Consider the following 243,793-nt stretch of genomic DNA (forward strand, 5'->3'; position numbering starts at 1 on the left):
GATCTGCCTTGTGTTCTTTGACCTTCTCTTCTTTTTTTCATATGCCTTGTAGGGGTATGGAATCCCACAACATCTTCTCCAGGTGAGCACAGCACTTTATTTGCTGTTTTTGTAGATAGTTTAGGGATGGTTCTGTGCCCATTCTTTCTCTTATGGTCTCATGTCTGATTTTATCTCTTCTGATCACTCCAGAACTTTTTTTGCAAACATCTCATTTTCATGGTGACTAACTTTCATTTATGTTTTATTGTAAGTGTCCATGCCCACTCTGTTCTATTTCAGTTTTAAAACTTGGTTTAGTCGTTTTATTCTTTGGATGTTTACTTTTTTTTAATTGGATTTCAGCAGTTAACTTACAAAACCTCATGGCATCCCTTTTATGCCTCTAAAAACCCAGTGGAGAAGAAAATCCCTAGATCCTGAAGTTGAAACTCAAGTACTTTGGCCATCTAATGAGAAGGAAGGACTCACAGGAGAAGAGCCTAATGCTGGGAAAGATTGAGGGCAATAGAAGAACGGGACGACAGAGAATGCAGTGGCTGGATGGAGTCACTGAAGCAGTAGGCATGAGCTTAAATGTACTCCAGAAGATGGTAGAGGACAGGAAGACCTGGAGGAACATTGTCCAGGGGGTCACGATGGGTTGGATACAACTTCGCAACTAACAACAACAACCTGGACATGCTTGTTTTAGAAGGTTGCAGTGGACACTTTCAATATCTGCAAAGATTTCCCCCTTTTTTCTTTAGCATTTAGAGGACAACATTTATCTGGTGTCTTTTCCATTTGGTCAAAAACCTGCAGCCAATGATAAACTGCAAATATGAGCACACATCACCGTGGTAGCCAATTTTTTTTTCCTTTTCTCTTCCTGCTTTCTCGAATTCGTAATAAAAGAGAGCATATTTCTCGACTATCTGGTGCAGCTGGTAATAAAAATTAACTGCCAGGTTTCTGCTTGAGATTTACTGGATTAGCAGAAAATTTCTCCCTCTCTCGTTGCACCGTGTCCCTTTTCTGCAATAATAATAATCTCATTAGGATGGGCTACAGGCTTTCTTGAGTTTATTCATCTGCAATCTCCCACCTTCCTTTGCGCTGATCTCTCTCCACCCAAATTGCTGGATTTTAAAGGACCCTTTGATGGTGAACCTATTCTCCCTGCCAGCCTCCATTGAAAGGAGAAGAAGCCTGTGTCTTTTTTGCAGTTACCAATGCGCCAATTCACCCTAATGTTCTGGTAGGACATTTTCAAACCTAAATACCCCCTCCCCCTCCAATGGAAGCTTGTTAAAGACACGACAAGTAGTCCTCAACTTACAACAGTTTGTTCAGTAACCATTGGATGTTATTTATGACAGTTGCAGTGTCCCTGGGGATCATGTGATCATTCTTTATGAACTTCTGACAAGCAAAGTCAATGGAGAAGCCAGATTAACTTAATCGTGTTATCAACAACTGCAGTGGTTCAATTAACAACTGTGGCAAAAAATAGCAAGAGTATTGCTCTTGCTATTTCTTGCCACAGTTGTTAAGTGAATTGCCCCAGTTGGTGCCAACCTAGCAGTTCGAAAGCATGCAAATGCAAATGCTGGATCCATAGCTGGCTGACCGGCTGTACTCAGCATGTGGTCCTCAATGGAATCGCATCTACATGGAGGGAAGTGTGTAGTGGGGTGCCCCAGGGCTCTGTTCTGGGCCCAGTGCTCTTCAACATCTTCATCAACGATTTGGAGGAAGGGATAGATGGGGAACTCATCCAATTTGCAGACCCAGCTGGCAGGAATAGCCAACACTCCAGAAGACAGGCTTAAGATACAGAAGGATCTGGACAGACTTGAACACTGAGCGCTATCTAACAAAATGAAATTCAATGGTGAAAAAAGTAAAGTTCTACATTTTGGCAAGAAAAACCAAATGCACAGGTATAGTATAGGGGTACCTTGTTCAATAGTAGTAACTGTGAGAGGGACCTCGGAGTCCTAGTGGACAATCATCTAAATAGGAGCCAGCAGTGTGCTGCAGCTGAGAAAAAAGCCAACACAGTGCTAGGCTGCATTAACAGAGGGATAGAATCAAGATCACATGAAGTGTTAATACCATTTTACAATGCCTTGGTAAGGCCACACTTGGAATACTCCATCCAGTTTTGGTCACCATGATGTAAAAAAGATGTTAAGACTCTAGAAAGAGTACAGAGAAGAGCAACAAAGATGATTAGGGGACTGGAGGCTAAAACATGTGAAGAACAGTTGTTGGAATTGGGTATGTATAATTTAACAAAGAGAAGGATGAGGAGGGACAGGATAACAGTGTTCCAATATCTCAGGGGCTGCCACAAAGAAGAGGGAGTCAAGCTATTCTCCAATGCGCCTGAAGGCAGGAGAAGAAGCAATGGGTGGAAACTAATCAAGGAGAGAAGCAAACTAGAACTAAGGAGAAACTTCCTGACAGAACAATTAACCAGTGGAACAACCTGCCTCCAGAAGTGGTGAATGCTCCAACACTGAAAGTTTTTAAAAAGAGGCTGGACAGCCATTTGTCGAAAATGGTATAAGGTTTCCTGCCTAAGCAGGGGGTTGGACTAGACAACCTCCAAGGTCCCTTCCAACTTTATTATTATTATTATTATTATTATTATTATTATTTAGATAAATAGGTACCACTTGGGTGGGAAAAAGTTATTGTGTTCCATATTTTCATGCTGGTCACATGAGAATGAAAGTGTGTCTCAGGCTCCCTTGGCTGCACATTGGAAATGAGGGCTGGCCCCTTGAGTCGGTCATGACTGGACAGGGCAAGCCTTTACATTTTTTTTAATATATATATACAATAATATGTATGCCAGATATGGGCAGGTGGCATGAAAGAATGGATCATCAGCACCTGTTGATCCAATAAATTTAGTCATTGTCTCTCCACTGAAGGATGAAGGCCTCTTCCGCATGTTTCCAACCTATACGGTCCCGAGTTTTCTTTGGCCAACCGGCCAAGCAATACTTGCTGATGTCATTGATCCATCTTGTTTGAGGTCTCTTTCATGAACTCCTTTTTAACAAGTGGGATCCATTCTATGACTGCCTTGGTCCACCTGCCATCAGTTCTTCTGGCTATGTCACCAGCCCGTTTCTATTTCAATTCTTTTACTCTCCTGATCCAATAAATAAATAAGAAGAGATTGGACAACAATTTGTCTAAAATGGTATAAGGTTTCCTGACTAAGCAGAGAGTTGGAGTAGAAGACCTCCAAGGTCCCTTCCAACTCTGTTATTCTATTCTAAATATAAGATTCATTCATTCATTCATTCATGTATTTATTTATTTATTCTTTATTTTTTATGATTCTTTCTTTTCAGACCTGAAATAGCAATAGCACGCAGACTTACATACCCCTTCATAGTACTTTACAGCCCTCTCTAAGCAGTTTATAGAATCAGCATATTGGCCCCCAACAAACTAAGTCCTCATTTTACTGACCTCGGAAGGATGGAAGGCTGAGTCAACTTTGAGCCATTCAGGATCGAACTGCTGGCATGTGGCAGAATTAGCCCGCAATGCTGCATTCTAAGCACTGCACCACCACGGCTCTTAAGAAAGGTCACAAAATAGGGTAAAACTGACTTGAAAACTGTCTTGCTTGGCAACAGAAATTTTGGGTTCAATTGTGGTTGTAAGTCGAGGACTACCTGGAGTGGGTTTCCTTCTGCAGTTGATTGGCCACTGAGAGAACCGGATGCTGGACTAGACGACCCAAGGTTCTGATTCATCAGAGCACTGCTTATATTGTTATGACTTAAACCAATCTTCTTCCCAGGCTGGGGACGTGACGGAAGCACCATCAATGGAACAAGGCTGAAAGAAAAATGTTGCCAGGACATGTCTGTATGATGACCACATCCTGGAGATACTAGAAAGCTGCAAAAACAATGCAGGTAGTCCTCAACCTATGATCACAACTGAGAGCCAAATTTCTGTTCCTAAGCGAGACAATGGTTAAGCAAATTGTTTTGCCCCATTTTACCACCTTTCTTGCCACCGTTGTTAAATGAATCCCTGCAGCTGGTAAGCTAGTAACATGGTTGTTAAGTGAATCTGGCTTCCCCATAGACTTGGCTTGCTGGAAAGTTGCAAAAGGGAGTCACATGACCCCGGGACACTGCAAGTATCATAAATTTGAGTCAGTTGCCAAGCATCTGGATTTTGATCATGTGACTACGGGGATGCTGCAAAGGTCATAAGTGTGAAAAAATGGTTGTTAGTCACCATTTTGTAGTCACTTTTTAGTAACTTCAAAAAGTCACTAAACTAATGGTTGTACGTTGTAAGTCAAGGACTATATGCCAGGGAAAAAACATTTGATTTTGCAGAGATAACCAATGTGCTTCTCGCTTCCACAAGATCCCGAACCAGTGGGCAGCGGTTTGGATCTGAAGAGAGAGATCTGATTTGGTGGAGATGGGGAAAGGGACTTGGCACCTGTTAGAAACCACAAAAGAACCGCATCTTTTTTCCCCCTGGACTTGTGCAGTTCTGAAAACAATAAGATTTGGTCTGTTTTCTAACAGGTGGAGGTGCACACCCACACACCTACTATGAATCACATTTTCCCCTTCAAAACATGGCCCTAAAATTTAGACCTGAAATTAGGGAAAGAACATTATAATGAAAAAGGAAGAAATAGAAGGAACGGTGTGAGGAAGGAGGGAGAGAGAGGGGGGGAGGCAGTCAAAATGCGAAACTGTCAGATGTTTTTTGTACTGAATGTTGCTGAGTTTTATCAGCAGAGTAACCGTACAGCTGAGCTGATGCATTTTCCAGTTATTATCACACACAGCAAATTCATGGTAAAATGGTACAGTGTCCCTTTTGAACACGTTTCCCATTTGGCGTAGGTTGCGTAATGGCATTATTTAAATTGAATAATTTGGTACAACAAGAGACCATGATTAATGACCCAAATTGAAATGGAGAGGAAATTGTGTACAGTGAAAAACTGATTATAGTTCCCAAAGCCACCTTGTCTTTTAAAAATAAGGTTATTGGAAGAACAAAATATTCTCATATCAGGTTTTTAAAAATATACATATACAGTATACACATAAGACTCTGGGTGTTTACGGGACTTTCATAATCTCTCTTTATCTCTATCTCTCTCTTCTTTCTTTCTTTCTCTCTCTCTCGCTCTCTCTTCTTTGTCTGTCTGTCTGTCTGTCTGTCTCTCTTCTTTCTCTCTCTGTGAGAGACAGAGAGAGAGAAAGAAAAAGAAGAGGATGAGACAGAGAAAGAATGAAAAAGAGAAAGGGAGGGAGGGATTATTTCAGATTATCATGAATGATAACATAATACCATTCTTCTCTGAGGTGAATTAGCTTGCACACATGTAGTTCTATCTTCAAATCTAATGATGGAACAGCCTGATTGAAAGATTTGTTTCTCACTCAAGGGAAGCCATTTTATCTGACCTTGGAAATACCTTAATGCAGGGGTGTCAAACTCAATTTCACTGAGGGCCGCATCAGCACTGCAGTTGCCCTTGGGGGGCTGGGTGGGTGTGGCCAGAGTGGGTGCAGCCCACTGGGTGGGCGTGGATGGAGTGGGTGCGGCCTACTGGATGAGTGTGGCCAGTTTTACATCATTTGCGTCAAGGGTGCCTATGGGGGGCCTGGGCAGGAGTGGGACAGATCTGAGGGTCTCTGGGAAAAGGGGGTGGGACCGGGGCAGGTGCCAAGGCATGGTCCATTGGGACAAGTGCCAAGATGGCCACCACAAAATTGTACATTGGCTCCCAGCTGGTCTGGGCCAGGGCCAAGGCAGCGGGGACCGTTCCCTCACTGTTTCCAGGATGGCTTCGTGGGCCACATGAAACCACTTTGCGGGCTACATCTGGCCCCCGGGCCTTGTGTTTGATATGTCTGCCTTAATGTGTGCTCACAAACTAAGATTTGTGACCTGGTGATGTTCCACTTAAAGAAAGGCTTCCATAGACCCACTGAAGCTTTCGTTCTTCACCATCATGTCCACCAGTACTTCTCAGTTGTTTGGAGGGTGAGGGCTGATTGACAGATCAAAAGGCTCTGTTCGTGGGTCACTCAAGCCTTGGTAACCTCCTAAATGAACTACTGTAATGTGCTCTACATGGGGCTATCTTGAAGAATATCCAGAAGTTTCAGCTGGTGGTGAATGCAGTTGCCCAGGCAGTTACGTATGCCCTTGGAGACACTGACAATTCTTATTTAAATCATTTAAATTGATAGCCCGGTCAATGGCTGTATGTAGGCATACACAACATATGAACTTACAGTACTGATATATATAGAATAGTAGAGTTGGAAGGGACCTCGGAGGTCTTCTAGTCCAACCCCTGCTCAAGCAGGAGACCTATACCATTCCAGACAAATGATTGTTCAGTCTCTTTTTGAAAGCCTCTAGTGATGGAGCACCCACAGCTTCTGAAGGCAAGCTGTTCCATTGGTTGATTGCTCTCACCATTAGGAAATTTCTCCTTAGTTCTAGATTGCTTCTTTCCTTGGTTAGTTTCCATCTACCTGCCTATCTTAGATCCTTGGGAAGGATCTGATAGGCAGACAAAAATGCCAAATCCAGTCTGAACATCTGACCGACTGTACAACAAACCATGATAATCTATCCATCTCTGCAAGATTCGTCAATCTCACCAACCACAGTGGGTCCTAACTTAGAATAGAATAGAACTGGAAGGGACCTTGGAGGTCTTCTAGTCCAGCCCCCTGCTCAAGCAGGAGAACCTATACCATCTCAGACAAGTGACTGTCTAGTCTCTTCTTTAAAATCTCCAGTGATGGAGTGCCCATGATTTCTGGAGGCAAGCTGTCCCATTGGTTAATTGTCCTCACTGTCAGGAAGAATTTCTCCTTAATTCCAGGTTGCTTCTCTCTTTGATCAGTTTCCAACCAGTTTCTTGTCCTTCCCTCTGGTGATTTGGTGAATAAACTGACCCCCTCTTCTTTGTGGCAGCCCCTCAAATACTGCTATCATGTCTCCCCTAGTTCTTCTTTTCTTTAGACTAGCCAAACCCAAGTCCCACAGCCGTTCTTCATATGTTTTAGTCTCCTGGCCTTTGATCATTTTAGTTGCTCTTCTCTGAACTTTTTCCAAACTCTCAACATCTTTTTGTGATATGGTGACCAAAATTGGTTGCAGTATTCCAGGTGTGGTCTTACTAGGGCTTTATAAAATGGTATTAGTACTTCACGTGATCTTGATTCTACGCCTCTGTTTATACAACCCAGGATTTTAATAGCTTTTTGGGTTGCTGCTGCACACTGCTGGCTCATAGTCAAGCAATTGTCCACTAGGATTCCAAGGTAATGTCAAACCTTCCCATTAGGAGGTTTTTGAATCCAACTCCAGCCCAAGACAGGAACGTCTAAACTAACCCAGATAAATGAAATAATGGAGCAGGCTGTTGCACTGCTTATTAGCCTTCATGGTAAGGAAATTCTTCACTTTGGTTCTCTTTCTTTAAAGGCTCATCCCGGTGGTTTTCATCCCATCCCCAGACACTGGGAAGAATAAATCCACACCCTCTTCCCTATGACAGTCCTTCAAACATTGGGAGCTGCCAGCCTGTCACTCATTAGTCTTCTCTTCTTTAGACTAAACATACCCAGTCATTTCAGATACTCTTTATTTCAAACATTCTTGAATCGCTAAGCCACTTACCATCTTTGATGCTCCTTTTAAGTGATAAAAGTGAAAAGAAACAAAAGAGAAAACTCTGGATCTTCCAATAAAAATGAATTTGTATTATACTGGTCCCTTGAGGTCAACAGCCACACTTCCATAAACAGTTGAATTATAAGACCTCCAAGGTCCCTTCCAACTCTGTTATTCTGTTGTGTGGACCATTCTTTTTCACGTTCATCTAAACCAGTGGTTCTCAACCTTTTTAATGCTGCGACCCCCCAACCGGTCATAAGTCGAGGACTACTCAACCGGTCGTAAGTCAAGGACTACTCAACTGGTGCAGCACCGTTTGCAGAATGGGACTTTTGGCGGGCTCAGCAGGGCAGAGACAGCCTGGACAATTCCTATTGGCTTTTGAAAGCCAATAGAATTAGACTGTATTCAAGAGAATCTATTCTATTGGCTTTCAAAAGCCAATAGAATAAAAGGGAGTAGCACAGCTAAGGAAAAGGGGGAAAAAATGGCGGACTGCGTTGTTTGGCGACCCCCGTGAAATGGTCATTCGACCCCAAATGGGATCCCGACCCACAGGTTGAGAACCACTGATCTAAACCTAATTAGAATGATAAATACGAATACTGTATTGCAATGTGATGTTTATTACAGCCAACTCATAATAGTATGATGTCTTTCCAGCAAGATAGATCTAGCTATGTCTAGCCCACGGGTAGGCAACCTTGGCTCTTTTATGACTTGTGGACTTCAACTTCCAGAATTCCTGAGCCAGCATGGCTCAGCTTGGAAACCTCTCCCTTTCCCCTCAGCATGGCTGGCTCATATAACCTGGGGTGAGTTTGCCTTTTCCTTAGTCAGGAGTAGGCAACCTTGGCTCTTTTATGACTCATGGACTTCAGTAATTCTGGGAGTTGAAGTCCACAAGTCATAAAAGAGCCAAGGTTGCCTACCCCTGGGCTAGCCTATCAAAGAAGGATTGGGGGACATGATAACGCTCTTCCCGTACTTGAGGAGATTAGCTTGTTCTCCAAAATGCCAAAGGGCAGGACAAAAAAATAAAGAGTTGAAGCTTGTCAAAGAGAGATATAACCTAGAAGTAAAGTGAAATTTTCTGACAGTGAGAACAATTAATCAATGAAACAGTTAGGCTTGTGGGTGCTTCATCACCGAAGGTTTTCAAAAATAGAGTAGACAACCATTTAACTGGGATGGTATACGATAGCCTGCCTTGAGCAGAGGGTTGGGCTAGAAGACCTCTGAGATCCAGCCCTATGATTCAATGTTTTAAATCACTAGTCAGGAACTTACTTTGAATGTGTCAAATAATAATTGACAAGTCAGGAATTATACCGTGTGTAAAATATCTATGTGTATGTAGCAATAGCACTTAGACTTATATACCGCTTCACAGTGCTTTCCAGCCCTCTCTAAGCGGTTTTCAGAGTCAGCATATTTGCCCTCAACAATCTGGGTCTTCATTTTACCGACCTCGGAAGGATGGAAGGCTGAGTCAGCCTTGAGCCCTGTCAGAATCGAACTGCCAAACTGCAGGCAGCTGGCAGTCAGCAGAAGTAGCCTGCAATACTGCATTCTACCACTGAGCCACCACAGCTCATATCTATATCTATATCTATATCTATATCTATATCTATATCTAGATATATAGAGATAGAGATAGAGATAGAGAAAGATAGTGAGATATAGATATAGATGTTTTCTGAGGTTTTCACGGGTGTTTGTATGTAGGTCTTTGGTTATTCGGGTTTTCTCCCGCGTCAAATTGGAAGTGTCTTGGCGACGTTTTGATGAAGCACGAAGCCGAAAACACCAGCCTGAAGATGACGAATGGGACTTCGTCGAAACGTCGCCAAGACACTTCCAATTTGATGCGGGAGAAAACCCGAGTAACCAAAAACCTACACAGATATAGATATAAATATAAATATCTACCTGGCACATGCATATTGTTTGGTATAATCTGAATGCATGTTCTGCAGAATTTAGAGGTACTGATTTTATTTTTAGAAACTGCATGCCATATGAAGCAATTATTTAGTTAGAATTTTGGCAGACTAATTTTCATCCCCACCCCCTCACCCCCCAAAAATGAGATAATCTTTGTACCAAAAAAGCAGATTGCTTATTGTCAAATTGTTAAGAGCTGAAACAGCTCCAGTGCCATTAATTGCTGGGCATATATGTATTTTTTTTTACCATGAAGTGCTAGGAAAACATCCATTACCCGCTTTTAAAGTGGACTAATTATCTTCTTTGTTCTCGCCAGTTTTTCTTAATAAACAATAAAAATAGACAATTATTATTCTAATACGAAACAAGCCCATGCATTTTCATCCACTTTTTTTATTTGTAAACTATTTCAATAAATTAAATAAAACACCATTTTTAGTCAATGTTTCAGAGTGATGGAGTGACTAACTAGGTCTCATCAAGTTGGTGTCAACTATAATAGTGGCCAAAATTGTGGAAATTTTTTGGGAAAAGTGTACAGTAGAAATACTCATTTCAAAGTTACATTCAAGTTCCTTCCAAACTTCAGATCCTTGAAAATTTGTCTCTTTTCAAAGCATGCAGATTAAGGCAATACTTGAGTCCAGGCTGTGGTGTAAAATATTTTACGAAGCCAGTTTATGGCATGATTGGCTGGGAAATATATATTTATATAGTGTATTTACTATACAGTATATTTAATTTTTTTGAAAAATCCTTGTCATCTGCCCGGACTCCAATTTGTGAGATAGGTGGCGATATACCCTGATATAAACACAGTAAGTAAATAAACATCTGCAGCATCAAAAAGAAAACAATTATTTGTCTGTATTTTTTAGGAACATTTTACTTATTTATTTAATTTATTTAGTAAACAAATTTATATAGCTGTCCCATTCACACATACGTCCCTCGGGTAGCTTACAAATTTTTAAAAAATTTAAAAATCCATCAAACCCTAAAATCATTAAATCATTATTGGTTTTTATCCCCACTGCTTGGACTCAATCCAGCATTTATTTGCATTAGGAATTGCAGGAACCCTAGAGGCAAATTATAAAGATATTTCTCTCCTCCTCCTGTAGGCTCCAGGAACTGATTAGAAAAAGATATTTTAGAGGATTGACTTGGAAGGAAGGAAGGAAGGAAGGAAGGAAGGAAGGAAGGAAGGAAGGAAGGAAGGAAGGAGAGCCAGTTTGCTCTAGTGATTAAGCCACCAGGCTAGAAAGTAAGAGATGTGAGTTCAAGTCCTGCCTTAGCCATGAAAGCCAGTTGGGTGACCTTGAGGCAGTCATTCTCTCTCAGCCCAATTCACCTCACAGGTGAGGAGAAAGAAAGAAAGAAAGAAAGAAAGAAAGAAAGAAAGAAAGAAAGAAAGAAAGAAAGAAAGAAAGAAAGAAAGAAAGAAAGAAAGAGGGAGGGAGAAAGAGAGAGAGAGAGAGAGAGAGAGAGAGAGATTCAAACTTTGAATTAGCTTTAAAAATGGCTTCCTAACCCTATTATACATTACCATGGAGATGTGGTAGTTGACAATGATGAAAGTTAGCCCAGAGAAGAAATATTAAAAAGGGCAGAAAAATATATTTTTCCTCAAAAGGACTTTTTAAAACCAAACCTGGCCCCAAATCTATCTCTCTGCCCCAAGCAAGACTTTAGCCCTATACAAATGCAGATGTAAAACCATCAGAAACTTGGAGCCAGAGCAATCAAGAAGACAAAAGAGAAGATCTGCATGCCCCATCCAAACTCTAGGAGTCATTAGCCCCATCACCTGGGAAGCAGGATATGATAATAGAATTAAACCACAGATTTCAAGGCCTAGACAAACACTCAGAAACAGCCTCAAGGTTCATGCCACAGGAACAGGAAACTTCCAAACAAAAGGCTAGGGGGGTATAAAACCTACTGCCCATGTGCTCAATCTCTGCTTCTCCTTCTCTCTCCTTCTCTCTCCTGCCCTCTTCTCTCTGCACTTTCCTGAAGAACCATCTTTCTGCAATAAACTGTAACCTTCTTCCCAAAGCAGTCGCCATGTTTGCTTATTTATTCCCGGCTTGGATGAACCAGGATGAAGACCTTACTTCTAACAACAATGATCAGTTTTCTTACTGGTCTTGCATGGTAACCTTAGCTGTATCTAGAAGACGCTTGGATCTCATGAGATTATGTTTGACCTAGATCTGATCTTGCCATTATTTCAGAGAATCCTTCAGACCTTTCTAAACATTTTTGATGAAAGTAATTTGCAAGAAGTAGTTAGATTAGAATACCAACTTCTGCAGTTTGCCAATTTGACAGGACCCAGCGACAATCTTGGCCCAACAATTCTGCAAGCCAGAGAAAACACTGCTTAACCTCTCTCTCTCTGTCTCCCTTCCTAGAAGCTAATATTATTAAATTCAGAGGTGATTTACACCACATTTAGCCAGACTATCCCTTAAATTATGGGGGAAATATCAAGCAGGCTAGAAGACAAGAAGCATTATTAGGTCATATTTCAAATACAAGTGAAGCTAAAGGCAGAAGCAGTAATATGTTAAAAAATAAAAATTCAAGTCACTGGGCACCCCACATTGGTAAACAAATACCCAAAGAGAAAGATCTACATTTGAAACAGGACTCAGGTGTTTCCGGCACATTCTAATATTAAAAGGGGGAAAAAAAGTTCTGTCATGTTTTCAAGAGGTAATTATTTGCTAAAACAGCAATAGGTTTCACAGTACAGCACGAGCTCCGTTTGCCTTTGGGAAAGTGAACTGTTTGTATCGTTTGCACAAATCTTGGTCATATCATGGGTTGAGGGCCTTGAGACTCAAAAGCCAGAGAACAACCGTAGCACCATGATTACATCATGGCTGAGACGGGGTTTAGCATACAGGTGGTTCTCAACTCACAACCACCACTGAATCCAAAATTCCCATTACTAAGCAAGGTGGTTGTTAAATGGGTTTTGCCCCAATTTCCTTGCCACCGTTGTTAAGTGAATCACTGCAATTGTGAACTGAATCATGTGGTTAACTACACGATAGAAACTAATCAAGGAAAGAAGCAACCTAGAACTAAGGAGAAACTTCCTGACAGTGAGAACAATTAACCAGTGGAACAACCTGCCTCCAGAAGCGGTGAATGCTCCAACACTGGAAGTTTTTAAGAAGAGACTGGACAACCATTTGTCCAAAATGGTAGCGGGTTTCCTGCCTGAGCAGGGGATTGGACTAGGTGACCTCCAAGATCCCTTCCAACTTTACTATTATTATTATTAAGTAAATTTGGCTTCCCTCGTTGACTTTAATTGTCAGAAACTTCCTGGGAGGGTTACAGTTGGTGATCACGTGACCCCAGGACAGTGCAACCGGCAGAAATACATGCCAGTTGTCAAGTGCCTCCATTTTGATCACATGACAGGAGAATGCTCCCTTAGATTACATAATCTAAGGGGCTGCCTCCCAGAAGAGGGAGATCAGCCTATTCTCCAAAGCACCAGAAGGCAGGACAAGAAGCAACAGATGGAAACTAATCAAGGAGAGAAGCAACCTAGAACTGAGGAGAAATGTCCTAACTGTTGGAACAATCAATCTGTGGAACGACTTGCCTCCAGAAGCTGTGGGTGCTCCATCACTGGAGGTTTTTTAAGAAGAGATTGGACAGCCATTTATCCAGAGTGGCATAAGATCTCCTGCTTGAGTGGGGGGGTTGGACTAGAAGACCTCCAAAGTCATTTCTAACTCCGTCACATTCTGTAACTGTGGAGTCCTTGGTGCTGCGATGTGAGTCATCAGTGGTCATCAGATCATGCGCATCAAATGATGTTACCAAGTTGGGCAATGAAACATCTGGAGGCAAAACAATCCAGTTCACCAAGCACCAATGATTCCATGTTTTGCATGGTTTTTGCAAGTAACTTTTTTTTAAAACAAAGCCTTTAATCTGGAGACCATTTTACAGTTCTGATCCAATATGCTCTGCTGTACCATCGTTAAGCCCTTCCGTTCAGATGGTCTCCAGATGGTTTCCAATGTATCTAGTATTCCCAGCTCCAATTGGCTGAAATGCTTGGCGTGTTCTCTCCCCTCCAACATAAGGTTCTCAGTCCTGTCCAACCATTCATCCAGGGTTGCCAAGCTCCTAGTTCTCTGCATGGTTTAATCGTTGATCTAATTATGGCTGGTTATATCAATGAAGTGTCTTCACCTCTAGAAGGTCATGGCCCATTCAATTCTTCTATCTCCCACTGGGCTAGCTTTGGATTGCTGCTCAACCTGGATGAAGCAGGCATTCCTTTCCCCAACTGCTGTCCACATTATTGAAAAACTCTCTTCCCTTCCCCCCACTTTTTTTTAAAAAAAAAATCTTTAATTTGCAACCAAAGAACATTGCTGCTTTGTTTTTATGAAGCTCAACCATCCGTTCTTCCTCCTTCAAGATTTTCCTGGACAAGGTAGGAATTAACAACCAGCTTGATCTTTGTTGCTTTGATTATTTGGGCATCAGAGCAAAGATGCTTCAATTGGGGGCGGGGGGCGGGAGAGAGACGGAGAAAAGGAAGGGTCTGCTTTAGAGTCAAAGGAGATAATGTAGGAGAAGGGGAGTTGGAAGCATCTATGTCAGTGGTTCTCAACCTTTTTAATGCCGCGACCCCCAACCGGTCATAAGTCGAGGACTACTCAACCAGTTGTAAGTCGAGGACTACTCAACGGGTGCAGCACCCTTTGCAGAATGGGACTTTTGGCGGGCTCAGCAGGGCAGAGACAGCCTGGACAATTCCTATTGGCTTTTGAAAGCCCACAGAATTAGACTCTATTCAAGAGAGTCTATTCTATGGGCTTTCAAAAGCCAATAGAATAAAAGGGAGTAGCACAGCTAAGGAAAAGGGGAAAAAAATGGCAGACTGTGTTGTTTGGCGACCCCCGTGAAATGGTCATTCGACCCCAAATGGGGTTCCGACCCACAGGTTGAGAACCACTGATCTATGTGGAACTACCTGGAAAGCAAAGGAAAAAGACAGGACCTAAAGGGAAAATGAGGACACTGTTGAATAGCCAGTGCAGGAGCTAGGCAACCATGCTTGCGTGGAAAGGATAAGACATAGGAGAAGGATCCCATGTCTGTCTGTCTGTCTGTCTGTCTGTCTGTCTGTCTGTCTATCATGTCTGTCTAATCTTCTATCATTTATTCCTATGTATCTACCATCTAACACAGGGGTCCCCAACCCCCAGGCTATGGACTGATACCGGGCTGCAACATGCCAGCCACTGGGCCACACAAACAAGCAAAACTCCATGCAACACACAAAACCACGCCCCCCTCCCCGGTCCGCAGAAACAATTCTGTCCATGTAACCGGTCCCTGGTGCCCAAAAAGTTGGGGACCTCTGATCTAACATCTCTCTCTCTGTCTCTCTCTTCTATCATATCTATATATCTGTCTGTCTGTCTGTCGGTCTGTCTATCTTCATCATCATCTTTCCATCTATTTATTGGATTTTTATCCCACCTTTATTACTTTTATGTTGTTGTTGTTGTTGTTAGTTGCGAAGTCGTGTCCGACCCATCGCGACCCCATGGATGACGTTCCTCCAGGCCTTCCTGTCCTCTACCATCTTCTGGAGCCCTTTAAGCTCACACCTGCTGCTTCAGTGACTCCATCCAGCCACCGCATTCTCTGTCGTCCCCTTCTTCTATTGCCCTCAATCTTTCCCAGCATTAGGCTCTTCTCCAGTGAGTCCTTCCTTCTCATTAGGTGGCCAAAGTACTTGAGTTTCAACTTCAGGATCTGGCCTTCTAAAGAGCAGTCAGGGTTGATCTCCTCTAGGACTGACTAATTTGATCGCCTTGCAGTCCAGGGGACTCGCAGGAGTGTTCTCCAGCACCATAGTTCAAAGGCCTCCATTCTTTGGTGCTCAGCCTTTTTTATGGTCCAGCTTATGGTCCAGCTTTAGTTTTATAGGTAACTCAAAGTAGTGAACATATGTAATATTTCCTTCTCCTACTATTTTCCCTACAACAACAACAACCCTATGAGGTGGGCTGGGCTGAGAGAGAGTAAAAGATCCAAAATCATCTAACTGGCTTTCATGCCTAAGGTGGGATTAGAACTTACCATCTCCTGGTCAGCACCTTAACCAGTACCCCAAAGTGGCATCACCAAAAGTAATGGATGTGAGGGAAGAATGCAGAGAAAGAAATATTTGGGGAAATATTAAAAAGGCAAAATATTATATTTCCCCAAAGGATTTTAAAGGCAGAAACCCCCTCAAGTCTCTCTGCCCCAAACAGAAACCAGGTCTGCAGAAATGCAGATGTGATAATCTTGTCAGAAAGATTGGAGCCAGGAAGCTGGGATTAGAAAGACAAAAATCCCTAGAATAAACAATCCCTCACACCCAAAAAATCCAATACAGGACATAACCATCAGCCACAGCCCCAGGGAAGCAGGATATGATCTTTGGGACATAATAGGATTAACCCACCACCATCAGAATTCCAGAAAGACACATTCAGACTCAGGTCAAAGTTCATGACACAGGAACAACTCCAAACAAAAGCCCAAGAAGATATAAAAACCCACTCCCGACTACATGTGTTCTTTTTTTCCCCAGGGCCACATTTCTGTCTGGCTCTCCGCTTCAATAAACTGCAACCTTCTTTCTAAAGCAGTCGCCATGTTGTTTATTCCTGGCTTGGACTGGATCCTGATGAAGATTTTTCTTTCAACAGATGTAATCTGGACTGAACACCCCCCCCCCCAAATCAATTGCTAACCCTATCTGGACCAGAATTTCGGAAGATGGATTAAGAAACAGATGAGAGCAGTGCAGGAGCCGCAGTGCAGAATTGCCTTTTATGTCTAATACTAACTTACTTTATTTATTTCTTAAACCTTTGTATTTATCTTTGCATGCCTCCCGGAGCCATTGAGAGTAAGTTGGATAGACATATACATTTTCTTAAATAAAAATATGTTTATACCCACCCATTTCACCAAAGTGATTCTGGACAGTTTACAACATCATCATCATAACACCATATAAATATATTAACTGAAAGCAGAGATTAAACAGAGAATTAAAAAACAGGTTAAAACTTAGGAGTAAAAATAAGAAAGAAGTTAAAAATTCAAAAGGCTAGAAGGGTAACAAGTTAACGTTAGCCAGTAGCTTTGTCATTTTGAGCTTGCACAGAATCAAATGAAGTTGCTTTAGGTAACTGGATTCTAGCTATTGTGATATAACACAGGCTTTTTATCCTCTATAGAATATCTTTAGCCTATTTTCTTTCAGTGAATTTACACTTACTTCTTTGCTGCTACTGTATATTCTGTTATAGCTAGCCAGAAGAATTGGCATCAAAAGGAAAAACAACAAAAGAACCTAAGTGCGCAGGCTAGGATGGTGCATATCTCTTGGCATGGATAAAAAGAAACAAGCTAAAGGTGATATCTTTTATGATTGTTTGCCAATTCCAAAGAACACATACTGTATTTTTTTCTAGAAAGAAATTGACACACCAAAACAAGAAAAAAAGGGACACAGCAGTGTCTGTGGGGATGTCTGCAAGAAGTCAAGGTGGTGTTTATGTTGTAATTGAAGCCCACTTCTGTTATATATCTACTGCAAGGGTAGACAAGGCTCTTTTATGACTCCTGTCCTGGGTGCACATCAAGTCTACAGCAGGTGTCTACAGCAAAGTTCTTCACTGGGTGAAAAAAGAAATGCACAGTTTTGTAGGTAATAAGAACGCTACAATTGGCCTTACGCTCTCTCGTGTATCTACCTCAATCTCGTTGGTTAAGTGGGAGTGAAGAGATTAAGAGATACGGGGAGGCTAATGCTCCATCCTTTGGCAATCTTGTTCTTTCTTTGGGAAATGTCAGGAAAGGTTAATCAAACATTTTGTTTTTACAATCATTTTCTAGCCCACACAGCAACTAGCAAGAGATGTCTCTTCTCTGTCTATGCATCCAATCCCCTTTTTTGAAAAGCACCTCTCAGCCTTTGAAAAAAGAAACAAGAGGCACACAGGAAAAGGGTGATGGCTACACTTGACTGGCCTTGTGTGGGCTCAGAAGCTAAGTGGGGTCGGTTCTAGTTAGTACTTGATAGAGACCTCCAAAAATCCTAGGATGGAAGGTTTGAGTTGGAAGTTGAAAACCATCAATGAAGAAAGTAATGGAAAAGAAAGACCTGTCAATTCACTTGACAGTCGTGTTATTTAATTAACAAATGCAGTGATTCACTTAACAACTGTGGCAATAAAGGCTGTAAAAGGGGGCAAAACTCCCTTCTTCTTCTTCTTTTTGTGCCATATCTGTTATCGGATGTTGGCGATCATGTTGGCGATCCTGTTTTTATCAGCAGCAGCACGAAAAAGTGCTGCTGAGTTTTGTCCAAACCAGTCCCTTAGATTTTGAAGCCATGATGTTCTTCTTCTGCCTGGACCTCGTTTGCCTTCAATCTTTCCCTGGAGGATTAAATGGAGTATGCCGTATTTTTCCAGGTGTCGCATCACATGTCCGAAATATTCTGTTTTTTGTTTTTTAATTGTTTTGATGATTTCCCTTGGCTTTCCCAGGCGGCTTATCACCTCCTCATTTCTGATCTTGTCAACTCAGCTTATATGTAACAGCCGCCTGTGAGTGGCAGCTGGCTCCCCAGTATTAACTGAAGGCGGAGACCATATTGGTTGGAATGGATTCAGAAGAGCAGCACACGGTGTGGTGGCACTCACTTGAACAGCATGTGCACAGCGGTGTAGAAAGCAAAGGGAAGACTACTACACTATATATTTCCCAGGAAAATTATGTTAATGGCGGCAAAACTCACTTAGCAACATAAATTGTGGGCTCAATTGTGGTCATAAGTCAAGGACTACCTGTACTGTAGAACATGTTGATATAGCATTGAGTTTTCCTATGCAGATTTCTCCCAACTCCCAACTTGCAGGGAACACAGAAAGGCACCCTGATTTTTTTTTCTGTATTTTCTATATTTTCTTAGTCTTGTTTTTTGATATATTGTCTGCAAGTGAAATGATTCGCAGGGCATGTTCTCACGCGGTCTTCAAAACATGATTGAACATGCTCTCAGCTTGTTTGATGGAAATGACCGTGTCCGTATTATCAAATTCCCAAGCTTTCTAAGAAATTCTAAAGGCTTCTTTAGGAAGCTTTTTGCACTTGACCTGTGAATCAAAGCTGCCAGCTCCTGTGGTTTTTTGGGGGGTTGGCTGGGCAAGGAATCAACTCATGCTCAGAAGGAAACTGTCAACAGCATTTACTGTAAATATTCAGCAAGAAGGAAAGCAGTCACACTGGATTCCTTTCGGCTAGAATAGAACAGAACAGAACAGAACAGAATAGAGCTGGAGGGGACCTTGGAGGTCTTCTAGTCCAGCCCCTGCTCAAGCAGGAGAACTTATACCATCTCAGACAAGTGACTGTCTAGTCTCTTCTTTAAAATCTCCAGTGATGGAGTGCCCATGATTTCTGAAGGCAAGCTGTTCCACTGATTGATTGTCCTCACTGTCAGGTAGTGGTACAACTGGCCTTCAGAAATCGTGGGTGCTCCATCACTGGAGATTTTTAAGAAGAGACTGGACAATCACCTGTGTGAGATGGTATAGGTTCTCCTGCTTGAGCAGGGGGCTGGACTGGAAGACCTCCAAGATCCCTTCTATCCTATCCTATCCTATCCTATCCTATCCTATTCCCTGTTCTATCCTATTCCTATTCCTATCCTATCCTATCCTACCCTACTCTACCCTACCCTACCCTACCCTACCCTACCCTACTCTAATTCTATTCTATTCTATTCTATTCTATTCTATTCTATTCTATTCTATTCTATTCTATTCTATTCCCTTTTGCAACCTTCTGACAAACAAAGTCAATGGGCAAGCCAGATCCCCTTAACGACCATGTTATTAAGTTAACTGCTGCAGGGATTCCCTTAACAAATGTGGCAAGAAAAGTCATAAAATGGGGCAAAACTCACCTAACAAATGTGTCACTTAGTAGCAGAAAGTTTGGGTTCAATTGTGGTCGTAAGTCGAGGACCACCTGTATTTTAACATGGAGTTGAATTCAGCTTGCTCCTATCTGCAGAAGGCCAGTTTCTCTGATATGCCCAGGACTGCTTAAAAATGGCATCCGACGGGATATTCCTGGCAGAACTAACTGACCATTGGCTATCTTTCTGACTCTCTGTTTCCAAGCATCCACAAAGACATTCAGTGCATTTTATACAAACAGAGACACATCTGCCAGGTCGGTAATAAAGGCTGAGAACCTTTTACTGTCTATCAACGTGCATAGTTTCAAAATGACATTTGCAAGGTCAATGAAATAGTAAATATTTTTTTATAATGGATGGAAAAAAACATTTTTTCCTTGCTCAGTCAGGTTGACTAACTTGACGGCACAGCTTCTAAATACCTGATTGCCAGATGTTTGTGCTGAGCTCAATCATTTGCCCAATTGTGCTTGAACACCAAATATTTTCTTCCCCTTTCTGTCATTAGGCAGACTGAAGAAGGAAATCTAAAACATCAGAAGAAAATCAGAAGAGTGAGAAGTCCAAAGAATGGTTATATTATAATGTTAGAAACATTGTAAGTTTATTAAAACCATTTTGATATCATAATTAAAATCTCTCCTTTTTTTAAAAAAAAAAATCACCCCATGGTACCCAAATACCATATTCCGCTTGCTTTCATATCCTCTGGAATTTCACAGATAAGCCAGAAATTATTCTATGTGAGCACCTGCTGTAATGTTTACACATAAGCGATCAAATTTTATAGTCTTGCACAATGTGCTCTCGCTCTTACAATTTAGTTCCGGCATAACACACACACACACCTTTTACTTTCTTTCTTCCTTTTTTCTCTTCCTTCCTTCTAAACTCTGGCACAACTCATTTAACAACTGCCTTGCTTAGCAAAGGAAATTCTGGTCCCAATTGTGGTTCTAAGATGAGGATCAGGCAATCCTCAACTTACAACAGTTCATTTAGCGACCGTTTGAAGTTACAGCAGCCCTGAAAAAAGTGACTTGTCTGTGAAGCTTATAAAGACTTTATCATCAACAACAACAACAACATAAACATCATCATCACCAATAAATATCAGACTGGGTATTTAATGAATTCAGTTAATTAAAGTGGGTGGTCTGTAAAGACTTGATTATTATTGTCTATGCATCCAATAAATATCAGATTGTGTATTTAATGAATTTAAGTAATGGATTGGATTGGATTGGATTGGACTGGATCGGATTGGATCAGATTTGTACAGCTGCCCATCTCAGTACAAGTGACTATGGTTGGTGAACAACCATAAAACAAATGACCATCATATAGCAATAATTAAAATACACATAGCAGCTAAATGCTTGGTAGTTAGAATCACAGAAAGTTAGGGCTGGAAGGGACCTTGGAGGTCTTCTAGTCGAACCCTCTAGTCCAAGGCAGGAATCTTTATACCAGTGATGGCGAACCTTTTAGAAACCGAGTGCCCAAACTGCAAACCAAAACCTACTTACGTATCATTGGGTGCCAGGTGGGTGTGGCCCATTGGGTGGGCGTGGCTGCGGTGGTAATGGCAGACTGGGTGGGACTAAAAAGGTCAACCAATCAATTCCAACTTTGCGAGATCTTTTTTTTTCTCGTGAGAAGTTGAAATTGATTGATTGATTGATTGAACTTTTTTTTTTTGCACATGGCGGTGGAGGCCTAAAGTGAAAAGGTTTTATGAAACCCAGCTGAAGGCTTAGGACAGGGGTGATGGCACATGTGCCCACAGAGAGGGTTCTACGTGCCACTTGTGGCACGCGTGCCATAGGTTCGCCACCACGGCTTTATACCATTAACACTGGGTTAAAATGTGCAGTCTATAAAGACTTGATTATGTCATCATCTGCTCATCCAATAAATATCAAACTGGGTACTTAATTAATTTAAAAATTAATTAACATATATAAAAGGCACTGCAGTGGCTCCGTGGTTAAGATGCTGGAAAGCTGGAAAGCTGGCAGTCTGGTTTTAGACCCAAGCATCGCTTGATGGGATGAGCTGCCATTCTTGCCCAACCTAGCAGTTTGAAAGCATGCAAATGCAAGTAGATAAATAGGTACCACTTGGGTGGGAAAAAGTTATTGTGTTCCGTATTTTCATGCTGGCCACATGAGAATGGGAGCGTGTCTCAGGCTCCCTTGGCTGCACATTGGAAATGAGGGCTGGCCCCTTGAGTCGGTCACAATTGGACAGGGAAAGCCTTTACATCTTTTTTAATATATATATATATATACAATAATATGTATGCCAGAGATGGGCAGGTGGCATGAAAGAACGGATCATCAGCATCTGTTGATCCAATAAATTTAGTCGTTGTCTCTCCACTGAAGGATGAAGGCCTCTTCCGCATGTTTCCAACCTATACGGTCCCGAGTTTTCTTTGGCCAACTGGGCAAGAAATACTTGCTGATATCATTGATCCATCTTGTTTTAGGTCTCTTTCATGGACTCCTTTTTATCAAGTGGGATCCATTCTATGACTGCCTTGGTCCACCTGCCATCAGTTCTTCTGGCTATGTCACCAGCCCGTTTCCATTTCAATTCTTTTACTCTCTTGATCCAATAAATATAAGACTTCTTTCTTTCTTTCTTTCTTTCTTTCTTTCTTTCTTTCTTTCTTTCTTTCTTTCTTTCTTTCTTTCTTTCTTTCTTTCCTTTCTTTCTCTCTCTCTCTCTCTCTCTCTCTCTCTTTCTTTCTTTCCTTCTGATTCTTTCTTTTCAGACCTGAAATAGCAATAGTACGTAGACTTATATACCACTTCGTAGTACTTTACAGCCCTCTCTAAGCAGTTTACAGAATCAGTACATTGGCCCCCAACAAACTAAGTCTTCATTTTACTGACCTCGGAAGGATGGAAGGCTGAGTCAACTTTGAGCCATTCAGGATCGAACTGCTGGCATGTGGCAGAATTAGCCCGCAATACTGCATTCTAAACACTGCACCACCACGGCTCTTAAGAAAGGTCATAAAATGGAGTAAAACTGACTTGAAAACTGTCTTGCATGGCAACAGAAATTTTGGGTTCAATTGTGGTTGTAAGTTGAGGACCACCTGGAGTGGGTTTCCTTCTGCAGTTGATATAGCAATTGCACTTAGACTTTTATACCACTTCATAATGCACTACAGGCCTCTCTAAGTGGTTTATGGAGTCAGCACATTGCCCCCTAAAATCTGGGTCCTTATTTTCCTGACCTTGGAAGGATGGAAGCAAGAAAGAAATGTAATCCCTCCATCAACTGCCTTTTAAATAAAAAGCAAAGAAACAGAAAGGGATGGATTGACCTGCAAATATGTAACATACGGTTGAGCTATCAACAATACAAATAATTTTGTGTAATATATTATCTGAAACATGCCTCATTTACAAAAATCTGGGTCTTCCTTGTTTGATTTAATACTTATTTCATACCTTTTCTCTTTTTTATTTTTCTCTGCTTAATATTTTATCTTTCCTGTTCATAACACCACAAAAATCAATGATTTTAGGACATAGTCTTTGTATCCTAACAAGTCTTTGTATTTTTACTAGAACATCTGTACTTCAAAAAAAAACAAAACCTTAAAAGATCGGTATGGAATGGATTGCTTTTGAAAACTAATTTGTTATTTTCTTGTGCCGATATATTTAAACAGTTCTAGAGAGAGACAATTACCATGTACTGGAAAATTATCCCTGTCTTTCACTGTTCTAAAGTTTGGCTGAATTATGGTCATTTTGCTGAGATTATTTTATTCCTATTGAGTGCGGAAGAAATTCCATCTGTCAGCATTTCACGATTCTCTGAAATACATTTTAATTCTACTGGCTTTTGGTTTCAGTGCACCCATTTCTAACTTCACCCACTTTGGGCATGCATATTCTGGCTGAGGGAGGAAATATTATTCCCCAAATAGAGGTGTTGCTGGAGGAATCCCTAAAAATCAAGATGGTAGGTGTGACTACATAATCAAACACTAGTGTTGAAAGGAAAGTCTTCATCGTGGTTCAGTCCAAGCTGGGAATAAACATGGTGACTGATTTAGAAAGAAGGTTGCAGTTTATTGAAGAGGAGAGCCAGGCAGAAAGATGGCTCTGGCAGGAAAGAGGGGAAAAAAGGGATGAGCACATGTAGGGAGTGGGTTTTTATACCTTCTGGAGCCTTTTGTTTGGAGCTGTTTCCTGTTCCTATTTGTATTTCCTGTGTCATGTATTTTGACCTGTGTCCCTTTGGCATCTGTGAGTTAATCCTATTATGTCCTGTCTTAGACTTTGGGTGAGGTATGTAGATTTTAGGTGTCTTTGTCTTCCTAAACTTCTAGCTTCAACTTTCCTGAATGGTCTGCATTTCTATAGAGCTGGTTTCTGCTTGGGGAAGGGAGACCTGGGGCTATCAAGAAAAACTGGGCATGCCTTTCTGCCTCTTTAAGATCCTTTGAGGAAATATATTTTCCTGCCCTTCTAATATTTCCTTCTCTGAGGGGCTGACTTTCCACACTAGTGTGTGTTTTTTAACCTATATGCATATGCATGATATAACCATGCCTTGAAGAAACAAGGAGATCCTTAGCTTTGGCTTAAGCTCACCAATCAACCTCATTTCTAAATTATATCTCAGATGTGAAGAGAAAAAAAGCCTTCAAGACCAAGAAAATATTTCAATAATGCATCTTTTAGTGATTTTCAAGAAGGGGAAAGTAAGATTGCAGCCGAAACTCTTAAAATCTTCAGTCTAGTACAGTGGTTCTCAACCTTTTTAATGCCGCGACCCCCAACCGGTCGTATGTTGAGGACTACCCAATCGGTCGTAAGTCAAGGACTACCCAACCAGTCATAAGTCGAGGACTTTCCCTGCCCAGGAGTGCCGCACATGCGTGGTGCCGCCCCTGCGCTGGCCGAGGCAAAGCTGGTAAGCAGCAGAGGAGCAGACTGACCACCGGCTGGGCCACCAGCTGGCCCAGCCCAAGGGAGGTAAGGCACTTGCCAGGCCCCACGTGCGCCAGCAACCCTCCCTGCACCCGCCGGCCTCCCACCTCCCACCCCTGGCCCTCTTTTACTTACATTTTTAGTAGTTGCTCAGCAGGGAGGGGTGGAAGCTTCCAGACAGCTCGCCTTCGCTGCAGACAACGTGCAGCACCGTTTGCAGAATGGGACTTTTGGCGGGCTCAGCAGGGCAGAGACAGCCTGGACAATTCGTATTGGCTTTTGAAAGCCAATAGAATTAGACTCTATTCAAGAGAGTCTATTCTATTGGCTTTCAAAAGCCAATAGAATAAAAGGGAGGAGCACAGCTAAGGAAAAGGGGGAAAAAATGGCGGACTGTGTTGTTTGGCGACCCCCGTGAAATGGTCGTTTGACCCCAAATGGGGTCATGACCCACAGGTTGAGAACCGCTGGTCTAGTGAACTTGTAGGTTGCAGCCCATCCATAACACAGCCTGCCTGCCTGTCTTTGAGGGGTGTGTGGGATTTTTTTTTTTTTGGCATGTAGACACAGAGAGACAGCCACAGCCCCTCTCTCAGCTAAAGACAGAAATGTTGCCTTTTTAAAACAAAAGGAAAAATCAGGAAGCAAGGAGGGAGGAGAAGATGTGCATTTTCTCCATCCTTTGATTGAAGTAGACTTTCAAGCAAAGAAGAATTTCCAGGTAAAATAAAATAGAAGTAATGACTGTTTTATGTGTTCAGCATGTTGTAGGAAGCCCTTCCCCCCAAAATTAAAATATTCTTTATTTTTAATATTAAAAAGAGGCAGGATAGAATATTTTCCCCAAAGGAGAAATGGAGAAAAAAATCTTAACAAAGGCAGAAAGCAGCCCCAGTCTTTCTTAATAGCCTCAAGCAGAAGACTTAAGTCTTTAGAGATGGATATTTTGTACCTGTTAAGAAAGAGTGGGCCAATCTATTCATAAACAAAACATCTTCGGCCCCCATATCTGATGGGATTAAGAATTTCCATTCCCCCACTCAAATTCTACGAACAGGACATGACATTTAGGACATAATAGGATTAACCTACCACCATTAGAATAACAAGAGACACAAGGCACACCACATTGCACAACCTCCTGGAGCATCTCAATCAGTACCCTATAAAGATCCATCCACTCACCCAGCCATTTTGTAAGCTGTCCCAGAACTGCATGCTATTGTTGGTTCTGCGCATCAATAAACAGAAACCTTCTTTCGAAAGCAGCCTCCATTTTATTTCTGGCTAGGAACGGGACCTGATTTTTCGTTCAACAATGTCTAGCTAGAAACTGAACTCATATTTTTCCTCTATGTGGTTACTGAATTTTATGTACAACTATATCTGGATGCTTAATGCCAGCTTTTATTCCTCCATATTCCAGAGTGGGTTTATAATATTAATTTATTTTGTTAGTGTTATGCAATTAAAGCATTAATTGATCTAATTAACTAGCACTAACTTGGTTTAGTGGTTAAGGCTTTAGGCTAGTACTAGGAGACTGGGAGTTCTAGTCCCATTTTAGGCATGAAAAACAGCTGGGTGACTTTGGGCCAACTACCAGGAGATTGTGAGTTCTAGTCCAGCCTTAGGCATGAAAGCTGGCTGGGCTGAAAGCCAACTGGGTGACTTTGGACCAGTCGCTGTCTCATAGGATTGTTGTTGCAGGGAAAACAGGAGGAGAAAGAATTATTACCTATGTTTGCTGCCTTGAATTATTTAGACTAAAACCAGGAGATTGTGAGTTCTAGTTCTGCCTTAGGCATGAGGCCATTGGGTGACCTGGGCCAAATCATTTTCTTTGAATCCTAGGAAGGAGGCAAGAGCAAACTACTTTTGAAAATTTTGTCAAGAAAATTGCAGGAATTTGTCCAGGCAGTTGCCAAAAATTAACACCTACTCAAAGGGACAATAAAAATAGTTTAAGAACCACAGTATTTATAAGTGAAGACCCCAAACTTCCTTAGGGCTTAAGGCAACATATGAACCAGCTGTTTGCTTTGAAGCTGCATTTGGCTTGGCATCTGCTGGGGAACAGGGGGAAAGAACAATTTAAGACTTTTCAATCAAACGTCCATCTGTTTTTTACAGATAGCCTCATCTTTAATCCTACCCCTTTCCCAGCCCTGAGTGAAACAGCATTTTTCCAAGATGCTCTTGAACGTAGAAGAACACTGGGCTGGGAAGAAAGAATCATAGAGAATCATAAAATTATAGGGCTGGAAGGGACATCAGAGTCTCCTCCTCCTCCTCCTCCTCCTCCTCCTCCTCCTCCTCCTCCCCTCCTCCTCCCAATAACAATATCATAATCAGAAGTGTCCACGGGGTGTCAAAATCTGCATGATGGTAAGCACATTGTTAGAAAGTAAGTCCTATTCTTTGTACCGGGCAGGGCTTTTATCCCAACCCCATGCCTGTCACCTTGCAGACTTTGTCATCCACAAACCCTCCCCAATAGATAATAATGATAATGATAATAATAATAACAATAATAACAAATTCGCCATTAGTCAATTGCAAAAGGCGGCCTTACTAGGAACTGTTTCCATCCTGCGACAATATCTATAATACCATCAAACATCCACATCTGCCTATCCCAGGTCCTGGGTAAGGACTCGACAGGTAGACAAAAATGCCAAATCCAGTCTGAACATCTGGCTGACTGTGTGATGATCAACAATAATAATAACAACAACAACAACAACAGCAACAACAATAATAATGATGTTGATACTGTTTTTACCATTTGACATATTTGTTTATTTTGATGATTATTGTATTATTGTGTATATGTTGCTGTTTGGGAGCCAGCTGGAGTCCAGATAATCGGAATGGCAAAAAAGCCAACAACATCTTTTCATAATATCCTCCTCCTCCTGCTCCTCCTCCTTCTTTCTATGATCTTTGTTGCTAATGGCTTAGGGCAATGTGTAAACTCAGCAAATGCTGGGAAAATCTAGTTTAGGGCTTAGTATCTTATGTGAGACCAACCAAATATTGTTTAGTCTATACATTATGATTAAGCAACCTTTGGTACAGTGAGATAGCTGAGCCAATTGACCATTTCCTGCAAATATGCCGGTATTCATATTTTAATTGACTAAAAAATGTTTTCTTTTCTCCTAGCCCTTCTTTCTTTCTGATAGTGTGTCCATTGGAATGCAATTCATTATTTTAAATACATTGGCAGGAAATGGTGTAATTAAATAATCAAATAAAACAGCATACAAAAAGTATTGTTAAGCTTGATTTTCTGCCCAAATTACAGTATTCATCCAATTTATCCCTGCTTTAAAATACCAGGTCATGCATTACATTCACCTAATGCAGTTCAACTGGGGAGGACAGCAAATCCTTCAACGACCACATAAATTTGCATCAATTGTGTTATGATCTCAAGATGTCAGTGATATACAATAGATACCTCATGTCATTTGTTAGTGACATCATGCCATGTGTAAATATCACTACCTCTTTTTCATCTCCTGGGATCTGCTCAGTAGCAGCCTGTTGAAAGAAAAATCTTCATCAGGGTCCAGTCTAAGCCGGGAATAAACAAAATGAAGACTACTTTAAAAAGAAGGTTGGAGTTTATTTTTTTTAATTAAAAAGTTTTACAAAAATTACAAGATATACCCCCAAAACCACCCACCCTACTGCCCCTCCCCTCCCCCTCCCCCACTTCCCAGAGCTGAATACAGGTAACAAATATAATAATCATAATCTAACTAACATTAACCAACTATATAGATAAACAAATATAATGCGCTTTAATTCCCCTTTAACACAGAGTAAACAATTTGCAAATAAACTTAATCATATAAAGAAGGTTGGAATTTATTGAAGAGCAGAGCCAGACAGAAATGTGGCTCAGGGAAAGCTGACCACATATTGCTGGGAGTTATGGGTTTTTATACCTCCTTGGGCTTTTATGTTTGGAGTTGTTCTTGTGGCATAGACTTTGACCTGAGGTTCAGTGTGCCTTTTTAGTATTCTGATGGTGGTGGGTTAATCGTATTATGTCCTAAAGGTCATGTCCAGCTTCCCTGTGGCTGTGGCTGATTGCTATGTCCTGTGTTGGATGGGTGAAGGGTTGTTGGTTCTAGGGATCTTTGTCTTTCTAATCTCATCAGCTCCAAGCTTCCTGGCTCCAGTCTTCCTGAATAAATCACCAAATCTGCATTTCTACAGAGCTGGTCTCTGCATGGGCCTATTAAGAAAACTGGGCGTGCTTTTCTGCTTTTAAGATCCTTTGGGGAAATATAATATTCTGCCTTTTAATATTCCCAAAATATTTCTTTCAGTTGGGGGGGGTGCTGTCCTCCCACAAGCCTATATTAAAACAAACTATATATAAAACATCCTATTTTGAAACGACCACTTCACATACACATGGCACAACATAGGAGAACAAACCTACCGGGACAGCCTGTACACTTTCTCTTTGGCATGGATTTTAGCAGGTATACTTGTAAGAAGAAGGAAGGAAGGAAGGAAGGAAGGGAGGGAGGGAGGGAGGGAGGGAGGGAGGGAGGGAGGGAGGAAGGCAGGCTTCTTTTTAGAAGATAAAGGGAGATATCTGGGAAAACAGAATTAAGTGCCATGATAAAAAGAAAACTGAACATACTCTAAGTCTTGGGTTGGGAACCTACAGAAAAATTGTTCCAGTAAATTGGATAAGAAGGAAAATCTCATTCAAATGCCTCTTACTTGGAACAGCTATAGATAAAACGTCAAGTTATAAACTGCTAAATTTAATCCTTGTTTTCTCTGTATTGGAATCTTTTAAATTGCTCTATATAGTTTAAGGATTTTTTTTTTTTTTTTTTTTTTGCTATTGATTTGAACCAAACCTACAGAGACTATGTGCTATTTATCTCTTTAAGGCAATTTTTCTCTTATTGGCAGCCCATTAAAGCCATCTTGAGGTCTCTCGTCATTCTTCTATTTACTTTTATATTTTGCTGGATCCTTTTCTCATTCCAATCATTTGCTAAAATGGCTTTGTAATGGCCAGGTTGATGGCTTGTCTTTTAATATTTCAATCTAAAAGTTTCAAAAATAATTTTACTTTAAAGTTCGATTTTCTTTATTTCTTGTGAGACTCATTTATCTTTCCAGGGGAAAGAACTGATGCTTCTCATTAGCCATCTTGCTGCTAAATGGGCAGGAGACCGTGTTGTTGATATTATCTCATTATTTCATGTTTTCCTCTTTTTATCTGTTAGAAAGGGAAGTTGTGATGTGTCTCTCGTGTACACTGGGATTAGAAGCAATGCTGGCTGGGGAATTCTGGGAGTTGAAGTCCACGGGTCTTAAAGTTGCCAAGATTGGGAACCTCTGATCTTATGGACACAATCAAGCTGCTACAGCTTATAGAGCTTACAGAGCAATTTCGATGAACAGGTAGTTCTCAATTTACAGCAGTTCATTTAGTGACTGTTCAAAGTTACAACGGCACTGAAAAAAGTGGTTTATGACCGTTTTTCACACTTGTGATCATTACAGCATCCCCGTGGTTATGTGATGCTTCTGGAGACGAGTCATCCCATTGATTAATTGTTCTAATTGTCAGGAAGTTTCTCCTTACTTCTAAGTTGCTTCTCTCCTTGGTTAGTTTCCATCCGTTGCTTCTTGTTCTGCTTTCAGGTGCTTTGAAGAATAGGTTGTTGTTGTTGATGATGATGATATAATAATAATAATAATAACAACAACAACGTTGGAAGGTACCTTGGAGGTCATCTAGTCCAACCCCCTGCTCAGGCAAGAAACCCTATACCATTTCAGACAAATGGCTGTCCAGTCTCTTCTTAAAAACTTCCAGTGTTGGAGCATTCACAGCTTCTGGAGGCAGGTTGTTCCACTGATTAATTGTTCTAACTGTCAGGAAGTTTCTCCTTAGTTCTGGGTTGCTTCTGTCCTTGATTAGTTTCCATCCGTTGCTTCTTGTCCTGCCTTCAGGTGCTTTGGAGAATAATTTGACTCCCTCTTCTTTGTGGCAACCCCTTGGATATTGGAACACTGCTATCATGTCACCCCTAGTCCTTCTCTTCATTAAACTAGACATGTCCAATTCCTGCAACCATTCTTCATATACTTTATCCTCCAGTCCCCTAATGATCTTTGTTGCTCTTTTATGCACGCTTTCTAGAGTCTCAATATCTTTTTTGTGTCATGGCGACCAAAACTGGATGCAATACTCCAGGTGTAGCCTTATACTCTTATAGATTCTCTAGATAAGGGGTCCCCAACCCCTGAGCCCCAGCCCATTACTGGACGCTGGCCTGTTCGAAACTGGGTTGAAGGAAAGATGGGCAAGCGTGCGCAGCTCCACTCATGTGAATGGAGGCCACTTGCCCTCACACGTGAAGTTCCATTCGTGTCACTGGAGGGCGCCCGCACGCGTAGCTCACACAAATGGAGCTGTGTGAGTGCACTTACATGCCAACCCCCCTCCCCATATCAAGCTGCCAAGCTGGAAAGATTGGGGACTACTGCTCTAGATAAGATAAATACTCTATCTTATAAATACTCTGTGAGACAAGCTGGCTTCTGGCTGATTTCTAGTTGAATTAAACCAATGATTTGAAATGGTTTATAGTCTCCTGCTTGAATAGGGGGTAGGACAAGTGTAGAACACATCCAAGATCCCTTCCAATTCTATTATTTTCTGTATCTCTGGCCTCTATTGACGATAAGATGTAAAGAATAGATCACATTCCAAACACAATCTCATTTTCAGATAGATCTTCAGCACTCTTATAGGGATTGATGATATAACAGTTGTTGTTGTTAATTGCGAAGTCGTGTCCGACCCATTGCGACCCCATGGACAAGGTGGAAGCTTACCGCAAGGAGGTTGAGGGGTTGGTGAACTGGTGTAAGGAAAACAGCCTAGTTTTAAATACTGGAAAAACCAAAGAGATCATTGTTGATTTCAGAAAAGGCAGGCACAGCCACACTTCTCTGGGCATTAATGATTCACTTGTGGAGATGGTTACCACCATCAAATTCTTGGGTGTGCAGCTAACGAGTAGCGGACTTGGTCACTCCTCAGTGAGAAACTGGTGAAGCGGGCACAGCAGCGCCTGCATTTTCTGCGTCACATGAGAAAAGCACATCTTCCTTCCCCTGTCCTGACCACTTTCTACAGGGGGACAATCGAGAGCATCCTGTCATACAGCATCACAGTCTGGTTTGGAGGCATCACTGCTTCAGAAAGGAAAGCGGTGCAGAGAGTGGTGAGAATGGCTGAAAACATCATTGGCAGTTCCCTCCCTCCCATCCAGGACATAGCACAGAAGCGTTGCTTGAGCAGGGTCCGTAAGATTATCTGGGACACTACACATCCTCTTCACGACCTGTTTTCCTTGTTACCTTCTGGGAGGAGGTTTCGTGATATCCGAAGCAGAACATCCAGATTCAGCCAGAGTTTCATTCCATACAGCATTAACCTTGTGAACTCTCAAGCTTCCTCCTTCCGTTATGTATTCAAGATGGACAGTATTTAATATTTATTTGCTATGTATATGTAGGGATGTGGGTCTATACATATGTTGTTCATAGTATGTTTAGGTGTGTGTCAGGTATGTGTTTCACTTTGAGAGCAGGCAACTAAATTTCATTTTTGATGTGTGCCGTTGTGCCCACAGTAAAAAAAATGACAATAAAGGTTATCTTATCTATCTTAACAACTTTCTTCAACAAGCATCTCTGGATTTGCCTACATTCACCATGCACATATATACACACACACACACAGGGTAAGAGTGTGGTCAGACTCAGCCTGACATCTAATTTTACATCTCTGAGATAGTAGTTCTGAATTTCACTGGTATGGCTAGTATTTATTACTATAAATAATTATAGAAAGTCGTTTATCATAACTGATTAAGTCTTTTGCTGAAATATTCGAAGAAAAAAAGAATCAACTGTTGTTCATAGAATTTATCATCAAAATGTGGGTCCAACTCTATATTCATTCTATCTGAGGCAGAAGTCTAAAATAAATGAGTTCCCCCCCCCCGTTATTTCCAAAGCCTTCCTAAACCAACAAAGTCTGGTAAATTATAGAAAGCTCAAATAAGATACATTCCTTGCAGCAGAGTTCTTGCAAAGAAACCCTCAGTCAGTTGTACATATATTTCTATTCTATGAAAACCCTTTTAATTGAATGTATGACCTTCCTCCTGATCCTCAAATGACAATTCATCAGTTTGTTTTTTAAGTAAGAATGTAAATATGGCCTACAGACACTTCAGCCCTTCAAAGCAAAGCTCATTAAATGCAAATTGTGTTTGATTTTCTCCTTATCTTGTTATGTGAAACATGTGGGCACATTTCAAACTTCAAAAATATGCTGAGGCCATGGTCAGTTTCAGTAGCCCTTATCTTTCTGGATTTCCTTAGTTCTAGGTTTCTTCTCTCCTTGCTTAGTTTCCATCTGCTGCTTCTTGTCCTGCCTTCAGGTGCCTTGGAGAGTAGTTTGACTCCCCCTTCTTTGTGGCAACCCCTGAGATATTGGAAGACTCCTATCATGTCCCCCCCCCCTTGTCCTTCTCTTCATTAAACTAGACATTCCCAATTCCAGCAACCATTCCTTATATGTTTTAGCCTCCAGTTCCCTGAACATCTTTGTTGCTCTTCTCTGTACTCTTTCTAGAGTCTCAACGTCTTTTTTACATCGTGACCAAAACTGGATGCAGTATTCCAAGGGTGGCCTTACCAAGGCATTGTAAAGTGGTATTAATACTTCACGTGATCTTGATTCTATCCCTCTGTTAATGCAGCCTAGCACTGTGTTGGCTTTTTTTGGCAGCTGCAGCACACTGCTGGCTCATATTTAAGTGATTGTCAACTAAGACTCCGAGATCCCTCTCTATTTAATAATAATAATAATGATAAAGTTGGAAGGGACCTTGGAGGTCATCTAGTCCAACCCCCTGCTCAGGCAGGAAACCCTATACCATTTCGGCTGTCCTGTCTCTTCTTAAAAACTTCCAGTATTGGAGCATTCACTGCTTCTGGAGGCAGGTTGTTCCACTGGTTAATTGTTCTAACTGTCAGGAAATTTCTCCTTAGTTCTGGGTTGCTTCTGTCCTTGATCAGTTTCCATCCGTTTCTTCTTGTCCTGCCTTCAGGCGCTTTGGAAAATAGCTTAATTCCCTCTTCTTTATGGCAGCCCGAGATATTGGAACACTGCTGTCATGTCCCCCCTCGTCCTTCTCTTCGTTAAACTAGACATACTCAATTCCAGCAACCATTCCTTATATGTTTTAGCCTCCAGTCCCCTAATCATCTTTGTTACTCTTCTCTGTACTCTTTCTAGAGTCTCAATATCTTTTTTACATCGTGGTGACCAAAACTGGATGCAGTATTCCAAGTGTAGCCTTACCAAGGCATTGTAAAGTGGTATTAACACTTCACGTGATCTTGATTCTATCCCTCTGTTAATGCAGCCTAGCACTGTGCTGGCTTTTTTTGGCAGCTGCAGCACACTGCTGGCTCATATTTAGGTGATTGTCCACTAGGACTCCGAGGTCCCTCTCACAGTTACTACTATTGAGCAAGGTACCCCTATACTATACCTGTACATTTGGTTTTTCTTGCCTAAATGTACAACCTTATTTTTTTTGAATTTGATTTTGTTAATATAGCGCCCAGTGTTCAAGTCAAATCTTTATCAAAATCCTAGACCAGTATGAGCGTTTCTCAAAGATGGTGGCTTAAGAAAAGTTTACTCCAAGATTCCCTTGGTTCTAAATGATACACTCTGAGGATCTTGTCTAACTTCAGGTCTGTAGACTTAAAAGCTCTTGAATGAAAGATTCAACAGTATTATCTAAGGACATTCCTAGATATCATTTCTACTGATATTTTACACTCCTGCCTGTATTGCTTGGCAAATAATAGCTCTGCTTATGGTGTTAAACCCCCTCCCCCCCAATTAACAAAGCTCAGAGGACTGTTCTGAGAAGTGGTGGGAAAAAAAACCTTGAGAATAAAACCTTAAATGCCTCAGACTCCTGGGAAATCATCAAGCAGATAATACTAAAGTTTTCTACGGGGACAAAAATCAAGATAATAATGATAACAGTTAAAAATGAATATAAAAGAGAAGGACACCATATCTTCTTTTGTTATTTAAGAAAAGTAATGCCGGCAAAAGAGAGTCACCTACCTTATTGTGCTAGCTCTCATTCAAACTGATGAAGGAGCATTTGCTTTCAAGCTTCTTTCAAAAAAAGGAGCATGACTTCAGTGACCTTCCTAAGGGGGTCAAGTGTAATTATTTAATTCAAGGAAGACCCATATATTGTCTGTCACAGCATAATCGCTCTCCAGTAGCTGACTGCTTTCTATCAAAAGTCGAGGGAAGACATTGGCAAGACATTGTAATCAGCTGGGAAACAGGAGGGAGGACTACAGCCAGGGCAATGGGTAGAGAAGAGGTGTCTCAGCCCACAGAAGAAATAAGGGTGGAGGAAGCATCGCAAAAGCATCGCAGTTCTTTGGAAAGTAAAGGCAAGGGAGGGGAGACCTGCTCTCCAATTTGCAAGAGGTTGGAAACCGCTGGAAGCCGCAAATTGTTGATGATTGTCAGATGCAAGTAACTAGGAACAGGAGTTTAGTTCAAAGCACTTCAAGTTTATTACATTCTACCTCCTCTTACCGCCTATATATAGAAAATTCTGATCTACTAATGGTCAAGGCAAATTGGCACTAGAAGAGGAAGAAGAGGAGGAAGAAGATGACGAAGAAGAGGCAAGGGAAGAGAGAGTGGGAAGAGGAGGAGGAGGAAGAAGGGAGAGGAGCAATTCTCATATCCTATGTTCTACCAAGGATCGATATGTCTATCAGTCAATCATCCAGTTAATAAACAAGGACAGCAGAAGCTTAGCTGAGACGGGCTAAGCAAAAATGGAGAGCCTGTGATGATCTCTCTGAACAAATCATGCAGATACAACCTCATTTTGTTCTCATCTTTGAGCAGCCCAAGAATGTAAGCTTGTTTGAATAAGGAGGATTTGGAGAGAATAGAACGTACTTATGAGGAATGTGATGGGCAGTTTTTCTAGCATTATCTAAAGCCATTCCTAAATTATTGTTTTTGCAACTGCCTTTGATGATTAGCGTCCTTGAAAAAATTGGAAACCCCAAAGCATCCTAAACCCAAAAGAAAAGATTTGTGATTCTAGACAATTTGGCCTGCGAAGAAACAAAACCTTCATCACTTTTTTTTTTTTACCCACTTCTGCACCTCAAACTCTGCAAGTTCGTATTTGGAGTGCATTTTGGTTTAGAGATTGAGACTAACCATACGAACGCATTACAAAACTTTACTGGTGTTTGATGTTTCATAAGACATTCCATGCGAACATTTCTTGCGGTCTCTATAATTTTATAAAACTGTATTAGACATTTTTTGCTGCTCACTACATGGTTGGCTCATAGAAAGGACAGAGGCCTATAGATAATGCTGCCTTTGCAATGATCTGCTTCTTCTTTTTTTTTTTAGCAAATATAAATAATGAGTTAGTCACAGGGGTAGGCAACCTTGGCTCTTTTATGACGCGTGGACTTCAACTCCCAGAATTCACCAGGCAGGGATGCTGGCTGGGGAATTCTGGGAGTTGAAGTCCAAAAATCTTAAAGTTGAAAAGATTGGACATCCGGGTCTACACCAGGGCTTTTCAACCTTTTCACCCATTGTACCACTTTTAGGATATGGCAACATCCGAGTACCACCTGTCGCCTAGCAAGGTGTCAAAAACTTGATGACCAAAAAAAAAAAAAAAAGGAAAAAAGTGATAAAGTACAGGTAGTCCTCGACTTACAACAGTTCGCTTAGTGATTGTTCAAAGTTACAATGGCACTGAAAACACTTCCCCCCAAGCCACAGCCGAACAAGACACCTGCCTGCCCACCCGGTGGCGCTCTTCCTCCTGTCTGAGGTTTTCATTGTTGTGAGCATTTCTTTTGAGGATTGGCAGCAGGGGTGGGGTGGGGGGTGTTTGGTTTTTATTCCCCCCGTCTGTTGGTTGGCTGCAGCAGGTTTTGGTCACTTCACATGACCCTGGGACACTGTGACTGTCATAAATATGAATCAGTTGCCAAGCTTCTGAATGTAAATCACAAGACCCTGGAGATGCTGCAACATTCCAGCTGATCGGTGCTTCTTCTGGGCTCAGCAGAAGCACCAGGATCAGTGCTGCTTTCCAGCTGATTGGCGTTTCTTCTGGGCTCAGCAGAAGCGCCAGGATCAGCACCGAGCTCCAGATGGAGCCTGGCGCTGATCCTGGCGCTTCCACTGAGCCCTGGCAGCCCCGAAGAAGCGCTGATCCTGGCGCTTCCGCTGAGCCCTCACAGCCCTGCAGCTCCAGCCATCTCTCGCTCAGGCTTGTGCGGTGCTGCCACCGGTTCAGCTCATTCCCCTCCCCCGCTACCACTTTTCTAGGATTGTCACGTACCACCTGCCAGGTGCCAATGGACCACAGGTGGTACCCGTACCACTGATTGAAAAGCCCTGGTCTAAACCATGCACTTTATCCAATTCAAGGTGCTACAAAATTGGTGCAGAAAATTGAGATGTTCAACACTCCAGAAGAAAGCAGACTGACTTAATTTGTCTGGATGCTTCATTCAAGCAGAAAGGGGCCTCTATCAAATCCCAAAGCCCCTTCAAAGATCTGCGCAACCCCTCAAATTTTCACCTTTCCTCCTCCCTTCCCCCCAAGCTGCCTCTCCTATCAATTCCTGCAGGATCATCAAACATGTTGCCGCCCAGAAATATTTCACAAAGCTGTGTGGGACCATCTTTACAGAATAACAGAGTTAAAAGAGACCTTGGAGATCCTCTAGTCCAACCCCATCTCAGGCAGGAAACCTTATACCATTTCAGATAAATGGCTGTTCAATTTCTTCTTTAAAACTTTCAGTGTTGGCACACCCACAATTTCTGGAGACACATTCCACTGGTAAATTGTTTAACTGTCAGGAAATTTCTCCTTAGTTCTAGGTTGGTTCTGCCTTTGATTGGTTTCCATTTATTACTTCTTCTCCTGGTTTCAGCTTTGGAGAACAGGTTGAGCCCCTCTTCTTTGTGGCAGCCCCTTAGATATTGGAAGACAGCTATCATCTCACCCCGAGTCCTTCTTTTCATTAAACTGTATATATCCAATTCATGCAACTGTTCTTCATATGTTTTAGCATTCCAGCCCCTTAATCATCTTTGTTGCTCTTCTCTGCACTCTTTTTTTAAAACAAGTCTCAACAAAATCTTCTGGATTATTACCAGAAGCTTTCAGTGGCAGACTTGAGCCAAAAAAACCCCCAACACAACAAACCCAGACATCTGCAAAGAACGGTTTACAAGTTCCTGCTTTTTAAATTATTCTCCTTTCATTGTACACAGTGACCTCATTCCAAGTCAAGAAGAATTTCTGTCTTAGTCATCAGATAGCCGGACAACTGATTTCCTTTCAATTGTTCCTTACAGCTTGGTGTGTGTGTGTGTGTGTGTGTGTGTGTGTGTGTGTGTGTGTGTTTATACTTGAGTACTAATCACCCACGCACCCACAAACACACGTTCCACATCTTTGTGTTTGCAGTTCCATCTCTGTGCTGTGCCTGGTTGCTCCTGGCTCACTCAACTCCAATTTAAAGGAGGAATGTGTGGGAGAGATTATATGGGGACGTGATTTGGGGAAAGGGGACATACTCTGAATGGAGTTTATAGGAAGGAAATGGGGTTGCATGCTTCAGAGAAGAAGGGCTATTAACAGGATAGAGATGAACTCCCAAGATACAGATTCTGGGGGCTGCATTTAAATCTGTTCCTGTTACTGAATTTAGAACTAAGGAAATTGGCATGAATTGTTTTGCAACACCAGAATGTGGGAAGTCAGCTCCTCCTCGAAAAAGAAATATTTTTGGGAATATTAAAAGGCAGAATATTATATTTCCCAAAGGATCTTAAAGGCAGAACTCCCCTCCCAAGTCTCTCTGCCCCAGACAGAAACCAGGTCTGCAGAAATGCAGATGTGATAATCTTGTCAGAAAGATTGGAGTCAGGAAGCTGGGATTAGAAAGACAAGATCCCTAGAATCAACAATCCCCCCCACCAAAAAATCCAACAACCATCAGCCCCAGCCCCAACCCCAGGGAAGCAGGATATGACCTTTGGGACAAAATAGGATTAATCCACCACCAGCAGAATACCAGAAGGCACACTCAGTCTCAGGTCAAAGTTCATGCTACAGGAACAACTCCAAACAAAAGCCCAAGAAGGTATAAAAACCCACTCCCTACTACATGTGGTCAGTTTTTTTTCCAGAGCCATCTTTCTGTCTGGCTCTCCTCTTCAATAAACTACAACCTTCTTTCTAAACAGTGTCCATCTTTGTTTATTCCCAGCTAGAGGGTTACCTTTACATGTTGGTTGCACCCAAATTTTGATCATGTGACCACAGGGACACTGTCTTACATCAGTTTACTTATTTAGCATATCATACATGGACTAGCAATATACATTAACATTTCACCTAGATTAAGAAAACACAATAAAATATAAATGTTAAAAAGATCTGTGTTCAAATACCAATGTCTAGGGCCATTTAACCACTGAAGTGCAGCATTATTTATATTAAAAAACCCAGATATTAGGCCAGTATATGCCCTCAGTTTACAGCCAATCATGATGTGATCCACAGTTTGACGTGGGATCCCACAGTCACACTGAAGGGAGAATACCGTGCTCCATTTATACAGAGAGTTCCAGCAGACACCGTGTGAGATGCAAATCCTATTCAGGGTTGTCCATTGCTGAGGTGGTCGTTCAAAGCAAGACACCTTTTTTTGTGCAGTCATTTATATGTCTTCCTACGACTGGGCATCCAGCGACCCATTACCTGAGTAATTAAGATTAAATATTTGTGGGATAAACACATTTCCTCATTCAACCAAAGTTAAAACATTAAAATAATAATTAAAACATAATAAATACATATTTAAAAAACAAAAACAAAAATCCCTGAAGGTCACACTCGACGGACCACAAGGTCTTTGCCCTCAGTTTTGTATGTTTCTAAGTGTGAGGACTGAATGTAAGTCGTTTTTTTTCAGTGTTCTCATAAATTTTCCACCCCCTTCCAGCACTGATGATGTTACCTAATTAGATAGTGAAATGTCTGAAAGAAAACAACCAAGCTCAGAGAGCACCATGGAACCCACAATCTACAATAGCAAGCCTCTGAGCCCATAGGATGAAAGATAGTAGATTTCTAAAAACCTTTTCTTTGGTCTATATCAGGGCTAGGCAACCTTGGCTCTTTTATGACTCGTGGACTTCAACTCCCAGAATTCCTGAGCCAACATGGCTCAGCTTGGAAACCTCTCCCTTTCTCCTCAGCATGGCTGGCTCAAGAATTCTGGAGTTGAAGTCCACGAGTCATAAAAGAGCCAAGGTTGCCTACCCCTGGTCTATATTTTCAAACTCCATTGTGCCCTGGGGTATTATTTATTTATTATTAAGAGTTTTGTTCCCTCTTTATTACTTTATAGGTAATAATAAATAAGTAATTCAAGGCAGCGAAATACATAATTCTACAGTCCTGTGAGATGGGTTGGGCTGAGAGAGAAGGACTGGCCAGACTCACCCAGCTGGCTTTCATGTCTAAGGCAGGATTAGAACTCGGAGTCTCCTGGTTTCTAGGCCAGCACCTTAACCATCACACCAAACTGGCTATGGCACAGCACAATTTGTATGCAAATCATTTAATCAAGCTGTCTGTTTCAGTAAATCTTTCAGAGAACAGAAGCTAACATAATCTCCACATGGTACAAACCTAAGCATTTTTCTGAAAATTGATACATGCTAATTATGCGCAATTGTTTACTGAATCACAATAAGACATCAGGGCCAGTGGAAGGGGGTGAAGAAGTCTAAAAACATTTTCAAGCATTTCTTTATAACACCCTCTTTGGTAAATGTCTATGGAGATTCTCAGTCACCCAGGTCATGGTTGTCCCGAAAGTGCTTTTTCAAGAGGCAACTAGACACGTGCAGATCTGTACATTGTGTACATTGGGGAAACAAAACAACTGCAAACGCATGGCACAACATAGGAGAACAAACCCATCAGGACAAGTTTCAGCAGTCCATCTGCATTTAAAAGACAAAGTCCGCTCTTTGGAAGGCAGAGAGAACCACTGGTTTGAAAGAGGGGTCAAAGAGGACATCTAGGTCAAAATTGAACAGTGTTCTCTCAAGGAGGGATACAATATCTATCTCCAGTCTACAACAGAAGCCTTTCAGCAGTTCCAAGAAGGCTCCATGTCCATTTGCACCACTTAGGTCACCTTGAGGACACAGACAAACCTCCAAGTGGCCTCAATGACTCTCTAAAACAGTGGTTCTCAACCTGTGGGTCGGGACCCCATTTGGGGTCGAATGACCATTTCACGGGGGTCGCCGAACAACGCAGTCCACCATTTTTTCCCCCTTTTCCTTAGCTGTGCTACTCCCTTTTATTCTATTGGCTTTTGAAAGCCAATAGAATAGACTCTCTTGAATAGAGTCTAATTCTATTGGCTTTCAAAAGCCAATAGGAATTGTCCAGGCTGCCTCTGCCCTGCTGAGCCCTCCAAAAGTCCCATTCTGCAAACGGTGCTCCACCAGCTGAGTAGTCCTCGACTTACGACCGGTTGAGTAGTCCTCGACTTATGACCGGTTGGGGGTCGCGGCATTAAAAAGGTTGAGAACCACTGCTCTAAAAGAATGTAAATGACTAGTTCTCTTCAAGGAATATAAATCCTTCCATTCCCCACCATCCAGTCAGAGCTGAAGAAGCTTCTTGGATAAGAAGGAGAATGTCTTCAAAGAGGAAAAAGAAAGTCCAATTGTCTCTTGGAAAAGGGTCTTTAGGACCCTCTTTGGTAGAAGTAAAGTAACTCTGACATTAACGTACATAACATAAAGTAATAGAGATTAAGAATGTTTCTTTTGTGGTGTCAGAAGTAAGTCTTCATCCTGGTTCATCCAAGCCGAGGATAAATAAGCAACATGGTGACTGCTTTGGGAAGAAGGTTACAGTTTATTGAAGAAGCAGAAAGATGGTCCTTGCAAGAAAGAGGAGCGGAAAGAGGAGCTGAGCACATGAGCAGTAGGTTTTTATATGCCCTCTAGCCTTGTTTGGAATAGTTTCCTGTTCCTATGGCATGAACCTTGAGGCTATTTCTGAGTGTTTGTCTAGGCCTTGATATCTGTGGTTTAATCCTATTATCACATCCTGCTTCCCAGGTGATGGGGCTAATGACTCCTAGAGTTTGGGTGGGGTATGCAGATTTTTCCTTTGTCTTCTTGATTGCTCTGGCTTCAATTCTCTGATGGTTTTACATCTGCATTCGTATGGGGCTAGCTCTTGCTTGGGGCAGAGAGATAGATTTGGGGCCAGGTTTAGTTTTAAAAAAGTCCTTTTGAGGAAAAATATATTTTTCTGCCTTTTTAATATTTCCTTCTCTGGGCTAACTTCCCTCACCACTGTCCTGCTTAGCACTGGAAATTATTAGCTCAGTTCTAGTCCAACCCGTTGCTCAAGCAGATTGTATACCATTCCAGACAAATGGCTGTCCAGTCTTCTTGAAAACCTGCAGTGATGCAGCACCCACAAATTCTGGCAGCTTTTCCACTGACTAATTGTTCTCACCCACAGGAAGTTTCTCATATGTTTTAAGTTGAATCTCTCCTTGATAAGTTTCCATCCATTACTTTTTGTCCTGCCCTCAGGTGCTTTGGAGAATAGGTTGACCCCCCCCTTTTTCTCCGTGACAGCCCCTCAAAGATTGGAAGACTAGATCAACAGTGAGATACGGTTACCTGGTTTGATCTTTGATGCCCCGGGGAGCAGCTCTTAAAATATTTTGGTGATGATGTAATCTAAGGTAATGCAAGTAGTAATTCGAGACAGTAAGTCAATGGGCGATGTGAATGATGTTAAGTTCGCTCTTACACGCGCATCCACCCCCCACCTCAATGGACATATTTGTGCATAACGCGCGTGGGAGATAAATTCGCACCCAACCCAGGCTCAGCCCACACGAACTTAACTCAATTCGGACAAAGAGGCTCCGGACTGACCCCCGGATTCGCCAGGAATACGCGGGTGTGCAAGAAACAAAAGACGCACGTCCAAGGGGGATTCGTCTCCAAAGCTCCTAGGTTGGGGATCCCCTTCCCGCCCGTGGTTGGAGACCCCCACGGCCGGCCCGCGTGGGGAACTAAGAGAAGGGGGGGAAGTGCAAAAAGGCAGGCAGGCAGGCGCCCCTCTGCACGGCCCGAGCGAGCCGCCTCTCCCCGCCGGCCCCAGACAAAGGAGGCCGTCGGCGCCACCCTGCAAGTTGTCTGCAAGGCGCAGGGAAGGTGGTTGTGGGGGGGGGGGGGGCTGGCCAGATCTCCCTCCCCACCTACCCGCGGGGCAGGGGAAGGAGGGGGGCGAAGGAAGAGGCGAGAGAGGGGGAGGCCGGAAGGAGGGGAGAGAAGGGGGGGAGGTTTGGTCACCGGGGGCTGAAAAAGGGAAGAGCCGGTCTGGGGCTGCCCCTTAAACGCGAAGCGGAGCCGGTGCGGGCAACCATGGCTCCGTCCTGTAAGAGCTGGCTTGCCAATGAAGGAAGCAAGCACCTCCTCGTGGTAAGAGCCAGCGTTTCCCACGTGGCTTAAACAAGGGGTGGAGGTGGGGGTTGTGTGTGTGTGTGTGTGTGTGTGTGTGTGTGTGTGTGTGTGTGTGTGTGTGTGTGTGTGTGTGTGTGTGTGTGTGTGTGTGTGTGTGTGTGTGTGTGTGTGTGTGTGTGTGTGTGTGTGTGTGTGTGTGTGTGTGTGTGTGTTCGTGTGGAAGCCTTGGGACGGGGACGACCCGGGCGCGCAAGGACTGAAAACCTGGCAAGATTATAGCGCTTTAGCTGCTCCTCTTCGTCTACGCGCGCGCGTTCGCGCGGAGTCTGGATTCGGAAGCGCGTTCTCCGGAGCAGGTTGATGGGGGGGGGGGGGGAAAGACGGGTTCCTGTGCGTGTGCAGGACGCTGGCTTGGTCTCCCGGCCGCGCGTGGGAATTGGATTCGATTTCCAAAGGGTGTTCTAGAATCGTGGAAGGGGGAGTGGACTTTCCAAGAAAATTACCGTAATTCGACTCAGTGTCTGTGGAGATTCTCCATCATCCAGATTATAGTTGTCCCAGCCCCTGACAGACAGACAGACAGACAGACAGACAGACAGACACACACACACACACACACACACACACACACACACACACACACAACCAACATTCTCAACCAGATCATTCATAAGACAAGATTTCTCTTGAAACCCACCTGAGCTAAAGACAAAATGAAACTGATCAGTTTCTATCCCTTATTTCTTGTCTGGCTTTCAGCTGTTTTGGAAAATAGGTTGATCCCTTTCTCTCTTGTGACAGCCTTCAGACATGCTATCATGAAGTGATGGGATTCAAATATGCGAACAACCGGTTCTCTGTGTGGATGCCGCTTCTGGAAGTCTATTCTGGGCCTGGGCAACGAAAAATTAGCTACTGGTTCTGCCGAAGTGGTGTGAACTGGCTGAATCCCACCACTGTTGTCATGTCTCCTTTGGTCCTTCTCTTCTCTAGACTAGCCATACCCAGTTCTTGCAACCATTCTTCATATGTTTTAGCTTCCAGTCCCCTGATCAACTTTGTTGCTCTTCTCTGCACTTTTTCTAGAGTCTCAACATCTTTTTTATAGTGTGGCGAAGGCTTTATACCATAGTAGTATTAGTACCTCACGTGATCTTGATTGAATCCCTCTGTTAATGCAACTTAAGGTTGCATTGGCTTTTTTGGCTGCCACCGCACACTGCTGGCTCATATTTAATTGATTGTCCACTAAGACTCCAAGATGCCTCTCACAGTTACTGCTATTAAGCCTGGTTTCACCCAATCTATGTGTGTCCTTTTGGTTTTTCCTGCCTAAGTATAAGACTTTACCTTTCTCTACATTGAATTTCATTTTATTAGATAGGGCCCAGTGTTCAAGTCTGTCAAGATCCATCTGGATCTTGAGCCTATCAAATTTTAGGGTGTTGGCTATTCCTGCCAGCTTAGTATCATCTGCACATTTGATAAGTTCCCCTTCTATTCCCTCATCTAAGTCATTTATGAAGATATTAAAGAGTACTGGGCCTAAGACGGAACCTTGTGGTACCCCACTGCTTACTTCCTTCCGTTAAGGACTACTCGTTGAGTACAATTTGTCAGCCAGTAACAAATCCATCAGATGGCGATGCCCTTTATCCCACTTTTTTCTAGCATTCCAAGAAGTAGGTTGTGGTCTACTTTGTCGAATGCCTTGCTGAAGTATACTATGTCCACATCATTTCGTTGGTCTACTAATTTAGTCAATGTCAAAGAATGAAATAAGATTGGTTTGGCATGATCTGCTGACTTTTAGTTATTACTTTACTCGTTTCTAGATGTTTGCAGATCTTTGGCAGTTTCTTCCAATAACCATGTGGGTGATTGTCCACTCCACTAATTTTGGGCAAGAAGGGCTTGTCTTTGCCGTTTTATTGGCAAGATTTTTCAGAAGGATTGCCTCTTTCCTAGGGCTAAGAGAGAGTGACTGGCCCAAGGTCCCCCAGCTGACTTTCGGCTTAAGGCTGGAGTAGAACTTATAGTTTCAGTGACAATTGACTCTGGGTAGCAGAGAAGAATAAGTGAAAGCCTCATCCTTTATTTGCTACATTTATATTCTTTTACTCCCAAGAGCCCAGGGCAACTTACAAGAGTACTCCCTTGTACACCCACAAAAACTCTATGTAGTAAGCTAATTTGTCAGTCAGCTGTACTATGTGTGCTTAGCCAAAAAAGAAAAGAGAAAAGAAAAGGACCCCCCCGTCCCCCCCCTATTCTGGTAAATCAGATGACCTGATTTACAGATGTATTAAGCTAACAGCTGGTCTTCCCAATGTTCCAAGTCACAGGCTACACACTCCATTCTAGTTTAGTTTAGCAAGGTGTGAGAATTGATTCAAAGACTACAGTAGAAAAGAGATGGAAAGTTTTGACATTAATCACTGTGGAAGAACGGTGGGTGAAGTTGACAGATTTTGCAAAAGCAGATAATTGTCTTCTTTTACCGGAAAAAAGACATCCACATTTATGGGTGACTGGAAGCATCTTAGGAACTTTATATATATATATATATATATATATATATATATATATATATATATATATATATAACCGGAACTTTGATTTATGGCTTTGATGAGTAGATAGGGTAGGATAAAGAAGAGAAATATGATGCAACTTTAAAGAGAGGTTAAAATCTGTTTGTATTTCTAACTGCTGTGAAGAATATCAGAAGCCATTTCTTCATATCTTTTTTCTTTCTATTTTTCTTCATCTTTTTTGGCATTTTTTTCTTTTTCTTTTTCTCTTTTATATTAGTTTGTATTAAACTAATGTTTGCAGTAAACATTTTTTGTTTGGATGGTTTAATTGGATTATTGGAATATATATTATGTATCATATTATAACACGTAATTATAAAATTATGAAAAAATAATTAATTTTTAAAAATTCATTCAGTCTCTATATGGATACATATATTCTACATATTGCATATGTATGTATATACATGTATACTGTATATATTTCTACTGTATCTATCTAGCAATCTATTATCTATCTAGCAACCTTATCTATCTAATCTATCTATCTTGCTATCTAGCAATCTATTATCTATCTAGCTATTATATAACTATTATCCATCTATGTATCATCTCTATCATCTATCTATCTATCTATCTATCTATCTATCTGTCTGTCTGTCTCTTTATCTATCATCTGTCTATCTCTCTATCTAGCCATCTATTATCTATCTAGCTATTATCTATCTATTATCCATCTATGTATCATCTCTATCTATCTATCTCTTATCATCTATCTATCTATCTATCTATCTATCTATCTATCTATCTATCTACTGTAGAACATGAGAGATTTGAATTCAGTACAGTACTACTGCTAAGTATATACAGATCATTTAAAAATTGCCAAGTAAGTAAGCAGCAGCAGGACTTATTAAAAATTATTTTTAAAAATATCATATCTATCTTGAATGAAGAGTATGGACTTAGACCTTGTCTATCAATACTAATAGACATTCTTTTATATTTGACATAAAATAGTAGGTTTATTAAGAAATACAGAAAATAAGGAAGCCTCATTTCTATTGAAACTACATCCTGATGATAAAAAAAGAGACAGGAAAATCTCCTCTTGAAGCAGAGACTCATTTCATTAGCAATAGGCTTTTGAAAACTACAGCAGACACAAAGAGAAGATGTGGAGAAACTTCCCCTCATCTTTTCATTTTTCTGCCGGTCAAGGAGGAGAGGCTGGTTCAGGAATTCTGGGAGTTGAAGTCCACCAGTCATAAAAGAGCCAAGGTTGCCTACCCCTGCCCTGACAAATGGCTGTCCAGTCTCTCCTTAAAAGCCTCCAGTGATAAAGCACCCACAACTTCTAGAGCAGTGGTTCTCAACCTGTGGGTCGGGACCCCATTTGGGGTCGAACAACCATTTCACGGGGGTCACCAAACAACGCAGTCCGCCATTTTTTTCCCCTTTTCCTTAGCTGTGCTACTCCCTTTTATTCTATTGGCTTTTGAAAGCCAATAGAATAGACTCTCTTGAATAGAGTCTAATTCTATGGGCTTTCAAAAGCCAATAGGAATTGTCCAGGCTGTCTCTGCCCTGCTGAGCCCGCCAAAAGTCCCATTCTGTAAACGGTGTTGCACCAGTTGAGTAGTCCTCGACTTACAACCGGTTGAGTAGTCCTCGACTTATGACCGGTTGGGGGTCACGGCATTAAAAAGGTTGAGAACCACTGTTCTAGAGGCAGGCTGTTCCACTGATTAATTAAGAGAAAGGGGAATCCACTTTTAAAAGTAGATTTTTTTCTTGTGGAAAGGGTTTATTAGCTTCAGGGAACGGGAGAGCATAATTTGTTGGCAAAGCACATTCTTTGTCTCCTGCCTGAGCCGAGGTCCTTTTCAGCTCTGTTGTTCTATTGTTCTGTTTGTATGATGTTAGCAACTCCAATCCTTTCCCTAAAATTTTGGAAAATGATGTCATCAGCCCAGGATAAAGGCTGTAGATCAGACATGACTAACTTGGAATTCCCCCCAGATGTTTTGGGTGTGTGAAGTGGACTCTTTTTTTGGGGGGGGGAATATTGGGGTAGATGCAATCCTAAACTTGATGCCTACCTCATCCTAAAGTCATCTGGTGGTTTAATGTGGTTTGGGTTTTCACCCCAAGCCAAGCAATATGCTTTGTAAACTCTGACTTATGATCTAGCATTTTGGGAATCCAACCGATTGTAATGTACTAAAAAAAGCCAAGGCAGTCATGATTTACCCTACAATATAGGCAGTTTATTTACAAAATTCCCCAAATTTCCATTGTTTCATTTGAACAATCCCAGAGCATGGATACAATCCAGTTAAGATTACGAATGCCTGAATGTTTTAATGTTTCAAATTAAAACCATTTAGTGCAGAAATGGTTACCAAAGATGTCAAATTGAACAAAACATCTGAAAACATTCTTAAATAACATGCATGTGGATGAATTGAGAACTCATCAGTTAGAGATGGAACTTAATACGGCTATATGCCAACTGCTATAAAGTCAGAAGGGTGGATGGATAAACAGTCTCTCTCGGAATTTCACAATATGGGATAAGGATGTTTAATCTTTTTTCCTCCTGTTCTCATGGTGTAAATTGGGAGGCCTAGCAGAAAGTTTAGAAAGTCATGGGGGTGTTTATTTGTGTACGACACCTACTGGAGGGCACATAGTCAATATGGATGCTCATTAATGACAATTACAAGATGCCGATGGAAGCATGCACATCTGGGGGAACAGGTTTCAAATGAGTAAATATTCATTATGATATCATGATGCCAGTTCTGCTCCCTGAGCTTGGTTGTTTTCTTGCAGATGTTTTATTAACCAAACTAGGTAACATCATCAGTGCTAGCAAACTCAGAGAACATAAAGGACCCTTCAGAATAACAGAATAACAAATTGGAAAGGACCTTGGAGGTCATCTAGTCCAACCCCCTGCTCAGGCAGGAAACCCTATACCATTTCAGACAAATGGTTGTCCAGTATCTTCTTAAAAACGTCCAGTGTTGGAGTATTCACAACTTCTGGAGGCAGGTTGTTCCACTGATTATTGTTCTCACTCTCAGAAAAATTCTCCTTAGTTAGATTGCTTCTCTCTCATTAGTTTCCATCCATTGCTTCTTGTCCTGCCTTCAGGTGCTTTGGAGAATAGTTTGACTCCCTCTTCTTTATGGAAACCCCTTAGATATTGGAACACTGCTATCATGTCATCCTTAGTCCATCTTTTTATTAAACTAGGCAGGTGCAATTCCTGCAACTATTCTTCATATGTTTTAACCTCCAGTCCTGTAATCCTCTTTGTTGCTCTTCTCTGCACTCTTTCTAGAGTTTCAACATCTTTTGTGTATCATGGCAACCAAAACTGGATGCAGTATTCCAAGTGTGGTCTTACCAAGGCATTATAGAGTGGTATTAACACTTCAGTTTTGATCATGTGGATGTTGCAATGGTCATAAGTGTGAAAAACAGTCATAAGTCATTTTGTAACTTTGAACGGTCACTTAATGAACTGTTGTAAGTTGAGGACTCTCTGTCCTATAAAGGGAAGAGAGTCTTCTTCAAAGGTCTTAAAGTTTTCTATTTTTCTAATGCTGTTCCAAGATGGACTTCCATAATAATTCTTCATGAAGTATCTACTTAGATACCTAGATTCTTGATAAAGTTGCAGATTCTTTAACAAACAGTGGCTTATGGGTTACAGGACTACCTAACTAAAGATGAGAATTAGAACTTGGAGAAGAAAATATCTCCTACCTCAAATCACACTAATCAGGCTTAAAAATTGAGATTGGTCATGGTGATGAGCAAGATAGGAAGGAGAAGCACCCTTCTTTTATTGACCAAAGCCAACGCCTGGGAATCTACAAGAAGTTTAATTAGATCAGTGGGGGAATTAGTGTGTTGTGTGAATGCTCAGAGTGTCATTTGTCCCAGTCAATCCAAGGGAAATATATTTAATGCAAAGCAGATCTGACCATGCACAGCCAACTGTGGTTTATCTGATAGACCATGCATAAACAAAGCATAAGTTAAGTTAATGGATGTGTTGTGAGAACTTTCAAAAGGATCAGCTGTATTCATTTAACCAGAGTGGTTAGGGGTCTTAACAGATCCATTATGCATAAGGTTAACTTAAGTTCACTCAATTAACCTGGCAGTGGAGGAGGGGCTTCTGTATCCTTCTGGAGCAAGAGGACATGAGATAGTGGGCGTTTCCCGGGAGTTCTGTACTGTATTCCTGAAATAGTACTTTTCACCTATTTCATATGATGGGATGGAAATCATCACAGACCAAGTGTTGTTTGTCAGAAGAAGCAATTACCAAGTTTCTAAGGCCATAATCACTGTCTTCAAACTGAGCCTGGACAAATGATTCTCATAGATGTTTTAAGTGTGAGTTCCTGAGCATAGCTGGGGGGGGGACAGACTTGATGACCTCAGTGAGCCTTTCCAGTACCACGATTCCAAGGGTTAATCATTGCCATGTTCTATGGCAGCGATTTATGCCAATCCATCCATCCCAACTGAACCCTTTGTACAAATGGGAACTTTTTGTGAGTTCCAATTTAAGCACCCTGGGGGGTGCCAGATCCAAGAAGGATGCCTGGAGCGAATTGTGTTGTGTGAAGAAGCAATTGTTGTTGTGTTTTTTTCCATCCTGAATCAACCATATTATAATTTACATTAAGAGCTCCCAAGTTAGTTTTCCAAAAGAAAAAAAAGCAATACAAGTAGTCCTCGATTTAGGATTACAGTTGAGACCAAAATTTATGTTGCTAAGGGAGAAATGTGTTAAATAGGTTTTGCTCCATTTTACGACCTTGTCACATTTGTTGAGTGAATCACTGCAGTTGTTAAATTGGCTTTCCTTGTCAGAAAGTCACAAAAGGGGATCATCACATGACCCCGGGATAGTGCGACCGTCATAAATATGAACTAGTTGTCAAGCATCCGAGCATAAATCACATGACCATGGGAATGATGCAATGGTCATAAGTGTGAAAAATGGTCATAAGTCACCTTTTTTCAGTGCCGCTGTAACTTTGAACGGTCACTAAATGAACTGTTGTAAGTCGAGGATTGCCTACAGCCTTTTCTTTCACACTTATCCCAGTTTCTTCAGGCTAGACTCCTGTCTCTTAATTTCTAACATGACTGAGCTAAATTGAAGACAAACCTGAGGATGCCTAACACATTTTCACTCGAACCCATCTAATAAGACAATCAGATAATACATCAGGGGTCTTCAAACTTGGCAGCTTTAAGACTTGTGGACTTCAACTCCCAGAATTCCTCAGCCAGCTGGGGAATTCTGGGAGATTGGTCGGGCTGAGAAAAAGGGACTGGCCGAAAGCCACTCAGACAGCTTTCATGCCTAAGGAGGCACTAGAACTCAAGTCTCCTGGTGATTGGGCCAAAATCACCCATCAACTTTCATGCCTGAGGCGGGACTAGAACTCACAGTCTCCTGGTGATTGGCCCAAAGTCACCCACCGCTTTCATACCTAAGGCGGGACTAGAATTCACAGTCTCCTGGCGATTGGCCCAAGTCACCCACCGGCTTTCATACTTACTGTGGGACTAGAACTCAGAGTTTCAAGTTTTTATCCAGGTGCGTTTAAGGCAGGAGTAGAATGCGTGCTCTCCCACTTCTAGCCTGATGCTTTTACCACTACACCGACCAGCCTCTCCTACTTTTTCTGCCTATTTAACTTATCCATAAATGTATGGAGATTCTCAGTCCTTCAGGTCTTTGGGCCAATCACCAGGAGACCATGAGTTCTAGTCCCGCCTTAGGCATGAAAGTCGATGGGTGACTTGGGCCAATCACCAGGAGACTTGAGTTCTAGTGCCGCCTTAGGCATGAAAGCTGTCTGAGTGGCTTTGGACCAGTCCCAACCCACCTCACAGGGTTGATGTTGTGGAGAAAATGGGAGGAATATTGTGTGTGTTCATCACCTTGAGTTATTTATAAAAATAATAAAGGTGGGATTTAATAATAATAATAATAATAATAATAATAGTTGGAAGGGATCTTGGAGGTCATCTAGTCCAACCCCCTGCTCAGGCAGGAAACCCTATATACCTTTTGATTTATACATCAATCCTTCATAAACCCTTTATGTATTTAGGGCAACATCAGTAATGCATCAAAAACAACTGGTTGAGACTGTGTACATTCCCTTCCTCTCTCTCTTATTTTTTTTTTAGAAAAAAACTTTTTATAAACCTTTCATTTTTCTCTTCTTCCCAGTTCCCAAGTCTCTGATCATTTGTTCCCTGCGTATGGTCCATGACGGGGAAAGTTTCTGCTTTTGAACATGTGGTTTCTAATTACTCTGGGTTTTCCCTCCCTCCTTTTTTCCTCCTTCAGCTGCTCTGGCTGTGTCTCAACGTGGGATTGTTTTGGAAAACTTTCCGACTCTATTATTGCGAACCGCAGTATTACTATTTGCATCAGATGCTGGGGGTAAGTGGTGCAGGAGAAATTCTCCCTTTTTCTTGAAACTCAACGGGAACCGGGCTAATAAGGGTGATATGAGATTTCTGGGGAAACTCAAGGAAGGAGATGAGGACGGACGTTTGGTTCAAGGTGGGGAAAGGCTTTGAGTTGAGAAAAAGACTTTGTCAAGGGCCTGGGAAAGCTGACTCTCCCCTTCTGTTCCCAGCTGCAAACTGACATTCTGGCATCGGCCACATGAACTCAGTTCAACAGTTAGTCTCAGATCTCTTCTGTTAGTCATGATTACACTAACCAGCCTTGTGGGCTTGTCCGGGTGAGCGCTTCCATGCCAGCTCTTCCTAGTGTGGATATCTCAAGGGACAAGTTATGATTCTTTTTTTTTTGTTAAAGTGCATGTTTGCATCTCTTCCATTTTGTTCTCCTGAGTCTCTTGTGCAAAGTCATTTGAAAATTAAAATAAAATAAAAATAAAGACACCAACTGAGGGGGAAAAACAAATTCTTTCCAAAGGCTGCTTTCTCTTTTCTCTCAGTGGGAAGGAAGTAACAGATACTTTTCAAGCAGGATCGTAGATCAGCCTATGGCAGCGTTATAGGTAATCCTCGACTTAATGCTGGCAACTGGGAGAAGAATTTTTGTTGGTAAGCATGTCAGCTGTTCAATGAGCCACGCCTGATTGTATGACCTTCCCCCCCCCCAGGCTGTTAAGCAAATCACTGCAGTTATTAAGTGAATCACGCAGTTGTTACGCAACTCTGGCATCCCCCTCCATTGGCTTTGCTTGTCAGAAACTGCCCTGGGAATGTTGCAAAATGACAGTCACACGACCCCAGTAGGCAGCAAACATGGGAAACTCATGTTGGTTGCCAAACACTTGAGTTTTGATCAAGTCACTCTTGGGATGCTGCTATGGACGTAAGTGTGAGGACCATTTATGTGTCACGTTTTAAAGTGCTGTTATAGCTTTGTATGGTCACTAAACGAATGGCTGTAAGTTGAGGACTGCTTGTATTCTACAGCTAAATAGATGAAACTGATTCTGCACCCAATGCGATAGCCCCAGATCAGAAAGACTCTTGTTAGCGCTTTTCCAGACTAGAAAATTTGGACTAAATTTGATCAGTGAGCTATGCCTGATGAAAATTCATGTCTTACCCTGAAAAGGTACTACCAGCCTCTTTTGATTTTTTGTACTTCGAAGTAATGGTATAGGGTTTCCTGCCTGAGCAGGGGGTTGGACAAGAAGGGTCCCCAGGCCGTGGATCAGGCTGGCTAGGGCATGCACATGTGTATACGCGCTCACCCCCACTTGCACTAGCGTCACTTCCGCAGCGAAAACAGGATGCCACGTGGTGAAAATGGGGCAGTGTGAGTGTCACACAGGTGCTAGCATTTGTGTCACGCATGCTCGTGGCCCCGTTTGTGTGTGCGTGCATGCGCGTGCATAAAGTGCTTCCCCCTCCCTTTCCTCCAGTCTGCAACCGAGAAAAATTAGAGGCATCTGGACTAGAAGACCTCCAAGGTCTGTTCTGTTTTGTTCTGTTCCTTTCCGTTCCGTTCTGTTCCATTCTCTATTTGCTATTCTATTCTGTTCTGTTCTGCTCCATTCCATATTCTATTCTATTCTATTCTATTCTATTCTATTCTATTCTATTCTATTCTATTCTATTCTATTCCATTCCCTATTCCATTCCCTGTTCTATTCTATTCTATTCCCTATTCCATTCCCTATTCTATTCTATTCTATTCTATTCTATTCTATTCTATTCTATTCCATTCCATTCCATTCCATTCCATTCTATTCTTTTCTATTCTATTCTATTCCATTCCATTCCGTTCCGTTCCGTTCCGTTCCGTTCCATTCCATTCCATTCCATTCCATTCTATTCTATTCTATTCTATTCTATTCTATTCTATTCTATTCTATTCTATTCTATTCATCTTCTCTCTTTTTCTATTCTATTCTATTCTATTCTATTCTATTCTATTCTATTCTATTCTATTCTATTCTATTCTATTCTATTCTATTCTATTCTATTCTATTCCACTCCACTCCACTCCACTCTGTCTTTCTATCTATATAAACTTTGGAATAAGTCGTACAGAGCTCAGTGGCTGGATTCACATATTGTACTAAGTTACAGTTTCTTTAAAATATGGTTGGTTGTTTTGGGAACAATTCGCTGGAATCACATAGTGAGCTAACCCCCTGGATTATAAAGCACAAAAAAGATTAAGTTGATATGATTTATTAAACTGAAGCCAAACAAATTACAGTGCGCCTTAGGGTAGTGTGTAAATTCAGCCAGTGTGTGTCTGAACAAATGCTGCTGGGATCAGATTGCAAAAATTCCCTCCTGTGTGAGGCACGTGTCCAAGAATGAGTTCCCCACTATTTTGATCTCAAATATTTCAGAGATTCGTGATGTTCAAAAAAAATAATAATTCCTCATATTTTACAGCGATAGTGAGATAAAATGTCTTTTTTTTAAAGATACATGCTAGGATTAATAAGTGCAATCTAAACTGCAGTATCTGGAAATTTATGTTCATAAAAAGAGGATAATTATGTTTTATCTAGTATTGTGCTGCTTGCTCTCCAGGTTTTCAGCACTTCCTGGTCCATTTTTTAAACACTGTACTGTATATATGATCATTGAAGAGAAATCCATATGCAGTTATTTATAACGGGTCACCAATCTGTGGGCCACGGCCCACTGATGGGCCATGACCTCCTGGCCATTGGGCCGTGGGATAGGCTGGCCATTGCGTACATATGTGTGCACTCACTCACGCCCACTCACGCTAGCACTGCCACTGTGGTGAAAATGGGGTGGTATGCGGTGAAAATAGGGCTGCGTGCAGCAAAAACCGTGACAAAAATGGGGCAGTGCTAGTGATGTCACAGCGCTAACACCACCTTGTTTGCGTCGTGCGTGCTCTTGGCCCTGTTTGTGTGTGTGCACACTCATGTGCATAAAATGCTTCCCCCTCCCTTTCCCTGCGGTCCGCCAGCTGAGAAAGCTTGGAGACCTCTGATTTATAAGATACAGGTAGTCCTTGATTTGTAACCCTTCATTTAGTGATGGTTCAGAGTTACAACAACACTGAAAAAAATGATTTACGACGATTTTGCACCTTACAACCATTGCAGCCTCCCCATGATCACATGATCAAAATATGGATGGTTGGCAACTGGTTTATATTTATGTCCGTTGCGGTGTTTCTGGGGTCATGTGATCCCTTTTTGCGACCTTTGGGCAAGTAAAGTCCATGGGGAAGCCAGATTCACTTAATAATCATGTTACTAATTTAACAATTCCAGGAATTCTCTTAACTGTGACAATAAAGGCTGTAAAATGGGGCAAAACTCACTTTACAGCTGTCTCGCTTAGCGATAGAAATGTTGGGCTCAGTTGTGGCCATAAGCCAAGGACTAACTGTACTTCCTAGTCCTTTTTTTTTTCTAACAGTTGTAACGTATATATGACTATTGAAGACAATCCCCTACGGCAGTGGTGGCGAACCTATGGCACGGGTGCCAGAGGCAGCACTCAGAGCCCTCTCTGTGGGCACGCACGCCGTCGCCCCAGTCCTAGGCCTTCAGCTGGGTTTTATAAAACCTTTTTGCTTTAGGCCTCTGCCGCCGTGTGCAAAAAACAAAAGGTTCCATCAATCAGTCAATTTCAACTTCTCACGGGGAAAAAAAAATCTTGCAAAGTTGGAATTGATTGATTGAACTTTTTAGTCCCACCCAGTCTGCTGTTACCACTGCAGCCAGGCCCACCCAATGGGCCACACCCACCCAATGGGCCATACCCACCCGGCACCCGACGATGCATAAGTGGGTTTTGTGTTGCAGTTTGGGCACTCGGTCTCTAAAAGGTTCACCATCACTGCCCTAGGGAGTTATTTAGAAAATATATTGATAGAGATCTTCAAACGTTCAGTTGTAAGTGCTAGGAAATCAAGAGCAAGGCTCATGTTATTAGTGAGTAGTAACAAAACTCCGCCTTCAGATATTTGATTTCATTAAACACAAGGGTGGAGGCAATGATGGCAACCTGCCAATTAACACTACTTTTTTCTCCTTTTCTTTTGCAAACATACTTACCATAAAAAAAAAAAAATCCCTTCCACCTAAGAGATTCTAGCTACACAAGGGTTAGGAAGTCTATGGAGATTCTCAGTCATCCAGGTCATAGTTATCCCAAAGATGCTTTTACATCCCAAAGATGCTTTTACAGGAGGCAACTGGACTTTCTTGTTTTTCCTTTCAAGACGTTTCGCTTCTCATCCAAGAAGCTTCTTCAGCTCTGACCAGATGGTGGAGAATGGAAGGATTTATACTCCTTGCAGACAGCTGGTCATTTGCATTCTTTCAGAGTCTTGTTGAGGCCTTTTAGAGGACTTAGAGAAGGCTCCACACCCATTTGCCTTACTTGGGCGACCCTGATGACACAGATAAATCTCCAGGAGGCATCAACAACTCTCTAAAACAGTGGTTCTCAACCTGTGGGTCGGGACCCCATTTGGGGTCGAACGACCATTTCACGGGGGTCGCCAAACAACGCAGTCTGCCATTTTTCCTGCCATTTTTTCCCCCTTTTCCTTAGCTGTGCTACTTCCTTTTATTCTATTGGCTTTTGAAAGCCAATAGAATAGACTCTCTTGAGTAGAGTCCAATTCTATTGGCTTTCAAAAGCCAATAGGAATTGTCCAGGCTGTCTCTGTCCTGCTGAGCCTGCCAAAAGTCCCATTCTGCAAACGGTGCTGCACCAGTTGAGTAGTCCTCGACTTACGACCGGTTGAGTATCCTCGACTTAGGACCGGTTGGGGGTCGCGGCATTAAAAAGGTTGAGAACCACTGCTCTAAAAGAATGCAAATGACCAGCTGCCTGCAACTAGTTGAGCTGCGTGTGCATGCGTGTGCACACCGGCTTGCCACTCGCATGAGTAAAGTTGCATGCATGTATAGGCACTCCTCTCACATGGTTCGGTTCCCCTCCCCCCCCCAGCCAGACTGCCAAGCTGCAAAGGTTGGGGACCACTGCTCTATGAAAATAAAGTACCATTTCTGGGATCCTTGTGGTGCCTGATTTATCTCTTAAAAACTGACATTAGGAGATTAAATTTATCCACCAAAACATGCAGTCATTAATTGGATGAAACTAATTTATGCATTTGTTTGTATCCCACCTTTATTATTTTCACAAATAGTTCAAGGTAGTGAACATGCCAAACGCGCTTTCCTCTTCCTATTTTCCCCATTACAGCAGCCCAGTGAGTTCGTTTGGTCTGACAGAGAAGGATTGGATGTTTTTCCCCCCAAATAAGCAGCATTGAGATGAGGGGGGATTGAATTAGCTTAACTTTAAATTAATTAAAAGTAAATGCACTTAACGAACTACACTTGGTTAAATGCAGTGAATATTAAACCAAAGAGAGCTTATTAAAATTGCAATTCCCCTTGTGCTTTTCTTCACATTCCTTTTTCCTCACAATGAAAACTGAGCCGAGGTGGCGCAGCAGTTAGGGTGCAGTACTGCAGGCCACTTTAGCTGACTGTGTTCAGCAGGTCAGCGGTTCAAATCTCACCAGCTCAAGGTTGACTCAGCCTTCCATCCTTCCGGGGTAGGTAAAATGAAGACCCAGATTGTTGGGGGCAATGTGTATATATATATATATGTAGGTCTTTGGTTGTTCGGGTTTTCTCCCACGTAAAATTGGAAGTGTCTTGGCGACGTTTCGACGAAGTCCCATTCGTCATCTTCAGGCTGGTGCTTTCAGCTTCGTGCCTCAGGCACGAAGCTGAAAGCACCAGCCTGAAGATGACGAATGGGACTTCGTCGAAACGTCGCCAAGACACTTCCAATTTTACGTGGGAGAAAACCCGAACACCAAAGACCTACATACAAATACCCGCGAAAACCTCAGAAAACATATATATAATATATATAATATATATATATATATATATATATATATACACATACACACACACACACACACACACACACACACACACACACACACACATTGCTTACTGGTGTACACCGCTTAGAGAGTGCTTGCACTTAAAGCAGTATATAAGTCTCATAAATAAATAAATAAATGTGGTAGCAAATTTTGAAAGGACTTGGGACACCAGACACAGATTTGTGTATCCTGATAGATTTTTTTTAAAAAAGTAAATTTAATCCCATCCCTGAGAAAAATCAAGAACATGGAGTTAGATTTTCTTTTTGTCTCTAGCCCATAATTCTGTCTATCTGTCTTCCTGCCTACCTCTCTGTTGTATTTATTATTTCTCTCTCTCTGTCCCTCCCTCCTTCCTTCCCTCCCTCTCTTTCTCTCTCTCCATCATCATCCATCATCTATCTGTCTACCTATCTATTATCATCTGTCTGTCTGTCTGTCTCTCTATCTTTTTATCTATCTATCTATCTATCTATCTATCTATCTATCTATCTATCTATCTATCTATCTATCATCTATCATTTGCCTGATTTTTATTCCACTTTTATTACTTTTTAAGTATCATGAGGCAGTGAACATACCTAATACTCCTTTCTCCTTCGATTTTCCTCACAACAACAGCCCTGTGGGGTGAGTTCAGCTGACAGAAAAAGGACTGGATTTCCTTTTCCTGGACTAGAACTCACAGTCTCCTGGTTTCTAGACAGATGCCTTAACCCCTAGTCCAGGGGTAGGCAACCTTGGCTCTTTTATGACTTATGGACTTCAACTCCCAGAATTCCTGAGCCACCATGGCTCAGCTTGGAAATCTCTCCCTTTCCCCTCAGCATGGCTGGCTCAGGAATTCTGGGAGTTGAAGTCCACGAGTCATAAAAGAGCCGAGGTTGCCTACCCCTGCCCTAGACCAAACTGGCTCACTGTTTGTCTCTCTCTGTCGGACAGATATACACAACACTTCCTTCTTGGGGAATCCCTGGTGATATGACATTCCCACAATACCTTTACTAACATGTGAAAACATCCATAGTTAAGAAAAATCCAATAAAAAAAATAATTACAATGACATAAAGTGAACCCATTAGCAGCCAGTACCATCCCAAAGCATGTTTGTTTTAGGTCAGAATATTTTGGAGGTTGGGATCCTAACCCCTTTTCATTTCTGTTCAGCTAGGGTTGTGCCTCAGCCGAGCCTCAGCTGCTGTTCTTAATCTCAACTGCAGCCTGGTCCTGCTGCCCGTCTGTCGGGTTCTCCTGGCGCTGCTTCGCGGCTCCCAGAAGGTAAGAGAAGTCTTCGGTAAGAGCATAAGGCAGGGGTCTTCAAACTTGGCCCTTTTATGATTTGTGGACTTCAACTCCCAGAATTCCTCAGCCAGCATGGTGGAACTATGGCCCTTCATGACTTGTGGACTTCAACTCCCAGAATTCCTCAGCCAGCGTGCTCAGCTGAGGAATTCTGTGAGTTGAAGTCCACAAGTCATAAAATGGCCAAGTTTGAAGACCCCTGGCATAAGGGGTATAGGTAGTCCTTCGCTTATGACTGCTCACTTAGCAACCATTCTGAGTTAGGACAGACCCTCCCAAATTACTTACAATCCAGTTCTGACATTCTGATGGCTGCCCTCCCCCCACTGCCACAAAAAGATCGTAAAATTGAATAAGTCTCATGATGGGCCGCTTTATGACTGATGTAATGGCAAGCTCCATTACCGTTATAAGTCAAGGACTACCTGTGTTAGTCTATAATAGAGCGGTGTGGCTGTGACTGACAGTTTGTAATGCGTTTTAGGTGGCAATGGCTTCACTGTTTTAGGATTATGGTGGTATACAGATATAATAAGTAGGTTTTATTGTATTTTTCCTTCCTGGTTGGTCTCAGCTCCAAGGAGGTGACACGAGGCTGGCTCCAGGTATTGATCAACGCTTCGTTGAGGGAGGGGTCTTTTCTGCAATCCTTGAAGGAGGCGGTTGTGAGGCCCCTTCTCAAGAAGCCTACCCTGGACCTGGCTGACTTAAATAACTTCCGTCCAGTCTCTAATCTCCCCTTTTTGGGGAAGGTTGTAGAGAGAGTGGTGGTGCTCCAGCTCCGATGGTCTGTGGATGAAGCAGATTATCTAGACCCTTTTCAATCTGGCTTCAGGCCCGGCTTCAGCACAGAAACCGCTTTGGTCGCGCTGATGGATGATCTCTGGCGGGCCCGAGACAGGGGTTATTCCTCTGTCTTGGTGCTACTTGACCTCTCAGCGGCTTTTGATACCATCGATCATGGTATCCTTTTGTGACGACTTGAAGGGGTGGGAGTGGGAGGCACCGTTTTACAGTAGTTCTCCTCCTACCTCTCTGGCTGGTCGCAATCGGTATTGGTGGGAGGGCAGAACCCCGAGGCCCCTTGAATGCGGTGTGCCACAGGGGTCGGTCCTCTCCCCCCTATTTAACATTTATATGAAGCCGCTGGGTGAGACCATCAGACAGCACGGGGTGAGGTTTCATCAGTATGCTGATGATACCCAGTTATATATCTCCTCCCCAAGCTCTCTCTCAGTGAAGTGGCCAATGTGATGGGCCGTTGCCTCGAAGCCGTGAGGGTCTGGATGGGGGTTAACAGACTCAGGCTCAATCCTGACAAGACCGAGTGGCTTTGGATGTTGCCTCCCAAGGATCATGCCGACTGTCTAGTGTTGACTCTTGCGGGGGAATATATACCCCCTTCGGAGCGGGTTCGCAACTTGGGTGTCCTCCTTGATCCACAGCTGAAATTGGAACATCAATTGACGGCTGTGGCTGGGAGGACTTTTGCACAAGTTCGCCTGTTGCACCAGTTGCGACCCTACCTGGACCGGGAGGCTCTCCTTACAGTCACTCATGCCCTTGTCACCTCACGTCTGGACTACTGCAACACGCTCTACATGGGGCTACCCTTGAAAAGTATTCGGAGACTACAGTTGGTCCAGAATGCAGCCGCGCGAGTGATAGTGGGTGCTCCTCGATACACCCTTGTTACACCTATCCTCCGTGAGCTACACTGGTTGCCTATTGGTCTCCGGGTCCAATTCAAGGTGTTGGTTATTACCTTTAAAGCCCTATATGGCTCAGGGCCAGGCTATTTGCGAGACCGCCTACTACCTCATAGTTCCATACGTCCAGTTAGATCCCACAGGCTGGGCCTCCTTCAGGTCCCGTCGGCCAAGCAGTGCCATTTGGCGGGGCCGCAGAGGAAGGCCTTCTCTGTGATGGCGCTCACGTCTTGGAACCAGCTCCCCCCGGAGATTAGGACCGCTCCCACCCTATTGGTTTTCCGTAAGCTGCTTAAGACCTGGCTTTTCCGGCAGGCCTGGGGTTTATAAAATCTGACCCCTGGATGAATGTTCTTGTACTGTTTGTTTTGTTATGTTTAATGATGTTTTTATTGTTAGCTGCCCAGAGTCCTCCGGGGCTTATAAATTTTAAAAATAAATAAATAAAATAAATTTGGATTTTGCTGGCTTTTAATTGATGTGATCGGTCTGTTGCTTAAAATGGGGCGATCCCTAGAACTTTGTGCTGTGTTTTATTTACATATCTCAGTGTTTATTGTTACCTCAAATGAAATCATTTGGGGAAAAACTGTTAAGAGGTGGCTTTGCATTCTTTCTTTCTTTTTTTTTTGCAGTTGCCCAGCCGAAAAGCTAGGAGGCTGTTAGATAAGAGCAAGGCTTTCCATGTGACCTGTGGACTGACTGTATGCATCTTTTCAGGTCTGTTCCTCCAGCATCAAAGAACTTAGAGCAGTGGTTCTCAACCTTTTTAATGCCGCGACCCCCAACCGGTCGTAAGTGGAGGACTGCTCAACCGGTCGTAAGTTGAGGACTACTCAGCTGGTGCAGCACAGTTGGTAGAACGGGACTTTTGGCGGGCTCAGCAGGGCAGAGACAGCCTGGACAATTCCTATTGGCTTTTGAAAGCCAATAGAATTAGACTCTATTCAAGAGAGTCTATTCTATTGGCTTTCAAAAGCCAATAGAATAAAAGGGAGTAGCACAGCTAAGGAAAAGGGGAAAAAAATGGCAGACTGCGTTGTTTGGCGACCCCTGTGAAATGGTCGTTCGACCCTAAATGGGGTCCCGACCCACAGGTTGAGAACCACTGACTTAGAGAGTGCTGTAAAGCACTGTGAAGCCGTATATAAGTCTAAGTGCTAAGTGCTGTTCTAGATTTCTTGGTTTTAAATCTTTAAAGCAAATCAGTAGATATAAAGAGAGAAAGAGGATGATGGATATCAAGGTAGATAAGATTCAATTGCAATAGCAATGGTTGCCCCTATGGAAGATTGAAGGGCCAGGTTAAGGTAGATAATTGTGGAATAGGTCTATATATGTCAGGGGTCTTCAAACTTTTATGACTTGTGGACTTCAACTCCCAGAATATTCCTCACCCAGGCATGCTGGCTGAGGTATTCTGGGAGTTGAAATCCACAAGTCATAAAAGGGCCAAGTTTGAAGAAGATCCCTGAACTATGTGGTTGCTAAGAGCTGACCCTGACTTGATGGCAGAAAACAAAATATAGAATAAAGAGTTGGAAGGGACCTTGGAGGTCTTCTAGTCCAATCCTTTGGCCAAGCAGGGGACTCTATACTATTCTGGACAAATGACTGTCCAACCTCTTCTTAAAAAAATCCAGTGTTGGAGCATCCACAACTTCTGGAAGCAAGCCGTTCCACTGATCAATTGTTCTCATTGTCAGGAAGTTTCTCCTTAGTTCAAGATTGGATTGTTCTTTGACAAGTTTCAATCTGTTACTTCTTGTCTTGCTGTCGGTGCTTTGGAAAATAGGTTGCCCCCCCCCCCCCGTACTTTGTGGCAGCCTCTCAAATATTGGAATATCATGTTACCCCTAGTCCTTCTCTTTGTTAGACTAGACATACCCAATTCCTGCACTGTTCATCATACGTTTTAGCCTGCAGACCCGTAATCATCTTTGTTGTTCTTCTCTGCATTCTTTCCTATAGTCTCAACGTCTTTTTTGGCACATCATCCATCCATCCTTTCAAAAAGATTAAGTAATCATTACTGAAGTCTTCTTTTTGCTATCAAACCTCATTCACATGAACATTGAAATGTCCATCCATTGCAGTGGTTCCCAACCTTTTCTATACTCCGCACCCCTGTAACGCTTCTGATATATTCTTGCACACCCTTACAAAAGTTCAAAACGAATTATGCATATACACGATAATTTTGAAACTTCTAAATCCAGGTTTTTCCACCCCTTGGGATTTTATTTATTTATTTTATTTATTTATTAAGATTTATAGACCGCCCCACTCCCGCAGGACTCTGGGCAGCTAACAATAAAAACACAATATAACTTAAAAGACAAACAATACAGTAACATTCATCCAGGGGTCAGATTTTATAAACCCCAGGCTCGTACCCCCAGGGGGTGCTTGTACCCCCCCGGTTGGGAACCCCTGATCTGTTGGAACACATCAAGGAAAGAATATTTTCCTGAAATTCAGCAGGGACTATTCTAGGCTATTCATTGTGCTTTGAAAAAGGGGAAATCCATCTGAACAATAGCTGTTCAGAATATTACAAAATGCATATTACCCAAATGTTGTAAGCTTGATATTAAAAGAGAGATGAAAATGGAAGAATTAATAGTTACTTTAAAGGTAGGAACCATAGAAATAGCTAGCAGATGTTTGTAATTTGCTTTTTGGAGAGTTTTAGATGCACAAAAATATAGTGTGTCATTTTAGATAAGAAGAGGTGAATTTAGATGATTACAACGAAAAGAAACATTTATACAATAATCCCAGTTTCTGACTAATAGGGACCCCAAAGACCTTACTTGAAAACTCAGTACACACAGGTTGTCCCCTGTTCTCTAGCTTTCCAGTTTTAACTGAACAGGGATATTCAGTTAAAATACCCTTGAGTACCAGGCCACCTAGAAACAGGCAAAGAGAAAGATATCCAGAATTAATTGGGCCCTCGGTACATTTCACACAAAACTGTGTGAAGACCCTTTGAAAGGTCAAGGCAAATGCTTGCAAAAATAGGATTTCAAATGGAGTCCTGAAAATCAACTGGATTACTCCAAAGGGTAAAAGAGAGAGAGAGAGAGAGAGAGAGAGAGAGAGAGAGGGATAGAGAGAGAGGGGGGGGCAAGGAATGTGACTAAAAATAACAGAAAAACAGAGTTGGGAGGGACCTTGGAGGTCTTCTAGTCCAACCCCCTGCTCAAGCAGGAAACCCTATACCATTTCAGACAAATGGTTGTCTAATCTCTTCTTAAAAATCTCCAGTGATGGGGCACCCACAACTCATTCTACTCATTAATTGTTCTCACTGTCAGGAAATTTTTCCTTAGTTCTAGGTTGGGTCTTTCCTTGATTAATTTCCATCCATTGCTTAACAACAGCAACAACAACATCAAAATAATAATGTTGGAAGGGGCCTTGGAGGTCATCTGGTCCAACCCCCTGCTCAGGCAGGAGACAATATACCATTTCAAGCAAATGGCTATCCAGTCTCTTCTTAAAAACGTCCAGTGTTGGAGCATTCACCATTTCTGGAGGCAGGTTGTTCCACTGGTTAATTGTTCCAAAAGTCAGGAAGTTTCTCCTTACTTCCAGGTTGCTTCTCTCCTTCGTTAGTTTCCATCTGTTGCTTCTTGCCATGCCTTCAAGTGCTTTGGAGAATAGCTTGACTCCCTCTTCTTTGTGGCAGCCCCTGAGATATTGGACCACTGCTATCATGTCCCCCCTCATCCTTCTCTTCATTAAACTAGACATACCCAATTCTGGCAACCGTTCCTTATATGTTTTAGCCTCCAGTCCCCTGATCATCTTTGTTGCTCTTCTCTGTACTCTTTCTAGAGTCTCAGCATCTTTTTTACATTGTGGTGACCAAAACTGGATGCAGTATTCCAAGTGTGGCCTTACCAAGGATTCTTGTCCTGCAAGTATCAGTCCAGTTCAAACCTTGGTTTGAAACACAATAGCAACTTTCACAAAACAGCACCGTATTAATGCACTGAAGAGGGAATGGGGACTGCTTACAGGCTCTGGGATTCAGTAAGAGTTTCATTCAGTACAGAATGAAACTGTAGTGATGCTTTTTGGAAAAGCAATACTATAAAGTGGCTTACGTTGAAGAAAGAATAACATGGCTATCTGGGAATCCATGCTTGGACAAATCAGGACCTTCTTTGAAAAGGCTGCTTTTTCTACTTCAGTAGTCCTTGACTTACGACCGCAATGGTCTGGCAATTTCCATCGTTAAGTCATAATGATTATAATTCAAGGCATCTATGTGACCAGATCTGATTTTACTACCTCTTTTTGTCAAGTGAGTGCAATGCAATAAGCAAACTCTGCAGTCATTAAGGGAATCCCATTTGTTCCTAGGGGCAGGGTTTTTTTTGCTAGAAAAGATCTTCACTTTGTATTTTGGTGAAATGAGCTTTTTGTTCTGTTTTAGTGATCCATGTTGCCGCCCACTTGGTGAACGCTTTGAACTTCTCTATGAATTACAGCGAAGAGTTCCTCGCACTCAATGCAGCCAGCTACCGTGGTGAAGTGAGAAGGCCAATATTTGATTTCTTCCTTAAAAATTGTTGTTTCTTGGCTGACCTTTGGCAGCCAGGCAGTGAGAGGCCTGTAGTAAGCTTCTACTATCCAGATAACTTGGAGCTAAACTGCCAGGATTCTCAACAAATACCATATTTATTAGACATTGAGGAGCTCTAGTATCCATTCTTCTGGGGGACACTGACTTGGAGAAGACTTCCAGGAAGGTCAGGGAGAAAGATGAGGTGTTCACTTCTAATAGCGGGTTGCCCAGTTGTGAGTCTTATTCTCAGGATAAACATTATTCTCAGTATTGCCTTTTTTTTAGAGGGCACTTTCAGATAACAAGGCTTCTCATCGGCAAATCCTTACAATACCAGTTTAAAGACTAGACCAGGGGTGTCAAACTCAATTTCATTGAGGGCCGGGTGGGTGTGGCCAGGGTGGGTGCGGCCTACTCGGTGGGCATGGAGGGAGTGGATGTGGCCTGCTGGGTGGCATGGCCAGCTCTACATCTTCGCATCAAGGATGCCTCGGGGCCTAGACAGGAGTGGGACAGATGTGAGGGTCTCTGGCAGAAAGGGGTGGGACCAGGGCAAGTGCCAAAGCATGGTCCACTGGAGGAGCCTCACTGTTCCTCTCAGGCCATGTGGGGGGGGGGCTGGATGGTGGTGCGGGCTGCCTGGAGCCCTGGGCAGCAGAGGTCAAATGCTCAGCTTGGCCCTTGAGCACCCATAGCACTAAGCCCAGCCCCACTTCCCCAAAGGGGTGCCCAGCTGCACTTACCTCCTCCTCAAGGCTGCTTCTGCTGTGCTTGCTCTCCTTAGCCAGGTTGTTCATGATGGGTACCAGGGCAAAGTCAGAGGGAGACTGAATGCGTTTCAGTATAGATGGCCACCACAAAATTGTACATTGGCTCCCGGCCGTCCGGCCTGGGCCAGGACCAAGACAGTGGGGGCCGCTCCCTCATTGCTTCCAGGATGGCTTCGCGGGCCACATGAAACCACTTCGTGGGCCGCATCCGGCCCCCAGGCCTTGTGTTTGACATGTCTGGCCTAGGCAATGTTCCCTAAATGTACATATCATGGGTGCACACCTTGACTTTAAATTACATTTTTTAATATTTTTGCTTATGTGGAGAACCTCGTCGTCATTCCAAAACAAAACAAAACATGCACAAATGTATTCTAGTTTGGATACATATTTAGGGGATCCAAATTTTCTTTTTAGAGTTCCTCTTCCATTTTCACTTAATTGCCTAGGACACAGGTCGGCAACCTGCGGCTCCGGAGCCGCATGCGGCTCTTTGAGCCTTCCCCTGCGGCTCCCAGCCTCCTCTGCCTTTGCAGAGAGAGACAGAGACAGAGAGAGGCAATTGCACTTCCCTGCTTCTCTCTCTCTCTCTCTCTCTCTGTGTGTGTGTGTGTGTGTGTCTGGGGGTGTGTGTGTGTGTTTTTTTTTTGTGTGTGTGTGTGTGTGTGCGTGCGCGCGCGCGCGCGCGTGTGTGTGTGTGTATGTGTAAAAGAGAGTGCACTCACAGTGTTCTCCGAGGAGCTGAAAAGTTTTCTGGGCGGAGCTCCTCCCTTTGCTGCGTCTCTGAAGGAAGCAGGAAGCAGGAAGGGCAGGAGAGAGCTAGCTAGCCCAGCTAGGCTGACTCAGGAATTCTGGGAGTTGAAGTCCATGAGTCATAAAAGAGACGAGGTTGCCTCCCCGGAGGTTGTTGGACAACAGCTTGAAGCTTGCCAGGTGAGCAGCAGATAGGAGGGGGGGGAGAAAGAGAGAGAGAGAAAGAGAGAGAGAGGGAGAGAGAGTGAGTGGGGGAAGAGGAGTGGCAGACCAAGGGCAGATAGAGAGGGAGGGAGAGAGAGACCCTTTTGACATCTAAAATGAAGATAACACTGCATATATCCTTTTTTTACCTGTGTGTGTATGTAATTTTATTCTCTTAAAGCATTCTCTTGGTGATCATTGTTTTAATAGTATGGATATTCCCAAGAGTCATATTTTTACTTTTATTTTTAATGTGCATATATGTGTGTGTGTGTCTGTGTGTGTGTTTGTGTGTGTGTGTATATATATATATACACATATACACATATACACACATACACATACACATACACACACCTATAATAAAGGTAAAAAAGGATATATGCAGTGTTATCTTCATTTTAGATATCAAAAGGGTTTTGCGGCTCCCAGTGTTTTGTTTTTGGTGGGAAACGGGTCCAAGTGGCTCTTTGAGTGTTTTGGGTTGCCTACCCCTGGCCTAGGATATGTCTACTCTGTCCCCTGCAATTTTGGGGCAACGTTTGAAAAAGGTTCAGATAAGAGATATTGTATGATTTAGACAGCTTGTTTAAATGCTCAACATTTCATCTCCAGAAACATGCCTCTGGATCAGAATGCTGATGGACTTATTCCTGCTTTGCTAAATCATTCATACTGTTTGTGTCTGTCTCTGTTTTCTAGGATCCCAGGAAATTCCTTTTTGCAACAGGTAACTCAGAAGAAGCTTTGTTGAATTATGCAATAAAATCTCTGGACAGTGCTTTGAAAAACAGAAACAAAATTGGGCTCTTAATACCAGCACTGTCATTCATCCTCAGGGCCGTCTGGCTGTGTCTTTGTGTGTGCGTTTGTGTGTGAGATGCATGCAATAATTTGTGCATTTCAAAAAAAAAAATGTCCCGAGACAAGAGATTCAAATATTTTTAAATGAAAATAAACTAAGAAAATTCTAGCTTTCCTAAAACCTAGCCAACACTGTCCCCTTCTTGGACTCCCTGATTCCATATGTAATGCATTTTGAATTTGTTCCACTGCTTTGAAGCTAAATAAATATGCCCAGAGCTGCAATCATTGATTAATAGAATTAAACTAAAAAAATTACCATCAGGAAACATATTGAAAAAATGGGTGGGTTGTACCAATCTGCCCAGAGGCTAACACTCCCCCCTCACTTTTAAAGATTATTTTAATACAGAAATAAATAAAGGGAGAACTAGAATGCTACAAAACAAAGCATTGCTTTGGCTGTTTTGGATGGACCATACAGCTAGTCCTTGACTTATAACCATTTGTTTAGTGACTGTTCAAATTTACAACAACCCTGAAAAAAGTGACTTATGATAGATTTTCCCACTTATGACCATTGCAACCTCCCCCTGGTCACATGATCAAAATTTGGACGCTTGGCAACTGACTCATAGTTATGAAGGTTGCAGTGTCCCAGGGTCAAGTGACCCCCTTTTGTGACCTTCTGACAAGCAAAGCCAATGGGGGAAGCCAGATCCACTTAACAACCAGAATGTTGCAATGCTTTGCAGCCTGTTGCAGCATCCCAAGTCACATGATTACCATCCAGATGCTCCACTATCGGCTTCCTACAGAGTTAACAGAAAATGTGGAAATAAAATGGCAAGACATAATCGCATCTCATTTATTGACCAAAGAGGAAGTGGTTTCATAAGCCTATTGGGGGTCATGTGATCTTCTGCTTAGTTGACTGAAACATTTATTGATGGAGCTGCCAGTCTCGATTGTGGTTGCTAAATGATTACTTGTATTCCAAAAGACTCTGGGATTCAAAAGAACCTGAGATGGAAATGGTTACATCCCATTGATGTCAGGGTCATTGATTCACCCCAAACAGCCGAAATCTCTTTGAAATCAATGGAACCAGTTAGCTGCAAGAAATCTCCAAGTCCTGTTACGGTTAGTGGGATGTACAAGTTGTCCTCAATTTATAACCATTCGTTTAGTGACTGTTCGAAGTTATGACGGCACTGAAAAAAGTGACTTATGACCTTTTTTCCCCACATTTGCAGCTGTTGAAGCATTCCTGGGGTCACGTGATCAAAATTTGGGATGCTTGGCAACTGGCATGTATTTATGACAGTTGCAGAGTCCCGGGATCATGTCATCATCTTTTATGACCTTCTGACTAGCGAAGTCCATGGGAAAACCAGGTTCGCTTAACAACCGTCTTACTAACTTAACAACTGCAGAGATTCACTTAACAACGGTGGCAAGAAAGGTTGTAAAATGGGACAAAACTCAATTCACTGTCTCGCTTAGCTACAGAATGTTTGGGCTCAAATGTCGTAAATCAAGGACTACCTGTAATTAATTTTCCTTTCATCAATCTAGCATTCATCCCCTTTTCTCTCCTGCTCAGATGGACGGGATGTTTAAAAGTGTACCCAGAAGTAGTAATATTTCAAATAAATCCATTAAAATCAAAGAGGGCTAACTGTTCCTGGTCTAAAACATCTGGTTATAACCACTGTAATTTTTTATAGTAGTGCCAAAGGAAATGCCCATTTTTTAAAATACAATTTATAATTATTGTGTGTGCTTTTCTTTTAGTTCCTGGATTAACCGGTGTCCTTATGGTGCTGGTCTTGTTCCTAATGTCTACTGCATCCACTTATGCCATTAGGTGAGATTCCATCTGACCACAATATCAAGCCTTGGTTTAACTCTTCATGGGTTTGGTTCAAACATGGGGAAAAAAAAAACAGCGTTTCCCTTTCTTGGCCACTTGAACATGTGTGGACTTCAACTCCCAGAATGCTTAGCCAGCACTGCTGGCTAGGGAATTCTGGGAGTTGAAGTACACACATCTTCCAATAGCCAAGGATGGTAAACACTGAGGTAAAATATTGCCTATGCAAATATTGCCTGACAAGGATGAGGAAAAAAGATGTGAAAAGCAGCAAACAAAAGGAAAACGATACAACAGTGGACTGACTGAGGTGGCAGCTGTGTGCGGCGGGGGGAGGGTATGTGTGGAGAAGATGGTTTCACATGTATTTGTACACTGCTTTCACACAATGCAGGGTGCACACACCACTTCTGCAGCTCATTTCTGAACAGACTGAATCCTGGCACTGGATTTCGGACCGGGAGTTGGGGACCCCTGCAATTCAATACAGACATTACAATAACAGATTGTTAACAGAGTGCCTTGAACTTCAGCTTTGCTGTTGTTTAACCTGTTGACTATTTTTTATTTCTTTTTTAAAAAAAAGTTTATTGATTTTCTAGTTTTACATTTAAATATTTAAAAAGCAACGTGGCGGCTGAGTTAATCGATAATTCAATAACTTACAAATATCTTTAGTACAAGTTTCAAACTATTACATTAAATATTTCCTCTCTTTTCCCCTTAGTGTTTACTGTCTCATGTTTAAACTAATACAATTCTTATTATATCAATTAAATAAAAATAAATTTCTTACATTTATCAATAATTTTTAGTTTATACACATCCTAGTTATTTTAACATTCAATCTTTATAGACTATCAATGTCCTGATTGGTTTTTCCCAATTTTTAATTTCCCATTAATATTTAAATTTAACATTTAATGTTTATATTTTCCAAGTTTTAAATAACTACAGTTCCCTTTATCCGAATTCATCACAAAATCTAATGTTCAGGATACACATCTTATCTATTTGAATATATTCTATTTCTCATCATCTTACATCAACTAATTAATTAACCTGCTGACTATTTTTTATTTCATATATGCAATATATTACAGGTCAGTTGGGTTGGAAATAGATGCAGAAGCTTACAAATTTTGGACCTGCTTCGCAAGGAGGAAAGCTGTTATTGTTGCAATAGTGTGTGTTTTTGTCTTTTGTTGTTTTTAACACACATTTTTAATGTTTTGGTTTTTTTTTTAGTTTTGTTTGAGAGCAATCAACCAATGGAACAACTTGCTTTCAGAAGTTCATCACTGGAGGCTTTCAAAAAGAGACTGGACAATAATTTGTCTGAAATGGTATAGGGTCTGGATTGGACTAGAAGACCTCCAAGGTCCCTTCCAATTCTATTCTATGTTCTAAGCATGAGTACAAATATTGGTCATAATGTTGGATCCGGTCCTTGAAATGATCAAGTCCAACCACTTGCTTAGTACAGGAATCCAAAATTAAACCGTTCCCGAAATATAACTTTCCACATTGTAATTGAAAGAGAACTTCACCATTTCTCAAGATAATTGATTGCCTTGTCAAATGGCTCTTACTGTTAAGAAATGTCTTCTAAGTTTCATTCGGTGTCTTCCTTCCTGTAACTGAAATCCATTATTCTTATATCCATTATTCCTTATCCTGCACTCTAAAATGATGGAGGACAGACCTTGACATGTTTCTGTGTTAACATCCAATTAAGTGTTTGAAAAAGCGCTGTCATTTCTCTCTCGTTTTTTCTCTTTGCCTTACCCTTTATTTATTTTTTTAAGAAAATCTTCTCTTTTTCACAAAATACTCTGGGGGTAAAAAATTGTGTATTTTCTTTAAAACACCCTTTTTAGAAGGAAAAAAAAAACCTTCTCTGGAATAAGTCCAGGTTTGAGTAATTAAGTTTCGGCCTACTCGGCACTAAGCACATAACAATGGAAAACTCTTTGACTGCCCGGTAATTTATCTATTCTTTTGGTCTTTGCAGGGTTTCAGATTATGACATATTTTGGTATACCCACAACCTCTTTTTTGTCTTCTACTTGTTGCTGATACTGCACGTTTCTAGGTAAGTGTTTACTTCTTTTGAAGGAACATGGTCGTAACAACTCTGCCATATTAAGATCTTGTGTTGTCAGTGCAGGTTTGGTCAAACTACAGTTCAAAAAAAGGACCATTCTATTGCAATTATCTAGAATTGGGATGACAATTATCATACTGTTGTTTCTTCTCCATTTTTAAATGCTGGGAGTTTATATTGTTGACTTATTTTTAAGGGGGCATTTAGGACATACAAGCATGCAGGTGGTAGTCGTCAACTTACAATAGTTCACTCAGTGACTATTCGAAGTTACAACAGCACTGGAAAAAGTGACTTATGACCGTTTTTCACACTTACAAGTGTTACAGCACCCCCATGGTCATGATAAAATTCAGATGCTTGGGACTTCCGGTTTTGCGCAGTAGTGGCCGGTTGCGGGCTTGAGAATTGTCTGCACCCCCATGGCTAATTTCGCCCTGCCAGGGGACCCTAAATGGGTCTAAGTCACCCCGGAGAGGCGACAAAGAAACCGTTCCGTTCAAGCCGCCGTTCCGTTCAACTTGGGAAAAGCCTTCTAACCCGACAGGAGAAAGACTGGCCATATTGCATCAACCAGCCCAAGCTATAGCAACCGAAGTCCAAAAGCACTAACCAACACAACTGTGAACAGTGTGCTTGAAACTGGGCGAGGAATTTGATCTTCTCTTTTCTATTTTACATTTAATTTCCTGGAAAAGATCCCCAAGAAACAAAATACCTCCGAAAGGCAGGGAGGGGGATTTCCGCCCCACCCTTATACTAACAGAAGCGGTGAATTAATCTTATGAAGATCAAAATATATGGAAGTGAAATAAATATAAAAACTGAAACTTAAAACTTAAATCTGGATAAATCTAAAATTGTTTGAATGGTTAAGACTCTCATTTTAAAGATAATTGTTCATTTTAAAAATTGAAAAACAATTAGTTGCTGATACCTAGTAGTGGACGAAGACTATGACAGCTAAGACTTTAATATAAGACCCGGCAAAACCAGGGAAAAGTTAATCTGTGTCTGTGACCTTCAAAGCTTTAACAACAAAGAACAGCTGTGACAAAAAAAGACAATAATCTGGGCTGTAAACAAAGAGAATTATAAATTTTAGAAAAAAATATTTTTTGAACTATTTGGATTACAAACATCTATCTAATTGGGACTCTAAAGCTATTTGCAGAGAAAAGAAAGGAAGAGGAAAACTCAAATTCTTGGCTATCATGGATCAGAGACATGTAGAAAGAACATATCAAGAAAACATAAATACTTCACAGGAGGAGATGTATAGTATACTGCAATTAATTCAAAGAACAATGACTTTAAACCACAAAGAAACACAAAACAACTTTGAAAATATAAATCAATCTATTTTCAAGTTAACTCTACAACAAAAAAATTCCCAGAAAACAACAACAGAGAAGGAGCAGATAAAACAGATAAATGGATATAGAATTGAGAATAGACTTAAAGATGGAACTTAACAAAACAGGGAAACATGATTTAATCCTAGTGGAAAAAAATTTACAAGAATTGGAAAAAACAACTTATCCCTTAAGACTGCAAAATAAATTTGAGGGCAAGAAAACAAATTGGATTAAATGGACTGTAGAGATGTCAGAAACATCGGAGAGAAAAGAAATGATAAGAGAAGCGGAGAGAAACAAAACAATTTTCAATAAACACGGAAAGGCAGAAGTCCTGTGCAAAGAGACTTCTCCTGATTTACTTTTTATATCTACAGCAACATTTACGAACATACGGAAAAACTTTTTGATTCAGCAAAATACATTGATTAAGAAAGACATTGGGCAAAAGACTAAAGTGGAAACTAAGAAAATAGATGATGGGACTTACCAGAGAGAATACTTAAAAAAGAAACAAGGTTAAAGAAATAGAAAAGTTTTGGAATATATATGTCACTCTAAGAGGGATGAATTCTCTAAATACAATATAGTATGTTTTTCCCCCTTTTTTGTTTTCTTTCTTGATATGAGTAATATAAAAAAGTTGAAATGACTTAGATAAAGGAAAGGTTTTAAATATTTAAAAGTGATTGAATTTAAGAAAATTATAATGGATAAAAAATGTTTTGAATAAGAGTTAAAGGACTAGATGACTAGATGTATTAAATGGAATGTTTAAAGATTAAACATATTTTTAATTATGGTTAAAAAGAATAAGAAATTTAGAAATAAATACATATTAGCTTAGGAGGGATATATATTTTAAGTAGTATGTTATTTTTATGCTTTTTTACTCTTGCTTTTCTTTCTTTTTTTCTGCTGTTTTATCTATTCCTTAAGCAATGTACGTGTGAGGTGGTTCATATGGAAAAATAGAGTTAAATTCTTAAATGTAATTAATTTTTGAGAAAATCTTAACCAGTAAGAATATCTAGAATTTGGTGGGAGAAACAAATTAAAATAAGGACTGTAACAGGATCTATGATAAGGCAACCAGAATGATTGGATAGAAAAGAAATATTATTTTGATGTGATTATTATTTTTACGACTATTGGGAAAAATACATATTTAATTGTTATCTATCAAAATAATAAGAATTGTATTAACTCAATGTTTGCAAAAGAGGATATTTGGGGAAAAGACGAAATCAACTAAAACTATTATGTGGATTATGGATTATAGAAATCAATTTTTAATGATTGTTTTACAAATGTAAGCCAGACAACACACTGTTCACCAATTATTAAATGATTTATGTTTTTTTAAAAAAATCAATAAATTATATGATTAAAAAAAATTCAGACGCTGGGCAACTGAATCATATTTATGGGGATTGCAGTGTCCCCCGGGATCATGTGATCCCCTTTTGTGACCTTCTGACAAGCAAAGTCAATGGGGAAGCCAGATTCACTTAATAACTGTGTTACTAACTTAACAGCTTAAGTGATTCGCTTAACATCTGATGCAAGAAAACTCATAAAATGGGGCAAAACTCGTTTAACAACTGTCTCACTTAGCAACTGAAACATTAGGCTCTATTATGGTTATAAGTTAGGGACTACCTATACTTATCCATCTGGTAGGAAGACAAAACTTTGATCAAATGAATCTAAAGATTGATCAAATTGGGGAAGGGTCTTTGATAAGACAAGAATAAGCATCAAAGAAATTATTAGATGCTAAGGAATAAACAGATGCCCGTTGATATCTGGCTACAAAGTGTGGACATCTTTGAAGACCAGCTCCAATTTTGGAAGAGGCTGTTTGGAAATTTAACCCTTTGTAACCTATGAATACGGGTTTTCTTGCTTCCTTTCTCTTTTCTCTCCTGAAAAATGATTCTCTCCTTCACTTTATAATAACAATAAAGTTGGAGGAGACCTTGGAGGTCATCTAGTCCAACCCCCTGCTCAGGCAGGAAACCCTATACCATTTCAGACAAATGGCTGTCCAGTCTCTTCTTAAAAACTTCCAGTGTTGGAGCATTCACCGCTTCTGGAGGCAGGTTGTTCCACTGGTTAATTGTTCTAACTGTCAGGAAGTTTCTCCTTAGTTCTAGGTTGCTTCTCTCCTTGATTAATTTCCACCCGTTGCTTCTTATCCTGCCTTCAGGTGCTTTGGAGAATAGCTTCTCTCCCTCTTCATTGTGGCAGCCCCTGAGATATTGGAAGACTGCTATCATGTCCCCCCTCGTTCTTCTCTTCGTTAAACTAGACATACCCAATTCTAGCAACCGTTCCTTATATGTTTTAGCCTCCAGTCCCCTAATCATCTTTGTTGCTCTTCTCTGTACTCTTTCTAGAGTCTCAGCATCTTTTTTACATCGTGGTGACCAAAACTGGATGCAGTATTCCAAGTTTTGTTCCTCCCGCCTCTTTCTCCTTCCATCCCTCTTTCCAGTCTCATTCAGTCTCCAGCCTTTTTCTGGCTCACTATTTTCGTACTTGCTGCTGAAAGGTGGAATATTTGTGTGTTTCTCAGATGGGAGAAATTAATTTGTGTGTGTATAAGAGAGGGAGAACAATATGTGCAAACAGGGAAACAACTGTTTTTCAAAATGGGACACAGGCAATTAATTTTAATTGCCACTTATTAAATCCATTATTATTTTTTTTCTAGCCTTGCTCTTTTTTTTGTAGTGTGACTTTAGGAAAGTCTATGCACATACATTCTGGCAAGCCCTTATTATTTGCAATCTCATTATCTGCAGTTGCAAATAACCATAGTCTGGAAATAGTCTGGAAATAGGTCTGGAAAGACTTACACGTTCACTCCTCTTGAGTCCATTTTGCTATGTGTTATGCATGCTGAAAATTTTGGACAGTTTTTTTTATACATGGGTAAAGTGTGTTTGTTCATGCCCAATTATTGGCGGACTTATTAGACTCCAGTGTTGTCTGAAAGAGAATTCCTGTGAATATCAAGGGCCACATCTACATCACTATTGGGACCAGCATTTTCATTGCTAAGCAAGTAAGTCACACCTAATTTTATGGCTTTTTGTCATGGTTCCGACAGATGAAACTCTTCAAAAGAACTTTGAGGCTTTGTTTACCTTAAACTTTAAGGATCTTTTATTTGAGTAGCATAACATCAGCACTGCATATTCGAAGCCAAAAACTGAATTCCCTTCCCCTGGACACATAGTATCAAAGCATGATTCCCTCCTCCAGTTAACAATCATAAATCACATTCCCCAATTAGCTTGAAGCACAGGCTTCCTCTCCAGCTCTTCAGCCCACAAATTCTTTATCAGTTCTGGGCTCAATAACCTTGATTCTCACACTAAGTTTAGTGTTGTTATGTCTAGTTGGACTCTCACCTCTCTACCTCCCAGCATTAAAAGCAAAAGGAAAAAGATGGCTACATTTCCATCTATTGTCAATGCAAAAACATCATTGTTGTTAAGTGAATCACTTAACCATCCTGAGCCCAAGGGAGGGGCCAAATGCATCAACAGTCTCGAATCCCTTTTGAGTTCACAAGAGATCTACATCCAGCTCATTGTGAATTCTGTTGACTTATCTACCACTAATTTGCTTTGACTGTTAGTAGTTCAGATTCCTATAGCGACTATTAGCCTGTAATAAACCTGTATTCATTTGAACCGCCTTGACTCCTGATTTTTTTCCCGCCTGACATCACTGCAGTGGCTAAGTAAATCATGTGGTCATTAAGTGAATCTGGCTTCCCCATTGACTTTGCTTGTTGGAAGCTGACTGAGAAGATCGCAAATGATGAATGCATGACCCAGGATGCTGCAGTTGTCATATATGAATGCTAATGGCTAAGTGCTTGAATTTTGACCATGTGACTCTGGGGGATGCTGGGGACATTTTTTTAAGTGAAAGGATGAGTCGTAAGTCCCTTTTTTTGCACTTCCATTGTAACTTCAAATATTCTCTAGGTCAGGGGTAGGCAATCTTGGCTTTTTTATGACGTGGACTTCAATTCCCAGAATTCCTGAGCCAGCATGGCTTACTTGGAAACTCTCCCTTTCCCCTCAGCATGGCTGGCTCAGGGATTCTGGGAGTTGAAGTCCACGAGTCATAAAAGAGCCAAGGTTGCCTACGCCTGCTCTAGGTAAATGATTTTAAAATGAGGATCACCTGTCTAAACACGTACACACTTATGGTGGGAGGGGAAAAATTCTCCAGAAATAATTTCAGGTGAAATTGGTAACCATAGGTTGACAAAAAGGGAAAATGTATTGTGCATGACTTTTGTCTGAGAGTTTTTTCCTTGCTTATTTTGCTTTTCTGAGTGGGGAATCATCTTTCCTATAAAGAAGCGGGTAAGACTGGGGAAAAAAACTATAGATAAATAGATAAGTGGGAAGATTCAATAGGAGATGTGCTAAGGAACATAAAGAAGTCACTTCAATGTACAGTGGAGCAGTTCTTAAGCCTTTGACTTGTTTTCCGTATAAATGTAATAACAAAAAATTTATATGCCGCCCTGAGTCCTTTGGGATTGGGTGGCATATAAATATTTGAAAATAAATAAATAAATAGATGCTGAGACTCTAGAAAGAATGTAGAGAAGAGTAACAAAGATGATAAGAGCTCTGGAGGCTAAAATGATGATGAACGATCGAAGGAACTAGATATGTCTAAGTATAACAAAGAGAAGGACTAGGGGTGATATGATAGCAGTCTTCCAATTTATTTTATTTATTTATTAAATTCATATGCTGCTCATCTCGCTATCGAGAGCAACTCTGGAAGGCTTACAGCCTTACTTGTAGGGCTGAATGTCTACGGCAGTGGTTCTCAACCTGTGGGTCAGGACCCCATTTGGGGTCGAACGACCATTTCACAGTGGTCGCCAAACAACACAGTCCGCCATTTTTTTCCCCTTTTCCTTAGCTGTGCTACTCCATTTTATTCTATTGGCTTTTGAAAGCAATAGAATAGACTCTCTTGAATAGAGTCTAATTCTATTGGCTTTCAAAAGCCAATAGGAATTGTCCAGGCTGTCTCTGCCCTGCTGAGCCTGCCAAAAGTCCCATTCTGCAAAGGGTGCTGCACCAGTTGAATAGTCCTCGACTTACGACCGGTTGAGTAGTCCTCGACTTACGACCGGTTGGGGGTCGCGGCATTAAAAAGGTTGAAAACCACTGGTCTACGGAGATTTTCAGTCATTCCGGTCATGGTTGTCCCAAAGGTGCTTTTCCAAAAGGCAATTGGACTTTCTTGGGGAGGGGGGTGTTCCTTGAAAACGTTTTGCTTCTCATCCAAGAAGTTTCTTCAGTTCAAGCTTCAGAACTGAAGAAGCTTCTTGGATGAGAAAGGAAAAAAAAAGAAGGTCCAGTTGCCTTTTGGGAAAGCAACTTTGGGACACTTGAAGGGTTGCCTCATGGAGGAGGATCTTGGTTTACTCTCCATAGCATTGTGGGTAGGACAAGAATCAATGAAAGCCAGCAGAGGGAGGTCTAAATTGGAAATAAAGAGCAATTTCCTGACTTTAAGCAATGGAACAGCTTGCCTCCTGGAGTTGTGGGTGCTCTGTTGCTAGAGGCTTCCAAGAAAAGATTGGACAACCTTTTGTCTGAGATGGTATAAATTTTCCTGCTTTGGACTGGAAGATCTCCAAGGTTCCTTCCAACCCTATGATTCCATGAATACGAGTCTAGTAGCTGAATGATCCATGCAGGTCTTGCTTTTCCATTACTTTCTTCATTGATGGTTTTCAACTTCCGACTCAAACCTTCCATCCTAGGATTTTTGGAGGTCTCTATCAAGTACTAACTAGAACCGACCCCACTTAGCTTCTGAGCCCACACAAGGCCAGTCAGGTGTAGCCATCACCCTTTTCCTGTGTGCCTCTTATTTCTTTTTTCAAAGGCTGAGAGGTGCTTTTCAAAAAGGGGGATTGGATGCATAGACCGAGAAGAGACATCTCTTGCTAGTTGCTGTGTGGGCTAGAAAATGATTGTAAAAACAAAATGTTTGATTAACCTTTCTTGACATTTCCCAAAGAAAGAACAAGATTGCCAAAGGATGGAGCATTAGCCTCCCCGTATCTCTTAATCTCTTCACTCCCACTTAACCAACGAGATTGAGGTAGATACATGAGAGAACGTAAGGTCAATTGTAGCGTTCTTGTTACCTACAAAATGTTGTGCATTTGGCTTTCTTTTTCCACCCAGTGAAGAACTTTGCTGTAGACACCTGCTGTAGACTTGATGTGCACCCAGGACAGGCAGTGCTCAACCTCCTAGCACAATTGAGCTGGTATGTTGTTAAGTGAGAAATGTGTTAAGTGACTTTTGCTCCATTCTATGACTTTTATTGCCACGTTTGCTAAGGGAATCACTGCAGTTGTTAAATTAGTAACAGGGTTGTTAAGTGAGTTTGGCTTCCCCATTGACTTTGCTTGTCAGAAGGTTGCAAAATATGATCGTATGACCCTGGGACAATGCAACTGTCATAGATAAAAGCCAGTTGTCAAGCATCTGAATGTAAGTCACATGACCATAGGGATGCTGTAATGGTCATAAGTGTGAAAAATGGTCCTAAGTCACTTTTTTCAGTACCGTTGTAACTTCGAACGGTTACTAAACAACTGTTGTAAGTTGACGACTACATGTATTCTCCTTCTGGAGAAAAATCCTTTGGCTAACCCAGGGGTAGGCAACCTTGACTTTTTTATGACTCGTGGACTTCAACTCCCAGAATTCCTGAGCCAGCCATGCTGAGGGGAAAGGGAGAGGTTTCCAAGCTGAGCCATGCTGGCTCAGGAATTCTGGGAGTTGAAGTCCACGAGTCAGAAAGGGGCCTAGGCCTAGGCCAGAGTGAGGCAACCTTGGCTCTTTTATGACTTGTGGACTTCAACTCCCAGAATTCCTGAGCCAGCCATGCTGAGGGGAAAGGGAGAGGTTTCCAAGCTGAGCCATGCTGGCTCAGGAATTCTGGGAGTTGAAGTCCGTGAGTCAGAAAGGGGCCTAGGCCAGGGGTAGGCAACCTTGGCTCTTTTATGACTCGTGAACTTCAACTCCCAGAATTCCTGAGCCAGCCATGCTGAGGGGAAAGAGAGAGGTTTCCAAGCTGAGCCATACACCTGGGCTAGCTTATATGTTCTACCTTTTTTCAACATTATTCTCCATCATCCTCTGATTTTCGAAAGATGGAATGTATGCCCCAGATATGTCACACTGTCTCACCTTTTGCATTGGATGGTTTCAAGTTTAAAAAATGAAAGACTGCAACGGTTCCCAAATGAATAATTTGGTACTGCTTCCTTTTCCCAGCTCAGCCAATCACAGGTAGTCCTCAACTTGCAACCATTCATTTAGGGACCATTCAAAGTTACAACGGCACTGAGAAAAGTGACTGCATTGATTCATTTAACAACTGTGACAAGACAGGTGGTAAAATGGGGCAAAACTCACTTTTCTACTGTCTTGCTTAACAATAGAAATGTTGAGCTCAATTGTGATCATAAGTCAAGGACTTCCTGTATAGCTCTAAATTCATGATCCAATCAGGGAGAGGCCTTAAGGAAATTGGAGTCCCAAAGGTGCTTTTTCAAGAGGCAACTGGACTTTCTTGTTTTTCTTTGAAGACCTTTCACTTTTCATCCAAGAAGCTTCTTCAGTTCTGACTGGATGGTGGGGAGTGGAAGGATTTATACCCCTTGCAGACAGCTGGTCATTTGCATTCTTTTAGAGCAGTGGTTCTCAACCTGTGGGTCGGGACCCCATTTGGGGTCGAACGACCATTTCACAGGGGTTGCCAAATAACGCAGTCCGCCATTTTTTCCCCCTTTTCCTTAGCTGTGCTACTCCCTTTTAGTCTATTGGCTTTTAAAAGCCAATAGAATAGACTCTCTTGAATAGAGTCTAATTCTATTGGCTTCCGAAAGCCAATAGGAATTGTCCAGGCTGTCTCTGCCCTGCTGAGCCCGCCAAAACTGCTGCACCAGTTGAGTAGTCCTCGACTTACGATCGGTTGAGTAGTCCTCGACTTACGACCGGTTGGGGGGTTGCAGCATTAAAAAGGTTGAGAACCACTGTTTTAGAGAGTCATTGAGACCACTTAGAGGTTTACCTGTGTCCTCAGGGTCACCTGAGTAGTGCAAATGGGTGTGGAGCCTTCCTGGCTACAGGATGTTTTCTGTCCTGTGTCCCTGCACTGTTGAGGCCCAGGCTGTTGGGAATGAGTCTGTCTGCATCTCAAACATGATTCCTGTAGTCTGCAATGTTTTCTGGAAATCCGTTTATACTCTCACACCAGAGCTGAAGAAGCTTCTTGGCTGAGAAGCGAAACGTCTTCAAGGAAAAACCAGAAAGTCCAACTGCCTCCTGAAAAAGCACCTTTGGGACAACCATGTTCTGGATGACTGAGAATCTCCATAGACATTTAGGGAATTGGAGGTTAGGTAACCTAGCTGGTTTTAACTTCCTTGTCCTGTCACAGTTGTAAGTTGTGATGGTCATAAGACCATCAGGTGATCAACCCCCCCAATTTCACTTTGGGATGGTTGTGAAGCAAATCCGTGGTCTTTAAGCAAACACCACGGTCATTAAGCAAAGGTTGTGTACCCTAAGCCAGGGATAGGCAACCTTGACTCTTTTATGACTCATGGACTTCAACTCCCAGAATTCCTGACCCAGCATGGCTCAGCTTAGAAACCTCTCCCTTTCCCCTCAGCATAGCTGGCTCTGGAATTCTGGGAGTTGAAGTCCACGAGTCATAAAAGAGCCAAGGTTGCCTACCTCTGGCCTAGGCCGCTTTATGTCTCGTGGACTTCAACTCCCAGAATTCCTGAGCCAGCATGGCTCAGCTTGGAAACCTCTCCCTTTCCCCTCAGCATGGCTGCCTCAGGAATTCTGGGAGTTGAAGTCCACGAGTCATAAAAGAGCCGAGGTTGCCTACCCCTGCCTTAAGCTATCTGATGCTTTGCCATGAGCACGGTTTGGCTGCAAACCAGAAGGCCGGTTTTTGGCAAAATTACCATAAAACATGGCCATGTGACCATGGGACATTGCAAACAGGGATAAATGCAGCCATGTTGCCAACTGCCGGATTTTGTGAGGAAAATGGGAGGGGGAATAACTATCATAATTTATAGTCCGAGTCGTAAGTATTTCCAAAGTAGGGCCGTGGTAACTTTGAATGGCCACTAAGCAAGATCAACTTGTCATCTTTTCTGAAACTTCTCTCCCCTAATTTAGCGGGTTGCTTACTCCTTCCTTGCTCCCCAGGCCATGCCTGCCTCCCTACATAGCTTATTCCAAATGAGTATTCTTCAAAAAAAAAATAAAAAAAAATTAAAGTTTATTTTCCACTTCTCAAAATCTTCCTTTTGCCTAACCCGAAATCTCTGTTCCACTTTGGGTTTTCTGAATGGGACCGTGTAATGGGGGAAGCTATTTCAACTCTGAGTGAAAAATAGATGCCTGTTCCTTTTTTAAGGGTCTCTTTCTCTTGAGTCAGCCCAAGGGCTGGAAGTGAATAATGGAGCACCCCTGCTATCAAGCACTTTGTGAATTTCTAACGTTGCAATAATGGATTGTGTACATTGACAAAGATTCAAGACAGTGATAAAAAGATCTAGTGTAATGTTTCTCTCTCAGGAGAAAGCGTCTTGAACAAACACCTCTCTTTTCCAAATGTACGTAGTCCTTTTCAGGTTCTGAAAATACTATAAACGCTGCAGGAGGGATTCACTCTCCTGCTCCATCTTCCTTCCTTCCTTCCTTCCATCCTTCCTTCCTTCCTTCCTTCCTTCCTTCCTTCCTTCCTTCCTTCCTTCCTTCCTTCCATTCCTCCCTCTCTCCCTCCCTTCTCTCTCTTTCTTTTTCTCCCCATCATCTCTCCCTCCCTCCCTCCCTCCCTCCCTCCCTCCCTCCCTTCTTTCTTTCTTTCTTTCTTTCTTTCTTTCTTTCTTTCTTTCTTTCTTTCTTTCTCTTTCTTTCTCTCTCTCTCTCTCTCTCTCTCTCTCTCTCTCTTTTTTCTTTCTTTCTCTCTCTGTCTCTCTCTCTATGATTAACTGGACTCTCATCCACATCCCCCTCTCCCAGCATCATTTAACTCTAAAGGCTAGAACAGGGGTAGGCAACCTTGGCTCTTTTATGACTCATGGACTTCAACTCCCAGAATTCCTGAGTCAGTTGAAGTCCATGAGTCATAAAAGAGCCAAGGTTGCCTACCCCTGGGCTAGAAGAATCTCCAAGGTCCCTTCCATTATTATTATTATTATTATTATTATTATTATTATTATTATTATTATTATTGATCATCGCACAGTCAGCCAGATGTTCAGACTGGATTTGGCATTTTTCTCTACCTATCGAGTCCTTACCAAGGACTTGGGATAGGCAGATGTGGATGTTTATGGTATTACAGATATCGTCGCAGGATGGAAGCAGTTCCTAGTAAGGCCGCCTTTTGCAATTGACTAATTTTTCAATGCCAATGGTGTTCAAGTGGTGCTCCAGTTGTTTTGGGATTGCACCCAAGGCGCCTATTACTATTGGTACTACCCTTGCTTGCCTTTGCCACAGTCTTTCTATTTCTATTTGTAGGAATTGTATTTTGTTATCTTCTCCAGTTCTTTCTCGTCTATGCTGCTGTCTCCAGGCACTGTCACGTCCACTATCCAGACTTTTTTGTCTTTTTTATTGACAATTGTTAAGTCTGGGGTGTTATGTTGCAGGTGCTTGTCTGTTTGAATTCTAAAGTTCCAGAGCAGTTTAACTCTATCATTTTCTATGACTTTCTCTATTTTATGATCCCACCAGTTGTTGCATACAGGCAAATGATATTTCTTGCAGATCTTCCAATGCACCATTATTATTGTTGTTGTTATTATTATTATTATTATTGGGGTGGGGTTATTCTTTTGCGGGTTTAATCTATCGATTTGGGTGGGAAGTCCTCAGATCCTGCCTAGCTTTCCTGCATTCTGTATCTGCCAATAAAAGTTCCTTTTGAAATGATGCCAGTTTCAAGAGTTCTGTTTTCTTGGTAGAGAAACGGAGGCAGGTCCTTACAGTCTGTATTTCTAACCCCCCTTAAGCCACCTTATAACTAAGGTGTAAGGGCAAGAGTATCCCACTGCATCCATGATCCTTTCTCTCCAATTCTCTCCTTCGGAAGAAGTTTCTAAAAGAAATTACAGATAGTCCTTGACTTATAACTATAATTGGAACCAGAATTTTTTTTGCAAAGCAAGGCGGATTTTTAAGTGAGTCACACTCAGTTTAATGGTCTTTTTTGCCTTAGTTGTTAAGTGATCACCACACTTGTTAACGGAATCACATCTTGTTAAGCCAGAGGTCCCCAACCTTTTGGGCACCAGGGACCGGTTCTGTGGAGAGAGGTTTTTCCACGTACCGGAGGGTGCATGGTTTGTTTGCTGCCTGCATCCCGCTGATTGGGCTTTGCTTGTTTGTGCGGACCGGTTGTTAGCATGCCACGGACCGGTACTGATCCACAGACAGGGGGTTGGGGACCCCTGTGTTAAGCGAATCCCACTTCTCCCATGGACCTCATTTGTTAGAAGCCATCTGGGAAGGTCACTAATGATAATCACATGAGCTCAGATTCCATGACAAGGGTCAGAATGAAGAAACACAGTGGAAATATCTCTTTCTAGCCCTGATCTAGAATTTGGGGCAAGTCAGATTGCAAAAGGGAAGCAGTTGGCTTTCAGATCTTCCTTGTGTAGCGAGATAGATTGAGGGTGGAATAATGAAGAGGGAAACCCCATCTCCTCTGTATAAGTCATAAATTTTAATATTTAAAGGGGAATTGTGTAAGTATAAGTATTCTTCTTAAACAGAAGATGAAGCACTGCAGAACTGAAAATTATTTAATCCCAACTTCTATCTCATGAAGATATTGAAGTGGAATATAATTACCACTTCAGTGTCTGGGGATTCTCCTTAAATAATTGCAATATAAAAATATCTATCTTAAATTGCTTTCCCTGACATTTCCTCTGGAAAGGAGCTTATAGAACCAGGCAGTCTTCTGATCTTTAACCAAAATCTGCAAGTCCTTGTTAGATGATCGGTCATTTAGTGACTGTTTAAAACGCCAACTTTGGCCTCTTCATCAACACGAAGAAAACTGAAGTGATGTACCAGCCAGCTCCAAAAGCCCAATATCAAGAGCCTACCATCACAGTAAAGGGACAAAAGCTGCAAGGAGTGGACCAATTTACATATCTTGATAGTACCCTCTCCCGTGCAGTGACAATTGATATTGAGGTCAACTGTAGAATTGCCAAGGCAAGTTGTACATTTGGCAGATTGTGGACTAACATGTGGGACCGCCGTGGAATAAGTCTTGCTACCAAGCTTAAAGTTTACCAGGCAGCAGTGCTAACTACCCTATTGTATGCTAGTGAGACCTGGACAGTGTACAGGAGGCATGTTAGGCAACTGAACTACTTCCACATGACTTGCCTTCGTAGAATTCTGAGGATCCGGTGGCAGGATAAGACACCAGACACAGATGTCCTCTCCAGAGCAGGTCTATTATCAGTTTACACTCTGTTGATGAAAGCCCAGATGCGCTGGGCGGGCCATGTTGTAAGGATGCCAGATCATCGCATCCCTAAATAGCTCTTCTATGGTGAGCTGTCTCAAGGAAAGCGATCACACGGGGGACAAAAGAAGCGATACAAAGACACGTTAAAAGCTTCTCTTTAGTCCCTGGATATTAACACCATCTCTTGGGAACTTCTGGCGCATGATCGACCGACATGGTGCACCTTGGTGTACCAGGATTGCCAGACATATGAACACAGAAGGACAATCTTGGCACAAGAAAAGCAAGCACTCCACAAAGCCAGAGCTGCAAATGCTGAATTAACAGTGTCTACATTTCTTTGTTCAGTATGTGGCAGAACATTCCGTGCTAACATCGGTCTTATTAGCCACCTACGGACACATCGTTGATGACCCATAACCCACAAGATGTCAAGGTCTTCATCGAAAATCGATGGACGAACAACAAAAGTCACAATGGAGCCCTCCCCAAAGATACACACAACTCCGTTCTGAATTCCGATGGCTGGGCCCCGCCATTTCTTGTGATCTTGTGACCACCTTTTTTTTTCTTTTTTCTTTTTTAAGTTTTTATTGGGTACAAAGAAAAAAACAGAATTAAAAACATTGAACATGGTAAATCGTCTTTGACTGACATCTCAGTCCATATTGTACATTAATTACATATAATATATCTATATACAACTATACATTTCTGGTCTCTAGCTCAACTTATCTCTTTACTGTGACCTCCATTTTTTCCCCTCCATCTATAAAATTTATTCCATATTCGATAAAATTCTGTTTCTTCCTGATTTTTTAATCTTTTAGTTATCCTATCTAGTTCTGCGCAATACATAATTTTTTTTATTAGTGCTTCCCCATCGGTACTTCCATTGCTTTCCACTTTTGAGCAAATAGTATCCTTGCCGCTGAAACCATGTGAATAATTAAATATGTGTCCTCTTTATTTACATTTTTCTCTAGTATTCCTAATAGTAATGTCTCAGGTTTGTATTGAATGTTTTGCCTAGTCATTTCTATTGCCCATTCCCAGACCATACGCCAGTACACCTGTGCTTCTCTACATGTCCACCATACATGAAAAAAGTGCCCTTTTCTTTTTTACATTTCCAATACATAGATGAATATCCGTTATACATTTTGGCTAATCTGGCCGCAGGGTGATGCCATCTGTAAACCATCTTGTACAAGTTTTCTTTATATGATGTCACCACTGTGATTTTGTTATTTCGCTCCCATACTTGCTGCCATTGATCCATATTTATATTATATCCTAGATCCATTGCCCATGTCACCATTGTTTCTTTAATCTGCTCCTCATATAGCTTATATTCCAACAGGTGTTTATAAATATTCTTTATTTGTTTTTTTCTCCGGGCCTAGCAGTATTTTATCTAACCCCGTATCTTGTCTGTTAATTCCCCATTCTTGCTTAGCCTTTATGTATCTTGCTTGTATCTGGAGATAAGACCACCACTCCATTTCTATTCCTTGTTGTCTTAGCTCTTGTTTTTGTTTTAAATAACCTTCTTCTGTCAAGATGTCTTTATATATAATAGCTTTGTCTTTTCTGTACAAATTGGGGTATGTGACTGCCTCCAATGGCGATAGCCAAGCCGGAATCTTTGCGTAATATTGACGTTTAACTATATTCCAGCTTTTTATTAATTCTTGCCGAACCTTATGTCTTAAAAAATATTGGTGGTTTCTGCTTTGCCCCATCCATATGTGGGCATGCCAGCCCTGCTGGAGGTCATAACCCTCTAAATGTAAACATCTTTTATTTTCTAAGGTTATCCAGTCTCTTATCCATGTTAGGGCCGCTGCTTGGTAATATAGCTCCCAATCTGGGAAACCTAAACTTCCCCTCTCTTTGGCATCCTGTAGTGCCTTTAATTTTATTCTTGCCTTCTTACCGGACCACACAAATTCTAAGGTTAATTTATTCAGCTCCTTGAAAAATTTCTTGTCTAATTGTATTGGGATATTCTGAAACAGGAATATCATTTTAGGTAAGATGTTCATTTTCACTGCAGCAATTCTCCCGAGTAATGAGAGATGTAAATTTTTCCAGTGGTCTAAATCTACTTTTATATTCTTGACCAATTTGCCATAATTGTCTTCTTTAATTGAAGAGCGGCGTGCTGAAATAACTATCCCTAGATATTTTAATTTGGAAACTACTTGTATACCTATTTTTGCCTCGAGGTTTCCTTTTTGTATGTTAGTCATGTTTTTTGTAATAATCTTTGTTTTGTTTCTATTTATTTTCAAACCTGCCAGATCCCCATACTCTTCCAATATTTCGAATAATTTCTGCCCTGATTGTTCTGGGTCTTCTAATATAAATTCTAAGTTGTCTGCATAAGCTTGAAGTTTGTATGTTTCTTTCTTTATCTTAAGTCCTTTAATCTGCTCTACTTGTTGTGACCACCCTTTCGATGCCCAGCAGCCTTCCACATTTACATCCGTTGCAGTGTTGTGCGCTCACATGACCACAATTTATGTTTTTGCTGAAAAGCAGAATTTACTACCCGTTGTAGTAGTAGTAGTAGTAGTAGTAGTAGTAGTAGTAGTAGTAGTAATAAAGTTGGAAGGGACCTTAGAGGTCATCTAGTCCAACCCCCTGCTCAGGCAGGAAACCCTATACCATTTCAGACAAATGGCTGTCCAGTCTCTTCTTAAAAACTTCCAGTGTTGGAGCATTCACCGCTTCTGGAGGCAGGTTGTTCCACTGGTTAATTGTTCTAACTGTCAGGAAGTTTCTCCTTAGTTCTAGGTTGCTTCTCTCCTTGATTAGTTTCCACCTGTTGCTTCTTGTCTTGCCTTCAGGCGCTTTGGAGAATAGCTTGACTTTCTCTTCTTTGTGGCAGCCCCTGAGATATTGGAACTCTGCTATCATGTCTCCCGTCGTCCTTCTCTTCATTAAACTAGACATACCCAATTCCAGCAACCGTTCCTTATATGCTTTAGCCTCCAGTTCCCTGATCGTCTTTGTTGCTCTTCTCTGTACTCTTTCTAGAGCAGTGGTTCTCAACCTGTGGGTCGGGACCCCATTTGGGGTCGAACGACCATTTCACGGGGGTCGCCAAACAAGGCTGTCCGCCATTTTTTCCCCCTTTTCTTTGGCCACGCCCCTGGCACCCGGTGATGTATAAGTGGTTGGGGGTCACCACAACATGAGGAACTGTATTATGGGGTCGCGGCATTAGAAACGTTGAGAACCACTATTCTAGAGTCTCAACATCTTTTTTACATCGTGGTGACCAAAACTGGATACAGTATTCCAAGTGTGGCCTTACCAAGGCATTGTAAAGTGGTATTAACACTTCACGTGATCTTGATTCTATCCCTCTGTTAATGCAGCCTAGCACTGTGTTGGCAGCTGCAGGACACTGCTGGCTCATATGACCATTCAGAGTTACAGTGGCACTAGAAAAAGTGACTAAGGACATCCTTGGGGTCACATGATCAAAATTTGGCTGCTTGGCAATCGACTCATATTTATGACGGTTGCAGTATCCCAGGGTCACGTGATCCCCTTTTGCATGCTTCTGACAAGCGAAGTCAATGGGGAAGCCAGATTCACTTAACAATTCACATAACAATTGCAGTAATTCACTTAACAACTGTGGCAAAAACGTTGTAAAATGAGAGAAAGCTCACTTAACAACTGTCTTGCTTAGCAACAAAAAAATTGGGTTCAGTTGTGGTCACAAGTCAAGGACTACCTGTAATGAGGAGAATACAGAATAATAAAGTTGGAAGGGGCCTTGGAGATCTTCTAGTCCAACCCCCTGCTCAAGCAGAAGACCCTAAACCAGTGGTTCTCAACCTGTGGGTCGGGACCCCATTTGGGGTGGAACGACCATTTCACGGGGGTCGCCAAACAAGGCTGTCTGCCATTTCCCCCCCTTTTCTTTGGCCACGCCCCTGGCACCCGGTGATGTATAAGTGGCTGGGGGTCACCACAACATGGGGAACTGTATTATGGGGTCGCGGCATTAGAAAGGTTGAGAACCACTGCCCTAAACCATTTCAGACAAGTGGCTCTTCTTAAGAGCTTCCAGTGATGAAGCACCCACAACCTCTTAAGGCAAACTGTTCCACTGGTTAATTGTTCTCACTAGTAGGAAATTTCTCCTTTCAGCTTCATTGCATTCTGTTTATTAGCCTCCTGACTTCTTTGGTGCTTATTGTTTGAAAACAATTTGAACATAGAAGACTGGAATGTAGCACCGTGAGTTTTATGAAGGGGACACATAAACTAAGTTCACTCTTGATCTCTATCCACATCCAAAATTGCTTTGGTACAATTGCTTTTGTTCTCCTCTCTTTACCCTCAGTGGCCCTGCCCTCATTTGCCTTCTCTGCTCGTTGTTGATTTGGATCATTGAGTTGATTTGCTGGGATGCTACAAACACAGGAGCATCCTAGATGCCTCTGAATAGAATCCTATATGGAGTTCTCATAAGTATGTGTGTTTAAGGAACCTGGGGGCCAAAGGATATGGGAATATGGTGGTGAGAACCTAACACCTGCAAAGCAACAAAGATGATTAGGGGACTGGAGGCTAAAACATACAATCCAGGAACTGGGCATGTCTCTTCTAAAGAAGAGAAGGAATTGTTGTTAGCTGCGAAGTCGTGTCCGACCCATTGCGACTCCATGGACAACGTTCCTCCAGGCCTTCCTGTCCTCTACCATCTTCTGGAGTCCATTTAAGTTCACGCCTACTGCTTCAGTGACTCCATCCAGCCACCTCATTCTCTGTCGTCCCCTTCTTCTATTGTCCTCCATCTTTCCAAGCATTAAGCTCTTCTCCAGTGAGTCCTTCCTTCTCATTAGGTGGTCAAAGTACTTGAGTTTCAACTTCAGGATCTGGCCTTCTAAAGAGCAGTCGGGGTTGATCTCCTCTAGGACTGACTGGTTTAATCGCCTTGCAGGGGACTCGCAGGAGTCTTCTCCGGCACCATAGTTCAAAGGCCTCAATTCTTTGGCGCTCAGCCTTTCTTATGGTCCAACGTTCACAGCCATACATTGCAACTGGGAAAACCGTGGCACAATAGCAGTGTTCCAATATCTAAGGGGCTGACACAAAGAGGGTATCAACTTATTCTCCAAAACACTTGGAGGCAGGACAAGAAGCAATAGATGGAAACAAATCAAGGAGAGAAGCAACCTAAAACTAAGGAGAAACTTCCTGACAGTGAGAATAATTAATCAACGGGACAGCTTGTCTCCAGAAGTTGTGGTTGCTCCATCACTGAAATTTTTTAAGAGACTGGACAGCCATTTATCCAGAATGGTATAAAGCAGAGGTCCCCAATCTTTCTGGCTCCATGGACTGGCAGCAGAGGCCACGGCGGAGCCCTTGGTGGTGGGGGGGATGATTTTGTGCACGCAACCTAGTTCTGTGCATGCACAAATGAAGCTTCCCGTTCTCGCCTATTGCTTGTACGGCCAACAGAGCCATGGACTAATACCGGTCCACAGATCAGGGGTTGGGGACCCGTGGTATAGTCTCCTATTTGAGTAGGGGCGTGGACTAGAAGACCTTCAAGGTCTCCTCCAACTCTTGATATTCTATTTTTTGTATTCTACCTCTTAAAAACAAAGAAAGCAAAACATTGGCACAATGTTGGCTGAAGAGAGTGGGTTTTCTTTCTTTTTCTTTTTTGTTTTGGTTTTCTTTTCTTTCTTTCTTTTTTTTTTAAAGCGAAGGGACTTATTTTGCTGGCTGCCACGAGTTAATGCAGAAGCAGGCAAACACTCTTTAGTGATACTCACTGCAGGCAATGATTTCCACCCCTTTTAAAGGAGGAGGATAAGATTTAATGGCCGATGTAATGTTCCTGCAGCACTGCTTTGGGGGCTCTGCATTGTAGGTTTGTTAGCTGAAGGACTTCTGGAGCGGGGAGAAAAGGCAAAAGATGGAGAGTTTTATACCACGCTCAGCCTCTCCCTCATTTTTAAACTATTCGTATGTACCGTATCTTGGGGCAGAACCAGCTTTTTTTTTTTTTCTTTTTTTTTTTTGCACTTCCCTCTCCTTTCTGATTTCAGATTGCAATTTTAAAGCGTGGGTTCCTTTCTTTTAATAAAAACTTACCTCCAAAGCTAGCAGAACAGCATGGTTCCTAGAAATATTATTATTGCTGCAAAAAAACGGAATTGGCCCCTTTTGTTTCAGTGAAGTACAGTGTTTTTGCTTATTTTTTTTTTCCTTATTCTTATTTTTCTTTTCTTTTTTTAAAGCAAAGCATTCCATGTGGAAATTACCAGGTCTCCTGTCACTGTAAAAATGAGTAAAATGTTGTGTATTTGCCGCCTATATTATATACTGTTTGTTTGTTTTTTTAAAGTGGAGGAGGTTCTGCATGGTTAAAGCGAGGGCTATGGTTTTGTAAGAGGGGACTGTTGTAAATAAAGATAATTAAAAACAAGCACAGCACTCAGTGCAATTACAAGAAAGAGAAACAAGATTGCTAATTTCACCTCTGCATTTGTTTGCTTTCATTCCGTTTTAGCTTTTTTTTTTTTTGTTAGCAGTCTGCAAGTTGCCCAGTCAGGGGATATCAATCAAGCTTTAGGATCAAAGTAAAAGGATGAGAAAATAAATTTACTTCCCTCGTCCTGTCTTTGGTTTTTATTTTTTCCTCAGCGAGCGAGAATAATTTTTCAAAATGGAGTCCCATAGAAATCATTATGGAAGCAAAAACATATGTGGTTGTGTTGTTTAGATTTTGCTGAGGGGAATTGATAAAAAAAATATCATTATTTGCCTCTGCATTTTGTGAGGAGGACTCTTAGCAAACCTCAGAACTTAACTCCTGAATGTAATTAGATTTAAATTGTGTAGATGAGCGCGTGGGTGGGGACAAAAATCATTACAAATATTCATTTAACAACATTTGAATCACAGCTATTTTCTGGCTGCGTTTTGCGTTTCATGACGACCCTACCGTGCGTCCCATCTCTGGAAGAACACCCCAATATGAGAATGAATTAAAGATATTTCTGCTTTGAATTGCCATTTAATTCCAAAAGGCTTCTACTACAAGTAGTTCTCGACCTACAACGATCACTTTGTTTAGTGACCATTATAATGGCACTGAATAAAAGGGAATTATGACCATTTTTCACACTTACGACCGTTGCAGCCTTCCCCATGGTAATGTGATCAAAATTTCGATGCTTGGCAACTAGTTCATATTTATGATGGTTGCAGAGTCCCGGGGCCATGTGAACAGGTTTTGCTACCTCCTTACAAGCAAAGTCAATGGGTAAGCCAGATTCACTTAATAACCATTTTACTAACTTAACAACCTCAATGATTCACTTAACAACTGTGGCTAGAAAGGTCATAAAGTGGGGCACAGCTCACTTAACAAATGTCTCACTTAACAACATAAACCTTGGGCTCAATTACGGTCATAAGTGAAGGACTACCTGTATTTCTACAATCATCTCCTGGGCTGTATAAAACAGTCCCTTGATGTGGTCCAGTTCGAGTTTTTCAAGTCGAGATACTGTTTATATAAGAATAGAATAGAGCTGGAAGGGACCTTGGAGGTCTTCTAGTCCAGCACCCTGCTCAAGCAGGTGGACTTATGCCATCTCAGACAAGTGACTTAAGTGACAAGTGTTCTTAAAAATCTCCAGTGATGGAGCGCCCCGATTTCTGGAGGCAAACTGTTCCACTGGTTGATTGTCCTCAGTGTCAGGAAGTTTCTCCTTAATTCCAGGTTGCTTCTCTCCTTGATCAGTTTCCATCCATTGTTTCTTGTCCTGCCTTCAGGTGCTTTGGAGAATAGCCTGACTCCCTCTTCTTTGTGGCAGCTCGTCAATAACATAGAATCAAAGGGACGTCAAGAGTTTTTCAAGTAGAGATTCTGTGTTTTATAATATAGAATCATGGAGTTCAAAGGGACCTCAGAGGTCCTGCTCAAGGCAGGAGTCTTATACGATCCTGGTCAAATAGTTGATTATTTTTGAAAACCTCCAGTGATGGAGGACCCACAACCTGAAAGGCAATCGATTCGATTCATTAATTATTCTCACTGTCAGAAAATTTCTCTTCACTTCTAGGCTGGATCTCTCTTTAACAAGCTTCCACCCATTATTTCTTGTCCTGCCCTCTGGTGCTTTGGAGAATGAGTCAATCCCCTCTTGACATGATAACTGTCAAGTAGCGGAAGACAGTTATCATGTCCCCTCTGTTCCTCCACTTTGATAGGCTAGACCAGGGGTAGGCAACCTTGGCTCTTTTATGACTCGTGGACTTCAACTCCCAGAATTCCTGAGCCAGCATGACTCAGCTTGGAAATCTCTCCCTTTCCCCTCAGCATGGCTGGCTCATATAACCTGCTGTGAGTTTGCCTTTTCCCAAGTCAGGGGTAGGCAACCTCGGCTCTTTTATGACTCATGGACTTCAGGAATTCTGGGAGTTGAAGTCCACGAGTCATAAAAGAGCCGAGGTTGCCTAACCCTGGGCTAGACATACCTAGTTCCTTCAACTTTCATTATATAATTTAGCCTCCAAACTTTTAATCAATTTTGTTCCTCTTCTTTGTGCACCTAGGTTCTCAGCATCTGTTTTTTGCTGCGGTGACCAGATTTGCCTTACTTTCTTTCTTTTTTTGTTTTTTATTTCGGCAGAGGAGTTCTGAAATACCAAACTAACCTAAAAGAGCACCCCCCTGGGTGTTTCGATCCCAATGGGACTGTCGAAAAGGACATTCCATTTGAAAGTGGCTTCAAATCATCTCTCACAGGAAGTGCCGTAGAGCGTTTCCCAGGACCGTTGATGGAGCTGCAGCCACTTCTGAAAAGCAACGTTGCTTGTGCAGAAGAGCCAAAATTCCAAGCCTGTTTCCCTGAGGTTTGTGTGAACATCTGTGCTATATTGTGTTGCTGGCAATAATGCTTCTGCTACCAGTTGGCCCTTGTGGTGTGAAAAGCTCCAAACGTTCATAAATATTCCAAGTTGACAGGGAACAAGCTATTAAAATGTTTGCAGCTAAACGTCTGGGAGGGAACAGACAGTTGTCATGTAGGCTGAGTTCCAAATTTAGTCAGGTGTAATTTGTGGTGTTGAAGAGATCTGGTAAGAGATAGGAAGGCAATCCAGACACAAATCTAAAACTAAAATATGCATTACATATTCGTCAAGTGTACACACTCAGGATGTATGAACAACATAAAAGAAATAAACCATGACTAAACAATGATTGTTGCACTTGTCTGACAGTCTTAGCATGGAGTAGCCAGTGGAGGCCATGAGCTGCTCATGTATAACGTACTGAAAACTGCAAATCCAGGTTTGCAATGAAGCATAATTTGACAAGGCGACACTCTCTGCTGAATATTGAGCATTAACTAATAAAGCTGGTTCAGATTTGTTACATAAATTGATTGTGTTTTTAGGTGTGCACTTAAAAACAATTCAGGTGGCTTCTCTTTTGAATCTTGCCGTAACCTTAAGACAGTGGTTCTCAACCTTTCTAATGCCGTGACCCCATAATACAGTTCCCCATGTTGTGGTGACCCCCAAGTGGGTGTGGCCACCAATAAGAGGGAGTAGGACAGCTAGGGAAAAGGGAACAAAATGGCGGACAGCGTGGTTTGGCGACCCCCGTGAAATGGTCATTCGACCCCAAATGGGGTCCCGACCCACAGGTTGAGAACCACTGCCTTAAGAGGTTGTTAGCACAATCCAAGAGTCAATTAGGTTGAGATGGGCAACTACAGAAATTGAATAAATAAAACTTAAATCTGAACTTCATGGGCATGAGTTATTCCTTCAGTTAATATTTCTCAATTTTGACAACTTTAAGATGTCTGGACTTCAACTCTCCAAATTCCCCAGCCAGCAACTCTGATCTAAGCAATAGGATTTTATTTACTTTCTAAAATGTGTAAAGTGGGTGAAGTTGTATTTACCGTATTTTCCGGCGTATGGGATGACTCAGCGTATAAGATGACCCCCGACTTCAGCGCCAAGTTGCATGCCTAGAAAATCGTCTTATACTCCAGAAATTACCGTAATTTCCGGCGTATAAGACGACTCGGCGTATAAGACGACTCGCCGAGGTGGCGCAGCAGTTAGAGTGCAGTACTGCAGGCCACTTTAGCTGACTATGTTCAGCAGGTCAGCGGTTCAAATCTCACCGGCTCAAGGTTGACTCAGCCTTCCATCCTTCCGGGGTAGGTAAAATGAGGACCCAGATTGTTGGGGCAATGTAAATATATATATATACATTGCTTACTGGTGTACACCACTTAGAGAGTGCTTGCACTTAAAGCGGTATATAAGTCTCATAAATAAATAAATAAATAAAATAAGACGACCCCCGACTTCAGCACCGATTTGCGTGCTTTAGAAAGTCATCTTATACGCCGGAAAATACGGTACCTATAACTTTTTTAAAAAAAAAAATATTATACTTGCATTAGCACAGAGCTCTTGAAAAATAGTGTTTCTTCTCTGATGCTTCTTGGAAGGATGCTAATTGCATAGACACCTGGGCATTCCATAAATTGTTTGGGAAATACAAGTAGTTCTTAACTTACAAGAGTTCATTTACTGACCGCATGAAGTTACAGTGGCGCTGAAAAGAGTGATTTATGACTGTTTTTCATATTTACGACTGTTGCAGCATCCCCATGGTCATGGGATCAAAATTCAGATGCTTGGCAACTGACTCATGTTTATGACCACTGCTGTGTCCCAAGATCATGGGATCACCTTTTGTGACCTTCTGTGAAAAGCCGAGTCAATGGGGAAGCTAGATTCATTTAACAACCAGGTTATTAACTTATCAACTGCAGTGATTCACTTAACAACTTGGGCAAGAAATGTCGGAAGACGGGGCAAAACTCACTTCAGAACTGTCTCCCTTAACCACAGAAACTTTGGACTCAATTGTGGTCATAAGTTGATTGCATTCTGACGAGCAAAGTCATTGGGAAAGCCAGGTTCACTTTACAACCGTGTTACTAACGTAACAACTGCAGTGATTCACTTAACAGCTGTGGCAAGAAAGGCTGTAAAATGGGGCCAAACTCACTTAACCAATGACTTTCGCTTAGCCAAATTTTGGGCTCAGTTGCGGTTGTAAGTCGAGGACTACCTGTAAACCTCTCTGTTCAAAGAATTTGGTGCTGGTATAAATACAAGTTTTTCTTAAATGAAAAAAGTAGAGAAACACAGTTGCTTAATACACTTTAAGAAATAATCTATCCATAGAAGAAAATATTTGTAGCTCATAATTGAACGGTGAGGTCCCGGGAGCTCTCTGAGCTTGGTGCTAACACGGACGATTTTACCTAGTTTGGTAATGAAGCATCTGCAAGAAAACCATCACGCTCAGAGAGCACCAAGGACTCCACAGAAATAATCTATGTTTCAACCATTCCAAGGATCTGTTTCTTGAGTTTTTCTGTAGTATTTTTAAATGAAAAAAATCAATATGACAACTTGCTGGCTTGAAAGTCTATCCCCCAAAATAGACAAAGAAATAGGTAGAGTTAACTCAACTCAACCATCCCTTCTCATACTGGTTTGGGTTGCACATACTGAGTTAAAATCGCCAACTAATTCTTGCTGGCAGACATTTCCCAGAAAAAAATACTGCTTTTATTTCTGATCTTCAGACTTGGCTCTGGATCTCTGGACCATTATGCTTATATTGTGTGGAAAGACTGTACCGTTATATCTATAGCAGCTATAAACCTGTCACACTCACTGCGGTGATCCACCATCCGTGTGATGTCCTTGAAATACAGATGGTGAAGGAAGACTTTAAGGCAAGACCTGGACAGGTGAGCTAATAATCAGTTGCTATTCCAAATCTTCCTCAGTTCAGGACTTGCAACTTATGTTCATCTGCTTTCTTTACAGCAGGCATGTCAAACTCACAACGCCACATGACATCGTGCAACATATGGTGACTTTTTCCCCATTGCCGGCAATGGGGTGGGTGCGCTTTTGGCGTGATGCATCCAGCCTGCGGGCCGGCAGTTTAACATGCCTGCTTTACAGGGATAGTTTTAGATTTGCATCAATGATAAAACATTTTGGGATAAAATTAGAGAGAGTTGGATGTTGTACATCTTTCTGAAAAAGGATGAGGTAGCCAGGATCTGGTCCTACATGCTTGTACTAAACAAGCGGCTTGGGCAGGATGGTTTGTGCTTTGCAACACTTCTTGGATTGACCACGAGCCCCAGTAGTATTATGTAGATGCATGACCAGTTCAAGAAGTGGTTCAGGTGAGCTCCATGTTATGGAAAATATGTAATATGTTGTTTTTTTTTCTGTGAAAAGAGATGGTGCTGTTGGCGTCATGGTTTTAACATGTGAGTTGGATTTTTGAAGAGAAAGACAAAGTTGCGCTTTGTTCTTGCACGCATTTATCCTACTATGATTTTGCTCACAGTGAGAAAACTAAAGTCTTCTCCAACCAGATCCCTAGCGGAAATCCTTATGTCCCTAGTCAGGGCTGGGAATAAAAATACCACAATCAATTTAAACCAGTCAGCTAGTAATCCAGAAATAGCTCCTTACTATTGTAGGTAACTGAGTTAAGGTATGTCATTTTAGGAAATACACAGTTCCTAAGTGCCTTCATGAATCTCAGTAGAGAGTCTTCTAGTGTTGTAGAACATACAGTAGCACTGACCAGATCTATAATAGCAAATCAGTTTACGTACATAGCGTTTTATAGCACTCTAGGTGGTTTACAAAGTTAGCATATTGACCCCAACAATCTGGGTCCTCATTTTACTGATTTTGGAAGGATGGGAACCTGAGCAACCTGGAGCCCCATGAAGATCGAACTGCAGGCTGTGGGCAGAGTTTGCCTGCAATACTGCATTCTAACCACTGTGTCACCAGGGCTTCAAGCTGTTTAGAACCTTGTATATTATAAACAAAAACGTGAACTTGGCTGGCTGGGTGATTGGAAGTCATTGCATTTGTTTCAACCAAGGTGTAATATGCAGCCAGCTGGTGCTCCTCTCAGCAACCTGGCTATGCTTGCCTTCTGCACCAGCTGGAGTTTCCAGTCCAAGCACAAATATAATTTTCACAGAGATGGTAGTATAGTAATATCATATGCAAGAACTTCACAGTGGAATGAGCAGCCCAATATTAGGAGTAACAACCCCATATGATGTTTGTTATCCTGTTGTTTATCCTTTTTTTTTTCATTTTCTTTGTCTGATATATTTCAGTATGTCATTCTGCACTGCCCAAGTGTGTCCTCTCTTGAAAGCCATCCCTTCACTCTTACAATGGTAAGGAATTGTTTTTGTTGGGTATTATTAGCTAGTGTTTGACTTGTTTGCTTGTTCTGGAGATGTAAATGAACAGTCTCTAAGGTAGGTAGATAGGTAGGTAGGTAGGTAGATAAATAGGTAGATAGATAGATAGATAGATAGATAGATAGATAGATAGATAGATAGATAGATAGATAGATAGATAGATAGATAGGAGGTTGAGGATCTATGTTCAAAGAGTTTCATGAAAACTCTGCAAGATGTGGTCCTGGTGAGAAGTTTGGTTGGCTTCAGAAAAGGGTTGAACTAACTCATGGAAGTGATCGGTTAGACTTGGAAGACACTTGTTTGAATGCAATGACTTTAAGCTGATGATATGTTTAACACCCCACCCCCACCCTATGCTCTGCCTGCTGTTCTTCTATGGTACATGGATAAGATAGGATAGGATAGGATAGGATAGGATAGGATAGGATAGGACAGCAGAACAGAACAGAACAGAACAGAATAGAATAGAATAGAATAGAATAGAATAGAGCTGGAAGGGACCTTGGAGATCTTCTAGTCCAGCCTTCTGCTCGAGCAGGAGAACCTATACCATTTCAGACAAGTGACTGTCTAGTCTCTTCTTAAAAACCTCCAGAGATGGAGCACCCACGATTTCTGAAGGCAAGCTGTTCCACTGGTTAATTGTCCTCACTGTTAGGAAGTTAATTCCAGGTTACTTCTCTCTTTGGTCAGTTTCCAACCATTGTTTCTTATCCTGCCCTCTGGTGCTTTGGAGAATAGTTTGATGCCCTCTTCTTTGTGGTAGCCCCTCAAATACTGGAACACTGCTATCATGTCACCCTTATTTCTTCTTTTCTTTAGACTAGCCAAACCCAAGTCCTGCATCCGTTCTTCATATGTTTTAGTCTCCAGGCCTTTGATCATCTTAGTTGCTCTTATCTGAATTTTTTCTAAACTCTCAACATCTTTTTTGTGATATGGTGACCAAAATTGGCTGCAGTACTCCAGGTGTGGTCTTACTACGGTTTTATCAAGCGGTACTAATACTTCGCGTGATCTTGATTCTATGCCTCTGTTTATACAACCAAGGATTGCATTAGCTTTTTTGGCTGCTGCTGCTGCACACTGCTGCAACCAATTTTGGTCACCATACTACAAAAAAGATGTTGAGACTTTGGAAAGAGTTCAGAGAAGAGCAACTAAAATGATCAAAGGCCTGGAGACTAAAACATATGAAGAATGGCTGAGGATTTGGGTTTGGCTAGTCTAAAGAAAAGAGGAAACAGGGGTGACATGATAGCAGTATTCCAGTAGTTGAGGGGCTGCCACAAAGAAAAGGGGGTCAAATTATTCTACAAAGCACCAGAAGGCAGGACAAGAAACAATGGTTGGAAAGTGAAGTCAGGACCAAACATGTGCCCGAACACAAGTACACAGGAAGCAAAAAGGGCACTTGTGTTGTCTGACATCTGCTAGATTTGTCTGATTCATTAGCTAAGAAGGGGATGATCCGGTCAACAGAATCCATTTTCCATGAGTCAGACTTAAGACTGTCTGATCTTTTGAATGTTATTTTTAATATTTTGGTTTAGCTATGATGTAGCATGGCTGGATATGCCTTTGTTCCCAGTTCAGGGGAAAATAACCGTACCCACGAATCAATTTTCTGAGAGTGAAAAACCACTGGATTCTTTAGAAGCCGAAGAAAGCAGAAATCCTGTGGGATTTTCTGCTTCCTGAGAAGGAGAACAAAAAACACAGAGAATGCCGTTTCAATCTAGCTGATTACAAAAGTGCATTTGCTTCTGATTTATTGGTACATTTGTGTATATTTGTTCAGAACAGATCTGGGGCTTGAAAACAACCATCCAGCAGAGGGTATATTTGCAAATAAGACATGTCCCTGGAGGCAAAAGGCAATGAGACAAAATAAACTGCTGACATTTTCCGTTTCTGTGGACTAAAAGCACTTGCTCATTTAACTCAAGAGGAAACCCTTTTTCCAAGGTCCTGGAAATTGCTTTGCCCAGATCAGTGTAATTACCCATTTAATCCAATATCTTCCAGTCCTGCCACTGAGAACAGATCCCCAAGTTTGATTGATTTCTGTCTGTCATTTCTGCACACAATATTCTCTCTTTTTCCCCATTGGTGTCATACAATCTTATTCAACAGTCCCAGTTAGTAACTGAGCGTTCTAAACTGCCTTTAAAAGCTGCTCAACGTATAATCTATAGCAGCTCTCCAGTTAAGAAGCTATTAGAACAAGCCTAATGATGGGTAGGAAATGGGTCCATAAGCTTCACAGACCCTACCAATAAATTCTTTGTAGCCTTCAGAGCCCCTGAGAGTAATATGAGGCAGAAATGAATATATTTCTTTTTATTCTGGAAATAAATACTGGAATACTGCTATCATGTCACCCCTGTTTCTTCTTTTCTTTAGACTAGCCAAACACAAATCCTGCAGCTGTTCTTCATATGTTTTAATCTCCAGGCCTTTGATCATTTTTGTTGCTCTTCTCTGAACTCCTTCCAAAGTCTCAACACTTTTTTGTAGAATGATGGCCAAAATTGATTGCAGTATACATTACCTAACCATCTTATCCTCTGCCATCCCCTTCTCCTTTTGCCTTTAATCTTTCCCAGTGTCAGGATCTTTTCCAAGGAGTCTTCTCTTCTCATTTGGTGGCCAAAGTATTTGAGTTTCAGCTGCAGTCAACAACAAAATAGAAATAGAGTGGCATCTTCCCAGCAGGATGATCCATCCTCAAAGCCATGTACCATAGGAGAACAGCAGGCAGAGTGTGGAGTGGGGGTGGGGGCGGAGTTAAACATATCATCAGCTTAGAGTCATTGCATTCCCACAAGTGCTCCAACTCTAACTCTCCTGAATTCCGTTGACCCTTATCTGGCGCCAATTTAGTGTTGAACTTGAGTTGACCAGATACTTGCGTATAGGCTGGAATAAATCTTCTATGCTGCAACCTCACCAATGGTCCTGATTCTTTGCAGCTGACAAGCCACTCTTTTCTTTTTTTAATTAGAAACAGACAGGCAAATGCCCCTAAATGTATGGTGGGGGAATATTAACAATTTGTTTTCTGGGATTGTGTGAATATAGATTATTACATCAACATCTGTAACATTTCCAACGGTATGATATGATACATGTTCTTTGTTGAGCCTTGCAGTAATGAATAAAAGAGAAAATTTCTGGATAGTTGATGATGTTCCTTGCTTGGTCTTAACTAGCAGAAGGACGGCAGATTTTAAAAAGTTGTGTTCAATTTGGTTTGTGAGCATAGTGGAGAGGAGAAAGAGTGAAAATAGCACTCTGTGTAAGTGCCCCACTCCTCATAATTGCATTATAGTGAGTTACTAACTTTGATCGAGACTAGTAATTACTAGTAACCAGCCCAATGTGGAGCCCAACTTCCATTTTTCTGAGTTACTTTAGTATTGCTTTATTATTGATTATTTTAACTTGCTTCATTTTGCAGTGCCCAACAGCTACCAAGACAACATTTGGAGTGCACATTAAAGTCATAGGAGACTGGACAGGTATGTGAACAGCCCAGCTGAACACTTTCGCTTGTAATTAATATCTTGATACAAAGCCCCAATCATTTGTGTGCCATTGCAGAGTGTAACCCCTGTTTTCCACCTACGCGCACATCCCCTCAGCAATTTTATTGTGGTATGAATTGATTGGAGTATGCTCATAGACACCCTGCTCTTCTAAAACTGGATAACATGTCTTGTTAATCATAAATAAGGTGGCTTGATTTGTTTCTGATTGGATGTGTGTATGTGTGTGTGTGTGTGTGTGTAAGAGAAAGTCAGATGCAAGCAACCTGAGGCACTCGTGAATAGCTAAAATTAGTAACTTCATTGTCTGCCACCTTTATTACAAGAATCTCACCAGACTTCCTGCCTTCCCCTGGGAACAATCAGATAAGGCTTTTTGGATTTTGAGGGAGGTCAAGCTTATGTTGCTTGTGACTGTGCAGTGACTCCAAGCTAGGTCCTCATTTGACCCCTCCTTCCAGCCTTGCTGGCAGTTTCCTAACCCAGAGAGATTTTGTGTAATGCCTTTATTTCCTTTGCATCGTATCTGAGAATTGTCACAGGAAATGTGTCCTTGCTAGGTAAGGAGATTTTCGTACCAGCTGTTTGATTGCCTTTCCAATTACTTAACATTTATATCATATTGTGATTACCACATTACCTTTCATTTCACCATATGCTTCTCCTCCTGGGTGGTGGGAAACATCCTTTCAGCTCACATAGTCCTCTGGAATATTATGGTCCTCTTTAAATTTTTTGCATCAAGTAGGATGGATAGAAAGGCAATTGATTGAATGAAAATGACTCAACATTGGGATCACTGTCAGGAGGTTTTTCCTTAATTCCAGGTTGCTTCTATTATTATTATTATTATTGATCATCGCACAGTCAGCCAGATGTTCAGACTGGATTTGGCATTTTGTCTACCTATCGAGTCCTTACCCAGGACCTGGGATAGGCAGATGTGGATGTTTGATGGTATTACAGATATCGTCGCAGGATGGAAGCAGTTCCTAATAAGGCCGCCTTTTGCAATTGACTAATAGCGAATTTGTCAATGCCAATGGTGTTCAAGTGGTGCTCCAGTTGTTTTGGGATTGCACCCAAGGAGCCTATGACTATTGGTACTACCCTTGCTTGCTTTTGCCACAGTCTTTCTATTTCTATTTGTAGGTCTTTGTATTTTGTTATCTTCTCCAGTTCTTTCTCTTCTATTCTGCTATCTCCAGGCACTGCCACGTCCACTATCCAGACTTTTTTGTCTTTCTTATCGACAATTGTTAAATCTGGGGTGTTATGTTGCAGGTGCTTGTCTGTTTGAATTCTGAAGTCCAAGAGCAGTTTAATTTTATCATTTTCTATGACTTTCTCTATTTTATGATCCCAATTATTATTATTACTACTACTACTACTATTACTATTATTATTATTACTATTATTATAACTGTAAGTAGGAAAATGTTTGACAACTATATCCTTCTGCCCTTAGTTACTCTCTTGATTTAATTTTATATTCCCTTGGTGATTCTTCAATAATTCGTGGTACATTAACCTTTTGTCTTTGCCCGTTGTTTCTTTTCTATAACATGCTTCTTGTGCTGACATTCATAGCCCAGGTTGTGCACTTCTAACTCTAAAAATACTTTGTTTTTCAGCAACATCCCTTTTTTCATCCAAACCAAATAACAACCTGCAAAATACAATTTGAAGTCCACTAAATCTAATTCCCATCCTCCTTTCTTTGCCTCTTGTAACATCATGTATTTAATTTATGGGTTTTCCCTCTTGCTGTATAAATTTAGATATATCACTTTGCCACTGCCTGAATGACACATCAGTTGTCAAAACAGGTATTGTCTGAAACAAAAACATTCATTTTTATCAGAGAAATTCTCCCCAGCAGTGGGAATGTCAAGTAAATCTAACATACATTTATTTGCTTCATCCACATTATTTAGGATGCATGACCTGGTCTATTATTGTATTGATCATTCCATTAAAGAATGTCTACTGCTCCCAAAATACTCACTTTCATCTAATTTAAACATATGTTTAAAGACCTGAAGCAGGCAGTTCATAATCCAAGGTGTCGGTGGTCACCTTTAAAGCCCTTCATGGCTTGGGTCTGAGTTATCTGAGGGACCGTCTCTTGCCAGTCACATCCGCCCCAACCACTAGAAAGTGGAGGCAAGGAATGTTGAGGGTCCCGTCCCCTAAAGAGATACATTGGGCAGGGCCCAGAAAAAGGGACTTCTCTGTGGTGGCTCCCTCCCCCTGGAACATCATCCCTCCAGAAATTAAACTGGCCCCCACTCTGACACTCTTTCGTAAGGCCCTAAAGACCCTGAAGGTTCTGCCAGCGGGCCTGGGGAACCCAGAACAGGATGGAGCCCATTAACTAGCTGGTATGAATGTGCATTGTCACCAGGGTGTGGGGTGTGTGGGGTTATTATTTTATTATTTTTATTTCTTTTATATTGTGTTTTTATTTCCCGTAAGCCGCCTTGAGTCGCCATGTGGAAGTAGAAGGCAATATAAATTTTCCAAATAAATAAAAAATAAATACAAATACCAGTTGCAACTGAAGATTTCCAATAATTAAGAGGGCACACAATATATAACTACGGATCGTTTCCCTCAATAGATTGATGAACTAGTGCAGGGGTAGGCAACCTTGGCTCTTTTATGACTTGTGGACTTCAACTCCCAGAATTCCTGAGCCAGCCATGCTGAGGGGAAAGGGAGAGGTTTCCAAACTGAGCCATGCTGGCTCAGGAATTCTGGGAGTTGAAGTCCACAAGACAGAAAGCGGCCTAGGCCAGGGCTAGGCAACCTTGGCTCTTTTATGACTTGTGGACTTCAACTCCCAGAATTCCTGAGCCAGCCATGCTGAGGGGAAAGGGAGAGGTTTCCAAACTGAGCCATGCTGGCTCAGGAATTCTGGGAGTTGAAGTCCACAAGACAGAAAGCGGCCTAGGCCAGGGCTAGGCAACCTTGGCTCTTTTATGACTCAGGGACTTCAACTCCCAGAATTCCTGAGCCAGCCATGCTGAGGGGAAAGGGAGAGGTTTCCAAGCTGAGCCATGCTGGCTCAGGAATTCTGGGAGTTGAAGTCCATGAGTCATAAAAGAGCCAAGGTTGCCTACTCCTGAACTAGTGTAATGTTTTGACTTAATTGTTTAATTGGGTTCTTTCTATCGAGTTTTAGGACTTGTGTGAAGAACTGATTTCGTTTAGGTCATATTTTTGGAAAAATACTGAACATTCCAAAAGGTTCACAAATTTTTAAGCACCAGTGTATAAAACTTACCTCTATTTTGTAGAAGTCTAAAGAAGTGGTATCCCAATCTTTCCACATTTATCCATATCCTAGTAAGAATCGGGCTGGTATATTGCAAGGTGTTATTTGTGGGGCTGCCTCTGAAGACTGGTCATAGCTAGCCAGTGGATCTAATTTATTATGGAAACTCTTTAAGAATGACCAAGGAAGCCTCCCACAATTCTTAAATAATGATGATGATGATGTTGGAAGGGATCTTGAAGGTCATCTAGTCGAACCCCTTGCTCAGGTAGGAAACCCTATACCATTTCAGACAAATGGTTGTCCAGTCTCTTCTTAAAAACTTCCAGTGTTGGAGCATTCACCGCTTCTGGAAGCAGGTTGTTCCACTGATTAATTGTTCTCATTGTCAGGAAGTTTCTCCTTAGTTCTAGGTTGCTTCTCTCCTTGATTAGTTGCTTCTTGTCTTGCCTTCAGGTGCTTTGGAGAATAGCTTGACTCTCTCTTCTATGTGGCAGCCCCTGAGATTACGTAGTTGTAGGTAGAGACATGCAATAGTTTTTCAGAAGGGGGGGGGGTGAAGCAGCAGTAACCTAAAACTGTCATCTATGGTTGAAAGTGAAGCAGGGGAATTATAATCAAATTGTAGTTCAACTTCCTGTGCAGTAGTGGAATAAAAATTAAGAGCATCCATGACAGATGGCTGTCTAGCCTCTGAGAGCTGAAAGGGGCCATTTAGGCTATCTTATCCCAATCCCTATTTGGCACAAAAATACAAATTACAGAGCTCTGACAGATGGCTGTCTCTTCTCTGCCTGAGCACAATTAGTGAATGAGAACCTACCACATCTCTTAATAATTGCATCTTCTATTGACTGAAATGCGCCTGCTTCTTTTTGCTTACCGTTGAATCGTAATCTGTAGTTCCCTTCACTTGATTCCGTGCACTGAGAAGAGACCTTGACCAAAAATGTGTGGCTTCCTTTATCCATTGATTCTGAAACCCAATTCAACCCTATAATTCTTATCTTTAAATTGACAAATGGCTTGAAACCTTTTAAAGTCAACAGACTTTATCCCCTACAGTTAGATGACGGATAGGGCCTTTTCTGTGGTGGCTTCAAAGTTAAAGGAATGTCTTGCTAGTTAGGATTTCCAGGTCCTATCCTTACCAGTTTTTAGGGAACAATGAAGATTGGTTGATTGGTTGATTGACTGATTCATTCATTCATTCATTCATTCATTCATTCATTCATTCATTCATTCATTCAGTTTCCCCTGAATGAGTTATAGTTCTGTCTAGGATACCCAGCAGAACTGGGAGTTTATAATCTTAATGTCCTATAAATATTTAATGTTCCTGTTCTCTACTCCATCAGCTTGTATACTTTCTTTTTCCTTTGGGTTTGATTGGACAAAACGTCTTCCTGTTTTAGATATATTGCTAATATTCTGGCCATTCTGAAATCCAGACAAACTCAGATTTTTTGTTTTGTTTTTATGACCTCGAGTCATAATAAACAATTAAAAGTGCATGTAAAAAGCAAACCAAGACATGCATACCAAATAGGAGACTTCATCGGAATGTCTTTAAATTTAAAAAAAAAAAGAAATAGCAAGGTTCTCAGTTTGAGACCTCTCTAAGCTTAGCTCCCAGAGAAGTTACTCCTTCATTTCCCCACTTATTTCTGTCAGTCAGAACTGCAGGGTAATAAGAAACATGTAAGCTTCAAAGAGACAGAGATCCTGGGAAATGCACAGTCCTTTTCCACAGCCTTCTCTGGCAGACTCTCCTGAGTCTAAGTTAGCAGGAAGTTTACTAGCTGCAGAATAACTGACTCACCACTGTTGTTCATTTCAGAACAGCTAGCGAAAGAATCTTATTTCCTTCTTCCCTTGTTTCAGGATTCTTTCCCTGAGTTATCCGACTCTTACGCATTGCATTGCTCCCATCACTCTCTCATTCAAAGAAAAAAATCTACAAAACAAAACAGAAGGAGAGCAGATAGAGGTTATGACAAAGAGATCTTTCCTTCTCCACTTTTGGTTCCATTTTTTTTTCCAAAGCTCTAAGTTGTTTTATTTTAGCAATTTAGAGCCATCCATCTTACAGTAATGACTCTGGCCAGCACACAAAGATTAAAACATTATAACGGTATGAACTCATGATGTACGGGTTAAACAGCAAGCCCTAAAACCAAACCACTTCACCAAAAGAGCTCACAAACTGCCTGGCTCAAAAGCCTAGTTCAGGAACCAGATCTTCACACCCTTACAGTAGAGTTGGGGCTCTGGAGAGGTGCTCCTGGGGGAAGCTGTTCCACAGGACAGAGGCAGACCCAAAGTAGGCACAACTGTGAGGTTCAACAGGATGCCCATGTTTACGGCAATAGACCTGGAAGAATATGTGGACTTGCAAGGAGATGGCCCTGTATCATGTAGCTCTTTATAGATGGTAACCAGTACCTTGAATTGGATTTGGCAGCTTATTGGGAACCAACCTAGCTTGAAGAAGAGCAGAATTACAGTATAGGATCATATTGAGAGACCCCCAAAACTGTTCATACTACCATTCTGGACCAGCTGCAACATGCATCTATCTACTGCAATGGTTCTCAACCTTTTCTTCATCACAAACCCCAGACCATGGCCGGGGACCCCCAAGTCTTAACTCAAGATTTAAACATAAAATTTCTTCAAGCCTTCAGGGATTCCCTGTGATGACCTCACGACCCCCCCCCCCAGAGGTCTGCAGACCACAAGCTGAGAATCACTGATTGTCTGTCTGTCTGTCCGTCTGTCCATGTATCCATCTATCTATCTATCTATCTATCTATCTATCTATCTATCTATCTATCTATCTATCTATCTATCTATCTATCTATCTATCTATTATCTATCTATCTATCTATCTATCTATCTATCTATCTATCTATCTACCAGTCATCTGTCTTCTGTCTGTCTATCTATCTATCTATCTATCTACATCCATCCAATTTATTGGCCGCCCATTTTACCCCACTGTGCAGCATCCAAACACTCTTCAAGGGCAGCCCCCCTTGTTGAGCATATTGCAGTAATCCTAATGATAGGTGACTAAGGCATGAGTCACCAGGAGCAGAGTTAGCTTGTTGGAATAATAGTTGACAATTTCAATGGAAGTTCATCAGGATGAAAGAAAAAAAGCAGGATAAAATACTAATATTTTCTAACTGCTGATGCCCTAAACTAGTGTTTTATGAAATTGGCACCTTTAAAATGTGTCAACATCAATTCCCAGAATTTCCCAGCTGGCATGTGAAGTTGAAGTCCAGACATGTTAAAGTTGCCAAGTTTGAAAATCTGTGTTCTAAGCTGTCTATTTTTAGCAGAAACTTCATGACAATGTACAGGTAATCCTTGAGTTGCAATGGACCCTGCCCATTGCAGTCGTAAGTCATTACAGTGTAAAAAACAGATTGGTCACATTTTTATAATGATATTTGCAGCAGTAGGTAAGCAAAACTTGTTCACTATGGCACAGTTTTGCCAAAAAGCAGAAGTAAATCATTGCAAACAGGCATAAATGCAGCCATTTCTCTGAGCACCTCAGATGTGATCACGTGACCCAGGGTGACTGTCAGAACTTCAGATCTGGGTCATAAGTCCTCTTTTTCAGGTAGGTCATAACTTTGAATGGTTGCTAAGCAACTGGTCATAAGTCGAGGACTACCTGAATACAATTCTGAATGTTTGCAAGAACACAAGTCTCTTATGGGTGATTTAAATAATATTCCCATTCCTCATATTTTTTAAATTGCTTGGTCTCCTCTAGTTTTCCATGGCAGCACATTGTCTGAAGCTGTTTTGGGCATCTTTTTACTGATAATGAAAAGGGAATTAATTGTGTATGTAGTATAGCAATTTATGTTTCTACAGCTGTACGCTTCCCATTAATTGGGAACAAGAAGAAGCATTTGTTTTTCCTAGAGGATTCGTGGTTTATAGTCTAACTTTCCATGAGTATTTTCTCTTTCTCTCTCTCTTTGTCTCTTTCTTGCATACACATGGTTTTGTCCTTGCGTAGACATTGAAAAGAAACATAACAGGATAACAGAATAACAAAGTTGGAAGGGACCTTGGAGGTCTTCTAGTCCAACCCTCTGCTCAAGCAGGAGACCCTATAACATTTCAGACAAGTGGATGTTCTGTCTCTTCTTAAAAACTTTCAGTGTTGGAGCATTCCCAGGTTCTGGAGGCAAGTTGTTCCACTGATTAATTGTTCCAATTGTCAGGAAATTTCTCCTTAGTTTTAGGTTGGTTTTCTCCTGGATTAGTTTCCATCCATTGCTTCTTGTCCTGCCTTCAGGTGCTTTATAAAATAGGTTGACCCCCTCTTCTTTGGGGCAGCCCCTCAAATACTGGAACACTACTATCATGTCGCCCCTAATCCTTCTTTTTGCTAGATTAGCGTTCTTCATATGTTTAAGCCTCCAGCCCCCTAATCATCTTTGTTGCTCTTCTCAGCATTCTATACTCTTTCCAGAGTCTCTACATCTTTTTTATATCGTGGCGACCAAAACAGATTGCAATATTCCAAGGGTGGCCTTACCAAGGCATTATAAAGTGGTCCTAAACTTCATGTGATCTTGATTCTATCCCTCTGTTAATGTAGCCACAAATTGCATTGGCTTTTTTGGCGGCTGCAGCACTGCAGTATTGGCTCATATTGAAGTGATTGTCTACTAGGACAGGGCTTTTCAACCAGTGGGGTACGGGTACCACCTGTGGTACATTGGCACCTGGCAGGTGGTACGTGACCATCCTAGAAAAGTGATAGCGGGGGAGGGGAATGAGCTGAACCCGTGGCAACACCACACAAGCCTGAGCGAGAGATGGCTGGAGCTGCAAGGTTGTCAGGGCTCAGTGGAAGCGCCAGGATCAGCGCCACGCTCCAGCTGGAGCTCAGCGCTGATCCTGGCGCTTCTGCTAAGCCCAGAAGCGCCAGGCTCAGCTGGAATGTTGCAGCATCTCCAGGGTCTTGTGATTTACATTCAGATGCTTGGCAACTGATTCATATTTATGACGGTCACAGTGCCCCAGGGTCATGTAAAGTGACCAAAACCTGCTGCAACCACCCAGCAGATGGGGGGAATAAAAACCAAACACCCCCCACCCCACCCCCGCTGCCAATCCTCAACAGAAATGCTCACAACAATGAAAACCTCGGACAGGAGGAAGAGCGCCACTGGGCAGGCAGGCGTCTTGCTCGGCTGTGGCTTGGGGGGCACTTTTTTCAGTGCCATTGTAACTTCAAACAGTCACTAAGCAAACTGTTGTAAGTCGAGGACTACCTGTACTTTATCACTTTTTTTCCTTTTTTTTTTTTGGGTCATCAAGTTTTTGACACCTTTCTAGGCGACTGGTGGTACTCGGATGTTGCCATATCCTAAAAGTGGTACAATGGGTGAAAAGGTTGAAAAGCCCTGCACTAGGATGCCAAGATCCCTCTCACAGTTACTGTTATTGAGCCAAGTTTCATCCAATCTGTACCTATAGATTTAGTTTTTCTTGCCTTACTTTTTTCTACATTGAATTTCATTTTGTCAGATAAGGACCAGTGTTCAAATCTGTTGAGATCCATCTGGAACTTGAGCCCTTCTTCTGGGGTGAACTTTGGTGATGGGGTAACTTTTCTGTGGGAGTCAGCAAACTTTAGCCAACTTTTCAAGAGTGTTGATTCGGTCTGTGTTTTGGTTGCAAGCCTGCTGATTACATCTCAGGAGAGGAGAAGCCTGGCAGTTTTCAAATGTTGCTTGTGGTTTTTCCATTTTGAAAACTATTTCCACGAAATGTTTGCTGAGGAGGTAACACCGAAAAGATCTCCTTCTGCCATAAAGATAGTCCTTGATTTACGACCAGTTGCTTAGCAATCATTCAGATTTACGATAAACCTTCCCAAGGGCTATTTATAATCCAAGATCCGAAGTTCTGATGGTGAGGCATCCATCCTTCCTGTAGCCATGTGATTTCATTTTTAGATGGTCAGCAAAGGATCTGAATTTATGGCTGTTTGCAGTGTCCAGCAGTCATGTGCCTGTGATTTAGAACATTGCTGTGGGAAACTGACTTGTAGTTCTAGTGTCCCGCAAAAACACCATTTGCAGATGCATTCACTTAGTGACCACGGTGATGTTTGCTTAATGACCACTGGGTTTGCTTATGATCACCATGTTAAAAATTGTTGCAGCATGGGTCCTAAAATTGGGTGTGATCACATGATGATCCACTTAATAACCAGTATGACTTACAATCATAATCCCAGGCTAAATTAGGGTTGTAAATCGAGGACTACCTATATAATTGAAAGGAGATTTTTATTCGATGCTAGGATAGTCTGCCTGCTGTATTAAGAGCGGGTATGGTACCACGATTAAGAAGGTGTTTTTCAGCCTTGGCAACTTTGAGATTTCTGGACTTCAACTCTCAGAATTCCTCAGCCAGCAGGTTAATTTTCTTTCAGCCCTACTCAAAGTTCTTGTTCTGAGTTAAAAAAAAAAATTGAAGAAAGCACCTCTGTGTACCCTATCTTGAGATGCCAGAGGAAGAAAGAGCTATAAATGAAAGAAATAGAAATGGCTTTTCTATGACAAATATTATTAACCTTATTGTTCCCATATCTGAAACATTTATGAGGACACAATACAGTTTGTGTTCTTAGCAATCAATCAGAAAGAATTGAGGGTCAGCAGAAGGATCGCTGTAGAAGGGAAGAAGGTGTACAAAAGAGCACCGGTTCCTTCCCAGAGGCTGGATATATTTATTATGGTTTTATTACGTTTCCATTTAAAAGCAGTTTACAATATTGCTGTAAGGTATTGCTGTAGAGCAGACTTTTCAAACTCACGACGTCACGTGACGTCGTGCAACATATCGGAACTTTTTCCCCATTGCCAGCAATGGGGTGGGTGTGGTTTCCTCATGACGCGTCCAGCCCGCGGGTTGGCAGTTTGATATCCCTGCTGTAGAATACACATAATCCTTGATTTTAGTTCATTTAGTGACCGTTCAGAGTTACGGAACTGAAAAAAGTGACCAATGACCATTTTTCACACTTACGACCATTGCAGCATCCCCATGGCTACCTGATTAAAACTTGGCAACTGACTCACATTTATGACGGTTGCAGTGTCCCGGGATCAGGTGATCACCTTTTGCGAAATTCTGACCAGCAAAGTCAATGGGGAAAACAGATTCACTTAACAACCGAGTTACTAACTTATCAATTGCAGTGATTCCTTTAATACCTGTGGCAAGAAAGGTTATAAAATGGGGCAAAATTCACTTAACAAATGTCTTACTTAGCAATAAAATTTGAGGGCTCAATTGTGGTTGTCAGTCAAGGAAACAATGGTTGGAAACTGATCAAAGAAAGAAGCAACCTGGAATTAAGGAGAAACTTCCTGACAGTGAGGATAATTAACCAGTGGAACAGCTTGCCTCCAGAAGTCATGGATGCTCCATCACTGGAGATTTTTAAGAAGAGACTGACATCACCTGTCTGAGATGGTATAGGTTCTCCTGCTTGAGTAGGGGGCTGGATCCTGAACTTGACCAAGCTGGTCTTCAAATTTCTCCTCACCTGCTGTTACTCCCTGTCCATAACAGCTATGATGGGCTATTTATATAGGCATGATCTAAATTCAGTGACTGTGTTGAAAGGACCAATTCTCCTTCATCAAAATATTATGCGTTTGTTTATATTTATTACCATTTACAGAGAGATTGCGAGATCAGCTGCTCCTACATTCAAGCTGGGATGCTGCAATTCTGCCAGTCTTCCATCAAAGATGTTATCCTAAGTAAGTAAATCCAGGAAGAATTTTTAAAACAGGGAACTTTTGATACGACGACTCTCAGTAGAAAGTGAGGTGGAGGAAACCTGCTGGAAGATAATCGACTGATTAGCATCTTTTGAGCACCTGGTTTGGTGAGATGCTCCTTATTTTGCTTGACCCTGTATGTTTAAATAACAAACACCTGTTTCTTTATGTAATTTATACATACTAGAGAGCTCAACTTTTTCCTGATATAGAATTTTGGATAATTTTTGTTTACAAGTTCATAAACTTGGAGGGAACTTCTGCAAATACAATATGCAGGGGTGGGATTCAAATCATTTAACAACTGGTTCTCTGCCCTAATGACCACTTTACGTATAAAAAAATGATATACCGAAAGGTAGCACTGACCTCGCCCCCTTTCCCGTATGGACCAGTCAGGAAACTAGCGAGATAAAGCATCTATTCCTGAAATTACCTATGAGAAGCACCACCTAGTTTTTGCCTGAGTGACGTGATCGAAAGCGCCCTGTCTTCGTTTGGTTTCCATCATCCCTCTCATGGATTTTTGGGGAGGGTTTTTTTCCCCCCGGCCTGGAAGGAAATTGAACGAAAACCAGTCGTGTTCTGGAAAACACAGATTTATCATAACCGGTTCGCGGAACTCAACAAAAAATTAGGCATCGGTTTTGGCGAACCAGTGCAAACCGGCTGAATCCCATCGCTGCATCTATGTGAAGTAGGTTTGCTAGTATCATTATGTCTTCAAGTATATTTACTTACTTACTAAATTTATTTGCCGCCCCACCTCATTTGAAAGAGACTCTGGGCAGCATAAAAATATTAAAGTCATCAGAAATAAACCTCCCTGACCCAATAAAATGACAATACATTCGAAGTAAAATCATAATGGCTACAGCATCTTCTGACTGTGTACACACACACACAAACATATATGCTGTAGATCAGTTTATACCAAATGCACACAAATGTTTCTGCTACTGATATTGTTATTGTCCTTGTTGCTGTTGTTATCCATACCATTGGGTAGGAATAGTTGGCCTTAAAAAAAATTGTTTTTACAGGTAATCTTTGACTTACAATCATTCATGTAGTGACCGTTCAAAGTTACGACAGTGAAAACAGTGACTGGTGATTGTTTTTCACACTTAACGACCAGTTGCAGTATCTTTATAGTCACATGATCAAGAATAAGACGCTTGGCAACTGGCATGTACTTATGACAGTTGCAGTGTCCTGGGGTCATGTGAACTCCTTTTGCAACCTTCTGACAAGCAAAGTCAATGGGGAGAACAGTGTTAGTTAACAACCGTGTAACTTACTTAACAACTCCAGTGATTCACTTAACAAATGTAGCAAGAAAAGTTGTAAAATGGGGCAAAACTCACTTAACAGCTGTCTCACCTAGCAACAGAAGTTTTGTGCTTAATTGTGATCAGAAGTTGAGGACTTACCTGTACTGTCTCCCCTACAGTACAGGTAAGCAGTCCAGAGGTGTCTTCTCCCAATAAAGATTAATTGGACTCAAGGATGCTTCTTTCCAAAGATGTGGCTAAAAGTTTACCATTTAATTTGAAACCAAAATAGTGATTTTGTTTTTTTGTTTTTTAAAAAAAGGATGGTTGTATAGAAAATAGCAAATCATTGTCACCTAAGTGGCAAAATATAAGAAGGTTGTTTCAGATCCCCGAGACTAAATGGAGAGGGACTTCTTTGATAATGAACTGGATCTTTTTTTTTGGGAGGGGATAAAGGTTAGAAGTGAATAAATGTCCAATGGAAATGATGGTGAGGTGAAATGTGGTGATTACTTGATTTAAGAACTGCCCAGCTAAAGTTTCAAAAGAAAACAAAAAAGCCCCAGTCAAGATCAGGTCTAGAATTGGACATAAAAAAGGAGCTCTGTAGTTTTTCCAATTGAATTTGTACAGGGGAAAAAGCGCCATTTTTTCAAGGAGGAAAACATTTGCAGAAAATCAGAAGACAGATTAATTAGGCTCACACTGTTATTTGGGAACTTGCAGACCATGGAAAAGTACTCAGTATGAGTTCATTTTAACAAAGCCACATGCCCTACGGTTAGTTGCAAGAAATAAAAAAATCTGAGTGAGGGGTATGAATGCGAGTTCCTGGTTGCCAGTTTACAATGTTGAAGTTTAATTGAAATAGTTTATCTTAATTTGATTTTTGTTTGGGGTTGCTTGTAACGTTTGAGCTGGAGTTGCAGTGTTTGAGCTGGGCGATCTTATAAATTATTTAAATATTGTATGTGTATACAGTATGTATGGAGTACAACATAAATCAAATTTTGTGAAAGAATGAAAGATACAGTTGATTCTTTCTTTTTACTCCCTGCCTGCTCACACTTTTCAATTAAATAAGTCCCAAACAGTTCATTGGTTCATTCAATGTATATAGCCACCCATCTCAAATGCACAAATCTGCATTAAAAATGAAATAAAACCCATTATAGCAAAGTAATAAATAATATTTACAGCAGCCAAGATATTTTTTTTTAAAAAAAACAATAATTAAGAACATTAACACCACCATAGTGCTATTGTGAAATTTTCTCCCCTTGGAATTAAATTGAACTCAAGGCTTTGGGCAGAGTTTGCCTGCAATACTCCATTCTAACCACTGTTCCACCAGGGCTCCTGATAAGTTGCATTCCTCCCAGTTTTTGGCAACACCAAGCCCATAGCAAATCATTGGTTTGCTTAATAACTGTGGATTTGCTTAATGACCATAGTAGTTTGCTGAACAACTGCCACAAAAAGATCATAAAATTGGGGCAGTCACATGACTGCTCTACCACCATCATGAGTTATGGTCATAACTCAAGGACTATCTTTATAAGAAGATGAGGTGGAGAAAGCAGATTTGTAAGATTCTGCTATACTTCTCTTGATAAAATAAGGTTTTATATTCCTGTGAAGTCTGTGTGCTGATATGGTCTATCTCAGGGGTAGGCAACCTTGGCTCTTTTATGACTCATGGACTTCACCTCCCAGAATTCCTGAGCCATGGGAGTTGGTCCACGAGCCCTAACAGAGCAAAGGTTGGCTACCGCTAGTCTAGACTATGTTTTAGTCTCCAGGCCTTTGATCATTTCTGTTGCTCTTCTCTGAACTCCTTCCAAAGTCTCAAGATTTTTTTTGTAGTATGATGACCAAAACTGGTTGCAGTATATACGCCTGAAGGAACAACGGATGGAAACTAATCAAGGAGAAAAGCAACCTAGAACTAAGGAGAAACTTCCTGATAGTTAGAACAATTAACCAATGGAACAACCTGCCTCCAGAAGCAGTGAATGCTCCAACACTGGAGGTTTTTAAGAAGAGACTGGATAGCCATTTGTCTGAAATGGTATAGGGTTTTTCCTGCCTGAAACAGGTGGTTGGACTAGGACGTCCAAGGTCCCTTCCAACATTCACTTATTATTATTATTATTATCGATCATCGCACAGTCCGCCAGATGTTCAGACTGGATTTGGCATTTTGTCTACCTATCGAGTCCTTACCCAGGACCTGGGATAGGCAGATGTGGATGTTTGATGGTATTACAGATATCGTCGCAGGATGGAAGCATTTCCTAATAAGGCCGCCTTTTGCAATTGACTAATAGCAAATTTGTCAATGCCAATGTTATTATTATTATTATTATTATTATTATTATTATTATTATTATTATTATGGATCATCGCACAGTCAGCCAGATGTTCAGACTGGATTTGGCATTTTGTCTACCTATCGAGTCCTTACCCAGGACCTGGGATAGGCAGATGTGGATGTTTGCTGGTATTACAGATATCGTCGCAGGATGGAAGCAGTTCCTAATAAGGCCGCCTTTTGCAATTGACTAATAGCGAATTTGTCAATGCCAATGGTGTTCAAGTGGTGCTCCAGTTGTTTTGGGATTGCACCCAAGGCCTATGACTATTGGTACTACCCTTGCTTGCTTTTGCCACAGTCTTTCTATTTCTATTTGTAGGTCTTTGTATTTTGTTATCTTCTCCAGTTCTTTCTCTTCTATTCTGCTATCTCCAGGCACTGCCACGTCCACTATCCAGACTTTTTTGTCATTATTATTATTATTATTATTATTATTATTATTATTATTATTATTATTATTATCTTATACTCTGCTTAGCATGGCTGGCTCAGGAATTCTAGGAGTTGAAGTCCACGAGTCATAAAAGAGCCAAGATTGCCTACCCCTGGTTTATCTCGAAAAGTTGACATATGCAAAGATGGGATGTTCACACACAATCCATGATCATCCTGTAACTAAGGGAATCAGAAAATATTTGGAAAGTTGTGACATCCTGTCTGTGAGAAATATACCAAAAGTTTATTCTCTCTTGGACAAAAACAAATGAAAACAAAATGAATAGGAATAAATTTTTCTCTTCCACATGCATAGCTATTCTTTTGCCTCCTTAGTGAAATGCTTACTGTGATGAAAAACAATATAACTTCCTTCCTTTCCTCCTTTCTTTCTTCCTTCCTCTGCTTTCCTTCTGCCTTTCTCCTTTCTTTCCATCTATCCTTCTTTCCTCCCTCCCTCTTTCTCTCTCTCCCTCACTATGATCTTTCTTTCTTCTTTTCTTTTTCTCCCTCACTTCTGTCTTTCTCCTTCATTCTTTCATCTTTATTTCCTTCCTTCTTTCTTTCCTTCCTTATCTTCTTTCCTTCCTCTTTTTCTCCCTCTCCCTCTCCCTCTCATTCCTCCCTCCCTCCCTCCCTCCCTCCCTCTTTACCTGCCTGCATTGAAATGATTGGCAGGCTCCAGATATTGTAATAATAGCTGTGTGTAGGTGTGGGTGTAGGATGCTTGCTTATAAAAAAAAAAAGCAGGGTTTTTGATTGTGTAATTTACATGCAAAGAACAGTTTCCCACTGTTACTACTCTTGATGTTTCCTGGAAGAGTCAAATGGGCAGCACATTTTAGCTCCTTGTTCAGTTCCATCAAATCAGTGGGCAGTGGACCTTCTCTGAAAACCCCATATTGTTTGAACCAGTCTCACGCTGCTTTTGATTACAAGTCGTACACTGTTTGAAAGGATAACAGTCTCTCATTATGGCACAGGAACAGAACTGGCTGAAATCTTTTCTGTGGCAAGGCTAATGGCTTGAGTGTGTGGGAGGGTTTGTATGTTGGTACGTGTTTCTAGCCCCTCTTCAGCAGCTAATTAAAGGAGAAATCTTTTACCTATGTTGGTTTGAGCCACTGACTGCTGCTTATAATGCTATTAATTTAAGAGAGAGAGAGAGAGAGAGAGAGAGAGAGAGAAGAATTTTGCTCATTACAGGAAATGAGTCATTGGCACTGCAGCTCATTAACAAATAAGCTGAAGACTATTGATAGAATATACATGGTTTCTTAAGAAATCCAGGCGAACATTCAGTGCCCACGTATTGAAACTCTTTTAAAGCAGGAAGTGGGCATTAAAAATGAGAGCTGATCTGAATCTTCTCTATAGAGAACTATTTGGGATCCATAAATTTGGCAGGATAGGTTACTTGTGTCTGATTCTTTCAAAATCATTGTCACCACACTTAAGAAATTCCATTGATCAAATGTACAGGTACAGATTAGGTGAAACCTGGCTCAATAGCCGTAACTGTGAAAGGGATCTTGAAGTCCTAGTGAACAATCACTTAAATATGAGCCAGCAATATGTGGCAGCAGCCCCCAAAGCCAACACAATCCTAAGTTGCATTAACAGAGGGATAAAATCAAGATCACATGATGTATTACTACCGTTTTATAAAGCCTGAATAACAGCACACTTAGAATACTGCATCCAATGCTGGTCACCACAATGTAAAAAATATAGATGTAGAGACTCTGGAAAGAGTACAGAAAAGAAAAGAGCAACAAAGGTAATTAGGGGGCTGGAGGCCAAAACATGTGAAGAATGGTTGCAGGAATTGGGTATGTCCAGTCAAGTGAAAAGAAGAACTAGGGGTGACATTTTATTTATTAATTTTATTTTTAAAATTTATAAGCCGCCCCACTCCCGAAAGACTCTGGGCGGCTAACAATAAAAAACACATAAAACATAACAAAACAACAATACAAAAACAATCATCCAGGGGTAAGGTTTTATAAACCCCAGGCCTGCCGGAAAAGCCAGGTTTTAAGTAGCTTACGGAAGACCAACAGGGTGGGAGCGGTCCTAATCTCCGGGGGAGCTGATTCCAAAGCGTGGGCACCATCACAGAGAAGGCCCTCCTCCGCGGCCCCGCCAAATGGCACTGCTTGGCCAACGGGGCCTGAAAGAGGCCCAGCCTGTGGGATCTAACCGGACGTAGGGAACTATGAGGTAGTAGGCAAATAGCCTGGCCCTGAGCCATATAGGGCTTTAAAGGTAATGACCAACACCTTGAATTGGACCCGGAGACCAATAGGCAACCAGTGCAGCTCACGGAGGATAGGTGTAACATGGGTGTATCGAGGAGCACATGATAGCAGCGTTCCAATATTTGAGGGACTGCCACAAAAGAGAGGCAGTCAACCTATTTTCCAAAGCACCAGAAGGCAAGGCAAGAAACAAAAGTAATCAAGAAGAGAAGCAATTTAGAACTGAGGAGAAATTTCCTAACAATGGGAACAATTAACTAGTGGGGCAGCTTGCCTTCAGAGGTTGTGGGTGCTCCATCACTGGAGGCTTTTAAGAAGAGATTGGATAATCATTTGTCCGAAATAGTCTAGGCCAGGGGTAGGCAATCTTGGCTGCACATTTTGTCAAAGCAAGAACATCCAATGTTAGCAGGGTTGACATCGTTCAGTTAGAACTGGAGAAGCTTCTTGGAGGAGAAGCAAAACCTCTTCAAGGAAAACCAAACTCCTGTCGCCTTTTGAATGAGCACCTGTGGGGCAACCTTGACCTGGATGACTGAGCATCTCCATAGATGTCTATCAAGGTTGTGTTAGTTAGTGGGTTCCTGAGTTTGGATTGGGTGACTTATAAAGTCATTTCTTATACTTAGGATTCTATACGCTGCTTGCTATTAGGATGCAAACTTGGATCTTCATATAACCTGCTGTGAGTTTGCCTTTTCCTAATTCAGGGGTAGGCAGCCTCGGCTCTTTTATCACTCGTGGACTTCAACTCCCAGAATTCCTGAGCCAGCCACGCTGAGGGGATAGAGAGAGGTTTCCAAGCTTAGCCATGCTGGCTCAGGAATTCTGGGAGTTGAAGTCCATGAGTGATAAAAGAGCCGAGGTTGCCTACCCCTGATCTAGGCTCTCCTGCTTGAACAGGGGGTTGAACTAGAAGACCTCCAAGGTCCCTTCCAACTCTTATGCTGATCTTTAGACTTAAACTTTTCCCCCTTTTCTTATTTTCATGATGTACAAAGGATACAGATACAGGATGAGATCCAGCATTATACCATATCCAGTCTCATTTAGGAGCAAGGAGCCTTGAGGTCTTTAAATATCCCACCACTTGACATCAGCCCCAAAAGTTTCGCCCTGAAAATGGGATGGAAATGTTCATTTATCAAGTTGTCAAACAATGACATTCAGCAGTTTGGGGGGTGGGGAGGAGCCAATTTAATTTTGGAGGCTGCCTTATGCTGCTCTTTGATTAATAATATCACAGTTTGGCACACCAGCTTGACTCAAACTTGTTTCTGTGTTCTGAATCCCAAAGGTGCCTTTTTTCAAAAGGCAACTGGACTTTATTTTTCCTTGAAGTCTTTTTGCTTCTCCTCCAAGAAGCTTCTCCAGTTCAAAAGCCAACTCACCTGTGGCCAGTTCATTGTGGGACAACTCATTGTGGCACAATTTAGTGCTTGATTAATTGTTTCATTCCATTACTTTTATTATGAGTGACCACATTTTCGTCGAAATTACCGAAACTCTTGTATTTCTGGATTGACTCTATTTTAATATTATTGGCCACAGTTCAGTCAATATTAATTTAATTTTTGAATTTATTGAATTATCCTGCAGCGTGTTTAACAGAATAACTAGAGTTGGAAGGGACCTTGGATGTCTTCTAGTCCATCCACCTGCCAGGCAGGAACCCCTATACCAGGGGTAGGCAACCTTGGCTCTTTTATGACTCCTGGACTTCAACTCTCAGAATTCCTGAGCCAGACATGGCTGGCTCAGGAATTCTGGGGATTAAAGTCCACGAGTCATAAAAGAGCCAAGGTTGCCTACCCCTGCCTTATACCATTTCGGACAAATGGTTGTCCAGTCTCTTCTTAAAAACTTCCAGTGTTGGAGCATTCACAACTTCTGGAGGTAGGTTGTTCCACTGGTTAATTGTTCTAACTGTCAGGAAATTTCTCCTTAATTCTAGGTTGCTTCTCTCCTTGATTAGTTTCCATCTGTTGCTTCTTGTCTTGCCTTCAGGTGCTTTGGAGAATAGCTTTACTCTTCTTTGTGGCAACCCCTGAGATATTGGAACAGTGTTATCATGTCACCCCTGGTCCTTCTCTTCATTAGATTGGACACACCCAATTCCAGCAACCGATTCTTGTATGTTTTAACCTCCAGTCCCCTAATCATCTTTGTTGCTCTTCATCATCTCATTTGGCCATGGTAAGTTGTCCTGAGGTGAACTGGCCACAGAGAGTCGACCTCGGCCAATTGGTCCTAGCAAGTTGGTCCTGGCAAGTTGGCCCATTCTGTCTACAGCCATTCTTCCTATCTTCCAAGGTCATTCTCACATACTGTTATATTGCCCAAGGTCTGCGGACAAAAAAGAATTCAGATTCCCTCCAGAGGCAGTTTTGTCACCATACCACAAAAAAAAATGTTGAGAATTTGGAAAAAATTCAGAGAAGAGCAACTAAGATGATCACGGGCGTGGAGACTAAAATATACGAAGAATGGCTATGGGGCTTGGGTTTGGCTAGTCTAAAGAAAAGAAGAAATAGGGGAGACATGATAGCAGTGTTCCAGTATCTGAGGGGCTGCCACAAAGAAGAGGGGGTCAGGTTGTTCACCAGAACACCAGAGGGAAGGACAAGAAACAATGGTTGGAAACTGATCAAGGAGAGAAGCAACCTGGAATTAAGGAGAAACTTCCTGACATTGTGGACAATCAACCAGTGGAACAGCTTGCCCCCAGAAATCGTGGGCGCTCCATTACTGGAGATTTTTAAGAAGAGACCAGACATTCACCTGTTTGAGATGGTATAGGTTCTCCTGCTTAAGCAGGGGGCTGGACTAGAAGACCTCCAAGGTCCCTTCCAGCTCTATTCTATTCTAAACAAAAAAAAAATTCAAATTCCCCCCAAAGGCAGTTGGGCAATGGCTTGAAAAGTTAGTTAATTAGTTAGTGACTGAGGTGCTTCATTCTGACTTCTCTATTTTCTTCCCTCCAGTCAGGTTGAGCACATGGAACTCAGCCTGTGCATTTCACACATGTAAACAACACGAGAGAAGAGCAGGAATGCACCCCCCCCCAATGTGGTCAGTGTTGTGCTAATAAATATATAATAGCGGGCTCTGCTTTTGGAGTTCAAAGTTTGGATTTGCACCGATTCAAGACTTGAAAAAAAGATTTGGCCACAGGCAATAACAGGGAAAAGGAAAACGAAGGAGAATAGAGAAGAAAGGATGGGATTTTCAGAGGACGTTAATTCTGCAATGTTTCAGTCTGATGGCTTCAAACGTTTTACTGCAGTGCAGTTTTTAAAGACTTTTTTTTTAAGGCAGAGATGGCAGATATGAATAGGCACTGCAGAGAACTTGCATGCTGTCTAGCAAAGAATCTATAGAGAATTCACTGAACCAATAAAGTTAGCCTTCCACTTACGACCACAACTGAGCCCAAAATTTCTGCTGCTAAACGAGACGGTTGTTAAGAGAGTTTTGTCCCACTTTACGACCTTTCTTGCCATAGTTGTTACGTGAATCACTGCCGTTACTAAGTTAGTAATGTGGTTGTTAAGTGAATCTGGCTTTTTCACTGAATTTGCTCATCAGAAAGTCGCAAAAGGGGATCACATGACCCCGGGACACTGGAACCGTCATAAATATGAGTCAATTGCCAAGCCTCTGAGTTTTGATCACAGGACCACAGGGATGCTGTAAACGTCGTTAAGTGTGAAAAATGGTGATAAATCATTTTTCCGGAGCCATTGTAACTTATTCTAATATAATGGGGGGGGGAGGAGAAAGATGGATCTAGAGCAGTGGTTCTCAATCTTTTTATACAGTGACCTCTGGTCACACGGATGCGCCGTGCATGTGCACGCGCCGCCCCATGCGCGGCGCGCATGCACGGCACCGCCCCCATGTGCGGCGCGCATGCACAGCGTGCATGCACGGCACCGCCCCCTGAGGGGGGAAAATGGCGGATCGCGTTGTTTGGCAACCCCCGTAAAATGGTCATTCGACCCCAAATGGGGTCGCGACCCATAGGTTGAGAACCGCTGATCTAGAGAATGGATAGAGTGAAACAGCTAAAGAACTTCAAATAAACTGGTTATAATAACAAGCACAAATTATAATATAGGTAGTCCTTGATTTACAACTTCATTTAATGACCATTCAGAGTTACAATACCACTGAAAAAAAGTGATTTATGACCAGTTCTCACAGTTACGATCATTGCAGCATCCACACAGTTCCATGATCAAACTTTGCGTGTTTGGCAACAGTGTCCGGGGATCTTGCTATTGTCATTTGCAGCCTTCTTAGGGAGTTTCTGGCAGACTGTGAGAAGCCAGATTCACTTAATGACCACATGATTCATTTAACAACCATAGCGATTTGCTTAAGTGCCCTGGTGAAAAGGATTGTAAAATGGGGCACAACTTAACATCTGCTTTGCTTGGCAATTGAAATTTTGTGCTCATTTGGGGTTGTATATCAAGGTTTATTTCTATAGGTTAGACCAGGGGTAGGCAACCTTGGCTCTTTTATGACTCGTGGACTTCAACTCCCAGAATTCCTGAGTCAGCATGACTCAGCTTGGAAACCTCTCCCTTTCCCCTCAGCATGGCTAGATTAGACAAAGAGATGGAAAATGATGGATAACCGGATATAGATCTAAGAAGAAAGAAAGAAAAAGGGAACTAGATCAGTAAAGAATAGCAGGATAAATCTGAGGGATTTTTTCCCCTCATGCTTTCTCTTTCCACCTGCCTCCAAATAATTCTGCCTCAAAATATGAGAAGGTTAAAAAAAAGGTAAAAGTTTCCCTGTCAGTCATGTCAGGATGGTGCTCATCTCTGTTTCATGGCTGAGGAAGCCAGCATTGTCCAAAGACAATTTTCGAGGTCATGCAGCTAGCATGGCTATATGCCAAAGGTGCACAGAACACTCTTACCTTCCCACCGAAGTGATACCTATTTATATACTTGCATTTGCATGTTTTTGAACTGCTAGATTGGCAGGCAAGTAACAGGAGCTCACCCCATTGTGCAGAGCTCAAGTCTCAAATCTGGGCTGTCAGCTCTCCAGTTGACAAGCTCAGCGTCTTTAGCTGCTAAGCCAGTGGTGGCAAACCTATGGCACGTGTGCCCTCTCTGTGGGCACACACACCGTTGCCCCAGCCCCGCCTCCTCCCACAGCCCCCTCCTCATCAGCAGCCCCCCCCCGGAGGAGAGTCGCCCCTGGGCGCGGCCCACATGAAGCAGCGCAGCCAAGGACATGGTAGCCAGGCAGCGGGGACAAGACTCTACCCTTGCGCCCCATCTCACACAGATGCTGCTGTGGGGCACAGGCTGAGGGCATGGCCACCATGGCGCTGCTGGACTGTCTGGGTGATCTGTGGCGGGCTGTGGAGGTGGTGGGTGGCCCAGCGGGCAGAGCGGGATGGGTGGGGGGAGGTTTTTGGGCACTTGGTCTCTAAAAGGTTCGCCATCACTATGCTAAGTCATCACACCCCCTTATAAGAAGAGTGAGACATCAATAACAGAGCAGCACCAGTCCAAGCGCTTTCATACACTGGGTTTGTGGAATTAATAACACTCACTGGGTGAATATTAAAGAACCATCTTCCTTATATATGGAAGGCAGCTGCCCCGCTGTATTTAAGACTCAAAGCCAGAAAGTCTATCAAAATTCCAAATTGCCTTCTAAGCCCTTTGAAGTAATTAAAGATTCGATTTAAAGCAATGATCGAATCCCCTTTGAGCTGAATCACCTCTCCTAAAGCTTTGCACAGTCCTATTGATTTGTACAGTCAGATGACACCAGTTCCATGTTTTGGTGTGTTTTTTTTTTAGTGGGGTGGGGGAATAAATCTGTTGCTATCCATTTCCAGAAGAGTGCACAACATTTTTGAAGCCTAGCCTGGCAAATAGTTCCTTTTGGTGGAAATTAGAACAAGAGAGGTGTGCTTTCCAGTTAGTAGAAGCCAACCAAAATTCCTATCTGTTTGAGTGAGCCCTTCTATTTATTGTATTTCATTTGTTGTATAATGTGGACTTTTCTCCAGGATTTCCAAAATGATAAATTGCAATTATCTCTTTCCATCCCCACTCCCCGTGTAGTAGTAAGAATCAGGTGAGACTGAACCCAGTGCAACTGTCATAGGTACATGCTAGTTGCCAAGCATTTTGATCAACGTTTCCATAGAGTGCCGCAACAACTGTGGCAGAAGGTCCTAAAATGAGGCACAATTCATTTAATAACTGCCTCACTTAGCAATGGAAATGTAGGGCTAATTGTGATCATAAAGTCGAGGACTATCTCTAGTACTTGTCTCAGTGAATCTCTGGAAAGAAAGAGAAGAAGAGGATGACCAACGGCGAGCAAGATGGATGGACTTGGTTACAGTGGTAGTGAATGCACTATTGGAAGATCTAAAGCAGAGGTCTCCACCCTTTCCGGGCTCGAGGACCGGAGGGAAGGAAAGCAGCTTCAAAATTGGTGTGCGCGCACGCATGAGGCTACGCACACTGGTGGGGCACTAGCAGCCAAGTTTGTGCATGCAGCATGCGCTGGCACTGTGGACATGTGCAAAAGGCTGTGCACCCCCCACAGTGGCTAGCGGCATGTTCACACGTGCGCAAATGGGCCGCACAAACTGCCCAGGCTAGTGGTGCATACACAAACAGGCTGAGGACACCTACCCCGCTCTAGCATTCCCCCATTCATGCCCGCGTGCATGCGCAAACGGGGCTGCAGGTGCTAGCACGAGTGGGGGGGGAAATGCGCGCCCAAACGTGCACACACCAGCCAGACGAGACCACCTACTACCTCATAGTTCCCTTCGTCCAGTTAGATCCCACAGACTGGGCCTCCTTCAGGTCCCGTCGGCCAAGCAGTGCCATTTGGCGGGGCCGCGGAGGAGGGCTTTCTCTGTGATGGCGCCCATGTCTTGGAACCAGCTCCCCCCCGGAGATTAGGACCGCTCCCACCCTGTTGGTTTTCCGTAAGCTGCTTAAGACCTGGCTTTTCCGGCAGGCCTGGGGTTTATAAAATCTGACCCCTGGATGACTGTTCTTGTACTGTTTGTTTTGTCATGTTTTATGGTGTTTTTATTGTTAGCCGCCCACTGCGGGAGTGGGGCAGTTTATAAATTTTAAAAATAAATAAAATAATAATAAATAATAATAGACTTTTCCGCGACCTGCTGGCCAAGAGCCCATGGCCCAGTCCTGGGTTGCGGACCCCTGATCTAAAGGACCAGGTTAGGGAGAGATGATTATGAAGAAAATGTGTGCAGTTGCCAAGAGTCAACACTGACTTAATGTTAGGACCTAAGAATTTGTTGTTAGTTGCGAAGTCGTGTCCGACCCATTGTGACCCCATGGACAACGTTCCTCCAGGCCTTCCTGTCCTCTACCATCTTCTGGAGTCCCTTTAAGCTCACGCCTACTGCTTCAGTGACTCCATCCAGCCACCTCATTCTCTGTCGTCCCGTTCTTCTATTGCCCTCAATCTTTCCCAGCATTAGGCTCTTCTCCAGTGAGTCCTTCCTTCTCATTAGGTGGCCAAAGTACTTGAGTTTCAGTTTCAGGATCTGGCCTTCTAAAGAGCAGTCATGGTTGATCTCCTCTAGGACTGACCGGTTTGATCGCCTTGCAGTCCAGGGGACTCGCAGGAGTCTTCTCCAGCACCATAGTTCAAAGGCCTCAATTCTTCTCCAGCACCATAGTTCAAAGGCCTCAATTCTTCTCCAGTACCATAGTTCAAAGGCCTCAATTCTTTTGCGCTCAGCCTTTCTTATGGTCCAACTTTCACAAAATGGCAAATGGAATTACTTCTGGATAGTTTCCTTTATTTTTCTTCACCTACAGCCCTAGTGCTTAGCACTTATATACCACTTCATAGTGCTTCACAGCCCTCTCTAAGCGGAGTCAGCATATTTGCCCCCAACAATCCGGGTCCTCATTTTACCGATCTCAGAAGGATGGAAGGCTGATTCCACCTTGAGCCGGTCAGCATCGAACTCCTGGCAGTGAGCAGTGAGACTGCAATGTTGCATTCTAACCACTGCACCACCACGCCGCTTCTCTAGACAGAATCTTGCCAAACTAATGAAACTATTTGCATAATTATAGATACACTCTGGGAATCAAAAACTTGCTGCAGCCCAGCTCTCCATGGCCAACTCGCCACGGATAACTCACTGTGGGACAATTCAATAATTCAGTTTAATTAGTTAAAATAATTTAAAAATTATTTAAATTTTTATCATTTGCATTTCATTTTATCCCTCCTTCGGCATCTTTTCTTTAATGATTCTCTTCCACCATTCCTTTGATATTTGTGTAACTCCTGTTCAGTGGCAATTTGTCCCACGGCGAGTTCACCATGGAGTTGGCTGCAGCAAGTTGGTTGTGGTGAGTTGCCATAGCGAGTTGTTGTAGAACCTGTTTGTTATGGTTCCGACTAATGGAACACTTCAAAGAACTTCCAGGCATTGTTTATCCTAAAAAGTCTTTAATTGTGTAAGCACAGTGTCGACAGGGAATGGAGGATGCCAAATCTGAATTCTCCTCCCCTGAATACATAATATTCCAGCCCATTTCCCTCCTCTATTTTGCAGTCATAAATCAAGTTCTCCAATCAGTTTGAAGGGCAAAGGTTCCCTTCCGTTTCTATAGCCTGCCTATTCCTTATCTTTATTAATCCCCCACACATTTCTTTCTCCTCCCTTCCCAGCACCAACTAAGTTAAGTCTAAAAATACCAGACAGCTCTGCACATTTTGTCAAAGCAAGAACATCCAATGTTAGCAGCGTTGATATCGTTCAACGATATCAACTAGGGATGACATGATAGCAGTGTTCCAATATTTGAGGGACTGCCACAAAAGAGAGGCAGTCAACCTATTTTCCAAAGCGCCAGAAGGCAAGGCTAGAAACAAAAGTAATCAAGAAGAGAAGCAATTTAGAACTGAGGAGAAATTTCCTAACAATGGGAACAATTAACTAGTGGGGCAGCTTGCCTTCAGAGGTTGTGGGTGCTCCATCACTGGAGGCTTTTAAGAAGAGATTGGATAATCATTTGTCCGAAATAGTCTAGGCCAGGGGTAGGCAATCTTGGCTGCACATTTTGTCAAAGCAAGAACATCCAATGTTAGCAGGGTTGACATCGTTCAGTTAGAACTGGAGAAGCTTCTTGGAGGAGAAGCAAAACCTCTTCAAGGAAAACCAAGCTCCTGTCGCCTTTTGAATGAGCACCTGTGGGGCAACCTTGACCTGGATGACTGAGCATCTCCATAGATGTCTATCAAGGTTGTGTTAGTTAGTGGGTTCCTGAGTTTGGATTGGGTGACTTATAAAGTCAATTCTTATACTTAGGATTCTATACGCTGCTTGCTATTAGGATGCAAACTTGGATCTTCATATAACCTGCTGTGAGTTTGCCTTTTCCTAAGTCAGGGGTAGGCAGCCTCGGCTCTTTTATCACTCGTGGACTTCAACTCCCAGAATTCCTGAGTCAGCATAGCTGACTCAGGAATTCTGGGAGTTGAAGTCCACGAGTGATAAAAGAGCCGAGGTTGCCTACCCCTGTCTTAAGTCAATGGACGGCCCCCATTGGGTCCAGCTGGGACAGGCATCCAGTTAGCCTCTTTTCTCAGTGAAGTACATTGCTTCGGGCATGTTTTTTCATGATTTATTTTACCTTTATTGGAGCACTGCAGCAGAGCCAGTAGGAGCTGGAAAGCTTGTTTTTGCTTCTCCAAGAAACATTTGAGTGAATTCCTATTAAGCTCCTCAGAGGGCTTCCGTGGGGGTCTTTTTACCTTTTCCAATACTTTGACATTTCAATCCTTTGCTATTCCACCATTTTATTTCTGCCTAGAGCCAGAGGTATATTGACATCCTCTGCCCTCTGGGCCAATCGATTGGATCGACCGAAGAAGAGATTTTATTGCAAATTACTTTGAATGTCGGTCCTAGATGGGGTGGCAGCTGAGCCCTGAAACAGGCCTTTCAAATGGGATGAAATGGAGGCATGAAGTTAACATGAAATACTAAAAGTTGCCCTATAAGTCAATCTGATATATAACAGAATAACAGAATTGGAAGGGACCCTGGGAGTCTTCTGATCCAGTGATGGGGAACCTTTTAGAGCAGTGGTTCTCAACCTTTTTAATGTTGTGACCCCCCAACCGGTCGTAAGTCGAGGACTACTCAACCGGTCGTAAGTCGAGGACTACTCAACTGGTGCAGCATCGTTTGCAGAATGGGACTTTTGGCAGGCTCAGCAGGGCAGAGACAGCCTGGACAACTCCTATTGGCTTTTGAAAGCCAATAGAATTAGACTCTATTCAAGAGAGTCTATTCTATTGGCTTTCAAAAGCCAATAGAATAAAAGGGAGTAGCACAGCTAAGGAAAAGGGGGGAAAAAATGGCGGACTGCATTGTTTGGCGACCCCCGTGAAATGGTCGTTCGACCCCAAATGGGGTCCCGACCCACAGGTTGAGAACCACTGTTTTAGAGACTGAGTGCCCAAACTGCAATCCAAAACCCACCTATGCATCGTCGGGTGCCGGGTGGGTGTGGCCCATTGGGTAGGCGTGGCTGTGGTGGTAACACCAGACTGGGTGGGACTAAAAAGTTCAATCAATCAATTCCAACTTTGCAAGATCTTTTTTTTTCCTGCAAGAAATTGAAATTGACTGATTGATTGAATCTTTGTTTTTTCTTTTGTACATGGTGGCGGAGGCCTAAAGCGAAAAGGTTTTATAAAACCCAGCTGAAGGCCTAGGACTGGGGCGACGGCGCATGTGCCCACAGAGAGGGCTCTGAGTGCCACCTCTGGCACCCATGTCATAGGTTCGCCACCACTATTCTAGTCTAACCTCCCTGCACAAGCAGGAGACCCTATACTAGGGGTAGGCAACCTAGGTTCTTTTATGACTCGTGGATTTCAACTCCCAGAATTCCTGAGCCAGCTGAGGAATTCTGGGAGTTGAAGTCCACAAGTCATAAAAGGGCCAAGTTTGAAGATCCCCTGGTATAGGTTCTCCTGCCTGAGCAGGGGGCTGGACTAGAAGACCTCCAAGGTCCCTTCCAGCTCTATTCTATTCTATTCTATTCCCTCCAACATTTGGCATCAAAACACTGATTTGTTACAGAATAATTTTGGATTCCCCCCCCCCCATTGAATATAAGTTTGGGAGCTTCTTGTGCAAGTAGTTCACATCTGTCCAACACATGCTTAAGGTTAGGTTCTTGTAAATTTCAGACTCTGTCATTCAGAGCTAGAATTACACATTGTTTGAAGTTACATGAGGACTTACAGATCTGTTCCTATCTGGAATTCCTCTCTTCATTTACAGCATCTTATTTTTATCAACAGCCCACACAATGAGTAAACACTTGCTTTGCCCCACCAACAGATTCTTTTCTTGAGGCATCCGTTCCCTGCTTAAAATATAATGCAGTATTTTTACTCCATTGTGTTCCTGCGCCAGAAATGGTATCCCCAAATGACTTGTAAGGGGAAGGATTAATTTTCTGCTTTTGTTTTTCTGTTTTGCTTTTTTTATGGAAAAAAAAACCCCTAAAATTCCACTTTTTCAGAAACATGTCAGAAATAAAAATAAAATAAAGAAAAGAAGGACTAGGAGTGATATGATAGCAGTGAAGCAACCTGGAACTAAGGAGAAATTTCCTAACAGTGAGAACAATTAATCAGTGGAACAATCTGCCTCCAGAAGTGGTGAATGCTCCAACACTGGAATTTTTTAAGAAGAGACTGGACAGCCATTTGTCTGAAATGATATAGAGTTTCCTGCCTGAGCAGGGGGTTGGACCAGATGACCTCCAAGGTCAATCTCAAGTCTGTTATTCTGTTAAAGCAAAGATAATTAAAACTATATCTAAAAATAATGACAGTTTTGATCCATGTCACTTTTAGTCCATTCAGCTCAACTTTCACCAGCAACTATTCTCCAAACTTCCAGATGGAAAGTTTTTTCAAACCTGCCGACAGATGTTGAAGAATTGAATAAGATCCATCTGTAGGCAAAGCATTATCTGCATTCCTAAATTGTAACCATTCCTAAATTCTTCAGCTGCCCACACAAGGAGAAGAAAAAGAAGTAACCCTTCTAGATCAGTATTGTATATTGAAGATAACTGTGAACCTTGTTTTGGAAGTCCCCCCAGAGAGGTCTGGTTTTCAAGGGAAAGAAACAGAAAAAGATTTTCCCCTTTCTGTTAACAGAATAACAGAGTTGGAAGGGACCTTGGAGGTCTTCTAGTCCAACCCTGGCAACTGCTGGCTAGGGACTTCTGGGAGTTGACATCCACACACATTCACGTTGTCAAGGTTCAGAAACATTGGTTTAGGACAGTGGTTCTCAACCTTTTTAATGCCGCGACCCCAACCGGTCGTAAGTCGAGGACTACTCAACCGGTCGTAAGTTGAGGACTACTCAACTGGTACAGCACCGTTTGCAGAATGGGACTTTTGGCGGGCTCAGCAGGGCAGAGATAGCCTGGACAATTCCTATTGGCTTTTGAAAGCCAGTAGAATTAGACTCTATTCAAGAGAGTCTATTCTATTGGCTTTCAAAAGCCAATAGAATAAAAGGGAGTAGCACAGCTAAGGAACAGGGGGAAAAAAATGGCGGGCTGCGTTGTTTGGCGACCCCCGTGAAATGATCGTTCGACCCCAAATGGGGTCCCGACCCACAGGTTGAGAACCACTGGTTTAGGATGTCTCGAGCAGCCCGTGCAGCAAAAATTCTGTAGCCTTGACTGCGACACAACTTGCCACATGTAGAAATATATGTTCAGCAATTTATTTTACCCACTGATATAGTAATTACAGTATACCTGGAGGCACAGTGGAGAAACAGAAGGGAACTTGACATCTTTCTTACCATCTGCCAGTCAACGTTGACAAATGTTCAGCCAGTCTGTAAAAGTGCTAAATCTCTCCAGGTGGCAGCTTGTTCTGATCCCAAAAGTAACCAGGATAGGATTTGGAAAAGAAACCAATAAGGGATGCCAGGTTTGTGGCTAGATTGGGAAATTGAGAAAAAAATATTTTAGAAGACGGTGAGAGCAAAGCACTTTTACCGGGGCCAACAACATTGAACGGATTTGTCCATAAACCATCAGGAGTTGAGCCAGTTTTGAAGGAGACTTTACCTTTAAAACGGATAAAGCCTTGCATTTATTTGCCGATCTGAACAAAAAGGAAGTTAATTCTGCAGGTAAATTCACGGTTTCTAAATTAAATGGTTCAGATAAGGAAACAGAGAGAACCTGGAACTAAGAAGTAAAGAAGCAAAGGGAGCTTATGTAGATAGGCTGGCTGGCTGTAGAATTCTGGGAGTTGAAGTCCACATGCCTTAAAATTGTCAAGGTTGAGAAACACTGCCTTAGTACATCCTTTTGTAAATGTAGGTATATATAGTGACCGTTGTAATTTCAGTCACTAAACGAATGGTCGAGAGTCGAGGGCTACCTGTATAGGCAACTGTCATGGCGTTTTTAAATTTCTCTCGGTTCAGTTTGGTTGAATAAGTGGAAAGAAGTAAAAAAACAAAAGGAAAGGAAGCCACTTTTTAAGGAGAAAAGACACAAGGGGAAGGAAAAACTTTGCTTTGGCTAAGGCAGTGCAGGTGAACCTATGGCACGGGTGCCAGAGGCGGCACTCGGAATCCTCTCTGTGGGCACACGTGCCATTGCCCCAGCCTTGCTTCCCCCCATGACTCCCTCCTCACCAGCAGCCCTCGTGGAGAAGAGTCACCCCCGAGTGTGGCCCACGTGGAGTAGTACAGCCAAGAACATGGCAGCCAGGCAGCATAGACCAGACTCTGCCCTCACGCCCCATCGCGCACAGTTATGCTGCGGGGTGCGGGCAGAGAATGTAGCTGCCATGGTGCTGCTGGGCGATCTGCGGCGGGTCCTAAAGACGGTGAGTGGCCCTGCGGGCAGGTGGGGTGGGGGATGGGGGCAGAGCAGGGGTGGGGCCAGCTTTTGGGCACTCAGTCTCTAAAAGTTTCGCCATCACTGGGCTAAGGAAATCAAAGACTTGCTTCATTCTTGTGCCCGTCCAAGTTGTCCCTCCAGGGCTCAGGCATTGATCACCTCTGGCTAGCAATCTAGTGATCTGCCCAGTGGTGGGATTCAGCCAGTTCATACCAGTTTGGTAGAACCAGTAGCTATTTTTTTTTTTTTTTGAGTTCGGTGAACTGGTTGAATGGCGCCCAGTGAAGCCCGCCCTAGCCCTTTTTTTGCAAGGCCCAGAATGGCCCTTAGGAAGTGCATGGACGCCGCTTCTGGAAGTCCGTTCTAGGCCTCGGAGGCTTGGATGAGGCCTCCCAGGCCCAGAACGGCCCGCCGGAAGTGTGTGGATGCCACTTCCGGAAGTCCGTTCTGGGCCTTGGAGGCTCAGAGGAGGTTTCCCTGGCCCAGAACAGCCTGCTGGAAGTGCATGGACATGGCTTCCGGAAGTCTTTCTGGACCTTGGAGGCCCAGGCCCAGAACAGACTTCCGGAAGGGGCATCCACGCAGAGAAACAGTTATGCACATATTTGAATCCCACCACTGGATCTGCCCCTTAGCAAAAGAGGTTTCTCGTCTTTGAACATGCTATACCAGGACAGCTGGCAGACGCGCTTGACAGATGCCAAAGAGGCTGAGCCGCCAATGAGATCAGATCCAGGTCATCAAACCAGTTTGCTGGAAATGTCTTGACCATTGTGGTTAGAGGGGAGATGTATGCGCTCCCAGGTTAAAACTTTTCTTGCCTTGAGCAGAGCAGGTGTGAGTAGGAAGGATGACAGACTGTATGCAACCTGGCTGGTACGGTAACAAAGCATGATTGATTGGATACCTGCCCAAGTGATGGCAACAAACATCATCATAACATAATCACTCAGAATGGCTTTCATTCTGCGACAATATCTTTAATAGCACCCAACAGCCCACATCTTCCCATCCCAGATCCTTGGGAAGGATTCAATAGGTGGACAAAAATGCCAAATTCAATCTGAACACTTGGCTGACTACATGTAGCCCTCGACTTACGACCATAATTGAGCCCAATGTTTCTGATGCTAAGCAAGACAATTGTTAAGTGAGTTTTGCCCCATTTTACAACCTTCCTTGCCACAGATGTTAAGTGAATCCAGATCTAGTCTGATGGATTGAAATCTTACAGGGTTTCCTGCTTGAATAGGGGGTTGGACTAGAAGACCTCCGAGGTCCCTTCCAACTCTGTCAGCCTGTTATTCTGAATCACTGCAGCTGTTAAGTTAGTAACATGGTTGTGAAGTGAGTCTGGCTTCCCCATTGACTTTGCGTGTCAGAAGTTTGCAAAACCGTTGTAAGTATGAGTCACTTGTCAAGCATCTGAATTTTGATCACGTGACCATGGAGATGCTGCAACGGTTGTAAGGGTGAAAAATGATCATAAATATTTTTTTCCCCAGCACCTTTGCAACTTCAAAGGGTCACTAAACAAACTGTTGTAGGTGGAGGACTATCTGTATGGTTTATTCTTTCAGACCCTTTTCCCACTTTGCAATCTTATCAGAAAAATGGGACAGCTTCAACTGTACTTGAATGCTAGGCTTTGCTCTCTAAGGAGATTAAAAACAAACCAAAAAATGGCACATTTTTCAGCAGTCTTTTGTATCCTAACAAAGAGCAAAGTCATTAAGGGTTAAAGAGATAATAGCTGACCTCTGGCCTTAGTTTCACTTGGCAAAAAGAGAGAAGGAAGAAAACTTTTTGGTAGAGATGTTAGAAACATGTTTCACCAGTAGTAATCATTATAAGCTGCCCTATGAGTTGACCTCGTTTTGTTAGAGCATGCTAAAACATGCTGGATGATGTTTGCTACATCTAGTGAGGTTCTGAACTTGTGATGGAAATTTCACTGCAAAAAAACTGGAATTTATTTATATTTGAGTCCATCAGAGTTTCAAAGAGATGATTAGGGGACTGAAGGCTAAAACATAAAAAGAACTATTATAGGAATTTGGTATGTCTAGTTTAATGAAAAGAAGAACTAGGGGGGACACGATAGCAGTGTTCCAATATCTCAGGGGTTGCCATAAAGAAGAGGGAGTCAAGTTATTCTCCAAAGCGCCTGAGGGCAGGACAAGAAGCAACGGATGGAAACTAATCAAGGAGAGAAGCAACCTAGAACTAAGGAGAAATTTCCTGACAGTGAGAACAATTAATCAGTGAAACAACCTGCCTCCAGAAGTTTTGGCTGCTCCAACACTGGAAGTTTTTAAGAAGAGACTGGACAGCCATTTGTCTGAAATGGTATAGGGTCTCCTGCTTGAACAGGGGGTTGGGCTAGATGACCTCCAAGATCCCTTCCAACTTTATTATTCTGTTAAAAGAAAAGGCTGGATACAAGTTAAATTATTAATTGATTGAACTGTTTGATCTTCATTGTTGCACACCTCAACTGCATACATCAGTGACAATCAAATCCAAAGCAGTTGGTAGTTCTATTTTAAAAATTCCACAATTATGAAGTAAGAACAAGCCATTCATTATTGATGAAAAGACCAAGTTAAAAAAACAGAGGTGAGCCGCAAAACACAACACATTACATTCATTCTTCCCAAAATTAAAATAAGGAAAATCATTTACAAAAAGGCCAGATTTTTTTTCTAGAGGTTATGAATGCCATGCTCCAAAAGAGAAAAAATTGTTCTGTTTGTTAAAAGTAATTTGTCTGCAGAGAAGCTTTGCCCTCATGCATATTGATTAAACAAAATCGCACTATAACTAACAATGTTTCTCAAACTTAGAGACATTAAGACATGTGGGCTTCAACTCCCAGAATTCCCCAGCCAGCCTTGCTTTAAGACCTGTGAACCCTTGCTGGCTGGGGAATTCTGGGAGTTGAAGTCCACACGTCTTAAAGCTGCCAAGATTTAAAAACACAGCTGTAAAATATATTTCTTTCAGTTTCAACATCAAGCAATTTAATCCCATTGGGTTATATATCCTGGACTTTTTACTAAAACATTAATACCATACTAACAAACATCCAAAGAAGTAAGGTTTATAACCCCAAAAGAAGGAAAGGGTGTAACATAAAACATCCTTTAGACCAGGGGTCTCCAACCCCCAGTCCGTGGATCAGTACCAGGCCGTGGCACACCAGCATCTGGTCCACACAAACAAGCAAAGCCCCATCCACAAGATACAGGCAGCACACAAAACCACACACCCTCCGGTCTGCGGAAAAAAAACTTTCTGCACGGAACTGGTCCCTGGTGCCCAAAGGTTTGGGGATCTCTGCTTTAGACTAGTCCCGTGGTGGCAAACCTATGGCATGCGTGCCACAGGTGGCATGCAGAACCCTTTCTATGGGCATGCGCGCCCTCACCCCAGTCCTACGCCTTCAGCTGGGTTTTATAAAACCTTTTCGCTTTAGGCCTCTGCTGTCATGTGCAAAAAAAAAAAAAAGTTTCACTTAATCAATTTCAACTTCTCGCATGAAAAAAAAGATCTCGCAAAGTTGGAATTGATTGATTGAACTTTTTAGTCCCACCCAGTCTGCCGTTACCACCGCAGCCACGCCCACCCAGTGGCCACACCCACCCGGCACTCAACGATACATAAGTGGGTTTTGGGTTGCAGTTTGGACACTCGGTCTCTAAAAGGTTCGCCATCACTGGCACTAGTCTATTTCCTTGAAAACGATGCTCAGAGGAAAAGGTTTTCACAGTCAATGAGACTGCTGTGCAACTAGAGCTGGGCATAGAAAAGGACACCTCACTGACATTCAGTAAAATCTCGGTGATAAGAAAAAAACACAGGAAACTAATTGGATTTCTGAGGAATGTAAGATAGCCCCGGTGAATTAGATTAAAGGCTACCTATCCAGCTTCTTGTCTTCCATAGTGGCCAATGTATCACCAGGATGCTCATGGTAGTTCATTTCTGCCTTTCATAGCATGGAGCCTTCAGAGGAGACATGACTGATAGAGTAGATTGATAACTATCAATAAGGAAGGAAAGTCTATAAGTTGATTGGGAAGATTATTGTAACCTTTGATAAGGATGAGTGAATGTCAGGTTTGGATTATAATAATGGGATAATCCATATGTTAGTTACTGGTTTCTCTCAGCTTCTCCTTTGGCAAATATGCCATGTTTGACTCATCAAACTTCAGATTTCTCTTTTTTTTAAAAAAAAAATAGACAATAATATATACTCATTCCACTTGTTTCTAAACATGCACCTATTTTCCAGTGTAAAATGTATATGTTTTCTGAAATAATTGTCCTTAATGTAGTGGAATTTTGCGCATTATTTTGATACATATGCACACATGTCCTCGAGCTATGACCACAACTGAGCTCCAAATTTATGTTGCTAAGTGAAATATTTGTTCAGTGAGCTTGCCCCATTTTATGATTTTTTCTTCCCACAGTTGTTAAGTGAATCATTGCATTTATTAAGTTAGTAACCCGGTTGTTGTGAATCTGGATTCCCCATTGACTCTGTTTGTCATATGGCCTCAGGATACGGCAACCGTCATAAATACGAATCACTTTCCAAGCATCTGGATTTTGATCACGTGACTGTGGGGATGCTGCAACAGTCGTAAGTGTGAAAAACGGTCATCAGTCACTTTTTTCAGTGCCGTTGTAACTTCGAACAGTCACAAAATGAATTGTTGTAAGTTGAGAATACCTGTATTTTCCCTGGGCAGTCCTGTGATTGCAGTCTGGGTCAGGGGTAGGCAACTTGGCTGTTTTATGACTTGTGGACTTCAATTCCCAGAATTCCTGAGCCAGCATGGGGGAACTATGGCCCCTTCATGACTCGTGGACTTCAACTCCCAGAATTCCTGAGCCAGCATGGCTGGCTCAGGAATTTTGGGAGTTGAAGTCCACGAGTCATAAAAGAGCCAAGGTTGCCTACCCCTGGTCTGGGTGCTTGGCAATCTGGTCGCACAGAGCACTTAGCCATTGGTTGTAAAGTGTGACTTGGTTGCCAAACACCCAGATTGCAATCGCGTGATGACTGCCCAAGGGAATATTATGACATTTTGTGACAGTTGGAAGTGCTTCACAGGCCATGAAACACCTTTTCCAAAGGCTGCTGTAACTTTGAACAATCATTAAGCAAATGGTTTTTTTAAGCAAGGACTAACTTATAAGTCCCTGAAAGAAGTTATCACCTTGGAAAGTTTTATTTTGTTTCACAAGGCTTTCCTTTTTTGTTTCTTTTCACCCCGCAGTAGTTAACGGAGCCTAGCTCTTTGTCTGGAGTTTTTACACTTGTATAATTAACAGCCCTCAAGGCTCTTTTACAGTGTTTTTCTTTTTTTTTCTTTTTTAAAAAAAGCCTCTTATTTGAACAACTTGGCTGAAGTAACAGTTCTAATCCCCTTGTCGCCATTTTAAATGTCTGTATTCTGAGACAAAGGAGGCTGTGGCCTTGGTTTTCTCAGCCATGACAACCTCCTACAATAAAGCTCTTTTGAAATTCCATGAATATCTAAGCATTGTTAAATGCAAGACAATGGCAAGATGTTGAAATCCATGCTTGGGGCCCTTTCACATTCTGGTTTCCAGGCAGGAGTCTTAAATAATTTCACTTGGCAAAGGGTTTTCAACCTCATCAAGCAACCATTTCTGAAAACTGGATTGGATAAATTCACAGAGGACAATAGCAAGAAAGGTTATATTCCTTGAAAGGACATATTCTTTTGTTGAAGGAAAAGTCTTCTTCATGGTTCAGTCCAAGCCAGGGATAAACTACATGGCGACTGCTTTAGAAAGAAGGTTGCGGTTTATTGAAGAGGAGAGGCAGATAGAAAGATGAGTCTGGAAGAAAAGAGAGAGAGCACATGTAGGGAGTGGGTTTTTATACCCTCTGGAGCCTTTTGTTTGGAGTTGTTTCCTGTTCCTGTTTGAGGCTTTGTACTTCCTGTGTCATGTATTCTGACCTGAGTCTGGGTTTGCCCTTTGGCATCTGTGAGTTAATCCTATTATGTCCTGTCTTAGACTTTGGGTGGGCTATGTGGATTTTAGGTGTCTTTCTCTTCTTAATCTTCTAGCTGGGGGCCTCCAGCCTTCCTGGATTATTTACATCTGCATTTGTACAGAGCTGGTTTCTGCTTGGGGGAGGGAGACTTGGGGCTATTAAGAAAACTGGGCATGCTTTTCTGCCTCTTTAAGATCCTTTGAGGAAATATATTTTTCTGCTTTTTTAATATTTTCTTCTCTGGGGGGGCTGACTTCCCACACTTTCTAGGTCAGAGAGACCACACTTCCAGATAACAATGGCAGGTGAAAGTAATGGGGAAATAAACAGCCACATCGGCTAATGAGCCACAAAAGATGCCTGGCTAGCTACTATGAGAAACAGAAGTTGGCATTGGACGGATTCAGTAGGATGTTCTTCATTCTTGTGGTCTGAAGCCCCTGGATTCCAAGTTTTAATGGCCTCTCATTAGAGACTTCCAACCTATTGGAAAGAAGGGTGTTAGTTGGTCTAGACCAGGGGTCTCCAAACTTGGCAACTTTAAGACTGGTGGACTTCAGCTCCCAGAATTCCTCAGCCAGCCATATATATGTATGTATGTATGTATGTATGTATGTACATATACATATACATACATATACATATACATATATATGTTTTCTGAGGTTTTCGCGTGTGTTTGTATGTAGGTCTTTGGTTATTCGGGTTTTCTCCCACGTAAAATTGGAAGTGTCTTGGCGACGTTTCGACGAAGTCTCATTCGTCATCTTCAGGCTGGTGCTTTCGGCTTCGTGCTTCTAGGAGCAATGTGCTCCTAGAACATTGCTCCTAGAAGCATGAAGCCGAAAGCACCAGCCTGAAGATGACGAATGAGACTTCGTCGAAACGTCGCCAAGACACTTCCAATTTTACGTGGGAGAAAACCCGAATAACCAAAGACCTACATACATATACATACATACATACATACATACATACATACATACATACATATAGTGTGTGTGTGTATATATTTATAGATGTATATGTGTGTGTGTGTAGAATAGAATAGAATAGAATAGAGCTGGAAGGGATCTTGGAGATCTTCTAGTCCAGCCCCCTGCTCGAGCAGGAGAACCTATATCGTCTCAGACAGGTGGATAAAGAACTGTGTTAATTGATTCTTAAAAATGTTCCTCTTTTCTCCTCTAGGCTGCATGTCGATGGTCCCTTTGGGAGCCCTTTTGAAGAATCTTTCAATTATGAAGTCAGCCTGTGCATAGCTGGAGGCATTGGTGTGACTCCATTTGCAGCTGTCTTCAATACCCTGCTGTATGTAAGCTTCATTGCCTTAAAAGTTGCCCCCATGTCACCCCAAGATCTTCTACCAAATACATTTTGCAATAATGAGATTCCTTCTGGAATATTAAAAACAGCAACATGATTTTTATTCAGCAACATTTACACATCGGGGATCTTAAATCTGTGCAGAAATTTAAAATCCTGGTGCCTGGGAGCTCCAGTTGGCATGACCCCATCAAGCAGGGGCATTTGCAGTAAACTCCAGCCTTCCTCTCTGAATGACTTGAAAACTTGAGTTTCCACTGGGTGGACTGGGAGAATAAAAAGAAAGAAAAGAGAGGGGTGAACGGAGTATAAATGGTTCACCAAACAATTTTACCTTGCAGTTTTCTTGGAAGTAAACTCTATTGCCAGCAGTTTCTCCTACCCTACTAGTTTGCATGCCAAATTGGGGTTGCAAATATATGGATGGAAATGTACAGATGGGTAGCAAAATGATTTTATTTAAGCTTTATATCATTTGATTGAATTGCTGCAATCTCCAAGAGCTATTCTTGTAATAAACCTGAAGTATTCATGTATATTTATTAATTGCATTTCTGGCCAGCATGAAGCCCAAAATAATCTGGGCAGTGAACAATAAAAATTAAAGTTAATGCAAAAAAATGTAAGAAAAAGATACAAACTATTGTAACACCCCCAAGACAGCTCAAGCTGAAGGCACCACTTCAGAGATGTGAGCGAGGTGGGAGCTACATCTACCTCTAGAACAGACATGTCAAACTCGCGACGTCATGTGATGTTGCGTGACATATTGGAACTTTTTCACCATTGCCAGCAATGGGGTGGGCGCGGTTTCCTCGTGACATGTCCGACCCGCGGGGCGGCAGTTTGGCACCCTTGCTCTAGAAGAAGGAATTCCACAAAGTAGAAGATATTTCTGAGAAGGTCTCATGGAATCTAAGCAAATTCTTTATAGATGCCTAGGCTGGATAGCAGATTCAGTTCTGGCCACCACTGCCTGGTGCTGTACTCCGTAGAACTTTAAAAGTGACAACCAAGAATTTGATTTGGGCCCAAAACTTAGTGGCAACAATGCAGCAACTTTAAAATAGACTGGTGGTGCTGTCTCACTAGCCATCTCATTGTTGCCTGGTGTACCAGCTACATCTTCTCAAAGCAATGTCTCCAAAGAAATTTTAAAGAGCCTTGGAGGCACAGTGGCCAGAATGGAGTATTGCAGGCAAACTCTGCCTATTGCCCAACAGTTTGATCCTCATTGGCTCAAGGTTGATTCAGCCTTCCATCCTTCTGAGGCTAATAAAATGAGGACTCAGATTGTTGGGGGCAATAGGCAGACATTGTAAACTGCCCAGAGAGTGCTCTAAAGCAGGGGTCCCCAGCCCTCGGTCCCTGGACCAGTACCAGGCCACGGCATACCAGCAACCAGTCCACACAAACAAGCAAAACTCCATCCGTGGGATGCAGGCAGCACACAAAACCATGGAAAAACCTCTCCACAGAACCGGTCCCTGGTGCCCAAAAGGTTGGGGACCTCTGCTCTAAAGTACCATGGGCAGTATATAAGTCTAAGTGCTATTGCTATTAAAGTGCTCCTTCATTTTTAACTAGTGATTTCTTATTGCCTCTCCCCCCAAAACATGGTCCGTATGTGAAGGGATGACTGGAAACGCTACAAACTCAGAAGGCTTTACTTCATTTGGGTGTGCAGAGACATCTTGTCCTTCCACTGGTTTGCGGATCTGCTCTGCAAATTGCACAACAAGGTAAGGAGGAAGCAACTCCTAAGCTCCCCGTAGTGTCATGAAAAATAATTGCCAATTGTCTTGGGACTGGTGGTCAGATATTAGAGATGGATTAGGCTCAGTTAACCATCTCTTTGAATTGGCATGTTTCCTTTGCACAATTTGTTGTTGTTAGTTGTGAAGTCGTGTCCAACCCATTGCAACCCCATGGACAACGTTCCTCCAGGTCTTCCTGTCCTCTACCATCTTCTGGAGTCCATTTAAGCTCACGCCTACTGCTTCAGTGACTCCATCCAGCCACCTCATTCTCTATCGTCCCCTTCTTCTATTGCCCTCCATCTTTCCCAGTATTAGGCTCTTCTCCAGTGAGTCCTTCCTTCTCATTAGGTGGCCAAAGTATTTGAGTTTCAACTTCAGGATCTGGCCTTCTAAAGAGCAGTTGGGGTTGATCTCCTCTAGGACTGACTGGTTTGATCACCTTGCAGTCCAGAGGATTCACAGGAGTCTTCTCCAGCACCATAGTTCAAAGGCCTCATTTCTTTGGCGCTCAGCCTTTCTTATGGTCCAACTTTCACAGCCATACATTGCAACTGGGAAAACCATGACCTTGACTATACGCACTTTTATTGGCAGGGTGATGTCTGCTTATACTCTGAACCAAATAGGCTGTGTCTCCATAGCGTACTCAGCCTCCCCAACCCAATCCAAATCTAACTAAAGTTGAGCCCTAACTCCACCAAGCATTGATGCAGTTATTAGGATTTTAATTATTCTAATAAAAAATGCAATGGGATCTCAGTTGATATTTTGGACTCCATGGACAAATCAACCCAGTATCTTGGAACTCTTAAAAGGTAGCTTCTGACCTGTTCAGGATGGGCTCTAACTGTTAGATGAGAGACCAAGGCTGGGGGGTTTTTTTGGTTTTTTTTGAGCAATGTGTTCCTGGTTCTGTTGTGTAGCTATGTTCTTTTTAGCTATGATTCCTGGTTCAATCCTTTTAGTGTTGCCTTGGGCATTTGGTTCTTGATTCTTGGCTCCTTTTGGATACTTGCCAATGGCTCAACTTGGGCAGAGTAGGAGTGGATGGAGATCAACATCTCCTCCTTCCCCCAATCTCATCACAATGGAGAGCCAAATTCCTTAGCTAAGAAAAAAAAAACAGATCCAAGATTTTAAATGTACATATTTGCTGTCAAGATATGCCACTGAAACATGATAGAATAGAATAGAATAGAATAGAATAGAATAGAATAGAATAGAATAGAATAGGAGCTGGAAGGGACCTTGGAGGTCTTCTAGTCCAGCCCCCTGCTCAAGCAGGAGAACCTATACCATTCCAGATAGGTGAATGTCCAGTCTCTTCTTAAAAATCTCCAGTGATGGAGTGCCCATGATTTCTGAGGTTGATTGAATAATACAGTAGAATTGATTTATTTCCGTGCTAGGTTTGGAGCAAGATCCTGGAGAGGAAACTTAAAAATGCTTTCAGATTATATCTATGGCCAATTTTGTAGTTATCAGGAAGCAGATATTTGGCAGAGATTATACTGTGGATGTTGCCAGTTTAGAAGAGAATTCAGATATTTAGCTAAATAGTTAGATTTCCATTGAGAAAACGGCTAGAAAAAGCATTCTCCATGACATAGATCCAGAGGATCCTAACTTTTCATATATATTCCAGCATAGAGCTGGAAGGGATCTTGTAGGTCTTCTAGTCCAACCTCAAGCAGGAGACCCTATGCCATTTCAGACAGGTAGCTTGTCCAGCCTTTTCTTAAAAATCTCCAGGGATGAAGCACCCACAACTTCTGAAGGCAAAGCTGTTCCAATGGTTAATTGTCCTCACTGTCAGGAAATTTCTCCTTAATTCCAGGTTGTTTCTTTGGTCAGTTTCCAACCATTGTTTCTTGTCCTTCCCTCTGGTGCTGCCCTCTAGCTCTTTCTAGAGAGTGAGTTTGATGATAAAAATGCTTTGTTTCCACAAATACAAAAATATGCTAATGAGTTGTTTTTTTCCTTTTTCTACTATGCATAAGCTCTGGCAAGAAAACCGACCAGATTTTATCAATATTCAGCTGTACCTCAGTCAAACAGATGGGATACAGGTATGTAGTAAAATACAGTGGGCAGCTGAACTGTTAAGTCAAAGAATACTTGAAAAGACACATCTAATAAAGGTCAAAAGGTTGCCTTAAGTACCATGGGTTCTCCGCTGTTGCTGGGAGCCTGAGAAATGGAATTGAAGCAATGAGTATTCTATCGTTGATGGAAAATATGTAGGTGACATGATACATTAGTCCAGGAATGGTGGTCTGTGGCTTCATTTGGACCACTTCAGCAACAAAATGATGATTTTCAACAGAGTGATTGTTTTTGCTTTTGTTTTAAACTAAGTATGCTCTTATTACACCTAAGAGAACCTGCTTAGTTAAGAGCAGTGGTTCTCAACCTTTTTAATGCCGCGACTCCCAACCGGTCATAAGTCGAGGACTACTCAACCGATCATAAGTCGAGGACTACTCAACTGTTGCAGCACCGTTTGCAGAATGGGACTTTTGGCGGGTTCAGCAGGGCAGAGACAGCCTGGACAATTCCTATTGGCTTTTGAAAGCCAATAGAATTAGACTCTATTCAAGAGAGTCTATTCTATTGGCTTTCAAAAGCCAATAGAATGAAAGGGAGTAGCACAGCTAAGGAAAGGGGGAAAAATGGCGGACTGCATTGTTTGGCGACCCCCGTGAAATGGTCATTCGACCCCAAATGGGGTCCCGACCCACAGGTTGAGAACCACTGCTTTAGAGGTTTAATCTAAACCAGGAAATGTTGAGTTCTAGTCCCGCCTTAGGCATGAAAGCCATTTGGATGACTTTGAGCCAATCATCAGGAGACTGTGAGTTCTGGTCCCGCCTTAGGCATAGTAGCTAGTTAGTGACTTTGAGCCAATCACCAGGAGACTGTAAATTCTAGTCCCGCCTTAGGCATAGTAGCCAGTTGGTGACTTTGAGACAATCACCAGGAGACTGTGAGTTCTAGTCCTGCCTTACGCATGAAAACCATCTGGATGACAATGTCAGGCTAAATTCCTGTTGCAAACAATGGATCAACACTTTGATCTGAAAAAAGGGGACCCTACATTTGTGGGAAAATGCTAGGAAGAAAAAAAAAATTGCTTTTTAATTATATCTTCAGTGCCCTGCCTTAGATGCTGGTCATCCTGATTGTCAGACTAAACTTAAAGAAGGCAGCAATAGGTAGATAGCCAGTGACAAGTGGTGTGGATAGCTGCCCTTCAGAAGAGGATTTTTCAAAATGTGTTCCACAAAATCCAAGACTCCTATGAAAAATTAAACTGCCAATTTTCTATTACTTGAGCTTTGCTTCTTGAAAAGAAGTTCTGGGATTTATTTATTTTAAAAAAAATAGAAACAGGTTCTGTAGCCGGAAAAACTTAGAAACCTCCTGTTCTAGAATATCTTGTCAATATCTGGAAGCATTGGCAAAGAACAACACTAACAATTGAAGAATTCTTCATTTAGATCAGTGTTTTTCCAAACTGGCAGCTTTTAAGATTAGTGGTCTTAATTGTGCAATCTGTGGATTCTGGTTGTTAAGGTCCATACACTTTAAAGTTGCCAAGTTTGAAAAACACTGATGTAGTTTACCCACAATGCCTAGTTGTCTAGACCAGGTATATTCAACCTCGGTCTTTGGCCCGGTACCGATCCACAGCCCCTTTGGGAACCGGGCCACACAAGCAGCGGGTGAGTGCGCGGAGCTGTATTTGTGAAAGAGATGCAAGTGTGTGCGAAACCACCACTACCCCACCACTGTTGCCAGTCTGTAGAGCCAGAAAGGCTGGGAGCCACTGGTCTAAATACTCTAAGCTTTTTGGAATAAGGTCTGTTTTCTGCAAGACACTAGATTAGACCTAGGAGAGTCCAGTTATTTGTAGTCCAGTGTAATATAGGACCCCCCAACCCCATTTTAGCTGAATCTAATATGTTATGAAATTCTAGCAAGTTATCTGAAACAGGTGATAGCATTAAGACATAATATTATTTATTTCTTGCAGAAATATATGCTACATCAGTGGTTCTCAACCTTTTTAATGCCGCGACCCCCAACCGGTCGTAAGTCGAGGACTACTCGACCGGTCGTAAGTCGAGGACTACTCAACTGGTGCAGCATTGCTTGCAGAATGGGACTTTTGGCGGGCTCAGCAGGGCAGAGACAGCCTGGACAATTCCTATTGGCTTTTGAAAGCCAATAGAATTAGACTCTATTCAAGAGAGTCTATTCTATTGGCTTTCAAAAGCCAATAGAATAAAAGGGAGTAGCACAGCTAAGGAAAAGGGGAAAAAAATGGCGGACTGCATTGTTTGGCGACTCCTGTGAAATGGTCGTTCGACCCCAAATGGGGTCCCGACCCACAGGTTGAGAACCACTGTGCTACATGAACACATGTGATGTGAGCTCAACCTATTTATCTCTGCCACGAAATGGGGAAAGCAGATCCTATAATGGGTTTGCCAGGGCACCAAAGTCTCAACAGGTACCTGAGGAAGCTGTGTATTTGATGCAGGAGAATGTTCACATACCCAGATGCACACGCATGCATGCATGCACAGAAACATATTAATAGATGAATTTAACTGAGCATCAATGCTTTGAGTTGTCCAGATGATTCTTAGACTGACATTGTAAAGTGGAGGTTGATTGATCGGCAGCAATCTGCAAAGTGCACCCACGGGAATGTCTTGGCTTTTTTTGTGTGTCGTTTTTTTTTTTTTTTTTTTTGCAGAAAATAATTGGCAAGAAATATAAAGTGCTGAACCGCCGGCTTTTTATTGGACGGCCACGATGGAAACTCCTATTTAATGAAATAGCCAAGTATAACAGACAGTAAGTAAGATTCCCAACTCAGTTTATGCGGCAGCTTGAGGAATGCAGAGGGGAGGTTTAATAAACTGCATTTGTATGGAAATGCGTTTGGGTTTAACACATTCATTTAATGCCAAAGCACCTGATGCTTGCAGTTATCTAATATGTTGTATCTTGAGAAATGGAGTTTTAACAAAGAACTGTCAGCTTCCACAATCAAAGTACTTCATCTTCCCAGTAACCAGGCAGCTGGAGGGGGCGGAGAGAGGAAACTCTTCTGTTTCAACATTCATCAAAGGTGTTGCACTTTCTGTTATGTTTCCATACCTTGGCCTAGTTTGCAGTCCATGATGCTTTGGCGCTGGCACTTGTCTCGTCTATTGTTATCATTTCTTGAGTTTGTTAGCATAGGGCAGTGGTGGCAAACCTATGGCACGCGTGCCAGAGGCAGCACTCAAAGCCCTCTCACACGTGCCATGCCCCGGAGATGGCAACCCTCCCTCTTCAACCAGCCGCCCGCTAACTTGCCGAGGTCCCACATGGCCAGATGCATCTCAGCACCCATGCGCTCGCTGGCCTCTGTGTGCGGGGGCCAATGGTGTCAGGCAGCAGCCGCCCCGGCCCCTGCCTCACCTTGCCCTGTGGCAATGGCACCGCCACCCTGCCTCACCTTGCCTCACCTTATCCCGCAGGATGAGCCTCCTACCCACCGCCCCACCTGCCAGAGACCCCCTGGATCTCCCCCAACCCTGCCCGGCCCCCACAGGCATCCCTCCCCATGAGTAACATTGAGGTGACCACGCCCACATTGGCCACACCCACCCAGTCTGTCATGACCACCACAGCCACGCCCACCCAATGGGCCACGCCCACCTGGCACCCAGCGATAAATAAGTGGGTTTTGGGTTGCAGTTTGGGCACTCGGTCTCTAAAAGGTTCGCCATCACTGGCATAGAAAAAGATCTGCAATCCTTGGGGAAATTTTCCTGCACGGATCTCTTGAAGTGAATGGGAGCTGATTGTCGGTAGCCCTTTCCGCTTTACATTCCCTATTTAGGTGGGACGTGTGGGGGAGAGTAGGGGAGAAGCTGGACATATTGTCTTTCAGAAATAGAATTGTTGTGGCGTCAGGTGGCCCTGGGCATTCTCTAATTGTGTTCCAGAAATGTACATGAGAACCTTAAAGTTATCTTGCTGGATCAGGTCTAAAGTCTATCCAGCCCAGCCCTTGGTTTCTGAGAGCAGCTAAGCATATGTTGCTTCTTGGTCTTTTGGATAACAAAATAACAATAACAGAGTTGGAAGGGACCTTGCAGGTCATCTAGTCCACGGGTCAGCAACCCACGGCTCCGGAGCCGCATGTGACTCTTTGAGCCTTCTCCTGCAGCTCCCAGCCTCCTCTGCCATTTGCAGAGAGAGACAAGAGACAGAGAGAGGCACTTGCGCTTCCCTGCTCTTCCCCCCCTCTCTCTCTCATCAAGGTCCCCACCTCTTGTGTGCCTGCGCGTGTGCGCGCATAACTTTTGTGGCTCCCAGTGTTTTCTTTTCTCTGGGAAACAGGTCCAAGTGGCTCTTTGAGTGTTTAAGGTTGCAGACCCCTGATCTAGTCCAACCCCCTGCTTAGGCAAGTAATCCTATACCATTTCAGACAATAGTTATCCAGACAAATAGTTATCCAGTCTCTTAAAAACTTCCAGTGTTGGAGCTTTCACAACTTCTGGAGGCAAGTTGTTCCACTGGTTAATTGTTCTCACTGTCAGTAAATTTCTCCTTAGTTTCAGGTTGCTTCTCTCCTTGATTAGTTTCCATCCCTTGCTTCTTGTCCTTCTCTCAAGTGCTTTGGAGGGTAGATTGACTCCCTCTTCTTTGTGGCAACCCCTGAGATATTGGAAGACTGCTATCAAGGCACCCCAAGTTCATGAAGTATCCAGACTGGTTAAAGAATAGGCTTTGTGGCAGCCCCTCAAATCACTGGGGGAATGGTCTCAGAAACCACAGGGGGAGGGAATGAGTGTGTTTGTGTGTTGTAACAGAGCTGGCTTGGGGATGCTTCAAGGGTCGTAAGAGTGAAAAAAGGTTATAGGTCACTTTTTCCAGTGCCGTTGTAACTTCGAATGGTCAGTAAACAAACTGTTGTAAGTCGAGGACTACCTGTAATCCTCTCATCCCAGTTATCCTTCCTTTCTCTACTGTGGACTTGTCAAGGTATGTTAGATCTAAATATCTTTCCCCACAAATCACAAGAATCAGAATTTTGTTAACAAAAATCAAGACTGGAAATGGACTTACAAAGTTCTGATATTTGTTGAGAAAATGGTTTAAGTGACACCACGTGAATCCCACCGAGTATTTTGGGCTCCAGAGGTGTGAGATTATGACTTCCAGCATTTCCAGGTGGGAAGGTGTGGCTTGAAATATCTGGAGGATGCAGGTGAGGAAGGCTGGCTCATTAATACTGTACCTGCAGGTAAATTACTAAAGGAGCTGTTAGAGCAGGGGTACCTGACCTTAGCCACTTTATGACTTGTGGACTTTCAACTCCCAGAATTCCTCAGCCAGCCATGCTGGCTGAGGAATTCTGGGAGTTGAAGTCCACAAGTCATAAAATGACCAAGGTTGGGGACTCCTGTGTCAGAGGACAAACTGATTAGACGATTGAGTTCCCCTCCCTCTCCCAATTTATATATTTGCAATTTCTCTGAATAGATGAGCGTTCTGTTTGTTGTTAGTCAGGCTGTGCAATCCAGCCCAAAACACCTTTTGTACTTAATAGGATCTTTTCAAATGTGAAAAGGCTGCCTTTGGTCTCAAGAAATGAACGTTTTTGTTTTTTTAAATACGTCTTGTATTCATTGCTGAAAACACACAAAGCCAAGTCGATTTGTCGGCAAAACTATTGTCTAGAAATCCAATCCTTTAGAAGCATTATCCACTCCAATCTTCCAGCGGTGAATTTGTAATTAATTGCATGTTGTGTTTCCCTTGCCCCTAATCTCAGAATGTGGCATGTATGTTTGTGTGTCTGTGAGTGCAAGGAAAGGCTGCAGTAGAGATGTTTTCTCAGTGGGACACTTATCAGCAAGGCTTTTCATAGCACTTGGGTAGCTGTTCAAGGTTGTTGGTGCTGATTCCAAATGCAATGGTAACAACAGAAAGTAACCAAAGAGAGAAGCAACCTAGAACTAAGGAGAAATTTCCTGACAGTGAGAACAATTAATCAGTGGAACAACCTGCCTCCAGAAGTTGTGGATGCTCCAACACTGGAAGTTTTTAAGACGAGACTGGGCAGCCATTTGTCTGAAATGGTATAGGGTCTCCTGCCTGAGCAGAGGGTTGGACTAGATGACCTCCAAAGTACCTTCCAACTTTATTACTATTATTATTATTATTATTATTATTATTATTATTATTATTATTATTATTGATCATCGCACAGTCAGCCAGATGTTCAGACTGGATTTGGCATTTTGTCTACCTATCGAGTCCTTACCAGGACCTGGGATAGGCAGATGTGGATGTTTGATGGTATTACAGGTATCGTCGCAGGATGGAAGCAGTTCCTAATAAGGCCGCCTTTTGCAATTGACTAATAGCGAATTTGTCAATGCCAATGGTGTTTATTATTATTATTATTATTATTATTATTATTATTATTATTATTATCTATTGTTGCAGTAGAGGCAGGAATTTATATAATATAACTGATAAGAGATTTTTTTTAACAAACATAAGGGGAGGTAATATATACCTGTATATATGACCATAATTGACTAAACTTTCTGTCGATAAGTGAGATAGGAGTTAATTGACTTTTGCCCCATTTTATAACCTTTCTTGCCATTGAGTTTGCTTGTCAATTTCACAAGGTCACATGACCCCCGGGATGCTACAACTGTTATAAATATGAGCCGGTTGCCAAGCTTCCAAATTATGATCACATGAACATGGGGGGATGCTGCAACGGTCATAAGTGTGAAAAACAGACATCAGTCATTTTGTCTGGTGCTGCTGTAACTTGAAACAGTCACCGTTTACAGTGTAAGCATTATTTGCCTGTTGCCCCCAACAATCTGGGTCCTCATTTTATCGATCTGAGAAGGATGGAAGGCTGAGTCAACCTTGAGCCCCGTCAGGATTGAACTCCAGGCTGTGGGCAGAGTTTGCCTGCAATACTGCTTTCTAACCACTGTGCCACCATGGCTCCCTTCCTTCCTTCCTTCCTTCCTTCCTTCCTTCCTTCCTTCCTTCCTTCCTTCCTTCCTTCCTTCCTTCCTTCCTTCCTTCCTTCGCACTTAGCAATAGCACTTAGACTTACATGCCGCTTCACAGTGCTTTACAGCCCTCTCTAAGCGGTTTACAGTCAGCCTATTGCCCCCAACAATCTGGGTCCTCAGAAGGATGGAAGGCTGAGTCAGCCTTGACCCCCGTCAGGATTGAACTCCAGGCTGTGGGCAGAGTTTGCCTGAAATAACTGCTTTCTAACCACTGTGCCACCCCCAGGGTTCTGCTCTGCTGTGGCTCGGCTCCACCAGATGCTAAAAGAGGCAGCCAAATTAGCTAGCTGGAGAATTAAACACCTGGCCTTTTTAAAAAGATTAGCATATTTTTAGCACGGTACAAATGTTTTTAGGCAGGAAACCATTCCATTGGATTTTTTATATATATATCCTGCTTAGTTTAGCTCTGTCAAGCAAAGGACTTGCCACCTACTGGCACCTACATAGCTTGCACTGAACATTCTAGGGTTTTTGTGGCTTCCTTCCACCCTCTTTTTTGCAGCTCCACATCTGAATGGGTAACATCACGCTCATAGCCGTCATCAAGGCTGTCATTTGCTCAGTTAAAATGTTGAGCGCCATGAGATTGAAAGCGAACTTCTGTTCCACTGCTTTACAGTTCTAATTTGGAGAAGAATTATGTGGAGGGTTTGTGGCTGTGCCATTCTTCAGCACCTGGTCTTGGGGCATTCAACACCAGAGAAAACGTGTGGCTCTCTTAAATCGCTTGATGTTGCAGGAAAGCAAGCAACAACCCTTCCCCCCCCCCCAATATCGTGTCATCAGGGGCATTCAGCCCTCTTCGCTTTGTGCTGGTTTTGCAGTGCCTCTAGGGTCTGCACAATTTTAGAGTGGGTTGATGAATGCAGTTGGAGATAGAGAAATATAACAGGCTCACACAAGATTCACGCAAGAGTGGCTGCCTGCCACACCATGGAGCCTAAAATTAAGAACAGTTTTTTGGTGGAATCAGTGGGTCAAAGAGGGATTGTGGGTTGAATCTCAATGAACTCAGCGACCCCTTTCCAGGTCTATAATTCATTCAGTTGTGAATCGATGTTCAAAATATACTGGAAGAGGAACAAAGATGTTTAGGGGACTCAAGGCTAAAAAGATATGAAGAACAGTTGCAGGAATGTGGTATGTCTAGTTTAATGAAGAGAAGGATGAGGGGGGACATGATAGCATGTTCCAATATCTCAGGGGCTGCCCCAAAGAAGAAGGAGTGAAGCTATTCCCCAAAGCACCTGAAGGCAGGACAAGAAGCAACGGATGGAAACTAATCAAGGAGAGAAGCAACCTAGAACTAAGGAGAAACTTCCTGACAGTGAGAACAATTAACCAGTGGAACGACTTGCCTCCAGACATTATGGGATGCTCCAATACTGGAGTTTTTTTTTTAAAGAAAAGATTGGATAACCATTTGTCTAAAATGGTATAGGGGTTCCTGCTTGAGCAGGGGGTTGGACTAGAAGACCTCCAAGGTCCCTTCCAACTCTGTTATTCTGGAATAGCTGATTTTGATATTTTTATTATATCCTTCCTATTCTTTTTTTTTAAATGCTTTTAATGCTTTAAGTCGTTCTGTAACCCATCCAGAGATTTTCAGATCCTACTCAATCAACCATGGCAATCGAGTGAGATCTGCAATTAAATGTTGAAATAGGAAGGGCATCTCCGCAAAGTGCCAGCCAGCTAGATGTGCCCTCTTCAAACAATTCCATTTCATTTCTTCCTCCTATCTGATTTTATTTCTCCCAGCAGTGCTTCCAACACTCTCTACTCACTGTTTATGGGCTGTGTCTGGAGTGTGTGTGTGTGTGTATGTGTTGTATTCATCTAAGATTTTATTTCCTAAAGACATATTAGTATACCTTGAAATCATGTGGTTCTAAATATCACCTTTTCGTAACTTGACCCCTTTTTGGAAATGCATGCAAAAATTATCACGGTGCTCTGTCCTCCCTGTTCAAGTGAAAACAAACTCAGCTTTGGAGGCTAGCAAGGACTTTGTTCGGAATTCCTGAAGAGCTGCTACTACTTTTAATGGGGAAAAAAAAGAACTTGACAGAATAACAATCTGCCTTGATAAGAGATAACTATGTTCTGAAGGTACAGTAACTGTGGTGTCTGAAGTCACTGAGTTAGAGATGTTCATTCTGCTGGATCATGCTTCTTTTTAAAAAATGTGTACTGGATGTTTCTGATAACACTCACCTCCAAAAGGGTTCCACACTGTCTGTCTGTCTGTCTGTCCGTCTCTCTCTCTCTCTCTCTCTCTCTCTCTCTCTCTCTCTCTCTCTCTCTCTCTCTCTCTCTCTCTCTCTCTCTCCAGCTAGCTAGCTAGCTAGCTAGCTAGTTCTGTCTGTCTATCTATCTGTCTGTCTGTCTGTCTGTCTATCTAATTATCTAATCTATCTAATTTCTATCTATATCTGTCTGTCTATCTATCTATCTATCTATCTATCTATCTATCTATCTATCTATCTATCTATTTATCTATCTAATCTGTCTATGTCTATCTCTGTCTATATCTATCTGTCTATCTAATTATCTAATCTATCTCTGTCTATATCTATATCTGTCTGTCTGTCTATCATCTAAGCAACTCACATTTTACAACCCTGTAATCCCTTAATTCGGGGTAGAGTTTGGGGCAACTAGAGCCAAGTGTTACTGGCCAGATGCCCTTCCTGACACCATGTGAAGTTCGCAACAGATATTTTTTCTTTGCGCCTTAGGAGAGAAACATCTGCCACTATCTAGGATTGAACTCTCAACCTTCTGAGTGGAAACAAGCATTTCCACCAGTAGGCTACCAAGTCATTCATCTGTCTGTCTGACAACCTACCTACCTATCTACCTTCCTACCTATTATCTGTCTACCCATCCATCCATCCGTGGATCCAGGAGTTGAATCCAAGAAGGATTTGGTTAAAGCTAGTGTCAATATGCTACAAAAAGAGGTGATGGAGTGATACATAAGAGGGTGCTGCAACCATCATAAATACATGTCAGTATTTATGTGTTGACACTATTAATGTGTCAACCCAAAAAAGATCTCTCTGGACCTGTTTTGTTATGAGAATCTCTTTCTTCTGAAGAACAAGGCTTCCAGGCTGTGGAGACAGATCAGGCATGAAAAGTTCGAGTTATAAGCAAAAGTTGCATGATGCGTTTGCTATGAAAAAAGCAAATGTTGTCTGGAGATTAAGAAAAGATCACACCAAATACATAACTGCTTTCGAAGAAATGTGTAGGCTTGCCTCCAGAGGTTGTGATGCTCCATCACTGAGGTTTTCAAGAAGAGACTGGACAGCCATTTGTCCAGAATGGCATAGAACATAGGCAGTCCTCAACTTACGACCACAACTGAGCCCAAAAATTGTGTTGTGAAGTGGGACATTTGTTAAGTAAGTTTTTCCCCATTTTATGACCTTTCTTGCCACAGTTGTTAAGTGAATTACTGGAGTTGATAAGTTAGTAACCCAATTGTTAAGTGAATTTGGCTTCCCCATTGACTTTGTAAGTCAGAAGGCCGCAAAACGTTATCACGTGACTCTGGGACGCAGCAACGGTCATCAATATGAACCAATTGCCAAGCCTCTGAATTTTGGTCACGTGACCATGGGGATGTTACTTAGGTCGTAACTGTGAAAAACAATAGTCACTTTTTTCAGTGCCATTGGAACTTTGAATGACTTAACTGTTGTTAAGTCAAGGACTACTTGTGTAGGGTTTCCTGCTTGCGCAGGGGGCTGGACTAGAAGACCTCCCAAGGTCCCTTCCAACCCTATGATTCTATGTTCTATGATTGCAGATGTATGATTAGCATAGTACCTTGCAAAAACCTTTTTTAATATCAATTATAATGATCTTCAGGTGAAGCTTAGCAACCCAAACAGGATTCTTAAGAGTTCATTAATCACTGTGTAAAACTAATCTAGAGAAGGGGTAACTGGTGCCATCTTAGAATTATCTTATTTCAAAATGACAGCAATGATTAGGAAGCGATAAGAACATCTGGCATCGATGCTGTCACCATGAAATGTTCCTGGCAACTTTAAAAGGATTATTAATTGTGACTCTCCCACAGGAGGGACTTCTGGTCGGTCCTGTCAATCCAAGATCAGCCTCGTCAAACACCAGACCGATTAAATTAATTAGTCACCCAGAGGAATGCTGGAAGCCTAGATGCATCTTAGCAGGACAGATGCCAACAATTAATGTATCATCCCAAAAAAAGATCTCTCGGGACTAGTTTTGTTGTGAGAATTTCTTTCTCCCACAGAACAAGACTTTTAAGCTGTGGAGATAGACCAGGCATGAGAACTTGGAGCTTTAAGCAATAGTTTCATGATATGGTGCTCCAAGCAGCAACTGCTATGAAAAAGCAAATGACCCCTACATGAACCCATAGGAATCTGGCAACAGCCATTAAAATATTAAAGGACATATTTGTCTGAAATGGTATAGGGTTTCCTGCCCAAACAGGGGGTTGGACTAGATGACCTCCAAGGTCCCTTCCAACTTTATTATTACTATTATTATTAATCATTGCACTGTCAGCCAGATGTTCAGACTGTTCATGACTGCAGGACAAAGTCAAGGGGGATCCAGATTCACTTACTTAACAATTGCAGTGACTCACTTAACAACTATGGCAAGAAAGGTCATAACATGGGGCAAAAATTAACTTTTCTCAGTGACAGAAATGTTAGATTCAATTATGGTCATAAATCAAGGACTACCTGTGATACCTCTTTGACGGTTGTGCTGATCACACAAATTCAAGCTTTATGACTTGGGGAGATGGGTGACTTCTCTCATTGTCCCCGGCACAGGATAAAAACTCCAGTGAATTCTGAAAAATTCAGGTTTTATTCCAAATCACATATGAATTGGAAAATTAATAAAACTTGGGCTGAGCTTGGATTCTATTCCCATGCAGAAAGGCTCATCTTCCCCCATAAGAATGTCACTATTTAAAACATTCTGTGAACAGAAAGTATATTGAAAAAAAAAAAACTGTAGCACTTAGCATAACTCAGTACGGCTTTGCCGAAAACATAACTTGCCAGATGAATCTTATCTCAGTTTTTCCTTCAATAATTTCCTTAAGTGAAGTTTGGAGAAGAATGCCATAAGGACCAGTTCTAGATCCTCTGTTCTTTAATAGTTTCAATTAAATTTCAGTGAAGAGGCAGAGGGACTGCTTATTAAATTTGCAATTGATTAAAATTACAATTTGCAATTGATGGGGCGAGAGAGTGAACATGCTAGAAGAAAGACTGTGGCAAATCAGTCTTGAAAGTAACAGAATGAAAATTAATACAGAGCAATGCGAAGTTCTTTGCTTACAAAGAGTTCCATTTGGAAAACCTGTGGCTATAGAAATGTGTTTAAAAACTAAATAATAAAACCAAACACGGGTGCGTAGATACCTGGCGTGGCAATAGTACCTGGGAAAACGATCTTGGAATAGTAAATGGATGAGCCACAAAAGGCAAATACAGTTTTAGACTGCATCAATGAAGAATAATTTACAAGATGTGAAAGTAACCATTTCATGATATTTTGTACTGGTTTGGCCCCATCTTGACTGAGCAACACATTGCAGTTCAGAGAAATAGGAGCAGGTTAGAAACGACAGGGGCGCAATGGCTCAGCAGTTAAAGACCCTGAGCTTGTCAGCTGGAAAACTGACATCCAGGATTCGAGATCTGAGCACCGCACAACGGGGTGAGCTCCCGTTTCTTGCTCCAGCTCCTGCCCACTGAGCAGTTGGAAAGTATGCAAATGCAAGTAGATAAATAGGTACCACTTTGGTGGGAAAGCAACAGCCTTCTGTGCGCCTCGGTGTTTAGCCGTGCTGGCCACATGACCATGGAAATGTCTTCAGACAACATTGACTCCTTGACAGATGGGCACTTCCCCTTGCAGCTGGACATTATTGGAGAGGGGGAATCTTTTACCTTTATAAATCAAGGAATTAGAAACCAAGATTTGGGAAGAGAGATTGCAAGAGCCGATACATTCATCCTTGAAAAATGACTGCAGGTGAAAGGTTGCATGCTTTAATTACCATCTCACATAGAAAGTCAAGACCTATTCTTTTCTTACTCAAGAATGCAGGATAATAAATTAGATTTTAAGTTTTTAGGAAGGCAGATTTAGAATTGAATGTTAGAAAGAATTTTCCAGTGGGAAGGGCACCTCGACAATAGAATCAGTGTCTCAGCAAGATCACAGCATGCATAAAATAGGGGAGGGTAAACAGCCAGCCTGGAAAGCTTTAATTTAATGGATTCCTGTATTAAGCAGGAGTTGAACTCAGTGACTTTATATGGTTCTAAGATCTGATGGGGATATGCTCTGAATCCTTCAAATTTCAGCTGGCAATAAGAACAAGTGTATTGTGCACATTAGGATGCAGGAAGCAATGACTCGGGACAAGTAAATAGATGCCCAGAGGTTTGATTCCAGAATAAGGAAACTAATATGCCAGCAACAAATGGAATTAAGCTTATTAAGTTAAAAGTAGACTATTATAACTAGTCCTCAACCTACAACTGTAATGGAGCTTGGAATTACAGTTGTAGGTCATTACGGCCATTAAGTGGGTCACCGGTAACCTTTTACAGCCTTTATCTAGTTGGTGTTTTTTGCTGGAACATAAACATAAACGCTGGAAACCAGCAAAAAAAAAATCATTGTCACATGACTATAGGATGCTCCAAATGGCTGTAAATGCAAGCCAGTTGCCAAGCACTCAAAATGTGAGCCTATGACTATGTGCATGTGTCTTTGTCTGTGTGAGTGTGTTACAGCTGTCAGAATTTCAGGCTCCAAAACCCAGTTTCATTTATTGTTCCACACAGAATCTAGCCGAACTAAATAAGACGATTTGTACCATAAAGCAGAGGTCCCCAGCCTTTTTGGCACCAGGGACCGGTTCCGTGGAGAGACGTTTTTCCGCGGACCGGAGGGCGTGTGGTTTTGTGTGCTGCCTGCCTCTCACGGATGGAGCTTTGCTTGTTTGTGCGGACCGGTTGCTGGCATGCCACAGTCCGGAACTGATCCATGGACCATGGGTTGGGGACCCCTGCCATAAAGCATATACTCTGGGAACTCTTAGGGAGAAGCTGTCTTCACCCACTTTCTCCCATGCAGACTGAGCTTCCTGTTGCTCCTCTCTCCCTTCTGGGAATCCAGACTATATTCCACCACAGCTGTTAGCCTTTCAAGCCAACGAAGGGAAGGAAAAGGATGGGCTCAATGTTAATTTTTATTTTATTTTTATTTTTTTTGCATTAATGAGTTTGGTGATTCTCTCCTTGGTCTCCCCAGGAAAACAGTTGGCGTTTTTTGCTGCGGCCCTCGTGGAATCTCCAAAGCTGTACACCAACAAAGCAATAAGCACAATCCTTACGGGACAAGGTTTGAATACAACAAAGAGTCATTTAGCTGAGAGCATCGGGGGCTTTCCAAGGACTGCTTGAAGATTTGAGTGCAATTTTTTTTTTGTTTAAAAAAAGAAAAAAAATCAACAGCTTTACTTTGACCACTTGTAACAAAGCCTGTCTTTTCTTTCCTTCCTTGCTTTTTCCTTTTCCTGATAATTTATGACTATTTAAATCTGAAAAGCATAAAAAAAATGAAATACACTCCTTCTGGATATGTAAAAAAAAAAAGAAAGAAAGAAAGCCAAGCTATTACAGGCGTTGGCAATCTGCCCAAATTACACAAAGGCAATTAGAGAGGGAGACTGACTTCTTTGGCTGCTTTTTCAGAACAATCTCTGAGACTTTTGAACTTTCCTCAAACCCCAGGAAATAACATTGCTTGATTGGATAGGGGAGTATGTAGTGGAAGTAAAATAATAATAAAATTCTTCCCTGTGCTGGCAGACGAATAAAGCAAACTTGAAAATGAAGGCAAAACGGCTACAGATTCAATAGGAGAAAATAAAGAACTTCCAATATCCTCTGTCAAATTCAGACACTTGCCAACTGGCTCGTATTTAGGATGGTTGCAGAGTGCCAGAGTCATGTGATCACCTTTTGCGACCTGACAAAGACGCTGCAACCCACTGTAAATGCATAGCCGAATTTTGATCACATGGCTGTCGGGATGCTACGTTTGCAAATGTGACAGCCAGTCGTATGTCACTTTTTTCAATGCCGTTGTGGCTTCATATGGTCACTAAATGATTGGTCATGCATCAAAGACTATCTTATGACCCAGGTGGTCAAAGCAAGGTAGGCTTCTAGAGCAGCAGCCCCCGCCCTTTTTGGCACCAGGGACTGGTTCCATGTTTTTCCACGGACCGGAGGGAGCGTGGTTTTGCATCCTGCCCACATCCCATGGATGGGGCTTCGCTTCTTTGTGCTGCCCGGTTTCTGGCATGCTGCAGCCTGGTGCCAGTCCACAGACTGGAGGTTGGGGACCCTGCTCTATAGAGTTCTTTATTACCCTCATAAATGTTCCAGCCATTCCCCCTTCAACAACCAATAAGGCTCCACCCCCATGTAACCCTGAAGGCAGCCATCCTCAGTTCCCCAAACAACATCCTCTATATTACAAATAAAGCCACAGAGTAGGAGTGTTCTCTTCCAGCCTACATGAGTCCTTGTTAAGCTCACAGGGAGAAACCCTTCTTCCAACAAGCAGGCTGGAACCGCAGGAAAAAAACCAATCCCCTTTTATTATTCACAAACCAAAGGCAAACAAGTTCACTGAAACTTGATTCCTCAACAGAAACGGTTGCCTTCAGCAACCAGCACCTCCCACACCTTCCCTTTTATTATGCAGCCAAGGTGTGGCTTTCTAATGCCTTCTCCTTTGCCTTTGGAGCCGCCCCATTGCATTCCTCTGTCCTACTCTCTTTGCTTGCCAGCGTTTACGGGCATCCTGGATATCTCCCAGCTGTGAGTTATCACTGTCCAACTCAGACTCCCAGCACAGCTGCATCTCAGCCTGAGCACAAGTGGAGGGGCCAGGCATCTCGTCAGACTGTAAGTCTTGGAGCTCCTCAGAGCCGTCCTCTGACTCTGATATCCCTCCAGGCCCCTCCTCCCCCTCCTTCAATTTCCCAGATTCAGCTGCTGGGTCCCCTGGCTGACGAGGAATCACAACAAGGAGCATGCTCACAGGGCAAGATCCAGGGCTCCGAGTCCAGCCCACCTGGCTGAGCAAGTCCACAAGATAAAGTCCAGGCACAAGACAAATGGCAGTCCTCAGGGCAGAGACAAGGTACAAGGCAAAAGGCAGTTCTAAAGGCGAAGCAAAGGGCCAAAAACAGTCCACAAGATAAGGGTGAGGTCCAAGACAAAAGCAGTCCTCAAGGCTAGGCAAAGCAAAAGGCGAAAAGCAGTCTTCAAAGCAAGGCAAGGCCAACGGCAACAGGCACGAGTCAAAGCGATGAGACTGTAAACCAAAGCAAGCAATTGTTCCTGGAAAAGACTTAACTCCCCACAACTTCTCCTTAAGTCAATCCATTCCAGGTGTTCCTTGTAAGGAGGGGTGGGATGACCTCTTGAGTAGCCTTGCAGCTCTTCTCTGGGCTTGGCTACACTCCACTCTCAGTGCCCTTGGATCGAGTGGAGGAGGCAGCTGTTCCTCATCAGAGGGGATCTGCTGCCTATCAGCACCACTGCCTGTCAGCAGCCGATCCTCCCCTGTGTCTGTGAAGGCAGACAGCTCTCCGTCCGGTTGACCGCCTCCCCCAATGCTTGAGGGGCCTGGGACAGCCTCAGCCCCTGGCCTCTCCCAACATGCCAATAGAGACGTGCCATCCCTGATGGACGGTCCTGGTTCCAACTCCTCCTCCGAACCGTGCTCCGATGGGGCCATGGCATACCTGTATTGTAGAACTAGGAGTGGGAGACTCAGATTCATTTCACTGCTCAGCCTTGGAAGTTCCCTGGGTGACCCAGTCATTCTCTCTCTCTCTCTCTCAGCCCAATCTCCTTCATAGGACGGAGGTGGGGAAGACTCAGAGGAAGACTCAGAACTGAAGAAGCTTCTTGGATGAGAAGTGAGATGTTTTCAAGGGGAAAAAAAACGAAGAAAGTCAGTTGCCTTTTGGAAAAGCACTTTGGGATGACTGAGAATCTCCATAACCAGCTTGGCTGGCTCAGGAATTCTATATTTGAAGTCCACGAGTCATAAAAGAACTAAGGTTTGCCTACCCCTGCCCTAGACACTCGGAGGGAAGAGGGAATGCCTTGAGCTTCTGAATGAAAAAATGGATGCGCATATTATGAATGAATAAATAGGGCAATGAAATATACCCATATTTAAAACAAAGACAAGACAGCTAGGAGGTAGAAGGGAGACAGTTTGCAAGAATATTACAAGACTCTGTGGCATCCCTTCTTTGAGTCCAGCCTAACTTTATCAAGCGCAGCCTCTTCATATCCAACCTCACAACCTTTCGAAATAATCCATTCTCCAATCCCTTAACCTAATGCCTAAAATCCCCTCTCAGGAAGTATCCTGGGGCTAAGCCAATTAGTCCTACTTCAGTTCCAAGTAGAGATTCAAGGTCAGTCTGATTCACTTTGAGCAGCTTTCGAGATGGAATTTTGAAAGAAAATATCTGTCCATAAGGCATCTTCAAGTTTATCATTGGGGGAGGGGGTGGCAAAATGAACTGAAAATACAGGTAACCCTCACCTTATGACCACAATCAAGCCCAGAATTTCTGCTGCTAAGCAAGACAGGTGAGTTTTGCCCCATGTTATGACCTTTCTGGCCACCGTTGTTAAGTGAATCACTGCAGTTGTTAAGTTAGCTACACGGTTGTTAAATGAATCTGGCTTCCCCATTGACTTTGCTTGTCAGAAAGTCACAAAAGGTGACCACACGAGCCCAGGACAATCGTCATAAATATGAGCCAGCTGCCAAGTGTTCTGAATTTTGATCACATGACCATGGGGATGCTGCAGCCATCTTAAGTGTGAAAAACTGTCAGAAGGCATTTTTTTTTCTGTGCCACTGTAACTTGGAACAGTCACTAAATTTATATATATATAATATATATAAAACAGTGAGTCCTTTACGGTGTGGCCTGGTAGAAGAGTTATATATTGATGTTGCTCAAAACCAGGGTGTATACAGAGAACACAGTAGGAAAAATAGATGCATTAGCTCAGGAAATAGCAGGTGTTAGCCAAGGGACGGGGATCGGTGTAGTGGTCAGTGAAAACCTGATTGGGATCACCAAGGGAGTAAGCAGGGAGTAATTATATTTCTGCATTCTTGCTGTCAAAGGAATAGTAAACTCAATCTTGAGCCTCAAATCTACACCTTTTGCTTGATAACTTGTATGATGTCAGGAGAGGAGAGGAGAGGGTGAGAGGTGATGGAGTTGCAGCTAAGTAGTGTCATTGTACATTCGTCACACGGCAGAGGAATTCAGGAATTAGAATAACAGAGAACTACAGTTAAATATTGACAGGTGCACTGAAGCTGAAAGCCAGGAGACTTAGCAAATTTGAGGTTTCTCCCTAACTCTCCTTGGGTGGAACTTTCTAATTTCAGCCCAGCATTTCTAACAAACTCTAATCTATCTGACAAAGGGATCCGCTGTATACAGGTAGTCCTCAACTTATGACCACAATGGAGCCCCAAATTTCTGTTGTTAAGTGAAAACACTTGTTAAGTGGTTTTTGCTCCATTTTACGCCTTTTCTTACCACAGTTGTTAAGTGAATCATTGCAGTTGTTGGGTTAGTAACACCGTTGTTAAGTGAATCTGGCTTCCCCCATTGGTTTTTCCTTGTCAGAAGATCGTAAAAGGGGATCACGTGACCCCTGGACACAGCAACCGTCATAAATATGAACCAGTTGCCAAGCGTCTGAATTTTGATGACACGATTAAGGAGATGCTGCATTGGTCCTAGGTGTGAAAAACGATCCTTTTTTTTTAGTGCCACTGTAACTTTGAACGGTCACTAAATGAACTGTTGTAAGTCGAGGACTACCTGTACACACTTAGCGCCTATTCCTTGGGTGATTAAATTTGTAAAGCTGCAAATAGGATTCCATTTAACCAATAAAAGAGAATATTTGTAGCTTGGGGGGTGTTGTAATGTGGGGTCCTGGGTGGTCTCCGAGCTTGCTTATTTCCTTGCCGACTTTTCGTCACCCCAACTAGGTAACCTCATCCGTGCTAGTGACAATGATGCACTGATCACTTTGTGCCTAGCATTGACAAATGTCACCTACTTTGGGTGATGAAACATCTGCAAGAAAACAAGCAAGCTCAGAGGACACCAAGGACCCTCCCCCCCGATTCCATTTAACATTTGGGGGGATGGAGGTGGGGAACTCAGTAGCTTCGGTGGATGAAACAATGATGAAAAAAGGACAAACCTATTTTATTTTATTATTACTATTATATTTATTATTTATTGATAATTTGAAGAGATTCCAGAGTATTCTATATAATTCAAACTTTGTTAAGCCTTCTGTGACTTGTTGTTCGTCCATCGATTTCCATGAAGACCTTGATATCTTGTGGGTTATGGGCCATCAATAATGTGTCCGTAGGTGGCTAATAAGACCAATGTTAGCACGGAATGTTCTGCCACATACTGAACAAAGAAATGTAGACACTGTTACTTCAGCATTTGCAGCTCTGGCTTTGCGGAGTGCTCGCTTTTCTTGTGCCAAGATTGTCCTTCTGTGTTCATATGTCTAGCAACCCTGGTACACCAAGGTGCGCCATGTCGGTCGATCATGCGCCAGAAGTTCCCAAGAGATGGTGTTAATATCCAGGGACTTAAGAGAGGCTTTCAACGTGTCTTTGTATCGCTTCTTTTGTCCCCCGTGCAATCGCTTTCCTTGAGACAGCTCACCATAGAAGAGCTGTTTAGGGATGCGATGATCTGGCATCCTTACAACATGGCCCGCCCAGCGCATCTGGGCTTTCATCAACAGAGTGTAAACTGATGATAGGCCTGCTCTGGAGAGGACATCTGTGTCTGGTATCTTATCCTGCCACCGGATCCTTAAAGGACTTAAGGAGACCTCTCATGTATGTCCTGCCTCAAAATGGTGAAAATGGTGAAAAATTATGTCTCCTAATGTTCATCAATACTTGTCATTTGGGGATCCAAGAAAGATCCTGGAAGCCACTTGCAAACATCCGGTGATGGCTATGAGATCTAAGGTCAGAACAGACAGGAGGACCATGAATCCAGGAGGATCCATTACAACAGGGGGGGGCAATTATGTTTTCCAAGGGCCACATGAAAAACCCAAGACTGTTGTGGAGGGCCACCATCACTGCTGTGTCCCCCCCCCCCACTGACCGTATGGGCCAGACAGGGATAGCCAAAGGACCGGATGTAGCCAGTGGGCTGTAAAATGTCCAAGTGTGCATTAAATTACGGTAACAATGCCCAGACGTCAATCTCTTTTCCCATCAAGAAAAGACCAGCTTTCCATCAATTACAGTGCATTGGTGGGAATAACAAGTGTCAGATTTGAACCTGGGAACTAAACTACTTTTGGGGTAAGACTAATTGTATAAATAAAAGCATAGAATCAAAATCATGTGAAGTATTAGTACCGCTTTATAAAACCTTAGTAAAACCACACCTGGAATACAATTTTGATCACCACGTTACATAAAAGTTGTTGAGACTTTGGAAAAAGTGCAGAGAACAGCAACTAGGATGACTAAAGGCCTGGAGACTACCAGTAAAACATGAAGAACGGTTGCAAGATTTGGGTTTGGCTAGTCTAAAGAAAAGAAGGACTGGGGGGAGGGGGACATGATAGCAGTATTCCAGTATTTGAGGGACTGCCACAAAGAGGAGGGGTCAACTTATTTTCCAAAGCACCAGAAGGCAAGAAACAATGGATGAAAATTAATCAAGGAGAGAAGCAACCTGGAATTAAGGAGAAACTTCCTAACAGTAAGAACAACTAACCAGTGGAACAGCTTTGCCTTCAGACGTGGGTGTTTCATCAGCGGAGGTCTTTAAGAAGAGATGGGACAGCCACTTGTCTGAAATGGTATAGGGTCTCCTGCTTGAGCAGGGGGTTGGACTAGAAGACCTCCAAGGTCCCTTCCAACTCTGTTATTGTGGAATAGCTGCTTTTGATATTTTTATTATAGCCTTCCTATTCTTTTTTTTTAATGCTTTTAATGTTTTAAGTCGTTCTGCCATCCATCCAGAGATTTTCAGATCCTACTCAATCAACCATGGCAATCAAGTGAGAACTGCAATTAAATGCTGAAATAGGAAGGGCATCTCCGCAAAGTGCCAGCCAGCTAGATGTGCCCTCTTCAAATAATTCCATTTCATTCTTCTTATAACCAGTGAAACAGCTTGCCTTCAGACATGGGTGCTTCATCACTAGAGGTCTTTAAGAAGAGCCACTTGTCTGAAATGGTATAGGGCCGTGGTGGGGAACCTATGGCACGCGTGCCACAGATGGCATGCAGAGCCCTCTCTGTGGGCATGTGCGCTGTCGCCCCAGTCTTAGGCCTTCAGCTGGGTTTTATAAAACCTTTTCGCTTTAGGCCTCTGCCGCTATGTGCAATAAAAAAAGAGGGGGGGGTTCAATCAATCAATTTCAACTTCTCGCGGGAAAAAAAAAGATCTCGCAAAGTTGGAATTGATTGAATGAACTTTTTAGTCCCACCCAGTCTGCCGTTACCACCGCAGCCACGCCCACCCAATGAGACACACCCACCCAATGGGGCACGCCCACCAGGGACCCGACGATACATAAGCGGGTTTTGGTTGCAGTTTGGGCCTGCAGTCTCTAAAAGGTTCGCCATCACTGGTATAGGGTCTCCTGCTTGAGCAGAGTGTTGGACTAGATCAGTGGTTCTCAACCTGTGGGTCGGGACCCCATTTGGGGTCGAACGACCATTTCACGGGGGTCGCCAAACAATGCAGTCCGCCATTTGTTTCCCCTTTTCGTTAGCTGTGCTACTCCCTTTTATTCTATTGGCTTTTGAAAGCCAATAGGAATTGTCCAGGCTGTCTCTGCCCTGCTGAGCCCGCCAAAAATCCCATTCTGCAAGCAGTGTTGCACCAGTTGAGTGGTCCTCGACTTATGACCGGTTGACTAGTCCTCGACTTACGATCGGTTGGGGGTCGCGGCATTAAAAAGGTTGAGAACCACTGGACTAGATGACCTCCAAGGTCCCTTCCAGCTCTATTCCGATTGATTGATAATGGTTGCCAATTGCTGATTTCCTGCTGTAGTTATAGCTTTTCTAGGATCTGTTTTAAAAACGAACTTACCCAGAGCTGTGTCCTTGAATCTCTGCCTATAAGATTCCAAGATGGAGTAGCTGTGTGGGTCAAGCCTGCCTGCCATTGTCTCCATGCCTCCCCTCCCCAGCCCCAGTCTTTACCGAAACTTTTGTCAATAGTCCAATTTGGATCCTATTCTGCCGGATGTGTGTTGCTGGAAGAAAAATGTCTCCATGAAGACCATCTCTCGTGTCCTCAATGAATGACCCAAAGGAGCGTTTTGAGCCGTCCTTCTCTGCAGCCTTTCACTGCATGACTTGGAGGGGGAGGGACAGCAATATTTGAGAAAGGGCTTCTTGGTCACCCTCTTTGATCTGCGCTTTGATCTGGATATCATTGTATGTATATTTATATTTTAACTCCTTCACCTCCCAGGGCTGTCAAAAGCGGGAACAGAGCGTCCCTGGGGAGGTAAGCAAATTTGACAGCTTAATAAATAAATCTTGATTAAACTGCTTGTTGACCTCAGGTAAGGACAAGCATGAAGGCTGAGAAACAGACTTACATAAAAGTCTGGTGTGTATAGGAACACTTGGAAAAAGGAGCGAGAGAGAGCGCGCGCAGGCTGGCAAGCCAAAGCATTGCTTTAGGAGTGCCAGACACCCATTAAAATTCTGTCATTGCAAGGTCATTGTGTTTGTCTTCCGATCCTTCGGCTGGCTTCTCCCTCTGGGTGCAGAACTTGGATAGGAAAATGACAATTGTGCTTCTCCCCTGTGACTCGAGAGATACGTCTTCACACTGTTGCAGGGCATTTCTTGCTGCTTATCATACCCGCGTCTGGGGGAAAAGACAGCCCCCACTTGGTTTGACTGATTGGGGGTCCTGATCAAGAGACTTGCCCGTCAGTTGATGCAGCCATGCCCTGGTTCTACCCAAGCAAGGAAAAAATCTGCCAGGCACCCCATTAATAATCACAAAGATATGTCACCTGGCCGCTGCTCTTGCAGGGTGTCCTGGTGTGTATTCACAATGCAGCGTGCCTTCATTAAGCATGCACTGCCATACTCTCTGGAAACTCCCAGAGAGAAATCTACAGAGACGAAAGGAAATAAAACCAGAGGAAGGGAGGCATAGCAGCAGCCCTTGCATCAGGTGGTGGAAATGGACAGCCTGGTTTTGAGCAGTTGCTCTGAATTTTTTTTTTTAAAAAAAAGAATAATAAATTTGTTTAACATTACAATTAAAAAGATGAAGACTAATGCAAACTAAAAAGTAATAAAAATAAATAGTGCAGGAAAAAAGGAATATAGTAAAGAAAAAGAATACACACACACACATACACACATTATTTTTTGTTGCAAAATCGTGTCCAACCCATCACGACCCCATGGACAACCTTCCTCCAGGCCTTCCTGTCCTCCACCATCTTCTGGAGTCCACTTAAGCTCACGCCTACTGCTTCAGTGACTCCATCCAGCCATCTCATTCTCTGTCGTCCCCTTCTTCTCTTGCCCTCAATCTTTCCCAGCATTAGGCTCTTCTCCAGTGAATCCTTCCTTCTCATTAGGTGGCCAAAGTATTTGAGTTTCAACTTCAGGATCTGACCTTTTTAAGAGCAGTCGGGTGTTATTCGGGTTTTCTCCCATGTAAAATGTTTATATATACATATATATATATACACACACACACATACATACATACATACATACATACATACATACATACATACATACATACACGTCTTTCTATTAAATTGTGATGGTTCATGCAGCATGATAGTGCAATGCTACTTTTGGGAGTTTGATAAATCCTGCAATTTAAAAATGCCTATGGGAGAAATAGCCTATGCATAACAGTACAATAAAAATCTTGTTGGGATCAAGTCAATAATTCATGAGGTTTAGGGTTTTGTTTAAGCTCACATCCAGGGCATGTAGACAATGGCCTTCTTCCTTTGCTGCTTTCCAGCTGTGGACAGCCCAGTACCGGTCCACGGACCAGGGATTGGGGACCCCTGATTTAAATGAACTCTCAAGAAGTGGCAGCACCCAGCAGAAGTTATCTGAATTCAGAAACCAAACATAATCAGATTTCCTTAACAAATGCTTGGGCAGCCATCCAAAAACCCCACAAAGCTGTAGGCTAGACTGGGAATTTGGGTGAAAAAAAACCTTAGAGAAAGACAATAGCAAACTACCTCTGGCTTGTTATCCAGAAAAATAACACGGACTTCCACGTGTAACTGCCAGGACTTGAGCTGATTGGACTGAAATTAGGTTTTTCTTTTACAGTTCAGATATCAGTGAAAGTATTCATTAAGGATGTCCCAGCTCAGATTTTGTCTGCCAATTGAATACTTTAAACAGTGTCTTTGGAATCATACAGTAGAATTGATTTATTTCCGTGCTAGGTTTGGAGCAAGATCCTGGAGAGGAAACTTAAAAATGCTTTCGGATTATATCTATGGCCAATTTTGTAGTTATCAGGAAGCAGATATTTGGCAGAGATTATATTGTGGATGTTGCCAGTTTAGAAGAGAATTCAGATATTTAGCTAAATAGTTAGATTTCCATTGAGAAAACGGCTAGAAAAAGCATTCTCCATGACATAGATCCAGAGGATCCTAACTTTTCATATATATACAGTATATGTACATGCAGCGTAGAGCTGGAAGGGACCTTGGAGGTCTTCTAGTCCAACCTCAAGCAGGAGACCCTTTGCCATTTCAGACAGGTAGCTGTCCAGCCTTTTCTTAAAAACCTCCAGGGATGAAGCACCCACAACTTCTGAAGGCAAAGCTGTTCCAATGGTTAATTGTCCTCACTGTCAGGAAATTTCTCCTTAATTCCAGGTTGATTCTTTCCTTGATTAGTTTCCATCCATTGTTTCTTGTCCTGCCTTCTGGTGCTTTGGAAAATACGTTTACCCCCTTTTCTTTGTGGCAGTCCCTCAAATATTGGAACATTGTTGTTATGTTCCCCCCCCCCAGTCCTTCTTTTCTCTAGACCAGTGGTTCTCAACTTTTTGGGATCAGGGACCATTTCCGTGGAGAGAGGTTTTCCATGGACCGGAGGGTGTGTTATTTTGTGTGCTGCTTGCATCTCACGGATGGGGCTTTGTTTGTTTGTGCAGACCGGTTGCTGGCATGCCACGGCTCAGTACTGGTGCATGGACCAGGTTTGGGACCCCTGCTCTAGACAGACTAGAGGTGACATGATAACAGTGTTGCAATATTTGAGGGGTTCCTGTTTGCTTTCATATCCATGTTGCCTACATTGGTCCAGTAGAGTTTGCAAAGCATTGGGGTGTCTCAAATGGAAAGTCCCCACTTCTATATCAAATGCCAAGAAAAGTATTTGATTTGCACTTTTCTTTAATGGCATATAGTTCTCCTCCCCCCTCCCTTATTTTTATACATTTTAACCTGCTGTGAGTTATTTTATGGAACTGTGTTTAATTAGCCCGACTGTGAAATTACTTTGTGAGCTGCCTTAACTTAGCTAAAAGGAAGGACGCTTTTTTATATCCTCTGAAAAGGTTTTAAAAATCAATTTCAGTTGTTACAAATTTTATTTCCCCCCCCCATCTAAATAATAGGGTTGACCACTAATGGCTACTTTGGCATCCTTTTTGGTATGCCGTCGTTGCAGGCACTAATTGACTTGTGTAAAATGGGAACAACACTCAGATACAGTATTGTTGAGTAGCAATACACAACAAAGCACTTAGTGTATTAAAAGTACTGTAACAATCGGGCTTTATTTTTGCAAGTACAGATTTTCTCAAAAGCACACATTAAATGATGGGACAACTGTAGGGTTTCAGTACTGTACTGAACTTAGGACCAGCCCCAAATTGTTTGAAAACAGAACGTTCCTGGAAGAATAAGCTGGAGAATTTTTGAATATGGGTCATTAAAGTTCATACCTTGCCCTGCCTAATACAGCTTGTCCTCGACTTACGACCACAATTGAACCCAAAATCTCTGTGGCTAAGCATGACAGTTGTTAAATGAGCTTTGACCCACTTTACGACCTTCCTTGCCACAGTTGCTAAGTGAATCACTGCAGATGTTAACTTAGTAATGCGGTTGTAAAGTGAATCTGGATTCCCCCATTGACTTTGCTTGTCAGAAGGTCACAAAAGGGGATCACATGACCCCAGGAACACTGCAACCACCATAAGTACATGCCAGTGGCAAAGCGGCTGAATCTTGATCACATGACCAGGGAGATGCTGAAATGGTCATAAGGGTGAAAAATGGTCATAAGTCATTTTTTTTTCAGAGCCGGTGTGATTTCATCTGGTCACTAAACAAGGATTAGCTTAGATCAGGGCTAGGCAACCTTGGCTCTTTTATGACTCGTGGACTTCAACTCCCAGAATTCCTGAGCCAGCATGGCTCAGCTTGGAAGCCTCTCCCTTTCTCCTCAGGGGAATTTCTGGCTCAGGAATTCTGGGAGTTGAAGTCCACGAGTCATAAAAGAGCCAAGGTTGCCTACCCCTGGCTTAGATGGACAACTTGTGGCCCTAGTGCCATTTTTAGCTCTAGGCTTCCCTGAACAAATCCTAACTTCCGGTTGAATGAATAAGGGAACTGGAAGGGAGTTTCAATGAACCTGAGGAAGGGATAACACAGGGAGGCTGGGGATTATCCATCCATCTCCAGACTGGCATGCGGTTTTCAGCACGTTATTCTCGAGAGAGTCTTCTATTTCAGCTTTCATGTGGGTTGTAGGCAACCTTTTAGCAACTACATATAATAATAATAATAATAATAATAATAATAATAATAGTAATAGGCTCCTTGGGTGCAATCCCAAAACAACTGGAACACCACTTGAACACCATTGGCATTGACAAATTCGCTATTAGTCAATTGCAAAAGGCGGCCTTACTAGGAACTGCTTCCATCCTGCGACGATAATCTGTAATAAACATCAAACATCCACATCTGCCTATCCCAGATCCTGGGTAAGGACTCGATAGGTAGACAAAATGCCAAATCCAGTCTGAACATCTGGCTGATTGTGCGATGAACCATAATAATAATAATAATAATAATAATAATAATAATAATAATAATAATAATAATAAAGTTGGAAAGGACCTTGGAGATCATCTAAGGTCTAACCCCCTGCTCAGGCAGGAAATCCTATACCATTTCAGACAAATGACTGTCCAGTCTCTTCTTAAAAACTTCCAGTGTTGGTGCATTCACGCTTCTGGAGGCAGGTTGTTCCACTGGTTAATTGTTCTCACTGTCAGGAAGTTTCTCCGTACTTCTAGGTTGCTTCTCTCCTTGATTAGTTTCCACCCGTTGCTTTTTGTCCTGACTTCAGGTGCTTTGGAAAATAGCTTGACTCCCTCTTCTTTGTGGCAGCCCCTGAGATATTGGAACACTGCTATCCTGTCCCCCCTTGTCCTTCTCTTCATTAAACTAGACACACCCAATTCCAGCAACCTTTCCTTATATACTTTAGCCTCCAGTCCCCTGATCCTCTTTGTTGCTCTTCTCTGTACTCTTTCTAGAGTCTCAACATCTTTCATTTTCATTTTGATATTTCTTCAGCCTTGGGAGATAATAGCTCTCACCTTGGGGTGTACTAATATTTAAAGACACTGAGTATGTCAGCTAGAAAGCTGACAGCTCTGGTTTGAAATCTGAGCCCTTGGCAAAGGGGTGAGCTCCCGTTCCTTGCTCCAGCTCCTGCCCACCTAGCAGTTTGAAAGCATGCAAATGCATGTAGGTAAATAGGTAACACTTTGATAGGAAGGTAACAGTATTCCATACACCTTTGGCATACAGCCCTAGTGGCCACGTGACCACGGAAATTGTCTTTGGACAATTCTAGCTCCTTTGGCCAAGAAACGGAGATGAACACTGTGCCCTAGATTTGGACATGACCTTTATCTTTTCAAGGTGAAATATTTAGCCTCTTTGTTGGGGTGGCAACTGGAAGAGGCTGGAGGTCGTTTAGGAGCAAAAAATGTTTCCTCTTTGGATCTTCGGTGCTCTCTCAGCTTGGTTCTTTCTTGTAGATGTTCCATCACCCAATTAGGTAATCATGCTGATGTTACTTAGTTGGGTAAGGAAACGTCTGCAAGAAAACAAGCAAGCTCTGAAAGTACTGTATGAAGGCTCCCCCTCCCCAGAATAAAATTTATTCTTAATATTAAAAAGAGACAGGATAGAATATTTCCCCTAAAGGAGAAGAGGAGAAAAATCTTAACAAAGGCAGAAAACAGCCAGCCATGACTCCCACATGACCCCATAGGAATCTGGCAACAGCCATTAAAATATTAAAGGACATATTTGTCTGAAATGGTATAGGGTTTCCTGCCTGAGCAGGGGGTTGGACTCAATGACATCCAAGGTCCCTTTCAACTTCATTATTATTATTATTATTATTATTATTATTATTATTATTATTATTCATCGCACAGTCAGCCAGATGTTCAGACTAGGCATTTTTGTCTGCCTATCGCGTCCTTACCAAGGACCTGGGAGAGGCAGATGTGGATGTTTGATGGTATTACAGATATCATCACAGGATGGAAGCAGTTCCTAGTAAGGCCGCCTTTTGCAATTGACTAATGGTGAATTTGTCAATGCCAATGGTGTGCTCCAGTTGTTTTGGGATTGCACCCAAGGCGCCAATTAAACAGAGACCTTCTTTTTAATAGAACTGGGTGCAAAATTTAATATTTCTCAAGCCTGTTTTTCCCTAGCTTCAAAATATCTTTCATTCTTACCTTCTATAATAAGAGCCCTGGTGGTGCAGTGGTTAGAATTGCAGGCTAACTCTGCCCACAGCCTGGAGTTCAAGCTTGACTCAGTCTTCCAAGGTTGGTAAACTGAGGACCCAGATTGTTGGGGGCAAATATGCTGACTCTATATACCCCTCAGAGAGGGCTGTAAAGCACTATGAAGCGATATATAAGTCTAAGAGCTGTTGCTATTACCATTATTGAGTCACGCAATGGGAGATCCCATCACAGTTGTGCATTGCCAATTCTTTTTCTTCCCTGGTGCCGTTTTCTACTGAATGACTGAAGTAGTGAACAGAACTGCTGAAGATCTTCTATTGTCCCTGTCTGAAAAGTCAAAGAAATTTTGAGTCTGTGCCATTCAGCCCGTCATTCCAGATAAAAGATCCCTCAAATCCAGATTCAATTCATCTTAATTGCTACAGTCACCAGGAGTGCATCTGACAGAGAACTGTTACAGAAATGTATTGGGTGTTATGAAAATATATTGTCATGAACAGAAACTTTCAATAAAGCCACCTATATTTTTTCCCCGAGCTGTTACGATCAGGAAAGCATTTGTGGCTTTTCAGTAAACCGCAATCTTGCAACACTGCTGGAATTTTAAGCAGGAAACAGCTATAGTTTTTTGCTTTTCAGAAAAGCTGGAAATTTTATGGACCCATCTATGCAAGCTTACTTCTATAAAAAAATATACAGGTGGTCCTCGACTTACGACCACGATTGAGCCCAAGATTTCCAGTGCTAAGCAAGACACTTGTTAAGTGAGTTTTGCCCCATTTTATGACCTTTCTTGCCACAGTTGTTAAGTGAATCATTCGGTCATTAAACAAATCTGGTTTCCCTCATTGACTTCGCCTGTTAGAAGATGGCCGGAAAGGTTACAAATGGTGATCACATGACTCCTGGATAGTTCAACTGTCATAAGTACATGCCAGTTGCCAAGTGTCTGAACTTTGATCATGCAACCATGGCGATGGCTGCAAAAACCAGGCCTAAGTCTCTTTTTTTTTTTTCAGTGTTATTGACACTTTGAATGGTCACTAAACAAATAGTGACCTGTACTTCAGTTTTTCTCCAATATGTGCTTATACAAGTAGTCCTCAACTTACAACCGTTCATTTAGTGACCATTCAAAATTACAACAGCACTGAAAAAAGTGATTTATGACCGTTTTCCACACTTACGACCGTGGCAGCATCCCCATGGTCATAGGATCAAAATTCAGACACTTGACAACCGACTCACATTTATGATGGTTGCAGTGTCCTGGGAGGGTGTCACGTAATCCCCTTTTGTGATCTTCTGACAAGAAAAGTCATTGGAGAAGCCAGATTCACTTAACAACCATGTCACTCAGCAACTGCAGTGATTCATTTAACAACTGTGGCAGGGAAGATCATAAAATGGGGCAAAATTCACTTAACACATGTCTTGCTTAGCAGCAGAAATGTTGGGCTCAGTTGCGGTCATCACCTGAGGACTACCTGCATTTCTAGACATATTTTTGACTCCAATGTATTGGCTCGTCACAAAATTCCACGTTTTCACATCAGTCCTCCAGGTTACAAATCCTTGCTTTAATGGCTCATCGTTTTTTCCCAAAGTGACTCTGGCTTCCCCATTGGGCCTTTGCTTGTCACGTGACCCCAGGGCACTGCAACTGTCATAAATATGAGTCAGTTGCCAAGCGGTCTGAATTTTGATCACATGACCATGGGGATGCTGCAATGGTCACAAGTATGAAAAATACTCATAATTCCCTTTTTTTCAGTACTGTTGTAACCTCAAACAGTCACTTAACTGAAGGTTGCAAGGCGAGGAATATCTATAAATGTGTGAAACTGGCATACCATCTTTCTGCTTTAAGCCCAGGGAAGCTTAGGAACCAGAACTGTTCTGTTTTCGATGTAAAGGCATTGAGACGAGGCAGGAGTAACAACAGCCAATCAATGCAACGTATTTATAATAATAACAGTAGTAAAGTTGGAAGGGACCTTGGAGGTCATCTGGTCCAACCCCCTGCTCAGGCAGGAAACCCTACACCATTTCAGACAAATGGCTGTCCAGTTTCTTCTTAAAAACGTCCAGTGTTGGAGCATTCACCACTTCTGGAGGCAGGTTGTTCCTCTGGTTAATTGTTCTCACTGTCAGGAAGTTTCTCCTTAGTTCTAGGTTGCTTTTCTCCTTGATTAGTTTCTACCAGTTGCCACCCGTTAGGAACCAGAACTGTTCTGTTTTCGATGTAAAGGCATTGAGACGAGGCAGGAGTAACAACAGTCAATCAATGCAACGTATTTATAATAATAATAATAATAAAGTTGGAAGGGACCTGGGATATCATCTAGTCCAGCCCCCTGCTCAGGAAGGAAACCCTATACCATTTCGGACAAATGGCTGTCCAGTCTCTTCTTAAAAACTTCCAGTGTTGGAGCATTCACCGTTTCTGGAGGCAGATTGTTCTCCTTAGTTCTAGGTTGCTTCTTTCCTTGATTAGTTTCCATCCATTGTTTCTTGTCCTGCCTTCAGGTGCTTTGGAGAATAGCTTGATTCCCTCTTCTTTGTGGCAGCCCGTGAGATATTGGAAGACCGCTATCGTGTCCCCCCTCGTCCTTCTCTTCATTAAACTAGACATACCCAATTCCAGCAGCCGTTCCTTATTATGTTTTAGCCTCCAGTCCCCTAATCATCTTTGTTGCTCTTCTCTGTATTCTTTCTAGAGTTTCAACATCTTTTTTACATCGTGGTGACCAAAACTGGATGCAGTATTCCAAGTGTGGCCTTACCAAGGCACTGTAGAGTGGTATTAATATTTCACGTGATCTTGATTCTATCCCTCTGTTAATGCAGCCTAGCACTGTGTTGGCCTTTTTAGCAGCTGCAGCACACTGCTGGCTCATATTTAGGTGATTGTCTACTAGGACTCTGAGGTCCCTCTCACAGTTACTACTATTGAGCATGGTGCCACCTATGCTGTACTTGTGCATTTGGTTTTTCTTGCCTAAATGTAGAACCTTGCTTTTTTCACCATTGAATTTCATTTTGTTAGTTAGTGCCTTCTCCCGACTTGCGCATGCATCCACGTGGTCTGCCCGGGCCTTTTGCAGCTTCCTGCACCTGCTGAGTGATTCAGCAGGCCCAGGACATAACAAGAACAGTGGTGGCAAACCTATGGCACGCGTGCCAGAGGCGACAATGCTCTCTGTGGGCACACGTGCCGTCGCCCCAGCACCACCTCTCCCCACGGCCTCCTCTTCACCAGCCCCCCCCCCGGAGGAGAGGTCCCCATGTGTGGCCCATGCGGAGCAGTGCAGCCAAGCACATAGAAACCGGGCAGCAGAGACAAGACTCCGTCCTCATGCCCCAGATAATGCTGCAGGGCATGGGTGGAGGGCATGGCCACCATGGCACTGCAGGGCTGCCTGGGAGATCTGTGGTGGCCATGGAGGTAGTGAGTGGCCCTGCAGGTGGGTAGGGCAGGGCGGAGTGGAGCAGAGTGGGCAGGGTGGGGGCAGAGGCGGGTCAGTTTTTGGGCACTCGGTCTCTAAAAGGTTCGCCATCACTGAACCAGAAGAAGGAGAGAGGCAAGAATCTTTTCCAATGGATCACCCGCAAGCTCCTCAAAGCACTGTTGCTGCAATTAGAACATTTTTTTTTTAGTAATTTGAGATACAGTACATGCCAGCTAAGTCAGAAATAAATCAACTCAGTATTTGCCTACAGATTACAGTGTGCAGAACAAAGAGTCATGAAGCAGATTCCAGAGCGAGACAATCTGGAGATGCCTTTGGATAATATTGAAATAAAAGATGATTGCTGTGTAATATGACAAAGTAGGGTGTGTGCAAGTAATATAAGGCATTTGTTTGATGGGACTACCTGGTTCCTCATATCTAATGAATCCTGAATCCATCCTAACTCTTCATAGTTTTACTTAATTATCCTCCTCTCTAAAAAAAATGGAGTGGGATCAAAAAAAGGTGATTCAGAATATTTCTGTTTAATTCCTGTGTTCCAACCTCAATTGCCAATTGGGGTTGGAACACAGGAATTAAACAGAAATATTCTGTTTAATATTCTGTTTAAAAATTTATAAAATTGATAATTGCTATGACTTCAAAACTTCATAATACATGTGAATATTCCCATCATCACTCGATGGTTCATTTCTCCAGCTATTATGGCACAAGAAGAAGAACTTGGAGATCCTTTTTTTTAAAACAAAATTTATATAGGTAAGGAAAAATAGGAACAATACAGGTGTGGTAAAGGGAAGGGTAAAAGGAAAGGGGGAGGGGAAGAAAATAAGGAATTAGGGTAAAATAAGGATAGGTACAATCACATATTTCAACAAACAAGCAACCGTCCGGTTCATAATAATGAGTAAGTATCATATTCAACCATTTTTAACAAAGCTTAAACTGTAACATATTAAAAATAATTAGTAAACAAATACGTTGATCTATTAAGTAAATACTACTAATAAAATCACACAAAAAAAATAAGAAAATAAATCCTAACAATCAAAAGTAACAAATGAAAATCAGGAAATCAGGAAAAGTAATTGTGTCATCAAAATGTTAGTTAGAGCTCGATTAAAAATCAGTCATCTATTCTAAAATATTAAATCCTTCAAGTTCTAATGTGTCTCTAACCATTGATAAAATTTTTCTCAAGTTCTAAAATAAATTGAATCATCTTTTTTCTTTCATTTCTAATGTTAGTCTATCCATTTCTGCACACTCTAGAATTTTGGTAATAATAATCTGGTCAGATGGTAGATTCTCATTTTTCCAAAATTGGGCAAATACTATCCTTGCAGCAGTTAAAACATGCAATATCAAGTAGTCATTCTCTTTACCATAATTAGGTCTTATTATTCCTAACAAAAACAATTCTGGTTTAAATTCTATTTGTAGTTTCATCATCTTTTCCAACCATCTATGAATCTTAGACCAATATTTCTTAGCGATAGGGCATATCCACCAGGCATGGTAATAAGTGCCTGGTTGTTGTTTACATTTCCAGCAAATATCCGAAATATTTTTAAACATTTTCGCTAAGTGAACTGGTGTCATATGCCATCTTATATGAGTTTTCTTTATATGCTACTGCTTTTGTAAGCTTAATGTTTTTATCCCAAAGTTTTTGCCAGTCTTCCAAATTTATAGAATATCCAAAGTTCTTTGCCCATACTATCATTGTTTCTTTCACTTGTTCTTCTTCCATCTTCCAGTTTAGAAGAAATTTATAAAATTTTCTAATAAAATTCTCATCTGTTTTTAACAAAATTTTATCCAATGGGTCTGTTCTTTGTAAAAACCTGTCGATTTATATCTTTTTCATATCTTGTTTGAATTTGCAAGTAGGACCACCATGTCAAATCAATACTTTGTAATTGTAAAGTTTGCCTGTCCTTAAGTTTTCCCTCTTTATCTAAAATATCTTTATAACTAACCAGTTTGTCATAATTAATCAGATTTGGATAAGCAAATGCTTCCATTGTTGAAAGCCACTCAGGTATTTTCATGTATATTTTATGTTTAATTTTCTCCCATTCTGAAAGTAGTACGTTTCTTATCGCATGATTGTGAAAGTACTTATGTGCTTTAGATTTCTCATACCATATAAAAACATGCCAACCTAGCTGAAGGTCATGTTCCTCTAAATAAAGCAATCTTTTATTTCTCAATACAATCCATTCTTTAAGCCAAAGCAAAATAGCTGCTTGATAGTAAAGTCTCCAATCTGGAAGTCCAAAGCCCCCTCTATCCTTAGATTCTTGTAACAATTTACATTTGATTCTTGCCTTCTTTTTTTGCCATATAAATCTTAAAATCATTGCATTTAAATCATCAAAAAAATTCTTAGTAAGTTTAACAGGCACTGTTTGAAATAAGAAAATGAGCTTTGGTAAAATGTTCATCTTAACTGTCGCTATTCTTCCTAAAAGTGATAATTGAAGATTTTCCCATCTTTCCAAGTCCATTTTTATTTGTTTCATTAATCTCAGAACTTGGAGATCGTTAATCATCCAGGTCATGGTTGTCTCAAAGGTGTTTCTTTTCCAAAAGGCAACTGGACTTTCCTGTTTTTTTTTTTCTTTGAAAATGTTTCACTTTGTCAAGGTAATAATTTAACAGCTAACCAGCTTGTATAATGTAGATGTATGATGTAATGATGGGAATGACTCAGCAGGGTCTGTGTCCATTTAAGAGCCTTTGTGTAAAAGGAAGGCTCTGCTGCTGTGTTCTCTTTCGTTTTCCTGCTGTAAATGCTGTGTGTTGTAGCCTGCTGTGTTAGCACGTGTATGTATATTGTTCCTGGTGTATGATATTGTAGATCGGGGTATCAAACTGCTGGCCTGCAGGCCGGATGCATTATAGTGAAACCGCACCCACCCCATTGCCAGCAATGGAAAAAAAGTTGCTATACATCCCGACATGTCATGTGACATTGCGAGTTTAACACCCCTGTTATAGATAGTGTAAGATAAACCACCATTTAATATAGACCACTGTTTACTGTGTTTACTCCTGGGTTATCTCAGCGCAATAAGACTGCACGCTCTGACACACTTCTCATTCAAGAAGCTTCTTTATAACTGGTTAAGAAGTGAAATGCTTTCATAGAAAAAAACCAAGAAAGTCCATTTGCCTTTTGGAACAGGAAGAATATGTAGCTCATATTCCTCTGCGCACTTGATAAGCCTTAGTATGCAACATAATATGCGCCATTCAGACAACACAAACATACATTAAAAAAGAAAACCTTTATCCTTTCATCACCACTCCACCAACTTTGTTGCAGATATAAAGGAGACCTGAAAGTCAGCTTAGGAATGACTATTAGACAGTTTTCAATGACTTTAATTTCAATTAGCACCTTAAAATAACTTGAATTTACAGGCCAGGGTCAATGGAATCCAACAGATCTCGTGTGTCATCTGCTGGTCTTTTCTCAAAGTTTAACATGGAGTGACATCAGGATAGGGATCCAAACGATAGTTCCCCAGGGATTATTAAGGGTTTCTCACATTTCTTGACCTGTTTTGAAATCCACCGGAGAGGCTTAATGCAAAGATCACACATAATGACAACTATTTTGTAGAGGAGGAGGAATATTGAATAGAAAAATATTTTGTAAATAGGGACACAGCCCACCAAGTTTGGGAATCCTCAAAAGATGTCATCACAGATGTTGATGGAGATTCTCAATCTTCCAGGCCATGGTTGTCCCAAAGGTGCTTTTTCAAAAGGCAACTGTTCTTTTTTTTTTTTCCCCTTGAAGATGTTTCACTTCTCATCCAAGAAGCTTCTTCAATTCTGCTGAATGGTCCTGACTGGGTTGTAAACAGGAAATGACACCATATAGCTCCTGTTTACGACACAGTTCTTTCAGCAGTTCTAAGAAGGCTCCACAACCATTTGCACTACTCAGGTGACCCCGAGGGCACAGAGTGGCCTCAACAACTCTCAGAAAGAGCGCTAACAACCAGATAACTAGAAGGAATATAAATCCTTCCATCCTCCCCCATTCAGCCAGATTTGAAGAAGCTTCTTGGATGAGAAGTGAAACATCTTCAAGGAAAAACAAAGTCCAATTGCCTTTTGAAAAAGCACCCTTGGGACATCATCACAAAGATAGCTTTAGGTGTCTGCACCGGGATGGTTTTATAAGTGTGACTGATACTTAATGTGCGGATAATTTTCTTCCTCTGTGAGTAAAAGCTGGGTCTCTTCTGTGTTTCTTTTCTTCTTTCGAGTTCCTAATGCGACAAGTCCTTTGATGGCCATTGCTATTATGGCACCAATCACACCAGCTCCGAGTAACCATGGCCAGATCTGATGAGCTTGTTCCAAGTGAGAGATGAGGAAAATCTGAAAGGGAGAGGCTGTAAAAAGAAAGAGAGAGAAAAGGACATGTTATGTATTAATACTGATATTATGGTGCTGTAAAGCTAGGCTACCTCCAACAGTTTTGGAGGGAAACGTCAAAAGATTCAAGTTTGAGCGGGAACAAGCTAGCGTTGTGATTGGTTGATGCCCTAGAGGCGAAACGTATAAATAGCAGGCATGTTGCCAGTGTTTGACAGTTCTGTTCTTGGTTGAATAAACACTTTTGCATAATACTGGTCTGGTTATTGCCTTCAAAACCCACTACACCAGTGGTTCTCAACTTTTTTAATGCCGTGACCCCCAACTGTTCGTAAGTTGAGGACTACTCAACCGGTCGTAAGTCGAGGACTACTCAGCTGGTGCAGCACCGTTTGCAGAATGGGACTTTTGGCGGGCTCAGCAGGGCAGAGACAGCCTGGACAATTCCTATTGGCTTTGAAAGCCAATAGAATTAGACTCTATTCAAGAGAGTCTATTCTATTGGCTTTCAAAAGCCAATAGAATAAAAGGGAGTAGCACAGCTAAGGAAAAGGGGGGAAAAAATGGCAGACTCCGTTGTTTGGCAACCCCCGTGAAATGGGGTCCCGACCCACAGGTTGAGAACCACTGCACTACACAATAGGACATGTCTTCTATTTCATATAAAGTATCCTTGCCTGGAATGAGAAACTGACCAGAAATCTGGTGAGTTATAAAATATGAACCTATCACAAAAGCCCAGGACTCTAACCTAGATTCGAATGTTAAAACAAAACAACAACAACAAAAAAAAAATCCCAGAAAAAAATCAGTGGCCAAACATTTCTTTACTGTGGTCAAGAAAACTACATGAAGGGATGTCACCATGAAGCCCCCACTTATCTAGCTCAATGAGGGGAGATGCTCGGTGGCTCATGAGGTTAAAATGCTGGGCTGATGATCGGCAGGCTCGTGTTTGAGACCAGGTGCTGCCGCAGGTCAGGATGAGCTCCCGTCACATGCTCCAGCTCCTGCAGACCCAGCGGTTCAAAAGCGAGTGATGGTGAGTAGATAAACGGATACCACTTTGGAGGGGGGGCAACGTATTTGAAAGGAGTCCCCAACTGGGCATTCCTGGGGGACACAGCGATGTCACCAGCAAATCCTTTCACCGTGGAAGCACTTCAATATTAGTACTGAGAAGAACATCCTTTTTTCTATATACATGTAGTCCTTGACTTCTGACAATGGAGTCCGAACTTTCTGTTGCTAAGCGAGACAATTGTTAAATGAGTTTTGCCTCATTTTATGACCTTTGCCACAGTTGTTAAGTGAATCATTGCCGTTGTTAAGTTAGTAACACAGTTGCTCAATGAATCGGGCTTCCCCAATGACTTTGCTTGTCAGAAGACGAACACGTATCCCCCGGGCACTGCAATCATCGTAAATATGAACCAGTGGCCGAGATTCCAAATTTTGTTATGTGATGCTGCAACGGTCGTAAGTGTGAAAACAGTCCTAAGTCTCTTTTTCCAGTGCCACTGTAAATTTGAACGGTCACTAAACGAACTGTTGTAAGTCGAGGACTACCTGTATACGAGATATTTGAAACTAGTATTCCATCTCTTGTCTCTCAAATGCTATGTCTGGTCACCTTTCACTCAAGTACTATTTATTCAAGACAACAGATATGAACTTTCTTAGCTCTTTGAGATCAATCACTGTTGTGAGTTAGACACTGCCACTTAATGAGCATAGGCAAAAAGGAAGAATATAAAATGAATATTCCTCTCAAATTAATGTAAGTAATTCAGGCTAGCCATATGGCCAGTCAAGTCTAATAAAAAATAATGGGGAAGAGAGCTGGGGGAAGACTTTGCATCAATGCCAATCCATCTTGATCAAGTCACAAGCTAAAATCTTCACTTTCAGAAAGCAAAAATTTCTGAGGGAGGAAATTGTTACTGGAAGCTGAAGTATAGGTAATCTTTGACTTATGACCATTTGTTTAACAACCATTTGAAGTTTCAACAATGCTGAAAAAGTGACTTATGGCTGTTCTTCGCACATATGACGGTTGCATCCCTGTGACCGCTTCATCAAAATCCGGTCGTTTGACCACCAGCATATACGACAGTGTTCCAGAGTCATATAATAATAATAATAATAATAATAATAATAATAATAATAATAATAATAATAATAATAATAATAATAATAATAATAATAACAAACCAACTAATGTACAGCACAGCTGCAGTTATAACAGAATACCTGGGATGTAAAATCAACAAAAAAGAAAAACAAACAAACAGTGCACCACAAAAATGGAAGGTTAGACTAGAAAATAAGATCAGCAAGTTAAGATCACATGCAAGCAAGCTAGAACAGATGAAAGAAAAGAAGCTGAAGAACAAGAAGACCAAAGAATACCTAATCAAGAAATACCACTTAGAAACAAGGAAGATCAAGGAAGCACTGGAAATAATAAAGCAACAAATAACAGCTATAGCCAGGAAAATCAGTAGATATGAAGCTCGAATTGCAAACTATAGGCAGAACCTCCAATTTCAATCCAATCAGAAACGTTTCTACCAATCCATCAATGGAGAAACTGCAAGGAATCAGTCAGTACCTGACAAGGAAGAAACAGTGCAATTCTGGAAGCAGATATGGGATAACCAAAGAAATACAACAAGGATGCAGCTTGGTTAAAAGAGGTGGATGCAAATAAAACAGAAGTTGAAATGAAAGAACTAGTAATAACAACAAAAATGGTAGAAAAAAGAGCAAGGAAAATCAAAAATTGGTCAGCACCAGGTGAAGATGAACTGCATGGGTTTTGGTTGAAACATCTAACTGTTATACACCCACTCATTGCCAAGCAGTTCAACAATATACTACAAGGAGGAGAAATTGAAAAGTGGCTAACAACTGGGAAAACCTACCTAATAATGAAAAATCCAGCAAAAGGGGCAACACCAGGTAACTACAGGCCAATTACCTGCTTACCAACAACATTCAAATTACTAACTGGTGTGGTAGCTGATGCAGTACAACAGCATCTAGTTGAAAACAATCTCTTTCCACCTGAGCAGAAAGGAAACCGCCCCAATAGCAGAGGAACAAAAGATCAACTCCTAATAGACAAAATGATCTTGGAAAACTGCAAGAGAAGGAAAACCAACCTGAATGTGGCATGGATTGACTACAAAAAGGCATTTGACTCTCTGCCACATGATTGGATAATAAAGTGCCTAGAAATAACAGGAGTCAGTAGAAACATCAGAAAATTTGTGCAAAGATCGATGGCACAATGGAAGACACAGTTGCAGATCAATGGTGAGAAGCTGGGAGAGGTTAATATCAAGAGAGGAATATTTCAAGGAGATTCATTATCACCATTACTATTTGTTATTGCACTGTTTCCTCTGTCAACAATACTGAATAACTCAGGACATGGTTATCAAACATCAAAAACATCTGCTAGACTATCCCACCTCCTTTACATGGATGATCTGAAGCTGTATGGAAAAACATCATCTGAAATAGAATCGCTGCTCAACACTGTCCGTATATATAGCCAAGATATTGGAATGGAGTTTGGCTTGGACAAATGTGCCACACTTACTATCAAACAAGGAAAAATAGTGAAAACTGAAGGAATCAAGATGCCCCACGAAAATAACATTAAGAGTCTGGATGAGGAAGAATACTACAAATACTTGGGTATCCTTCAAGCTGACAACATCAAGCACACTGAAGTCAAGAAAAAGATTAGAGGTGAATACATCAAGAGAGTGAAGAAGATCTTAAAATCCAAACTCAATGGAGGAAATACCATAAAGGCAATCAACACCTGGGCAATCCCAGTCATTAGGTACACAGCTGGAATAGTGGACTGGACTCAAGCAGAACTAAAAGCAATGGATAGGCAGACCAGAAAAATAATGACAATGAATCATGCCCTTCATCCACGCAGTGACATTGATAGACTTTATCTACCAAGGCAAATAGGTGGGCGTGGAATGCTACAAGTACATCAGATGGTTGAAGAAGAAAAAATGACTTTGGAAGAATATCTGAAGAACAATGATGAAGATGCACTGAAATTAGTATATCAGGAAGGCTTACTAACTACTGGAGAGACCAAACTGGCCTACAAGAAAGACCAAATGAAGAACAGAATAGAGGCATGGGAAGACAAAGCACTACATGGCCAATACATTAAAAAAATAGCTGGGAAAGCAGATAATAATAAAACCTGGCAATGGCTAAGAGCAGGAAAATTGAAGAAAGAGACCGAGGGACTAATTCTGGCTGCACAAGACCAAGCCTTAAGGACAAATGCATACAAAGTCAAAATTGAGAAGACAGCAACAGACAGTAAGTGCCGCCTATGCAAAGAAGCTGAAGAAACAGTGGACCACTTGGTAAGCTGTTGCAAGAAGATTGCACAGACTGATTACAAGCAGCGGCATGACAAAGTAGCAACAATGGTGCATTGGAAGATCTGCAAAAAATATCATTTGCCTGTAAGCAAAAACTGGTGGGATCATAAAATAGAGAAAGTCATAGAAAATGATAAAATTAAACTGCTCTGGGACTTCAGAATTCAAACAGACAAGCACCTGCAACATAACACCCAGACTTAACAATTGTCGATAAGAAAGACAAAAAAGTCTGGATAGTGGACGTGGCAGTGCCTGGAGACAGCAGAATAGACGAGAAAGAACTGGAGAAGATAACAAAATACAAAGACCTACAAATAGAAATAGAAAGACTGTGGCAAAAGCAAGCAAGGGTAGTACCAATAGTCATAGGCTCCTTGGGTGCAATCCCAAAACAACTGGAGCACCACTTGAACACCATTGGCATTGACAAATTCGCTATTAGTCAATTGCAAAAGGCGGCCTTATTAGGAACTGCTTCCATCCTGCGACGATACCTGTAATACCATCAAACATCCACATCTGCCTATCCCAGGTCCTGGGTAAGGACTCGATAGGTAGACAAATGCCAAATCCAGTCTGAACATCTGGCTGACTGTGCGATGATTGATAATAACAACAACAACAACAACTCAGGACATGGCTATCAAACATCAAAAACATCTGCTAGACTATCCCACCTCCTTTATATGGATGATCTGAAGCTTTATGGAAAAACATCATCTGAAATAGAATCGCTGCTCAACACTGTCCGTATATATAGCCAAGATATTGTAATGGAGTTTGGCTTGGACAAATGTGCCACACTTACTATCAAACAAGGAAAAATAGTGAAAACTGAAGGAATCAAGATGCCCCACGAAAATAACATTAAGAGTCTGGATGAGGAAGAGTACTACAAATACTTGGGTATCCTTCAAGCTGACAACATCAAGCACACTGAAGTCAAGAAAAAGATTAGAGGTGAATACATCAAGAGAGTGAAGAAGATCTTAAAATCCAAACTCAATGGAGGAAATACCATAAGGCAATCAACACCTGGGCAATCCCATCATTAGGTACACAGCTGGAATAGTGGACTGGACTCAAGCAGAACTAAAGCAATGGATAGGCAGACCAGAAAAATAATGACAATGAATCATGCCCTTCATCCACGCAGTGACATTGATAGACTTTATCTACCAAGGCAAATAGGTGGGCGTGGAATGCTACAAGTACATCAGATGGTTGAAGAAGAAAAAATGGCTTTGGAAGAATATCTGAAGAACAATGATGAAGATGCACTGAAATTAGTATATCAGGAAGGCTTACTAACTACTGGAGAGACCAAACTGGCCTACAAGAAAGACCAAATGAAGAACAGAATAGAGGCATGGGAAGACAAAGCACTACATGGCCAATACATTAAAAAAATAGCTGGGAAAGCAGATAATAATAAAACCTGGCAATGGCTAAGAGCAGGAAAATTGAAGAAAGAGACCGAGGGACTAATTCTGGCTGCACAAGACCAAGCCTTAAGGACAAATGCATACAAAGTCAAAATTGAGAAGACAGCAACAGACAGTAAGTGCCGCCTATGCAAAGAAGCTGAAGAAACAGTGGACCACTGGTAAGCTGTTGCAAGAAGATTGCACAAACTGATTACAAGCAGCGGCATGACAAAGTAGCAACAATGGTGCATTGGAAGATCTGCAAAAAATACCATTTGCCTGTAAGCAAAAACTGGTGGGATCATAAAATAGAGAAAGTCATAGAAAATGATAAAATTAAACTGCTCTGGGACTTCAGAATTCAAACAGACAAGCACCTGCAACATAACACCCCAGACTTAACAATTGTCGATAAGAAAGACAAAAAAGTCTGGATAGTGGACGTGGCAGTGCCTGGAGATAGCAGAATAGAAGAGAAAGAACTGGAGAAGATAACAAAATACAAAGACCTACAAATAGAAATAGAAAGACTGTGGCAAAAGCAAGCAAGGGTAGTACCAATAGTCATAGGCTCCTTGGGTGCAATCCCAAAACAACTGGAGCACCACTTGAACACCATTGGCATTGACAAATTCGCTATTAGTCAATTGCAAAAGGCAGCCTTATTAGGAACTGCTTCCATCCTGCGACGATATCTGTAATACCATCAAACATCCACATCTGCCCTATCCCAGGTCCTGGGTAAGGACTCGATAGGTAGACAAATGCCAAATCCAGTCTGAACATCTGGCTGACTGTGCGATGATCGATAATAATAATAATAATAATAATAATAATAATATAATAATAATAATAATAATAGTCATAGGCGCCTTGGGTGCAATCCCAAAACACTGGAGCACCACTTGAAAACACCATTGGCATTGACAAATTTGCCATTAGTCAATTGCAAAAGACGGCCTTACTAGAACTGCTTCCATCCTGCGACGATACCTGTAATACCATCAAACATCCACATCTGCCTATCCCAGGTCCTGGGTAAGGACTCGATAGGTAGACAAAATGCCAAATCCAGTCTGAACATCTGGCTGACTGTGCGATGATCCATAATAATAATAATAATAATAATAATAAAGTTGGAAGGGACCTGGGAGATCATCTAGTCCAGCCCCCTGCTCAGGAAGGAAACCCTATACCATTTCGGACAAATGGCTGTCCAGTCTCTTCTTAAAAACTTCCAGTGTTGGAGCATTCACCATTTCTGGAGGCAGGTTGTTCCACTGGTTAATTGTTCTAACTGTCAGGAAATTTCTCCTTAGTTCTGGGTTGCTTCTCTCCTTGATTAGTTTCCATCCATTGTTTCTTGTCCTGCCTTCAGGTGCTTTGGAGAATAGCTTGACTCCCTCTTCTTTGTGGCAGCCCCTGAGATATTGGAAGACCGCTATCATGTCTCCCCTCGTCCTTCTCTTCATTAAACTAGACATATCCAATTCCAGCAGCCCTTCCTTATTATGTTTTAGCCTCCAGGCCCCTAATCATCTTTGTTGCTCTTCTCTGTACTCTTTCTAGAGTCTCAACATCTTTTTTACATCATGTTGACCAAAACTGGATGCAGTATTCCAAGTGTGGCCTTACCAAGGCATTGTAAAGTGGTATTAACCCTTCACGTAATCTTGATTCTATCCCTCTGTTAATGCAGCCCAGCACCATGTTGGCTTTTTTGGCAGCTGCAGCACATCTAATCGCCATTTACATCCTTCTCAAGGAGTTTCTGACCAGCAAAGGCAATGGGGGCAAGCCTTGTTCACTTTATGACCATGGTGATTCACTTAATAACCATGACAAAAATGCCACAAAATTGGACCCAATTCATTTAATGACTACATCTGACTCTAAAATTAGAGAAAATTTTCATTTCATTCCCTTTGAATCAACACTTTGTGGTACATATGCAGACTAAATAACTTTTACTTCTTTTGGAACTGTCAGCTATAGTTCTTAAACTAAAATGTATCTGTGAGACCCACATGGGGGAAAAAAAACCCATAGAAAACTGTGTATATATATATATATGTATATATTCATAGAATCATGAAAAAAAGGAAAATTCAGTATTGCGGAAAACTGATTCAAAAACTCCACGTTATCAGGCAAAACTCCAAAACAAGCACAGACCTGGAAAATGTGCAGCAAAATGGACAAATTAAGAGGCAAAGCATTTAAAAATGTCAAATTTACCAAATTTAAAAGGAAAAAAAAACAAACCCCAAAGTTACTTTTTCCTTTGGCAGGCGCAGAATTAAAAGGGTTCTTACTCAAAATGAGAATATTCAGTCTGTCACAGTCTTGATGTTGTACTTTAGAGTATTATTATTATTATTATTTAGAAACCTGCCAGAAATAGTCCATTTGCTGTGGATTTTTTTTAATGGGTCTGGAAAACTGCATGAATCCAAAGATTGCCATTCCTACCAGAAAAGTCATTTATAAATCAAAGACTTTTCCCTCCAAATCTGACTATAGTCTCCTCCATCACGTCCCAGCATGCATTTCTAGCCTGGAGTCCCCTGCTGATAGTTACCTGTTCCAATAGCTTTGAAAGGAAATCATAATTACTTTTCCAAAGATTGACTGTTTCTGCTAATAATTAAGTCAATGCAGATAACGGCAGTAATAAGCTACAGCATATTATCTGCAGGATGAGGGGACAGGGAGAATCTGTTTCCTTCCTCTTATCTACATTTCGCTTTTCAATTACTTTTATTTTCCTTTCCTGGTGACCTCCCCAAGAATTGCCTGGGGCTAAAATTTCTTTTTCTAATCACTCCTGTTAATTTGACATTTTAATTTTGTTTCCAGTCAGACATTATTAGTATTTAAACACATATATCTCAAGAGGACAGTTCCCCTGGGCTGTCAACTCTAATTAATGCCAATTCGTCAACCATCATCATTGTTTCATTGGAACTATATAGAGGTGGTGGTGGGGGGGTTTCAGAGCCACCTGACCAGATATCCAATACATCTTTACAGAAGGCCACCTGAAGAGACTAGAAGCATTTGAAATGTGGATTTACAGGCAGCTGTTACGTATAAGCTGGGTTGACAAGATCAGAAATGAGGGGGTGATAGGCCACCTGGGAAAGCCAAGGGAAATCACCAAAACAATTAAAAAATGAAAATTAGAATATTTTGGACATGTGATGCGACACCCAGAAAAACACCGCACACTCCATTTAATCCTCCAGGGAAAGATTGAAGGCAAACGAGGTCCAGGCAAAAGAAGAACATCATCGTGGCTTCAAAATCTAAGGGACTGGTTTGGACAAAACTGAGCAGCACTTTTTTGTGCGGCTGCTGATAAAAACAGGATCGCCAACATGATCGCCAACGTCCGATAATGGATATGGCAGAAGAAGGAGAAGGAGGAGGAGGAGGAGGAGGAGGAGGAGAAGAAGAAGAAGAAGAAGAAGAAGAAGAAGAAGAAGAAGAAGAAGAAGAAGAAGAAGAAAAGAAGAAGAAGAAGAAGAAGAAGAAGAAGAAGAAGAAGAAGAAGAAGAAGAAGAAGAAAAGAAGAAGAAGAAGAAGAAGAAGAAGAAGAAGAAGAAGAAGAAGAAGAAGAAGAAGAAGAAGAAGAAGAAGAAGAAGAAGCTCACTTATAGAATTCCATGTGTTTGTTGATTAAACTGCATTTTTAAAGGGAAAATCCAGCTGACTGTTCTTGAAAAGTATACACAATTCTACACAGAAGTTCACAGGTTCATCTCATATGTGCACTTTGGTTTGGTGTTATTGTCAGGCATGAAGAATCAGGATCACATATTAAGTTCCAGCTAAGCTGACTTATTGCTCATACCTATACATAAGAATCTAGTCAACTAATGGTCAGCACTAGATGCTAGATAAGAGTTAACAGCATTCAAGAGGGGCGGGACTTAGACCCTTTGTGGGAACATAATGATTCTAGGCTGATTCCTCTTTTGATTTCATCCCCAGGTTCTGCCTGTCCTACTCCTACAGTTATTGAAATTAAGTTTGAGCATCCGCCTCCTTTCTATCTTCCCAAATTCTTATCATCTCTGGACAAACCACAATATGTTGGATTATTTAAACCCAGCAATTAGGAACCTACAGAAACCATGGTTTGGGAGCTGGGACAAGGCAGCAATGGGTTTACAGCTGGTTCTCAAACTAATTTAAACATAAAATTAGAAGAATTGACACCAACGGCATGAAGAGAAACTTGAGTGGTGAGCAAACAGAAAAATATTTCTACTTCAAGGAAATTTTACTTTTAAAAAAGAAACAGACTGCATTTAGCTGAAGACCGGGATGGTGAAGGTGGAGAGTAGCAGAGGGCCAGTATGGGATTGATTAGTACCTGGCCTATTTGCTAAAAATAATGCAACTCTCTTTCTCCATCCTCCCAAGACAGAAGATGAAATGGTTGCCTGAAAAAGCATTGCACAGAGGATCAGTCTGGCAGAATGCCTACTGGTGTTGGATGGGGTGGTAACGAGAGAGGGTGGAAAGAAAAGAGATTTAAACGTTACTGTGGCTGCAACATTCCTGTCACCCTTGGTACCTTGTCTCTGGGCTCTAGAATGCATTTTCTGCCAAAATACAGCACATTGTATGAAGTTTTACAGCAGGAACAGGAAAACAGGCTTAGAGGTAGCCCTGTGCTTGTATTTATCCCCTTTGAAGAGCAAAGCAAGCAAACAGAATGCACACATTATATAGGCAGTCCTCAACTCCCAACAGTTTGTTTAGTAACTGTTCAAAGCTACAACAGCACTGAAAAAGTGCCTTATGAGTGTTTTTCCACACTTGTCACCGTTGCAGCATCCCCACAGTCACGTGATCAACACTCAGACACTTGGCATCAGTTGTAAGTCACTTTTTTTTAAAGAGAACTTGGAACGGTCACTAAACAAACTGTTACAAGTTGACTTATCGGTATTATGCGTCTCAATGGGATCTTATTTCTGAGGATTCTGCTGAGCCAGGGCCCAACTCTTTGATGAGTCACAACTCTTTGATGAATCCAGAATAAGGACTGGCACAAAAATGCACACTGTGCTGCCTCCACTGGTTCTACTTAAAGGGACGGATCAGATTACCTGGTTCCAAGAGATATTCATAGTCGTAGCCCAGTTCTTTGGATGAAATGAAGAAATCCCCGTTCCTATAGAGAGGAATGAAGGGGACCATGAAATATCCCCGGTTGTGTCCAATAGGAGCGTTGGCCTCGGGGTAGGCCTGAAGCAGATGTTTGTGTCTTCGGAGCCACTGTTCATAAATGCTGTGGGAGCAAAGTGTGGTATTAATAGTTCAGCAAAGGGAACAAGGATGCTTTTTCAAATCTAAAATACAGTAGAAATAAAGGTTCATGGGGTAGCTGGTCTTAGATTGCTCCAGAGGCAGGACATCAGCTGTGGCTTCAATGATAATGGCAAAAACCTGCACAGTCCACTGGAACACCAGAAGACAGAAATTCAGAAAGTCTTGGGCACAGGGGTACAGATGGTCCCCAACATAACAACCATAATGGGCCTGTCTAGTGATAGGATTCAAATATGTGAACCACCAGTTCTCTGTGTAGATGCCACTTCCAGAAGTCCATTCTGGGCCTGGGCAACAAAACATTAGCTACTGGTTCTGCTGAAGTGGTGCGAACCAGCTGAATCCCACCACTGGACCTGTCTATTATGATTGTACGTCATGATGGTCTTACGTCAGCTGAGTGACTCGACTTTATGACCTTTTTTGCAGTGGTTATTAAGTGAATATGGCAATCATCAAACTAACACAGCGATCATTAAATGAATGCCATGATCATTAAGCGGACCAATTATTCGCTATGGCAGTTTTGCGAAACTTGGAATTACGTTGTGGTTTTCAGCAAAACTGTCATGACATGTGGTCATGCGATTGTGAAGTTCTGCAAATGGGCATAAATGTGGTTGTGTTGCTGAGTGGCTGAGGTGTGATCATGTGTCTACTGGGGAAGGCAGCCATCAGAACTTTGGAAGTGAGTGGAAGCTCCCTTTTTCCAGCTAGGTCATAACTCTGAATATCGCCAAACATTCAAATAAACTCTACAGTCTAATCTGTGACTTACAATAGATTTACTGACCGTTCAAAGTTACAATGGCACTTAAAAGAGTGACTTATGATCATTTTTCACACTTAATGACCATTGCAGCATCCCTGTGGTCACATGATCAAAATTCAGACATTTGGCAACTGGCATGCATTTATGACGGTTGCAGTGTACCGGGGTCACGTGATTCCCCCTTTGCAACCTTCTGACCAGCAAAGTCAATGAGGAATCCAGATTTACTTAACAACCATGATACTAACTTAACAACTGCAGTGATTCATTTAACAACTATGGCAAGGAAAGTCGTAAAATGGAGCAAAACTCCCTTAGCAAATGTCTCGCTTAGCAACATGAATTTTGGGCTGAAGCTGAGGACCACCTGTATTGCTCTTAAGTGGGACGTTGCTGGGCTTCTTGTAAGCTACATTCATTTTGTCCCAATAAATCTTGTTAAAGTGACACTGTGAGATTTGTGCCTGGGAAAAGAATTACTTTTGGGCTGTGCCAAGGAACCTGACCGGTTGCCATGAATAATCATGAAGACAAAATAAAGCGAAGCCAACAGAAGCTGAAGAATTGCTTTAACTCTGCAACTGAAAGCGAACAAAGAAACAGCAATCATAGGATCCTTGGTGACTGCGCCTCGGGGACCCCAGTGAAAAGACCCTTGTGAAGTGTAGATGTGGAGAGTGCTTTTCTGCAGGATCACGGAAGAGAAGGCATAAAACTGTAAGGCAACTTCTTCAAATTGGGAAGGAATCTAACACAGTACCCAGAATGTCATGGATTCTTGACTTTGTGAAGTGTCTGCTTACTTCTGGAGTTACAGACAGATAACAGTTTCGAAAATGAAATGAGATAACCACAACACGTGAACAAACATTCATGGGTTTTTCGCCTTGTTTGGTATGGTTCAGATGAGCCCGTTCGCAGGTTCAGTATATGCACGGAAAATGGATGATGTGTGCCCATTTATTCTAACTTCCCATGAATTTTACACATCAGTGTGATCAATAAGTTCCTGATTGTACAGAAGCAGCGCAGGGACACCCAGCCGTACTAAATGTTTTCTGCTTTGTTTCAGTATTGTTCAGATGAGCCCATTCACATGTTCAATAAATGCACAGGAAGTATGTGCTCATTTATTCTACCTTCCCATGGGTTTTGCACATTACTGTGTTCAATAAGTTCCTGACTGTTTACAGCAGCCCTGTTTACACTTGCCATAAAGTGTAGCAGTGAGGGTTCTAAATTTCTCCCCTTCATTTAGTCAGTGCGCAGGCAAAGGACCATAAGTGAATCTGTTCACAGTAGTATTAGAGAGATTTAATAATAGCTGATGCATTCTGATGTCACAGAGTTTGGGGGAAATTGGATGAACTGATGCATAATCAGAGTATCGTGCACAATTTCTAAAGTCAAAAATTTATAAGGAATATCAAATAAGAGTTGGAGATGGAATCAATGTGAAGGCAAATTTTATCGTGTTTGGTGGACTGCCAAGAAGTATCAGATCAGATATAACAGAATAGTAGAGTTGGAAGGGATCTTGGAGGTCTTCTAGTCCAACCCCCTCCTCAAACAGGAGACCCTATACCATTTCAGACAAGGGGGTGTCCAGTCTCCTCTTAAAAGCCTCCAGTGATGGAGCATCTGAACCACACCAAAACAAGGCAAAAAACAAACAAACAAACAAACCCATGATTGTTTGTGCACATATTGTGGTTATCTCATTTCGTTTTTGAAACTGTTATCTGTGTGTAACCTCTGGAGGCAAGCAGTTCCACTTGTTAATTGTCCTCGGTGTTAGGCAAGTTTCTCTTTAATTCTAGTTTGTTTCTCTCCTTGATTAGTTTCCATCCATTGCTTCTTGTCCTGCCTTCTGGTACTTTGGCAGCCCCTTAGTTATTGGAACCCTGCTATCATGCCATCCTTAGTCCTTCTCTTCACTAGACTAGACATACCCAATTCCTGTAACAGTTCTTTATAAGTTTTAGCCTCCAGCCCTCTAATCATCTGTGTTGCTCTTCTCTGCACTCTTTCCAGAGTCTCAACAACATTTTTTATATCATGGTGACCCAAACTGGATGCCGTATTCCAAGTGTGGTGCTAACACTTCACATGATCTTGATTCTGCCCCTCGGTTAACGCAACCCTATTTTTGTGTTGCCTTTATTTGGCATCTGCTCCAATATATTGTTCGATTCAGAAGATACTAAAAATGGATTTAAAATGGAAACAAGGACATTTCCCTTTAGATATCATGGGTAAAGAGGCTGAAAGGAAACATTAAAATAATTTTGGGAACTGAGGTCCACCCATCTCATAGTTGCTAAGGTTGAGAAACATTACTTTAGTCTAGAGCAGTGGTTCTCAACCTTTTTAATGCTGCGACCCCCAACCGGTTGTAAGTCGAGGATTACTCAACCGGTCGTAAGTCGAGGACTACTCAACTGGTGCAGCACCGTTTGCAGAATGGGACTTTTGGCGGGCTCAGCAGGGCAGAGACAGCCTGGACAATTCCTATTGGCTGTTGAAAGCCAATAGAATTAGACTCTATTCAAGAGAGTCTATTCTATGGGCTTTCAAAAGCCAATAGAATAAAAGGGAGTAGCACAGCTAAGGAAAAGGGGGGGAAAATGGTGGACTGCGTTGTTTGGCGACCCCCGTGAAATGGTCGTTCGACCCCAAATGGGGTCCCGACCCACAGATTGAGAACCACTGGTCTAGAGCAGTGGTGGCGAACCTATGGCACGGGTGCCAGAGGTGGCACTCGGAGCCCTCTCTGTGGGCACGCGTGCCGTCGCCCCAGCCCCACCTCCCCCCATGGCCCCCTCCTCACCAGCAGCCTCCCTGGAGGAGAATCGCCCCTGGGTGCAGCCCACAAGGAGGAGCGCAGCCAAGGACATAACCGGGCAGCAGGGACACGACTCCGCCCTCGCACCCCATAGTGTGCAGATGATGCTCCGGGGTGTGGGCAGGGGGCGTGGCTGCCATGGTGCTGCAGGGCTGCCTTGGTGATCTGCTGCGGGCCATGGAGGCGGTGCATATCCCTGCGGGTGGGCGGGGCAGGGGGCGGGTGGGGTGGAGCAGGCAGGGTGGGAGGCGGAGCGGGGGTGGGGGGGTGGTCTCTAAAAGGTTCGCCATCCCTGGTTAGAGCCTGGGATGAATTTCTAGCCTCAAAATGAAAGGGGAATTGGGATTTTAGCCTTTGTTGCTATCTAACCTCTGTACTGCATTCCCAATTGTCTCAGAGCAAAACTAGCTACCTAAGGTGCAGACGATGGAAATTGCCCTTACCAAATTTTTAATGAGTAATTTGAACATCAAAGGGAATATTAATTAGTGAAACAGTTGCCACGATTGTCTTGTGATTTCCAGCTCAGCTCATTTTTCCAGACAGAATTTCTCTCTCACACTTCCATTTAGACCAGTGTTTCTCAACCTTGACAATTTTAAGGCATATGGACTTCAATTCCCAGAATTCCACAGCCAGCACTGCTGGCTGTGGAATTCTGGGAGTTGAAGTCCACATGCCTTAAAATTGTCAAGGTTGAGAAACACTGATTTAGACTTTCCCTGCTCCGGCTCCAGGCTGCTGGAAGGAGGATGTGAATTCTTCACGGTGAGAATTTATGAATCTAGGGCACGTGCTTTTCATTTAGCGTAAAGTAATCCTATTAGCCAATATAGGCTAAGGAGGTTTCTTTGCAGGAATGAAATTAATGTGCCTGCAAAACAAAATAAAATATATTTTAAATTTCATGAATTATTAACTCCGTAAAGCTTCACAAAAGCTGCATAAAAATAGATTGGATTTGTTAACTGAAAATGATAGTGTGGTTTTAAAAAAATCTTGCAGATCTGTTACTCCTGGCACTGCAATGAGGACTACTTAATGAAATGTGGAACTTTACGTTTTATGGATATCTCCCTACCCATCATGCCATTCCCACTGGGGATAACAACAAAGGAGCAAAAAGTAGCAACCCAAAGCAATTAGAGGCTATTTAAGGAAAACAAAATCTGATTTATGCCAGCCCCATTGACTATCATTCTTTGTACGGCCAGTCTTTATAACCCAGCTTAGCTTCCATCACATCCATACACTGCTTCAGTCACTGCATTTTGAGCTTTTTAATAGAAGAACTAAATTAAATTTTAAAGAGGTCAGAACTGATTATCAACCCATTTTGTCATCTTTTATTTATGCCAGGAGAATAGACACAAAACTATTCAGTCACTTGGCAAAACCCTCTGTATCCTCCCCTAATTTGGCTTGGTTTTATTTTGTTTAATTTTTCCCCTGTTTCCTTCTCTACTATTTTTCCCAGGTGGTCACACCTGAGCTAGTAATATTTAGGTCACAAGAAAGGGAGAAAGAGATGTCAGTATATAGTAACACAAGTAGATTGTATGGTACCTGCATGAAGGTCATTAGGGGGTTCATTACTGAACGAAGGTTAAGTACTTCTTCATGGCCTTACGGGATTAATGAATTCTTTACAGGCAAGTACTAAAGTAACATCACTTGGTCGGAATTCCAAGACACACGTCAATGAAGTGACATACCGAAAGGAAAGGAAAACAAAACGTAGACAGACTAGCCAGCCAGTACGGTGGTGACACGAAAAGACGCTTTAATGACTAAATCACGGTGTTCCTCAACTAAGGGTAAGACCGGATAAAGAACGCAGTTGTTTAATTCAATACATAAAGACCGAATTACAAGCCACCTAAACAGAGACCTTATAGAAACACGAACATGGGGGTGCAACGAAAGTAAGAGAAGCTGCTTACTTCACATGTTAAAGACAGGGGGAAACGACAATCCTGAAGCACTTTACCTAAAATTTGTTAAGGCAATTCTACTCAAGCACTTCCAGTAAAGTAACAAAAACTATTACCTCTACACTACATGGAACGGGGTTCATAAAGCGATGACGTGCATCAATCACATTGTGGGTACAGAAATAAAGGGCCTCAAGACCTCCACTTTGGGAATTAAATGAAGCAATAAAGCAATGGCACAAGAAAAAAAAATAGATACACGATATAAAGGCCATGACACGCTTTGTGCCCCCAAATCAAATCCAACCATGAATGAAAGAAAATAACACCTTTTGGGTAATTTTCAAATTTACGGGATCAAACTCAGACCTCTAAAGATCACCAAAACTCTACCACTATATCCATGAACGAACATGTGTGGCACCCAGCAAGAACCCCACAAACTACCGTTCACTTTAGTGACCTCACTGTGGTCACTACCCTATAAAAGACAGTTACATTCAGGCACATACTCCCAGACTTGAACAGCACAAACATATAAATATACATATAGTCATAAATAACAATGGGGGGCCCGCCCTTACTTACTTAACAACGTAACGTTACTCTATGAAATTCCATTTTTTGGTTACAATAACTTACCGTCCATTCCTTCCACCTCCCTCCACGTCAATAACCCAAACTCCCCTCTGCGCACCTCCATCATTTGGGCACTCACTCACTAACTTCCTTATTTAACTCACTTGTTCACTACCGCCGCGGTCGACACTTAATTAAATACAATAAGTCCATCCACAACTCTAACGCTCCTCTCCCTCCTGGGTGTTACCATCATCCCTAACTTACTGTCCTTACCTCACGTTGTTTAACAGCCCTCCCGTACCATGAATTCACAGCCCTCCGTGTCACAGAAAACAAAATCTCCCTTATATCAAATCCCTACCTTGGGTTAACTTACATAACCTAAAGGCCTATTCAATCCCTTTGTTCCCTCCCTAAGTCCCTTCCGTCCCTCACGCCGTTCCAGCCCAAACTCTCCATCCCTCACTGCCTACATCCCTGTGTGCATGTCCGGAATTACCCTCACCTTCCTCAATCCCTCACCGCTCTTTGTTCCTTCCCTCAATACATCAATACCTTCATGCCACCATACCCAAAACTCTCCCTCATCACTCAATCACTTTGTTCCAGTCTCACCTTTGCTCAGCACGCCAGTTGTTCCATCCCTCCGTCCCTTCCTTCCCTCTTCCATCCCCCAACCCTCCCCTCCCTCCCTTCCCTTTGTTCTTCCCTCCCTCCCTCCCTCCTTCCATCCCCCAACCCCCCTCACTCTCACTCTCCCTCTTGTTCCTTCCCCCCTCTCTCCCCCCCTCCCTCACCCTCCCTCCTCCTTTTGTTCCTTACCTCCACTTCTCCCTCCCTTTGGTTCTTTCCCTCCCTTCCCTCCCTCCCTTCCTTCCCTCCATCCCCAACTCTCCCTCCCTCCCTCCCTCCCTCCCTCCCTCCCTTCCTTCCTTCCTTCCTTCCTATAGAGAGCTGTTAAGTACAGTAAGGTGATTCTTGCTCCCCCCCCCCTTCCTAGGTTCAAAAAATTAGGTACCCAATTTCTTATTGCCTCAGTTCATAAATGGAAGTGATGGGTAGAATAAAAGGCACAAGAAGAGACTGAGATGTCTTCCACCCTCATGACATTCAAGAAACAGACCACAGATATGGTTTATATGGTGATCTACCCCTTGGTGGTGATACATACTTTGAGTGTTTACTTTTGCTTAATGTGCTCCATATATACTGTGTACTTTCCCTAATTCTATGTCTTCCTGCTGAAAGGAACAACATTTTCTTTTGTGCCAGTGAGAAGGACTCACTTTGGTCTCATTTATTGACAGGTCAAGTAGATACAACAAAAAAAAAAATCCTGATCTGATTTAGAAACAAAGAGGTTGACCATAGAGTCACAGAGCTAGAAGGGACCTTGGAGGTCTTCTAGTCCATCCCCTGGCCAAGGCAAGTGACTTTAAAACACCATCCTTGGAAATATCTGCTCTGTCAAGATTTGTCCTTAACATAACCTTCTATCTCTTCGTTCCCAAATTAAATTGTCCTTATGCAAAACTCTCTCCCCGAAAATTTTAGTTCTTTAGCCTTCTTTTTTTCCTGCAGCAAAAAGCTTTGAAGTTACAGGTATAAATCTCCTGCTTTCTTTACTGTAGTGCACTGCCTCCAGAAGTTGTGAATGCTCCAACACAGGAAGTTTTTAAGAAGAGACTGGACAACCATTTGTCCGAAATGGTATAGGGTTTCTTGCCTGAGCAGGGGATTGGACTAGAAGACCTCCAAGATCCCTTCCAACTCTGTTATTCTGTATTCTGTACTGTAATAAACAGCCTTACATCTTTTCATATCTGATGGATCTTTATACTATTATGTTTCTGTTTTCTCAATCTGTGGCTGAATTTTGTGCCGGTCCATTCAAGAGAGTAATTTTTGAAAACCCCTGTTTCCCCTACCTTTCTCCAAACTTCCTTTTTGTCTTTCTCTTATTTAATTCACTGCATTAACTTTAAAGGAGAATATTTGTAGCTCAAGGCTGAAATAAAGGATCCTTGGTGCTCTCTGAGCTTGGTGGTTTTCTTGCAGATGTTTCATTACCCAAACTAGATAACATATACATACACACACACTAAATTTTTTGGGATTGCTAAGAAAGAGTTAAAGGGGGACTGGGATAGCTATTTCGAGCTAATTAGCTCTCATCAGCCAGCCATACCCTTCTGAGATTTGAACCTGGACTGCCTGCACATTAGGCACCTGTGTTGACCCCTAGACCGCAGGATCTTTCTCACTTTGTCAGCTGTATCAGGGTAGGAAGAGACAGCGGAGGAGAATCAGAGAAGCCATCGAGACAGAAAAACGCCCACACAGCATGAACAAACGAGATGATACCTCCCGCCTACCAGCCATTTGGAAACCTGCCCTTATTGACAAATGACTCCCTAACACAAAGAATGACACCAGACCCACACTCACTAAAACCACACAGGATGTCACCACCACACAGCCATGCAAAAAGCAAACCCAAAGCCACACCGATGATGAGGCACGACCACAAACCAGAAGCCAGATCACAGCTGCATCATTAGCCACTTTAAATCCCTCCAATCCATACAGCCCAGCCTAACCTCATGGGCTTATTGTTTTGACAATAAAACAAAGGAAGATTTCTTCATAAGCATTTTTGATTTCTGGCAGAAAATAGGGTTACAAATCAATCCAGCCAACCAATCAATCGGGGTGGGGGGGAAATAACCTCTGCTAATAAATGGATCTCAGAAATGCATCTTTCTGCTAATCTTAACCTCGTTAGCTGGTTATTTTGAGGAAAGAAGCCTCTCAGGCAATTAGATCCAAACTAAAACCAGCAATTTGTCCCAACTGTGCACAGGAAATTGTGGCAAATAATCAACACAAGGTGGCACACATTGGTATTTTCAAGTGGTTAATCATTTACCATATTTTCCAGCGTATAAGAGGACCCCTGACTTTGGAGAAGATTTGCATAGTTAGAAAGTCGTCTTATACGCCAGAAAATATGATATTTTCTGGCATATAAGACGACTGGGCGTATAAGACGACCCCTGACTTTGGAGAAGATTTGCATGATTTAGAAAGTTGTCTTATACGCCGGAAAATACGGTACTTCAGCCATTAACTGGCAAGTCTGCTATAGTTTGGAAATTCATTTTGTGGTGCATTCCAATAAACACGGACTAGACCTGTACCTCTTGGGCTAATGGGATCTCAGTTAGCCTGCCACTAACCTTTGCACTTGCCAAATGCTCTGTTATCCCTTGGGCTCCAAAGCTACTGGAAAATATATTTTCCGAAATAAAACCAGATTAAAACGTACAACGAACAGGAAAATGTTATGTAATTGTCTTTTCCTTTTTTTTTAATGAAAAGTCAACGTCGGGGGTCGAACAGACCAATAAAGGATGGCAAAATTGGGACAGAAGAGTATTGCCTTTTCTAATAATTGTTCTGTGAATAGATAATGATTGCTGAACTAAGTCCCCTAAAGAATAAAGGAAGAATCTACTCTTTTCATTAGAGGAGGAAATGATGATGTACAGTCCGCTTTGCCAATTTCTAAAAATACAGGAATAACAGTTGATTATAAACTGTGGATATGGATAGATGGCCAGTAGATATGAATACTTATATTTGGAGTTTTGCACAGTAAAATTGGACAATGTTAAGTAATTGGACTTAATAGGCTAAAATGGCCGTACTGTATGGCTTTTAAGATTCTCTGCTTGCATGATCTTTATCTTATTCTTCTTTTTACTGCAAGCTTCTGCTAATCTTCCCAAATTACTGCAAAAGGTTTGAGGTGCCTACCCTTAATCTAAAATTCAGAAAATGTGATTGGAATGTGCAGTTCAGTTTGGGAAATTTCCTCTGAAAAGTAAGATTGCAACATTTCTCATTCTTCATTCCTGGATTCCCAAACCTAATGCTGAAAGCTGAGATTCATTTAATCAGGAAAGCATGATGGTTCAGAGAGTTCAGAGCTTCAATGCAGTATTAATTGGGTGGTGGGCAGTAGACAAATGGGCTACTCTTGAGAGAAGGGAGGAAGGAGCAATCTGGGGAAATACTAATATGGCTCTCCAAAATATCGCTGAGCTGCAACTTATAGTATCTTTTACAGTGAAAAGTAACTGCTTTGGACTTTCCTCCTCCTCCTCCTCCTCCTCCTCCTCCTCCTCCTCCTCCTCTTCTTCTTCTTCTTCTTCTCCTCCTCCTCCTCCTCCTCCTCCTCCTCTTCTCCTTCTCCTTCTTCTTCTTGTCCTCCTCCTCTTCTTCTCCTTCTCCTTCTCCTTCTCCTCCTCCTCCTCCTCCTCCTCCTCCTCCTCCTCTTCTTCTTCTTCTTCTTCTTCTTCTTCTTCTTCTTCTTCTTCTTCTTCTTCTTCTTCTTCTTCCTTTCTTCTTCTCCTCCTCCTCCTCTCCTCCTCCTCTCCTCTTCTCCTTCTCCTTCTTCTTCTCCTTCCTCTCTCCTTTTCTCCTTCTCCTCTTCTTCCTACTCCTCCTCTTCTTCTCCTTCTCCTTCTCCTCCTCCTCCTCCTCCTCCTCCTCCTCCTCTTCTTCTTCTTCTTCTTCTTCTTCTTCTTCTTCTTCTTCTTCTTCTTCTTCTCCTCCTCCTCCTCCTCTCCTCCTCCTACTTCTTCTCCTTCTCCTCTTTCTCCTTCTCCTTCTTCCTCTTCCCCTTCTCCTTTCTCTTCTCCTTCTCCTCCTTCTCCTTCTCCTTCTCCTTCTTCTTCTTCCCCCCCTCCTCCCTCCTGCCTCTTTTACAGTTTCAGATGTTGAGGGAGATACAAAGTTCTGGTTTCGGTGGCCTCAACCATTATTAGTTGATTTGGACTTTGCACTACTCATTAAAACTACTCAAGTTGGACAAAAGGGGGGGGCAGCGACTGCTTTAAGAATGGCATTATCATTAATTCTTTAAAACAGTGGCATTTTTGTTTCAGGCTTTTGCAAAAGCCGTCAACGTGAGGATACCTTAATGAATAGTAGAGAGGGATTGGGGACTCACACAAGGCCCCAAACACTTCTTATACATTGCTTTTGAAGCAATTTGCAAAGGTCTAGTAACTTCTTGTTCTGCCTTGGGGCATCCACAGGGTGGAGTGAAAAAAAGTAAAGCTGGCAGTTTCGACTGTGCAATCAAAAGTCCCCCTGCTTATTTTTTTTTTTAATTGAAAGGGTGAGGATTTTGATGTTTTTTAAAGGATGTGGATTTGATCAGGCAGCCACAGCCACCAGCCTCACCTTGCAAAACACCCCTGCATCTACCAAAGGGCTCTCTAGACGTTCTTCTAAAGAATAAAATCCTCCAGGAGAGATATGACATCATCATCATCATCATCATCATCATCATCATTACTATTATTATAGATCATCGCACAGTCAGCCAGATGTTTAGACTGGATTTGGCATTTTGTCTACCTATCGAGTCCTTACCCAGGACCTGGGATAGGCAGATGTGGATGTTTGATGGTATTACAGATATCGTCGCAGGATGGAAGCAGTTCCTAATAAGGCCGCCTTTTGCAATTGACTAATAGCGAATTTGTCAATGCCAATGGTGTTCAAGTGGTGCTCCAGTTGTTTTGGGATTGCACCCAAGGAGCCTATGACTATTGATACTACCCTTGCTTGCTTTTGCCACAGTCTTTCTATTTCTATTTGTAGGTCTTTGTATTTTGTTATCTTCTCCAGTTCTTTCTCGTCTATTTTGCTGTCTCCAGGCACTGCCACATCCACTATCCAGACTTTTTTGTCTTTCTTATTGACAATTATTTATTATTATTATGGATCATCACACAGTCAGCCAGAGGTTCAGACTGGATTTGGCATTTTGTCTACCTATCGAGTCCTTACCCAGGATGATGATGATGATGATGACGACGATGATGATGATGATGATGATGATTATTATTATTATTATTTTAAAGCTATCATACCCTACACTGAATGTCCTCTTTGCACAGCACTCCGAAAAAGCATACCAGAGGTCATTTCTTTTCACCTATTTTAAAACAATCTCATTTTTCTTTTTCGAGGACTTGAAACCTTAGTCAGCAAAACACAAGCTGACCTTAGCCCTGAGCGGTTGGACCTTTTAAGCAATCCAGATAATTTGTGAAGATTTTCCAAGGCTCTGATTTAAGCGTGGGAGGTGGGCAATCTTGACCTGCCTTTCTCACAACCTATCATGGATTTGAGCCACAGTGCCTGCCGTATTTTTGTGTAGGACTTGGAGCAACTTTCTTCACCGGAGGGGGAGGAAAGGTCTGAAAGCAGCTTGAGACTTGTGTGAATACCAAGCGATCAAGGTAACCAGCATCATAATACTTGGCACACTTGCCAAGCTTTTAAAATCCTGAACCGGCACATGAATATTAAGCTATCAATGTTTGTGCTAAAAATGTTTCACCTCACACATATAAGCTAATCTATGTTATGGAAAATTTTAACATATACATTTACTATGTACACACACATGTGTGAGGTGCATAATAAATGTATATGTTAAAATGTTTCATAATATAGATTAGCTAATATTTTATCAAAACTATTTAGGGCCAGTGTTTAAGGTGTAATCATATAGCCAAAGTGCAGCCATATTTAACCTTGCTAAAGTGATGACAGACACAATTTTTGGTTTGAAGCAGGCATTAGAATAGAATAGAATAGAATAGAATAGAATAGAATAGAATAGAGAATAAGATAGAATAGGATAGAATACAGAATAGGATAGGATAGGATAGAAGATAGAATAGAATAGAATAGAGTAGAGTAGAGTAGAGTAGAATAGAGTAGAATAGAATAGAGAATAGGATAGAATAGGATAGAATACAGGATAGGATAGGATAGAAGATAGAATAGAATATAGAATAGAAGAATAGAATAGAATAGAATAGAATAGAATAGAATAGAATAGAATAGAATAGAATAGAATAGAATAGAATAGAATAGAATAGAATAGAATAGAATAGAGAATAGGATAGAATAGGATAGAATACAGAATAGGATAGAATACAGAATAGGATAGGATAGGATAGAAGATAGAATATAATAGAGTAGAGTAGAGTAGAGTAGAGTAGAATAGAATAGAATAGAATAGAATAGAATAGAATAGAATAGAATAGAGCAGTGGTGGCGAACCTATGGCACGGGTGCCAGAGGCAGCACTCAGAGCCCTCTCTGTGGGCATGCGCGCCATTGCCCCAGTCCTAGGCCTTCAGCTGGGTTTTATAAAACCTTTTCACTTTAGGCCTCCACCGCCATGTGCAAAAAAAAAAAAGGTTCAATCAATCAGTCAATTTCAACTTCTTGCGGGGGAAAAAAAAGATTTTGCAAAGTTGGAATTGATTGATTGAACTTTTTAGTCCCACCAAGTCTGCTGTTACCACTGCAGCCACACCCATCCAATGGGACACGCCCACCCAATGGGCCACACCCACCCAATGGGCCACACCTACCCGGCACCCGACGATGCATAAGTGGGTTTTGGGTTGCAGTTTGGGCACTCGGTCTCTAAAAGGTTCGCCATCACTGGAATACAGAATAGAATAGAATAGAATAGAATAGAATAGAATAGAATAGAATAGAATAGAATAGAATAGAATAGAACTGGAAGGGTTCCACTGGTTAATTGTCCTCACTGTCAGGAAGTTTCTCTTTAATTCCATGTTAGTTACATTGTATAGCTAGGCAAGGGAACATAGTTGAAACATTTGTATCATCCAGTTTAAACAAACAGGCAGGCTCCTATTGTGAACTGAGTTGGTTGAATGTCACAAACATGAAAAGAGAAAGATAAAGATAAAACAAAGGAGAATTATTAATTAGTAATAGTAGTAAAAAGAAAATAAAAGACAGGAGAAGAAAGCCTTCTCACTCTTATTGTGTGATGAGATAGCTGAGGAGAAAATATACCGTGAGTCAAACCAATTCCAATAAAACTGAGTTTTCAAACTTTACTGGGTTGCGATCTCTTCAGATTTCAAATGGAACTGACCTTTCCCTGTTATCACAAATATAAAAATCTGCTCTGAGTAATGCTGTTTAGGTAATGTTAAATTGAAACTCTTGGGAAATGCAATGATGGGGGGAGGGGGGGGAAGATTCCCTATAAAGAATTCCCTTTGAGCTGGATGGCATTTCTTGATAGTAAAAGATTTGAAAATTTGCTTTAGTCAGAGATCTAAAGGCAGAAGAAGCAACAGCTTGATATGCATCTTTTAAGTGTAGTTGGGGAAACTATGAGTGCTTGGGCCCTTTTTTATTTATTTAAACTCAACTTGTTTTCTTTAACAGTTGATGTGGAACATATTTATATAATTAAAACAATTTAAAGAGCTTTATTACTTCAGAGGCATCAACAACAACCCTCAACTGACTGACCTGCTTCTGACTGGAAAAATGTAATGGACACGTTTCTGTAATAGTCCAATCACACTTAGCCAATAAATAACTATTCTATTCTATTCTATTCTATTCTATTCTATTCTATTCTATTCTATTCTATTCTATTCTATTCTATTCTATTCCATTCCATGTTTCTATTCTATTCTATTCTATTCTATTCTATTCTATTCTATTCTATTCTATTCTATTCTATTCTATTCTATTCTATTCTACTCTACTCTACTCTACTCTACTTCTACCCTATTCTGTTCTGTACCGTTCTGTTCTGTTCTGTTCAACTCTATTCTACTCTACTCTATTCTACCCTATTCCATTCCATTCCATTCTATTCTATTCTAGACAGATACTAATAGAACATAGATAGTAGGGTCTTCATCTGGCATACTTTCTAGCATATTATCTATGGGACAGACATAATAAATTCAGAATTCTTAATATAGACATAAAAAATAGCTGACATCCTGAATATCTGCAAGTTCTTTCTTCTAATCCATATGCAATATATCCAACTATTGTGATATCTTTTATTATCCCATGGAAGACATAATTTTTATCATGAAATATCCAACTTACCTGTCAACAAAGGCATGGTGCAGGATGAAGATGGGATCATTGGCTGAACCCTGGACCTGAGACATGGAACCATTCAAGTACATGTGTAATGCATTGTGTAGACTACTCTGTGACAAATTTGATATTCCAGTACTTGGACTCGCAAAGCCTGTAAATTAAGGGGAAATGAAGTGGTGAGAAGCTACAGCAGTAGACCTTATTTAAGGGTCTTTTCACGTAGAGTTTCCTTTGTGATATCCCTCGCCACCCACCTGAATGTGTCGGGCTGTGAAAGGCACAGAATTTTTACTCTTAGGCTGCTTGTTGCTGAATGCGCCAAAGGTATATTTCCAAAAGGCAACCGGACTTTCTCGTTTTTTTTTCCTCGAAAACATTTTGCTTCTTGTCCGAAAACCTTCTTCAATTTTAAAGAACTGAGGGGGGGGGGAACGATTTTCCAAAGCACCAGAAGGCAAGACAAGAACTGACGAATAGAAACTATTCAAGGAAAGAAGCAACCTAGAACTAAGGAGAAATTGCCTAACAATGAGAGAGCAATCAATGAGTGGAACGGCTTGCCTTCAGAAATTGTGGATGCCCCCATCACTGGAGTTTTCAAGAAGAGAATGGACAGCCATTTGCCTGAAACGGTATAGGGCAGCGGTTCTCAACCTGTGGGTCGGGATCCCATTTGGGGTTGAACGACCATTTCACGGGGGTCGCCAAACAATGCAGTCCGCCATTGTTTCCCCCTTTTCCTTAGCTGTGCTACTCCCTTTTATTCTATTGGCTTTTGAAAGCCAATAGAATAAACTCTCTTGAATAGAGTCTAATTCTATTGGCTTTCAAAAGCCAATAGGAATTGTCCAAGCTGTCTCTGCCCTGTTGAGCCCGCCAAAAGTCCCATTCTGCAAACGGTGCTGCACCAGTTGAGTAGTCCTCGACGTACGACCGGTTGAGTAGTCCTCGACTTACTACCGGTTGGGGGGTCACGGCATTAAAAAGGTTGAGAACCACTGGTATAGGGTATTCTGCTCAAGCAGGGAGTTAGATTGGATGACCTCCAAGGTGCCTTCCAACTTTGTTATTCAATGAGTTCTATGAATATTTGTCAGCTACATCAAGCTGCCGACACGTATTCAGTTTCCTACGCAAGGAACATTGCATTTTGTCTCTGTTAACTTTCATTCTGTTACTTTCTCATTTCTCTAACCTGTGAAGTTTAGGTTTAGGCTTTGTTTACAATGCCTGTGGTTTATACCACTATCAATTATAACTCCTATGGCGCTGTCGGCCAGGTGGCTGGAAGTGTGGCTTAACGCAACAAGAAGAGCTGAAATGCATTGGATACTGATTCCATGCCCATTATTATAGACCGTGCAGTTTCAGACTCCTTATCTGAAAATCTGCATAACCAATGAAGCTGAAAAAGCAGAGGAGCTACAGATCAAAGGAGTGTAGCAAACAGTTTGAATATTTAAGAGGGGCACATATTTTTCTAACATTTATTCTGGTGGGGAAAGTTGACAGCATTTCTGAGATAGCTCTGGGCTCATCAGTAACAGAAGGTGGTGCCTTTTTTTGATCATCAGTGCCTCAAGGAGTTGATGCTTCTAATAGTATCTAGGCAAGAAAAAATATTAGAAAACCAGCTGTACAGCTATGTCTGCTGGGTGAAGTTTGAGGAGATACACTGAATGGGGCTTGAAATAGTAATAGCAATAGCAACAGCACTTAGACTTATATACTACTTCGGAGGGCTCTACAGCCCTCTCTAAGCAGTTTATAGAATCAGCACATTTGCCCCCAACAATCTGGCTTCTCATTTTAATAACCTCGGAAAGATGGAAGGGCTGAGTCAACCTTGAGTCGGTCAGCATCGAACTCCTGGCAGTGGGCAGAATTAGCCTGCAATACTTCATTCTAACCACTGCGCCACCAAAGCTCTGCACCACAGAAATGCATAAAAGTAGGCCAAGGTTTTAGTAATCACTGAGAAATAGTATCATTTAAGGACCTCTTAGATTCAGGTTTGAAGGCAATGGTCACAATGATTAGAGCAGGGGTAGGCAACCTTGGCTCTTTTATGACTCGTGGACTTCAACTCCCAGAATTCCTGAGCCAGCATGGCTCAGCTTGGAAACCTCTCCTTTTCCCCTCAGCATGGCTGGCTCAGGAATTCTGGGAGTTGAAGTCCACGAGTCATAAAAGAGCCAAGGTTGCCTATCCCTGGACTAGAGTGATAGTGGAAATCGCTATCAAGACAAGATGTTCTCTTCCATTCCAGTTCACAAGCTGAACTAATCAGCAGATGTACAGGTAGTCCTTGAGTTATGACCACAATGGAGCCCAAAAACTTCCCTTTGCTAAGCGAGAGATTTATTAGGTGAGTTTTGCCCCATTTTACGACTTCTATTGCCGCAGTAGTTAAGTGGATCCCTGCAGCTGTTAAATTAGTAACATGGTTGTTGAGTGAATCTAGTTTCTCCATTGACCTTGCTTGTCTGAAGTCAAGCAGGGGGGAATCACATGACCCCGGGATAGTGCAACCCTCATAAATATGAGCCAGTTACCCAGGATCTGAATTTTGATCAAGTGACCATGGGGATGCTGCAACGGTCTTAAGTGTGAAAAATCATCCTCTTTGTTCAGTGGCGTTGTAACTTCAAACAGTCACTGAATGAACTGTTGTAAGTCGAGGCCTACCTGTATTATTTTTCCAAATAATTCAACACATCCAGCACACTTTCCTCCTCCTCCACCACCACCATTGCAGAAGTCATAAAATATTATCTAATATTATCTATTGCTGCTCTTGGTCTTTATTTTATGAGGGATTCTATTTTATTTTGCTCTAGGTGGCATAGCCGTAGGAGAGGCCATTTGAATACAGAAGCGATGTAAGCCAGGTGGCGGAGAGAATCAGCTGCTCAGTGCTTGCTTTTTGATGTTTAATTCTGAAACACATTGCTGCTCATGTTGCTGGAAATAAGTGTACAAATAAGGAGATCCACTTGCTCGCCTTCAGCTGAATACCAGTCATCCAGGGGTGGCTTCCATTTGATCTACAAAAGCTCCTTCAGTGTCTTTTTAGAAGAAAAGAAAAGAAAAAAGAAAAGAAAAGAAACTTGTTCTGCATAACTCATGGATTCCGTAAGATTTTGTGTGGATTTAAGAGGCAGAAGGATCCAAGAATTTATCACCGTTTGCCCCACAAGGTCTATATGGGTGGTGTCCTCAAACTCTTTGTAAACATGGCTTTGCTTCCAGGCAGTTGAATCCTTTTGAGGGGTTTTTTTTTGGGGGGGGGGGCGTAGTGTGGCGTACTGTGTCTCCTATTTCTAGATGTATATGATCTTTGACTTTTCTTTATGTTTAAAATGTAAGCCAGCCAGAGACAAACAAGCAAATTGAACGAGATTTTACTATCCTGATATTGTCATATTGGATTTGTGCAACGGCCAATAGATTTTTCCCCCCCCTAAAATCACATAACCCCAAACCTAGCTCATATCAGAAATATGTTTCAATGAAAATGAACAAGCAATAACCTTATTATGGTTTGTCACACAGTCAGCCACATGTCCGATGGGTTTGGCCTTTTTATTCACCCATGGAGCCCTTTCCAAGGGCCTGGGGTAGGAAAATGTGTTTGTTTGACGATCTTAAAGATATCATCTAGGGATAGAAGCTGTTTCAAGTAAAGCTGCCTTTTGCGCTTGACAGATGGTGATTTTTTCAGTGCTGATGGTATTCAAATGATGCTCCAACTGTTTTGGGGTTGCACTCAAGGCACCTATTACTATTGGTACTATTTTTGCTTTCCTTTGCCATATTTGCAGGTCTTTGTATTCTGTTAACTTCTCCAGTTCCTTCTCTTCTATTCTGCTTTCTCCAGGTACTGCCACATCCACTATGCAGACTTTTTTGTCTTTCATATTATTATTATTATTATTATTATTATTATTATTATTATTATTATTATTATTATTATTAATCATCGCACAGTCAGCCAGATGTTCAGACTGGATTTGACATTTTTGTCTACCCACCAAGTCCTTACCCAGGACCTGGGATAGGCAGATGTGGATGTTTGATGGTATTACAGATATCGTTGCAGGATGGAAGCAGTTCCTAGTAAGGCCACCTTTTACAATTATTATTATTATTATTGTTGTTGTTGCTGTTGCTGTTGCTGTTGTTATTATTATTATTATTATTATTATTATTATTATTATTATTATTACTACTATGGTTTTCCCAGTTGCAATGTATGGCTGTGAAAGTTGGACCATAAGAAAGGCTGAGCGCCAAAGAATGGAGGCCTTCGAACTATGGTGCTGGAGAAGACTCCTGCGAGTCCCCTGGAGTGCAAGGCGATCAAACCGGTCAGTCCTAGAAGAGATCAACCCCGACTGCTCTTTAGAAGGCCAGATCCTGAAGTGAAATGCAACTACTTTGACCATCTAATGAGAAGGAAGGACTCACTGGAGAAGAACAAAACAGAAAAATAAAAAAGTTCATAAGGTACAGGAAAAAGAGAAATAAAAGAAAAAGAAAAAGCAGGGAAAACAAGAATAACCCAAAATGACAATAACAGAGAAATGACTTCCAACCTTCAGTACACTGAGCATAAGCTAATATAATAATTTTTCAACCTTTTAAAAGTTACAAATAAAGTTACAAATAAAAAAACACGCTCTTCTCCCCATAACTTTTTATACGGAGTCTAGAAATGATCATCTTTTCAGTGCTTTCAATTAGTACAAAGTCTATTAGGAATTACTAGAAATATCAAAGAAATAATTTATCCTTGATCAAACAGTGCAACTTTATAACACATGATCCAAGTACAGGTAGTCCTTAACTTACAACCATGACTGAGCCCAAAATTACAGTTGCTAAGTGAGACATTTGTTAAATGAGTTTTGCCCCATTTTACAACCTTTCTTGTCCCCGTTGTTAAGTGAACCCCTGCCATTGTTGACTTAATAACATGGTTGTTAAGTGAACCTGGCTTTCCTATTATCTTTGTTGGTCAGAAAGTCACAAGAGGTGATCATAGGATACTGGGACACTGCAACCGTCATAAATATGAGTCAGTTGCCAAGCATCTGAATTGTGATCACGTGACCGTGGGGATGCTGAACAGTCATAGGAGCTGCAGCTGCCAAAAAAGCCAACACAGTGCTGGGCTGCATTAACAGAGGGATAGAATCAAGATCACGTGAGGTATTAATACCACTTTACAATGCCTTGGTAAGGCCACACTTGGAATACTGCATCCAGTTTTGGTCACCACGATGTAAAAAAGATGTTGAGACTCTAGAAAGAGTACAGAGAAGAGAAACAAAGACGATCAGGGGACTGGAGGCTAAAACATACAAGGAACGGTTGCTGGAATTGGGTATGTCTAGTTTAATGAAGAGAAGGACAAAGGGTGACATGATAACAGTCTTCCAATATCTCAGGGGTTGCCACAAAGAAGAGGGGGTCAACCTATTCTCCAAAGCACCTGAAGGCAGGACAAGAAGCAACGGATGGAAACTAATCAAGGAGAGAAGCAACCTAGAACTAAGGAGAAACTTCCTGACAGTGAGAACAATTGTTCAGTGGAACAACCTGCCTCCAGAAGTTAAGGGTGCTCCAACACTGGAGGTTTTTAAGAAGAGACTGGACTGCCACTTGTCTGAAATGCTATAGGTTCTTCTCCTGAGTAGGGGGTTGGACTAGAAGACCTCCAAAGTCTCTTCCAACTCTGTTATTCCGTTATTCTGTAGCTATGAAAATGGTCATAAGTCATTTTTTCAATGCCATTGTAACTTTGAATGGTCATTAAACAAACTTTGTAAGCTAAGGACTACCTTTACAACAGTTTTTCAAGAGCATACTCCTAGTATTTAATGAATCCTTGCTTGCTGAGGATCAAGAACAAAAGAATCCTTCATTTTTCAAAAGAACACCTTGACATGACATACCTTTGTGTTTAAACTGTGATTAAACTTGGGTTTCTATCTCAAAAAGCTTCAAGGTAATGAAAAACGTGCACAGCAATGCACCTCTTTCTCTGCTGAAACAGAGTTTTAAATACAATTATTGGTTTGCCACAGTTTAAATCTCTGTCTCTGAGGCATCAGGTTAAATCTGTTTTCCATAATCTCCTGCACATATTGATGGCATAACCCTTATGATTTTAAGTGCAGAAATAGCCAAACGCAGAAGCTTGTTTTTGTTATAGTCAACTCTGACATATTGAACTCTGGAACCATGTCTTCAGGTGCCCTCATTAACCTGGAAAGTTTTAGGTTTTGATGAGTCTTGAAAAAGTGGTAAGTTACAATGGAGTACATGTTGAAAATAAGTAGGAAAACTGACCAGTGAGAAACTGAATGGAAGGAAAGGGCCTAACACAGGGGTAGGCAACCTTGGCTCTTTTATGACTCATGGACTTCAACTCCCAGAATTCCTGAGCCAGCCATGCTGAGGGGAAAGGGAGAGGTTTCCAAGCTGAGCCATGGCTGGCTCAGGAATTCTGGGAGTTGAAGTCCACGAGTCATAAAGCGGCCTAGGCCTAGGCCAGAGGTAGGCCACCTTGGCTCTTTTATGACTCGTGGACTTCAACTCCCAGAATTCCTGAGCCAGCCTTGCTGAGGGGAAAGGGAGAGGTTTACAAGCTGAGCCATGCTGGCTCAGGGATTCTGGGAGTTGAAGTCCACTAGTCATGAAGGGGCCAAAGTTTTCCCCCATCCTGGCTCAGGAATTCTGGGAGTTGAAGTCCACGAGTTATAAAAGAGCCAAGGTTGCCTACCCCTGGCCTAACATACTGTGGCGGAAATTCTTGAAGAACATGTCTGTAGGTTGTCTGAAGGCTCTATTATTGCAACTGGACAATTTTTTAGTTTCAGAGACATTTCACTACCCACCAAGGCTGCTTCCTGATTCAGTGCAAGGCGGTTAGGCCTTGGAATGTACCAACTCCTGTCACACCAACCTCGGGGGGATTCTTCCCCAAAATCTGTTGCAAAATGTCGATGAAGTTTCTCAAACATCCAGACAGAGATGTCTGATGGTTGTCTGACGTTGTGTGAAGACTGAATCATTGCAACTGGACAAGGGCTTGAAGGGCTCCCTCACCTATAGCTGAGTATGAATAGCCTCTGGAAATTCACCAATTTAGATGGATTTAGTCCTCTGAGTTTTTCAGGCAACCTGAGACCTCAAGGACAGGACGCCCACTGATGAGGAAAATAGCATTGCAATTGAGAATGGGAATATACTCTTGATGCCTCCTTTGGAATTTAATGGAAGTGTAGAAAAACAGAGAGTCTACATATCTGAGGAAGAATTAGGGCTAAGATTGGGTTGCCCCAGTGAGGATTGCCTAGTGCAGTGTTTCCCAAACTTGATAATTTTAAGGCATGAGGACTTCAACTCCCAGAATTCCACAGCCAGCAATGCTGGCTGTGGAATTCTGGGAGTTGAAGTCCACATGCCTTAAAATTGTCAAGTTTGGGAAACACTGGCCTAGTGAAAGGTAGGACATTCACAAGTGCTTCTTGGCCACCTAACTAATACAGTTGTGTGAAGCTTCAGTCTGGAATCTCCAAAGGTGCTTTTTCCAAGACTTTTTTTTCCAGTGTTGAAAGAATAATCTTCAGGTCCAGTCCAAGCCGGGAATAAACAAGATGGAGGCTGTTTGAATAGAAGGTTCAGTTTATTGAGTTGCCAGAAACTTCAGTGACACAGCATGTTTCTGGAGTGGCTGACCAAATGGAACTGGGATAGGTGGGCTTTTATACCTTCTTTGGGCTTTGTATTTGAGGTTCTTCCTGTTCCTGTGGCATGTACTTTGACTTGAGATTTTGGTATTCCAATGGTGGTGGGTTAATCCTATTATGTCCTAAAGGTCACGTTCTGTCCTTGGACGTCTTTGTTTTTCTAATCCCATCAGCTCAAACCTTCTCTGGGCCTATGGCTGAAGGCATTTTGCTTATGGATAGGTACCCCAGTCTTTCCGAATAGGATTATCAAATCTGCATTTCTACAGAGCTGGCCTGCTCAGTTTCTGCTTGGAGAAACTTGGGCAGAAAAGCTTTTTTAATTTTTTTTTTCTCCATGATTCCTTTGGGAAAATATAATATTCTTCCTTTTTGAGTATCCCCAAAATATTTCCTTCTCGGGGGGGGGGGGACTTCCTAAACTGGAGTTTCTTGGTTCCTTTCAGTTGCCTTTTGGGGGGAAAAACACCTTTGGGACAAGCATGACCTGGACGATTGAGAATCTCCATAATAGACAGTCTGGAGATTGAATCTGAAATTATTTGATCACAGATTTGAGAGCATAAAACAGAGCTGGAAAGGGGGAAAGGGAAACTGTCTACCTAAAACTATGTGTCTTAGAGCAGTGGTTCTCAACCTTTTTAATGCCGCGACCCCCAACTGATCGTAAGTCAAGGACTACCCAACTGGTCGTAAGTCGAGGACTTTCCCTGCCCGGGAGCGCCACGCATGTGTGGTGCCGCCCCCTGCGCCAGCTGAGGCGTAGCTGGCAAGTGGTAGAGACGGCGCAGGCCGACCACTGGCTGGGCCACCAGCTGGCCCAGCCCAAGGGAGATAAGGCACCCACTGGGCCCCACGCGCGCCAGCAACCCTCCCTGCGCCCACCGGCCTCCCACCTCTGGCCCTCTTTTACTTACATTTTTAGTAGTTGCTCAGCAGGGAGGGGTGGAAGCTTCCAGACAGCTCTCCTTCGCTGCAGACAACTTGCAGCACCATTTGCAGAATGGGACTTTTGGCGGGCTCAGCAGGGCAGAGACAGCCTGGACAATTCCTATTGGCTTTTGAAAGCCAATAGAATTAGACTCTATTTCAAAAGCCAATAGAATAAAAGGGAGTAGCTAAGGAAAAGGGGAAAAAAATGGCGGACTGCGTTGTTTGGTGACCCCCGTGAAATGGTCGTTTGACCCCAAATGGGGTCCCGACCCACAGGTTGAGAACCGCTGTGTTAGAGAAAAGACTACACTAGGGGGAAAAAATAGGAATATAATCACAGGATCATTGAAATTGTTGAATCCAACTTGTTGTTCCATGCAGGAATTAAGATTGAAGCATTGCCTTTCCCCAAACCCACTTCAATTTGTCTTAGTCTTCCTTAAAGTGTGATCCTTGATACTTGAATATAGTAAGGAGGCCATTGAGTTCAACTATGACCTCCTGCCAAATTAAAGCTTTTTAAATATATACTTCAGTCTCTACTGGATCACACAAGCCCTTATCCTGCCCTCTGCCATGATAACAAGTCTTAGCTTTCTTTGATATGTCAATCATTCATGTGAATACATATCAAATCTTTCAGTCTCTTTTTTCAGAGAGATTAATGTCTAACCCCCTGATCATTCCTTTTTATTTTTATATATTGGTTCCAATTTCTCTGAATCCTTCTTAAATCAAACAGAAGATTTGATGTGAAAGCAGAATAAAATGGATGTGGATCAATCCCTTCCCATTATTTAGAATTACGCTTCTGTTGATCCAGCTTGAAATTGAAGTTTTCTTTTTTTTTCACCCTTATTACATCAGTGACTGATGCCCATCTTATAATTAATTAGTGTTTTGCTGAATTGGCCTTTTGCAGTGAATTAGGGATTTAGATCCAATTGCACAGGGTCTTTCTGAATTAAATCAACCCAATTAAATCAACCCAATTTTCCTAATTTAATCACTGAGTCAAGAGTCAATTACAGTTGCACAAAGACAGCTTGGTGATCCTGGGCCAATCACTTCTTCTCAGCTCTAGGAAGGAAGCAATGGCAAACCACTTCTGAAATCTTGGCAAGAAAAAAAGAAAAGACTAGACCACACAGCCATCGTGAGTCATGACTGAGTTGAAGGCATGCACACACAGAGAAAAATCACTGGTCCACATTAATACATTTGACCATCTGAATCTGAATCAAATAGATTTTGAATCATTTAAAAGGTAATTCACACATCCCTCCTGCATAAATCTAAAGACATTACATCCTAGCCAGGATAAGGTCTCTAAAATTTTGTCCTTTAATAGAATTTGCAGAGAAGATTCTCTTTTTCTTAATGACCCTAGAACTGGTGCCTAGATTAATGAAGAGAAGGACGAGGGGTGACATGATAGCAGTGTTCCATTATCTAAGGGGCTGCCACAAAGAAGAGGGAATCAAGCTATTTTCCAAAGCACTTGAAGGCAAGACGAGAAGCAATGGATGGAAACTAATAAAGGAGAGATCTAGCCTAAAACTAAGGAGAAATTTCCTGACCGTGAGAACAATTAATCAGTGGAATGACTTGCCTCCAGAAGTTATGGGTGCTCTAACACTGGAAGTTTTTAAGAAGAGATTGGACAACCACATGTCTGAATTGATAGGGTTTCCTGCTTGAGCACAGGGTTGGATTATATTGGTGGGATGGGAGAACCCTGTTTCAGAAATATAAAATAAAATATAAATACTAAACTTTGATGAATGGAGGCAAATGTGTCCCAGGATAATGTGTCCCAGGATAATGTTGCAGGATCCAATGTGGGTCGGTCACCGGGACCAATTTTGTTTTCCGAGCTTTTGGACTCATGCTGGAATCCATCCTCAGGGAACTTCTCCCTCACCAAAACAAGTAGAGACAAAACTCATTTAACAACTGTCTTGTTTAGCAACAGGAAGTCTGGGCTCAATTGGGAACCCATAGGTCGAGGACCATCTACATATTTCGTATGGCATAACAGAATACAGTATTAATGCATAAAAATCCAGCATATAAAATGTATAACAAAACATAAAAGAGGACAATCTCTAAAACTGATACACAATACTGCATTAGAAATCATGAAAAGAGGAGTCAGCCTTACCTTCCAAGGTATTCCGGAAACTGAAGTTAGCCATTATATCCATAGTCCCAGTTTCATATTGCCTCAGAGATAAGCAGAATTCGACATCAGCTGAAGTTGGAAGTCGAGGCGTTCTTCTTTTATCTTGATTGCCAGGATTTCGAAGGATTGGTCCTTCATTCATTCCATTACAAAGTGCTTGGCGGCTATTGTACCCTTCAGATTGGGTGCAGATGACCTAAAAGAGGATACGGAAGACCGATTCAAAACCATGAAGTTCCAACTCAGATCGGGAGATCTGCATAGATAAACAAGCAAGAAGGGAGGCAAATTTATGTATCCCAGGATAATGTTGCAAGATCCAATCTGAATTGGTCACAGGGACAAAAGGTTTAGTCTTCTGGTAAGATAGATAAGATAACCTTTATTGTCATTTTTTTTTATTGTGGGCACAACGGCACACATCAAAAATGAAATTTAGTTGCCCGCTCTCAAAGTGAAACACATACATGGCACACACCTAAACATACTATGTACAACATATGTATAGACCCACATCCCTACATATACATAGCAAATTAATATTAAATACTTTCCATCTTGAATATATAACGGAAGGAGGAAGCTTGAGAGTTCACAAGGTTAATGCTGTATGGAATGAAACTATGGCTGAATCTGGATGTTCTGCTGCGGATACCACGAAGCCTCCTCCCAGAAGGTAACAAGGAAAACAGGTCATGAAAAGGATGTGTAGTGTCCCAGACAATCTTATGCACCCTGCTCAGGTAACGCTTCTGTGTTATGTCCTGGATGGGAGGGAGGGAACTGCCAATGATCTTTTCGGCCATCCTCACCATTCTCTGCACTGCCTTCCTGTCTGAAGTAGTGATGCCTCCAAACCAGACTGTGATGCTGTATGACAGGATGCTCTCGATCGTCCCCCTGTAGAAAGTGGTCAGGACAGGGGAAGGAAAATGTGCTTTTTTCATTCGGTGCAGAAAATGCAGGTGCTGCTGTGCCCGCTTCACCAGTTTCTCGCTGTTGAGCAACCAAGCCAGCCTACTCGTTAGCTGCACACCCAGGAATTTGATGGTGGTAACCATCTCCACAGGTGAATCATTAATGCACAAAGAAGTGTGGCTGTGCCTGCTTGGTAGAGAGAAGTTCTTTGAGGATGGGCTCCAGCTCAAGTCTGAAAGCTTGGAAGACTAAACCTCTGGTCCCAGTAACTGATCCAGATTGGATCCTGCACAAACAAGCATCTGCAAATGTCCTTCATAGGATCAGTAAACGTGGCTATAATACAGGGGTCTTCAAAGCTGGTAACTTTAAGACTTGTGGACTTCAACTCCCAGAATTCCTCAGAATTTCAAGGGAAGCATTCCCAGAATTCCTTATGCTAGCTGAGGAATTCTGGGAGATGAAGTCCACAAGTCTTAAAGTTGCCAGCTTTGAAGACCTGTGCTCTAACAGATGTATGTCCCAATATGTATTCACTTATAGCAGACATGTCAAACACAAGGCCCGGGGGCCGGATGCGGCCTGCGAAGTGGTTTCATGTGGCCCGTGAAACCAACCTGGAAACAGTGAGGGAACGGCCCCCGCTGCCTTGGCCCTGGCCCAGGCCGGCTGGGAGCCAATGTACAATTTTGTGGTGACCATCTATGCTGAAATGCAGTCTTAGCTCCACAAGGCCATCTAGAAATAGCGAGGAACCAGCCCCTGCCGCATTAGGCCTGCCCCCTGGGTGCATGCTGGGGAGATGTCACCCTTTGTGAGGAATGAAGAAATGGACCATGCCTTGGTGCTTGCCCCGGTCCCACCCCCTTCTGCCAGAGACTCTCAGATCTGTCCCACTCCTGTCCAGGCCCCTACAGGCAACCTTGATGCGAACGATATAGAGCTGGCCACGCCTACTCAGTAGGCCACACCCACCCTGGCCACACACACACCCCGAGGGCAACCGCAATGCTGATGGGGGTCTCAATGAAATTGAGTTTGACACCCCTGACTTATAGGTTACCAAAGAACTATCTTTTGATCAAATAAAATTTGCCATGAAACTGAGGCTGTTGCTGTCAGTTCAGTTATTGTATCTTTTTTATATTCTAGTAGTGGAATGTTTTAGTTTGGTATGAATGGATGCTGTCTCCTTGTTTGCTAATGAATATATACATGTCTTAATTAAAGTATTGGAAATGATACGCAACAGGAAATACATCAGTAAAAATAATCATTCTTGAAAAAAATGTCTTAGCTTGAGTAATATTATGAACGGTGGAAATTATAAAACATTTTGTGTGGTTCTTGGTGCTTTCTGAGCATGGTTGTTTTCTTGAAGATGTTTCATTACCCAACTAGGTAATATCTTCAGTGCACTGATGATGCTACTAGTTGGGTAATGAAATGTCTGCAAGAAAACAATCAATCTCAGAAAGCATTAAGACTCCTACAGTTCAACCCTGAGTTATATATATTCTCTTCTATTGGTATACAACATTATTCTATCAATTCATTCTACATGCACCTGTTAGATTTCAATTCCCATTATCCCCCAACTAGCATTTTAGCTTGGTTGTATGGAACTTAAAAGATGAACATTATGGAACCAGAAATCTAATACGAAATGAAAAACACATAATGTATTCCAGGTTAGCAAAGATTGTTAAATAAATTTATTCAGAAATAAATTTACTGAGTGTGTTTAATGGGACTTGATCCCAGGAAGACATGCATTTCATAGCAATTTGGGAAGATACACATAATGGAGAAAGTGTGCTTGATGCAAAAATCAAGGACACACAATCCAAACTTATTGTTTAGGATACTCCATAAATAATAGTTGTGTACAGTATAGTTCAAAGATGAGTGTAGGCGATGACCAGGCTGAACACAAGGGCGGGGTCAAACACATCAACACTTTGGAGTATCTACTGCTCCATAATAGACCTAAGTCCAGGTCCTTTGAAGTCCGTTGACTCTTATCTGGCACCAATTTGCCTTGATCATTTGTAGGTCAGATAAAATAGAACAGAACAGAATAGAATAGAAGCAGGAAGGGACCTTGGAGGTCTTCTAGTCCAGCCCCCCACTGAAGCAGGTGGACTTATGCCATCTCAGACAAGTGACTGTCTAGTCTGTTCTTAAAAATCTCCAGTAATGGAGCGCCTACGATTTCTGGGGGCAAGCAGTTCCACTGGTTAATTGTCCTCACTGTTAGGAAGTTTCTCCTTAATTCCAGGTTGCTTTTCTCTTTGGCCAGTTATAAAAAGTAAAGCAGTTGCTGATTGTGTCTTACAAACGTCTTTTGCAAAACTACAACCTACACTGAAGAAAATAAGCCAAATCTTCAAGCCAACAAGATACAATCACAGCAATTTCTATATAATTATATGCTGAAGGAAAAGGAAAGAATGGATTATATTTGGTAAACAGAACATCTGATGAACTCTGGAGGGAAATGTATAGCATGATAAGGAACAAACAAACAAAAATGTAGAATGTGCTGATACATTGTAATAATGATGATGATGGTGGTGGTGGTGATGGTGTTGGAAGGTACCTTGGAGTCATTTTGTCCAACCCCCTGCTCAGGCAGGAAACCCTATACCATTTCAGACATGGCTGTCCAGTCTCTTCTTAAAAACTTCCAATATTGGAGCATTCACAGCTTCTGGAGGCAGATGGTTAATTCCACTGGTTACTTGTTCTAACTATCAGGAAATTTCTCCTTAGTTCTAGGTTGCTTCTCTCTTTGATGAATTTCCATCCATTGCTTCTTGTCCTGCTTTCAAGTGCTTTGGAGAATAGCTTGACTCCCTCTTTTTTGTGGCAGCCCCTGAGATATTGGAAGACTGCTATCAAGTGTGAAAAACCATCATAAGACACTTGTTTTTCAGTGCTCTTGTAACTTTGAACAGTCACTAAACAAAAGATTGTAAGTGAAGAGCTACCTGCAATGGATAGTCAATTAGAAAAGAATAATTAGAAAAGATTTTTATATGTGAGTATAGCTGTTAGACTCTTATATGCACAAAAACGGAAATACTCACTAATACCCACAATGGAGGAATGGCTCATGAAGATGACAGAATGAGCAGAGTTGGCAAAATTAACTGGTTTGATTAGAGAAAGATAAACAACTACATCTATCAGTGACTGGAAACCCCTTATGGATTTTTCTCTGAAAAAAAAAAAAGAGTGAGAAAGTGCTTGTGAATTATGGGCGTGAAGATTATAAAATTTAGTTTACAGAAAAAAGGAAATTATGAACTAACCGTGGAGCGGATAAAAACAAAATCTATTTATAACTGCTACCAAAAAGATCAGACGCCATTTCTTTATAATCTTTTTTGTCCTTTATTTTTCTATTTTCTTTCTTACTGATTCACTTTTCTCTTTTATTTTCTTTGCTTCTTTTCTAATATTCGTATTGTTTAACATTTTTTCAATAAAAAGTATATATTTTTTAAAAAAAATCAAGTTTGCCCTAGTATACAGTATACATACCTCAAAAGTTCTTTTTTTCCTCTAGATACATTTGACAATGGAACATCCTTTTGGCTTTTATTCTTGCTCACCATGAATAGCAGTGCTACTGTTTGAATGCTTTCCTTATAGGTTTAAAAATTGAATAGGCACTATCCATTTTATAGAAAGAAAACAAACAGAGACATCCTATAGCATACCCATGCAAAGGAAGGCATATATCTTATGCATTGGAAAACATAGCAGTTTTCGCTTTAGATAAAGAGACATTTGTTTAGTTATAAATAAGAAGGCATCTGCTTTCACTCTTAAGATAAGGAAACCTTTGTTTGTAATAGGCTAGTACATTGCATTCTCTTGATAACAATTGGCTAAATTTCCAAACTTCAGAGACCTAAAGAGAAGTGTCTAATTTAATGAAAAGAAGGACTGGGGATGACAGGTAGCAGTCTTCCAATATCTAAAGGAGTGCCACAAAAAAGAGGGAGTCAAGCTATTCTCCAAAGCACCTGAAGAGCAATAAATCAGTGGATGGAAACTAATCAAGAAGAGAACCAACCTAGAGCTAAGGAGAAATTTCCTGACAGTGAGAACAATTAACCAATGGAATGACTTGCCTTCAGAAGGTATGGATGCTCCATCATTAGAGGTTTTAAAGAAGAAACTGGATAACCATTTATTTGAAATAGTATAGAGTTTCCTGCTTGAGCAGAGGGTTGACTAGAAGACCTCCAAGGTCTCTTTCAACTTTGTTATTCCATTATTCTGTTAATAGAAGTGATGCAGTCACCCCACCCCACCCCACCCAAAAAAAGAATTGGGTAATATTGAATATAACATATTTTTGAGTCTGCATTGATTGTTGTGTTTCATTTCTGCCTTGGAACAAACCCAGAGGGGGTGTCTTAATCCTTCTGACATTAATCACATATGGCTAGCCCTTGACGTATAGCCACAATTGGGACCAGTGTGAGCCACATTTGATTTTGCCATTTGTTTGCTCTGGTTGTTAAGGGAAATCACTGCAGTTGCTAAGGTTCTCCCATTGACTTTGCTTGTTGGAAGCCAACTGGGAAGGCCACAAATAGCAACCACATGACCACAGGATGCTGCAACCCTTATCAATGGTCAGTTGCCAAGTGCACAAATGTGGATCACATGACTCTAGGGATGCTTCAATGGTCCTTAGTGTAAAGACTTGTAAGTCTGGTGGTGCCATTATAACTTCGAATGGTTGTAAGCTGAGAAGTCTCTGTATGCTGTCTTCTGTTCTCACATAGCTTCTTGGATATCTTCCATCCAAGGCAGGGTGACGGTGGTAGTCATTCTCCACTCTTATATTTATTTTGTTTGTCAACACTGCTAACATTGGATGTTCTTGCTTTGACAATATATGGAGATGCAGCCTTTTTCTTTCTTATGCTTTACTCTTAGAATTAGATGATACTGGGGGAGGGGGAGGAATGTGATGGGTGTTAGTTAGACATACAATATTGTAATAAGAGCTGATAAGGCATGGCGGGATAAAGAACTGGATGGAAAGCCAGCATTTCAAACTAATTGGAGAATGTGATTTATGACTGTTAGTTGTAGGAGTACTTTTCCAGAATTGTACTTTGATCTATGTACTGAAAGGAGGGGAAGTCAGATTTTGGCTTCAACTATGTACCTGCCGAAGCTATGCTGCTCGAGTAAAGATTCTTTAAGGTAAACAATGCCTCAAAGCTTTTTGAAGAATTTCATCTTTCGGAACCATGACATTGTTTTTGCTGCAAGTATCTATTTGGTTTTCTAGGCAGAACAGTGGAGTGGGTAGCCATTTCTTTCCGCAGGGGATATTTAGAATTAAGTGAGGGTATTTGAGTACAGATTGAGACACAGTGCTGGAAAACCAAGCTTCTATTGTCCCAAAGCTGTTTTTTCAAAAGGCAACCGGACTTTGCTTTTTTCCTTGAAGACATTTCGCTTCTCATCCAAGAAGCTTCCTCAGTTCTGACTTTTCTTCGGACAGAACTTCTGGGATGAGAAGGGAAACGTCTTCAAGGAAAAACGAAATCCAGTTTGCCTTTCTGAAAAAGCACCGTTGGCACAACCATGACCTGAATGACTGAGACTCTCCATAGACACCTGCTTCTATTGGCGTAGCCTAAAGCAGTGATGGCGAGCCTTTTAGAGACCGAGTGCCCGAACTGCAACCCAAAATCCACTTATGTATCATCGGGTGCCGGGTGGGCATGGCCCATTGGGTGGGTGTGGCCAATTGGGTGGGCGTGGCTCATTGGGTAGGCGTGGCTGCAGTGGTAACGGCAGACTGGGTGGGACTAAAAAGTTCAATCAATCAATTCCAACTTTGCAAGATCTTTTTTTTTTCCTGCGAGAAGTTGAAATTGATTGACTGAACCTTTTTTTTTTTTGTACACGGCGGCAGAGGCCTAAAGCGAAAAGGTTTTATAAAACCCAGTGAAGGCCTAGGACTGGGGTGATGGCACGCATACCCACAGAGAGGGCTCTGAGTGCCACCTGTGGCACGCATGCCATAGGTTCGCCACCACGGGTCTAAAGCCAGGTTTCATTTCTGAATCCGGCTGTTTTGCTTTGCTCCACATTCTCATCACTCAGTATTTTTTTCAGACTATTAAAGCACCTGTTAAAGGGACCGATTCCTTACTGTGACCCAAATGCCATTACAAAAAAGAAACCAGAGGATTCTCCCTGTTCTACATCGCCAGAGAGTTTTGAGACGTGCGCTTGCTTTCTTCTCATTCTTTCCTGTGCTTTATGCACTGTGTAAATAAAGAACAATTCTACCATCACTGTCAGAATTATTGCAAAGAACTAAGTCAAAATCTGGCCTTTGCTTCATGTTGTTATGACAACAGTATTTCTTCCTGGTAAATTTTGACATTCCAAAGAAACGCCCACCCCTACTTCGATTCTAACCTTTCTATTAATGTGTTTTCATACTTATAAAGATTTCAAAAGTACAGAATACCAAACATATCCCACACAACACCGATTGTCATGCTACAAGTTTACACCATTCTAAAAAGCCAAACATCATTTAATGTTCGGAATTTTGATTCATTCTAATTAGGGAAAGCTGCTTCTCTTGAATAGTGAATTTTCCAGAGAGATGGCATCGAGTAACGATTTTTGGATAGATTTATTCGGCACAACCACTTTGTGAAAACGAAGCTCACAGACGAGTTGAGACAAGAAAGTGGTGCAATCTCAAAGGAAACCATCTCACCAAGTTAAGAAAGCCATCTTTCCCAAGATCCCTGCATTTTTTTTTTCTTTTTCACCTCGTTTTTATGCCTTTGGAACTTTATATAATAATAATAATAGTAGTAAAGTTGGAAGGGACCTTGGAGGTCATCTAGTCCAACCCCCTGCTCGGGCAATCCACTTTGTCAAGGGGGCCTGGAGGTGTGTGCTTGTGTGATTGTGCATAAATAATTCTGCAATGAAAAATAGAAAGAGCTGAATCCAGTAGCACATCCTCCACGCTAGTACAGTGCCAGCTGTTTTTGTGGGCTCGACTACATATATATGTTTGTGAGACTACCTCTCTCTAGGTACAGCTACCCGTTTCATCAAAATCAGCTGGAGAGGCCTGCTATCAGTTGTATCTATGAAAGAGAGCTTTATTGGATCAGTTTTACCTGTTGTGACTGCTCAGAATCACATAGATGAGATGGGTGGGCATACAAATTAAACATTTGTATCGTTCAAGGAGAGAAGCAACCTAGAACTAAGGAGAAACTTCCTGACAGTGAGAACAATTAATCAGTGGAACAGCCTGCCTCCAGAAGCAGTAAATGGAAGTTTTTAAGAAGAGACTGGCCAGCCATTTGTCCGAAATGGTGTATGGTTTCCTGCCTGAGCAAGGGGTTGGACTAGATGACCTCCAAGGTCCCTTCCAACTTTACTACTATTATACTCTCTCTCTCTCTCCCTCTCATTATATCTATCTATCTATCTATCTATCTATCTATCTATCTATCTATCTATCTATCTATCTATCTATCTATCTCTTTCCCTATCCCTATCCCCCATCTCTGTCTCTGCCCATCCTGTAGGGGTGCAGTGGTTCAATGGTTAAAGATGCTGAATTTGTCAGCTGGAAAGTTGACAGCCTGGGTTCAAGACCCAATCACTGCGTGATGGGTTGAGTTCCCATTCCTTGCCTCAGCTTTGGTGGGAAGGTAAGAGCATTTTGTGCACCTTGGTGTATATAGCCATGCTGGCCACATAACCACAGAAAATATGTTTGGACAACTCTGGCTCCCTCAGCTAAGAAACGTAGATGAGTACCGGCCCCTAGAGGCACACATGACTGGACAGGGGAATTTTTTAGTCCCCTGTCCAGTCTATCCCTATCCCTATCCTCTGTCCCTGTCTCTGTCCCTAACTCTCTGTCCCTGTCCTTGTCTGTCTGTCTGTCTGTCTAAACACAAAATAGGTCCAGCCAGTCAGGTATGCTTTTTGTGAAGGTACCCCATCCCACTCCATCTTGGTGTTTCTCTTCTGTCCTTTCAAAAGTCAGGCATAGTATTCTGTGGCCATTAAATATCTTCAGTTCTAACTGAACAATTTCCACTTCCCCATCACCCAGCTTTTACACAAAGTGTCTTGATAGTTCAACAATCAGAGGTCTTTATAGAGATATATGTACACTTTAAGCACATAGTCAATCATGCCATAATATAAATGGAGTCATATTGTTCCCTTTCAGAGAACCAGTGTGCAGAACGAGAGTGAGAATAAGTAAGGCCCAATAAAAGAAGCGTAAGATTTTTTTAAAAAAGACCCCAAACTCAACATAATCAATAATCTGCTTTATTCATGCTGCATCTCCATACTTCTTTAGCCTTGCCAATCATTCTTGCTTCTACTATATCCAAAAACATATGAAGCGTGTGTTTTGTGTAATGTGTAATCTAAGTCTTGCAGAGCAGCACTGATGATGTTACCTAGTTGGGTAATAAAACATCTGCAAGAAAATAACTCAGAAATCACAAAGGACTCCTCATTTCAACCCTGAGCTACAAATGTTCTCCTTTATTGGGATCCATAGCTATTGAATTCAACTATCATTAGGGTTTTGATCAGTTAAGGTTTTTATAATCTTTTACATATTTTATTTAGAAATATAGAAAAGGTACCAGCCTTAGTCATATCCATACCATTTGAAGAATTCCCTGCTAATGTTAAGGGCAGTACTGTCAGTCTGGACACATTTTAGCCAGTATGCCAAAAGGGTGATCAAAAACTAGGTTAAATTAAACATGCTCATACTATCTTTTGCAAGTCAGGATTTGCAACTTAGAGAATACCTTTCAAACCAACACAACAATGTTTGAATCTCACCATCCTGAGTATATGAAGCATCCTGGCACAATTAATTTTGATTTATTAACTGGGGTAAACTATCAGTTAACAAATCAAAATTAATCAAACCCAATTGTCTGGAGCCTATTGGTATTGCTCTTTTGTCCATAGATGGTGTCATTTTAACTATAGTCTAAAGCAGTGTTTCTCAACCTTGACAATTTTAAGGCATGTGGACTTCAACTCCCAGAATTCCACAGCCAGCAATACTGGCTGTGGAATTCTGGGAGTTGAAGTCCACATGCCTTAAAATTGTCAAGGTTGAGAAACACTGGTCTAAAGAAATGAAGAAATAGGGGTGACATGATAGCAGTATTTGAGAGGCTGCCACCAAGAAGAGGGGGTCATGTTATTCACCAAAGCACCAGAGGGCAGGACAAGAAACAATGGTTGCAAACTGATCAAAGAGAGAAGCAACCAAGAATTAAGGAGAAACTTCCTGACAGTGAGGACAATTAACCAGTGGAACGGCTTGCCACCAGAAATTGTGGGCACTCCATCACTGGAGATTTTTAAGAAGAGGCTAGACAGTCACTTGTCTGAGATGGTATAGATTCTCCTGCTTGAGCAGGAGGCTGGTCTCTAGAAGACCTCCAAGGTCCCTTCCAACACATACACACACACATACACAAAGACAATTACTCAGAACACACCTTTGCTTTTCATGTTTAGCACCCTTTGCACATATGAAATAATTATTTCCCTCAGTCATGGTGACACCATACCAAAGAACACTTTAGGACAAAATATTTCTAGAAGGATAATGGCAGATAAGAGAAGGTTTAGAGGAAGGCAACCAAGATGATTCAAAAATCAAGGAAGTCTTATGAAGGACGACCTATGAAGACAAGTTGAAGTAACTTGGGATGTCCAAAGAGGACCAGGGGGAGACGTGTCAGACATGTTCATGTTCAAAAAATGAAGCTACACAAAAGATCATCAACAACTATTTTAAACATAATGAACAAAAAATATCTCCCAACTGTAAATTCTGTATAACTATGCTCAAAATAGGGAAATCTGGGGTTTTCCATCTCGAGGAATTTTTAAGAAAAGGTGGAATAGCTCCTCTTCAGGATGGTTTCTCCTTGCACATCGTAGATAGTTGGATTTTTCAGTGTCTTCCAACTCTGCACTGTTATGATCCCATGAACCGCAAGAAGGGTGGCAGCTAAATAAATAATAAATAAATAAATAAATAAAAAGATATTATTTAAAATGCTTTTTAAAAAACTGTCTATGGAGATTCTCAGCCATCCAGGTCATAGTTATTATCCCAAAGATGCTTTTTCTTGTTTTTCTTTGAAGATGTTTCGCTTCTCATCCAAGAAGCTTCTTCAGCTCTGATTGGATGGTGGGGAATGGAAGGATTTATACTCCTTGCAGACAGCCGGTCATTTGCATTCTTGTCATTGAGGCCACTTGGAGGTTTATCTGTGTCCTCAGGGTCACCTTAATAGAGCAAATGGGTGTGCAGCCTTCTTGGAACTGTTGAAAGCACTGTGTTGTGGCCTGGAGATAGATGAGGGGGGAGGATACAACACCAATTATCTCCAGTCTACAACACAATCCTTTCAGCAGTTCCAAGAAGGCTCCACACCCATTTGCACAACTCAGGTGACCCTGAGTACACAGGCAAACCTCCAAGTGGCCTCAACGACTCTCTAAAGAATGCAAATGACCAGCTGTCTGCAAGGAGTATACATCCTTCCATTCCCCACCATCCAGTCAGAGCTGAACAAGCTTCTGGGATGAGAAGTGAAACCTCTTCAAAGAAAAACAAGACAGTCCAGTTGCCTCTTGAAAAAGTACCTTTGGGGTTTTTTTTAAAACTGATTAATAATCACAAGTCAAATGGCCATGATAAGAGGCCAAGACAAACGAGAGAGACATCTTGGAATGTTTTAGGAACTTGTTTATAATTTTTAGATACGGGTAGTCCTTGACTTACAACTACAGTTCAGCCCAAAATTTCTCTTGCTAAGCCAGACGTTTGTTAAGGGAGTTTTGTCCCATTTTACGACCATTCTTGTCACCGTTGTTAAGTGAATCACTGCAGCTGTTCAGTTAGTGACATGGTTGTTAAGTGAATCTGCCTTCCCCATGGACTTTGCTTGTCAGAAGGTCGCAAAAGGGGATCACGTGACCTCAGGACACTGCAGCCATCATAAATAGGAGTCAGTTGCCAAGCGTCTGAATTTTGACCACGTGCCCACAGGGATGTTGCAACAGTCATAAATGTGAAAAACAGTCACAAGTCATTTTTTTCAGTGCTGTTATAAGTTTAAAGGGTCATTAAATGAACTATATATATATATCCTATTATATCCTGTCTTAGAGTTTGGGTGGGGTATGTAGATTTTAGGTGTCTTTGTCTTCTTAATCTTCTAGCTTCAACCTTCCTTAATGGATTATTACATCTGCATTTCTACAGAGCTGGTTTCTGCTTGGGGGAGGGAAACTTGGGGCTATCAAGAAAACTGGACATGCTTTTCTGCCTCTTTAAGATCTTTTGAGGAAATATATTTTTTCTGCCCTTTTAATATTTCCTTCTCTGGGGGGGCTGACTTCCCACAATATATAATATGTGAAAAGGTGTTGTCTTTGCCCAAGTTTTATCTGCCTCTTTTTTTTTTTTTCTTTTTTCTTTTCATGGCCCAAAACTGGCGGAAAATCTTCCCAGTGCAGTTCCTCATTTTGCTTGCAAATTCCAGACTCTGAAATTTAGGGGAGTCCTGCGTGTGTGCATGTGTGTGTGTGGGGGGGGGGAACAGTTCTATAAAAGTTTATTATTACACATACACTTCAGGCTCTGAAATCCTTCAAGCAGGCCCTTCCTCCCTTCAGCCCTAACTGGAAAACTCACCTGTCACTTGAGTGGATTACAATCAACATTCACCTTCAGGGAAAATGGAGGGTGTGTGGGGGGGGGGAGTAAATGGCTTTTTTATAGCTTTGATGTCAAGAGCAGGTACCTCTTAAGCCTGCCAACCTGTGAAAATACGGCTTGCAAATTCGTTTAGCGAAGGACTAACAACAGTTGGCCGAGGAAGACTTAAAGGTTGGGGTGGGTTGGGGGGGGGAAGAGAAGTCAGTATTTCACCCAGCATTCACAGTTATCGCAGTTTCTATGGCAACAGCCTCCCGAGAATAAAGTATGGCCTCTTTTTCTTTAGAAGAAAGGTATCTGAGTTAGAAATAGAAACTTCACAGATTGCCTTCCCCTCCTCTGTCACCCCCCCTCTCCAGTTGACAACTCTTGAGGGTTCCCTGACTTTCCTTTGTGTAACTGTCATTTTATTATGGCTAGTGAGTTAGGGTTACCCTTGCGAATTCCCCACACTTCGGTCCCCCCACCCTTGCAAAAGAACCAGTTTTTTTAAAAAAGTACTTTTGTGCATTTGCCAATCTCATGCCCTGAAAAAAAAAAAACCTTCATTCTTTCCTTTTCCTTTTCTGGGTTTTGTGCTATGCCTGACAGAGTTCCAACATGCAGCACAGCAAAACGGGGGTTATTTTGACACCACAAAGAGCCTCCAGCGTTTCTTTTTTAAGTGCTACAGGGAGTGTGGTTTTCATCCGGCTTGCATTGATGTGATTCCAAGAAGTCCATCTGAATTTTGAGTTGTATGCATAACATGACAGCTCTGACAAAAATTGACAGAAAGATAGACAGACAGACAGATGATAGAGGGATAGATGGATGGATGGATGGATGGATGGATAGATGGATGGATGGATAGATGGATGATAGGTAGATAATAGAAAGAGAGATGATACATGGATGGATGGATGGATGGATAGGTGAGAGAGAGAGAGAGAGAGATGATGGATGGATGGATGGATGGATGGATGGATGGATGGATGGATGGCTAGATGGATAGATAATATAGATAGACAGGCAGACAGACAGATAGATAGATGGATAAGTGATAGGTAGAAGATAGATAGATAGATAGATAGATAGATAGATAGATAGATAGATAGGTGATAGATAGAAGATAGCTATAGCTAGAGAGAGAGAGAGATGATGGATGGATGGATGGACGGACAGACGGACGGACAGACAGACAGACAGACAGATAGACAGACAGACACAGATATCCTATCACCTAGCCATCCATCCATCCATCTATCATCTCTCTTTCTATCTATTATCTACCTATCCATCCAGATAGATAGATAGATAGATAGATAGATAGATAGATAGATAGATAGATAGATAGATAGATAGATAGATAGGTGATAGGTAGAAGATAGCTAGATAGCTAGAGAGAGAGAGAGAGAGATGATGGATGGACGGATGGACGGACGGACAGACAGACAGACAGACAGACAGACAGACAGACAGATAGATAGATAGATATAGATGGCAGGAAAGCAGGCAGGCAGGAAGGGAGAAGAGTACAAGTAGTCCTCAACTTACAACAGTTTGTTTAGTAACCATTCAAAGTCACAACAGCACTGAACAAAGTGACTCATGACTATTTTTCACATGACCACTGCATGGTCCTGCGATCAAAATTCAGATGCTTGGCAAATTGGAAGTCCTTGACTTACACCCACAATTCCTGTTGCTAAGCGAGACAGTTGTTAAGTGAGTTTTGTCCCATTTTGCAATCTTTCTTGCCATAGTTGTTAAATGAATCCTTGCAGTTGTTCAGTTAGTGTCACAGTTGTTAAGTGAATCCGGCTTCTCCATTGATTTTGCTGGACAGAAGGTCACGAAAGGGGATCCTGTGATCCCCGGGACGCTGCAACCGTCATAAATATGAAGCAGTTGCCAAGCTGGTCCAAATTTTGCTCATGTGATCATGGGGATGCTGCAGCGGTTGCCGGTGTGAAAAACGATCACTTTTTTTTCAGTGTTTAACTTCGAACAGTCACTAAATGAACTGTAATAAGTCGAGGACCATGTGAATTTGCCTTCCTTCGTGAAATTATTCCCACTGAAATAAGGAGAGAATCCATTTTTACAAACAAGCAGAAAAACAGGAGGTTAGCAAAAGCACCACTCCTGCCTTTTGTCTGCCTTGCCAATGTCCATCTCCTTGGTTATATAGCTTTGCCCAGAGGATAATTTGCTACAAATGAAGGCAAACATATGTGTCCCAGGATAAAGTTGCAGGATCCAATCTGGGTCCTGGAAGATACCTCTAATGCAGTGATGACGACCCATCGCGACCCCACGGACAACGTTCCTCCAGGCCTTCCTGTCCTCTACCACCTTCTGGAGTCCATTTAAGCTCACGCCTACTGCTTCAGTGACTCCATCCAGCCACCTCATTCTCTGTCGTCCCCTTCTTCTCTTGCCCTCCATCTTAGAGATCGAGTGCAACCCAAAACCCACTTATTTATTGCCGGGTGTCAGATGGGCGTGGCCCACTGGGTGGGCGTGGCTGTGGTGGTCATGGCAGACTGGATGGGTGTGGCCAAGGTGGGCATGGTCAGCTTGATGTTGCTCGTGGAGAGGGACGCCTGTGGGGTCTCTGGCAGATGGGGTGGTGGGTAGGAGGCTCGTCCTGTGTGGTGAGGCAAGGCAGGGTGAGGGTGCCATTATCTCACGGCAAGGCAGGGGCCGGGGCAACTGCTGCCTGACACCATCAGCCCCCGCACACAGAGGCCAGCGAGCACATGGGGGCCGACATTGTCCATCAGCAGCCACAGCCTGCCGGCCCCTCAACCAGCACACTCTGGGGCTCCGCAGCCCGCCACCAGCAGTTCAGAGAAGTGCCCACAGAGAGGGCTCTGAGTGCCGCCTCTGGCACGCGTGCCATAGGTTCGCCACCACTGCTCTAATGTAATCTACCGAATCCCCTGCAAGGATTGCCCCTGTAATTATGTAGAACAGACGGGAAGGAAGCTAACAATCAGATTACAAGAACACAAGAGAGCGGGCAGATGTGGGGACCTGAACTCATTGATAGTCTCACATTGCAATGAACAAGGACATACTTTCAATTTGGCAGCTACTAAGATTGTTGGCTGAGTAAGTACAAAAATAGCCAGGGAAATGATTGAAGCCTGGGAAACAGGCCTCTTGTCACTCAATAAGACTGCTGATTTACCCCCAGCTTATCAGGAGCCAAGGACTTGGCAGCACAAGGAAACAACCGACAATGACTTAATAGCCAGCCATCAACACCCAATCAACCAATAAGAAGTCACACCAACCAGGCAACAAATAAATACTATGCATAGAATAGCCCAAAGCAGACAATTCTGGTGAGAGAGAAATTCCCTGAGAGTAGGTGCCAAAGCACGAGTCCGAAACCTCAGAAGACTAAACATCTGGTCTGGGTGACCAACCCAGATTAGATCCCTGATAATTTGTTAGATTGAATTTATTGTACAATTAAGACATTTTCCTCTTATTATTTCCCTTAACTTCCTCAAACTCCTTATCTTTTGTAGGTGGTTATAAAAGAAAACTTTCTTTAAGAAAGAAAAGCACAGGGCATTATTTGGACACTGTTCTGCAATCACAGTTATATGCAATTGTTTCTAATCAAAATTGTGTTGATTTGTCAACGCTGCTTCCTAATGTACAATTGATAATCACTGCTTCCTGATATACAGTTGATAATCACTGCTAGAAAATCCCAGGTCCTCTTAAGTAATATTGAAAAAACTGGAATAATGGCATTTTATCATATTTCCAATGGTATGTCTAAGTTTCATACTATTCTACTCAACTGACTATTTCTGTTGAAGAACCAGCCTTTGTTGTTAGTTGCGAAGTCGTGTCTGACCCATCGCGACCCCACGGACAACGTTCCTCCAGGCCTTCCTGTCCTCTACCACCTTCTGGAGTCCATTTAAGCTCACGCCTACTGCTTCAGTGACTCCATCCAGCCACCTCATTCTCTGTCGTCCCCTTCTTCTCCTGCCCTCCATCTTTTCCAGCATTAGGCTCTTCTCCAGTGAGTCTTTCCTTCTCATTAGGTGGCCAAAGTACTTGAGTTTCAACTTCAGGATCTGGCTATATGGACACCTCAAATTTTCCAAGTGGAGTTGCTGGTTAGCAAAAAATGAATTCATTTCATTTCATGCTCTTCAGAGAAGAACAACTAATATGTTAAAGGTCTGGAGACTAAAACATAAGAAGAACGCTATAGGTACTGGATATGGCTAGTCTAGAGAAAAGAAGGATTAGGGGAGACATAATAGCAGCATTCTAGTATCTGAGTTTTTTAAGAAGAGACTGGACAGCCACTTGTTTCAAATGGTATAGGGCAGGGATAGGCAACCTTGGCTCTTTTATGACTCTTGAACTTCAACTCCCAGAATTCCTGAGCCAGCCATGCTGAGGGGAAAGGGAGAGGTTTCCAAGCTGAGCTATGCTGGCTCAGGAATTCTGGGAATTGAAGTCCACGAGTCATAAAAGAGCCAAGGTTGTCTACCTCTGGTATAGGATCTTCTATTTGAGCAGGGGGTTGACTAGAAGACCTCCAAGGTTCTTTCCAGCTCTATTCTGATTGATTGAAATGAAATAAAGTAGGAACAAGGAAACCACTCAGTTCTGCCTTCTGCACTCAACTTTTTATAATTTCAAATTCTTCCCACAGCATTTATCCACATTTTGATGCAGATGGAACTCTGTCTATGGAGATACTCAGTTATCCAGCTCATGATTATCCCAAAGGTGCTTTTTTCAACAGGCAACTGGACTTTCCTTCAATTTTGAACTGAAGAAGCTTCTTGCATGAGAAGCAAAACATCTTCAAGGAAAAACAAAGGAAGTCCAGTTGCCTCTTGAGGAAAAAAAAAACAACACCTATGGAACTCTACTGTTTTCAGAATCCCATTTTACCTAGAGTTTTAAGATACTGTAATCTGGCTGGTCAAATCACTTTGCTGCAGTGTTAATCCTCCAGCGTTTTGCCTGTTGATGTGCTGTATTTGCATCCCAATCGCCCTTTTTAAAAAAAACAAAATGTGTTGTAAGTCATACTAAGCACTATGGCTGGAGACAGAATATCCCTTGGGATGTCAGCTAAAAGCATTTCAAATGGCAAGACTCATCAATATTTCTTGAGACTTCAGGGAATATTGCCACCAAGAATATACACATCCCAGGACCGGCATAAATCATCTTCATTTCATATGATATGCTTGTAGCAATATGCCAGATAAGCCTAGATCTTCATAGCTTCCTAGTCTAAAAGTAGCCTAAAACAACCATTCTCTGCTACTTCTGAGTGCAAGAAATCCCAATACATTTTGTAAAGGTAGTCCTCAGTTCACAACCACAATTGAGCCCAAAATTTGTGTTGCTAAGTGAGACAGTTGTTAAGTGAGTGTTGCCCCGTTTTACGACCTTTCCTGCCACACTTCTTAATTCCTGCAGTTGCAAAATTTGTAACACGGTTGTGAAGTGAATCTGCCTTCCCCCATTGAGTGTGCTTGTCAGAAGGTCACAAAAGAGGATCTCGTGACCCAGGGACACTGCAACCGTCATAAATAAATACTAAATAGTTGCCAAGCATCTGAATTTTGATCACATGACCGTGGGGATGCCACAAAAGTCGTAAGTGTGAAAAATCCTCCTAAGTCACTTTCTGAGTGCCGTTGTAACTTTTGAGCGATCATTAGAGAAATGGCTGTAAGTTGAGGACTACCTGTAATATGGAAGCAGTTAAAATGAGAGAACTGGTATAGCTATTTCGAGTTCCGTTAACTCTCTTCAGCCAGACTTACTCTTCTGAGATTCGAACCTGGGCTTATCTGCATGTTAGGCAGTTGTTATAACCTCTAAGCCACAGGCTCTCTCCCACTCTGTTAGCTATCAGGAGAGAGACAGGGGGAGGAGATTTTTACCTTGAATGTACACCCTGTCAGCCCAAATATGGGAGAAAGAAATCTTCTTTCTTTTTCTTTTTCTTTTGCCTGTATCAGCTCAATCTAGAGCCATCCACAACCAGCAGTCGCCAACTGCGACATCATTTTACATTTTTAGGTTGCTAACAAAGAATAAAGAGAGAACTGGTATAGCTATATATGTTTTCTGAGGTTTTCGCGGGTGTTTGTATGTAGGTCTTTGGTTATTCGGGTTTTCTCCCACGTAAAATTGGAAGTGTCTTGGCGACATTTCGATGAAGTCTCATTCGTCATCTTCAGGCTGGTGCTTTCGGCTTCGTGCTTCTAGGAGCAATGTGTGATTGTAGCTGTTTCCTCCTTTTAACTGCCAGTGAGACTTTGTCGAAACGTCGCCAAGACACTTCCAATTTTACGTGGGAGAAAACCCGAATAACCAAAGACCTACATATATATATACACACACACACACACACACACACACACACACACACATATATATATACATATATACATACATACATACATACATACATACATATATATATATATGTATCCAAGCCCTATTCCAGTGGTGGCGAACCTATGGCACGCGTGCCAGAGGCAGCATTCAGAGCCCTCTCTGTGGGCACGTGCCATGCCCCGGAGATGGCAAGGGACTTGCCCCCGCCACCCTGGCCCCGCCCACCCAGTCTGCCATGACCACTGCGGCCACGCCCACCCGGCACCTGGTGATAAATAAGTGGGGTTTGGGTTGCAGTTTGGGCACTGGGTCTTTAAAAGGTTCGCCATCACTGCCCTATTCAGTGCAGGGATTCAAACAAAAGCCAGTAGACAGACAGCTTCAGTCTCTGCTTAGCATAGCATATCAAGTAAAGGATAAAGCTGTTTAGTTGGTTCTACTGCTGGATTATTCCTACCACTAGGATCTGTTTTCTAACAATCAGGTAGAAACTGCTTTCCTGTAATTGAAACTGGTGTTTTGCACTTAGGAATAAGAGAAAACAACTCTTCCATTTGGCATCTTTTCAGGTACTTGAAAAATGCTTTCATCTTCTCCCTCAGTCTCCCGCAAGGCTAAACCTATTCAGCTCTTTCAACTTCTCTTCGCAGAAATAACAGAATAACAGAGTTGGAAGGGACCTTGGAGGTCTTCTAGCCCAACCCCCTGCTCAAGCAGGAAAACCTATACCAGTGATGGCGAACCTTTTAGGGACCGAGTGCCCAAACTGCAGCCCAAAACCCACTTATGTATCGTCAGGTGCCGGGTGGGCGTGGCCCATTGGGTAGGTGTGGCCCATTGGGTAGGTGTGGCCCATTGGGTGGGCGTGGCTGCCGTGGCAACAGCAGACTGGGTGGGACTAAAAAGTTCAATCAATCAATCCCAACTTTGCGAGATCTTTTTTTTCCCCGTGAGAAGTTGAAATTGATTGAACCTTTTTTTTTTTTTGCATACAGTGGTGGAGGCCCAAAGGGAAAAGGTTTTATAAAGCCCAGCTGAAGGCCTAGGACTGGGGCAACGGTGCGCATGCCCACAGAGAGGGCTCCACGTGCCACCTGTGGCATACGTGCCATAGGTTCGTTACCACGGTCCTATACCATTCCAGACAAATCGTTGTCCAATCTCTCCTTAAGAACCTCCAGTTGGCGTACCCACAACTTCTGAAGGCAAGTTGTTCCACTGATTAATTGTTCTCACTGTCAGGAACTTTCTCCTTAGTTTTAGGTTGCTTCTTTGCTTGATGAGTTTCCATCCGTTGCTGCTTGTCCTGCCTTCTGGCGCTTTGGAAAATAGCTTGACTCCCTTTTCTTTGTGGCAGCTTCTGAGATACTGGAACATGGCTATCATGTCACCCCTTGTCCTTCTCTTCATTAGACTACACCTACCCAATTCCAGGAACCAGGATCAGTTTTTAGTTCTCTAATCATCACTATTGTCCTTCTCTGAAACAGTTCCAATTTCTCTGAATCTTTTTAAGGCATGACAAAATTACAACAAAGGTTATCTATCTATCTATCTATCTATCTATCTATCTATCTATCTATCTATCTATCTATCTATCTATCTATCTACCTACCTACCTACCTACCTACCTATCGATATCTACCTACCTATCTACCTAATCTAGTAACAGTCAATGTGTATTTTCTATTTTTTTGAAAAGAAAACATGAGATCAGGATTTTATGGAACAAATTGGAATGCTACTTGAATGCAGGTCAGTTCCTTTACTGACCTTTTGAAGTTACAATGGCACTGACAAAAAATGGGGTATGATCAAATTTTCATAGTTACAATGTTGCATCTTCCCCATGGTCACGTGACCAACATTCAAGTCGCTTGACAAATGACTCATATTTATGATAGTTGCAGTGTCCCTGGGGTCATGTGATCACCTTTTGCGAACTTCTGACCAGCAAAAATCAATAGAGAAGCTGGAGTCACTTAACAACCTTGTGGCTAACTTGACAACTCCTGTGATTCACTTAACAAGTGTGGCTAGAAAGGGTATAAAATGGGGCAAAACTCACTTAACTCACGTATCTCAGCTGAGAGAGAGAGAGAGAGAGAGAGAGAGAGAGAGAGAGAGAGAGAGAGAGAGAGAGAGAGAGAGAATAGAATTCTTTATAGGCCAGGTGTGATGGGACACACAAGGAATTCATCTCCGGTGCAGAAGCTCTTAGTGTACATACAAGCAACAAATGATAAATCATGATCATAATCATAAAACACAATCATCATAAATCATAAGCTAGAACACTCAGTGACAGCCTAAATACTAAATACTACTAAATACTAAATATGTACTAAATAAAAGCAATCAACATAAATCATAATAGGATACTGAATAAGTACAATCAACATAAATCATAAGATACGAACAACGTTATAGTAATAAGATGCTAAAGAAATAGGTAAATAGGTGATAGGAAAGATGAGAAGGATAATAGTAAATATGTATCTATATATCTATCAGATAGATGATATATAGATATAGATGTCGATATATTGATAGTATAGGTATACCAGTATATCTATAATTCCTCTCCCTCCTCTCTACCTTCTGCCTATACATACTTGCCATGAGGAGAAGGAGGTGGCTGGGCTCAATAGGTTTGGCTGACTGGGATGTCTGCCTCCCATGTATTCATCTGTACAGATGTCACAACCTTCAGCATCTCTCCAATCCCAGTAGGGTATGGTGAAATCTTCATTCCCAATAAGCTTCTGGATCTCACGTTCCCACAGGAGCAAAAACACCCGATGCCAAGGAAGGAAGCCTGGACCTTTGTGTGCAAAATCTATATCCCTCCAGACGTTGGTGCCTCCAAGGAGCGTGTCTCGAGATGCGTAATAATGCATCCAGACAAAAAGGTCATAGACACTGATGTCTTGGAACATCGGAGTGCTACCGTTGTTCATCTGGGCATACGTTCCAGTGGCAATGACAAAATCCCGGCTGGTGGTATATTTGGCCAAATTGAGACAGGCAAGGAACTGGTCGTTTTCTCTGGCGCTCAGCTTGAAGATGTCTTTCCTGACGCGCAGCTTTCTTTCCATGCAGTTGGGTCCTCCAAAGTTGAATTTGCAATCCCCGCAGTTGTATCCCATAAAGTTGCCCGAGCACCTACAAGTCTTATTGTAAAACACAGTTGGCCAGTCCTCTCGGTCATCTACTCCGGAGAAAGGGAACTGAGGGCTGAAAGCAGCAGTTGAAAGAAGAACCGCTCTGCAAGAACCTCTGTTCGAAAGCTCTCCACAAGGAGAACCGTCTCCATGCCACGTTGGACAACATTCCTTCCTCCGCAAGTTGTCTGAGTTAGCACACGCCCGAGGGAACTGGCTGGACCCAAGGGGCAGGATCCCCAAAATTATGCTTATAGAAAAAAGAGACATTGCCTTGCAGACCCCACAAAATCTAGTCTCCTCTCCTAAGTAGTTCAGTTCACTCGCGACAAATGAGATTTTATCCCTCTCACCGGCTCGGAAATCCTTCTTGCATATTTCTTCCTGGTACCTCATTCAACTGCGCTTCCCCCTCCTGATCCACACATGCACACTTCTGTAATCTGATTATCACATGCTCTGGGCTTCATCCAAGAAATATTTACCCACATTCTAGTTATACAGAGACTTTTTTTTTTTTTTTTTGAACTTCATCTTCTGCCTAGCACATGACTTTTGATGTGCTGCATTGTAATGCTTTCTCACACCAAGCTACTTATATTGCTGGGTTCCTAGGGAGATGGATGAGGATGAACGTTTGAGTGGTAGATGGTGGTGGGGATGGGGATGGGGGGAATACTCAACTTTTCAAGTCAAGTTTCTTGAGTAAAAGGTAACAGTAAAGGTTTTCCTGTCAGTCATGTCTGACTCTTAAGTTTTTTGGCTGAGGGAGCCAGCATTGTCTGAAGGCAATTTCCATGGTCATGTAGCCAGTCTGGCTACACGCCAAAAGCACACAGAAAGCTGTAACCTTCCCACCAAAGTGGTACCTATTAATCTAATAGCATTTGCATGCTTTTAAAACTGCTAACTGGGCAGGAGCTAGAGCAAGTAACAGGAGCTTTTGGGTGAAGCTTAAGTCATGAATGCAGGCGGTCAGCTCTCCAGCTGACCAGCTCAGCATCTCTAACCATCACTGAGCCATCGTGCAAAATCTTCAGCAAAATCTCAGAAATCAGAAAGGAAGTTGATCCAAAGTCCTTCAGTTTTCCTTTCAAAGAGACGGTCCTGTTTATGTTTCTAAGCTGAAAGAAATGTGTATAAAATCTTCCTGGACACACACATGCCAATAATTGGGATGAGCAGTAAATGCTGGTTCTCTGCATTTCCATTTGAACTTGATTTTATTTATTTATTACCTGTCCATAGCTTCCCATCTCAATTAATGACAATTCCAAAAGCTCAAAAACAATTGAAACAAGAAAAAGCATTTTAAAATGTCCAAAACAATCATAGCCAGCAGCCGAGAGACTTGGCCAGTTAATAGGAAAACTGAGCAATCAGACACCTACAGCA

At 42.0% G+C, this 243,793-nt stretch overlaps 2 protein-coding genes across 2 annotated transcripts; one reads left to right on the forward strand and one right to left on the reverse strand.

The window, feature by feature from the left end:
• Positions 1-43,265: 43,265 nt before the first annotated feature.
• On the forward strand, positions 43,266-161,518 carry NOX4 (NADPH oxidase 4). Its single transcript, XM_039342950.1, has 18 exons — positions 43,266-43,387; positions 52,307-52,402; positions 59,543-59,653; positions 62,022-62,106; positions 65,837-65,934; positions 68,398-68,425; positions 70,297-70,369; positions 72,390-72,470; positions 95,128-95,350; positions 98,125-98,292; positions 99,706-99,768; positions 103,262-103,322; positions 114,368-114,449; positions 142,016-142,135; positions 143,784-143,892; positions 145,911-145,979; positions 148,676-148,776; positions 160,383-161,518. Exons 1-18 carry the CDS (start codon positions 43,331-43,333, stop codon positions 160,501-160,503), a joined length of 1,746 nt encoding a protein of 581 aa, XP_039198884.1. The 5' UTR covers positions 43,266-43,330; the 3' UTR covers positions 160,504-161,518.
• Positions 161,519-181,513: 19,995 nt separating this feature from the next.
• On the reverse strand, positions 181,514-242,876 carry TYR (tyrosinase). Its single transcript, XM_039342951.1, has 5 exons — positions 241,850-242,876; positions 220,094-220,310; positions 209,240-209,387; positions 193,893-194,074; positions 181,514-182,926 (listed from the first exon to the last, which is right to left on the reverse strand). The coding sequence occupies exons 1-5, from the start codon at positions 242,792-242,794 to the stop codon at positions 182,706-182,708; spliced, it is 1,713 nt and encodes a 570-aa protein (XP_039198885.1). The 5' UTR covers positions 242,795-242,876; the 3' UTR covers positions 181,514-182,705.
• Positions 242,877-243,793: the final 917 nt, after the last annotated feature.

The sequence above is a fragment of the Crotalus tigris genome, unplaced genomic scaffold, assembly GCF_016545835.1.
Source record: "Crotalus tigris isolate CLP2741 ecotype Arizona unplaced genomic scaffold, ASM1654583v1 scf7180000017828.1554129, whole genome shotgun sequence".
NCBI lineage: Eukaryota > Metazoa > Chordata > Lepidosauria > Squamata > Viperidae > Crotalus > Crotalus tigris.

Coding starts and splice junctions, on each gene's coding strand:
- TYR (XM_039342951.1), bottom strand. CDS start 242,794: ATGAGGTACCAGGAAGAAATATGCAAGAAGGATTTCCGAGCCGGTGAG. Junction 220,311..241,849: donor CCTCCTTCTCCTCATGGCAA/GTATGTATAGGC, acceptor ATCCTCTTTTAG/GTCATCTGCACCCAATCTGA. Junction 194,075..209,239: donor CACCATGCCTTTGTTGACAG/GTAAGTTGGATA, acceptor TTGCTCCCACAG/CATTTATGAACAGTGGCTCC.
- NOX4 (XM_039342950.1), top strand. CDS start 43,331: ATGGCTCCGTCCTGTAAGAGCTGGCTTGCCAATGAAGGAAGCAAGCAC. Junction 52,403..59,542: donor ATTTGCATCAGATGCTGGGG/GTAAGTGGTGCA, acceptor ATTTCTGTTCAG/CTAGGGTTGTGCCTCAGCCG. Junction 98,293..99,705: donor TTAAGGCAAGACCTGGACAG/GTGAGCTAATAA, acceptor GATATATTTCAG/TATGTCATTCTGCACTGCCC.